The 234,820-nt window shown below is 51.5% G+C and overlaps 2 protein-coding genes across 5 annotated transcripts; one reads left to right on the top strand and one right to left on the bottom strand.

The window, feature by feature from the left end:
* The first annotated feature begins 19,673 nt into the window (after window positions 1–19,673).
* EPHB2 (EPH receptor B2) lies at window positions 19,674–207,417 on the top strand. 4 transcript variants are annotated; one of them, XM_033114948.1, is made up of 16 exons: window positions 19,674–19,872; window positions 81,985–82,049; window positions 85,201–85,885; window positions 157,744–157,899; window positions 159,001–159,336; window positions 174,951–175,075; window positions 183,043–183,205; window positions 185,262–185,370; window positions 186,288–186,355; window positions 193,367–193,489; window positions 194,081–194,328; window positions 195,219–195,434; window positions 196,260–196,409; window positions 197,664–197,857; window positions 199,186–199,341; window positions 199,873–207,417. In XM_033114948.1, the coding sequence occupies exons 1-16, from the start codon at window positions 19,812–19,814 to the stop codon at window positions 199,979–199,981; spliced, it is 2,964 nt and encodes a 987-aa protein (XP_032970839.1). In that variant the 5' UTR covers window positions 19,674–19,811; the 3' UTR covers window positions 199,982–207,417. The 4 variants fall into 4 exon arrangements, with proteins under 4 accessions (XP_032970839.1, XP_032970840.1, XP_032970842.1 ...); XM_033114949.1 differs by having other exon boundaries at window positions 186,291–186,355; window positions 199,873–200,996; XM_033114951.1 differs by having other exon boundaries at window positions 183,136–183,205; window positions 199,873–200,337.
* A 2,907-nt stretch (window positions 207,418–210,324) lies between these two features.
* Window positions 210,325–226,799, bottom strand: LACTBL1 (lactamase beta like 1). The gene is made up of 8 exons (XM_033113802.1): window positions 226,710–226,799; window positions 226,282–226,408; window positions 221,638–221,764; window positions 218,806–218,915; window positions 216,807–216,964; window positions 215,567–215,805; window positions 212,698–212,803; window positions 210,325–211,360 (listed from the first exon to the last, which is right to left on the bottom strand). Exons 2-8 carry the CDS (start codon window positions 226,291–226,293, stop codon window positions 210,325–210,327), a joined length of 1,788 nt encoding a protein of 595 aa, XP_032969693.1. The 5' UTR covers window positions 226,294–226,408; window positions 226,710–226,799.
* Between the last annotated feature and the right edge of the window lie 8,021 nt (window positions 226,800–234,820).

A 234,820-nucleotide genomic window follows, 5' to 3' on the forward strand; every position in this document is an offset into this window, starting at 1 on the left:
GTCTACACAAAAAGGGAATTAATGATCTCAGGCAGACTGTGCTGAGCGGCAAGGGATCCATTCAGTGAGTCTGAGCTGAGGTAAACAGGGCCAGGGCAGGGGTGGTCTGGGAGGGCTTCCTGCAGGAGGAAGGGATGCAGGCAAGCCTCACAGGGAAGGTAGGATGTCCAAAGAAAGCTGACTACAGCCACCATTTATTGAGTACCTACTGTGTTTTAGGCACTGAAAGGATGGGGATCCTATCACCATTTTTTATAGGAGAAAACTAAGACAAAAGGGAAAGTCTGAGTGACGCCATAAGGCATACCAGGGCCAGAATTTAAACCAGGTCTGGGGTTCCCACACCTCTAAGTTTGTCACTACCTGGCTGCACTGCCCCTATAGGGATAGTGTATGTTTTTGAGGGTAAAAAGGGATGGGAACATGGTCTGTCACCAGAGTAATTTGTCAAAAGCAAAATATCTGGGAAGTGGGGTGGAAGGGCCTGAGGAGGTCCTGGCTAGAACGGCTGGTTGCAGCCAGTCTAAGAAAAGGTCATGCAAGAATGCTGGGTTAGGGTGGCCCGATGGCTCAGGTGGTTAGAGCGCGAGCTCTCAACAACAAGGTTGCCAGTTCAATTCCCACAAGGGATGGTGGGCTGTGCCCCCTGCAACTAAAGATTGAAAATCGCAACTGGACTTGGAGCTGAGCTGTGCCCTCCACAACTAGACTGAAGGACAATGACTTGGACCTGATGGGCCCTGGAGAAACACAGTGTTCCCCAATATTCCCCAATAAAGTTTATAAAAAAAAAAAAAAAAGAATGCTGGGTTGAAGCGTTCATGCATTCACACATTCTTTTTTTTTAAATATTTATTTATTTATTTATTTATTTATTTATTTATTTATTTATTTATGTATTTATTTATTTAAATTGAGGAACACTGCTTCTCCAGGGCCCATCAGCTCCAACTTGTTTTCCTTCAATCTAGTTGTGGAGGGCACAGCTCACCTCCAAGTCCAGTCGCCGTTTTTAATCTTTAGTTGCAGGGGGCGCAGCCCACCATCCTATGAGGGAACTGAACCAGCAACCTTGTTGTTAAGAGCTCGCACTCTAACCAACTAAGCCATCCAGCCTCCCAATCTAGTTGTGGAGGGCGCAGCTCACAGGCCCATGTGGGAATCGAACCGGCAACCCTGTTGTTCAGAGCTCAAGCTCTAACGAACTGAGCCATCCAGCCGCCCCGCATTCACCCATTCTTTGATGAACCAAATATTTCATGAGCATCTACTATGCAACAGACACTATTCCAGACAGTAGGGACACAGTAGGGACAAAGATAGCCAGTACCTGGCCTCATGGAGCTGATCCCTTGGGGAAAGGATGGAGAATAAACACATAAATCAATAAAACCATTTCAAATGGTATATTCATTTCCTAGGGCCGCTGCAACAAAATACCACAAACTGGGTGACTTAACACAATAGAAATTTATCGTCTCACACTTCTGGAGGCCAGAAGTCTGAAATGAAAGTGTGGCAGTGCCACGCTTCCTCTGAAGACTCTAGAGAAGAATCCTTCCTTGCCTCTTCTAGCCTCGAGTGGCTCCTGGAGTTTCTTGGCTGGTGCCAGCATCTCGCCTGTCTCTGACTCCATCTTCACATGGCCTCTTCTTCTCTGTGTCCACTCCTCTCCTTATCAAGACTTACTCCACTTTACAGAGGAGGAAACTGAGGCTCAGAGAGAAGAAATGACTCACTCAAGGTCACACGGCCTGGGGGTGGGAAGCCAAGCCCGACTGATCCCCAAGTGCTGTGTGGATACTCCGACTCTATACTACAGGAAAGGGGGTGCTGGACCTTCATTTCCAGGCAGGAAGGACAATCAGTCCCTTGGGTGTCAGCCTGGAAGGCAGGGCCGTCACCTGCCTAAGGTCCAGCCCCTTCTGGCAGCAGCCTCCTGATTTTCCTTCGGGGGACCTTCCCTCCTCACTTGATATCTATGCAAAATTGGGGGGTGGGAGACTGATACTGCTGTGCCCACCCACCCCACTTCCAGTTCCAAAAGTGGGCACACATCCCAGGCCTGGCCAATTTACATAGTCCATTTTCCTCTGGCCATGGTGACCGCTTCAAAAATGGACATGTGACTCATGTCAGGCGTACAGGAGTCCATCTAGGAATTTTGTGGGTGAAAATTGAGAAAAGGGAGGCTTATTTTTAGTGGGCTTGCTATGCAGGAAGCCATCTTGCCAACACATGAAGAGAATGCTTGGGGACAAAATTCTTGGAGAAGAAAATAGAGGCAAGAGATGGGTGACTGATGCCATCATTTGAGGGCCCGGATCCAGCCACATAAGCATGGAGCTAGAACATGGGCAGAGCTCACCCAGTTGCCTGAGGGAGGCCCAGGGCAGCCTGGGATTCTCACAGCCCCAATCAACCATAAGAGACCTCACAGAACAGTATCAGAGCATAGGGCTAAGGTCGGGACAGTGGCTTAATGCTGGAAGGGCCCACATCGGGTCATCTGGCCCAGAACCTGAATCCTCCTGGCAAGATTAGTCTAGAGTCTCAAAACACAGCAGAGATTCAAAGATGAGGGATACTGCCTCTGGTATCTTTCTTATTGAAGCCCCCAAATCTTCCCCACCCCGTAGCTGGGCACCGCGAGCACCCCCCCAGAACCCTCACCAACATCCAGCCCTGCTCCTCCCATGGCCCAGTTCCCCTTTGGACTGAGCCCTTGCTAAGCCTCTCCTTGGCTGCTCCTCCTAGGAGCTGGCTTGGATTACAGTGTTTGTTCAGCAAGGCTGGGAGGAGACAGACCCTCACATACTCCGCCTGCCCAGCTGACGCGCCTCCTCCAGGCCACAGCCCCCCTAATTTCCCCCTGTTGTTCTCACAACAGCAGTGGGTGCACCCCAGCTTGGGGACCTTCTTCCTGATCCTGGTAGCTCTGTTCTTGGTGACACTCTGCCTCCCACACAAACTCATCCTCCCCAGGACACAGACACTGCACATGAGGTCCACAGACACCTCAAACCTGCTCCTCATCCAGAGCCCAGGCTGGGCAGCCAGTACCCAGCACTGCAGCTGGAGCCCTGGGCCTGCTTCAGTCCTACACTCAAAACCAAGTCCTAGGTCCTGCCTCCCACCCACCAGCATTTCTCAACTCTGCGCCTCTTCTCCAGACCTTCACTCACCCCTCTGCCTCAGCTCCCAGGATCGGGTGGGATGAAAAAACTGCCTCCGCATTGGCCTCTCTGCCTCCAGGATCCCCTCACCCAATTCATCCTCCTCAGAGTGTGCTCTGGGAATCCAGAAGACCCTGTCAGGGGTTTGCAAGGACAACATTTTTTCATGATAATAAGCCAGATGCAAAAGAGATCAGCAAAAATGTAAAATAATGCCACTCTACCACTTTTCTTTTGGAATATACAGTTATCTTTCATGAAAAGATATTATTTATTTTGACATGTTACTTTGTTACTTGGAAATGAATTAATAAATAAATATCTTTGTTTTTTCCATCTATTGGGTTGAGTCCAAGCCCCACAGCTTTTTAAAGATCCCAGAAGGTGTGCTGTTCCTTCTTTTTGTCTCCAGATCTCTGCCCACATGAGTCCCTCTGCCCCCAATTCCCTCTTTGTCCTTCTTCACCTGGCTATCTCCTATTCCCTCTTTAAGATGAAAATCAGACAACACTTCCTCCAGGAAGCCTGCCCTGATGCCTCTCATCGGGACTGATGCCACCCCCCTTGTTTCCACCACTCTCACACTGCTCTCTTTCCAAGTACCTATCACACCCTCTACTGAAATGGTCTGTTTTGATGTGTCTCCTCCACCAGACTGCCAGCTCCATGCTCATCTCTGCATCCCCCAGCCCTGGCACAGAGCCTGGCACAGAGTATGTGGTCAGTGATTTTGTAGCTGAATGAAGAGCCTGTGCCAGGGAGATAGATATTGATAGGCCCAGAGTTTCCGTACAGGAGGAGCTTTGAGGAAGCTATCTTGTTAGATGGTATTTTGGAGGATGGCTGGGGGGGGGGGGGTTGCTTGAAATTACAGTGTTCATACAGGTTAAGCTATTTAGCTCTCTTAGCATCTATTTGCTTATTTGTGAGATGATATTAATGATACTTAGTCTCCTCTCTACTTCACAGAAAAGTTTTGTAAACCATAAAGGACTGTGCATGCAAGATTTTCAGTATAACTCTTAAAATTGGCAAGGAACTTGGAGATGACATGATAACCTTAATGTTAGAACTGAGAAAGACCGGAGCATTGACTCTTCCAACCTACTCATTTTACCCGTGAGAAACTGAGGCTCGGACAGGAGGAGTTCCTTATCTAATGTCACACAGTGACACGGAACACAGGAGGGGCATTTTTTGTTCTCCATTCATAACCCTGTCTCTCCCACTTTCAACTCAAGGGGTCCCAGAATCATGGAAAGACCTCCTCACCTGGCATCAGCAAACTTGGTTGCTCTTCTGGTCTGTCCTTACCTTGCTTGGAAAAGAAGTTTCTTACCTCTGTGCCTGTTTTCACAGCTGTCAAAATAAAGGGATAGATGGATTCACTCTAAAATCTGTTTCAGTATAATTGATCAATAAGCATAAAGAAAACATCTTCAACACTTCACACAGAAATATAAATTAAAACACAATGAAATAAAAAGTGATAATACCCAGTGTTGGCAGGTATGAGCTGAAATGGGCATTCTCGATCTTTTTGATGGCCGTGTTAGTCAATAGTGTCAAATCCTGTCGTCAAAATTTTTAAATATGGTATGCATAGCCTTTGGCCCAGAAACTCTACTTCTGTGATTTTATTCCAAGGAAATAATAAGAAAAATGACTACAGGAATGTTGTTTATTGTTTATAATATTGAAGGGAAGAGAGAAAGAGAGAGAATAAGTGTCCAATCAAAGGACATTGGTCCTGTCAATTGCCAAACATACACAATGGAATACTCTGCAACTGCTCACGCAATGGTGCATTTGTAGAAGTAGAAAAATTGTTGACTGGAAAGAGTAGGTGAAGAACAAGTAGAACATTCCTGTTAATATTATTGTTATTGTTTAAAAGTGTATGTAAGAAAACAGGCAGGATATTCACCAAAATGTTAAAGGTGGTTATTACTGTGTGCTGGGATTATGGGCGATTTTTAAAAATATATACATACATTGTCTTTGGGAGTTGTTTTGCAATGTTTGTGTATTTCTTGTAAAATAAGAGGAAAAATAGAATGAAGTCCCTCTTGGCTCTGAAATTCTAGAATGTGGGGCCCCACTTCAGTTGTAGCCTCATTAACCTCAATGCGTCCCTTTCAGCCCTAGTGTGAATCATGGAAAACAGGAGTGACAGTCAACCAAAGACGAATGTGGATTTGGTGGGGAAATGCTGGGAACCTTTGGCCAGGACGTGAGCAGTGGAAGTTGCATGTGTGTATCATCCAGGAGAAGGCCCTTCTGTGACTGAAAGGGCAGGAAACCAGGTGTGAGTGGAGACAAAGGAGTCCGTGGTGCGTGAAATGGGACTTGGAACGGGGCCCACTGGGAGGGGACAGAGGGTGGCTGCCCAGCCAGACAGCTAGTCCTGACTCGGGGAATTCCAATGACCAGAGCATCCCGGGGTGGCTTGCCTGCAAAGCCTTCAGAGCATTGCACCCCTTTTTACACTTGGGGAAACTGAGGTCCAGCAAAGTGGATCAGAAATGCTTTAGACTTACCTGGGCAAGGAGAACCCTTGTACTAGGCCTCTCACTTGGTGAGCAGTGCTTCTCGAACTATCTTATTGCAAAGGACCAGTTTGCTTTTTAAATTTCCAATCTGTTCTAGGCTGATACTTTTGTAAAAGACAATAAAAATAAATTACTAGTAAGGTATCTGAAGTAGACAAATTCATAGAAACAGAAAGTAGAATAATGGTTACCAGGGGCTGGGTGAGGGAGAAAGGGGAGTTGTTATTTAAAGGGTGTAGTTTCCACTTTGCAAGACGAAAACGTGCCAGAGATCTGTTTCACAGCACTGTGACTATACTTAACACCACTGAACTGTACACTTAAAAATGGTGAAGATGGTAAATTTTATGTTATGTGTTTTCTACCACAATAAAAGAAGTTTTATAACTCACAATGAGACAGATGCCAATATATAAAATGCTATTTCGAAATGACAGTCATAAAGCAATGGCAGGAAAATTGTGCAGGAAATGAGAGAAACATATTATATTTGTCTTAGGACATTTTATAAAATAATTATAAAAAGATGAATTACTAGAAAAATGAGCTTGGATGTAGCAGCCGTGCTATATTGCTATGAAAGTTTTTAAACACTTACTCTTGGTTTCTGCACAGCTCATGCACCAGCCACAGCCCACCAGACCACACATGAGGAGCACAGAGCCACACATGTCACACACGCAAACACTTTATTAAGGAACGCGTGGAGCCTCAGTCTCTTGGCCAGCACATGCCATCACCATCAGCGTCTGCACTCGTGACTGACACTGCTCAGGCCCCAGGGAGGGGACGGGAAACCCTGCTACTCGTCTCTTGCTCTGTGTCCTCCACACAAAGGATGGCTGCATCCAAAGCCACCAAGGCTTGGGGCAGTGCAGCTGTTGACACTGCAGATGGATGCTGCTTTGGAGCACAGAGAGGCTTTTAGCAGTGTAAGAAAAGCCTTTGCTCTTCAGTAAGAGAAAAAACCAAATTAATTAACTTGTTAAATCCTTCCTCTTAGATAGCACAAGTGCATAAATTGCCAGTAGTGCCAAGCATCCATTTCCTTGCTTCTCTTCATGTTCTAATTTGTGGTTCCAGAGGTACTCAAAAAAGGGCATAGTGTCTGCAAGAGTTGCACGGGGCAGCTGAGGAACATTCTGCAATATTAAATAATTCATATTACTCTTAAGTTTTATACTCGTATATGTAGGTCCAGATGTAATGTGCCTCAAGCATGACACCAATCACTTACATGAGTGCTAGATCTGGATATTGCTTTGAGAGACAGTAAAACTCAAGATATACATGATAGGATTTATATGAAGAATTAAGTAGTCTGTAATATTTTTCACAATAATCATAATTTATCATACACCACCCCATTACAACATTTAAAATTGCTATACAAAATTCATGGCTCATTTCTTAATTTAAATCTATTGCTTTACGAATATTATTGACAATTTGTTGCTACATCCTCCACAGAGCAAGTGTTTCCCAATTGAAATTAATTAAAAACTACCTAAGAAATACAGCGATTGGAGAAAGGCTATCTAATTTTACATTACTGTCAACAGAATACAAATTATGGGAAAATTGTGATTATAACAACACAATTACTGATTTTGCTGAAATAACAGCAAGAAAAACCAAATGATAGAATAGATATATAATAATTTATGAATCATGTATGTTTTTATTTTATCACTCACTCAGACATTATCAGTCCATCCAGAGACAATGCAAGCAGGTGCAGGAATAATTAGATTCAGTTATCTTGGACATTTTGCTGACTTTTAGTTACATAAAAACTGTAGCTTTACACATTTTATTATTTGTTATAATGTAGGTATATTTGTCATAACTCATTTACTATTGATTCGTTTGATTTATAACTTTTTAATATTTAGATATATGGTATGTGGAACTCCATTTGTATCTTGCCCTGGACCCACAAATGTTTGGATGGGTTTGACCGAGGACCTGCCCAGGGCCATGCATAACCCAAATTGGTGAGTGCACCTGAAACGAATATAACTAATATAATATTGCATACCAACTGTACTTAAATAACATACACACACACACACAAATATTGGTGACATGTTGAAATAGTATTCAGGACATATTTGGGTTAAATGAAATGATGTGTTATTAGAATTAATTTCACTTGGTTATTTTTCCTTTTTTTTTTAACGTGGCTACTAGAAAATTTTAAATTACACACGTGGTTTGCATGATGCCTGTTGGACAGTACTGCTCTAAACTAGGAGTGTCCAACAGAACTTTCTGCAGTGATAAAACCGTTCCATTTTACATGGTCCGATATGGTAGCCACTAAGTTGTATGTGACTATTGAGAACTTGAAATCTGACTACTGTGACTGAGAAAGTGAGTTTTTTTATTATCTTTCATTTTAATTAATTTGTAATTGACTTTAAGTCACGTGCAGCTAGTGGCTGTTGTATTGGACAGCAAAGCTTCAGACAATTACCTTTTCTGCCCCGGGAAGACAAATAAGCAGCACAGTGTGTTCCAGGCATCCTGATAGGTGTGTTTATACTGGTGATGGGGGCACAAAGGGAACTTCAGTAAATATTACTGTCTCCATTGTAGTTATAGAAATGTGACTCAGAGAGGTTTAGAGATTGCCCAAGGTCACACAGCTTAGAGGTGGTAGGGTCAGAGTTTTTTAAAAAACTGTTAATGAGGGATCTTACATTCTTTTTTTTCTCACTAAATCCTTTGAAATCTGGTGTGTATTTTACATTTATGGTACATCTCAATTCTCAGCAGCCACATTTCAGTGCTCAATAGCCACACTTGGCTGGCCAGTGGCTACTACATCGAACAAAATGGTAATAGAGCACAGGCCTGGGGACCTACAGAACTAGGTGTGAATTCCACCTCTTTTGCCTGCTATAGTGCTGTGTGACCTTGGGCAAGGTATTTAGTTTCTCTGAGCCTCAAGGCCCTTATCTGTAAAATGGCTGTGATATTCTATATGTGATATTATTATATTATCTTATATATAATTATTATACCAGCCAGTGATTGTTGTAAAGATTAATGAAGAGAATGAGCATAAGGCCTGTAGCACAATGTATGCTACACGGTAAGCCCTTCATAAACGCCACTTGCGGCGTGGTTGTTAGTATGATGGGTTACCCACCAGACTGTGAGTTCCTGGAGGGTAGGAACCAGGGTCTGTTCATCTCTGCCCCCCTCTCCCCTGCCCTACCCCTATGCCCCCGACCCCTAACCCAGACCTCCCTTCTCTGCCTGGGCCTGTCTCTGTAGTCAGACAGGTGTGAAGTTTGCTCCGCCTTTGTGCCTGTCCCCACCCCAGTGTCTAGCTCAGAGCTCATGACTCAAGCTCAGCAAACATTTTCAGCCCATGAGGCAGCTGGTTCAGAAATCAATTCCCCTTGTGGTGAGTGGGGGCTGGGAGGGAAGGAAGCTGTGGGCTAGGAGACAGGAGACCTGCCAATAACTCCATCTGCTACCTTGGGTGGGTTATTTTCCCTCTCTGGGCCTCAGTTTCCCAACTGGAAATGAGCAGGTCAAGCCTGATGACTATCAGGACCTTTCTGTTGCACCTATTCAGCTGGTAATGAGGCCCCTGGCCAGCCAGTCTCCGCTCAAAGGAGGGAGCACAGCAGATTGTCCCTCCTCACACATACACTCCCAGGGATGGCCAGTCAGAACATCTAGTCCCTGCACTCTGAGGGAAAGCCAGGCCTGGACCCCAGGTCTCCTGACCCTGAGATACCTGCCATCCCCCTCCCTCTGCTGAGGAAGGTGAGAGAAACAGAGAGGCACAGCCCATACGCAGGAACCAACTTGCCATCCCCGCTCAGCCACTCACCAGCTGTGTGACCTTTAGCAAGTTTCTTAAGTTACCTCGGTTTCCTCATCCATAAAATAGGTGTATTAGTACTTACCTCATAGGGTTGTTGTGAGCCCTAAATGAGCTAATGTACATAAAGAGAACAGTCTCTAGCTCTTATAAGTACTGTTCAACTATTCACTGTTACATTATTTTTCACTGTTGTGTGTGTGTGTGTGTGTGTGTGTGTGTGTATAGCTTGATGTTATATTATTATACCACTTATATTACTATTATTATGTTACACGAATTATTTTTATATTCATCCCACATGAAGCAGGTGGAAAAGGAGGTAGAATTGGCACAATTGAGGCATCCCAGGCATTTAAAGGACTTTATCTCATTCAGTCCCCACATCAAATCTATGATGTGCTATCACTGCCCCCAATGGGTGCTATCACAGCCCCCATTTCACAGATGAGGAGACTGAGGCTTAGAGGGTTGAAAAGATTCACCCAGGGTCATACAGCCAGCAGATAGCAGAGCAGGGATACAAATTTAGTTCTGACTCTAAAGGCTTCATCCTTTCTCCTAAGCCTCTGTCTTCTTGGAGAACTGAGCTCTGGGTTCTATGGCTGAGTTCCTGGAAGGGTGATCAGTCCAAGCTCCTCTCTGCTAGTGAAAACTACCCCCAGATTCCCTCTAGAAGTTCTGGGCCCAGTACCCTACAACTGCCTCCCCCATGGTCCTAGTCCCAGCTGTGGCCTTGTTGGGTATTTTCTAGACAGGCCTTTCCTGCAGCCAGAACAATGAGGAGCTCAGAAATCACCCTTTCCATGGCTTCATTTGCATAATCCCCACAATCCAATGCAGACCCAGCTTCCCCTTGTGATATTAATTAAGTGGAGGAAAATGTCCTGGGGAAGGAAAACAGACTCCTGATTTTCAGTCATTGTCCTCTCATGCCACCCCGACTGCTCGCTCCTCCCAAATATACAATGAGTATGGTACAGGATTGGACTTCCGAAACAAGAGGTATGAACCTGCTCCCATATGTTCCCCCATTCCTAAATTCCCCTGGGTCTGCTGGGGCCCCTTGAACCATCGAAGAAAGGAAGGTCTGGCCTTTGCTTAGAGATCAGCCACTGGTGGAGGTTAAATGTGCAAATGTGTGATAGAACGTACCGTTTGCATTTGACAATTAATCCCAGAGGAAAATAATAGACAATTAGTTAATAGGTGGAACTGACAAGCTGGCTGCTTTCCAATGCCATCTCAGGCAGTTTCAATGCTGAACTCTGCCCAGCCTTTGAGATGGCCCTAGAAAGATGAGAACCACCCGCCTAGTCTCCTTGGACACCCCTTGAGCTCTCTGTCCCAGCCCTGTAGGTGGATGTCTGAATCCAATTGCCAATCCCGCTTGATAACCCGGGGAATACCTCACGTTGTCACCCACTAACTCTCTGTGCGACCTTGAGTTAGTCGCTTTCCTTTTCTGAGACTCAGTTTCTTCATTTATAAGATGAGAGGGGTGAAGAAGCGGATGGGAGACTTTTCCAAATTTAAAAATTCTAGAGTTCTGTCGTCATCAATATCAAACACTTGCATGAGGCACAACATCTTTTTCCAAATTTAAAAATTCTAGAGTTCTGTCATCATCAATATCAAACACTTGCATGAGGCACAACATCTAGGAGCCCACTTCTGGACCTCAAAGCCCCTTCTCCTTTCCTCTTCTCAGAACCTCTCCTGGACCCCAGACGCCTGTTTCCATCTGGGTGCAGAGCCAGAAAAGCACCAGGAAATCTGAGTCCTGGTCCTGACACTGCCCCAACCCACTATGAGACCCTGGGCAGGGCCATTCCCTCTCCCAGGAGACGCAAGGGACCCATGTGGTGGCATGAATGCTCTGCCCATGCTGGGCTGAAGTGCTGGCTGGGCCAACCTCAGTCTCTCCTGAGGGGCACAGGGTCAGGCAGTCAAGGTGGGCGAGAAGGGGAACAACCTGCCCAGAGAAGAAAAGGCTCAGAAGCCTCAAGGAAGCATCCTGAGAATATTTTGGGGGGTGAAAAAGATAACATCGATAAACTGCTTAGCACAGCCGCTCACAGCTATTGTTATCATTATCTCAATGCTTAGAGACACCCTAGATTCTGAATACAGTGGTACGTCAGATTTGGAATGTAATCCGTTCCGAAAGACCGTTCGAGTTCTGAAACGTTCGAAACCAAGGCATGGTTTCCCCATAGAAAGTAATGCAAAATGGATTAATCTGTTCCAGACCTTTAAAATCAACCCCTAAAACTGCAAATTTAGCATGAATTTTACTATCTAATGATACCATAGATCCATAAAATTTACGGCGTTCGTAAACCAAAATGTTCGTCAATGGAGACATTCGAAAACCGAGGTACCACTGTAATCACAAATAATGGTCAGGCCTCCCAAGGCTTTTACTGGGTTTCATTAAGTCTTGATCACAGAATAGAGATTCCTAGTATTTAATTGCCAGATGTGTCCTTCCAAAAATGCCTGAGTCAATTTCTGGCAATCCAGAGAATCACCACAATTCATATATCACCACCTCCTGGAAGTCTGCCTGGTTGCCATCCTCCCTCCTCCCCATCCATTCATCCATCTATCCATCCACTCACCCATTTGGTAGATACTTTTAGAACACCTCCTAGTGCCTGGTCTTCTTTAAATGTGACCCAGCTCTAATCTTTGGCTTAATGGAACTCCCCTCTTATCCCAGAACCTTTCTAGAGAACTCAGCTACACCTGGTTCTATGACGTTTTCCTTTCATGTATAAGGGTCTTTAAAGAATGCATTACTCTGCCCCAGTGACTACTTCAGTCTGGGTCTTTTCTATTGTGCCTGGATGGGGGTAGCTCTCCTGGCCTTCAGTGCCTCCACACCCAGCTCACCAGCCCAGCAACCCCACCCTGCATCTCTGTTGCCAGGCACCCATAAATACAGCTCTTTTAAACTCCAGGAGAGAGGCAAACTGGAAAACGGACGGCCAAGTAAGCAGCTATAAAAACTCTGTGTACTCTTGTGTGGCGCAAAGATCAAAGCATCTTATATCAGCCTCTGTGGGCCACGGTAAGAACCTTTTACCTAGATTTGGCACTCTACAGTTTACAGAGGCGTTTCCAATCTCCTGGCTCCTTTCATCTCCCAACAGCTCCCTGCCAGGAAAGTGAGGCTCACAAAGTGCTACAACCACCCACAGCCACACAAAAAGTAAATAGCGGCATTAGGATTTGAACTCAGGTTTCCTAACACTTAATGCAGTGCCTTTCCAATCACATCACAGCTACAAGCTTCAAAAAGTCTTTAACCTGGGGGTCGGGAGGCCTGGCTCCCAGCCCAGCATTCAGAGTCTGTTGAGTGACCTTAGCTAAGTCACTTCCTCCTCTGGCTGCTGTTTCCGCCATAAAGTGGGGAGGGCTGCCAGGCTCACAAGATTGTTCTCAGGATCAAAGTAGATGACAGGTGGGAACAGACTGTGGAGACAGACTGCCCACTTGAAGCCAGACATCCACCCGCCCCTTCCAGGACACAAGCTTGGGTACAAGCTGGACAACCCAGGCCCTCCCAGCTCCCAGGGGGAAGTGACTCTTTAACTCTAAGTGGCAATTCCCATGGCTCATGGATACTTGGTAGCACTTTATTACCTGTTTCCAATGCCAAGAAGGTTCTTTTTGCTGGTGGGAGAGAAGTTTTGATTCACTATAGCAAGCAATTACTCAGTACCCATGTTCCAAGCCTTCCGGGATTCAGAGGTGAGCAGGATGCTGTGTCCCCTGAGGGGTTTCCATTCTAGAGGGGGCCATGAACTAATGGAGAAAGGAAGTTAATGTATCACAGATCTCTGCTAGTGGCAGGTGTTTAGCGTGTGTCCTTTTATTCTATACTCATAACAAGCCTGTAACGATTAGGCCCATGTTACAAATAAAGAAACTGAGGCTCAAAGAGGAGAGGTATCCTCCCTCCTCAAGATATCACAGACTTGAACACACGCCTCCCTTAGCTCCAAAGCCCAGACTCTTTCCACTCTGTGAGGCTGCTTTGCAAAAATACAAGGTGAAGAAATTGAGGTGTGTGCCATCTGCATGCTGGGGAACTTTGGAGACGGGCAGTTGATCTGAGGGCAGGATACCTGGGGGAGGTGGTATGTGATGAGGCTTTTGGAAGATGAGTAATATTCTGGAAGACAGGATAGGGAAAACGTGGTCCTGAGTGAAGGTGAGTATGAGAAGGGCTTACAGGTGGGCATGGAGGATGCTGCTAGAGCCCTGAAGACAGCAGGGGCTGAAGACCCTCCAGGGGCTGGAGGGTTAAGAGCGGAGAACTAGAGAAAGAGGATGAGACTGAATGAGATCCATCTCCTATACTTTGCATTTAGTTTCCCTCTGACATCAAATAATTAAAAACATTGAGCACTAACTAGGGACCAGTCTCAGTGCTAAGCATTTCACGTGGTATCTTAGTGTAGCCTCATGACTCTAGGAGACAGACACTAGTCTTAGTCCATGTTACATATGAGGAAACAGACAAAGAAAAGTGGAGTGGCTACCCCGAGGTCACAGAGCTCGTAGGAGGAGCTGTATTTGATAGCAGGCATTTCCTCTCCCAAAGCTATGACCTTTCAGAATGAGAGCAGGAGTTTTTAGTCTCCAAAATTCAGGTGACCTCCACCCCTGAAGGCTGGTCATGGAATGGAGTGGAAACCCAGGGATCAAAAATGGAAACCCAGCACCCCAGAACCTCCTGCCTCAGGCAACCTCCACTCCGCTGGTGCTCTTGGAGGGTGCATCCACTTTCACGGCCGCCAGGTGGCAGTGGGGAGACTGGCCGCTCTGAGCCACAGCCCAGCCCAGCCTCCTCCAGCTGCAAGTCACAAAGACTCAGGCTGGCAGGGAGGAATAAGGCACGGGGTGGCTTTCAGGGGACCCACCCCTCCTGGTTGCTCGTCTCCACAATCCATGCAGCCTCTGTGCTCAGAGGGGCATCCAAAGAAGAGCTGGGTTTGCAGGTATCTTCAAGTGAAGCAGGAAAACACGACAGAGTTGCCAGCTTTACGGCCAGATCTTCCCTGACTACGTAGTACATACCCCATAGCAATACTGTTACCTCTGAGTTTTTAACAACCCAGGATAAGGCTCAGTCCACAGCGGTAGGTGGGAGAAAAATAGGACGCAGCACTGTGCATACAGCCAGAGTATAGCTATATGCAAAATACTTGGACCTAGAAAAATGCCTCGAAGGAAATGGATCAAAGCATTAACAATGGCTCTCCGGCTGGCGAAATTATGGGTTGTTTTTGTTTTCCTTCTTAACTCCTTTATATCAGCTGTGTTTTTTAACAATGAGTGTGTGCTACTTTTATCATGAGGTAGAAAAGAATTTTTTATTAAAAGAAGGAGGAAAGATATAAGCTGTCAAAAGGTTTTTTAATCTCTCCACCATCACCTCCTCCAGGAACCTTCCATCCTTCTCTGGGAGAAGTAGTGATTTCCTCCCCTAGAGGTTTTGGACAGCCTTTATTAAAGCACTTTTTACTCCATAAAGTAATTATTGCTGTTAGTGTCTTATTCTATGCTATTCAATATGGTAACCACTGGCCACTAGCCACATGTGGCTGTTGAGTATTTGAATTGTGGCTAGCAGGAATTGAGAGATGTGGAAATATAAAATACACACCAGATTTCAAAAATTTAGTATAAAAAATGTAAAATCATTTATTAATTACATGTTGAAATGATAATATTTTGGATATATTGGGTTAAATAAATATATTAAAATTAACTTCACCTGTTTCTTTTTACTTTTTTATGTAGCTATTAGAAAATCGAAAATTACATACAAGGCTTGTATTATGAGAAAATAAAAAAATTACATATGGGGCTTGTATATGGTGCTGGTCCATGAGCTCGTGAGGGTAGATCTGTAACTCCGTCAGCTCAGGCCCAGAGAGGGGAAGGGACCTATGTGAGGACACACAGCAAACTAGTGGCAGAACTAGAACTTGAGTCAGGTTTCTATTAAGAAACTCCTCTTGGCCTGGCACTGGCTCCAAGTGTGACCTGACCCCCAACTAGCTATGTGCCCCCATCAGTCTTGCATCTGGGCAGGGAAAGGGTACTGCAACGGAAGTTGGAGACCTACACTGAGAGGTGAACTCTATGCTTTCTCCAGGCTCTGTCAGTCAGCGTAACACATTTCCTTTTCAGAAACCACTCCACCTTCCCCTTCAGGAAGAAGGCCTCAAGGAAAATAGAGGGTCTCAGAGCTCATTAGCATCTCCTGGTATGGCTGAGATGAAGACACAGGTCCTACTGTCACCACAGAATTCACAACACGCTGAGAAAGTCAGGGTTGAAAGTGGCCTCAGATAAATCCTGGCAAATACCCTCAGTTTGCATTTGTGACAAATGGGGCCCAGAGAGGGTGCGTACCCTGCCCAAGGCCACACAGCGCGTTAAGGGAGGGCTGGGACATACCCTGGAATCTCAGGCTAGGGTTATACAGGCCAGACCAGTCCCATAGTCAAGGAGGATAGTGGCATGGGATAGTACCCAGGCTACCCCAGACCCTGCTAAACCAAGTCACGCTGCTTCCCTACCTCAGGTCAATTCCTTCTCTACTTATAATCCCTGATGGCTCCCCACTGTGCTGAAAATACAATCCATATTCCTCCACCATGCCCTAATCTCCACACTCCAGTTGTTTGCCACACTTCAGCTGCTATTTCTAGAAGGTACCCAGCATATTCCCACTTCAGGGCCTTTACATTTGCAGCTTCTTCCACATGGAACTCTCTTTCCACACTTTTGCATAGTGGACTCCTCATCGTCCAGGTTTCATCCATCGTGTTCCCTCTTCTGAGAGGCCTTTGCGGATCCTTCCCTGGCCAGAGTAGGCCCCTACCCTCAGTCACTCCCTGTCCTATCACCCTGTTTTATTGTCTTCCCAGCATTTATCATCTTAATTAGCACGTCCATATATAGGTCTTCCCGCAGCAAAATGTAGGTTCTAGAAGAACAGGGCCCTGTCAGTCAGATTCATGGATTCATGGCTGTGTCCCTGCCTCCCCAGTATCTGGCACGTACGAAGTACCCAATTAATGTTTATTAAATCAAATTTGATTGAAAGAGACATGGACAAATCAGGACACTGAAGCCTAGTTCCAGCTGCACCCCCACCCCCAAATATGCTGTGTGTCCTTGGTGGAATACTTTTTTCTCCTCTCTGGGCCCCAATTTCCCCTTCTGGAAAATGGAGCTCCCACTACTGCCAGGCTGGCTGGCAGGGTAGGCTGGTTGAATTAGCATCAGTCTGGTTGATGGGTGTGAACACTGCTTTGTAAACTGTTAAAGCGTGATTGCAAATGTGAGTAGCTGTTGTCATTAGACAAATGAAGCTTAAGCCGCCTCTTCCTCTGCTAAGGAGGGGATTGGGTCAGAGGCTCGCTGGGGCCTCCCACACTGGGAGTGTATTGTTCTGAGTCAGGGCACTGCCTGCAGGTAGCTCACTGTCTGCAGGGGTGGTAGAGGTAACACACACTCCAAACAAACAATCTGAGACACCAGCAACTGACCATGTTTCAGGAAACAGATAATAAGTGCAAAACGGTTTGAGAGGGGGTGAGGCCAATGTCAATTAAAGCTCTTGGTAGGGGGTGGGGTGGGGCCAATCCAAGCCATTAGAGTGGAGAGGGCAACCAGGTGGAGCGTATAGCTAGGACAAAGGCACAGCTGAAGGCAGTTGCCACAGAGACCAGTGAGGAGGGGCCTGGCTATACTGAAAAACCAAACCACCCTATAGAATCCCAAATGGGGAATAAAATAATGTTTAGGGAGAAGAAGGGGGCTTTATTTTACTATTATCACATTTTTCTTTTTAGCCAGTTAAAGGCCGTAGACTGATGTCTATTTAAATATATAGTGTAGAGTGAGTGACTTTCCTCTTTAGGCCTCAGTTTTCTTATCTGTGAGATGGGGATGTGGGAAGTGGATGAAATGACTCCTTAAGCTCTATGTGTCCATGAAAGGAACTGGGGATCAGCACTGGGGTGGGACAGGCCTGGGGTTGAATTCTAGCTCTGAATTTCTCTGTGACCTTGGACAAATGACTTATCTGGTCCTCAGTTTCATCATCTGAAAAGGTCAGCGCCTACCTCATAGGGTTGAAAGAGTAAGGGAGACAATGCATAAACAAAGCTTAGCCTAACGCCTGGTACTAGACCCTTAATAAATGTCACTGCTGTTCCTATTTTGAGTCAGTGAGGGTAGTGCCACTGGGGGTGGTTGGATGGTGACAAAGGCCTAGGAGATAGAAACAGCAGAAGAGCTGAATCCACCCAGCACATAATTAATAGGTGGTCAAGAAATATTTCTTGAATTGGGCAGGGGCCCAGCACCTGGATGTTGGCATGGGTGAGTGCAATAGCTTGAAGCTGCTCTGCCCCTTAAAGAGAGTCTTGCCCCAGAATGGGCCAAGTTCAGGGTCTCTCAAACCCTGGGTCCCCTGGAAAGTCTGATAAGCAGGAACTGAAAATAAAGGCCGCCCCATCCCAGGGCATCTTGATCCCGGTCAAGGAGTCTATATATAGGCTTAAGAGGGGGAAAATCCTCCCCACCTCATTTCTTCTCTCTCTGCTCACTTCTGCTGTTTTCTTCCCATGCAGTTTCTCCCAGCTTTCGAGGCTCACTTCCTCCTGGTGGCTTCCGGGATGACAGCCATTTCAGTTGGACTCTTGAAGCTTCAAAAATGACCCAATTTTCCAATGAGATGAAGTCTCAGAGTCCGTGGTGCCCTTTTCTTGGTATGGACGGTAGGACAGGCCCTGAAGGGAGGAGCATCGCTGGGGTATTTTGATAGCTTGTGGGACAAAGGGACAGGCAAGGTCTGGGTGACATGGTCTGAATTTAGACTGTCTCTACCTCTATTGGGCTCTTATGCCCACTCCACAGAGCCGAAACTCATGGTTAAGTCTTGTTTGTCAGGAGTGCAGCTCCTCCCAAAGGCCAGGGGCCCTGCCTGGATGATTCCGGAAGGCCCCTGCAGCCTGCCCACCTTCCGGCCTCAGCAAAGCCTAATGATGATGGTGATGAAGGCTGTCAGAGCAGGGCCCCGACCCACAAGGGGGATGGAACAACCGGTTGTGTCCTCCCCGAAGGGACAGCCATGCACAAAACCATGGCTGCACAGATAGGTCCATTCCATGGGGGAGAGTGTGGGGAAGGGGGTTTCCCTAGATGCCCCCAATGGGCCTCCTTCACCCCCTTATTACATTGGGAAAAGATGAACGGAAGAAAAATCCAACGTACGGAAAGAAGGGACTGCAGGGAGGGGCTCCTGCGCTCGCTTGAAACAAGGCAGGGAGAGTAGGCCTGAGGTCTACCTGCCAGGATCCGGCTCACCCCTGCGGGAGTGACACTCCCCCCACCCCCACCCCCACCCCAGGTCCTCGTTTTAGCGCCAAGGCCCATTCTCCCAGGCGGAGGCCCCAGCACAGTCCCAGCGCCTGGGAAAGCCGCCTGTTTTGTTCCCATCTCTATCCCCCCTTCTCTCTCTCTCCCTCTCTCCCTCTCTCATTCATTGCAGTTCGGTCCCTTTCGGAGCCGCAAGGACCGGGTGGCAGGGCTGAGGAGAGGGGGTGGCACTCCAGGCCCTGACAGGTAGGGCCAGCCCCCACTTTAGGCAGCCCCTTCTTTCGCCCTCCCCCCGGGTCCCCTCTCCCTGCCCCTGTCAGCCGCGCCAGACGCTCTCCGGCTTTGCAGCATTCAATAAAAATTCAGAAACATTTGGGCTGAAATCGCTGCTTTATCTGGAGGAGCCACAGCGCCGGGAGAGACCACTACAGCGCGGGGGGAGCCCGGTGTCTCCGTCGCCCCGGCGCGCAAGGTCTCCGCGCTCCAGCGCCGGCGCTGACCGCGAGTGCCCTGGCGAACGCGGGAGACCGGGCCTCGGGGGCCACGCGTGGCCAGCTGAGGTCCGGGGCGCGCGTGGGGGGCGGCGGTGGCGGTGGGGCTCCCCCCGCGCCCGCGGCTCAGGTGGGCCGTGCCCAGCGCTGGCGGAGCCCGGGTCCCCGTTCTGCCCGGGCTGGATGGCTCATTCTGCTGGCTGCGCGGTGGCGGCGGCTGTGTGTGCGCCGCGCCTCGCCGCTCCCCCTGGCCCCCCGAGCCCTGGGCGCGCGCTCCCGCCCGGGCCGCCCGGGCCCCGCGGCGCCGCGGCCCGAGGCACCGGGAAGCGCAGCCATGGCCCTGCGGAGGCTGGGGGCCGCGCTGCTGCTGTTGCCGCTGCTCGCCGCCGTGGAAGGTGAGCGGGCGGGCGTTGGGGGCGGGGAGCGGCCGGGCACGGGCGGCCGCCGGCGCCCCCCTCCGCCCTGCGGCCCGCAAAGTTTGCCCCGGGGCTCGCGCCGGGCGCAGGTGGCCGCAGGGAGGTGTGTCCGGCCGCGCCGGGAGGCGCGGGCCCCGCGGGCGCCCGGGAAGCGGCGGGCGCTGATTGACTGTGCCAGGAGGAGGCGAAGGGACCATCTTGCCGAGGCTTTGTAGCCAGCTGGGCGAGCGCCGCCCAGGGCCGGGGGCTGCCCACGCGCGCTCGCCGTTGCCGGCCGGGGCACCCCGCTTCGCGCCGGCCTGGCCTTACTCGGTACGGGGTGGAGGGGCGCCGGCCCGTGGGCCCGGCGCGCAGTTGGGGCTCGAAAGTTTGGCAGGGAGCAGAGGGAGGGAGGCACCGCGGCTGGCCTAGGTGGGGGCTCCGAGTCCGCGCCCCCGGGATGGGGTCGGCGCCCTGAAGAGCGGGGACTGGCAGAGTGGAAGTGAGAGTGCCAGCTCCCCCCCCTCCCGCTCGTGCCTGCCCATCGTCCGCGGCGTACAATGGGGTTCCCTCCCCGGGAGAACTACGGGGGCATGGAACCATGGGCATCTCTCCGTTGCGCGGGGTCTCTGGGCACCCCTGCCGGCCACCGCCCCACAGGCGGCAGAGCTCAGCGTGGCCGCTGGAGCCCCGGGAACTCTCCAGCTGCCGTCAGGGCCAGACCAGATGCTCTTGCCATGTGTTGGCCTTGGCCAGGGTCTCTGAGCCCTCTCCCCGTGGCCTTGTGTGTTGGTACCACCCGATCCCCAAGGGGACAGGGTACTACCAGGTCTCCTGCGCCAGCTTGCTCTGGAGGGAAAGTTAGTGGGGTCTGGGTGTGTCCATCAGAAATGGCCGAGCTTGTAGGACAAGAAATGCATATGAATAATGGTTCTCATGTGTACTGCACTTTACAGTTTTCCAACCGCTTTACAGTTTATGAAGTACTTTGCACCCTATGCAGCTCTCTGTGGTTTACAACGTGCTGCACAGTTGACAAGGTACTTTAAGATTTACAAAGTGCTTTCCCACTCACAATTTTGTTGGATTCCCCAAAATGAGTCTTCCTAGGAAGCCAGGTGAGGATGATTCTTACTCGCTTTTAATAGGGAAACCAAGGCTCAGAAGTCAGTGAATGATGAAAGTAGAGCCCAGATTTGAGGTCTCTGAAGTCTGGGTTCTGTTCACGTTGCTGGGTCCTTGTCCCTAAATAGGATGACCCCTTCCAGGATTCTGCCACCATGGGCTAAGGGGTGAAACGTATTGGCACTTATCTCAGGTTACTTTGGGGTGGTGGGAAGCCCCCTTCCCCTCTTGCAGCTAAAAAACAAAAAACAAAAAACCCAAACTGATCAGACCAGACCTGGGGGCTGCAGCCTCTGGGAATGGCACAATGGGAACCGTGCTATAACTTCAGTTTCTCTCAGTAATGAGTGCTTTAGTGACTGTAGTTTGGGGGGTGGAGGGGTATCCCTGGATGGCAGCCGCAGTTTTTGGCATGAATGCAGCTGTCCTCCAACTCCTGGAGGTTTTGGAGGCTGCGTGCGGTTTCCCGGAGTGGGGCCACTGGGGCTCCGAGGGTGCCACGGGGCCCCGGGTGTAAGGGCAGCCCTGGTCCAGGCTGCTGGCGGGAGCTCTCTGGAATATGGCTGAGGTACCACTTATTAACTCTGGCTTTGGGGAAATGACTCATGCGTTGGCCCGCTATACATTGGGATGTTTACAGTATTATGGGGAGCTTGGCATAAATATTGCTATGTAGGTTGCAGTCAGCGGTGCTGGAGGGGAAGAAAATTGGCCCCTCTTGTGTTGGAAGAAGCCTGGGCGTGTTTTTAATTACCGTGGGGTAGATGGAAGGGCCACGTTTGTCCAGCCATGGCCCTGGGAAGGGGTGGGTGGATCTGGTGGGCTGTGGCCAGGATGGACCCTGGGCACAGGGCTGATCGGCTGCTGACGTCACAGGAGGGGATGGCTGGGCTGCCACTTGGGACAGGGTGGGAAGAGGGCTGCAGTGGGCACTCTGAACCTCATTTCAGGCGCTTCCTTTGTGTGTTGGACACTAAGGAGCCTAGTCCATTAGGGGTTAACAAGGAGCTGGCCAAATGGATGGGGACATAGTGTGAAGTGGAGGTCGGGGGCGCGGCTTCTAATTTCCTCTGGGACCCTAAGCCAGCTCCCTTTCCTGTCGGAGCCTCAGTTTCCCTGGGTGTAAGATGGTCTGGCTAATCTCTTGGGATTCCATCATATGCACCCTACTTCCCCACTCTGAGCCTCAGTTTCCTCATCTGTCAAATGACAGTGATCATAATGCCTGTACTGCCTGTCTCACGGGTGCTTGTGAGATTCAGACCAGATATTGGATGGGAAAAGTCCACCTTGAAGAATTGCTTGAGGCCTTTGGGGGGGGGGGAATGGGGATAGATAGTGCTGCTTGTGGCACCTCCCAGAAGAGACCAGGGTCCTCCTGTGAGCAGCACAGTCTGTGGAAACAGGACTGAGCTTGGGCGGTGAGAGGGCAGCCCCTGGGGCTCCCCGTACCCAGAGACATGTGGCCACCACTCCTTGCCCTTCCCCCTCTTTATGCCCTATAGTAACAAGGCTGTCCAGAGCGTTAAGGTCCAAGGAAATCCCCAGCCTTTGGAATGTGAGAGAAGAGAGGCTGTGTGTGCATTGGGTGTGTGTGTGTGTGGGGGGAACTCCTGAGTTAGGAAGGTAAGCTTAGCATCTCCCCAAAACCATGAACCCCCCCCATGGGAAACGTAAGTCTGGAACATCTAAAGTGGGGGCTTAGAGAGGGATGGAAGTGCCCTGGGGACACATCCAGTAAGAGAAGAGACCAGTGACAGATCAGCCACTAGATGGAATCCAAAGGTTGAAGTTTAGAGAAAATCGGGTCTCCTTTGTGCATTTGTTCTTTTGATCTCCAAATATTTCTGGAGTTTCCTCTCTGGCTGGTACAGTGCTGGACTCTGCGATAGGCAGTGAGGTAGGGGAAAGCTGATAGGGAACACAGTTGGCAAGGTATAATGTGATAAGTGTGCCCCAGCGTGCTGCCAGGAAGAAACTGTGACCCACCTGGGGCAGCAGAGGTGGTTTAGGGTGGAGAAGGGTTATTTCCGTCTTGTATGGCTTTATCCTTTGCCGCATTTTCGTACTACCCATTCTCCCTGGAATGAAACTTTCTCAGCCACCTGTCACACAAACGCACTATGTTCTCAAAAGTTAAGGAGGTTGGCTTTGGGACTTAGAGGAGGAGGAGAATTTTGCCTTGTAAAAGAAACGGCATGTTTCTTTTACATGGTGATTGGATACTAGCTTGGGTGTATCTGAGGAGGGCAGGTGTTGAGGGCAGTAGTGGGGTTGAGGTTGAGAATAGAGGGCAGGGCAGGTCCTGAAGGGCTAGGATGGAAGGCTAAGGCATTTGGACTTGATGCTGAGGGCCGTGGGGAGCCATCGAAGGTTCTTGAGTCATTGAAGGACCTGGCCAAATTTGTGTTTGGAAAGATCACTGACTTTCAGTGTGTGGGATGTTCAGATGAGCCAGACCTGCCCCTGCACCGTCGAGAAAAGGCCAGCTTGTCTGTTCCCTGCTAGACTGTGAGCTCCCTGAGGACGTTCCTCTGGATCATTTTTGTGTCCATAATTGTGGTAAAAAGAGCTCAGTTCAAATGCCCCTTCCCCAGAGGTCTTCCCTGATCATCTCACCTGAAACATACCCACGTCTCCCACTTTCCATCCCACCTGCTTTGTTGTGCTTCATAACACCCATCACCACCGGAAATACATCAGACATTTGTTAGTTTCCTTGTTTTGTGTGTGCCTTGCCCACTAGCCTGTACACTCCAGGAGGAAGAGGTTTTTACCTGCCACGTTTGCTGTGGCATCGCCAGTACCTAGGACTGTGCCCAGTGACTGAATGACAGTCAGCTAAGGAACGTTGAATGAATGCATGTTGAGTGAATATATTATATTGTGTTATACAATAAGTTTCAGGGGACTGATACAGAGATGGAGGAGAGGGTCCATCTGGCCAGGTAGATGAAGGAAATATTCCTGGAGGGAGAAGCCAAGGGAATGGCTTGCAGGAAACTGTTTGGGGATAATGGGTAAACCAGTTCAGCCAGAGCTAAGGATTCAGATGGACCAGCAGCAGCTATATACTGGACAAGTCCCCTTTTTATGGGTGTTGAAGGAGCCTCCTCCCCCCCACCCCCCCGCCCCATACATTTCTTGTCTTTCCCACCTCCATTCTAGCCTTCTACTGGGCCCACCTCTATCTAAGACCTGGCGACCTTCAGTGGGATTAATTTGGAATTGGTTTTCTTTTTATGTTTGTTTCTTGTGCTTCTCATTTTTTAAAGGAGGCTGCTTTTATATATCCGTCTTAGCCAGGAAACCAGGGCTTAGATTTAAAACTCAAATGCTGTGGAATTTAAAGGCAAGTTGACTTATTCATTCATTCTTCCATCCAACTATACATTTTAGAAGAGTCACCGGGCACCTATTCCATGTCAGGTGCTGGGTGGGAAAAGGGGTTCTGGCTTTGGTGAGGAATAGGCCCAGCTGACTTCACAGACAGTTTTGGGTAGAAAAGGCACAGCCTTCGGGGACAATCGGACCTGGGTTCAAACCCCAGCACTGAATGCTTTGTGCTCAGGGCAAGGAGCTCAGAGTGCCTGAACTTCCGTCTCCTCAGGGGTTCCTGTGCATATTGCGTAAAGTGTCAGGCACGTGTCTGTGTACATTAGATGCTGTTCTTAGCCCCTTGAGGTCGCCTCCTTTGGAGTGCCCATGGGTGTGGCCAGTGATGGCAGTATCCTAATTTGGCCTCCTTTTTGGCATTTGTATTGTCCAGGCAACAAATCAGCCCTCAGTGTCTCTCCCAACCTATCCCATGAGGTTGTCCTTCCTGGTACATTTGAACCCCCTTCATTAAGGTTTTGCATCAGCCTTAGAGCCAGGGTGGGGCAGCTGTGCTAGGCACCTCTGCCTGCCCAGAGCTCACCTTTTAGTTTAGGCAAGGCCTGTAGCCTGTCTCGTGGCCTGGCCTGCTTGCCTGATTTAGCTAGAGATTTGGTAGATCAGGAATGAGGCCGGGGTTCGGGGAGCAGTGGGGTTGGGGCCTGTCTTTTTAACACACTCCCCAGGTCTTTCCATTGGGCAGGCAAATTTGCCCCCCAGTGGCCTAAGATAAAACACTGGACTCCTGGGAAAGAGAAAGAGAAACCTCAGTGGGGAACTGGAAAAGACTGAAATGAAGTGAAATTAATCAGAGTTCGCGCCCACTGGCCTGGGCTGCCTGCTGGCTGGTGTACAAAGAGGCTTGGCTGGGGGAGGGCAGGGCGGGAAGAATTGTTTGTCCGTTCCCCGGGGTGGGGCGGCAGTTGATGGTGACAGCACCTGGACGTTTGCTGATTGGGATCAGCTCGCTCTGATAAGGCTGCCTTGATAGGTTTTTAGGGCCTTTTAAAGCAGCTGCCTTCTGAAGGGTAGAAGAGGGGACACCTGTCTCCCTGGCGTCCCTGTATCACCTGGGGGACTTGCCTGGGCCACCTTAGTCTGGGCCATGCTGGGTGAGCTTCCTGGAGCCATCTGTCACCCTGCTGCAGCCCCCTAAGGGTGGGGGTGTCCTCGGGGAGGAGACCTTGCCTGCTCTGTGGCCTCAAACAAGTGATGTGCCCTCTGAGCCCCTGTTTCCTCATCTGTAAACTGGAGATACTGCCTATGGGAGGCTCCTGGTGAGGATTGAATGAGATCCTGTATCCAGTGACTAACAGAACAACCTGGGACCCGTGGCATTCGTTGTCGTTGCTGTGAAATGTCAGCACCTTCACTCCCTGCCCGAGTACTGGGTTCCTTTCTCTGAGGTCGCAGAGCCCTGACCACTTGCACTTTTGTTCCATAAGCAGTATAGTCTGGGGGGTTACAAGAAGGGTGTTTGGAGCCAGACTATTCTCTGTGTCCTCTAGCCAGTTGAGCTTTGGTTCCCGAGGCTCAACCGCCGTTCCCAGCTCTCGAGATGGCTGTGAGGAATGAATGTGTGAATTCACTAAAGACTAAGTTGAGTGCGTGCCTGAAGTGTGATGCGCACGCGGTAAATATTAACTGTTGCTGTTACCACTTGATACCAGTGGGAAGCTGGAGTTGGAGTAGGGGAACGTGGGTGCCATTTCACTAGGGAGATTCTGTCTCCAGCTCTCCCCTATGTCCTCTTCACTCAACTGCAGGGAAAAACCAAAAATACAGAGTTAAGTTCTGAGTCTGACTCTTATGGGTGGTTGAAAGGTCCTTCCAGGCTGCCTGTCTGGGTTCCATCCAGGTTCTCCTCAAAGACCCCATCCTCACCCCGATTTGGCCTCCCTACTCTCCGGAAAGGGGCAGGATCCTCTATGGCTGTGCCTTATTTCTTGGCCCTCTGCCTACCAGTGCCAACTTTCATGCCGTGATAATGATAACAGCCATCAATTCTTATGCCAGACACTCTCCTAAGGGCATTGTATATGCCATCTCATGCAATTACCCCAACAGCTCCACTGGGTGATTTCATTATTATGCCCATTTTACAGATTAGGAAACCAAAGCTCAGAGAGTGAGTAGCTCAAGGACACATAACTAGGGAGTAGGAGGCAGGGATTTGAACCCAGGTCTGGGCGACTCCAAAGCTCATTCTCTTTATTGCCACTCAAGCCGCTTCTGGAATGTGCCTCTCGGCTCAGAGGAAGGGCTTGGCTCTGGCGAGGGTCTCCAAGGCAGCTGTCCAGCCTCTGACTCCATCAACATCCTGAGATAATGCAAGCGGGAGGGTTCTGGAACTCACAAACCTGCCATAAAAATGCAATCTCTGTCATAATGGTCAGAATAATGTTGTTCTAACTTAGACAAATCGGGTGTTAACTCATTTCATTGTGAGGGGCGCCTCCACAGAGAACTGAGGCTATGGAACTGTCGCAGAGCCATCCATAGCTCGTACTTCCAAGTTCATTAGCTCGTTGGGTTTTCACAGGCAAGCCGGTAAGTGGGCAGGAACCATGGGGCCCATTTTAGAGATGAGGAAACTAAGGCCTGGGGGAGAACGTGATTTGCCCAAGGTCAGTGGCCAGACCAAGCCTGAAGCCCAAGGCCAGTCTCAATGGCCCAGAGATCATCAATCCGATTTGAATTCTTAGCCAACATTTAAAAATCAGGATATTTTACAGAGAAATCCTGTTTCTGGCTTCTCTGAAAAGTCAGACAATCTGGCTTCACTGGGCCCACATTCCCACATGGCCACAGTTGGATGGAGCTGAATAGTGGCTGGCTCTTAAGATAGAACATGTGAGCACTAGGGGTAAGTCTCTACCAACTGTGTCATATGTTTGTGTTACTCACCTGGCCCCTGAAGGGTTCAAGTTTGCCTTCTAGATCTGCCCGTCTCTCTGTGTGATCTGGAGTACATTGCTTCTTCTTGGACCTCAGCTGCCTTTTCTATGAAATGAGGGGGTGGGACTCAGTGGCTTTGGACGCCCCTTCCAGCTCCAGGATTCAGGGCTGAGTGCCAGGCTCCAGGCAGGGGAGGGGAGAGCTATGGAAAATACAGGGTCCTGCCCTTAGAAAGTGTATCAGTTATCTATTGCTGCATAAGAAGCCAACCCAAAACATGTTGGCTTAAAACACCCATGATTTATTATTTCTCCTGATTCAGTGGGTTGGCTGGGTTCATTATTCTGTGCCATGCAGTGTCAGCTGGGGTCACTCATGAGACTGCCCTCAGCTAGGTTGTGCTAGAAGGTCCATCATGGCCTTACATACATACATCTTTGAGGCAGAGATGGCTGAAAGGCTGGGCGCTCTCTCTCTCTCCAGATCTCTCACCTGTCAGTAGTCTTGACTGAGCTGTTGTCCGTGGCAGCTAGCTCCCAAGAGGGTAAAACGGAAACTGCAAGACTTCTTGAGGCCTAGGCTGTAATGTCACCAAACATCACTCCTGCAGCGAAGCAACTCACAAAGCCATTTCGGATTCGTCCCAGGCTTCTTCATCAGGTTTAGGCAGAAGGAAAATGCACTATGATTTTCTGTTCAATCATGACAGGAAAACTCCATTTCTTACTCAGAGCAGAGATTTAATACAAAAGTGGACTATGCGTTGCCCGCAGACATGCGGTGATGCTCAGAGCTCAGTGTCCCCACCCACTCGCTTCACCATTCGCACACATCTCCATGTGCTCTGGGTCACCCTGTGGTTCAAAGTCAGATTTAGACACTCCCATCCCCTCCCGCACCCACCTTCGTGGGAGCAGTGATTTGTTTTTACCGACAGGAGGCGCTGTGGGTGGCCACATTTGGAGACATTCTGCCGCAGGGAGTTTATGGTCTGGTGACGGGGTTGGGGTAACAGGAAGCCAGAAACCTCATTCCCTCCTTCCTCTTCCCTCTGACCCCACCCCAGCCCTGGCTTCCAGTGTTCTTTGCCTCCCCTGAGGGGGCAGGGACCCTCCGTGTCGCCTTATCCCATGCCCGGCACAAGGCCTGGCTCATGATAGGCACTAAAGAGATGTTTGTGCAATAAAGGAACCTGCAAATTAATTAAAAAGCAGCAGCACGGAGTCATAGATATTTAAGACCTGACATGAGGTTTGAGGCCAGAGGAGGAGGCCCTGTGTGTGTGTGTTGGGGGGGATGGGGATTGAATTTGGAGGAGGGGGCAAGTCTCGTCACCCTTCTGAGTGTCAGTTTCCTCATCAGGAAATTGGAGATCATGATTTCAGAAGGCTGTGCCCAGGAGTAACTGTTCTTCAACTATAAAAGAACGTGTAATGCTGTGACTGTGGTTTGTCACTCCCACCTTGGCTAGGGGCCACCGTAGGAGTAGGAGAGCATTGGAGGAAACGAAAACGTCTCAAGGCATCGGCCAATTGCTGTCATATCTAAATTTGGACCACAGGTTGGCCCAGAGCACGTAGAAATGTGTGCAGATGGTGAAGGGGGTGAGCGGGGGATGCTGAACTCTGAGCATCACCTCCAAAGACATAGTGAAGACTACGGACAAAGCATAGTCCAATTTTGTGTATTAAACCATTGAGCAAGAAATGGGGCTTCTCTTTGCCAAGCCCAGTGCAAGACAAATAAGAAATCACAAGGATCCTGGCCAGAGACCCCAGACTCGCAAGCTGTCCTGCGTTGTGAATGAGAGAGAGGAGCTGGGTGTTAGACAGCAGTGGCTTTGGGAGAGCACACGTCCTGTCTGAAGAAGGCAGGTGCTACCCACTGCTGACTATGTTCCCATGCTAGGATCAGGGTTCAGTTTTGCCCAATCTCATTTACAGAGTTCTGGTATTTATGGAAAAACTGATTTTAAAATTTTTATTCAATTTATTCTAAAATACAGCCCTGGCCAAACCAAACCGTGTTTGCTGGCTGGATTTGGCTCACTGGCTGGCAGCTCACAGACTCTAGTTTAGGTGTTTGGAAGAGGAAGGTAGCTAGGGTATTGTTATTTCCATTTTACAGATGAAGTGGCTGTTCAGAGAGCTGGAGTGAGTTACCCAAGGTCACACAGCTGGTAGGCAGTGAATGTGTTAGAAATACCTCCTACTCTTGAATTGGAGAGTCTCTTTTCCTGTAACTTCCCTCCATGTTTTCTGCTTTCTAGAACAAGCCAGGAACATAATAAGCTCCTTCCTGCAGGCATTGGCCATGTTTGAGGGCAGAGTTGGTAAAATGGAAAGCACAGGGTCCTAGAGAAGAACCACGCCAGGTTGGACCTCTGGCTCTGATGCTTACACACAGATGTCACCAAACATACCCTTTTAACTTACCTCTTTGTGCCTCAGTTTCTCCCACTGTAAAATGGGGTTAGAAAAAGGCTTCCTAGAAGAGGCGACGTCTAAGGTGATTACTAAGGAATAGCCAGGTGAAGAAGCGGCAAGGCAGGCGTTCCAGGCAACTAGACAGCATCTGCAAAGACCCAAATGGGAGGCCTGTGAGTGCGCAGTAGTATATTGGAGGGAGCTGGAAAGAGTCTTGTGTAGCTGAGAACAGGGCATGCCAAGCACTGGGGTGGGGTGCAAGCTGCCTGGCCCCAGCAGGGAGAGAGCATGAGGTCAACATTCCCATTATGGCGACGACATATGTCCACAGCACCAACTTGTCACTTGGCCTGAGTCCATGGGAAGCCGGAAGGACAAAAAGCATCTGAAACGTGTAAGTGGGGAGAAAGCGGCTTAGCGCACAGTGGGATGTGTCCCGCCTGAATGGGGCTTCTCCGCCTCTCATGGGGAGGCAGAGCCTGGGAACAGCCTCGGCCAGAGCCCGCGGGGCCTTTCTGGAACCCACGAAAGGCTGTGGCCCAGGGAGTCTGTTCAGAGTCAGGGCCCTGGCCCGTACATCCTCTTGCCTATCCCCGTCAGTGTCAGCTGTCACTCCCCATGGCCTCAGATGGCAGCTCCTGTGGCTCTCAGGAGAACAGTCGAAAGAGCTCCTGAGCTGCCAAGGAGGCCCTGACACTGGGTGTCCCCGAGCCGGCCCGGAAGGAAGCCCAGCCATGCCAGCCAAGCTTGGGACTCCCTTCTGACTGACCTCTTCTGGAGTTGAAAGGGTTCTGATGTCCCCTTGGCCTGGGTCCAGGGACATAGAAAAAATAGGAGACACTGGAGGAAGATCCTGGCTTTGGTGACAGGCAGACTGTGTTCAAATCCTGGCTTCTCCACTGGCCAGTTGTGTCATCTTGGGTAAATCATTTCACCCCCCTCAGCCTTGATCTTTCATCTGTAAAATGAGGATAATGGCACCTAAATTGTTGTTTGGGGAATTAAAAGAGAATTAATGTATGAAAAGCCAGTGTTTACAGAACCTCTCTGGCCTCAGTTTCCAAGCTGTTCAATGAGAATACTAGTAATAGTAATAATAATAACAACTAGCATTTCCCGAGGGCTTGCTAGAGACCAGGCACTGCGTTCAGGGGTTATTACTACCTGCGTCCTCTAGATTAAAAAGTTAAGGCTTAGAGGATTGCCTACAGTCATTCGGCCAATAATGGTGGAGCTGGAATCTAAACTTAGGCAGCTTGACTTCAAGATAGATTGGCAAAGAGCTGATGTCTTTTCTTTTCTTCTTCTTTTTAATATTTCAAACATACAGAAAAGTTGAAAGTATAGTAAGATAAACACCCATATATCCTTCACCTGGACTCAGCAACTGTGAACATTTTTGCCACATTTGTTCTGTGTGTGTGTGTTTGTGTATGTATATGCCTATTTTTTTTTTCTGAATCATTTGAATGTAAGTTACAGGCATGGACAAAAAATTAATGTTTACTGAGATCCATGTATGTCTAAGGCCCACTTTCTTAAGCACTATTTTAGGTCACTTTGCATACAGTAGGACTTGAATATTGGCAGCAATGGGGAAGAATAACAGGTATTACCTGCAGCCGACCAAGCTCTCCCACTCTGTAACCGCATTCAATCCTTGCTGTGACCTGGGAGGGAACCATTAGTGGCTTCTTCATTTTCAAAAAAGGAAGAAAGACTCGGAGGTGAAGTAACTTACAGCAAAATGTGAGCTTGGGATTTACACCTGTGTCAGCTTGACAGCAAAGCCTGTCCCACAGAACTTTGGGGGTCCACTTTTCTCCCTTCCAGGGTTACCTCTATTGTAGCCACCAGAGCACATCCCAGGGCAGCAGACGGCAAGTTCGCTCCCAGTTGCAGTTGGACACAGCCCTTTCTGTCAATTGTGGGGGAATTACAGAGTCTGGTGGACTTGGAAAAGCTGGGGGCTGGCCCAGGGTCCACAGTTAACCAAGTGGCTAGGAGGACTCAGGCCTTTGGACTTCTAGAATCCATCCTGCTGTTTCCTTGTCCCCTTGCCTAGGGACCCTTCTCACTGTCTCTCTCTGGCTAATTCCTGCGGCTACTTATTAAGACCAAGCTTGAGTGTTTCCTCCTGTTTGAAGCCTGCTCTGACCTCTGTCTGTGGTCCCACCCTTTATGGGTGCAGTGTTGAACCTCCTATCCTTGGTGGCCTGTGTTCCTGGTGGCACCTTGTATGTACCTCTTTTATATTGCCCGGGTTACACCACACTTTGCACTGTCAATATGGTTGGTTTCCCCCAAACCGTACTGGATCCTCAACCTTTCTGGTTGTATAGTGTACAGTTGTATAGGTGGGTAGCAGCTGAGTAGTTGGATGATTTGAGTGACTGATGGTTGGATCAAAGAGTGAATGGACGGATAGAGGATAAGTGCATGGATAGTTGTATGGATTGAATGGTTGGTTGGATGAATGAATGATGGATGGATGGATGGATGGGTGGATAGATAATGGCAGGATGGTTGCATGTTTTAGATAATTGGATGGAAAAATGGATGGAAGAATGGATGAACACCAAAAACCAGAATGCATTTTTCTCTCTCGGATCCCTTTTGGTATCTGAACTGTGATTTTCCTTATTCTCCAGTCTGGACTTAGAAACAGCTAGCAAACAGCACACTCCCCAGTTTTGGAGAAAGTTTCTGAGCCACTGACTGTGGATTTGCCAAAGTTTATGCACTGGGGAGTTCCAGAGAAAAGTTGGCCCTTAATGTGAATTTCTGTAAAGTAAATCCTATTTTCCATTGACTTGGCTCACACTTTTGGAGATATGTTCCTGCTGTCAGGGGCTGGTACTCTCGGAGGCTGGTGACAGGTGGGGGAAGAGCTAGAACTCCCCTGGGCATCAGCTGCCCTGAGCGTCCACGCACTCAACCTTGAGAGCAGGCTGATGCTGGCCAGGAGCACGAGAGCTTGGAGCCAAGGGGAACAGATTTGGCATCTGGTCCCAGAAGCCTCAGCTGCCAGTGGGATGCCCTGCTGCTAGCTTTCTGGGAGAGCACGCTCAGTCTCCTCCAGACTTATCTGTTTCCATTCATCTGTCCATATACCCTTCCTTCCTTCCCATAAGCCCACCCTCCTCCTTCTACCCATCCATCCATGCCTCCGTCTATCCATCCATTCATTCATCTGTCTGTCCATTCAACAGTCATTTCTGAAAGCTTCCAGGATGCTGGGAGACATAGGGAGGAATTAAACAGAATTGACATTCTGATGTGAAAATGTTACAGTAGGTGAATAGGCAGGTTCTCTTTCCTCTTCCTCCTTTTCCATCTCTTCTTCTTTTCCTTCTTTTCTCTTCCTTCTCTTCCTCTTTCATCATCATCTCATAGGAGTTTTCTACCATTGAGTTCCTATTAAGTGCTAGGCACCAGACGGGCTGCTTTTCTAACATGTTCTCATTTATTCCCCTCTACAACCCTGCATAATGGTGATTAACACTCGTTTTGCAGATAAAAAAGCAGGTTCAGAGATGTTTGGTGCTGTGATTAAAACACACTGTGCGTACGATGGAATATGTTGCATGCAGAGGGCTGGTGGGGAAGGCATCGTTGGCTAGGTAGGCTCTTTGACACACAGTGGATGGAATGAAGGGCGTTCTTAGCCGAGGGAACAGCCTGAGCAAAGGCCTGGAGCCTGGAAAGGGGGAGGGTGATGGGAGCCACAGTGAATGAAAGAGAGAAATGGGAGAGGAGGTTGGCAGAGGAGGTTTGAGGCAGATAAGAGAAGCCTTGAGTGACAAGCTACGGTGTTTGGACTTGATGCTGGAGGTAGTCAGGAGCCACTGAAAGAATTCAAAAGCAGTGCAAGGTTCAGGAAGATGGCCATGGAGGCTGGCATTGGAGGAAGGATCCAGAGCAGGCAGAGGCAAGCTAGAGGTTGGGAGGAGCTGTGAGGATCTGGCCTTAATTAAGCCAGACCCTGGGTACAGGCTAGTCCTGCCCAGCTAGCTACTCTGGTCATGGGAGGGGCCAGGATGTAGCAAATATACAGAGAGGATGGGCCGGAGGGGTGGGGACCATGGCAGAGTGAACATGTCTGGGGAGGGCAACTGCCTGGCCCTCTTCTCCCCTCACCAATCCTCTCCAGCTCCCAGAGAACTTCTTGGGATTCTGTCCTACCCCCATTTCACCCCTCGGTGCTAGGGAAAGGTTGTGGGCATCCTGCTGGGGCTCAGCTCACAGAGCCTGGACAACCCAAGCAGTACCCCCAGAGCCATCCCTGAATACAAAACACTAGAGCTGGACATATGTAGGAAACAGAGGCCCAGAAGAGGAACAGCACCTGCCCATGGTGACACAAAGCCAGTTGCAGGCCTAGAACGTGGGGCTAGTTCTGTAACCACTAAAACTCTTCCTGCGGATGACAAGACCTTTAAAATCAGTGGCTCCCTTTTCTAGCTGGACAGACTTGGATAAAGTGTTTAACCTCTGCCTCTAGCCCTTTGGAGAATGATGCGGGATAAAAATCATGGGCATTTTAAAAAGTGACTTAACCATTCTGAACTTCAGTTTACCCTTCTGTAAAATGGGAGTTATGTTTTATTAAACATCATTTAATCATTGTTTTTCTCCCTGAAAGAATGTATGCTTCATCAAGGCAGGGATTTTACAAGAGTCCAGCATGGTGCCTGGGACATAGTAGGTGCTCCATAAGCAGTGAATGAATGAATGAATGAACGAGGAATAGCCATCATTTAAGGGCTTTTTTTTTCTTTTTAAAGATTTTATTGGGGAAAGGGAACAGGACTTTATTGGGGAACAGTGTGTACTTTCAGGACTTCTTCTTTTTTTTTTTTTTCAAGTCAAGTTGTTGTCCTTTCAGTCTTAGTTGTGGAGGACGCAGCTCAGCTCCAGGTCCAGTTGCTGTTACTGGTTGCAGGGGGCGCAGCCCACCATCCCTTGCGGGAGTTGAACCGGCTACCTTGTGGTTGAGAGGACACACTCCAACCAACTGAGCCACCTGGGAGCTCAGCGGCAGCTCAGCTCAAGGTGCCCTGTTCAATCTTAGTTGCAGGGGGCGCTGCCCACCATCCCTTGCGGGACTCGAGGAATTGAACTGGCAACCTTGTGGTTGAGAGCCCACTGGCCCATGTGGGAATCGAACCAGCAGCCTTCGGAGTGAGGAGCACGGAGCTCCAACCACCTGAGCCACCGGGCTGGCCCCTGTTTTTGTTTTCATTGCTGCAGTCAAAACATCTTTTTAAAAAAATTATTTATTTTTTTCAGTTATAGTTGACATTCAACACTACTTTATATTAATTTCAGGTGTACAGCAGTGTGCCCCGACATCCACACAATCTACGTAGATTGTAGCGATCCCCCCCAATCAGTTCTGCACCCACCTGGCACTATTCATAGTTGTTACAACATGCCGTACTTTACACCATTGTGACTATTTTGTAACTACCAATTTGTATTTCTTCTTTTTCTTCTTTTTTTTTTTAATTTTTATTGGGGAATATTGGGGCACAGTGTGTTTTTCCAGGACCCATCAGCTCCAAATCAAGTCGTTGTTTTCAATCTAGTTGTGGAGGGCGCAGCTCACTGGCCCATGTGGGAATCGAACCTGCAACCTTGGTATTTTGAGCACTGCGCTCTAACCAACTGAGCCAACCAGCCACCCTAATTTGTATTTCTTAATCCCTTCGCCTTCGTTTTTCACCCAATCCCCCTCTCCTCTGGTAACCATCAGTTTCTTCTCTGCCATCTATGAGTCTGTTTCTGTTTTGTTTGTTCATTTACTTTGTTCTTTAGAGTCCACATAAATGAGATCATATGGTATTTGTCTTTCTCAGTCTGACTCTTTCACTTTGCATAATATCCTCCAGGTCCATCCGTGTTGTTGCATATTGTAAATAGTGCTGCAATGGACATAGGTGTGCGTATATCTTTTCGAATTAGTGTTTTGGATTTCTTTGGATAAATACCCAGAAGTAAAATTGCTGAGTCATAAGGCAGTTCTATTTTTAATTTTTTTGAAGAACTTCCAAACTTTTCCGTAGTGGCTGCACCAAGTTGCAATCCCACCAACAGCGCATGAGGGTTCCCTTTTCTCCCCATCCTCACCAACACTTATGGTTTATTGATATATTGGTGGCAGCTATTCTGACAGGTGTCAGGTGACATCTCATTGCGGTTTTAATTTGCATTTCCCGGATGATTAGTGACGTCGAGCTTCTTTTCATATGTCTATTGGCCATCTGTATGCCTTCTTTGGAGTAATGTCTATTTAGTTCCTCTGCCCATTTTTTAATTGGATTGTTTGTTTTTTTGGTGTTGAGTTGTATGAGTTCTTCATAAATTTTGGCTATTAACCCCTTGTCAGATGTATCATTGGCAAATATCTTCTCCCATTCAGTAGGCTGTTTTTTAATTTTGTTGGTGGTTTCCTTTGCAAAAACTTTTTAGTTTGATGGAGTCCCCTTTGTTTCTTTTTTCTTTTGTTTCCCTTGCCCAAAGAGATAGATCAGAAAAAATATTACTAAGAGCAACGTCAAAGAGTTTACTGCCTATGTTTTCTTCTAGGAGTTTTATGGTTTCGCGCCTTCATTTAAGTCTTTAATTCATATTGAGTTTATTCTTGTATATGGTGTGAGAAGGTGGTCCAGTTTCATTTTTTTGTATGTATTTATCCAGTTTTCCCAACACCATTTATTGAATAGGCTGTCTTTACCCCGCTGTATATTCTTGCCTCCTTTGTCATAGATTAAATGACCATATTTATTTCTGGACTCTCTGTTCTGTTCTATTTATCTATGTGTCTGTTTTTATGCCAGCACCATGGTGTTTTGATTACTATAGCCTTGTAGTATATAGTTTGATATCAGGTAACATGATACCTCCAATTTTGTTCTTCTTTCTCAAGATTGCTGTAGCTATTCGGGGTACTTGGGGATTCTGTATAAATTTTAAGATTATTTATTCTAGTTCTGTGAAAAATGCCATTAGTATTTTGATAGGGATTGCATTGAAGCTATAGATTGCTTTTGGTAGTATGGACATTGTAACGTTAATTCTTCCTCTCCATGAGCACGGTATATGCTTCTATTTATTTGTATCTTCTTCAGTTTCTTTCTTCAGTGTCTTATAGTTTTCCGAGTACAGGTCTTTTACCTTCTTGGTTACATTTATTCCTAAGTATTTTCTTTTATTTTGGTACAATTACAAATGGGACTGTTTTCTTAATTTCTCTTTCTGACAGTTCATTACTGGTAGATACAAATTAAGGGCTTCTTACAGTGTGCCAGGCACTGCCAAAGCTCTTTACATGTGAAGTCCTGCTTAATTCTCAGAACAACGCTGTGGAGTAGGTATGATTGTCCCGACTTTATACATGAGGAAACTGAGGCTCAGAGAGGTTACACATGGTTTGCCCATGGTTGCAGGCTTCCTGGGCAGTGGAGCTGGGATTCAGACCCTGCTCCGTGTGACCCTGTAGGCTGCCCTAGCCTCTCCATTGCCCTTCCCTGGACCCCAGTTTTCCCATCTGGAAAGCTCCAGGACTGGATTCTGATCTTCTCAGGGTCCATGCACATGGACCTCTCACACTCAGAGGACCCTCCCACAGCTAACAACTCTAGGTTGCCCTGCCAATTGTGACCAAGCCCATCCTGAAGGGAAAAGACCTAGAGATTTCTTGACACTTGCTTCCGCTCCTGGGACTGTAGCACCTGCACCTCTGGGGTCTCTTCGCCAGCTTGCTCAGGGGCTTCGTGTTGGTCTCCAGACAGATCTGCCTGGATAGCAGTGCCCAGTGGCCTTTGGGAAGGGCATATTCTCTGCACCCTGATGGCGTCTGTCCCAAGGTGCGAGGCTCCAGCTGCATGCGGCGGGCCGGGCTGCCGCTCTGTCTGGAGCACTGCTTGGAGAAACAAACACAGCTGTGTTTATTCCAGAAATTACACATCCTGATAATCTGCTCACTCGGGGTAATGCCTCCCAGCTAGGATCACAGGGGGAGCCACACTGAGTTTCCTGAATTTCTGGGTGGATTTTAATTCTCTGTGACAACTGTGCTGTTGAGTAGACGTTGGCCAGTGAGTAGACCTCAGCCAGCAGGCACCTCGAGACCTTTGGAAAAGCTGAGTTCTGAGGGTGGTTGGCGATCTCACCTGGGCATGAGATGCTGGAAGGAGAGGACCTTTTGCCTTGAGATATCCAACTTGGGAGACTTGAACCTGACATTCCCCAACCCTGGCCACACTGGGACAGAGAGACATGCAGACCTGTGTTAGGAAAACTTGATCTGGGAATGGATTTTGAATCCAATCATATTGTTTTTCTAAAACGTTTCCGTGATTTCCTATTTCTTTCAGGATAGAGACCCACTCTTCCCTTGGGCCAAAGGCCCTGCTTGGTCTGGCTGCAGCTCATTCTCTGGCTCATCTCCACCACCCACCTTGATCTACCGAGTTCCAGACAGTCTGGCCTTGCAATCCCTCCCACTCCCCAGGCTTCCTCCCACTACAGGGACTTTGCACTGGCTGGTCCCTCTCTCATCACCTGGTTAAGTCTCACCCATTCTCCACTGTTTCAGGTTTGCCCTGAGCTCCTGAGAGTTCCACAGGCCAATCTTTTGTAGCGTTTGTCAAAGTCATACTTTTAAAATAATTAGTGTTTCCTTGGTCGTCTCTCTCTCTCTCCTATCAGAGTGTAAACTCCACAAGAGCAGGGACCATGATTGAATTGCTGTATCACTAGGTTTCCTGAGCTTCGCATAGTGCCTGCGCATAGTAGGTGCTCAATAAATATGAATTGATTGAAAGAAAGAATGAATGAACGCATGAACAGTACTTGGGATAAGTGAAAGGAGGATACACTTCTGTTTGTTCTTTTGGGTGACAGTTGGCAGAGTGCTGTGACATCCGTCATCTCCCTTTAATTGAACAGACTGGTATTGAAGTGTTCAGGGGCTTGGCACAGGGCCAGGCCCCGGGGTGGGGGTGGGGGATCCGAAGTGAGTCAGGCATCGTGGGCCTTGCTTTCCTGAGCTCGCACACTAGATGTGCACAGTCCCCTGATTGCTCTTCTCCTAGATGGATGGATGAGGATTCTGACACTCAGAGCGGGGAAATGGCTTGGTGGGGCCACAGAGTGGGTAAGTGGGGGCAAATTTACACTCACATCCGGTGGACGTCAAGTCTGCTGACCTTTCTTTCCCCTCCTTTTCTCTGACACTCAGATGGGTGGTGCAAGGGGGTTCATGGCCTCTGGGGTCTGTAGCCTGGTGCCTTGAGATGGAAGCCTCTTACCCATGTGACTGGACCAGTGCAGCGTGGACTGTCCTGCCCCGTGGAGCTTTCCTTCTAGTGGACAAGCCCAGACATACTGTCTAGTGAGCAGGTTAGGTGGTGACGGTGCCAAGCAGCGAACTAGAGTCGAGAAAGGGGCCTCGGAGGGCCCGCTGGAGAAGAGCAGGCAGGAATGCATTTCGTCAGAGGGAATGTTTGAGCAGAGGCCCGAACGAAGACAGGGAGGGAGCCTTGTGGGAGCGTGTTCCAGGAATAGGGGACAGTCAAAGCAAAGGCCCTGAGGCAGGAAATGGACACGGAGCTCAGCGCAGCTGGAGCGGGAAGGCAAGGGGAGAGTGGGAGCCGATGACCTCAGAAGGGAGGGGGCCACGGTCAGGACTTGGCTTCCACCTTGAGTGAAATGGGAGTGGTGGCTGGTTTTGAGGAGGTGACAAGACCTGACTTGTGTTCAGAAAGCACGGCTCCGACTGCGGTGGGGGCATGGGTGGAGGGGACAGGGAGGAGCCTCTGCAGGGTGCAGAGGCAGGTGGAGATGGTGGTGGTGGGAATGAGGTAGGGGCAGGGTGGGGGGGGGTGGGGCTGGTTTTGCTCCCTGATCTCCTGTTTCATTCAGTTGCGGGAGAAGGAGGGAGAGGAAGCATCGTGCATTTCTTCTCGCCTGACCCTTCACCCCTCTAGCCACCCCAGGAGGCTCTGTTGGCCTTTGTGATGTGGCAGCACCTATCTTTCTGGTTCTAACATAAATTAATAATTTATTAGCAATTCAATCTCCTGGCAGCTGCATTGGCAACTCCGACATGTGCTGGATTGTTCTGGGAGGCTGGAGGGCAGAGGGGTAGGGAAGAGCCTGGTCTGGGTCCAGGTGCAACTCGGTCAGGTCTCGCTAGGTGACTTTGCACAAGTCCCTTTGCCTCTTTGAGTCAGAGTTTATCTGTAGAATGAGACTCAGCACCTTCTGCCCTGCCCCACATAAAATATCATGGCCAGCATCCTTGGACCCGTACACATTGAGTATCTTCTGTGTGCTGGGATCCTTAGAGTAGTATGGATAGAATGAAGCCTTTTAGTCAGAATCTCAGTAAGAAGACTGGGTTAAACAAAAGACATGGATTGGACCCTGGATAATTAAATAAAGTGGGGCTGGAACCACGGTGCTGGGCAGTGGACCCGGAGGCTCTGCAACCACACCAGCTGGGTTCGAGTTCTGGTGCCAGCTCTTACAAAGTGAGACCATGGACAAGTTGCTTCAGCTCTTGGAGTCCCAGTTTTCTTATCTGTAAAATGGGGATAATAATAGTCTTTACCTTATTAGGCTGTAACACACAGCAGGTGCTCAATAAATGATCCTCGTCATCATTGTGTAGGGAGCACGGCACAGGAGCCAGAGCTGAGAGTGCCTTTGTCCAGGCTGGGCCCTGCCCCAGTTCACACCCAAGGGGAATTTGCCTGATCCTCACTCCAGCAGTCCTAGGGTTCCCGCTGAGGTCTCATACAGAGCCGACAGCAGTGGCCCCGGGAGACAGCGCACTCTAGAGGAAAGGGCTCTGCTCCAGGGTGGGAGAGACCATTTGCAAGCTGTGACTGCACAGTCTCTGAGCTCCAGGGATGATGAGCTTGCGCATTTGTGCAGAGAGGATAATGAGAAGCCCTGCCTCCCAGGGTTGTTGTGAGGATGAAATAAGAACCCATTTGGAAAGGGCTCAGAGGGTGGGGCTCAGTAAATTCTGGCTCCCTTCTGCCCAGGTATGTGGGCCAGCTACCTCCCAGGAGTGGGAGCTAAGAGCTGAGGGGGCCTAGGAAAGGTGAGGGGGGCATGGGGAAGGTGGTGGGCAGATGCCTGGAGGTGGGAGGCAGGAGGATTCACGGGAGGGTTTGGGAGAGGGGCAGAGGGTGTCTCTAACAGTTCTCTTTAATTTTTGAGAAAACCTTTCCCCATGTTCATATAATTAGGAGTGTTTTTTAAATGCCATCTGAAAACAAAAATAGTCCATTTTTATATGACCTCATTTCATTTGACCCCAACACACACACACACACACACACACACACACACCCCTAGATTTTAAAGCTGCCTTTTATGCCTCTGCTAGAGGGTTCTTTTGCATAGCACGTAAATATTTAGGGACCCACCCCCTTTGTTTTCTGACTTGCAATTGCAGGCCCTTTGGGGGCCTAATAATAGCTGACACTGCAGCTTCACAAGGTATGTTCTCAGTGACTCCTCCTGCGGTTTTGGAGGGGGCGGGGTCTCCATGATCCACCACCTGGAGGTAGGGCCATCTTCCTCTTTTTACTGGCAGCATCTGGCCCAGGACCTGGCACGTTACACACTCAAATGTCAGTTGAGTACAGATGAAGAACGAGGCCCATAATACAGCTGAGGACACTGAGGCTCAGAGGGGTAAAAGGATTTTCCCAAGTGGATTTTTCCTCGGACTCAAACCCAGGACTGTCCGTTTCTCAGCTGCCTTTCTAGTCAGCCCCTTCATATTCATATGGGGGCACCAAGACCCACAGAGGACAACGGGCTTCTGCAAGGTCACAGGGTAATGAGTAATGATATGAACAACAAAAAGTATTAGCCCAGTGTTGACTTTACAAAGTGGATTCACATTAGTAGTATTTAGCATATACGGCAGCCTTATTCCAATTACATTGCCTTGTTGAATCTACCACTGAGAGGCAGGACTAGTATTATCTCTGTTCTCCAGATAAGAAAACTGAAATCTCTGAGAGGTTCAGGAACTTGCCCAAGGCCACACAGCCAGTAAGTGGCAGAGGTGGGATTTGAACCCCCGATCTTCTGACTCTGAAGCCCACGCTCATAGCTATTACATCAGGCTGACTGGAGTTGGTCGGGACAGAGCCTGGAGTTGAACCTAGGACTCCAACTTTTGGCCGTCTGGCTTCCTAAAACAAAAGCACAGGCAAGAGGCCAACCCCATAGGGAGATCCTGAGTAGGGAGGACCAAGCACTGCCCTGGGCGCCCCCTTGGAGGCCAGCCTTGGGTGGGCTAGAGGGCTGGTGTCTCTTTCAGGCCCCTCTGTTTGGGGACTAAGGAGCAGCCGCTCCTGTGGCCCCAGTCTGTAGGCAGCTGGTCCTGCCGACTCTTTAGGATAAAGTGCCCCTCCCCTCACATACCCTGTGCAGTTTACAGGGTCCTTTCATTAACACAGTCTCAAGTGAGCCTTGCAACACTCTGTGAGACAGGCAGGGCAGGGGTCCCAGTCTTTAGATAGAGAAACCGAGTTCCGGAGATGTGTACACCCCAAAAGAGTGCTAGAAGAATGTCATTGTTCTTTGGCTGTGGTTCTTCTTTTGAGTCATGAGAAGCTGACCAAAACTATGACCTCCCCACTTCCCAGAAAAAAAGGGACACAGACAGTTGTCACCCCAATCAATTTAAAAAAAAAGGGACACAGTCACACACGCTTTTGTGGAACTCACAGATTAAACACCTGTGTTGTCTTGCTCTGTGGTGTCGATGGTAATGATGAGAACATCATTTTATTGAGTACGTACTTTGTGGCAGGCAGGGTGTTTGATGCTTTCCATACCGTCCATTATTTCATTTAATCCTCATAGCAGTCCTGCAAGTGGGGAAACTGAAGTTCAGAGAGGGTAACACTCACTAAGGCTGCACAGCAAGGATTTGCACCAGCTCTGTTCTACTCTGAAGGCTGTGCTCTTTCGCCCCTGGTCTGGGGGCGGGGTGGGGGCCAGAGGTGGCACAGTGTCGCAGCATCCTAGGCTGTCCTGAAGGCCGAGAGGCTCTAAGGAAGTTCAAAGTGCGCTGTTAGTTTCTGCCTTTGGAAGAGGAGTGCTGTGCTGACTTATCTTGGGGCCTGAGCAGAAAGAGTGACCAAGGACCAGCTCGTCTAGCTCCCAGGGAACCCCCAGCACGGTGGGTCTTCTTCCATATCTTGGTGTCTGATTTGAGGGTCTTGGGGAAGGCCCCTCTCTCAGCTCTGTATGACTGGAAAATCTGCAATTTAAGCTGGGCTGTTGGGCTTAAATTAGGGGAGTGCATCTCCCCCATAACTGCCTCTTCCATCTCAGGACAGCCTCATAATTCGCGTAGGACACTCAGAGCTCTTTGGAAATAAGTCTGCCCCCAGAGCCGGTCGGGGATTAGTAAGGTCATTGGACTCAGAGCAGAGTCTCCGTCTGCTCGCACCTCATTGGCAGCCTCAGGAGTCTTGTGCGGTGTTTAAGAGTGTGAGCTCTGAAGTCTGACGGACTGGAGTTCAAATCCTGCCTCGGTCACTTACATGCTCTGTGACCTTAGATAAGCCCCTTTCCGTCTCTGAGCCTCCGTTCTCTATCAGTAAAATAAGGGTGGTCATATACAAAGAGGCACATAGTACCACGCCTGGCACAGAGGAAGTGCTCGATAAAGATAATAATAGCTGGTCATCATTATTGTTGCCAGTAGCAGGGGATGGAAGGGCACACACTGCCTAGCCTCTAACAGTGTGTGCAGATGGGTGTCTGCAGGAGGCTGGTGCGGGTTGGGCCTGGCCTCCCTTTCCTCCTTCACTAGACTGTACCTGGAGGGAGATTGGGTAATGAGAGAACAGGGAAGATTGGGGACGAGGAGGCCCCACTTGGTTGGTGTGGGTAATGAGGCCCAGGGGCTGGGCCCAGAGGCACAAAAGCCTCTCCCCTTCCACTTTTCCTCCCAAATAATTCTGGAGGCTGGACAAAGAGTTCCTTGGGCCCCACTTCCCAGTGCGTGAGCAGGGACTCTATTTAGCTGCCCCCCACAATCCCTCCTTGGTCACCATGCTGGCCAGAGCACGATTCCTTGGGGGGTGAGAGGGGGCCTGGGAGCATCAATGGGGCCTGCAGGCCTCAGTCTGGTTCCCATAGGCCTCAGGGGGAGGCCCCTTCACAGCTTCGGCACAAGGCCCATTGGGGGTGGGGGCAGCCTCTGCAGCCCGACACGTTTGTGCCGCTGACACTGTGGCAGGGTCACTGTGCATAAAGACACTGCCCAGACCCCGGCCCGGCCTGGAATGGGGCTTTCTTGTCAGGGAGGAGCTTTTCTTCCCAGCACACTGTGGGGCGGCAGCAGGGGGTCACCCGGTCTGAAAGGATAATGGAACTTCGTGGATGGAGACACATGGACCAGCCTGGCCCCCCCTCCACCCCCCATCAGAGCTGGGGGATGGGGGGAGGCTGGGGGCCGCCGGTTGGCTCAGAAATGTTGGCTGCCCCCTTGGCAGTGGCTCTCTGAATGGATTCTGAAGGGGAGGCCCGACTGAGAACTTGGGGCTCCCACCAGAGGCCTGTGGGTATCTGTGAATCCAGCCATTAGCCTGACTAGGAATCTTCGGCCGTCATCCGGTGTCTCCGTTTCCTAATCTGGCTGCCATATCTATCTCAGGAGAGAGTACTCGGGCCTGAGGCGGCAGTGTTCACTTCATCGGTGCCTCCCTTTCTCCCTGGCTGTTCCAACTACTCCTTGATTCTCCATCCCAACAGATGGAGGCCACCTCCTGACCTCAAGGCCTTACCTTTCCTTTCCTGAGTCATCTCAGTTCCTCTGGATCCCATGGAGCATAACCACGGAGTTCTCAAAACTGCAGCTCAGACCATGTGACTCCCCTGCTCAGACCTTGGGCTCCTTATTATCTAAAAAAAATCAAAGTCAAACCCCTTGCCTTAGTTTACTCACCTACCTGTTTGGTGACCTGGCCCCTGCTGACTTCCCTGCCTGTCCTGGTCATTCTCATCCATAAGCTTTAGGTTTCATACATACATGTCATAAACTCCTGTGCCCCTAGACCTTTGTTCAGGCCCTAGCTGGCGCCTCGAATGAATGCCCTTCTCTTTCTAGCAAACTCCTAGTCATCCTTCGGGACAACTCAAATGTTCCCTCCTTAGTATATCCTGCTCTGTACCTCCCCTCAGACCTTTGTCTACAACTCTCTTACAGATGACTGTGTAACACCAAGGTAGGGCTGATTTTGTGCATGCCGGGCTCCCTTCCTAGGCTGGAATGTAGAGACTTTCTTATCTTAGACATCTTTGGGCCACCAGTGCCTAGCACAGCGTTTGTTACCAGCAGGCCCTCAAACCGATGTTTTATGAATGAAAGAATGAATGAATACATTGTCTGCCTGTAAAAATAACTTCCTCCTCTATCCTAGAAGCTTTTACAACTCAGCGTGACGCCCCCACAAGACCTTGAAAGTGGGAGGAAGTAATGATAACGTGCAGGCTGTTCTGATGCCTCTAAAACTAGGTAGACCCTCGGGGGAGATTGGGGCTGGGTCTCGGGCCAGAACAAGGTGGCTCTTTTGTCAGCGGCCTGGAAGAGGTCTTTGAGTTCACGCCTTCCATGAGGCAGGACCTAAGGAAACCACTTAAAGTGAAAAACACCAACTCATCTCAGAGATGAGAAATCCCCACTCTGGGGCCGGAAGGATTCTTGGGGACTCAGTCTGCCCCAGCCCCCGCTTTGGGAATGATTTACGGAGACGCACAGATGGCTTTATTCACTTGGGAGTCTGGCCTTAGCTTCCCTGCCTCTTTTTCCTTTATCATTTTCTTGTTCCTAAATATGCCTGCTCTGTCCATTTCTGTGTTGACGGTCTTTTCAAAGCCAGGGCCCTCAAATGTGCTTGGTCCCGAGCCCTCAAGCATCAGTTGTAAATAATAACGATGGTTGTGAGAGTAACAGTTTCCATCTCTGAGCAAGCATGGATGGCAGGTGTTGTGCCAAGCTCTGCTGGTTCTTTGTCCCATTGCGTCTTCATAACAAACCTCTTGTGGTAGGTGCTATCATTATCCCCCTATGGCAGATGAGAAAACCAAGGCTCGTAGAAGCCAAGTAATTTCCCCAAAGTCACCCAGCTAGTAAGTGACAGAGCCAGGATTCAAATGTATGTGTGAGTTCCTTGCACTTTCCTTGTTCTAGGCCCACACTACGTGCATCGATCCATTCATTTATTCCGTAGCCATTTATGGAGCACATATGCTGTTGTTAGTTATTTTGATCACTTATTCGTTCCTTGTATTCAACAAATGTCTATTGAGGACCTACTATGTGCCAGGGCTCTGCTGTGGAAGTTTCCAGGGGAGATGAGACGTGAACTGGGCCCTGAGGTTGGCCGAGAGGAAGAGACGTGTTCTCAAACTAAGAGAAAAGAGCCCCTAGGGCCTCGGTGTCCCCACATTCCTCACTAGGTCGGACTTTGTAGTCCCACAGCCTGGCAGGTTGGGGACGGCACCACTGGGGCATCAGCAGTGAACAGCGCATTCCGGAGTCTCAGTGGGCATACTGAGGCAGGCTCAGGGTTTTGGAGTCGGACCCCTATAGCTTCTAGTCTTAGTCCTGCCACTTTTTCCTTTTCACCACATCACCCCCCTTCCCTGCCGTATTTCTGAAATGGGCCTTCGCTCACCTGGTGATTCTGAGGTCTCAAGTTGCTCATCTGTGTGGAGCGCCTAGAGCAGTAGGTCAGACCTAACTCAGTCTGGGCATTTCTGGTGTCACATGGAGATAACCTCCGGGGAGTCAGAGTCAGGAGAAACTGGTCGAGCCCCAGCCCTCCCATCCCAGCAGCCCCTGAGCTGGGAGTGGAACCAGGCTCCCCTCCCCCACGAGCCCAGCCCGGCCTGGAATCAGACTCGGATTTGATGAGTGATTCATAACCTGACACTGCAGAAAGTTGGGCCGGGCCACAGAAGGGCTGCCCAGGCTTTGTGGTTTTGAACGCAGAGAAGAATTCCCTCATCGGCTCAGGGTAGGATAACTTACTTGTTGAGAGAGACATTTTCACAAAATAAATCCTTAGAGAAACCAGGCGCTGAGGCAGGGAAGCCTGGGGAGGGATTATCTAAATAAACCCCTTTTTTGAAGCTTCAGGCCCAAACGATTTGCCTGAGCCTTTTGTTACTTCCTTGTACTCAGCTTGAGGTCCCCAATGACTCTGAGATCTTTTTCAATGGTACCAATGCTGCCAGGCTCTTTCCATCTGGGGGAGATCCCATCACTTAGCCTCGCTGGAATTCTCGTCAACCATGGTCATTGGGGGATTCTTCTTTGGGGGAGTAGGTGTCATGATTAGTCTAATATACTTGTTTTTTTTTTTAAATAAGGTTGCTATTCATATTTCGCTCAGGACAGTTTTTCCTTTTGTGGGATTGTCCTACCCACTGCAGGAAGTTTAGCACGCCAGGCTCTAGCCTATGAAATGCCATAGCACCCCCTCCACCCAGGGTCATTATGCCCTGATAATGCCCTCCAAATTATGCCCTCCAAAGATGGGACCGTGGCCCTGGGGTCCTGCAGTCTAGCAAGTTGCAAATGGCACTGCTGTGGCGTCAGCAGTGAGCAAGCATGGTAGTGAGTCTGGGTTGTCATTATAGGGACCCAAATAGTTTCATACATTTCTGAATGCCAATGAGTGGAGGTACTGTGCCCCACTGAAACCCACTGAGCTCACCAAAACCTTATATCCTGCCACCCTCAATGTCTTGCCATTCCTTGCACGCCCCGCATTCCTTTTATACCACCCCATCTTTGCCCCCGCTGTTCCCTTGGCCTGTAATGTCCTTCTCCACTCCTCCATTCTCTTCCAGAGCCCCCCCCCCCCCCCCCCCGGCTCCTTAGCCCAAGAAGCCCTCCTTTTAGAGCAGCAGCGTTATGCTGGCACCTTCACTCTTACTGACACGTGGCCTAGGACTTATTCCTTCAGCTCTCTGAGCCTCGTTTTCCTCATCAGTCAGATGAGGAGCAGAACAGAACCTTTCTGCCCCGATTGTGGGGTGGTACATGTAAATCTCTTATCTTGGTGCCAGTGGAGTAAGCACCCTGTGAGTATGAGCCACCCCTGCCTGGCCGAGCCTTCCCTTGTTAAATTGGCACCCCGGCTGGTATACTCTGCTCCCTCCCACCCGCCTCTGCCCTCCATGCCCTGGGCCTCCCCTGCAGTGGTGGAGAGAGCAGGCCCACCGTCACGGGGTTCCTCCTACCCAGCAACAATGGCCTGGCTACGTTAGAGAGGAAGGTGCCAGTGCCGTGTGGACCAGTGGGTACGGGCTAAAGGTGGACAGTGGGGATGCCACTAGCTTTAGAGACCTGTCCCTCCTCCCCCATCCTGTTGCTCCATCTGATCGCCTCCTGAGGATCTCCCTCCAGCAGCAGCCTTGGGGAGACATCTCCTCTCTCACCTTGGGGCTGCTGGGACTTGTCTCCCTAACCTGACACCTCGAGAGCCCTTCCCCTCCACTTTATCCTCCTTCTAAGTAAAACTCCTTAAAACGGCGTTCCTGGAGCCGTCTGTTTTCCCTCCTCTACCGACACCTGGCTGCTCTCCCCCCAGCATGCCGCCCCCCAGTCTCCTTCTTATCTAAATCCCAAGGCGTCTTGTCTCTCCTTGGGAGATAAGGGGAAATCCCTCTCCCCCACAGATACCGTAGTTACACGTTAGGTGCTCATTGCCTAACACTTAGAATTAACTCCTGGCACATAGTAGGCACTTAAATACTTGCTAAGTGAGTAAATGGACTGTATGGCCCATCTGTTCCTCCTGTTTAGGAGATGTGGGGTGAAAAGGCTCAGGGAAGGCAGGATGACTTCTCTCTGACAGCCTGGTTTTCTTCCCAGCAAGAAAACGCCATCAGTTTCTCACGTTGGCTCCGGCTCAGTGTAATAATAGTCACGACAAGAGCAACAAGAATAGTTAACCTGCATGAGAGTGTAAAACGTGCCATGCCTTCTGTGCCCGTCTCTGCAGGGGGCTCTGTTTTTCTCCCTGGTTTAGAGATGAGAAAGCTGAAGCTCTGTGTGGATAAGGCACCTGCCTCCAGTGGGGAATTAGTAGAGTTGAGATTTAAACCTGCTCTGGCTCTCCAAGGTCCACGCACATCATCACTACCCCACACCTTTGCACCGTTTTATTTTCCTCGCAAACTTGTCCTATTATAGATGAAAAACCAAAGCTCAGAGAGAAGGGTGTGCCCAAAGCCCGTGGGCGAGTGAGGGGTGTCCACGCCAGGGTCAGACAGGCCCCCTGCTCTTGAGGCCCATGTACATGGACACCACCCTCCTGGTCCATATGAGGCCGGGGCTGTAATGACCTTGCAAAGCTCAGCTCATGGTGTGGTCAAGTCAGAGTGGCTGACATCCAGACTGCTGGGCTGGTATAGGAGGATGCCCAGAACGAGACAGGCTGGAGCCAGGTAGCGCCTTCTGCATGCGGGGTGGGCGTAGGGACTAGCCGGGAGTTATGGGAGGGGGTGTTGGTGGACAGGGTTGGTGGTGAAGCTGGGAGCTGGAGCTCTGCACAGTGTTCCCAGCTCCTGGGGCTCACAAAGATCAGATGGGGAATGGCGTTTATCAGCTTTCTATTCTACATGCTTGGATGCCGTCCTCCTGGGCAGAGAAGTTCAACCCTCAGGTTTGCCTAGAGGTCCTTGTTCCCTTCCCACTTTGACATTAGCTGTACTCATTAGGTCAGACAGTTGCCGAAAAGTCTTTATTGAGTACAGACGCTTGGAGACGATTGGCTAGTATTGTTCACATCAACCCAGGGCTCAACAATGCCCAGGCCATCCCTAATGTCCTGCTAGGTTACTGACCTCCAGTACTGGGAGGCACCCTTTCCATATGCTTGCCTCCTGTGAGACCCAGACCAGGGCATTTCGCCTCCCTGAGCCTCAGTTTTCTTCTCTGTGAAACGGGATTATGACTACTGCTTCACAATACATTTGGGAGGATTAAAGGAGATGAAGAAAAGTTCTGAGCACAGTGCCTCGCATGTAGCAAGGCTCTTCCTTCATGTGTCTACAGATGGTAATTTCACCTGCTTCTGGATTGGGCCCCAGGCTCTGAGTTAGGAAGCCTGACCTGGTGCCCAGGTCAGCCGTTACCGGAGTCACATTTATCTGAACCCCCCAAATGCACATGGGAGGTCTGACAAAGGGTTTATCATTGATTTGTGAATTTGTTTCTAATGGAAATCACTCAGTAGCATTAGAAAGAATCAGATCACATTTCATTACTAACACAGTAAATCACCTTGATCCAAAATAATAAAATCACCCCTAATCATGATTTCCCTGAGAAACAGGTTAGGGCAAGGATGGGAATAAAATCAGTCAGATAACCCCTTTGGAAAACAGTTTTGCAGTTTCTAATAAAGCTAAACATACACCTACCCCATGGCACCGCAATTCCTCCCCCTCTTTAGTGTATACCTCCAGGACATGTGTACACATGTTCACCATGGCAGGGATAGGCTAGAATAGGATGTTCATAGAAGCTTTGCTCCTAAGAGTCCCAAACGGGGAAAGACCTAAATGCCTGTCAATAAAGGCTGGGTAAATAAATTGTGGTGAATTTACACAGTGGAATACCAGGTAGCAATAAAAACCAACGAACTGCTGATAACGCTAAGCATCATGGAGAAATCTCAGAATCACTATGCTGAGCACAAGAGGCCAGACACCGGAGATCCCCGAGTGATTCCATTTCAAGGAGCTTCAGAAGCAGGCAAAACTAATCAATGGGGGCGGAAGCCAGGATAGTGGTTGCATGTGGTGAAGAGGCGTGTTGATGAGGAAGGACACGAGGAACTCTCTCTCTGGCAGGTAGTTACATGGGGATATATACACATTTGGGAAACTTATCGAGCTGAACACTGAAGATCTGTGTCTTTTACTGTGTGTACATTGTACTTCAGTTAACAAGGAAAGAATCCAAACCACACCTGCTGTCCACTTTCTAACAGTGTGACTTCGGGCCAGTGATTTCACCTCTCTGAGCCTCAGTTTCCTTCATCTCTGAAAAGAGGGTGACCATTTCTACACCCTGGGGTTGTGAGAATTTAGTGAGATAATTACAGTCGGTGCAGGGGGCTGGCACACGGCAGGTGCTCGGCAGTGGGGGCCTATTTTGATGCCCAGCGGGGCCCAAGCTGGGCCTCGGATGGATCAGCAGCACAGGAGGGGCCTGGCATCTGCCTGTGGATGTGACTGGTGTGTCTAGCTTTTGCTCATCTGGTTTCTGTGACAATCTCCAGCTTACCTTTCAAAGCGTGTCTCCCCACGCCCTTCCACATTCCACAATCAGCCTGCAAAGTGGGGACACCTTGGGATCAGTTTAACTTCTCTCTATGCCGCCAAAGCTTGGTGAGAAACACCTCCAACCACACAGGGATCAGCTCTGCTCTGATCAAAAGCGAATAATGACCGAGCGTGCTGTGGGCCAGGCCCAGGGGCCAGGGTGCGGCAGCAGGAAGACCACGCAAGAGGTCTGCCCTCAAGGAACTTAGAGCCTGGTGGCAGAGCAGTCAGTCATCAAAGAACCTCACAGACATGGGACAACTGCATCTTAGATAGTGACTTCAGAAGATGTTGTCAGGGAGGATTGGATCTGGTAGAGAGGCCAGGGAAGGCTTCCTGGAGGAAGTGACATAGGAGTACAGCCTGAAAGATGAGTTGGGAGTTGACCTGGCTCAGAGGGAAGGGAGGGTGCACAATGAGTGGGAACAGCTTGGGCAAAAACCCAGCAGGAGTGTGGATTCCTGGTGGCTGAAAGGACCTAGAGTGGCTGGAACTGAGTGGTGGGAAGGGAGAGTGGTGGGATGAGGCCAGAGAGGCCTGTGGGCTTCCGGTCAAGCCCCACCCTGTATGTCCTCCTACTTGGAGCAACAGGAAGCCAGCCATTCCAGAGTTTTCTGCAGGGAAGATGATGAAATTGGCCTTTTGTAAAGAAGAACAAAACCTCCTACTGTGGGCCATGCACTGAACTAGCCTCTCTGGCCACACTCCTAATCCTGACTGCCTCCTGCAAGGGAGTCTCACTCCCACCCTTCAGGATGGAGAAGTCAGGGCAGGAAGGTGTTATCATGACCTTCCAGGCAGGGAGTGGAGGAGCTGGGATCCAAACCCAGGTCTATCTGAGGCCGTATCCACACACTTCCCACCGTGCCCTTCTGATCTACAGCTTTGGGGTATAAATCCTTTCCTTTCTCAGCAGTACTTTCCTCATTTCTGGAAGGGGGTTAGGTCTGGCCCTCCCTCTCTCCTAGGGGGTGTTGCCAAGTCAAATGCAATAAAGGATGAAATGACCAATGGTCAGAGTGGACAAGCCTCTCAGTCCAAGCCTTTTAGATTGCAGAAGGGGAAACTGAGGCCCAGAGAGAAGGATTAGCTGTTCTCAGATCACATAGCCAGAGGCAGGGCTGGGATTAAACCTCAGCTTTCTGCATCAGTTGCTTCGTATCAGAAACCTAGGCAGAGAGCGGTAGATGGGACAGAACTGTCTTTTGCTCCAACCTCAGTCACTGGGCGAGGGATCCAGTAAGGCAGACTCATGTCTATCCATCCTGGGTGGAGCGGCTGCGAACCGCAGGTTCAGGCCAGATTAATTGTATTAATAATAGCTAAAATGTATTAAGTACTTTCTATGTGCTGGACACTGCACTAAGTGCTTCTATTGAATTATACTATTTAGTCCTTGGCATTGCTTTTCCCTCCCCGCCTGATGAAGTGACTTGACTGATGTCAGACTCCGTCAAGGTCTGTGAACTCTGGACTGACCAGGCTGTTCCAGGGGCTGTTTGTTGTCCTAGTAGGTCAAATTGAGACCCTCCAAATCGCACCTGCCTTGGGCCAGGAGTGGGGCTCCGAGATGACTCACCCACCCAGGGGAGCAAAACAAATATCTTGGAGTCGCCTGTGGCCTGTGAGCTGGCATTGCCAGACCCCCAGTCATCCCGGACCTGTCAGCAGGGGCAGCTTGTGGGAGAGCCGTCGGGATTCCGCTGCCACTCAGGCATGACCTGTCTCACGACCTGGAATGAACTCCTTGCGTCCTTTTGTCAGTGGCATGAGCTCTAGAACCTGTCGTGCTTTGGAGCTGAGCTAGTCTGCTAGAGGAGAAGGACAGTGAAATCGGGCAGGCCCTGCTCTGCCACTGGCATACTGTGTTCCTTTGGGCAAGTCACTTCACCTCTCTGTGCCTTAGTTACATCCTTTGGCAAATAAAGACAGTAATGCCCAGCTGGGAGAGTTGTGAACATCCAATGAGAAAGCACAGGTAAAGCGGTTTGCAAAATAGCAGGGTCGCTAAGTATGACTCTGACTCAAATTTCCCAGGTTAAATCCTGGCTCTACTGTTTGCTAGCCACCTGAGTAAGTTACTTATCCTCTCTTGCCTCAGTTTCCCTATCTTTAAAATGAGGAAAATCTCTACAGTGGTACCTCAGTTTTCAAACGTCTCCATGGACGAACGTTTCGGTTTACAAATGCCGTAAATTTTATGGACCCACGGTGTCATTAGATAGTAAAATTCATGCTAACTTTGCAGTTTTAGGGGTTGATTTTAAAGGTCTGGAACGGATTAATCCATTTTGCCTTACTTTCTATGGGGAAACCGTGCCTTGGTTTCGAATGGTTTTCGAATGTTTCAGAACTCGAATGGTCTTCCAGAATGGATTATGTTCGAAAACCGAGGTACCACTGTATTTCACTGGGTTACTGTGAGCATTCAACGTGTTTTCACCTATTAAGCTCTTAATGCCTGGCTCAGAGTAAACACTCAGGAAGTTTTGACTGTTCTTATTTCCCTTCATCTTCCCCTCTCAACCTGCTTCTCTTCTCGCTTTGGCTACTGGGAAGCTCAGAGCAAACATTGTTTCCTGATTCATCATTTCGTCCCAGATTCATGGAACAATTCTTTTTCCCTTACCTCTAAGGGCTTTCTGGATGCTCTTTTTATATGAATGTAATTCAAATTTATTACATATATATATATATACACACACACACACACACACACACACACATACATACATAAATTGGTATATATTTAGATTATAAACTTCCCTCCAATTCTTTCTAGAAAGAGCAGGTTATATGTTAATATATATTAATAAATATTTATTAATGTTTATATTTACTAAGTTAGTTATTAACATTAATATTAATATGCTAGTAAATATTTATATTAAATATTAATATTTTATGAAAACCAATAGGGTAGGCTACACATGTCATGGGGGCTCTTGTCTATGAGCCCAGTGTCTTCAGGGCGTGTCCCATCCCTTTGTACTTGTGACTTTGGTGGATCCCAACACATATCAGTGCCCTGGAAAAAGAGGAATGGAGGGCGAGGGCTGGCATGTGCGTTTCCTATGGAGTCCTCTCCTCACACTACTAGCCCAGGGCTGGACACACATCATTAACATCGAGCAGAGACCTGGGAGTGAACCAAGCAGTTCAGACCAATTCCACAAGTGACGACAGAAAGTGTTTTTTGGTTGTCTGACGTCACAGATCCCAGCACGACGTCAACTCCCACCGAGGAAAGCTTTCCCTCCCAGTTCCTCTTGGGAGAAAGTGAAACAGAAGCTGAGGGTATGAGGCCCAACGTGGAAAGGAGAAGGTGATGGCCCCTACCCCAGGGTAGGTCAGGTCCACTTGAGCTATTATTCATTCATTCATCCAGTAAACTCAGCGGGGTCTCCATTGGGTTCCAGCCCTACACCAGAGGCTGAGGGTGCTCAGATGAGTCACCTGGTCCTTGCCTCATTGGACACTCAGAAAGACAGACAGACAGACAGATAGAAGGATGGGTCTGAGGAGAGAATGCATGACATGCTGCAGTTACTGTCACCAAGACACATGGTTTGACAAAAGACTTTTTCCTCAAATTTTTATTTTATTTATAATACCTATTGTTTATTGAGTGCTAGCTGTATGCACAGAGCTGTTCTAAGCCCTTAACCTACATGATTGTGTTGACACCTGCCCCCCTCACCTCCGCCACCCTCTGAGGAGGGTAGTTGTATCCTTCCTTGGCAGATGAGGAAATGGACCAGAGCAGGGAGGCGACTTGCTCAGGGCAGATCAGAAATGGAATTTAAAGTCCAGAATCCTTACTCTAAACTTCTACCGTGCACCACCACCTCCCTCTGAGAAGAAACAGAGTGGGATAGTTTAAATTGGGGCTGACCAAGAAAATCCAGGGCAGGGGGTGGCTGCCGCAGTGCAGGGTTTTCAGCAGGCAAGGGGCAGGAGAAGGAAGGGACCTGGGGTGGAGCGGGTGCTGTGGCCCAGATCCTTCCGTGGCATCAGAGGTTTGCTCTTTTCTCTTCCTGGAGTCCCAGAGCATCAGAACCAGACTTTAGACGTGCTTTAGTCCCGTGTTTACCAGGGTGTCCGACAGAGCAGACTCTGGGAAGAACACGGAAATGGCATTAAATAACACTGAATCACACGGTAAGAAAGTTCCCCTTGCTTTCTCCTCCACGCCTGCTGATTACTCACGGAGAAAGTCTCTGTTTCCTGCCAACATGTCTCTAACACCTCGCTGACAGCCCCTAATCTCCCTTTTTCAATAAGGAAAAGCAGGCCTCAGGCTCAGACCCTACTAGGGAGCTGGAATACCAGGGCACCATCTTGCTTTCATTGCATATTGTTTATGTATTTTTATTTTTATTTAGCAAACACATACACAGCACTTACTAAGTGTCACTGCTTTGCAGTGTTAACTCCTTTTATCCTCGTAACAACTTTATGAAATAGGCACTATTATTATTTTCATCCTACAGATGAGTAAGCTGAGGCACAGAGAGGTTAAGTAACTTGCCCGAAGTCACACAGTGAGTGTCAGAGCAAGGATTATGAATCCAGGCAGCTGGCTCCACAGCCCGTGTGCTTAACCACCTCACCAAACTACTTCTGGTTGTAGGAATCAGTGCTGGCTTTCTTCTAGTTATAGGAGTAACCTGAGTTTTTCCTTTACTAATGAATTTATTTCAGGAAAAAAATAGGTGAGTCAATGAAAATGTGTAGTTCAAGTGGTTGTTACCTGGTTAAAGTCCTAAAAATAGTTCAGGAACGACTGAAGCTTGAGGAACTCTGGTCGAGTCCAAGCCCTTCATTTGCCAGTGGAGAAGCTGAAGCCCAGAGAGGGGATAGGACCTGCCCAGGGTCACACAGTAAGTGAGCCTGTCAGCTGCCAGGGCAGATAGCGCCAAGATCTAACCTGTGGGCCACACCCCAGCTGCTTCCTGCACTCTGGGGAGGGGCACCTGGAGGGAGGAGTGCTGAGGAGTGCTCACCTGCCAGGAAGTGTCCCCAAGCTGTAACAGGCTCGCTGTTATCTCTGCTGTTCCCTGCACAGGCAGGCCCTCACCCCAGGCCCAATCCCACATCAGCATGTTGGCCACCACTGAGCTGACATCCTCACATTCTCTACCTTCTCTCCCGGATCCCGGTGTATCCTGAGATCAGCCTGCTGTCAGTGCTCACCTTCCTCACCTTCATACATTTCCAGAAGGTTCCATGTCTCTGCCGTGCAGAGACACAAGTTAACTTGGGTGCAAATTCTGGTTCTGCCATGTCCCCATCTTCAGCAGGATGCTGAGCCCCTCTGAGCTTTGCTGTCTCCATGTATAAAGTAAGGAGGAACAAGATCAAGGACAGTTAGCTAGAAAGATGCATGCGGTGAGGAGTATGTGCCTGCTACACAGAAAGGCAGGAGTGGATGTTACTGCTCAGCTCCTTTCTGAGTCACTGAGCTTCAGGGGCCACGTCTTTGTCCTGGAGTGACAAGCCTCCAGTGAGGAGAATGAACTGAGGTCATTGTCCCCGTTATAGAGATGAGAAGACCAAGGCCAGCTTCTCCCCGAATCAGGCATTGGTCTGGAATTCCACCCTGTGGGCAGCGGCCCCACTCACAGGCTTTGAACCCTGGCTGATCACTAGCTCCATGGACTTGGGTGGGTTGTTTCTCCTCTCTTGGCCTCAGTTTCCTCGTCTGACAAATGAAACCCCGTGCAGGGTTACTGGGAGACTTAAGCATGATGAATGTTCCTTGTCATGTCTGAACATCTACAGATGTTATTTATAACTGTCTTTATGGCTTGTGTAGACAGAAAAATCACTGTGCAACACTCCTGTTGGGTAGACATGACATACAAGGGAAATAAACCCTCCTTTCCAGTAAGAGCTTCTGAAAAGGGCCTGATGGAGTTGGATCTAGGCTGACATTTTGTTTTCGTTCATTCTTCCAGTCAGCAGTCTTTTTGCATCCGCTACTGGGTGAGGCATCGTGGTATGGAAGAGAGAGCATGAGCTCCAAAGTCTGGCAGCCCTGGATTTGCATCCTGGTTTCCCCACTTTTAGGCTGTGTGACCCTTGGCAAGTCCCTTCACCTCTCTGAGCTTCAGGTTCCTCATGTCTAAAATGGGGATGATCAGAGGACCTGCCTCACCAGGTGGTTGTGGGGATTCAATGAGTGGGTACATGAGAAATGCTTGGCACACATCCTGGTCACTACTCTTGTTATATAATTACTATACCCCGGGCTCTCCACTCAGCTCTCGTTGCCAATTCAAGTAGGGTCAGCAGACATACAAGTCAGTCAGTCCCACGTCCTGGTGAAGGAAGCCCCAGTGCCACACCCAGCCTGGGTGGTCAGGGAAGGCTCCCTGAGCAGAGAGAAAGGGGAAGGAAAGGGCATCGTAGGCAGAGGGATCAGCACAGGCGTCCTGAGAGGGAGCCGTGTCTGCCTCTGGCTTCACTTGGGCTGTGTGTGGGGGAGAGGCAGGAGATGAGGCTGCTGAGTAGACAGGCCCCCCGGGGACAGTTTGTTGGGGGAGCTTGACAAGGTTAAGGATCTTCCCCGAACATCCTTTCACTTCCCCTCAATAACCTGGTGCGGATCTATCATCCCAGTATTTATCTAAACCCTTGCTGGACCCATTTATATCCTCAGCCTCTCCAGCTTCTCGACGTAATGAGCTCCAGATGTGGAGAAGAGGCCTTCCTAAAACCTCTTCCTTGAGCCCAGAGGGTGCTGGGAGTGGGGAAATGAGGGGAAAGACTTAGAGCCTGCTCTCCAGTCCTGGCTTCACCCTTACGTGGGCCTAAGACACAGCTTAGGGTGGACACTGGACCCCTGGGGTTTCCAGGCCATGCAAGACCCTAATCTTGGGCCTGAGCACTCTGTATGCCAGGGCATCTGTGGGCTCCTCAAGGGGCACCCCAGAGATATTGGACCTACTGTGGCCACTCCTGGAGAGAGACAAGTCAGCCAGAAAGCGCTTTCAATCCACGAAGATAGCAGGAATGTCCCCAAACCAAACCAGAATGTCAGGGCTTGAAGGGGCTCAGAAACCTTTTGTCCTGTGGTTCCCAGTTGTCAATCTTAATTTCTACTGTCTAGAGCCGTGTTCTCGCTGTTGTTCTTGAAATGACTCGCTTTTTTATTTACTGGAGTATAATAGTCCCGCCTTATCCACGGGGGACATTCCAAGACCCTCAGTGGAAGCCTGAAACCGTGCACACGACCAAAGCCTCTATATACTACGCACATACCTATGATAAAGTTTAATTTATAAATTAGGAACAATAAAAGATTAATAACTAATAATAAAAATAGAACAGTTATAACAATATGATATAATAAAAGTTATGTGAATTATTTGGGGTCATTATTAAGTAAAATAAGGGTGGCTTGAACACAAGTGCTGCCATGTGGAGACAGTTGATCTGATAACCAAGGTGGCTCCTTCAGTGATTAGTGGGAGGGTAGCGTGTACAGCATGTATATGCTGTAAAAAGGGATGATTCACGTCCTGGGCAGGATGGAGCTGAACAGTGCGAGATTTCATCACGCAACTCAGAATGTGGCACAATTTAAAACTTACTTATTGTTTATTTCTGGAATTCTCCATTTAATACTTTCAGACCGTGGTTGACCACAGGTAACCAAAGCCGCAGAAAGCGAAACTGTGGATAAGGGAGGACTACAGTAAAGTATTAAGGAAAGTCCATATCCCTGCCATAAATAAAACGCCAATGTGTCTTGACACCAACAGAAGGTAACTGTAACTATAAATACAACAGAAACTGAACAGGGTGATAGGGCTCAGCTCAAGCCTGATGCACCGTCTCTCACCCGGGCTCCTGCAGCAAAGGAGGGGAGCCTGTGACAGGGTTTAGGGGACCAGACGGGCATGGGGGAGCAGGCAAAGGTGATGCCAGGATAGGTTACAGGAGCTGGTCCCTGCTGTGGGCAACTGGGGCTCGATCTCACTGGGACCTCGTATGGGGCCATGGAAATGGACCTCAGAATTGCCCCTGCCCTCACTAGCGGAGGTTGCTCATCGAGAGGTATTTCCCTTGCACATCCCTGTTTGCCGTATGTGAGAGGATAGAGGCCCCTGCAGGCACTAAGGTGGAAGTGAGAGGCCCGTAGGTGAGGTGAGGAGCCTGAGCTCCAGAGCCAGCTCTGCACAGGCCCTGAGCCTGAGGCTCACTGGCCTGCAGCGTGTTTCAGAGAGGTGAAGACTTCTCTTTGAAGGATCAGGAGATGGCAGAGAATTGAGAAAGGGAAATGTTCTCACTGTGTAGTATTGTAGCACGCAATGTCAAGTCCCATCAAATCCTCTCGCAATCCCCGTGAGAAAACAGGTCCAGTGAGGGGAAAGAACGTGTCCAAGATACGTGGAAGCTACACAGTTCGGCTCTCCTTTCACTGCACTGATCTGCCTTCTCCAAATTCATTTTCACTCACTTGCACAGTGTTTTTAAAAAATATTTTTAGATGGATGCAGGAGAGGGGATCCCCAAATTGAATGGGCAGGAGGCTACCTTCAGCCAAGCTATTGTCTGTGGGAGGAACCAGAGTCTCAGAAAGGTCCACCTGTCCCAGTGATCTCCCATCTCCCTCCTGCCCCCAGCCTGGTACCCTCAGGGTGAATCTCTGAATCCTTGTTGTTAGAGGAATGACACAGGACAGAGAGGAGAGCTATCTCCTCTCTGAGAGGCTTTGAGAAGACTTCCTGGGGAAGCTAGATGTATTAGGGTCAATTAATTCTGCTCCTGGCTGGTCACAGGACCTTGGACAATTACTTCACTGCCCTGTGCCTCAGTTTCCTCATCTGTAAAATGGGGATAATACAGTGCCTATCTCATAGGCGTGATAAGAAGGTTCAACAAGGTAATACATGTAAATGCTTCCAACTGAGCCTGGCACAAGCACTGTGTGTGTTAAGAGTACAAGTGATGTGCCCAAGTGACACCCCTGTGGGGCATGCAGCCCACATTCTGGGTACATGGATGTTCACCGCATGGACTCAGGCAAAGTGGGGAGGTGGGAACATGCGGTGAAAGGAGCCAAAGCCGTGCAACAGAGGGCTGGGGCTGGAGGGACATCAGGCTGGAAGGGGTTGCTGGGCTAGCTCAGGAATTCCGGGGGAAGAAGTTTGTACTTTCTCCCACAGGCACTGGGGAGCCACCAGCAGGCCACAAGCAGGGAGTGACATGATAAAAGGGGTGTTCGGGAAGGTCTGTGCGGCTGCGGTTTCAGGATGGATGGGCGGCGGAAAGGTCCGGAGGGGAGGCAGGAAGCTCAGCTGGGCCGCTGGACTGGAGAGATCCCCTGAGATAGGCACAGGGAGCCTTCAGTCAGACTGACCCCCAGGACCCTGGGGCAAGGCCCAGCCAGGTCAGGGTCCAGGGCCTGAGGTGCTGAGTGGGTCCCAGAGACCCAAGCCGCCTTCCCTTCTCCAGTTCGCGGCTTTATCTGGGAGTCTCTGGAGGGCGTCCGGCTGGGTTGCACAGGCCTGGCTGCCTGCAGATTTATGAGGTGTGGGGAAGAAGTCTGGCGGGTGGGGTGGAGGGAGTGTGAGACAGGCCTATAGGAAGCGGCGAGAGCGGGAGGATGTTCTCTAGTCCACGGACACGCTCTGACCCCACTTCCACCTTGGAACCCAGCTGGCCCCGACTGGTGATGCCAGTCCCTCCATTCCTGAGAGCCGCCCGAGGCTAGGCCAGGAACCCAGCACCTGTTGCATCAGTTTCTCCTCACAGACACCCTGAGGGGTGAATAGCGAGGAGCCACAGGCAAGCATCTTCAGCCTGAGGAAGCTGTCCCACACTAGGCTGCCAAATAGGAAAGAATGCGCCGGAACCTTCAGGACCAGGGTCAGAGATGTCTATGATACGTCCAGAGCAGGTCACAAGCAGTACGTGGAGTGTGATTCCATTTGTGACTTTCAACGGGATAAATATGCATTCATGCCTCTCTCTACACATTTTATGCACGGCGAAATGTCTAAATGATATCTAATTGTGACTACTTCTGGAGAAAGCTTTGATTTTTCACTTTATACTCTTCTATAACGTCTTGTAATAACATACACTTTTTTCGCTTAAAAACTGTTTTTAGAATTCAGAATAATGACAGAGGGTGATGTTGGAGAGAGAAGGGAGGGCCTTCTCCATGCTGGTGGGTGACAGGGGGGCTGCTGTGGCAGGGCCTGAGGGTGCTCAGGGCTTGGGTCATTCTCTCTGTGCTGAGAGCCCTGCCCCCCAGGACACCCCGGCCTCACTGGGGAGACCCTGCTGACCCACATGCAGACAGGCTTTAGGGAGCAGTGAGGTGAGTGGGGCCAATTGAGAGGGTCTCCCAAAGGCATAGCCATGAAAAGATAAGATTTGACTAGATGGGAAGGAGAGCTGAGGGCGTTGTAGAAGGGAAGCTACGAGCAGACTGCAGTCAGCTGTGAGTCCAAATCCTTTTCTTTTTACTTCCCAGCTCTGGGACCCTGCGCAAATATTGTCATTGCTCTGAGCCTCAGTTTTCTCATCTGTGTAATGGGGATCCTAACGTTACTAAAAATCCGACTGTGCTAATTATGTGTAAGCTATTGTTTTTTTTTTTAGGCATGGGGAATCCCAAAAGCTGGGGGAGCCAGATGTCTAGGACCCCAACCTGAAGAGGCAGAGGGTCAAGGAGGATTGTGTGAATCGACACGGAGGGGAAGCAGTTTCTCCTAGGAGGGGGCTTCCTAGGCAGCTGGATGAGGGCAGGGAGACTGGCAGCATCTCGTAAGGGCACCAGGCAGTCCTGGCATGAAGGCCTGAGTATCCAGTGGCAACTAGCTCTCATTTGCATGGGTGCCGCCTCTTGAGTGGGGCTCTGGGACATCCACAGAGCAGGACACTGTGGTGCTCATCAGGTAGTTAGCTAATGAACACACCGGAAAATTGAATCAGATCATGAACGTTTTCTCCTCAGGGCCTTTGCATTTGCTCTTTTTTCTGCTTGGAACCGTTTTTCCCATTATTTTCCTGGCTCACTTCCTCACCTGCCACACGGTGTCCTAAAAGAGCACAGCACGGCCACCAGTCCCTGCAGGCCTTCAGCAAAACCGTTGGCCTCCCTGAACCACAGTTACGTCACCTGTAAGATGAGGACCCCGAGGCTGGCCTGTTTCCTGTGTGCCCCTCATGTGCCACGCGCCTCAGCTGTGGGACCATGCACTAGTGCACTTCATGGTGGTCTCTCTGCCCCAAGCCGCTATTATCTGCATTGCCTGGGGCTGGAAGTCGTTCCTCCAACACAAGTCCGGCACATAGATACGCAGTGAAGGTCTGATGAATGAATGAATGACCACGTGGCAGGATTGTTGTGAGAAATACATGAGATGATGAGGGGAAAGTGTCTTGCCAAAGAAGCATTGCACTGGCATCTTAAGGAGTCTTGGCCCCTGGCCGCACCACCCACATCCTCCATGCGTCTGCCTTGGGCTACCCTTCCATGTGTCTCTGAACCTTTGGGCAGAGAATTCAAAGCAGTTTCCCCCCCCATCCCCACCCCCATTGTGTTCTGTGACTCGCTTTAGAGGTGTGAGAACCCATGTTCTCACCAGGGCAATTAGCAGCGCACCTTTCTAATGACAGTAGTACCATCTAGAGAGGCACTGTTGTCCACAACCACACTTGCCTGGTTGGTTGCTCCTGGAGCCCACCGCCTGCAAAGCCAGACTTTGGGCCCCGTTGACAGCAGACCTGGGTGTGTGTGTGTGTGTGTTGGGGGGAACCTCAAGGGTCTGCCCCAAATCCCACCCATGCAGCGCTCTGTCTGCCCATCAACCTAAAGCTTATGTACTTTATTTTTGCACTTTTCAAAATGCATCCACAACCTGTAATTTGCTATAGATGCCGAACTGCTGAGGCAGGTGAGACAAATAACACAGCCCACCCATTTTACAGCTAGGAAAACAGACTTAGAGAAGTTCATGCTTGGTTTATTCAGACAGAGCGTAATCTGACCCGCTCTACCGTCCTAGACCCCACTGTTTGGTGGGGCTGAGGCACTCAGGAACAATTATGTCTCAGGGTGGGTGGATGGGTGAGGACACACAGAAAGGGGGCTGAGGAAGCCCAGGAGGTGACCTTTGAGCCAAACCCTGAGGGCTGAGCAGAATTTTGGCAGATAGGGTAGGCTGGGGGAGATTTTTGGCTAAGATCAATTCCAGGCTTGGCAGTGGGAGCCTGGTTTTTAAGGTCAGGAGTGGCTGGTATATGGAGTAGGAGGGGCAGGTAGGTGAGGGGATGGGAAAGGCAGGAGATTCATTCTGGAAGCCTGGCACATAGTAGGTTCTCAATAAGTATTGGTGGGAATGACCACCGGTCTCATTTGGACCTTCACCTGTTGGTAGTGGGGAGCCGCGGACAATTCTTGAGTGGTAGGGTCTGAGTTGTGATGTGGAAAAGGACACTCTGGGGGAAGCAGAGGCAGGGTCTTATCAGCGTCTGTTGTGTTTTTGCTTTTGCTTCTCAAGGTGCCTCCTGCCCCACTTGTGCCCCTCTTGCTTGGCTCCAGGTGGCTTTACCCCTGTCCTTAGGGAGTAGCGTCCTATCCTTCCCCAAGCCTGAGCCCCCAAGAATCTGCCTCCTGTCTTCCTGGCCACAGGACGGCTGACACGTCTGTGGCTCACACATGCCCCCATGGCTAGGAGGGTTGACATAACTGGGGGAGATGAGACTGACGGAGGTGGTCAGGCCAGCTGAACATACCCCAGGGCCTGTGGTCGCTTCCCCATTACAACCCATTTTTCTCTCCTCCCAGGGCCTTTCCACTGAACCAGCTGCACCCTAGGAAAGTGGCCGTAGGACCCTTTTGATGGTACCTTTGGGACAGATATAACAGCCTTGAGAGGGTGGCAATGTCTTGGGTGGGTGTAAGATCCTGTTTGACCATTTTCTCTCATTTTTGCCACAACCCTGCAAAGGAAGATCCTTTTTTTCTAGATGAGGCAACTGCAGCTCAGAGAGGTGAATTCACTCACCCAAGGCCACACAGCTCAGACCATGGTTGAGCCAGATGGTTTCAGCTGTCTGGTGCCTGTGGTTTTGCCAAGCGCAGATCTGTAGGCTAATCCAGGCTGGCTGCCTCAGCATCACCTGAGAAGCTTGTTGAAAATATAGATTCCCAGCTGCCCTTTGTGCCAGCCTGCTCCCAAATTCCACTTCTTTCCGACTAGGGTAAGAGACAACCAGTAGTGGTGTTTTTAAAAGGCACCCAAGTCCATCGTGATGCACAGCCAGCTGCTACCCTATGCCACCACCAAATGATGTTAAAAACATCACAAATTATGCAAAGAAAAAAACTGGAAGTGGAAAGAACACACCAAAATGTTGGCAGTGGTCGTGCAGGGGGTAAAGGGACGATAACGGGGAGGTGCTTATTATTTTGTACTTTATTTTTCCTTCTGACTTTTCTACGTTTTCCAAATTGTCTTTAATGAGCATGTATTGCTTTTTTAATGAGAAAAATAAAGAACAGAGCGTCTGGATGGAAGCGATGGCGAGAGGGGCGCGAATGACAACTGGAGGTGTGCTCTCACAGTCCTGGGTTGGCGCCCAGCTCTGCCTCGCCCCCGTCACTGGGCTCTTGGGCAGGGCACCTGATCTCCTGAGCCTCAGTTTTCTCATCTGTAAAATGGGAAAACCTCAAAGTATGGGTGGAAGTGTCACTAAGATAATTCCCCACAGCCAACAATTTTCCTACCCCTGCTCACCTCCATACCTCTCTTGCCCTGGCACCGGTGCCCCTTACACACGATGCCCTTTGCTGCCTATGTCTAGTTGCAGCCCCCTCCTCTGCTCTAGCCCAGACCCTCTAGACTGTGGAGCCAGCAGGGGATTTGGGGACCGCCTCAGCCAACCCCATTTTACCACTGGGGAAACTGAGGTTCGGAGCAGCCTCAGGAGTTGGTTGCTGGCTCCGGCTCCCCAGGCGTGGGAGGGACGTACATATGTTTGCTGCACACTGCTCTCCCTGTCGGCGCCCTGCTCAGTGTGTGTGAGGGGCAGCAAGTCACCATCTGTGTTTTCCAATAAAAGAAAATGAAAATTGAAGCACATTAAAAATAGCTCAATTGGGATTCCGCGCGGGGCTCTGAAGCCTGCTGTGGCAGAGACGCCCAGCCTGCCTCTTCCCTCCTCCACGCCTGGCACCGAAGCCACCAGGAAGTCATCTGAGGCAAACATCTCCTAGGAGGGGCTAGAATGCAGGCAGTGTCCCTCCCTGATAGCACCCATCGGCCACTGGAGACCACTAATTCTGGCTTCCCAGCTCCTAGGTCTGGTTGATGTCCAGGGTCTTGGGGTCCCACTAGAGGTAGGAGAAGATGGATTTAGAGCCATATGCCACCCCTCTGGGCAGACTCTGGGCACATCCAATCCCAGGTCCCCAGGGCCTTCAGCTGGAGCCCCTACCTCCCAAGGAAGTCACATGAGGGATGCCTTGGGCCGAGAGGAAGGCAGACTCATCTGGGGGCCGGGAGACCCGGGTTCCCAGCCCACCCCTGCACTGACTTGCTGAGCCGTGAGCAAACCAGGACCCTCTCTGGGCCCATTTTTCCCTCTGTACAGCGAGGATATTGACAGAGACCGCGGGAGTGGTGCGTGAGTGGGCTTCTGAGCCCCAGTGTGCTATTTGGAAAGGAGGCTGATGAGGCATTTCCTCCTAGGGGATGTGTGAAAGGACAGAATGAGAGGACAGCAGTAAGCTCTTAGCTTGGTGCCTGGCATGGATAGGGGCTCCACGAATGGCCATTACCATAATTGTTCTCATTATGGTTATTTTCTGTGAAATGGGAATGTGATGGCGAGCTGTAGGAAGCCTGAGTAAGGTCACATGGGAGACGGCTTTGCACAGGCCACAGCTGCTCACCGTGAGGAAAGGCTGGTATCCATCTAGGAGCGCTGGTTCTGTGATTCTCAGTGTCTCTTCCTGCCCCAGGGGTCCGGCTCTCTGCAGGGTCCTGTACCTGTGATCTCAGCTACCGTGCAGACCTCTGTGAGGCAGACGGGGGGTGGGGGGGCGCAGTTTGTACCCCCGAGGCCCAGAGAGTGCTGGGGTAGGGAGTAGTCCCAGGTGCCATGGCCCGGCCTGCAGTAGAGATCCACTGCCCAGCAGGCCTGTCAGATCGAGTGGCTTGGAAGTGGACAGGACACCCAGGGAGGGCCACAGCTGCCCGTCCCTGGGCCTGTGCCAGCAGAAGCCAGAACACATCCTGCTGGATGGCCTTGGGCAAATTAGGTCAGTTTCTTCATCTGTAAAATGGGACTGATACTAGTTCCCAGGCTTTGGGAAGATTGGGTCCTGGGCAGGGCTTGGCACGTGTTAAGCACTAGATGGGCAGCAGTCGCAGGATTAGCCCACTCCCCACCTACTCTCCCATCCTTCTAGAACAGAGACCGCTGCTGGGCCCACTGACGCTCAGTTACATGAGATCAGCACCTTCCCTGCCGCAGCCCCAAGCCTTTCCAAGACACTCACAGGCAGGCAAGACTAGAAATGCTGGAGCGGGGGCTCTCCGCAACCACAGCTATGAACCCCCCAGCCCTTCACCCCACGCCACTGCTCCCTCTCAGCAGAAGGGCTGGGCTTTGACTGAGTGGTGGGAGTGAGCATGGGGTTCTTGAAGACGGAGCAGTTGCTGGTGTGCAGGAGGTGACCACGTGGTGAAGGACCGGGTCTTAGTTTCTTATCACTGCTGTAACAGATGACCACATCTCAGTGGCTTAACGCCACACAAATGTATTCTCTCCTAGTCCTGGAGGTCCGAAGTCAGAAATGGGTCTCGCTGAGCTGCAGGCAAGGTGTCAGTGAGGCTGCATTCTCTCCAGAGGCTCCAGGGGAGAACCCCTTTCCTTGCCTTGTCCAACTTCCAGAGGCTGCCTGCATTCTTTGGCTTGTAGCCCCTCCCTCCATCTTCAAAGTACATCACGGCAGCCCCTGCTCCCATCCTCGCTTCTCTCTGACTCTCACCCTCCTGCCTGTCCCTTATGAGGACCTATGCAATTACGTTGGGCTCACTGGATAATCCAGGACAACCTCCCCATCTCAAAATCCTTAACTTAATCTCATTTGCAAAGTCCCTCTTGCTACGTAAGGTGACAGGTTGTGGGGATTAGGATGTGGACATCTTTGTGGGGAACTCTGTTCTGGCTACAACAAATAAGAAAGGCAGCGTCTGCCTTCTCCTAGAGCAGAGAGGCCTAGGTAATGTTGATGCTAATAACATTACCATGACTCCCATTTATTGAGTGACTGCTTTGTGCCAAGTTGTGTAGAAATCTCAGTTCCAGTAACGACAGCCAATATTTTACCGAGCACTTACTATAGCCACGCACTGGGCTGAGCGCTTTCCATGCATGACCTCATTGTCACAACCACCGGCAAGGCGAGCACTAATGTAATTCCCATTCCACAGCTAAGAAAAGGAAGGAAGTGGCTTGCCTGAGGTCACTGGGTTAGGAAGTGGGGTTCAAATGTAGGTCTGACTGCTGAGCCCACACTCTCAGCTCCCTGGGGTACGCCACAGGATCCGCTGCTTCCCTGGCATTTGGACCCCATACCCGGGTTCCCCCGCCAGGCTCCTGCTCTCCTGCCCGTCTCGTCCCACCGCCCAGCATATGCTCCTGGCTCCCACAGCGGGAACCAGAACTGCTTGCTCAGGTGTCGTTCTTGCCAGTCTGTGGGTCCCTCCACGCAGGGGCTGTGGCCAGGGTGGGTGCACAGTAGGTGCTCAGTGAGGGAATGTATTGTAATTGGAGGGGAGGAGATGGACAGGGTGTTGAGGACTGCTTGGGGGCAAGGGGAGTGGGTGTATGCCTGGAGAATTCTGTGTCCCAGTGGGAAGTGGGGGACTGGGAGCCAGTCAATCCGGGCACTAATTCTGGCCACACCACTGAGTGGCCGACACACAGCCTTGATCCACACCTTCCTCTCTGAGGCTTTTCGTCTGTAGAACGGGACTCTGTTGCACTCCTCTGGGCACTGTTACTCTCTGCTCGATCCCCTGGGCCCTTCCCCAGTTCCATCTTTCCATCTCAAAGAGCTTTTGGGGAACCATCTCTACGTCTGTGTCACTGAATTTTAGGCCCCACACACTGTGGCCTCACCGTGGGATTTTGGACCAAACTCCAGGCTGCCTCAGTCTTCCCATCTCCACATTGGGCACTATTTTCACGCCTCAGCCCCTGGTGTGACCCCTTCACAGCCCCTGCAGAACTGACAGTAGTCTGCTCACCCTGGGGAAGCCCCTCCCAGCCGCCATGCTGGCCCCATCAGCTCCGTGGGGCAGGGGCAGAAGAGTGAGAGGCTCAGCTATGGAAAGAGAGCACACGTCCTCTGTGTTCATTCAGTCACAGGCTCAGGAAAAAGTCCTTAAAAACTCCCGTTCGTGGCAGCCTCCATCAGGGTCTTTGCGCCTCCCCAGAGAGCTCAGTTGTAACCAGCGGGAAATGGGACAGATAATTGCAACTTTAAATAAGGCCAAGTTAATGCTCCCTGCCAGGCCCAGCATGAGGGATTTTCTGAGCTTCGATGGGAGGCAGCGGGAAGCCCCAGATGGCGCTCAGAATCCCAGTGCTGCCACCAACTCCCTGGTGACCCCAGGCAAGTCACTGCCCTTCTCTGAGCCTCAGTTTCCTCATCTGTTAAATGGGGGACAGATGGCATCACCTGTGAAAAGTAGCTGGCACAGTGCCTGGCACATAGTAGGTACTCGTAGTCAGGATTATGATTACCACCCCTGTTCAAATGCAGCTGCACATCCCACCCCACCCCAGAGGTTTCTCTGAGAGTGTTCTCAGTCCCATTGGTCTCCAGATAATGAGGAGTGATAAAAATTGTGGTAGGAACCTCACCCGAGCTAAGCTGACTGTGCCAGGCCTGGTGCTGAGAGCTTTGCATCCATACCTGTAAGGCTTGTTTGGGGCCCCCATTTCCCAGATGAGGTCACTGAGGCTGCAGATCTGGGGTGGGTGTGGGGAGGACAGGGCCCGCAGGAAAGGAATCAGGAGCACCAATCAGCGTGAAGGGACAGGACCACACATCTTAACCCTGTCAGGGAATCAGCCCATCCCAGTGGGGTGCGTGCCAGCATGATGAGATGCTTTAGGTTCCAGATCCAATTTCTCCATTAGAGCAGGAATTCCTGAGCCTGATCCCAGAGTCAGTGGGTCTGCCGGGGCCACCCCAAGCAGCTGCCGCTGCCACCACCCCCACAAAATTCCTGGTAAGGAGGAGTTCCAGTGTGGGCCTGGGGAGTTGAGGGCTGATCAGGCAGGGCAGGGAGCTGGGCCTGACTATGGCCAGTGGTCCTGTGGTCTCCCAGGTGGACAGCTCAGTGGCATGGCCAGCAGCTTGGGAAGGCTGCTCCTGGCTCAGCTCTGAGGCAGGCCCGGCCTGGCCCAGTGTGTTTGTGGGCTTGGCACAGGCCATCTGCTCACCGTCTGACGTGACCTTTCCTGTGCCTGGGGCGGCGGGGGGCTGTCTCCTGGTCTTACTGGCTTCCAGAAGCCACCCCGTTCCACTCAGCCGCCAGCATTGCAAGACCCATGCCCCCGTCCAAACACCAGGCTAGGAAAGGGCATCAGACATACTCTGCAGAGGAGTGGCCCAGAGAAGGGGCATCTAACCCAAGCTGGGGAAAGAGGGTCAGGGAAGGCTTCCTGAAGAAGAGGGGCCTGAGCTAAGTCTCAAAGGGTAAAGAGGAATTTTCCTGGTAAAGAAGGTGTGCAGCTTGGGCAGGTGAAGGAGGCAAAAGGAGAGTCTAGCACATTGAAGGAACTCCTCTTTGCTGCCCTGGGCCTCGCTCCTGCTGGTCTGCTTGCCCTCCATGCCCCCATCTTTTCAGAGAGGGGTTCCAGTCAGGGGTAGGGCTAAACACAAAGTCTCAGCACTGGGAGACAAGAAGGTGTGGGCTGACAGTGAGCTGACTGGCCCCGTGGGGTGGAAGGAGGTGCAGTCAAGCAGCATCAGAGACCTTGTGTGTCAGATTGGTCTGGATGGTCCCCTCAGGTGATGGAAGCATCTCTGCCTGGCCCATCAGCGCCTGGTCAGTATCCCAGGGCAGCAATGGCCTGGAGGCCTGTAATGTCACAGATGAAGAAGAAAAGCCCTGCCCTCCCAGGACGGTGGCCGACTTCCCCTTGGAAGCCTTCTATGACTTGCACAGGCAAGAAGTCTCTGCCACCATCCCCCCCCGAAGCCCAAAAAGCTTATTGCAGGTGAAGTGACTATCACGGCTCACTCCATGTACCTCCTGGAGCAGGCCGTGCCCCCTTCCTGCCACTCCTCAGGGTGCCAAGGCACCCACCAGTTGTGGTGGAAGAGCACCGGATTGGGCGTCAGGTGGCTCGTTCCCTGCCCACTCCTCCCTGGCGCCAGCCTCCCATCTTCTGATCAGATCCTGCCTACTCCCTGATTCCATGTTGCCACCCTCAGGTTTAGAAGCCCCCACCCCCTGAGCCCTTCCTGACCGCACCACCTGCTCTAGCCCTCACCTGAGAATGCGGACTCCCAAAAGACTCCTTGATGGTCACAGAGCCCAGAAATTGAAGTCTGCCTTCCCCACAAACTTGCAGGGGATCTTGGCCCACTAACTTGTCCTCACTGGGCCTCAGTTTGCTTATCTGCAAAATGGGGACAGTGCTGCACCCCTTGAAGGGTTGGAGGAGGCTTAGATGAACTCAGATGTGATCCTGGATGTCCATTACCTGGCACAGTGCCTGGCATAAAGGAGGTGCTCAAAACGGTCACTATGATGATGGAGATGCTGGGGTGGGGGGTCCCTGCCCTCCTGGCCAATCTCCTGCATTTGACTCAAGGGGCCTCTCCCCCAGTGTCTTCTCCACCCTAAAAGTCCCCTTATGTGAGTCCTGTTCCTTCTCAGGCCCTTCCTGCTGGCTTAACCCTTCCATGCCCACCTATCTCACGAGCCCCAGCCGCTCATACCGGAAGCTCCCGGGCTCTTTGTCTGTGTCGCCTCTTGGGTGTCAGGGGCAGTGGGGAACGAGCAGACACTGATGATGAAGACACGGAGGCTCTGTTCATGAAGACGATGGTGGGGAATTGCTGGGCGACTCTCCTGTGAAACATCGACACGTGAGGAAACGCCCCAGCAGAACTGTGTCTGCTTAACCGCCTGAGATGCCAGGCGTAGTTGACAAGTGAGCCCAGGGAGTGAGAGATCTGGCAGAGACACACCAGGCAGAGATGTGCCCTGGGAGTTCTGTCACTGCACCCACACCACCAAGAGCCACAGAGCCAGAGCTGGAGGGGAGCGTTAATATCGGAGGGATGGAGGCATTTATGAAATAGGTCCTCTGAGGCAGCAGCTGCTCTCAAAATGAGTGATGGCTTTGGAGCCATCAGACCTGGGGTGGGATCTATCCTTTGCTCCTGACCAACTGTGTGGCCTGGGGCAGCCCTATGCACCTCTCTGATCCCTAGGCTGCAATTTATTCATCTATAAAATGGATCAGTTGCACGAGAGAATGCAATGACAGCTGAGTCAAGCCCCGCTTCGATGGCTCCCTGCTGCCCTTGGGATGGGCTTAGCCCTTCAGTCGGGCATTCGAGGTTCTTTGCAGTGTCTAGAATTCTCTTTCTCTTAGGCCTTCCTTCTCCCTTAGGCAGCTCCCTCCAGGAGCTGTGCTTCTCTCCTCCTAGCCTTTGCACAAGCTATTCCTTCTGCCTAAAACACCCTTTCTCCTTCTCACAGTTCTTCCCCATTCCCTTCTTTCAGCCTGGCTGTCTCCTACTCAATATTTGGGGTTCAGGCCAGGTGTCATTCATTTGGGAAGCCTCCTTTGACTCCCAGACAGGGTTTGGGTCCTTCCTTTGCTATGGAGTTATGTCTCTTTGTGCCTGGCATCCCCCTTCCAGACTATGCAACAGGATCACAGTGGGGGTGAGGCGGAATCTGGGCTCAAGTTCTCATTCACTAGGTCCTCTGTGGGATAGGATGGGCCGCAGCCATATCCATTCTTTATATGATGGGGAGCCAGGTCTACAGGCCAAGGGGGGCCCTGGGGAAATGAGTTATCTGGAGTAAGAGGGAAACCAGATTCAGAGGCAGCGGGACAGTCCCCGGGATGCCAGCCTGAGTAAGGGGCCAAATTCAAGGGTAGAATGTAGAACCTGGAAAATCCTTGGGAACGGGGGGTGGGAGCCATTTAGGGTTTAGAGTTTGTCCTAAATCAGCACATTTTTTTAGGTCAGTGACAGTGTCTATTTTTGATTCTCTGGTACCTAGCGTGGGCCTCGCGCATAGTAGGTGTTTGATAAATGCAGGCTGGCTGGATGGGAGGAGTAGATAGATAGAAAGGTAGCAGATTTTTAGATGTATGAGTGGTTTGAGTGGATGGACAAGTAAATGAATGATCAGGGGATAGACGAATGAAAAGAAAGAAAGGAAGAGGGAGGGAGGTTGTTTCAGCAGGAAGATGGATGGATGGTTGGATGGATGGATGGATGGATGGATGGATACCTAAGTGGGATGCTAGATGCATGGGATGGCAAATGGGTGGTACATTATTGGGCGAGTGGAATGATGGACAGATGGACGGGGTGAGAGGATAGATGGATAGACAGATAGATGGATGGGTGGGTGGGCAAATGAGTGAGTGGATGGCAAGAAGCCAAAATGATTTCATAAGTAGTTGCTTGGATTGGGTGGTTCAATGGATGGATGAGTGTGAGAATGGGTAGGTAGGTGGATAGATGGATGGGTGGGTGGATTGTTGGGTAAGTGAACGGATGGAAGGAAGGAAGGAAAGAAAAGTGAATGGATAGGTGTGCAGGTGCGTAATAGGCAGGTGGGTGGGTGGGTAGATGGCAAAATAGTTTATGGATGATTGCAAGGATTGGATAATTAGAAAGATAGATGGATGGGTGGATGTGTGGGTCAATGGTGAATGAATGAACAGTAAAATCTCATGGGGCTTAATGCCTGACATCTTGCCCAGAAGCAGAGGGGTGGTCTGGATTCTGGGATTTGAGTTAATTGTCCTTCCCTGGGAGAAACCGTGCCAGTTAGGCAAATAGATCCAGTCCCAGCAGGTCCTGCAGCAGGCTTGCTAATTGACTCCAACCTGGCAGACCCTGGCTTGGATTTACAGTGGCCTGTGTCTTATTGATTTGTAATTTACACCCACACACATCCAAAAGGATTTGAGGTGACTTATTAAACCTGCAGGCAACAGGACAGTTAAAAATAAAGTGAGAAGGAAAGAGGCCATGCAGCTGAGTGGTTTAAAAGCATACCTGATTAAACGCCTGGGTCTGCTGCTTACTAGCTGTGTGATGTTGGGCAGGTTTCTTAACCTCTCGGAGCTTCAGTTGCCTTATGTATAAAATGGGACCAGTAACAGGCACCCCTCAGGCTTGTTGTGAAGACTAACGGAGCTCTTATGTGTAGAGGGCTGTTCCCTGCCCTCCCTCCCTTCTTTCCCTTCCCCAGCAAGCCCTGGTGTTCATTTACCGTCCACCCCACCCCCAGCAACCCCTTCCCAGACCCCCATCCATCATCCTGTCCTTTGCGGAGGTTAAGTGGGTCCCCAAGCAGCGAATCCAAACTCTCCTGAAGCCCCGGCCGCACAATGCAGCCCGCTGTTAGCAAGCAGCCGGGCTGGCCCGGAGGATTGGGTTTCAGCTGGGCGGCCGGCGCTGGCGGATGCCCAGGCCAGCGGCGGGCAGGCGGGGGACAGAGTGGAGGAGCCGGCGTCGCGGGGACTCCTCCGCCTGGGCCTGAGAAAACAAGAGCAGGCTCCAGGCAGGCAACCGAGGCAGAGGAGGGTCTCCAAACCTCCAAGCGGCAGGAGGACAAGGAGGGGTATGTGTATGAGTTCTCAGGCAGAAGGATTTTACATTAGTTACATCCCCTTTCCATGAGCCTGAGGGCGGAGCGGGGGCCTGAGCTGGAAAAACAACGTGCTGCCTGTTGGCAGGTTTCACCTTAGAACATCCGCAGCCTTCGCAGGGCTGCCCAGGGATTTTCGGCTGCGCCGCCAGCCACCGCCACACCCCCCCCAACCCCCCCGCCGCCCACTTGCTTTGGGACAGTGACCCTGAGGCCCTCTCAGGCAGTGATCCTCCTCTGGTTTTCAGAGGAGAGGCCTCCCTCAACCCAGTCAGGCTGAGCTGGGTTCAAGTATCAGTACTGCTTCTTTCAGGTTGTGTGATTTGGGGCAGGCCCCTTAGCCTCCCTGGACTCAGTTTCCTCATCTGTACAATGGGGAAAGCAGTGCCAGCCTTGCAGGATGTGTGGTTAGCTTAGCTTGGCACCAAGAGCATGGGACATGAAGGCTGTGATATTTTCCCTCCCTTTTGTGAGGCAGCACAGCCTAGTGGTTTCCGGGCTCAGACCAAAGGGGTCAGATCCTGCCCTGCCCCTTTCTAGCCATGTGACCTTGGGAGAGTCCTTGATCTCTCCGAGACTCAGTTTTCCCATGAGGTTGCTCAGTGATGTCCATGAGACAATGTTGATGAAGTGCCTGCCCACTGTTGGTCCCTGGAGTGTTAGTTAGTCTGCATGTTATAAAAACCCTTTGCATCCAATGCCTGCTTGGATCCTCACAGTAACCCTGGGAGGTACACAGAGGAAGGACTTTGTGACCCCCATTTTACAGATAAGGAAACTGAGACTCAGCAAGGGGAAGTGATTTTTCCAAGTCACCCAGCTTATTAATGGCCTTGAACTTTATCTCCTGATTCCTGACTGTTGCCTCCTCTTGGAATTTCTAATTCGAACCTTGGGAAATATGGTCCCACTCCCAGCCATCGATAGATAGCCTGGGCCTGGCCTCCAGGCTGTGGCTGGCCTCTCACCAGGCTGTGATATGGTAGACAGGCCTGTGTTTGAGTCACCTCAGCCCCTTTAGCTCTAGACAGGGAGCAACCGGAGCTGCTGGGAAGGGTCCAGAGTGGCATCTGCTGCTTGGGTTACACGCCAGGCTGATTTGCTGCCTGGGCTGTGGGCTGCTGGCCAGTCTGGAGCAAAGACCCCAGGGGACAGCTACTAGGTGTTTGTCTACATCACGACCCTCCTCAGGAATCCTGCATAGCTCCCCATTGCCTCTGGGACAAGATCCAAAATCCTTCGCCCCACATCCAAGGCCCTACATATTCTTGCCCCACTCTGAGCTACCATATCACTTCATGAAGCATTTTGCTCCCACCGCAAGGGGCAGAAATTTCAGCATGGTGCAGTGATTACGAACACCGGCTTTGATGTGAGGCAGACGTAGCTCCACCACTTCCTGGACATGGGAACCTTGAAAACATCTCCTAACTTTCATTTGCCATCTGTAAAGGGAGACAGTAAAGTACCTACTTTGCAAATAATTTCAGTGAAATAAGATAATGAATGCTAAAGCCTTGCCCAGAGCCCACCATGGAGAACAAGTCGTCACATTTTACTGTTACCCAAACTGCCCCTGGAGTTTCAGGCCTCTGTGCCTTTGATTCTTTTGTGCCCTGTGGCGTACCCTTCCCTCTTCTCCCAGCTCAAATGCCACCTCCTCTGAGGTGCCTTTGCTAATTCCCTGGTCAGAGCCGATCCCTTCTTCCTCAGGGTTTCCTGGCTCCCGGCAGCGTGGACCAGTCGTTTCACTCTGCCTCTCCCTGTAGACAGTACATGTGTCGGGCACTAGTTTGGAAGCTCCTTGAGGGAAGGACCTACTGATCTGTTTCTACATCCCCAGTGCCCAGCATAGGGCCTGGCACACATTAGGTAGGGTAGACATTCACTGAATGACCGTGATCTTGTTACTTAACCCAGGAGAATTCAGGGACAGCTGCCAGGAAGAAAGAGCCTTTGAGCTAAGTTTTGGAAGAGAAGTTAGCCAGGCTAACAACGCTGGAAGGACCAGGCATTCCAGGGGGAAAACTCTGGAATAGTCAAGTCACCAAGGCCCAAAGTGCCTTCTGCAACCAGAAGGAAATGCAGGATGCCTGGACACTAGGGACATGGGAGTGTGCAGCTGGAAGGTGATTAGCTGGCCCAGTCAGCAAGGTCCTTGAATGCATTGTTGTGGAGCTAGGACTTTATCCTGTGAATACATCTGCTGTGTGCCAGAACCAGTTCTCAAGTGCTGGGGATACAGTGGTGAACAAGTCAGAGCTCCTCCCCCCAAATGAGGGTCCTAGGAGATGTCACATCAGCAGGACTCACATATATGATGTCACTTAATTCTCACATGACCCATTTTACAGATAGGAAAACTGAGGCTCAGAGAGGCGTACAGGCTTGCCTGCAGTCACACACTAGAGAGTGTCAGAGCCAAGGTTCTAGCCTGGACAGTCTGTACCCTACTCCCCTGCTGCCCTTCCCTCTTTTATTTCCTGTCCTCACACAAGCCCACACAGAGGGAGAGAATAAACATACAAAAAGCCTCAATAATTTTTTTTGTTTTGTTTTGTATTTTTTTTAAGTCTATAGTTATGGCCTCTTAAAAACAACACAGATGTAGAATGAGACAAATGTGTGTTTAAATCCTAGTCCTGCCTGTATGCCCTTGTATAGGTTGCTTCACTTCTCTGACCTCAGTTTCCTCACCTATTAAATGGGGTTACTAACATGTACCCTCCAGGTTGTTGTGAGTGTGAAGCTCAATGGCTGGCACACAATAGGTACTTAATGAAAGTTCTTCCTCACGTCTCTGGAACGCTCACATACTGTCTTTAGTGCAGACAGTGTCTGTAGCCCTAGAGAATTATGGCCCAAGAGGGGGTCAGACAGAGCTGACCAGAGTCGGATCATGGAGAAGAGGGAGACCAGCCCCTCCAGCCTGAAAACAGGGTGGTGGTAGCGCCTGTCCGGGCCCCACGCAGCCACCCTCCTGTTGGGCCCAACACTAACGACTTCAGTGTGTCTCCCCTTTTAGCTCAAATATTTCTGAAATGCACACTGCTCGTTCACACATAGCCGGAGGGGCCTAGGGGCCTCCCCAGCCTGTGCAATCAGGGCCTCCTGATTGCTTTCTTCTGTGCAGTCTCCAGGAAGGAGAAGGGGGTGCGGGTACAGTAGGACAAGGGCCAAAGCTGCTCCCATGGCCCAAACCCTGTTTTCCCACTAAGGAAAGTATTCTGGGCTGGTGGCGGGAGGCCCTGGTTCCAGATTTCACCGGGACGCTAGGAACCTGTCCACACAGCCTCAGTTTCCTCATCTACCCAAGGGGATTTTTTTTTTTTAAACGATCTCTTACAGTATCCAGGGCTTGGGAACTGGACATTTCCAAAGGGCTAGCCAGGGTTGGAGTGCCCAGAGGCAAGTGAAAGGGTGTTGTTAGACAAGGTAGGTGGCCAGTGGGACTGGGGAGGCTGAAAAGGCTGTGGGCAGGTGAACGTCGTCCAGCAAGGGGGCCTAGGAGAGCTGCTGACCTTCTGAGCAGCCCCCGCTCTACCTTTCCAGGCTCCACCCTCAGCTCTCACCGCTCCCTGCCCCACCCTTCCCCCCCCCCCCGCCATTAACTCCCACAAACCATCTGTTGCTCACCTTGCCTCTGCGTCTGCTGTTCCCTCTGCCTACCATGCCTTTCCCACTCAGCCTCTCCTCACTGACTTCCTTCTAACTCATTCTTCAAGCCTCCATTCAGTGTCACTTCCTCCAGGAAGCCGTCCCTCAATGGGGCATTTTCTTCCTCGCCTTCGACACCCGGTTCCTATAACCCCCGGTACCCCATCCGTAACCACATTGCGGTCTTTGTCACATGTGTTGTGATTAATTGTCTGTGTACACTGAAAACAGCTTCCCCTGCATGAGGAATTGTCATTGTCACCTTGGGGATGGCGATGGGGACAGACATTCCCAGCACCTCGGAGGCAGTTTGATGGAGACTAGAGGTCCCCGAAGTGTGGGAAGTGAAATGATGTTAGGTAGTTTGCAGGCATTTTTAATTGTAATAATCTTGTGTGTACCCTCTTTTTTATGGCAAGTGATACTGGTTTTCCATTTTTGATAATGATTGCTTTTTCCTCTTTAAAATGCACGTAAGAAAAAAAAGAGTCAACTGGAAGAAAAACTGTCGCTAAATAAGTGCAGGTTATAGGTGGAAATGGCTGAAGTTATGAATGCTGCCCTGATGGAGCAGAACACTAGCTCAGAACCGGGACCTGGCAGCCACCCTTCAGGGAACCGTAGACCATTGGAAGAACCTGGCACACACCAGTGGTTCTCACCCAGGATATCTGCAAGTGCTAGGACAGAGCTATGAGGTGGTGTGGATTCAGGAGGACTTTCCAGAGGAGATGACCTGAGTTAAGACTTCACGGATGAGGAGATTTAGAGTGGGCAGAGAAGGTTGGAGGAAGAGAAGGAGATCAGAGGGAACGGTATGTGTGAGGTGTGAGGTACAGGGGTGAGAGAACCCCACAAAGTCTGCAACTGGAGCACAGCTTGTGAATGGAATAGATGTGTGGCCTTGGGTGAGTTCCTGAGCCCTTGGAAGCCTCAGTTTTTCCATCTGCGAAATAGGACAGCATCAACTATCTCTTGGCATGGGTATAAGAATGTTGTTGAGGGTCTCTAGCTCCTAATAGGATCTTAGTGGACATGAGTTCTCTCCTTTTGTTGATTTTTGGGATTAGAGGGGAGATATCTGGGGTGTTATGGGGGAAAGGGAAGGAGTGCTGGGGGTGAAAATAGGGCTTGGCTTCCTGAATCCACCCAGGTTCCTGAGACAAGAATTACTAACTCCATTCCCTGGGGAACTCAGTTTGTCTTTTGTGCTTGGTTTGAGAGGATCTAAGAGGAGACTCAGGACATCCCAGGAAAGTACATCAGACAGACTGGGAAGGGCTCCTCAGGGGCTGCGGCCATCGGGTGAGAGACTGATGTTTGTCAGATGTTGGCAAGTGAGGTCTGGGGTGTGGTGGTGGGAGGTGGGAGGCGGGAGTGGGGGTGTAAGGAGGCCAGTAGCCCAAGCTAGAGCCTCTTGGACCCGCCTTCACTTTCAGGGGCCAGCTAACGAGTCCAGAGGAAATGGTGTGTGTGCAGGCACTGGTCAGCCAAAAAGTACCACACTCAATTACGAAAGAATAGCTGCCGCTTACTGAGGATCTGCTCTGTGCCGAGCTCCAAGCTAATATACTTCCCGTCACTTTTCCTCCTGTCCACTCAGAAGGTATCATGGCTTTTCTCCAGGTGAGGCAACTGAGGCTTAGAAAGGTTTTAAGTCCAAGACTACAAACCCAGTAGGTAACAGAGCGGGTATTAGAATCAAAGTCTCTCTCAACCTCCCAACCCCTAGTTTATTTGCTCTGCTTAACCTGCCCTTTTTTCAGAGGGTGGAGGGAGGTGTCCACGTTGAAAAGCAAAGGCCAAGAGGAAGTTATGGGGAGTGCATCCAGGTATTTCCTCTTGCTACAGCCCCGAGGGGTAATGGCTTTTACAGAGGCCGGCATCCAGGAGAAGCCTAGGACTCGCAAGATGAGAAGAGAGCGCAGGCGGCACCTGCCTTCCTGGCATCCTCCCAGGGGATCTGCAGACTTCACACTCCTTAGCCCATTCCCGTGTGTGAATCAGCCAGCCCTTGACTTCCAGACCCTCCCCTGGCTTGTTCCAGATGTGGTAGGAGGCAGAGCAGGCAATGGGAGCCGCTGGCCTGCGTTCCTTGGGAGTCAAGGGTTTGAGCACCAGCTTTTAGTGTATGACTTTTGGCAAGTCATTTGCCCTCCCTGGGCCTGAGTTTCCACCCATACAATGAGGATGTCAGTTCACAGCCCCTCCTCTGGGCCAAGGAATCCTCCAGGGCTTGGCCTCTGGGTCAGCCCAGGAATCCAGCTAAGGGGTGGGGCCACCTGCTTGGCGGGCTTGCACCCGACCCCTTTCTCCTCCCAAGCAGAGTCTCTCCTCTCCCTATTCGACACAGTTCCCAGCAGCTGTTCCTCGGGCCCAGGCAGAGAGCCCGGCTTGGCGCGTCTCTGGCTGAGGCCGATGAGAGAAAACAGGTTAAAAGTTCAGCCCTTGTTCTCTCCAGGAAGAAAAATCTGTAGCATTCGGAGTGTGAAAAGGAACCCTTTTTTCAGCTCCAAAGCAACACAATAGAACTTCCCTCCAATTTGCCATCAAAAAGACGCCCTTGGCACTGGACTCCACCGTCCCTGGCATCCCCCCGCTCCCTTCACCAGCCCCTAATGCAAAGGGACACAGTGACCGAAAACATAAGCCACAGGCTGTCATGGGGACACTGCTGCATCCTCTCTTGTCAGTTTGCTGGTCTGACTGGGGCCACCTCTGGCTAAATGCTTCCTCTCATCCCTGCCCTCCATCCCCACCACCCCGAGCCCTACCTAGTTCAAGATTTTGTTACTCCCATTTCGACCTTCACGGCAGCCTGGACACTGAGCACCCTGCCCCCACTCTCCTCCCTCTAGTTCATCCAGGCCATCAAACTAAGTGTCTAGAAGTTTACAGGGTAGGAGGCAGGAGGCCTGCAACTCCCACTCTGCCACCAACTCCTGTGTGATTCTTGGAAGTCTCTTTCCTTTCTCTGCGCCTCGGTAGTCCTATGTCCAAAATGAGGCGGTTGGGCTAGAGCAAGGGTAACATCTGAAATGGTGGGTGTTAGTTTCCTGGAGCACCATGGTGAGAAGCATCGTGCAGCCACAAAGTGTGGGGATTGATTGGTGATGTCTGCCCTGGGCACAGAATGGCAGCCTGACAGCGAGCATGCTTCTCACCCACTCTCACTGAAAAGTCCAGTTGTGACCTTCTAGGTCTCTCCACCTACTCTCTCGTAGCCAGTTGGATTCACACCTCATTTCCTCTACCAGACTATGATCTGTTCTGTAATAGGGTCTTCCTGGTCATTGTTTCCTCTCTAGGGTGCCCAGCAGTTCCTGGTACAGAATAGGCAGCAGGCAATGTTTGTTGAATGCATGCTTGAAAGGGGCCAATTTAAATCTGCTCAGTGCATTGCAGTTCAGTTTGAAAAGTGTTTTGAAGCCCGTGTGGCAGGGAAGAGGTAGAGGGGATGGATCCTGATTCTGATCAGGGATTCATGGGGACCTCTCTCGCCGTGTGTGTCTCCTTCATCATAGGCTTTGTGATGTCTTCCCTTCAGCTACTGGAAAGAGGGGAGGCAAGTGGGGCCCTGGTTGGTGCAGAAGCTGAGTCTCCTAAACCCACAGAGGGCAGGTGATGAACTGGCCCCGCTCGGCACAGTGCTCACCCAGAATACCCCTTTACCCCCAGGGCCCTATCCTAGGGGCAGAGTTGACCAAGCTCTGAAGGAGGGGGGCCCAGGTATGGGGACACAATGAAGGACTCCAGGTTTCTGGAGAAGGGGAGAGGATATTCCTGACAGGAGGTGTGGACCAGAGGGGCTAGGTGGGGTAACAGATAGAGCTCAGCTGGGATGGAAGGATCGCTCCTCTAAGGCACATGTTCTGCTTTTTGAGAATTTGATGCAAGCTGAAAAGCAAACAGAACCCTAAGTTTCAAGTAAAACTTCGAGGTTTCCAAGTGGACTCTCTGAAGCCCATCCAGGAGACCCCAGGTTAGGACCACCCTTCCCTGCCAGTAAAGGAGGGAAGGGCCAATACCTAGGTTGGTGGGACATGATTGGCTGAGAGGGGCACGACCATGGGTAGAAGAACTGGAGTTGAGCCTTATGGGGTGGAGTCTGGAGGAGTAGAATCAGACCATTGGCTGGAGCATAAGAGTAGGCGGGATTATGGAGTGAAAGGAAGGGACTAATGGGAGGGTAGTCTGTAGGATTAGAGCCAGAAGATTGTTTGGAGCAATGGAAGTAGGTGCTGTAAAGAAGGCCCTGGAAGGGTGGGGTCTTGGGATGATTGACAATGCTGGGTATACAGGTGGATGCTGACCCTTTGCTCTTTCCACAGAAACGCTGATGGACTCAACCACAGCAACGGCAGAGCTGGGCTGGATTGTGCATCCTCCATCAGGGGTGAGTCAGTGGTCCCCAAATCCTGCCTCCTCCCCCAGGATACCTGGGGTTCTGCTGCAGGGTCTGGATGTCCCTCCTCACCTTCCAGCCTCTTTCCCTCCCTCAGGGCCTAGAGCTAAGCAGCTCATTGCCTCACCCACCTAGTCCCCTGTCACTGATGGAGCGCCAGTTACCATGACAACATGCTGGATGCATTCAGCTATCCCATGGAATCCTCAGGGTGAGGCTCACAAGTAGGTACTTGTACTACCCCATTTTACAGATAGGAAAGTGAACTGTCATTTCCTGACCATCCAGTGTGTGTCAGATACTGTATCAGGCAACTTTCCACACATCATCTCTTGTCGTATGAGGAGGAATCACCTCCATTTTATAGGTGAGGAAACAAAGGCTCAGAGAGTTGTAGCCACCTGCCAGGGGCCCTACAGCTAGTAAGTGATGGGCCTTAGGTTTGTATCTAGGGCTGTTACTGAGTCCTCTGGGCCCCCTTTCTAGGTCCCCATAACACAAGGCTCCCCTTCCCTGAGCTCTTCCCACTTCCTTGGGTCCCGTGATCTGAGCCCATGTAGTCTGTGGGCTCCCTGAGGGCAAGATCAGGTACAATTTGAGATTCCACTTTCACCCTGTACCAACCAGCCCAGCACTTCTGTATAAGCTTTGGGACAAGACTCCTGAAATTCTGTCCCAATTCTGCCACTTTCCAGCTGTGTGATTTAGGGCCAGTTCCTTAACATCTCTGAACTTCAGTTTCCTTATCTATGAAATGGTAATAATAATGTCTTCCTCAAAGGACTCTTGTGAGGTTTTCCTGCAAAGCATCTAGCACAGTGCCTGGCAGAGAGAGTGGGCTCCCGATAACGAGTAGCTATAATAACTATCACCATCGTCATTGTCACCGTCATGTTTTCACATCATTCCCTCCTCATCGCCCAGCTCTCTGGGGAGGACTCTGGGCTTCCACAGCCCATCCCTTCCCTTCTCCCCATCCCAGCTCCTCTGCTGGGACTCAGCTGTTGCCCGGTGGAGCTGCTCAACCCCCCCAACCCCCCGCCCAACCCCACAAGGCCTGTGTTCTCAATAGGCAGGGCCCCAGGGTCAGGCCTCTTTCTGTGGCTCTTTCTTGTCACCAATTTTCCATCTGCGAAGGCGGCAGGGCCCACAGCCCCACCCTGCCAGTAATGAGGCCAGGCTGGGCTGCAGGGCCCCCGGACGCAATTATTTGGGGTGTTTAGGCTGCAGGGCCTCCGCATGTTAATTAGAGAGAAGGGAGAAAGGCAGAGTGCTCTAATTAAGTGCTCTAATTAAGTTCTGAAGAAGAGCAGTGGTTGTAACAAGGGGCTGACTTTGTCACATGGTGCCACCAAAAAAAAAAAAAAATTAAATGCAATGTTAGGAGCTTCAGAGCTGCCATGGAAGTAGAAGCTGGGCCAGCAGGCCCCAGCTAGGCCTTCCCCCTGCCCCACAGCACTGCCCTCCACAGCAGCGTCCCCACCCAGGCCAGCAGCTACCGCTCTGACCTGTGCAGACTTGGAAGACATCATTATTTCCATTTCGTAGCTAAGGAAACTAAAGTTCAGAGAATCTGAGGGAGGCAGAAGGACAAAGAATGCCCGCTTGAGGGTGACAACTCTCCTACCCATCTCATCACAGTTATATTTGGCAGTTGGGGAAATAGAGGCCCAGAAAGCGGAAAGGACTTGCCCAAGGCCACACATCAAGTTAGCAGAGCTGGGACAAAACCCACGACTCCTGGGGCACTGTTGGGTCTTCATGTTTCAGGGCAATGTGGGCAAGCACGTAAACGTGTCTGGGTCTATGTGACCTGGGTCGAGTGCCAGGGGCCCTACTTCTCTGGTCTCTACTCCCTCACCTGTAAAATGGGGATAATCATACGCCCCATGTGTGATAAACATGACAAAGAAATGAATTCCTATTATAGCCCTCAGCCCCTGATACCACATGAGTGGGAGGGAGTGCTCTGTGTTGGAACTCTTTTGGGTCTACCCTTTTTGGGTCTACTCCAGGGGAAGCCAGCGCACCACCAAGGGGGACACAGGAGAAGGAGGGGAACAGGAGCTAACCTCAGCAAGCAAGCTCAGTCCCACTGGGGAGCCCAGACCAAGAAGGCCGTGAGTGTGTGACACTCACCCAGGCAGGTTGTTCCCCAGAGGCCCAAGTGAGAGTCGATGAATGCAAACATTGCAGCCAGAGGGAGAGCCCACTGAGAGAGGTTCCAGAAAGATTACAGAAGAGACTAGAGGGTGCTAAAGGAGGGCACAAAAGTGTGAACAAAGACTCAGCACTGTGAGTGGGCTTGGCCTGTGAGGGTCTGTGAGGAGGGAATAGGTGCGCTGTGCCCTGCCGTTCCCAACTTTCCCCGGCCCGGCCCAGCGCCCTCCAGCAGTGAGGCTTGGGAACTCTCAGCTGGGTATAGAGAAGATGCCAAAACACCTGCGCCAGGCAGGAAGGGCAGAAACTTCCCTCTAGGCACCATCTTAGCCACTTAGGTCATGGGGAAGGGCCCTGTCTTCCCGGTCACAGGGGTAAGGGCTCTTCCATCAAACTGGAAGTCCCCAAGGGCACAGACTGTGTCTCTCCGGTCAGGCAGGCAGCTCACAGCAGGCAGAAGTACTGTCTACCTCTTCAGACTGGTTCCCCGAGCACAAAGCTATGTCTGCTCTCAGCAGGGAGGTCCCTCAGGTGGGCCTCTCCCTACATTCCCTCCCAGGTGAAAGCTTCCCAGGAGCAGGGGCCATGGCTCCTTTATCAGGTTAGTGAACCCTTAGGGGTAAGGGTCACCTCCCCCATATGACCAGGGGAATACCAAGGGCAGGGTGTACGCCCTTCCCATTAGATTGGCGTATCTCCGTCGTAGACTGGGGAATTCTTCAGGGCCAAGGCCCTGTCTCCCCCTCAACTTGGGAGTGCTCCGATGGTAGGGGATCACGTCTCTGTCATCAGAGTGGACTGTCTGTAAGGTAGAAGCTGTACCTCCCCCATTAGACGAGGGGGCCCCTGATGCTAGGAGCCCTGTCCATGCCATCAGACTGGAGGATTCCCTGAGGGGGGTCTGTGTCTCCGCTCGCATACAGCATCTTCCCCAGGGCTGATTGCCCTGCCAACCCCTGCCTGACTAGCATTTCTCCCACAGTGGGAAGAGGTGAGTGGCTACGATGAGAACATGAACACGATCCGAACATACCAGGTATGCAATGTGTTTGAGTCGAGCCAGAACAACTGGCTACGGACCAAGTTCATCCGGCGCCGCGGTGCCCACCGCATCCACGTGGAGATGAAGTTCTCCGTTCGTGACTGCAGCAGCATTCCCAATGTGCCCGGCTCCTGCAAGGAGACCTTCAACCTCTATTACTACGAGGCCGACTTTGACTCAGCCACCAAGACCTTCCCCAACTGGATGGAGAATCCATGGGTGAAGGTGGACACCATCGCGGCCGACGAGAGCTTCTCCCAGGTGGATCTGGGTGGCCGGGTCATGAAGATCAACACCGAGGTGCGGAGCTTCGGGCCCGTGTCCCGCAGCGGCTTCTACCTGGCCTTCCAGGACTACGGCGGCTGCATGTCCCTCATCGCTGTGCGCGTCTTCTACCGCAAGTGCCCCCGCATCATCCAGAACGGCGCCATCTTCCAGGAGACGCTGTCGGGGGCTGAGAGCACCTCGCTGGTGGCTGCCCGGGGCAGCTGCATCGCCAATGCTGAGGAGGTGGACGTGCCCATCAAGCTCTACTGTAACGGGGACGGCGAGTGGCTAGTGCCCATTGGGCGCTGCATGTGCAAAGCGGGCTTTGAGGCCGTGGAGAATGGCACCGTCTGCCGAGGTAAGGGCCGCCATGAGCCAGCTGCCCCTGGAAGGGCATGGAATGGGTATTGGCTGCAGACTTGGGCCTGGCAGCTTGGAGGTCAGGCTGGCAAGGGCCGTGGCCTGGAGCTGACCGCGAGGCAGTCTGTGGCCAGGCTTCCCCGATCCACAGCCCTTGTTCCGCTTCTTAAGAGGGAGGCATTTGAACAGTACTTCTTGATGGTGGTACGTGTAGGTACTACAGGGGGTCGCGCAATGATTTTAGTCGTTTGAAGAGAAGTGTTTCTCATTTGAATGATTTTGAGAATATTATCGATGGCAAGTGGTGCTTTACTTCTTCATGTACCAAAGTGATGTCATTTCCTTCTTAAGAATGTGTGTAAATTGTAGTAAATCACGTTTTTAAGTTAACGTTTATTGAGCTTTTGCTGTATCGTCAGTATCGGCCAGGCTATGCCGAAGTGACAGAACAATAGAAGTTTATTTCTCACTCAGTGCTACTTATCCGTCAGGGGTCAGCGTGGGGTTCCTCCTGGGAGCCAAGCAGATGGAGGAACCACCGTTTTGAAAGTGACGATCACTAGGGCAGAAGGAAAGGGCAAGTGTGGCAGCTTGTATACTGGCTCAAAAGCTTCTGCCTGGATGGGCCCCCCCACCCCATCACTCCTATGCACATTTCAGTGGCCATAAAGCAAGTCACGTAGTTACTTTCAACGCAAAGAGATGGGGAAGTACACTCGCACTGTGAGCCTGGCCTCCTGACCACCACCGTCAGTGTGTGCAGAGCACCTGACAGGTCTAACATTTAACCCTAACAATAACCCTATGAGGCAAAGTGCCACTTTATTTGAAGAAATTGAGGCTCAGAGAAACTTACTCTCAAACAGAGTCAGTGGAGGAGCCAGGAGTCTTATACCCAGGTAGTGGGATTCCAAACCCTCTTTCCTCCTGAACCACTGTGCCACTTAAGTTCATTGAAGGAAAAATATTAAGTAAACAATAGTACAGGTGGTGTTTGATTATGGCAAAGAATCACGAAGGTGGGTGGCACACATAAGACGTTTTTAAGAGGTGCTGCCTGGTGGTAAGAAGGTTGTGAAGGTAGACAGACTTGGGTTCAAAGCCTAGCCCTGCCAGTTATTAGCTGTCCGTCCTGGGCCGAGTGTAAAACCCTCTTTTCATCGGGTGGTTGTGAGGATTCAACGACGTAAGACTTGGAAAGCACACACTATGAGACGATGTGTATAAAGCCCAGCCTGGCGTATAAAGCCCACTCTGCCATATGAGTTGTGATGGTGATGGTGGTGGTATAGGAGATTGGAAGCCTACTTATGCTTCTTGTCTTCTGCATTGGAATCAGACCCTGGTGCTCTGAATGCCAGGCTAAGAGTTTGGACCGTATTCTAGGAAACCCGAAGAGCCAGTGAAAGTTCAGCCTGGGGTGTTGCAGTGATCCTCACCTTTATAAATGCTGTCATATCCACCATGTCCGTAGCTCCTCCCTCCCGCCCTCAGGGCAGCATTTGAAAGGTCCCTGGGAGGACAAATGGGGGGGTTGCAAGAAACCCGAGCAATAGCCTGTGGGGAAGCAGTGATCTGAAGAAATGGTGGCTGCCTGGGCTGGGCGTCCGCAGTGCTGGGGAAAGGGAGGAGCAGAGGCAAGGGATGTTTAACCGTGAATCAGATGAGATATGAAGACAGGCAGGAAGGGGAGGAGAGGGAAGAATCAAGGGGAACAGGGAATTCCCGCTTGCAGGGAGGTGATGGTCCTGGAAAAGAAATAGGGAAGGTGGAAGAAAAGGCCTGTTTCTTGGGGGAGATAACAGATCTGGGTTTCTACACGTGAGTGTGAAAGTGCCCGGCCTTGGGAGATGCAGGCCGTGGGGGCAGAATCCGCTGCTCTATGCTCATTGTTTATTCGCTCAGCAAACCTTGCTTGTGCCTGCTGGGTGTCAGCCCTTGTGCTGAGCACTGGGTGAGACAGAGAAGAATCTGACTGTGGCCTTGCCCTCCAGAACCTTGCAATCTAGTCAAAGAGACAGACTGTACATGAACAAGGGAGGGAATGTGTTGGATTTCCTTTAATAGGAACTGCTCAGGCTGCGGGGAGCACAGAAAAAGAGGGAAGGCTTCACGGAGGAGGTGACATTGGAGCTGGGAGTCTGGGGAGAGGGATATGTTGACTAGGTGGCCCAGGCCTTCTGGAGGATGGATCTGCATGGTAAAAGACCTGGGGACATGAATCAAAGTGGTCCATTAGGGGGACTGGTGAACTGGTATGGCTGTGGCTGCGGGCTCAAGGAAGGATGTAGGAAGAACCGTTGCTGGAAGGGCAGCCAGATGAAGAAGTGTATTGGTTATCTATTGCTGCATGACACTTAGCAGCTTAAAATGACAAACATTTATTATCTCAGTTTCGAACGGTCAGGAATCTAGGTATGACTTAGGTGGGCGCTTTGGCTGTGTTGCTCCTGGGTTTGCAGTCAGGAGGCCGGCTGGGGCGACAGGTTCATTTGAAGACTTGACTGGGGAGGGGTCTGCTTCCACGGTCACTCACATGGTGTGTGCAGCCGTCAGTCCCACACCACGTGGGCCTCACATATGTACAGTGGCTTCCCCCAGAGCTAGAATCCAAGAGTGAGTGTGAGGAGAGTACCCAAGACAGAAGCCACAATCTTTTCATGACCTTGTCTCAGAACTGACATCTCATCACTTCTATCTCATACACTTCATTAAAAGTGAGTCACCAAATTCAGCTCACACTCCAGGGGAGGGAACTACACTGGGTGTCAATGCCAGGAGGTGGGGTCTCTGGGGGCTGTCGTCAAGTTTGCCTGTCACCGATAGCTTCTTTAAGTCGGAGCTGCTTGTACGTAGTGGGGGTTTGAGGTAATGCTGGGACAGGGTGCGCACCCAGCCCTGGCTCCCTCCTATGCCTCTCTGCCCCTGCGCCTACATTCTACCCAAGGCTCAGGCCCAGCCAGCCTCTGGGTGTGAGGAGAGGCCACTTAGGGTGTGATTAATGAGCTCAGGGAGCCAAACGGACACCAGCTGCTGTGGGGGCCTGTGCTTCAGTCACCCAGATGTGGGGCTGCTCCAGCCCAAGTCCCACAGGCACGGGCCCCACCAGCCCAGGAACGTGTAGGAATGGTGATTACAGTTCCCATCTGAGATGTTGGCAAAGTCCTTTCTCATCCTCGAGCTCAGGGATTCTCAGCCTTAACTATGCCTCTGAGTCCACTGAGACGTTTTTCAAAATGCAGATTTCTGGGTCTGGCATAAACCTCTCCCCTAGGTCTGGTTCTGTGGCTCTGAGGTGGGGCCGAGGATCAGCATTTTTAAACAAAGCAGCCCTGATGCTTCTGTAACAGGACCATTAGCTCCGACACACGATGTGATAACACATCCTTGGCTGGATAAAGGATGACCCACCACCACCACCCCAGGGAGCATCCACCCTAAGGCGTGCGAGGGGACATTAGCAGAATCTCTGGGAGGGTGTGTTTTGGAAAGATCTATTTAATATTGAAACATACTTTTATAGGGGAAAAAAATCTATTGCTTTGTTAATCCGAATGAGAGAAAATGGGCTGGATCAAGTCTTGTTGGCACATGGCAAGTAGGTGAGTCCTTGTGGGGAGTGCCCGCCATCCCAGGGGTGGGCAGTGGTAGCTAAGGAAAGGTGGGAGCTCCCAGTGGGCTGAGTGGTTCACAAACTAACAGCTAAAGTGACTGAATCGGACCAGCTTCCTTGTGCTTACTGTGTGCAAGGCACAGTGGGAAGGAGAGGGAAGTGGAGACGCCAACCAACCATTCGACGGGCGTGTGTTGAGTACCCTCTGTGAGCCATCGAGTCCTCTCACAAGTACTGATGGACTACCTTCTATGAGCCAGGTACATGCCAGTGCTGCAGAGCAGAAGTGAACAAGACGGACACATCCGTTGCCCTCCCAGAGTTTTCAGTCTGGGTGGGTGGATGGGGGAAGATAGAGTAGGGAAAGTTAATGAACAGATAAATTAAATAGGTATAGATGGTGATGCATGAAAGGGACAAAAAATAGGGTGCAACAATTGAGATCAGAGGGAGAATCTGCTTCAGCCAGGCAGTTCAGGATGGCTTCTTAGAAGAAGTGTCACTTGAGCTGACAGGGTCTACCCTGGGAAAGCTGGAGGAGAGGGTCTGAGACTCAGGGTTTGGCCTCAAGTGACTGCTGGACGAGCAGAGGACTTGGGACATATGGGGGACCAAGGCAGAGCATGTTCCTTCCAGAAATGAGGTCCATCGAGGTCATCAAACTACTTTGAGAATATGAGGAAGGAACCATCTTTTCTGACAGGAGGTCTAGGAAGGCTTCATGGAGGAGGTGGCATTTGAATTGGGCCTTGAAAAGTAAGTAGGAATTGGATGGGTGAAGGGAGGAAGGGAATTGTAGGTTGAAGAACCATATGAATAAAGGCCCCAAGGTGTGACAATAAAGGACATGTTTGGTGGGTGTCATGTGCTCTACTGGGTGCAGGGGCTAGGGCACGACTTTCCTCTATTCATTCATCTAGTCACTGTTTATTGAGTGACCAGTCTGGGCCATACAGCTGGCAGGTGGGGGATTCCTAGGACTTCTTCAGAATAACTGTACCCCCTTCCCTTCCCCAAGTCCCCAGTCTTCTTCTCAGGATCACAGTCCCCAGTGGGGCTTGCCACCAACACATCTGTCAGGGAGGGCAATAGGGTGGTCCTGGAATTCGTCTGCAGCAGCTGCTCCTACCCTGTTTCTCTGACTCTTTCCAGGTGTTTATATGTTTGGTTGTGAATGTGCCCCTGCCTCAGTTTCTCTAAGTTTGTCTCCATATCCTTATTTCACTTGGTCTCTCCTTTCCTGACTCAGCCCCTACTTGTCCCTGCCCAATGGGAGCCTCCAGCCTGGCCACTATTGGGGACCCTGCCCTTCTCTCTGCCAATGGCAGGCCGACATCTATAATGGATGTGGAGGTAGTTCCACACTGAGCATGGTTGCTGCGATATTATCAGGACATAATAGGATTTTTAATAGTTAGCTTGGACTGGGCGAGGGGCAGTGAGCCAGTCGGAGTGGGTGGGGGGTGGCGGGGGTGGGAGGGGAGGTACATGTACATGTTGATCTGGCTCCAGCTCAGACTTCCCGGTTCCCAGCTGCTGGGCTTCTCCTCTCAGCCTTTCCCTTCCCTCTGCCCTGCCCTGCTTGGCAGCCCCCAGCCCTACTCTGTCATGGCCCCTCATTGACCTTGGCCTTGAAGACCTGGTTTCAAACCTCAGCTCTGCCTTTCACTAGCTGAGTGACCTTGGGCAAACACTGACCCTCTCCTAGCCTTTGTTTTCTCATCTGCAAAGTAGGATAAACAGAAGGATTGCTGTGCAGAGTAAATGAGAAAATAGCCAGAAAAGTGTTATAAAAATAAGAATAAGGACTTTTATGAACACTGTCTTTTGCCTGCGAGTGTTTTTTTCTTTCCTGATGAGCTTTTTATTTTGAGGAAAAACTAACTTTTCCTTATCACAAAAGCATTGTGAGTTATTTGTAGAATTTTTAGAAATTACTGATAAGCAAAAAAGAGAAAATTAAAATCACATTAACATCAAAGTCTGATAACCACTGTTAACAGACTGGTTTACCTCCTAGGTGTATTTCTGCATATTGACCTTTTTTTTAAAAAGAAAAAGAAATGGGTTCCTGCTAAAAATACAAAAGGATTTTTGACATTAATTTTTTTATGGGCATTTTTCAATGTCATGATAGATCTACAATCTCATTTTGGTAGGCTCTTAGAATTCCATCATATAGATGCACCATAATTTATTTACCAATCCTCTATGATCAACATGCACACTGCTTGCGGTTTTTCACTGTCTTAACTGGGACAGCTAAGCTAGGATGGACTCCGTTGTCCCTCTGTCTTTTTGTACTGCTGCTGGTATTTGCGTAGGATGCGTCTCCAGGCATGGAATTGTGGGGGTCAAAGGGTATATACTTTTTTTAGAGCTTTTGGCACACATTGCCAAATTAGCCTCCAGAAAGGCTGGGCTGCGTTTCCCTCCTGGCAGTTGACTTCCAGAGTGCCTGTTTCCCTGCACGCTCACCAGCATGGGATATTATGCCTGTGGCTTTATTTTCTGGTTTTCTCCCAGAATCCTGTGCTTTTCTAGCCAAGGGAAGGAGTGGCCAGGGGTCCTCTCTGGACCCTCAGAGTTGCACCCTGGGCCACCCTCAGGGGCAGCCTCATTCCGACCCTGCTTTCAGCTTCAGCCCTTCCCACAGAGGCTGGACGAGTGGCCCAGATGTTTCTGGTGCATCTGTGGGGGTGGGTGCGGTCAGTCTCAGGGTGAGGAGGAGGGAGCCCACCCGCTGGAAGAGCCTGTACTGGCTGGGGAAAGGGTGTGAGAGTTGGAATGCTGGGTGGGAGGAGAGGCCCAGACCCCCACACAGAAAGTTCTGCGGCTTCCCGGATTCTCGTCAAGGGCAGGGTGGAGACACTCCACTAGGGGAGGGGGAGGGATGATAGACACTCCCTCCAGACCCCCAGGCTCAGGCCAAGGCTGAGACCACATAGGCCAGCCTTTTGGGAAGGGGATTTATGGGGACCCTGGCCAATACATTCAGACTATTTCGTTCTTTGCTCTTAAAACTTAGAAGTCCCTCCTCCTCCACTTCCCCTTTCTTACATTCTCTCAAAGCATCTATTCTTGTTCACAACCATCCATCCGTCTGTCCATCCATGAGTCCACCTGTCCGTCTGCCCAGCCAGCCAGCCATCAGACATTCACTGAACACCAACTTCTGATTTTTTTTTGCTCCTTGGAGGGGTTGGTGATTCTTCGTAGAGCAGCAGGAAGGTAACATGCATTGAGTGCCCGTAAAGTGCCAGGCTCTGTGCCTGGCAATCGGGTCCTTGGAGAGATCAGTCATGGCCTCTGCCCTGAAGGACCACCACCCAGTCTAGAGATGTTGACAGATGTGTCTGCGGACAGTAAAGGTGATCAAAGGCACCCAACCCATTAGGGGAGTGTCAGCCAAGGCCTCCCTGGTCAGCAGAAGGCTTCCAGGGAGAGGAGGCTGAGTGAGGAGCAGGAGTTAGCCAGCGGAGGAGGAGGTGCAGAGACCCAGAGGCAGCCAACATGGGTGCTCTGGGAAGGGTGGGAGGGTGACTTCGGAACTTTCTCTTCTCTGCGTCAGCTAACTGAAAGGATCTGGATGTCAGGACATGAGGTGATTCTTCCTCTCTGGTCTTCATATTCCCTCAGGGGTCCAGGTAGGAGATACTGGATAACCTTGGCTCTAGATCCTCAGAACAGCTCCTGCATTTTTCATTCAAACAATACTCCCCAGGCACCTACTATGCTCCAGTACGTGGGCCGGGCGTGGGAACTGCAGAGATGAGGAGAGCCTTTCTGGCCCTTCCGGAGCTTCCCGTCTGGGGATCAGGGAGACAGCTCCATCCATAACTACAGCCTTGGGGCCCTTAGTAGGGAGTTGAGGAAGAGCCAGGGAGGCTTCCTGAAGGAGGAGCCACTTTCCCACGGCTTTGGAGAATGGGAGAAACTGAGGCAAGGATTTAATCCAGGAAAAAGATGGTCAGAAATTATACTGTTTTGTTTTTTGTGTGTTTTTAACCCTGGCCTTTTGCTGACCCTCACACAAGATGCAGCCATTGGTGTGGGGGGGGGGGCGAGGTTGGGGGACAGGAGGTGAAGGAAAGATATTCTTGGCCAAGGGAGAAGGGTGGAGGGGACGCCCCAGCTTTAGTTCCATGCTGTCAAAAGGCTGAGTGAGGCAGAGGCTGAAAGGAGAGCACTGGGACTGGGGAGTGGAAGGTCCCTCTTGTGTGCCTGGTGCTGTGTTGCATGCTGTGCTTCATTATCTCAGTGAAGCTTCTCAGTGATAAGATTAACTGCATTTTACAAATGATGAGACTGAGGTCCAGAGAAGGTTAGCAAATTGCCCGAGGCCACACAGCCAGTGTCAGAGGCAGAATGTGAACCTGGCTTTCTCCAAGTTGCTAGGACAACCGACTAACCAGGAGTGGGCCAATGCCTGAATCTACTCTGCCCTGTTCCCCCCCGCCCCCCCACAGCCGGGTTACTCAGGCACCCCTGAGATGATGGAAGTGAAAATAGTTTGACAAATAACCAGCTGAGGGGCTCACTAGCAGGACTGTGGGACTTCACAGGAAGGAGGGGGCCACCCTAGTGGGGCAACCAGAAGGTTTGGGGGAGGGACAGAGGAGGGAGGCCCGTGGCTTCGCTGTGAAGTATGAGCTGCTTTCATATCAAGAGGTTGTTGGGCAGGATGAAGCAGGGTCCCAGAGTAAAGGCTCAGGGGTGGGGAAGTCCCCTCTCTCCTCATGCCAAGGGGGCACAGGCCTCTGGGAAGGAGGCCAACCCACCCTGGCTCACTTCTGGCCAGAGAGAACAGTCCCCTTTCCCCCCACTGAGCATGTACTGTGTGCTCAGCTCTCGCTGCCTTCCTGCACAGTAAGCTTCTGGAATCCTCAGTCAGATTAGGAAACAGACTCCGCCAGTGGTCACACCCCTCCTAGGTGTCAAAGGCAGGTGCGCACACTCATGCCGCCCACTTCAGATTTCTTCTGCTTCTTGGGGGTGTCAGACAGGCTTTGTAGCAGGAACCCAGTGCTTGTGGGTCCGGACCTCGCTGACTCTCAGTCATCTCTGGGGTTAGGCGTCATCATCCTCATTTTACAGAAGGAGAAACTGAGGCTCAGCGAATGTAAACAGCTTGTCCAAGTTGACACAGAAAGGGGTAGGATTTGAACCCAGGCCATCTGACCGTAGAGTCCCTAGGCTGTCCTCTTTCAGCCCCTGACTGGCCTCAGACCCCGAAGGCACCAGGCTTAGGGGCGCAGGCTGCCTCCATCAGGACCATAAACAGCTGGGGAAGTTCCCCTCCCTCCAGCTGCTGCCTTTTCATCTGGCTGGTCTTTGGGATCTGGTGAGAGAGGCCCCGTTTATTGAGGAAGTTTATGCATTTAACAGTTTAAGCCTTTCTAAGCCTGTGGTACAACAGGATTTGGGAGCCGTTAACAATTCTGTGTGGTTAAGAGATTTTCATTGCTCTGTGGCAGCTGGCTCAGCCCCACTCTGGCCTCCACCCCACCCTGCTGGGGCACCCCTTCCCTGGGGCCCTTTGTCCACAACCCCCACCCTGCTGCTTCTCTCTGTTTTCCCTCCTCCAAGACTCCAGGTATGAACTTTAACCTCAGAGGAAGAACTGAGGCTGGGAGTGGGGAAGGGAGTTGCCCAAGGCCCCGCCGCAGGTAAGAGGCTTGAACTAAGACCTGCCTGGAGAAGCCTGAGTTCCTTCCTCCATGCAGACTGTCTTCTTTGGATGGCATCATACTGTTGATTCTTCACTGGCAGAACTTACAAAGCCCAATCTAAAACCAACATCTGATCCCTACCAAGGCTTTGGGGCAGGGAAGGGTGGGGTGACTTGCCCAAGTTCATTCACCTGCTCAGGTACAGAGCTGACTTCAGAACTCAGGCCTCCTGAAGTCTTAATGAGAATTCTTCACACTATACCAAACTGGTTTGTTTTGTTTTGTGTTTTTTTCCATAGCTTGGGGGGGAAATGCCATTTGTAATTATAATGTCTTACATACGGACAGTATTTATTTACTTACACCCTGCCTTGTTCCAGAAAAGATTAGAGGCTGCATTTGTGTAGCATTTGGTCTCACCCTATGAGATGCTTTGATCTGAAGGATACCCACATGAGAGAGGCAATGCAAATGTTATTATCACCATTTTAGAGACAAGGAAAACTGAAGCCGAGAGAGGACCTGAGTTTCCCAGGGTCACATGGACTTCAGGGGCAGAGCTGGGCCTGGAACCCGGTGCTCCCACCGCTGAGCCTGGGCTCTCTCTGGAGCCCCTCATCTCAAAGGTGTCCGGTTAGACACCGCCCCCTCCTTAGCCTCCCCCTCTGTAGAAATGAGACCCCAGGGTCCACTTGCGTCTCCATCCTGGGTGGGAAGAGGTTGGCTGCCTCAGGGAAGAGTTCTTCACGGCCCCGAGAATGCATGGTGTGTGTAAAGAGGGATGTGTGGGTGGGTTTGGTGAGATGTGAACCAGCCCTAGACAACCACAAGGATGAACTGACCAGTGGCTGGGGTGGGGGTGGGGCAGGGGTCCCCCGAGGAGAGGGCCGGCCTTGGGACTCCGACCCTCTCTGGTATCAGGCCCTTTGCTCCTTCTCCAGGCCTTCCCAGTCTTTCCACAGAGCCCTGTGGAGGTTGGATGACTCTGTTTTAATCACAGGGATTTGTTTCCTTGTCATGGTAACACATCTGCCCAACCAACCAGTAGGCCAAGGAGAGGGCCAAAATCACAATCGCTCCCATGTCACTGGCTTCCAAACATAACACATGCTCTTTGTCTCTCGTCCTCGCTGCGCCCCACTCCACCCCAACAAAGGGGCCTTGACGTATCACCAACTTTACAGTTATGAAAACTGAGGTCCTAAGACGTTAGATGAAATGGCTTGTCTGGGAACCCAACACTGATGGTCCTACCCCAACCCCCTGTACCTCCAAATGCAAATAACAGACAAGAGCCAGGGAGGAAGGGACACACATCGGCTGAGTGCCCACGAACTGCCAGTCCTTGGTGTATAATACTTTCCTGAATGTTTGCAGTCCCCAGAAGTTGGGTACTGAGAATAACAGTTGTTATTCTCATTGTATAGAAGAGAAAGTGGAGGCTCAGAGAGGTTAAATAACCAACCCAAGATCACACAGCTGAGGGAATGGTGGAGCCAGTCATGAAATTCAAAACCTGTTCTCCTCCCACTGGAATATTTGTAGTTTTCTCATTAGTAAAATTTCTTCACAATCCTTCACCTGATTCTCCCTGGGAAGTAAAAGGGGTGCTGTCCCCATCCTTCAGGTGAGGAAGTTAAGGCTCAGAGAGGTGAAGTGAGCTGCCCAAGGCTTACCTCTAGGAGGTCAGAGCTGGGACTAGAACTGGTCACTGGGTGGGTTTGGTTCTGATGCCCAGACCCTGACCCCGCAGCCCCTTGCTGCTGGTTCCTGTTCCGAGACCTTGAATGCAGTCCTGTCGGGCCTCTGCCCCATCACTCTGCTAAAACTACTCATCATCGAGGCCACCAGTGCTGTCCGTGTCACCAACCCACTGGTCAGTTCCCAGGCATTTGACGTAGTGACCACTGCATCTTCTGGGACCATACTTTGTCCTGGTGTCCCTGCTGCCTCTCGGGTGCTCTGTGGCTGGTTTCTGCTCATCTCCCTCCTCTCTACCTCCCAGGGCTGAGTCCTCTGCCTCTGTCCTCTCCCTCGGGGTGACTCCGTCCAGGCCCATGGCTTCAAATGCCCACTCTTGGCTTCTCTCTCGACCTCTTCTCTGAGGTCCAGACTCACATATGCCTCAGCTGCCTTCCAGACACATCCCGCCTGCTTCCTCCCTGACACTTACAGTCTAGTCTCCACCCTGCAGCCCATGGCTCCTCTAAAACTAGTCAGATCTTTCCCTTCTTTGCACAGAATCTCCTGGGGCCCCTCGTCTACCTGGAGCCAAAGCCAAGGTCCTAAAATGGCCCAAAGGGCCCTACATGGTCTGTCCTTCCCCTCACTCTGACCTTCCATTTCCTCCTCCACTCCAGACACACTGGCCTCCTTGGCAATTTCTTCTGCCTGAAATGTTCTTCCCCCAGATATCTGCATTGATTGCTCTCTCACCTTCTTCAGGTCTCTGCCCAAATGTCTCCTTGCTCTATTTCCTAAAAGGGTGCCCGAGTGTGCACACACATATGTACACACACACATGCATGCACACAGCCTACCCCCTTCCCTGCTTTATTTCTCTCCATTGCCCTTTTATCCGTCTGACATACTGTGTGTTCACTCGTTTGTTCCTTCGCTGCCTGTCTTCCTCAAGTGGAACGTGGGTTCCATGAGGGCGGATATTTCTGTCTCTTTTGTTCACCACTGTTTCCAGTTTCTAGGGTACTTACTGCTCAATGCATAGAAGGTACTCAACATATATTTGTTGCAGGGCCCCACTCACCCCCGTCTAATACACTGTGCCCTCCCAACCCTGAGTGATGGCACTGAACAAAGACCCTTGGTGAGGCTGGGGTTCCTCCTGCCACCTCTAGTGGGCTCCAGAGGGACCAACAGGGCCAGGATGCCTGGCAGGTCTGTGTGAGGTTAGGACACGTGTTTCAAGGCATGGAACGCGGGTCCTTATTGTTGATACTCAGGGTTTCCTGTAAGATCGCAAATCCTTCTTGGAGCTGGGGGCCTCAGAGGGCATCTTGCAATCTTACTCATGTTGTGACCTTAACAGACGGAGTTTCAGCCCCTGTTCCCTTGCCTGCGCTGGCCTGACAGTGTTTGAACTCCCTGAACAGTGGGTCCTAGACCGTTTTTCACACGAGGAGCTTGTGGGAGCCCACTGTGTATCCGGGTTGGTGCAGGCACAGAGATGGAAAAGAGGGAAGGAGGTGCCCAGCATATAGAGACTCCGGGTTTCAGGTTCAGACCTCAGCCCGCTGCCTGATGTACTTGGTTAGGTCCTTTCTCTGAGCCTCAGTTCCCTCATTGTTAAATGCGGCCAGCAGCCCCAGCTTCAGAGTGTTTTGGGGCGGCTCAGAGGAGTTCAGAGATCTCAGAAGACAGGAAGAGTAGGATGTACAGGGAGGGGGTGCTCCTGCTCCAGGAAGGGATGTTTCTGGCGGGAGGTGGGGGCAGGGTACTAGCTCAGTGCCCAGCAGAGCTCCTGGAGAGCAGGGCCATGTGGCCTGGGCACGCAGCCCATACCTAACGTGTGGCATGGCATCGTTTTAACCAGACAGGGTGTTTTTATTGAGCTGTACAGTTACCGCTCAGAGTCAGGGCCCCTGGGCCCACATTTGGGCTCTGCACTCCCTTGCCATGGGATCCTGGCGGAGGACCTCCCCCACCCTCCTGCCCCTGGAGCTCAGTGTCACCATCTGTAGATTGACCCTTATGTGCTAACAGCCTCTGGTGTCTGTTCTGCCTCATCCTCACGGTGCTCCCTTGTGAGGCCAGTAAGCGACTATGACCTTCTGGCACGAGGATAATGACCCGGTGTTGCCTGCCACACCCTAGATACCCGCAGGCAGGAAGGTTTAATGAGGGAAGAGCCGGCTGCTTAGGTTCAAACACTAGTTCTGACACTGACTACCTATGTGACCCTGGATAGGTGACTCACTTCCTCATCTATAAAATGGGTATAATAATAAATGTATTGTGAGGACTCAATGAGATAATGAAAGCGAAGCGTTTGGCAGAGCCCCCAGCACCTAGCACGTGGCATGTGGTCAGTGCTCTTCGTAGCCTGGAAATCGCTATCTAAATACTCAGGGTTGTTACCCTCCCCTTTTGCAAATGAGGAAGCAGAGGTTTAGCGAGAGCAAGTGACTTGCTCCAGGCCACAGAGCGAGTAAGGCCCCATAACCCCTGTTGTCTGGTAGAGCACGAGCAGAGGGCTGGGTGGGGTTTAGGGGCCAGTCAGAGCTATTTCCCACCTCTGTCCTAAGCGAATTCTGGGCCCAGGGCCTCATGTTACCCTGGCTCCTTCCAGGAAACCAGACTCAAGTTTCTGCCATGAAAGGCCTCGCCATCTGATTAGCAACATTTTAAAGACCTAAGAGTGGTCGCTGGCCTTTTTGCGCTGCCTGGGCGGGCTGTGCAGCTTTGGGAGCCCCACATCCGTATCCCTGGCAACCCAGGCCTTGGGCCGCCCTCCCCCACACCCTGCTGTCAGAGCTGTCTGTCTGTGGGAGCTCCCTGGAGGCCCGGGGCGGGGGGCCGGGGGGAGGTTTGTGCATGCTCGCGTGTGCTGGGTCAATGCAGAACACCCCCAGCACGCATGCGTGTGCGTGTGCGCTGGCCCCACTAGGAGTGTGAGAGTGTGTCTGTATGCCTGTATGTTCACAAGTGTGCCCACTGACCCGACATCACGAGTGCCATTGCGAGATCTCTGGATGTATGAGCATGTGCGAACATTTCATGGGTGGGGAGTGCACGTGCCCATGCAGGTCACTCTGGAGCCTGCTGCAAGCCATTGCTGTCCCTGTATTCGTGTGTTCCTGTGTCTGACTGACGTGCCCCAGTACACATGTGTGCAGGGAGGAGCGTACTCCTGTGTGTGCTGGATCCTCCAGACCGGTATGTGTAAAGGAATGTGTGTGTCACACCAAACAGGGGCATCCACCCTTGGGGTGGGGGCCGGCCTGTCTCTGTCCTTGGATCCGCGTGTCCTGGGTCACGTAGGTGTATGTGTGCTTGTGTGCACACCCACCACAGGGCGATCAAGCCAGAATGTATGTATCCGTGGGTACATGTGTATATCGTATGGAGCCCGACGTATATGCACTTGAAAATGGATATTGGTGAGCATGTGTGTGCGCACGCATGCACTGAATCAACTAGTGGAGTGTGTGCCTGTGTGTGTGTGTATCCCACACACATACATACGCTTTCTGGGGGGCAGGATGTCAGGGCCATTGATTTTCTGTCTCTTAGAAATTCTCTTTGAGGTCCTCTTCATGTCTCTTTCATGAACCAAAGTCAGTGGTCCCGACGTTCTTCAGGCCAACAGGGCCCGGTTTACAGCCGGCTCTGGCCCACCCACCTCCCCTGCTGCTTGTGAGCACAACGTGTTTACACACAGAATCTGCTTATCATTCACAGGAAAGCATGGGGGGCTCTGGAGGGGTGTGGTGGGAGCAGTGCATGGGGATCAGGTTCCTCATACAGGTTCTGCTGTTTTCTATTTATGTGGCCTTGGGCTTTTCCCTTCCCTTCCTGGAGCCTCCAGTTTCTCATCTGCCAAAGTGGACCTGGTGGTGAAGACCTGATGGTGAAGCCCCGCCCAGGCTGGGGATTGTCATTCCTCTCACATCTGTCGGGTGTTATGTTTACACAGCACTTTCGCCTTCTTCCTGGGGAGAGAGGTTTGTGTCTACACCCTACCCCGGAGCAGGGCTAGCCTTAGACAGGCCTGCAGAGGAGCTGTAGTGCTTCTAGGAGGAAGGGAAGGGGCACACGTGAGCTGTGCGCCCCTGTTGTGCTCAAATCCCTTGGCTACCATCACTTCCTTTCATCCTGGCCACTGCCCTCCGTGGCAGCTGGTATCCTCATTCCATAGAAGAGGAAACTGAGACCAGAGTATTGCTGGGACTTGCCCGAATCTCACAGCGGGCAGCAGGTGGCAAGCCAGGGTCGGGACTCAGCTTCAGCTGACTCCTGAGCCTTCCTACCACATTCAGAGAACGCTTCCTAGAGAAGACAGGAGTAAGAGCGTGTCCCACAGGGGACAGGATGGCGCACAAGCCCAAGGCAGCATGTGAGCAGAGATGGCGAAGCATCAGGCTGGAGGGAAGCAGGCCCTTCAGCCTCTGCCTCTTGCTCTGGCTCTTCCTGCCCCTTCCCCCTCCAGATGGGCAGCCCCTCACCAGGGTCCCCTCCCACCCCTCATGCTGCAGTCTTTGTGGCCCAGGAAGAATGCCTCTCTTTATCTGCTGGACGCCCCTTCCCTTTGATTCTCCTCTCCCCAGCGTTTCTGCTGACCTCTGCGTGTTGGGAATCCAATTAGAGGAGCGGACAGAGAGAGTGACAGGCGCTCCGAATCCTACCTCGGCCCCTCCAAGCACGCCTGGTGGGGCTCCAGGCGGTGTGGTGCCTGCTTGTCATGCCGGCCCGGCCCTGTGCTGGGCTTTGTGGGGATTAGCTGCCTGGTGGAGGGGGTGGGGATGCATCCTGCAGATGGGACCAGAAGTGATGCTGGTGAATGTCACATCCCTGGGGAGAGTAGAGCCCCCACCCCCAACTCAGAATCCAGTTTGGGGAAGAGGAGAGAGGGGTGTGGGAGGCAGGCTGGACTTGGCAAGGAGTGGGTGGCCACCCTGGCATATAGCAGGTGTTTGGGAAACGATGGCCTAGTTGGGTTATTTGGTTCCCCATTTGAGGCTTGGAGGGTCAAGGTCCAAAGATAGACTGAAGTAGAGGTGGCAGCCAGACTCTTACCTGCCTACTGTGAGGGGAGTGCCAGAATTTCCACCTAGGAAAGGCTTTGGGGGGTCGATTTGATTGCAGGGGTGGGCTGTTGTCTTGAAGCTTCATTTGCAAAACACTTTACATCTGGGAGGGGGGACTCTAAGGAATCGGGAGGGGGCAGCCCCTGAGAGACAGTGTCTAAAGAACTACCCATCACGTGCCACTCCTTAACTAAGGCCACGACTACGCCCCACCCCACCCACCGTCATACATTTACCCTTCTGGTTTACAGCTAAGGAAACCGAGGCTCTCAAAAACATAAGGCCAGCCCCCAGCAGAGCTGCAACATCTCATTCCCTCTCCTTGAGCACCCTGACCTCCTGAGTGAGGACAGTCCCCAAAGCCCCCTCCCCAAGGAGAGATATGGAATCTGAGGGAGTGAATTTTTGGCCCTCACGGAAAACAGCAGCCTCTTCCTGTCCCCAGGAGCACCAGGCAGAATATGGTCTGACTCTGGACCAGCAAATACCCCAGCCCCTCTGGAAATGACTAGAGCCGACAGTGTACCAGGCTCACGCTGAGCCCGAGCACAGAGGGGCGTCTGAAGTGGCCTCTGCCCTCTAGAAGCTCACAGTGGAGCGAGACAAGGAGACCCTGATGCATAGAGGGTGGAATGTGTGAAGGAAGGAGCTGAGGACTAGAAGGACCCACAAGGGGGACTGGGAGGTGGGGCTGGGACCACGCTCAGCCTGGGAGTCCTAGAGGACTTCCTGGAGGAGAGGGCACCTGAGCTGAGACCTAGAGAGGACCAGTAGAAATAGCTTGAAGAGGCCCAGGATATTCAGGCAGGGCAGGTGTGGAGCTTCCAGGGGCGGGGCACCTGCCCACCCCCATCCCATCTTCATTCCACAGTTGTCTGGGCTGGGCAGGACTGACCCACCTCCCACCACAGTGCCCCAGGGGGGCTGCACAGCTGTGGCCGCCTCCTGGGCCTGGCAGAGTTGTCAGCCTTCGGATGCTCAGCATCTTTAGTAAGAATCACTACAGCGTGGGATTGGAGAGCCATGAGACTCCCAAGGCAGTCCCTGGCCGATGACAGTGGTTAGGAGGCCACAGTGCCTGAGAGTACACATTAGAGACCCAGCATTTCTCTAACACATACACTGTATCCCTAAATCCCACACCAAGCCCTGCGAGCAAGAACCGCCACCCCATTTTACAAGTGAGAAAACAGTTCAGAGACACCAAGGGGCTTGCCCAGACTCACAGAGCATGTTAATTTATGGAACCAACATTTAAGCCCCACCACTCCGAGCTGCCACAGTCAGTGCCAATACGAGTTGATTGGGTTTGTGTTTTTAGTACTCCTGCCCCAGCATGGTGCCTGGCACATAGTAGGTGCGCAGTGGGTGAGTGGTGGGATGGATGGATGGATGGATGGATAGATAAAAGTAATCAATTGACCAATTCTTCCTTACCTGGTGCCTTTTTTTAAAAAAAATAACGAGTCATCGCCAACCTCCATCCTGCCGGTGAAGGCCATATTAAATATGAATTAATGTTTCAGCTCAGTTCTTATGAATACAAATGGGAAGGGTGTGTGAACCCAAGAGAGCAAGGAAAGACACCCGGTCTGCCTTCCACACCTGCCTGGGCCTGAAAACACACACTCACACCCTGACACACACGCAGTCACACAGACCCACTCACTCTCACACGTGCCCTCACAGCTGGTGCCTCACTCTAGGACAGCGCTCCCATGACAGCCCCCTCTAGGGACCTTCACCATCCTCCCAACTCCCTCATCTTTCCAGCCTCCATGCTTCCCCCCCTCCACTCTGACCCCCCCCCCCACTCCACTCCGCACTGGGACACCTTCCAGGCAGAGGCCTCTCTGGGCTCAGCCCTGGCCCTGCCAACTCTTTCCACTGCTGCACGCACACCCCTTCCCGCCCCTCTACTTGCTCTGAACTTGACTCCGCCTGCCCTTCCCACCTTCTCCTTCCCTCCTCCTTCCTTTTGTCCTCTCCCTCCCCTTCTTCCTTTGTGTGTTCTCTTTCTTTCTTTATGTTTCTTGGTATCTCGGCCTTAGTCCACTTCGTCTCGTCCCCATCTGACTGCGCTTCCTGCTGCACCGTCTGACTGTCCTGCCCTCTCAGTCTCTCCGTCTACCTTCCTCTCTCCCTGTATGTCGCCAGCTCTCTCTTTCTCTCTCCCCGTAACCCTTCCCCTCACCTTCCCACCTTCTTCCCTCAGGCCTGGGTGAGTTGTGGGCTCCTCAACCCAGACACTCAGGAGTCCAGCTGAGTCTGAAAGCAGCCCCCACTCTCCCCCCTCGGGCATGGGTCACACCAACAGGGGGCCGCTCCCTCAGTCTCCTCAGCTGCCAAGCAGTGGAGTCATCCTCCAGGCTGAGGCATTCCCCTCAGTCACCAGTCTGTGTGCTGTACTCACTTTTACTGAGCGGCCCCCTCCCCACGCCGAGCCTAGGTGAGGCCTGAGTTACGGCCAGCACAGCTCCGGGTTCACCCAGCCCTGGTTCTGATTCCCTCCATGCCCGGAGCAGGTGCCTCCACCTCTGAGTCTCTGTTTTCTCATCTGTGAAATGGGGACAGGAGAGCTGGCCTGGAAGTGTTGTGTGAGGCTCAGATGAGCTAAAGGAGGCAGAGCACATAGTGTTCTGCCCGACACATAGTAGGTGTTCAGGGGTGGCTCTGGAAGACAGAAGACGTGGTCTATGCCCTCAGAGGACCCACACACGGCCCCGTGGAAGGCAGATGACTGGGAGAATTCACCTCCTCGGGTTCTGGGGAGCTGGTAGGGACAAGATCAGAGCCCGTTTGCCACTGAGGTCAGTATGTGAGGGCCAGCAGAGGGGCCGGGGGTTAAGGGTCACGGGGAGGAGGTCAGCCTAGGGAGGCTTTAGAGGGCCTCAATCCTTCAGTGATGCTTTAGCGGGAGCCATAGCTGGGGATTCAGCCCAAAGCCTGGTAAGGTTAAAGCTTGCCTGTCAGTCCAGGGAGCTTCAAGCACTCGTGGTCTGACCCTCTCCTTTCCTCCAAGGCTAGAATCCTGCAGGTTTGGATTGGCGCCCCCTGCAGGTTTGGGCTGAGCCACCCTGTCTCCAGAGTCTATATCATCTACTTGTCATCTCTGTCTCATGCTGGTCACAGGGGGCCTGGCCTGTTCATTCTAAAGGGGCTTCAGAATATGGGTTCTGAAGGACCAGAGTGGTACCCTGGTTTGCCATGACGCCATGTCTGTGTCCTTGAGCCACACCCATCCTCTCTGAGCCTCTGTTTCCTCATCAAGGCCTTTGAATAGAGTAAACAGGAGGCTGGGGTTCAGAGTGGGCGTTGGGTAACTGTCGCCCAACCTCCCTCAGTGCTCCCCACAGGGGAAATTCCAGACCTGCCTCTCCCCTCATGGCTGACTTGGGCCCTCCCTTTCAGGAGTTGACCTCCCCTCCCACTGCCTGAGAAGTCTGGCCCCAGGATGCTGCGCCCTCTGCCCCCTCCCTCAACCTCCCTGCGACCACCCAGTCCAGCCAGCTGTGAGCAGCAACCTCCCTCCCGCCCACCCTGGACCCAGGGGTCAGCGAGCCTTCGAGCGTGGGAGGGGGACAGAGACTGAGATTCTGTCGGGTGGGGGTGGGGGTGAGGGCGAGAATCAGACAGGTGGTGTGTGTGTGTGTGTGTGTGTGAGAGAGAGAGAGAGAGAGGAGAGAGAGAGAGAGAGAGGAGAGAGAGAGATCACCCAGTGCCATATGTCCCTGCTAGGGGGCCTGCAGACGTGTCAGAGGATCTGGGAGGCTGAGCCTGGTAAGAGAGAAGACAAAGAATGGAGTGAGCTGAAGAAGCTGCTGGCTGGGAGGCTGAGCCCATTTGTATGCAGCAGGAGCAGGAGCCCAGCAAGGCAGCTCTTCAGAGGAGTCTCAAATCCCAGAGCACTGGAGGGAGCACTGCGATATCCACTGCCGCAGAGCCCCCCTTTCCACACCCCCCTGCCCAGCCCTGATTGTACAGGTGGGGAAACTGAGGCTGGGAAGCCATCCAGCAAGCGACTGGCGTTGCTGGAACCCGAGACCAGCATCCTTCCCACCACTTGAGTGCCTCTGGGAACTCCAAGCAGATGCAGAGTTAGGTAAATGAAGGAATGAATAATGACTGTTGATGTTTGTAAAGTACACTGGGCAAACATTTGATGATACCTCAGTAATCCTCATACAACCTACAAAGTGTGTGCCATTTTTATCATCCCCCTGTTACAGATGGGAAAAGTGAGACACAGAGAGTTGAAGTCACTTGCTCAAGATCATACAGCTAGTAAGAGGCAGAGCCAGGGTTCAAACCAGGCCAGCTGGTGCGAGTCTGTGCTCATAGTCACTGTACCATACAGCCTCTTAGAATTCGCAGTCCTTGAAACCCAGGGACTATTACATCTCTTTTCCATTGGTTCTGAGCACTGGCCCGGCACATAGCAAGTGCTCAGCGATGCTTGCTAAGTGAGTGAATGAATGAATGAGTGAGAGAATGGCTTCTCCAGAGGACATCTTCCCAGGCCCCAGGAGTCCAGCTCTCTCAACACGGTCCTACTGCTTGTGCTTGGCCCCCATCCCCACCCCCACCAGGCAGGTGTTGGCCATGCCCTCCACAGGGCCAGGCCCCACTGGGACAAAGCCAGGGCTGCGCTTGGGCGGCCCAGCCCCAGCGCAGGCTGAAGCTGCTAACAGGCTGGAAATCTCTTTTGTCAAAGCCTGCACTGCCTCCAACCTCCTTTAATTAAAGACAATTAGTGCTTTCAGCCCCTCTGCACAGCTCAGCTCCCCTGTTTGCAAACACACAGCTGTGGGAGCTTTGTGGGCCCCCCCCTCGCCGCCGCCCCCAGCCCCGCTTCCCCAGAGACACACAGAGGTGCCTTTATTATCAGCACTCCGGCTGCAGCTCCAAGAGGTGGGCACCTCCACTAACGGGAAGGATGGGAGCGCTTCCCAGAGAAGCAGGAGAGCAGGAAGAGCTGAGGACACCGGAGCAGCCTGGCACACATGAGCCATGGGTCCTACCTCTTCATGAAATAGCCTGTGAGCACCAAGTCCAGCGGGGGGCCGCTTAGAGAGACCTGCCACTTTCCTTTCTCCCTCTCTGTTTTGGTTATCTGGGCCCTGCTTAGAATTTGAGCTGCCCATGTGTTTTCTTCCAAGACCTTGTGCTGGGCACTGCAAGGCACAGATGCTGGCCCTGAGTGCCACCTTAAGAAAGAAGGAAAGGGGGAGAAGTCGCTTTTATTGACCACTTGCTGTATGCTAGGACTCTGCACAGCATATTCTGAGGTACCCCCGTTTTATAGACAGAGACGCCAAGGCCCAGGATGGCTCCATAACTTGGCCAAGCACGACTAGGAAGTAGCACCAGCATCCAAGGCCAGGCCTTCTGACTTGAACATACTAGTTGGATCTAAGCATCCTAGGAGCCCAACCTCTTAGAGGTCAAAAGGTCATCGGGTCCAGCTCCCTGCCTGCTTCAGCCCCTGTGCACTGAGCCTGTGCCATGGCCCAGGCAATCAATCGCTGGCCCCTCTGGGTGTTGACAAGGGCATGGACACCGCCGTGCCCTCCAGGAGCTCCTGGTCAAAGGAAAACGCCTCACACAGACCCCTGGGCAGTGGCAGTGCCCTGCCACAGTGGAGGGCTCTGCAGAATTCTCTGGCAGCACAGAGGTGGGAGTGAACTCCAGGGAGAGGCAGGCAACATTTGAGCTGGTGCGTAGTGATGAAGAATTATTCTCAGAAAAGAGGACAGTGAGCAGCAGCATTCTAGGCAAAGGCCAGGGGCATAAAAGCAAATTCCAAGAAAAGGTGAGCGGGTCAGGCAGGCAAGAGGTCATTGTGTCCATCGTAGATGAGGGGACAGAGGACCAGCTGGACTGAGTGAGTAAGGTCACACAGCAAACAGTGCTGGAAGGGGAGCCTGGCCAGCCTCTAAAAGCAGTACTGTACCCACCTCTCTTTCTCAGCACAGTTCTAAATTGACGTCACTTTTGTGTTCGGTCTATAAGGGTCTTTCCCACTGGACTCTTAACACCAGTGGGAAACCATGTCTGTGTTTTGCTCTCTTTTGTATCCCGGGGCCTAGCCCCATCCTGGCACAGAGCAGGAGCTCAATAAATCTGCTGAGTAAATGAAATGTCCCAGTGAAGGTATGGGATAGGCCTCCTGGCCGCCACGCTCCCTTCCTGGGCCCAGACAGACTTCACAAATCCATCACTGCACTCTCCCACCCAGTCCAGAAGGGCTGCCAGGCATACTGCTTGGAGCTGGTGCGTGTGGTGAAATTTATGTCACCGCAGAGTCAAGTCCAGGCTCACAATGCTCACAATTTGCAGATGAGAACTTCCAAGTAGGATGCTTCCAAAGGGGGAGGAAGGGATAATAATAGCTTAACATTTACTGAGTGATTTCCACATACTAGGCACAGTTCTAAGCTCTTCACGTATATGTAATTTCCCCTGCACCCCTATGACATGGGTATCCTTCATCTTCTCATCGTACAAAGAGGGAAGCTGAGGCACACACATCACTAACTTGCAAGATCAGGATTCAAACCCAAGGAGTCTTGCTCCAGAGTCATGCTCTCAACCGCTATGCCATACTTCCTCTCCTCTATTGGTGTGGTACCTCCTGGCCCCCAGAGCTGGCCAACCTGGGGGCTGATGTGCATCCAGCCTCGCTATGAGGCCCTGGCTTCCTCCCCACCAGTGGAGACCCGAAAGCTGAGTTAGAGCCGGCAGGGCCAGGCCAGGCCTGGGATCCATCTGCCTTTCGGCAGCTCTGGGCCCACTTCCTCCAGCCTGGACAGCTTCCCAGTGGTGCCTCTGCAGGCCCTTTCAAGTCCCCTGGCACCCCCAGCCTCACTTCCTGCGACCCCTGGCCCCGGCCTGACCCGCTCCACTCAATTTCCCAAGATGAGTTGCAGAAGCTGCGGGGTCTGTATGCAGAAACGGGAAAATTAACGAGCTGCTCCCCGGCAATTGGCAGTTTCCAGGCACCAGCTGGCCTGGAGTATTTACTCGGCACCCTCAGAGCAAGACAATTAAGTGGAGCTTAGGCTGGGGTGCAGAGATGTCTACAGATCAGACGGAAACCCTCCTAAGATGTTTTTCCAAGGGATCAGTGCCTGAGAACAAGTTTCCAGGGAACTGGGGTCTTTATTCATTCTTATTAGTATGTGACATATTAATGCATATAGCATATATAATATATATTATATATGTAATATATAAATATTTTATATCTATATATATTCATTCATTCATTTATTTAGTATTTGCTGTGTGCCAGGCTCCTTACCTGGGTTACCTTATTGAATCCTCGCCTTTCCTCTGCAAGGTAGACAGTTATTCCCATTTTATAGATGAGGAAACTGAGGCGCCGCAAGTTTACGAGACATCTTCTAGATCACACAGGGGGAGCCAGGATTTGAACAAAGGTCTGTCTGACTTCAAGCTTCTGCATAGAATAGGTTTCCTTCCTGGTCTTTGAGCTTATATTGATTGCACTGTGTTGGGCACCAAGGATGAGCCAGTAGCAAGAGAAGACCCAGCGTGTGCTGTGTACCTACTCTGCGCCAGGCACAGAGGAGAATAAGTGTATGAGAGCCCTTCCCTGCCCTGGGAAGTATAATATTAGAGACATATGCTATGCAATATATTGAGCCCAAGAAGGTCTGGCTAGTTCAAATAGGTTCTGAAGGTGGGGCAGAGCTTCACTGAGAAAACAAACCTTGTTTGGGTCTTTGAAGGCTGAATAGGAGTCTGCCAGATGAAGATAGGCCAAAGGGCATTCCAGGGGGAGGATTTAGCATAGACAGTACAGTGCTTTATGTGCTGGGGAAGTAGCCCAGGGTTTAGTGTGGTGCTTGGTGAGATCATTGGGGTGGGGTAAGAGGAGCAGAGAGGACAGTTGGGACAGATGGAAAAGGACCTTGAAGGTCTGGCTAAGCAGGTTGTGTCAGAAACCTGGGCACTAGCCAAAGGGAAGAGGTGTAGGAGATGGGAGCAGGAGCCCAGACCATCCTATGGCAGGAAGAGTTCCAGCTCGGTATCACACAGTGGGGGTTCCCCAGTCCTCTGGCCCTTTCTCCTGTTCCCTGGGCTTCATGGTGGCGTGGGAGTAAGGGAAGGGGACAAGCTGGTTGCTTGACCAGTAAGTGACCTTTTCCTTGCTGTCTTTTAGGAGCTTCAGATCTACCTGTCTTCCCCCATGTCCCAAATGGGACCATTACTAACTCACTCTGTGGCCTGGGGCAAGTCACTTCTCCTCTCTGACCCTCAGTCTCCCCAGAAGTCAAAGAAGAAACTAAACCAGAGGTCTCCAATGGCCCTTAACCTCTGCCTCCTAAAGTCCTCTGAGACAATGAGTGAAAAAGCTCTGTCTCTTGGGAGTTTCCCAGTGGGTGGGGGTGGGGGCAGGGACTTTGGGGACTTCCCGTGACAGCCAACTCCAGCAGAACTGTCAAGGCAGGAAGTTTATCTTCCAAACTCTCTGCCTCTCCATCCTACCCCCATCCAGGCCTCATCTTATTCCTTGTCACCTAATCTCTCTTGTGGTGTCACTTAGTCCCTGTCATCCCACCCCCCAAGGCTGGGAAAGCTCAAACGGGGGACTTTCAAACATCCTGATACACCAAATAGGGTACGTATTTATGCAAGGGCCCTGGAAGCCCCACATCCCCCTCCCCAATCCCACCCGACCCACTGGCAGCCCAGCCCCTAAGTGGCCTCTTATTAAAATACCCTATTCCCTGCCTTTGGGGGTGAGGTAATGAGGTCCTAAACTGGGTTGTCAGAAGAAACAAGGTCTGGTCTCAGCTTGACACCCCACTTGCTGTGTGACTCTGGGTGACTTCCTTACCTTCTCTGAGCCTCCATTTTCTCCTCTTACAATGAGGGGGGTTGGATAGGTGAATGAATGGTTCTTAGCCCATGTGTATGAGAATCACCGGGCCCCCAGTGCTGTTGATTTGAGGAAGAGCCCAGCCATCCCATGCTTTGAGCACTGCTGACCTAGGAGACCCCTCAGGGCCAGGTTCAGCTCCAACACTTGTGACTTTTGCTTCTCCTTTGACCCCTCATGCCCTGATGGCCAGGGCCGCAGAGCCCTTCAGCATCAGCCCCTCCACACGTGGGGTGTCCAGTCCAGAATGTCATCTTTTCTCTTCACTTTCACGCAACAGTATGGCTTTCCCTGAGCCAGTCTGTTTTCGTGGATGGCCTAGGTGAGATAAAGGGCTGAAAATAACCCTGCCTGGGCACTGGGAGTAGAGGGCAAAAACTGTGTACAGGAGGCCAAGGGGAACGAGCCAGAGGAGTCAGGCTGCACCTAAACTCTCAGCCCCAGCTCTGCTCAGCTGTGTGGCCCTGGGTAGGTCAGTTCACTTCTCTGTGCCCCTGGACATTTGTTGTCAAATGCAGGTGTGGCACTGGCCTCTCTGGATATTGGAAGGAGTATGAAATAATAGCAAATTGAGGCATCACCAGTCAGTGTCGCCTTGCCCCAGATGTCCTGCCTGTGCTGGGAGAGTAGACGGCGAAGCTGCAGTCCTGCGGCAGGGGTCGGGGGGTGGGGGGGTGGTGTGCTCAGATCCTCTTGCGGCCCTCTGCCCACCTGGGGATTTTCCGATAGGTTTCCACTCATAGTGGGCAACAGTGATGTCAGTGAAATCATGGAACACATTTTGTAAGAAAATTAATAAGGAACGGATGGAGCTGGAAATTATGAGCCCTTGGAAACCAGAGGTGGGGTGCGGGGTTGGTACTCAGAGATGCCAGACCCACCCCGTGGAGTTGGGGGGGCGGCGTCTTTCAGAATAAAGGAAGTTGGGAGTGACGGCTGTGGAGAGTGAGATGATATTGCCCATGAAGACAGGAGGCGACTCCAGGGCCAGCCATTGGGGAAGAGGGATGTGGTACCGAAGTAAGAAGAACCTTCCAAGTCACTGGATCCTGGCCTCAGCTTCTGTGAGCCTTAGTATCCTCATCTGTGAAATGGGAATGCTAGCAGTTATGACGATTAAAGGAGGCCTGCGACCAAGCCTGGTGTTGTTGGGGCTTTACAAACAGTAGCGTCTTCATCTGGGATGTGAGTGAAGAGATGCTGCTTATCCCATCTGAGACTCTACCAGCACCCTGCACCCAGCAGGAGTTTGGTGGGTGTCGCTAGAAAGGCCAGGTTGGTAGATTGTTAGATGGATGGACAGACTGATGGACAACGGGATGAATGACTGCAGACCAAACTTCCTGGGCACAGGCGCTTAAATCCGTGTTGTATGTCTTTCTTCTATCATCCACAAGCGCCTAGCCAGCAGGTGACATCTAGTAGTACCCTTTTAATTGATTATTGTAATTTATTATAATTAGGCATATTATTCACTAACATAATTGTTCAGTATTATTATTCATTTATAGTTCTTTAATTAATGTCCACCACCTATCTAGTACTTTCCTGTTTACAAAGCACATTAATACTTATCAACTTGCCATCCTCACAACAACCTATCAGACAGGTCCTCTTCTCCTATTTTCTAGGTGGGGAAATCCATGCTCAGAGAAGTTCAGTTACTTGTCAAAGGTCACACAGCTCCTAAGTGGCAGGGCAAGAACTCCAACCCTGCGTCTTTTGTCTTTGTGCAACACTGCTTGCTGGAGCAAATCATTCTGGGTGGGACATTTCAGTCAATGTAGAGCCTGACATGAAGGTGTAGAGGAGGGGAGGGAGCCATAGGGGTGGGATCAAGAAAAATGGGGTAAAGTCGGGCAACTCAGAGGTCAGAGGCTGAGGGTGGGGACAGCTCATTGCCTGTTCCAGGGGGTGGTCTAGCTTCTTGTGGTGGCATGAAGGGTCTGTGCTGAAGGAGGCTGACCTCGATACTGGCCTTTGAGATGGGTGCTGGCAGTACGAGGACCAGCTAGAAGGCAGGGTCAGCCGCTGGGAGGCAGGGTCAGCAGTAGGCACCACAAGCCTCAGGAGATGAGCGGTCATGCCCAGATTTTCCTGGACAAAGGGCATGGGTGCTGGCTTCACTGTCCACCGGCCATGTGACCTCAGCAACTGACTTCACCTCTCTGAAACTTGGTTTCCTTCTCTGCAAAATGGAAGCTGCAATGGGAGAAATCAGGGGGCCTTCACCTGCAGAGCCCTGTGTATAGAAACACTCAGGGCACCGTGTCTGGTCTTGCCAGTTACCAGTATTCTATTCTACTTCTACCACCCTCACCCTCCACCCTGAAATGTGCTCCCGGCACTCCCCAGACCACACCCCTAGATCTGAGGGTCAGAAAGAATAGTCACCATGTTTATTCATTTGCTTGTGTTTATTTACTGAGGACCTATTGAGTGCTAACCTCGAGCTTGGCTTAGCGAACATAGTAGGGCACAGTGTCAGTTACTCAAGCTTATCTGGGGAACAAGTAAGTAGACTATCGAAGTTCAATGTGCTGAGTGCCCTAGGGCAGGTAGAAATACAGGGTGCAGTGGGAGCAGGAGGAAGGGCCTCTGATGCTGCCAGGGGGAGGTGGCCCTATGCGCCCCTGCAGCGGTGATGCTGAAAAGGAGGTCTAGATGGAGAAGAATCAGCACCCCTTTATTCCATGCTATCCTTCCTGTCCATTTCTCAGTCAGGCAGTGCAGTGCACCTTATAGCCTCCTCATGTCCACTTTACAGGTGAGGACACTGAGGCTCAGAGAGGTGAATGAACTTGCTGAAAGAAACACAGTCAAGAAGCCGACTCCAGCTGAGGTGCATCTCCTTCCAAAGCTACCACGATGGGGTGGGGTGGGGTGGGCTGAAGTGCAGCCCAAGGATAGTAGGAAGAAGCAGGAACTCCGAGCCTAGCAGCCCAAAGCCGTGTCCTCACCAGGCCAGCCAAGGCCACTGGCAGCCGTGGTTTACAAGGCGCAGGGCTGGCCTGAGATGTTTTGCTTCACAAATGCACGGCGGCTCATCTGGGGTGAGTTTGCGCCTTTATGAGCGTTCTTCAAAAGCCCAGCTCGGCTCCGTGCCTGTCACCATGGAGACGGCTCTGGGTGGCTGAAACCAACCGCCCTCTGTGACCACGCGTGAAGGCTGCCAGGTGCTGGGGCCGGCGCCACGCTGGGTGGGGCACCCACAGAGGCCTTTCCTGAGACACTTGTTGAGGGCAAGAAGGTGGGGGTTTAAATCCAGCTCCCATGTAAAGTGGAAAGGTGGACTCCCCTTTATTGGCAGCAGAGTCCTGGGGGTTGGGGGCTCCTCTCTCGGCCCCCCATGTACCTGCTGCCCCCCAGTGAGGCAGTGCCTTTCCCCAGCCCACCACCCTTGGCATCTGGACTGGCTGAAGCCAGGCGGTGGGGGCAGGGTACCAAATTTGAATCCTGGAGATTGGCTGCACGTCCATATATCCTAAAACTCTCACCCCGAAATCCCATTTTGTAAATAGGGATACCAAAGCCCAGAGAGAAGTGATTTGCCCAAGGTCACCCATCAAGGTAGAGTCCAGACAAAGCTTGTTGCCCGCTGCTTTGAGTCCAGCGCTCTTTCCAGGCCACCATGAAGCTGTTCAGGCAGACCCGGGGTGTGGCTGGGCCCCGCTTCAGGCCAAGACCGGAGTGTAGCCAGCCCACATTTGGAGGAGGGCTCTGGCTGGGAAGACAGCCTGGGCCCCACGTTGGCCCCCAGCCCTCCTTGGCTCTCAGTTTTGGTCCAAGTCTCAGGGGCTATTCAAAGATTCCAAAGGCATTTGAACATTTTGTAAGCAATTTGTCAGTCCTGGAAGCTGTTTGGAGGCTCCAAAAACAATTTAAAGGTTCCAGAATCGGTTGCATTTGCAAAGGCTGTTGTTCATGGTTTCCAGAGTGGTTTGAGGTCGTAGGCAAAGATCCCCAAGGAGGTGCTGGGGTCTGGGGCCAGAGCACGCTGACAGCTCTGGGTGGCACTGGAAGTGGAACTCCGGGCAGTATGAGCTCCCTACTTTCTATCCCAGGACTCCGCTTGTGAAGCCGCCAAGCCCATCAGGGCATCTGCTGTTCTGAGGAGCAGAAGTTGTGTGGGTGTTGGCAGGAAAGGGACAGACTTTGGAACCCAGCTTTACCACTCACATGGGCTGTGTAACCTGAGGCCAATTACTTAAGCTCCTTGGGACCCCTTACTCCCTAACTGTAAAATGGGGGTAACAGTACCTCCTCTGCAGACCTGACCATAGCCCTCCTGTCTCATCTCAGGTGTTTGTGGGATTAGTCAGAGAACACCCCCCTCCAGGGCTGGTTAACACTTTCCCGGCTGCTCCTGGGCGTGGATTTGGGGGTCTCTAGCCAGGGTGGAAGCCTGACCTACAGTACTTGGCCTGCCAGCCCTCCTCAAACCAGACCTCCCTGACACTGAGGCCCAGCCCTGCCCTGCCCTGTCATGGGGGAGGAAACATGGGCTGGGCTGAAGGCCCTGGTTGACCAGAAGGTCCATATCCCCCCATACCCCCTTGGAAGGTTCTTTCTGGTCACAATCCCAGTCCTGCCTTTTGGCCTCTTCATGCTCCACTGCCATTCGGGCTGTTCCTCCCTCCAACTTTATCATTGGCCCAACTACCCTATCCACAGCTACACGGGCCTTATGTCTCGAATTTGTCATTCCCTCTGCCTGGAATGCCTGTTCCCACTCTGACACATGCACGTGCACGTGCATGCACACACACATACACACACACACACTCACACATACACACACACTCACACACACACACACTCACACACACACACACACCGTGGCCCTCCTGGATCCTCTCAGCCTCTAGCCTTCCCACTGCCTCTCTCATGTCGCTGACCAGAGTGGTACAGTCCACTCTCCAGGTCTGTCAGCTCCCAGGCTAAAACTCTTTCTTTTAAAAATTAGTTTCAGGTGTACAAAACAATGTAATAGTTAGACATTTATCATTCATACCCCTCACAATATATGATAACCCTCCTCCGCCAGTCTACTATTCCTCTCACATCGCACACAGCCATTACATTTTCACTGTCTCTATTCCTAATACTGTACTCCGCTTCTTGCAACTACATATATATATAAAATTATAGTTGACGCTCATTATTATTCAGCTTCAGGTGTACAGCGCAGTGATCAGGCATCTACAGCATCCCTGAGGTGGTCTCCCTAATAAGACAAGTGTCCATCGGATACCCTACAAAATCTTGACAACATTATTGATTATGTTTCCCAAACTGTCTTTTGTATCCCCGTGACAATCTTGTGGTTACCGATTGTGCTTTCTAATCCCCTCACCTTCTTCCTCGTACCCACCCGCCCCCCATTTAGCAACCCTCAGTTTTTCCTCTGTGTCTCTGAGACTATTTCTGTTTAGTTCGTTCATTTATTCTTTTCTTTAGATTCCACATATAAGTGAGATCATATGGTATTTGTCTTTTTCTGTCTGACTTATTTCACTTAACATAATGTTCTCTAGGTCCATCCATATCATTGCAAATGGTAAGATTTCTTTCTTCTTTATGGCTGCGTAATACTCCATTGTATAAATGCACCACAGTTTCTTAATCCAGTCGTCTACCAATGGGCATTTCAGTTGTTTCCATGTCTTGGCTATTGTGTATAGTGCTACAATAAACGTAAGGGTGCATAAATTTTTTTCAAATTTGAGTTTTGGATTTCTCTGGATAGATACCTAGGAGTGGAATTGCTGGGTCATAAGGTAGTTCCATTTTCAGTTTTTTGAGATACCTCCATACTGATTTCCATAGTGGCTGCACCAAACTGCAATCCCACCAACCGTGCACAAGGATTCCCTTTTCTTCACGTCCTCGCCAGCACTTGTTTGTTGATCTATTGATGATCGCCAGGCTAAAACTCTTAATACTCAGTGACTTCCCATCCTGAGCCTCAGCCTTCCTGAGCCTCAGTTTCCCCCTCTATAAAGTGGGAATGAGAAGCCGTGCTCTGCCTGACTCCCAGGGTGGTTGTGAGGGTCACATGAGACGATGAAAGGAACAAGGTATATAAACTGCAAAGTGATGGTGGCTGAGTGATCTGCCTAAGGTCATCCTGGGGAGTTGGCACCAAACCAGGACCTCAGTCCAAGGCTCCTATGAGGGCACTGATGTGGGCATCCGCCCACAGAGTCTTGGACCATCCTGGAGGCCCCTCTTAGAAGTTTTACTTTTCTGCAACTCCCTGACCCACTTGCGGAGCTGCCAGCAGGCAGGCTGGCTCTCAGCTGGGGTGGTCCACGGGTAGCTGACTGATGTGCTAAATGCATCATGCCTTCCCAGGAGACAGGAAGATCGATACCGTAGAGGATGGGCAGCTTTCCTCAATGGCACAGCCAGCCCCCATGGGTGAGAACGGGCCAAGAACAGTACAGCCAGGCCTGCTCCCTCCACGGGGTCAGTCCAGGCCAGGCCGGCATGCTGGGTTTGACGGGGCCACCTGTGGTGTCATGGTTGCCATCACCATCGTACGAAGCCACATCATTGTGCTATGTACGCACTGTTCTGAGTTTGTTGTTGGTTTGTTTTTAACATATGTTAGCTCATTGGATCCTTACAACCACCCTGTGGGGCAGGTACAGTGGTACCTCGGTTTTCGAACGTAATCCGTTCCGGAAGACCGTTCGAGTTCTGAAACATTTGAAAACCGAGGCACGGTTTCCCCATAGAAAGTAATGCGAAATGGATTAATCTGTTCCAGACCTTTAAAATCAACCCCTCAAACTGCCAATTTAGCATGAATTTTACTATCTCATGATACCATAGATCCATAAAACTTATGGCGTTCGTAAACCGAAATGTTCGTCAATGAAGACGTTCGAAAACCGAGGTACCACTGTACTGATATTATCCCTATTTTCCAGATGTAACATGACAGAGAGAGGTTTAGTGACTCACCCAGGGTCATATGGCTAGAAAGTATCCCAGCCAGGATCGGAACCTATACCTGCCTGGCTCAGAGCCTGTGCTGCTGCTAGAATATTCTGCTGCTTTTTTAGTCATACAGAAGACTCTGGCCACCCCCCCCAACCCCCGTACCCCCCCCCACCCGACCCCCACACACAACCACAGGCTCCTTCCTGCTTAGAATGCCTACATGGGGCCTCATCTCCAGCCCTCTCTGTGCTCTGGACGGTGGTGCTTTTTCCAGGTGCTCCTTGACAGGATGGGGGAGGCACCTCCCTTAGCAGGTGCCCATGTTTAGCCTCATCCTGCTAGAGCGCCCTACAGTCACTCTGGGCATGGGAGACCTACCCCCTCCTCCTGGCAGGCATGACTTCTCAGAGGCCTAAAGCCTGGATTGGAGTGATCTCATTCTCATGGCCCTTCTGCCAAAGGATGGCATACCTATAGCCACGATGGGCCGGCTTGAGGTTTCGCCAGCTCCATACCTCACAGGAGAAACCCAGCCTCAAGCTTCCTGGGGTTAGACTGGGGGGTGGGACAGACGGTCAGGGCACAAATGTGGAGCTGCTGAGTGGCGAGGGCCCAGCCCTTTGATCTCCTCTCTGAAGGGCAGCTTGAGTGGTAGGAAATGTGTGTGGGGCTTTGGGGTTAAACCCAGCTGGGCCCCTCCTGGCTGTGTGACCTTGGATAAGACACTTAACCTCTCTGAGCCTCAGTCTATCACCTCCCTTTCACCTTTCCCTGAACCAGGTGGTCCATCCACATTAGGGTCATTGTGCTTGTCCCTTCCGTCCCTCGAATCCAGTACATCTGGCCAGACCCCCATTGTCTTCTCCCTCAGTCCTACGCCAAGTCGTCCTCCAGCCCTCCCTCACTTTTGAGCCCACCTTGCAGTCAGACACCAATCCTGTCCAGTTTTCCTCCTAAATATCTGGGGAGTGGCCTCCCCTCCAGGCCGCACCGCCTCCCTGCCCAAGTCGAGGCCTTGCCGTCCTTCTCCGGGGTTTGTGGGGCAGCCTCCGAACTGCTCCCCATCAATCCATTCCCCTCTGGCAGTTCCAGAACCATCTTTCTAAAATGGAAATCTGGTCCTGTTATGTGTCTACCTAAGACACATCCTGATTTCACACAAGATAAACCTCAAACTCCTTCCCAACCTACTAGGCAGGCCCATCTCCATTGGGTCCCAGCCACCTCTTCCCTTGGCACCATTCGCTCTAGCCACACTGTATGGCTTGGAAGTGCTTCATCCTACCTCTGAGCCTTTGCACATGCTGTTCTTTTGGCCTAGAATTCCCTTCTTTCTTCGCCCTCCTCCTCACCATTTGTCTAACACCCAATAGTCCTTCGGGTTTCAGTTTTGACATCACTTCCTCCTTAACCATCACTCCCCAAGACTGAGCTCCGACATTCCATCCTAGCAGCTGTCCCTCTGAATTGTCATGGTCTGTTTACATGTCTCCCTGCCCACTAGTTGGAATCCCCATCCCCAGGCTCAGAAATGTCCCCATAAGTGAGAATGAATGTCCCCCCCCCAGCCCCACCCCAGGCCCTCCTGTGCCAGCTCACTGGACAGCTAGCTGGTCGAATTCTAGTCGCAGCTTCCCTAGGGCTGCACGGTGAGACTTCAGCCCAGTACCTTGTCCTCTCTGTGCCTTAGCTTCAAGGAGCTATAAAAACACAAGGGTGAACTAGGTGACTTCTCAGGGCCCTGCTAGCTCTCCTGTTCCACAGCTTGATCTCTCAGTGGATGCCCCGCTCTCCGCTGGCCTTTGTGCCTTTTCATTCTGTCTTGAAACCCCATCTCCAGCCACCGCTTCTCACAATCTCTGATTAGACCTCTCTGGCTACATACACTTTTTCTTCCTCTGTGCCCCCAAACTTCCTGTGAGGACGGAGGCCTCCTTTATGCAACTCCAGATCCAGATCGAAGGGCAGGTCTGGGAGCTCCCTTGTCCCCCTACCCGTCCTCCCATTGCGGTCCCACCATCTGCACAGCCCCGCTAGTGCCATTAACTCACTATGAGTCAAATGAAGCTATAAATAAGTAAAGGGGTGAGGGCCCCAAGGGGGTTCGACCCCAGCTGGCTGCCCCGTCTCTGGCCAGATCTGGGGTCTCGACTGCCCTAGGATGGACTCAGCCTGACAGATCTTGATGTGACATCGCTGTCCCCAGAGAGCGATGGGTAAATCGCCAGTCCTCTCTGGCCCCCATTAGTGTCAGTAATTGCCAATCAATTTCCTGGGATCCTGGTGGGGAGGAGGCCCCTGGGTGTCTCCAGTGGGGAGCCACATCTAATGACTTTTATTTGGATTGCTGCAAATTGATTGAGTTTTCTTAAATGGAGCTGTGGTCTTCCTCCTTGCATCCTAACCACCCCCTCAGGGGCATTTAGGCCAAAAGATGAGTGATAGCATGACTTTAAAACTCCAGAAGAGCTGAGACCAGGCCTGGTCATACCCACCCCGTTCATATATCCTCCATTCAACAGATACTTCCTGAAGCCCCAGCCACAGCTTCCATTTCTCCAGCAGTAACCTCACCCCAGGCCCTTTCTGAGGTTACCAGGTTGCAACCTCACAACGACCCTAATGTGATGTATATCACCATGCTCAGGGGGAAAAATGAGAAACAATGAGGCGGGCCAGAAGGCAGGGCTTGGCTAAAATCACACGGCTAGTAAATGGGCAAGATGAGATTTGAACCCAGCTCTTTCTGGCATCCAAGCCTTAGTCTCCCCATTCTTACATGTACCTGCTCAAAGTGTCACGTACAAAGTGATGATGATTCCCCTAAAAGCCAGAGAGCTACAGGACTTACAGCTTTCATGGAGCTCCCAGAGAAGAGATGAGTTGATTAATAATAAAGGCAACAATAGCAGTTTTTATTTCCTGAGCCCTTAATTATGAATCAGAGACTATGCCAGTAGCTTTGCATCTGTATTTCATTTCCTCCTTAGAACTGTGCCGAGTAGTATGCATTATTATAACCATTCCACAGATCAGGAAACTGAGACTGTGCAGAGGTTCAGTGACTTGCAGAAGATCACTCAGGTTGTTAGTGGCAGAACTAGGATTCAAACTAGGTATGTTTGAATCCGCGACATGCGTTTTTAACCAGCTGTTTCTGATTGTATTGCGAGTGACAGAAAACCAAATAATAGTGATATAAACAAAATAGGAGTTTATTTCCCTCTCAACTAAATGAAGTTCTGAGGTAAATAGTCCCAAGGCTGGTATGGCTTCATGATCACAAAGGTCACAGGCTCCTTCTGTCTTAGTCTCACAATCTAAGTTGGCTGCTAGAGCTCCAGCCATCACATCCACATTCCAACCAGCAAGAAAGAGGAAAGGATAAAGACAGACATGCACATTTCTTTGAAGGACATGCCCCAGAAATTATACGTACTATTTTTGCTAATAGCTCACTAAATCACATGATGATATCCGTCTGAAAGACAGGCAGGAAATGTAGACTTGAGTCAAGGAGTCCAGATGCCCAGCTAAAACTCAGAGGCTGTTATTAAGAAATGAGAGGAGGTTGAATTTGGGGACCATCACGAGTGACTTCCATTAGCATCACTCTAACCTGTGCCGCTAGATGTGTAGACAGAATTTTATAATGCAGTCTGGTAAGTCACCAAACCCAGCTTCCTGGTGTCCCAGAAGAGGAGCCGGAGGCCTAGGTCTTTCTCTCTCCTAAATTGGAGCTCCCCTGGGAATGTATAGTTGCCTCCACTAAAGCTGACCAGTGTTGTAACCTTGACCTGATGGGATACTGGTCTAGAGCCAGGTGCCTGCCATTACAGAGCCAGGATGCGGTGATGAGAGTAAGGGCAAGGCCAAGTCGACCTGTAGAGACCAGCCCTGGACAGGGCAGGCACCAGCCTCTGGGCCAGAGCCCGGAACGATTCCCAGGGTGCCTGCCATGCCACACTCTGGCCGGCTCTCAGCTGGTTCCAGCACCGCTCCAGGCCCGGTGCCCACAGACACCTCCACTCCTTCCCAGTTCCCACCCTCATATGGAGGCAAGGATGAGGCCTCCCTTCTCACAAAGCCGCGTGGCTGAGTTCATGCCTGGAAGGGAGCCCCCCCTCTACCTGGCAGTAGACAGCCGGCCTGAAGACTTCCAGGGGATGTTCTGGAAGTAGTCAGGGCCCAGTCCCAAGGTGAAAGCTATTGAGGTCTGCATGTACCCCAGCCAGTCCCAGAGCAAGGGCAAAAGTGGGGCCAGAGGCAGGTCCTGCCACATCCTCTGCACACAGTAGGAGCCAGTCATATCCCAGCCAGACAGACCCTCCTCCGCCCACCCACATATACACACAGTTCCCTGAAAGCACCCTCAGCTGCCTCACTCCTCTAAGATTTGTGCACACAACAGAACATGTAAACAGAGGTTAGCTAACCTCCGTTCAGCTAATCCTGCCCACCCTTCACAACTCAACCTGGGTATCACCTCCTCCAGGAAGCCTTCACTGACCCCTCCTACTTCTATATTATACTGTGTAGAACAAAGCGTTTGGTGTTCTAGTCACTTGTGTATCTACTCAACTACCACCACCATGGATCTTGACCTGAGGCGTATGGATGGGCTTTAAGGAGGTTTGTAAACTCACTGAAATTGTCCACAAAATGTTTGCGCTGTGTGCATAGGTACATTTGAGGGAGCAGCAGTAATAACTTTTATCAGATTTTCTTGAGATTCACTGCTCTCCGCTGGGCTGTTCTTACAGTTAGGAACTCCGTCTATCACTGTATTCTCCAGTGATACATAATAGGCAGGCAATACAGTAAATACTAATTGGATGAATGTCGAATGAATCATTTGATAGATGACCTTACAAGTAACTTCACCTCTTTTAATCTCGGTTTTCTCACCTGTGAAGTGGGGGTGAGCGTAGGGATCCCACTGTCCTCATTTCTGTATTCCTCCTCTACGTTAGTACCTAGAGTAGTGCCTGGCAAATAGTAGATATTCAGTAGGTGTGTCTGAGAGGAATGGGTGGGTGGGTGACTTGGTAGGTAGACAGAAGGAAGGGTCAGGGTTTAGGTGAACGAATGATGGTGAGTGAGTGCTTGGGAGAGCAGTTGCTGTGTGTGAAGGTTCAGTGGGTGTATGGGTAGGTTCATTGGACAGATGGATTAACTCGTGGATAGGAAGAGTGGTTGATGAATGGCTTAACAGGGTGAATGGATGGATGAATGGATGAGTGATTGGATGAATGGATCAGCAAAGGGATGGATAGATACTTAGGAGGCGGTGGATAAGTAGGTGGGGTTTTGATAAAAGGATTAGAAAATGTGTAAAAATGATTAATATATGACTAGATGGATCGTAGATGGATTTGTGAATGGATCAGTAGATGGATGGATGGTTGGTTGGATGGGTGGAAGGATAAGTACATGGGTGGATGGATGGATGGATGGATGGATAGACAGACATTGTACACCAAATTTTCATGTGTGCATATACGGGATTATGAGATGTTTAGATGGATGAACTGATGGACGGGTGGATGGATAGATTGCAGATCAGATGAACTAATGGATGAATAGGTAGAAATTGTACAGAGAATGTGTGCATTTGTGTGTATGGGAGATATAGAATGTTAGAATGGAGGGATTAGGGATGGATGGATGGATGGATGGATGGGATGGATCCATAGATCTGTCATCTGATGGATGACTAGAAGGGAGGCAGGGAGGCAAGAAAAATGGCCTCCATCTAACCCAGGCCAGCAAGGGATGAGGCAGAGACTGGGGTTCCCTGTGTGCAAGGCTGGTTTGCAGAGCAGGTGAGCCACCCTTCTTTCCAAGCCTCTGTGTCTTGGGTCCTAGCTGAGCTCTTCCTTCCCATGAGTCCAGGGTGTCTCTGGCAGTGCCAACACTCAGAAACTGATGTAGGAGGGAGACAAAGGGAGTGGGCAGATACTGGGGCCGGAGAGAAGGGAGGGAAGATGGGTGGGGGCTGGGGCTGCCATTGGGCAGCCGCCCCTGTTTACTCAGCTCCGGAATGAAGCCCCGGTTCTCCCCGGGGCTGTTCATATTTCTCTCTTGAACAGGGAGCTGACATTAATGAACAGCTAATTAACATCTTGGAGTGCGATGGTTCCAGTGTCAGTGTCCCTAATTAGTCTCGCGCTAATCTGCTTTAATTAACTGTCCCTGTCGTGGTTTTAATTTAATTTTCAGCTCCAGCCCAGGATGGCAGCCCTCTGAGCATTCTGTCCCAGGGAGCCTGTGGCCAGGGCAGGGTGGGCTGGCCAAAACCTGGTTCCTGGGGGCATTGCCAGGCATCCCAGGGTTGGGCAGAGCTGGTAACAGAGAGCCTGGCTCCTCCCTGGCTCTGGGGGCAGAGAACTCTGGAATGGGACACTGTCCTCCCCCTCTCAAGGGAATGGTCTTCACCAGTGGCTTTCAAAGCATTCATGTCAGGAGCACATCCTATGACGGCACCTCAGTCTCAGGCAGGCCCCCGTAAACTGACCACACACTCTGGACGTGAGCTCTGGGTTCAGAAAGACCTGGGCTCGTGTGCTAGTCATGGCACTTTCTAGCTGTGTGGCCTTAGGAAAAGCTCTTGACCTCTCTGAGCCCCTGTGAAATGGGGCTGATAATCTAGGTGTGGCATCCTGCTTCCACCAAGGGTGCAGTTTTTTGGGGTGACCTGCATGCCCATCTCCCTCAGGGTCCAGGCAGAGCAAACGCTGTGACAGTCACCCTTCAGTCAGGAGTGGAGAGGCCTGGGAGGGAGCCCGTGTCAGGGTGAGAAGAATACTGGACTGGGAGTCAGGATGCCCAGGTTCCAGTCTCCACTCTGCCACTGCCTCCAAGTCTCTCAACCCCCGGGCTCCCATCCTTAAGTGGGAAGAGGCAGGGGAGTGGAGACCAGGATGCTCTCTGAGCCCCTTCATGCTCTGACTGGGGTTGGAGAATGGGTGTGCAGCTGGCTCAGAGAACCCCAAATCTAGAGCAGGAGGTCTAAGTGGGAACTGGGCACTGGGGTCACCCTGGAGGTCAGGTGAGGCCTCTGCATTTTACAAGGCAAAGCAGGCACCACCTGGGAGGATGTGACTGCCTCAGTTACCAGGTCCTGCTGCAGGTAGAGAACAAATCTACATGTTTGCCCCCAAGCAGGAGCCAGAGACACATCTGCCAAGAGAGACAAATGAGGATTGCCTGAGGGAAAGCTAGCTGATAGCAGAAGTGGAGGAGAGGTAGGGAGAGCTCAGAAGCGAGTCAGGACCCCTTGTCCACCTTAGCTGGGAGCTGAGAGTATAGGGCAGGGGGTGAAGGCTGAGACTCCAGGACAGAGGAGGCCCTCTCGGAGGCATGTGTGCCAGCTATGGAACTTAGCTGTACCCCGAGGGCACTGGCGAGCCATGGCAGGGTTCTGAGCAAGAGTGTGGTATGATAAGGTGCTTGGCGACTGGCAGGGGGGAAGGGAAGTGGAGTGAGGAGACAGGAGGCAGACGAGGCTGTGACAAAGCTGCTGTCTTACTCAAGGCAGTGCAGTCTTGAGAATGGTGTGGGCTCAGTGAGACTTCCAGAAGCAATGAGCTAATGTATGTAAAGTGAATGCTCTTTAGAAAAGGCAGGGTGCCCCTTTCTCTCCCATGGCCTTGGACTTAATATATTTGGAGTTTCTCTGTAGCACCAGCTCTGGGGCTGTGTGTACCTCACACTTTCTCCAACTGGGTCTGCAAACGCCGGGATGGGGAAGTCCTGGATGTATTTTCAAGGGGCCCAGGAAGTCCAAGAGAATTTAAAATTTCTGTGTTGAGATTTAATGCCGATCCCAAACAAAAGAACCAAACTGTCTTGACCACTTCTAAAGCAACACTGCTTTTCCAATGGTCTCTCACAAGGGGACGGCGTCCTACTTTCCCAGCCTGGCATCTGAGGTCTGCAGAGATAGTTTCTGCAGAGACAAGTCCACAATAGAATGCTTCCCTTTCTGAAGGGCCTGAGCCTTGTCCGGCTCTGAAAAATGCTGTCAGATCTGCCTTCCCCTTGAACGGTGAGCTCTTCCAAGACGGAATCCATTTCTGGCTCATCTCTGTCCCCACGGCCTGAACCCAGGGAGGGTTTATGAACTGAGGTGAATTCTCTCTCTAGATGCCCCACAGGACCCCTCCCCCTGCCTTTGACCTCCAGTTGATCTTTGTTTTCAGTTCATTGGAGCCAAACCAGTTTTTCCTGAAATTCTCAGTAAATTACTGTGGAATTCAGAGCTCCTGCCTTCCCTGCCCCCACCCCACACACACTAGTGCACACAAAACTCCTATGAAAGGAAGGGAAAACCTCACCTTTCCTACTCCTCCTGTCCCCTGCCCCATGGCAACCTGTTCAGACCATGCCACCTCTGGAGAGCCCTCCCGGGTTTCCCCAGGTGAATGCGTCAGTCCGACCTTCCCTGGGCCTGGGTCCTCACTTGATTTGTGTTGTCCGTATTCACATCAGGAGATGGGTTGCTGGAATCTCAGTGTCCCCTACCCCCTCCCTACTCCACACCCCCACCCTTCTCACACATACACCTGGGGCCTGGCTCATAGCAGGCGTCTGCAGAAGCAGGTGGAAGTGTCTTACCCCCACCCTCAGATGAATGGGCATGCTCCCCGAGCAGTATTGTTGGCAGAGAGGCCTGTGACCACCAGCCTGGCCTGTAGTCATGTTGGTGGCTTTGCTGTCCATCAAGCCTGGGTTTCAACTGCAGCTCCACCCTAGTCAGCTGGTGACTTTGGGCTGCATCTCGTGAAGTCTCAGTTTTCTCATCTGGTAAACAGGTAATGATAGCACTTACCTCGCGGGGTCTCTGTGAGGACTTAATTGAGGGAATCCATATAAAGCATCTGAAACATAGTAAGTTCTCAATAAAATGAGCCAATGGCAGTGATGGCAGTGATGGTGTGGTAGAGCCCCAAGCCAGAGCCCTGGCACACCCACATCTGGGGACAGAGTGGTTCACGCAGACCCAGCATGGAGTTAAAAGAAGCCTAGTTCTCAGTTTAGGGGCCGGCCCTGTGTGAGACCTTCCTCATCCTCCCTCACTCACACTAGGAAACAGCTGGGCCAGAGCCCAGGCATCTGCAAGGATAACCAGCCAAAGGTGACCAGACCCTCGGCCTTGTCCTGTGGGACTTCACCATGAGACCTACACCTCAGGGACTTGACCAGATATACACACAGAGACAGACCAGAGCTGCAGACTCGGGCTCCCATAGTCGTGCTCGTGCACACACGCTCAGTAAGGAGAGGAAGCCACTCTGGATGACTGACCCCAGGCAAAGGCAAACCATTCAGAGCAGGAGCAGGTGGGGGACAGAGAACTCCTGTTAGCCGTTTCCCCAGCCCCACGCCCTGGGTGGGTTTCAGCCACTCCTGCTCAGCTCCATCTGGGCTGAGCCAGCTCCCTGGGGTCATGGCTGTTTTCGGTCTGTGTCAGCACCTGGAGCAGAGTTACCGCCAGGGTCTCAGCTCCACAGGGATTTGGGGTGCTGCACAATGGTTCGGCTATTTCTGATTTGGGGCTCACCGCGTGTGAATGTGCTTATCTGTGGACTCTGGTGGGACATAGTGGCAGCAGGGCCTGGGCTGCCCCACGACCCTCCCAGCAATAGGGCCAGGAAGGCAGCAAGGCATTCAGGCTTCCTCCAAAACCCCGGAGCCCACTCACCCCCACCCCGGGAGCTCCTGGGGCCTCTCTCCATCTGCACTGATGACATTTAGTTGACTCAATCCCTGTTGGGGCAGGAAGAGGCCAGCGGGTCCAGAGCCTAGAAGAAAGCAGGAGACCTTTCTGAGGGAACTCGGAGTGGGGCTAGTCCAGCCAACAGCCAGGGGCTTGGCAGTGGGGGAATGTCGTGAGGTCAGACAACCCAACATGTTACGGTCACCGCTTGTTACAGCCACAGGATTGGGCCGTGTTAAAATCAGAGTCAGGCAAGAATGTTAGAATGTTATAGGCCTCGAAAGGTTATAATCATAGAATTATAGAATGTTGCAATCATGTAATCATAGAAGCACTAAGAAGACTAAGCATGTAGAAGATTAAGAAGCAAGAGTTTTAGAATGTCGCACGCATGAAAAGGTCGTAATCATAGAATTAGAGACTTTTACAATCATAGAATATTAAAATTTTAGTTTTCCAAGCAGGAATTTTAGAATGTTGCAGCCAAAAAATGGTGGTCTGTTACAGTAAACGCATGTGCACACACACACACACATACAGAATAGTCATTCACTGGTGGACTTAGAGGCAGGAATTCTAGAATGCTTTAGTAGTCAAATGTCATAGTCAAGAATTGTAGGATATTTTAGTCTTCAGGTGTTATAATGTCGCACCCAAAAATTAGAGCGTGTGAGAGCTGGAAGAACATCTGACATGTGTTGTGCCAGATCCTGTGTCCTCAACTGACTCATTGCTCTTCGCAGGACAGGTTGGGGAGGGGTGAGGAGGGCTGGGGAGGGCTGGGAAGGCTGGGAGGCAAGTCCCACAGGCCCTGGAGTCCTGGCAGGGAAGGTGGGAGCACCTGTGCTTGGACCCTCCCCACCCCAACACATTCTCAGAGGGAAAAAGCACAAGGCAATGTTTCTCTTTTCCTTAACTTGTGTCTTAGGGGCCTGCTGGGTCAGCTTCCAGGATGTGGGCTAGAAGCTTGCAGCCTCATGGGGTTGCCTCTACAGGCCCCGCCCAGATTCCCAGCTGGAGTGTGATGGGCGATGGGTGCGTGATTCCCAAAGGCCTTTCCCCACCTGCCCTGACCCTCACCTGCCTGTCTGGTACACAGATGACCACGCCGATTTTGCCAAACACCCTTCCTCCATCAGTCATTCATCCATTCAGTCAGTCTTCATTTTCAGATCACCCTCTGAGGGCCAGGTCCTCTTCTGGGCACTGGGGAGATGCATATGAATCAAGACAGCTGCCTGTCCTAAGGAACAGAATGGTGGGGCTCTTGGGGGGTATAGAGAAAGGGCTGTGAAGTCAGAGGGGACAGAAATGGCCAGGGCATCATGGAGGCCTTCTTGAAAGAAGAGGTGGATCTTAGAAGTAGGCAGAATTTGAATATATTCTGTAGGGATGGTGGTGAGGGCATTCCAGGCAAAGGAAACAGAAGGAGCAAAGGCCCAGAGACAGCCACGCGAGAGATGTGTTCAGGAATCATCAGGGAGCCTCTGCTTGGGCCAAATGATGGAAAAGGGGCAGGAGAAGTAGGTTTGAGTGCCAGGCTAAGGCAGTTGGGTCTGTGAATGGTAAATGGCCGTGCAAATTCATGACAATGCTTGAGTTTGACTGGCGGGAAGGGAGGACGAGAGCTTACAATTTGCTGCTCCTTCTGTTGGAAACGAGGAGCTGCAAATTCCTTCTCAGAACTGGAGGGCCAACCCTGGGCTGGGCTCCAAACACACAGAGAAAGGGCTTTCGCGGGAATTCCAGGGCTGGTCTGAGGGCTGCTGGCTGCATAGCCTTTGTCCTTGGAGGCTGGCTGGCAGTAGACACCACGCTATGAGGGGAGGGACGGGGGAGGTGCCCACGCAGGAACTGCACGATTCCTTCCAGTTCTGTCCAGTTCTGTGCAGTCTCTGTAACTGTCTTCGAACAGGAGGCAATACACACCAGACAAAGGGCCAGAGGAGCCCAGACTGGCCTGAGTTAGTTGAGCAAGGGACATTACCTCCCTGAGCCTGTTTCCCCGTCTGGAACATGGGGTCAGTAACAGAACCTCCCTTGCGGAGCTACCAGGAGGGAATAGATGCCTTGCCCCGAGAGGCTTGCGAGTCATGGTTGTTCCCTTTATGCCAACAGGAAGCATTTAGTCCAACGACCCTATTTCACAGCTGTGACAAATGGAGGCCTGGAAACTACAACAGGCATCTCAAAGGAATAATGGCCAATTGTTTGGTTGCCTGAAAGTGGGGAGCTAGATGAGCAAACAGGGGTAGAGCTCAATGTTGACTCTAAAGTGTGAAGCCCCAAGTTTGAACCTGCGATGACCTGACAGGCTGTAAACCCAATGGCTCCCCAGATAAGTTCAGCAGATGCCGACCGGGCACATCCACGCTGACAACCTCTCCCTTCACCTTGTCAAGCGGCAGAGCAACAGTGACACTGATGGTGGGGGTTGGCTGCGGGGCTGGCGACGGGCATTATGTGAGGCAATTTCTGTAAAGTGCCTCGCCGTGTGTCTTGCATGTAGTCGGTATTCAGGTGCTGAGAAAGATTACGATAGGTAAGTGAGCACTGGATGTAAATCCAGAACCGGGATGGGCATGAGTGCCTTTCACTGACCCACCCCCACAAAGCGACAGAGTTTTGCACAAAAACTCAACTGTAGGCACTTTTCATCCTCTTTAGAATAACATTTGTCAATTCAACAAATATTTATTGCGTTCCTCTTATGTGCCAGGCCACCTGCGAGGCCCTTTGTGTGAATGATCTCATTTAAACCCAGCAACCCTTACAAGCGAGTCCACTATTATTTCCATTTTACAGATCAAGAAACTGAGGCTCGGGGAGTGTTTTGCCTAAGGTCAGACAGAGCAGGGCAGGAATCCGGGTCTTTCTGAATCCAGACACTTAACCCTGCACCACACTGCTCTGGCGCAGATATTAAGTGGTGCTAACTGAGGTGTTTAAAAGGGAAGGTCCAAGACGAATACTGAAATCAAATCCCTGTGGTGGGTATTATGGCAGATGCTGACCTGGGCTCCCTTAGGAAGGTGCGAAATGTTGACACCCTCTCACCCCCTTGGGCTCAGGAAGGGCTGGGCTGGAAACAGAGGGCTGACCATGATGGGTTCCAGAGGGGGACTATCCGCCCCCCTAGCCAGAGGCAGCCAGGATTCCATTAACCTGATTAACTGCCCCACATAAACCTGCAGAGGGAGCCCCGGGAGGGAGGGGACTGGAGAGGGAAGAATCGGGGTTCCCCAGGCCCCGAATGGAGCAGCCAATGGTGTCAGTTTCCTTTCTTGCAACCTGGGAGGGACGTCAAGGCCCCTGGCTCTTTGAGCAGGGAGCGGGGAGAAATATAGAGAGTCAGAAAGTGGGGACAAGAGAATCCCGGTTTGGGTACAGCCGCAGGAGCAGGGTACAGGCCATCAGAACTCAGAGCCCTGAGTTGCTATGCCTGTCCCACCGCTGTGTGGTCTTGGAACAGTCACTTCACCTCTCTGATCTTTAGGTTCCTCCTCAGTAGGAAGGGCGAACCAGTATCACCTCTACATGTTCCTGGGTAGGCGAGTGATACTGTGCCTGACACATAGCAGCTACTCAAGAAATGGTGGCTGTTATAGATTGTAAAATCTGGACCCCGTGTAGCTCCCCTTGGCTTGCTGGGTACATTCACAGGCATTTTGTCATTGGAGTTTCACGATACTTCTTTAAGGCGTGTGAGGGTTCTTATCAGAGAGGTTAAGGGTACCTTCTAACCCTGGGGCTGGGATACAACCCCAGTGATTGTCACAATGGGCTACTCCAGCCCAGCCACTTCAGTCTGTTCCTCTGTCAGGTGCCTTTTCCTCCAGGAATCCTTCCTTGACCCCACAGCCTAGTGAAGTACTCGTCTGTTCTCCTACAGCCTTCCCTTCTGGACTTCATCTGTCAGAGCATTTATCAGATACTGTCACAATTGTTGGGTACCCCCATCCAGGACTCTGAGCTCCCAGCCTGTGCTTTCCATAGCAGGGGAGGGGGTACAATAAATGTTTTATTAATTACTACAGCTTCTCCTACACAGAGTGATATGCAGGTGCACAGACTCACATGAGTCCACATTCATGCAGATCCAGTTATGCACGTGTGGTTTGGGGAGTATACATGTACGATAGAGGCTGTACTTTCTGGAACCTGGTAGACTGAGCTGACGTGAATAACCCCGTCTCCCCACATCCGTACAAACACACAGAAATAGTAGCACTGATCTTGACACAAGTTTAGAAGAAAGGAACATCTTTGGGTGACTTTTTTTAATTGAGGTATAATTAATATATAACATTAATTTCAGGTGTACAACATAATCATTTCATATTTGTAGACATTGCAGAATGATCACCATAATAAGTCTGGTTAATATCTGTCACCTAACGTATTTACCAAAACAATTTTTTTTGTTATGATGAGCACTTTTAAGATCTACTCTCTTAGCAAATTTCAAATATACGGTACGGTATTATTAATTATAGTCACCTTTACATCCCCATAACTTAGTTATTTTATAACTGGAAGTTTGTATCTTTTGACCCCCTGACCCATTTCTCCCAACCCCTGCCTCTGGCAAATACCAACCTGTTCTGTATATCTATGAGCTTGGTTTTTGGTTTTCGTTTTTGCCTTTTTTTAGTTTCACATATAAGTGAGATCATATGGTATCTGTCTTTATCTGTCTGACTTATTTTACTTAGCATAATGCTCTTGAAGTGCATCCAATAGTCACTAATGGCAAGATTTCATTATATTTTATGATTGAATAATATTCCATTTAGTGTGTGTGTGTGTACCACATTTTCTTCATCCATCCGTCCATCGATGGACACTTAGGTTGTTTCCGTATCTTGGATATTGTAAAGAATGCTGCAGTGAACATAGGGCTGCATATATCTTTTCAAGTTAATGTTTTCATTTTCTTTGGATAAATACCCAGAAGTAGAATTGCTGGATCATATAATAGTTTTATTTTTTATTTTTTGAGGAACCTCTGTACTTTTTTCCACAGTGGCTGCACCAATTTACATTCCCACCAACAGTGCACAAGGGTTCCCTTTTCTTTACATTGTCATCAACAGTTGTTATTTCTTGTCTTTTGATAATAGCCATTCTAACAGGTGTGAGGTGATGTCTCATTGTGGTTTTGATTTGCATCTTCTTGATGATTAGTGATGTTGAGCATCTTTTCATATACTGTTGGCTGTCTGTATGTCTTCTTTGGTAAAATATCTATTCAGATCCTCTGCCCATTTTTTAATTGGACTGTTGTTGTTTTGCTATTGAGTTGCATGAGTTCTTTATGTATTTTGTCTATTAACCCCTTATGAGATAATTACAAGTATTTTCTCCCATTCAGTAGGTTTCCTTTTTACTTTGTTGACGTTTTTTTTCGCTGTTCAGAAGCTTTTTGGCTTAATGAAGTCCCACTTATTTATGTTTGCTTTTGTTGCCTTTGTTTTTGGTGTCAAATCCAAAAAATCATCACTAAGACCCATGTCAGGGAACTTACTGCTTATGTTTTCTTCTAGGAGTTTTATGGTTTTATGGTCTTACCTTCAAGTCTTTGTATAAAACAGTCTCTTATAAAAACAGGTGGCAGGCCAAAATTAACCCATTTTGACTTAATTTGTGTGTATGGTGTAAGGTAGTGGTCTGGTTTCGTTCTTTTGAATGTGACTTTGTAAATTTAGGGATTTTAAAAAAATAATAGATGGAACAAAAAGATAGCCATAAAATGGAAAATAGAAAAAACAAGATTGGAATTAAAACGTGCTAGCATTGTTTGGGAGGTAGACAAGGATATCAATTAGCTAACTAAACACCTACCTGGTTCATGACCTGGGACAGGTATACGCCCTGAGTCTCTGTTTTCTCATGTGAAAAATGTAGATTAGCAGTGAGCAAACTGTAAAGGTCCAGAGAATTAATATACAGCTCAACTCTGCCATTGGAGCATAAAAGCATCTATAGACAATACATAAACAAACAGGTGTGGCTGTGTTCCAATAAAACTTTGTTTTCAAAAACAAGTGATGGGCTGAATTTGGCCTGTGGACTGCAGTTTGTTGACCTGGATGTAGGCAATACCATTTGCCTTGCCGGGATTATTGATCATTTAAAGAATAGTAATAGAAATAAAGCAACTTACCCCGAATGAGCTCCATAAACGGTCCTTATTATGAATAAGAACATAGCATGAGGGCATGTCCACACATACATGTACATGTATGTAGGAAGACATACAGATGTATAGATCTGTTTGCATATGGATATATAGAAAAAGACTGAGGTGTACACATGAGCACATTTTATGCAGACGGAGACATGTACGTGTATGAGCATGTGTTCATCCATGTAGGCAAATCACCTAGAAAATGGGATAATAAGAACGTGGACCTCATTGGGTTACAAGGATAAAGTGAGCTGATGCTTGGTGCACTGACTGGCACATAGTAGGCACTCAGAAAGGTAGCTTTTCTTATACATGGGAACACGTTCTGGAGACACAGCAAGGGGTACATGACACCACACACGTACCCATCATGCGACTTTTGCAAGCCGGTTTCCAAAGAAAGCCAGGCTAATGAGGAGGTCATTTTCATAGTCAGCAGGTGCCCAGAACAGCCCTGACAGGGACGCGATGTAGCTTTCTCCTGAGATGCTAGGCAAATGAGGAGAAAAGACGTTTTAATCCCTTGTCACGTCTCCTAGGGCTGGAGGACATGTGTTGAGTTGGAATTTTTCAGCTTCAGCCTTTTTTTTTCCCTTGACACATCCATCCCAGAAACATCTGTGAGATAAAACAGAGAAGGTCTTATGAATTCAGCTCATACTCGGCCTGTGCTTCCACCCTGAGCAAGCGAGACATGAATCACCAGCCCAGGGGCCCAGCAGCCCCGCAGAGAGGCCTCTCCGGCAGGGCTCCGGCCTTTCCTGAGTAGTTGCTTTTGATTTCCCCGAAGCCTTCTGATCGTCTATACTCCACAGAGCATGTGTGTCTGAGGGGAGGTGTGCTGAGGACTCGGCTTGCACACAGGGATGGGGGGTCAGCCACTCATTCCCCAGGCTCAGCTGAGACTCTGCACCAGGCACTCAGGGTGCAACTGAGTACCTGGTGCAGATGACCCAGCCAAGGAGTCGAGGTCACCTTATTTGTCCCCATTTTCCCATTATTTGAAAACCCATGGAGGAAGACCACTATTGTGATTTTGCGAGAGGTGCCTCAATGGTACATCGATCCGTAGAATATTCTGCATGGGAAATTTCTGTTCTTGCACACAAGAGGGAATGTATGATGGCTGCTGCTGGGTCAGGGATCAACCAGCCAAGGTCTTATAGCCAGCAGTTAATTGAACTTGATCTTCTAGGGGCCCTCATGCACTCTGCAGCCTGGGATCCCACAAGATGGTTGTACACCTGAGCCCTCTCTGTTTGGGCTCACATTTTTGTCTTACGTTTGCTCTATGTATCAAGAAAATGAGTAGGTTTCAGAGCTGCAGTGCCCCCTTAGCCTTGTGTAGCCTGCACCCACAGCCAGGGAGGCGTATGACCGGGCCTCTTGCTCATGTCTTCTGCCCAGTGCACAAATCCATATTAGGTACATACTAAGCGGTAGGCCCTGTGCCAGCCACTCAGGAGACTTAGAAGGACGAGGCAGAGTCCTGCCTTTAAGGGCCAACAGTCCCAGGCGGTGGACAACCAGGGCATTGATAAAGCAGAAAGCTTTTCGTGTTCTCAGAGATGCAGTCCTATGGGGGTGTCGGGGGTGAGAAGAGAGGTCCTTGTAGTTCTGGGGGGCTGGGGCAAGACCAGAGAAGGCATTAGAGAGGAGGGGCCTCTGAGCTGGATTTGAACACATGGAGATGAAGGACACCAGGTAAGCAAAGGTCCAGAGGTGGGAAAGCATGGAATCATTCAAAAGATGTCCCAGCCAGAAAGGGCGGGTTATCCTCAACTCCCCGGTGTTAGAAAGAAAGCAACAGAGGCCTGAAGAGAGGAAATGGATTTCTCACTGTCACAGGGGCCGCTGGGGTCCCCCAATCCCTGTCTAGGACCATTTCCACAGCTAGGTGAGAGACTCACTAGTGTACTTCCCTATGCGCGCGCGCACACACACACCTGCTTTCCCTGCTCTGGTTGGCTGCAGGGTGGGGAGGGGATGATCGGACACTTACACAGGCACACATTTTTAGGAGCTGCTCCTCCTGGAGGGGCAGGGTCTCTGGAAAGAGGGTGCGGATGGGAGAAAAAAAAAAAAAGAGCTTCTCAAGTCCTGAAGTATTTGTCGCTAGACCCATTTTACAGGTGGGAAAATCGAGACACAGGAAACCAAGTATAATACCCAGAGTTGCAGAGTGTTTAGAATAAGATGAAACCAGGCTTGTGTGGAGCTGGGAGAGGGGAGCGAGTGAATGCCAGACCAGGTCCAGCCTTTCCCATCTGTTTCCCAGTCATGCTTGTCTTCCTGAGGACTGTCTTAGACCAGTCCTTCTGTGTGTGGCTGCTCGGGTCAGCTTCTCAACTTGGCTTTCCCCGCCTCCTTCCCAGAATCCTTATCAACAGACAGGCAGTCTGAGAAGGGCAGGAATTCTCCCTGCCCTCGGATGGGGCTGGCTCCTGTTTACCCAGCTGGTGTGAGCCCAGGCTGGGGTCTCGGGGAAGACCTGGGAGGCCTGTCGTCCAGCTGGCACCCCACTGCTCAGGTCTCGTGACCCCTTCTCTCCCCTTCAAGACCCCTCCCTCAAAGAGGTGGCCCAAGGTGGGACATGGCCTCTTGGGAGAGGGGAGCTTGGCTCCCGTTACATCCCTTTTATGTCCCCCGTCTTTCATCTTTCCTGAAAAAGCAGAGGTGGTCGTGAGGAAAAAGGAAGTGCCCTGGAACATAGGAGCCGGCCAGTAAGGGCAGGAGGATGGAGCATGGGGTTTGGAACCAGAAGTCCCAGCTCTGTGTGACCCTAGCAGATCACATGCCCTGTCTGAGCATCAGTGTCCCAATCTGCTGATTGAGGGCGACGGTCACCCCTCTCTTGCCAGAGTCCTTGTGAAGCTCAAGTGCAATAATGAATGTGAAAATGCTTGTGGAGTCAAAATGCAAACTGCTGGTGATGGGGGCCATTATTTGATTGACGTAAGGGGAACTATTTGTTCAGATAGGTACATGCGGCTAACCAGGGCCAGGAGCACTGGCCGAGGAGTCAGAAGACCCAGGGACTAGTGTAGGCTCTGTGTGCCTCTGGGCATGGATCTTCACTTCACTTCTCTTTAGCCCTACTTTCCTCCTATTAAACTGGGATAATAAACCCTGTTCTCCCTATAGAGCCTCATAATGACCAAGGAAGATTATTCATCCAACCAGCATTTACTGAGCACCTGCTGTGCACCAGGCCCACAGCTAGGCTGGCATCTGGCTCCTGTCCCCAAAGAAAAATCATATTAGAGGAGGATGTGGGGGCTCAGAATCCTAGAGTGTCAGATATAATCGAGTGTAGTCCCCACGTTTTGCAAATGGGAAAAACAAAGCCTTAAAGAGGAAACTGACTTTCCCGGGGTCTGAGAAATGAGGAGCTCCCATAGCCACCCCTCCTGAATCTAAGGTTGACATTGTTAAACAATCACAAAACTCTTCCCACTATACCCTGATGGTCCTTCAGGATCCTTCTCAACACAGCTCTCCTAGTAGACAGCTACCAACCAATTGATTGAAGTTGGAGGGCAAGACAAAACTAGTTGCATACCAACCCAAAATCCTGACCTTGGCCTCGTCCAAGACCATTTGGTCAGCGTTATCGATGATGGGACCCAGACCCAGGTTGTCTCTCCACTCATTCCGGAATCCAGCTTTTATTGAGGACCCACCATGTCCAGCTTTGTGCTAGATTCAAAGATGCGTAAGAGCTGCTCACAGGCTCACACTGCGATGGGAAAGAAAGTCGAAGGGAAAATAATTATGATGTGGGGGATAGTTGGAGGTCTGTACACGTTCCTGTGGGAAATCAGAGAAGAGAAGGACCTGACTGTTTACAGACAGGATTGGGGGGCTGGGTGGTAGTTAAGGAAGACTTCCCAAAGGAGGGGACATTGCAGTCAGCACTCAGCCAGCAAACAAATGACAAATGTGAGATCCAGTATAAGGTCCAAATACACTGGGCTTCTCTGGGGATGAATGACATCTGTGGCTTGTGAGGTGACGAGAGGTGTCATAGGAGGGGCCCCCGACCCTGGACAGGAGTTTGTAGTGTTGACGGGGAGCAAAGACGGGACTTGAGAGGTGTGGCTTGGGAGTAGAAGGGGAAGTTTCTAGGCTGGCTTTCCTAGTATATGACAGCATCATATACGGTCAGGCCTCTACTGAACTCACCTGTCATACCCCATAGCCCTTCCCGGTGGCCCTCATCACCCTGCTCGTTATTTAACGTAGGTCGGTCTTCCCTGGCTAGACTGGAAGCCCTGCTAGGTCAGGGACTGGGTCTGCTGGTTAGTAGCCCTGGAACTTGAACCTAGCCCTGGTCCCGTGCCTGCCTGGCTCATAGTAGGAACTTAGTAAATTCTGGATGGATGAATGGTCATGCAGCCTCTTTAAGCCTGTATTTTCCTCTGCTAAACGGGGGGAATAGTGCCAACCTCCCAGGGAGGTTGTAAGGATCAAATACGATGATGTGGCTCCAGGCCCTAGGGTACTGCCTGGCATTCAAAATCCTATTTATCGAAGGAATAATGATGACTGTTTAAGCACAAATGCAAAGACACTCTCGATAGATAGCTCCTGACAAATGAATTTTGCATGCTCTCTGCCAGGATGCTTAAAAGCGGAGGAAGCCTGGGACACAATTGTTAGAAAGAAAACCCAGCAGTGACCATTAAGACAGTAAGACCTTGGTTGGGAAATCCTGGAAATCCTTGAGAACATGGAAGAACAGAGCCAAGCACTGACTCTGTACAGACACACTGTTCTGAGCACTTTACACATCCTAACGCATTTCATGCCCACAGTGACCTTACGTGGGAGGCATTGCTATTATCCCCCTCTCCTGATGTGGGGAAACTGAGGCACCGAGAGGGTAAATGAAGTACGTTAGCCAAGGGCATACAGCCAGGATGTGGTCTGACTCCCAGGGCCATTCTCTTAACCACTTGAGAAGCTCACAGTCCAGTGGAAGAGACAGAGCTGTGCTACTGAGTAGCCGTTCCCAAGGGCTGTCTTTCTGTCCCCAGCAAGGTACCTGCCATGTAGCAGGTTTTCAGTCAGTGTCTATGGAATGAATGAATGAACGAATGAATGAATGAATGAGTGACTCCGCACACCACCAACCTTAGAGAGCATTGTGGCCGGCTCTGAAGATGGAATTCGTGGACAAAGGGCAGGGGCTTAGTGCCTAAAGCATCTCAGACTCCGTCATTTCTAAGTGAGTCTCGCGGTCCGTTTTAAAGCTCGCTCAGGACACAAGGTGTTACAGCTGTCTGTCACACCTGTAACCGGCCTTGCCAGTTACTCCCCTGATCTTACCCGGGCCCCCTGCTGTCATTTCAGTCCTGTGGGTGGGGGCAGGCGGGAACCTGAGTAGCAGAGAGCCTCTGGTGCCAAGGAGATCACGCTCAACTCACAGCCGGAGGTGGAGGTCTTGGCCTGCTCCTGGCACCAACATCCGGGTGTCCTGAGCAGTGACTTCCCTCTCTGCACCTTGCTTTCCTCATCAACGTGAGGGGACTAATAATAGCACCCCCTCGCAGGTTGTTGGGAGGCGTACCTGTCGCCATGCTCAGGAAACAGAAGCCAGAGTTGTTGGTTGTTCTGGAAAGCAGTGATTGACAGGCTGGTCTCAGGAGCAGATGGGTCAGTCTGGAAGGTGGGAGCGGTAGGAGGCCATAGGAGATATGAATGGCAGCCCAGTGCCCTGTCAGCCTTAAGTCACTCCTCTCCTACCTGTCACAATGCCTGAAATGTCCCCATTTGATTAACTCCTTGGCCGAAGGCCTGGTGTCTCCAGGAGGGATCCTGTTTTAATGCATGCAGAGTACAGACGATGTCACATTTGATTCCCTGGCAAAGACGCGTTCTTGGCTTCTTCCAGCATGAGCTGAGATCAGAGGGAACGAGACACGGCTGGAGGCAGAGGGCAGACACCAGGAGCTGGGCAAGAGCTGGGGTCTGATGGGGCCTCGGGGCGCTTAGGGAGCCACGTGCCTGGGGTTGGGTGAGGGGCAACAGGAGGACCCTAAAAATGGAGCAGGGAGCTGCCTGGAGCAGCGTTCTTCCCTTTGAACTTTCTGCCAAGGAGCAGCGTGGCCACAGGCTCCACGCAGCCCAGAGGGGAGGCTCTGCCAGCTCCCGGGCACCTGTCCCAGAAGCCTAATTACCAGCTCTCGATGGGCAGTCAGCTCGCTGACTGAGAGTCCTTGGGGAGAAGGCACTGCTGAAATTGTGAAATACTCTGAAGGAAACACTTTTATTCCTTCACAGAAGCAGAACATGGCATCTCACTTCTCACCCCTCATATCTGCGTGGGGTGTTACCCTGGGCAGAAGCAGCTCCTCACAGGTCCTCATTAAATCCAACCACCGCTCTCCACCCTCACTGTCACTGCCCTGTCAACCATCATCTCTGCCTGGACCATGGCACATGCCCCACTTAGCAGACAGAGGGACGCATTCAAATCACACGTTGCGTCATAGCCCAGCCTAAAACCCTCCAGTGGCTTCCCATTAACTTAGAGTTGATCTGCATCTCCTTTCTATGCCCATGAGGCGTGGCTCAGGCTCTTTCCACCCTGCTCTGCCCCCTCTCCCACTCTCCTGCTCCTGTTCACTCCTCTTCAGCCACTCGGGGCTTATTTATTCCCTCCTGAGGAAGGGCCTTTGCATGAGCTGTTCCTTGTGCCTGGAATCCTTTTTCCCATGCTCTCCCCACAACCAGCTCTTTCTTGCCCTTCAAGTCTCAGCTCACGTGTCCCTTCCTCAGAGAAGCCCTCCCTGACCGCTCCAGCTACAGTCGTCCCCCCGACCCTCAACCCCCTCTAGTACATCATCCTGTATCTATTTGATATCTGTTTATTATCCATCTCCCTCACTTGATTACAAGCTCTACAAGTCGGGCTGCTGTGTTTCTAGCAGCTAGAACAGTACCTAGCACATAGTAGGGCTTCATGTCTGTTGAATGAATGATCCCTCCCAGGAGAAATGGGTAACACTAACAGCCACTCAATGAGCCCCTGTAGGCGCACGGCATTGCCCAGCTATAACTTTATTTGTACTCCCAGTATAAAACCCCACAAGGGAGTATCTCCGTTTTACAGCTGAGAAAACTGAGGCCTCAGAGATTCAAGCAACTGTCCCAAGGTCGTGCAGAGAGCAAGAAGCAGAGACCCAGGTCTGTCTGAGTCTAAGTCTCTGCTCTTACCACTGTTTTACTAGAACAGGTGTCATCATCCTTGTTTTACAAACAAGAGAATGGAGACTCAAAAAGGTGTGTTTATGGGCCTAAAGACCTCAGCCGGGAAGAGCTGGGGTAACCAGAGTGCTGCTTTCTCTACAGGGACAGGCTGGCAGGAGGCCCAGGCAGCCGGGAGGCTGGCCCAGCCAGGCAGCTGTCTGTACAGCAATGGACTTCAGGAGTGGGCAGGAGGCTGTCCGCTTTGGCAGCAGAGTCCTGGCCACAGGGCGAGGAGACCACAGTAATAATAACATCTAACATTTACTGGGCTCTTACTACACACTTGGCAGTGTTCTAAGTGCTTCATATCCATCTTCTTAACAACCTTAGGAGGGAGACAGCATGAGTATCCCCATTTTGCAGATGGAAAAACTAAGGCACAGAGAGGCTATCTGACTTACCCAAGGTCACCCAGCTAGGAAGTGGTGAGTCTGGGTTAAGGCCGAGCACTAACCACTACACTGTACTGCCTCTCTGAGGAGACACAGCAGCAGGGCTCCAGAGCTCCCAGGTTTAGAAAAGGACTCTGACTCCAGCAGACTGAATAAAGCCTACAGCCTACAGGCCACCAGATTCTGATCCTCGGGACCCTTATTGATCCCAGCCCCTTGGGGGCTCTCAGTCTGGTCAGATCTGGAGGCTGGGTCTTGCCACGGCTGAAGGCCTTTGGCAGCTTCGCTACCCTACAAGGTGCCCAGGTCCTGGAGCCAGGCAGCTGGGTTGGATCTTAGCTCTGCCACCCCTGCACGGTGTGCTCTCAGCCAGGCCACTCAACCACTCTGAGCCTCAGTCTCCTCAGCTGCAAAACAGGGCGAGGAGTTCATCAGCATGTTGTAGTGAGAGACAGAGGAGATGGTGGAGCTGAGTCACGCCCCCACCCAGCCTGGAGCCCCGTCCCTTGCATGATGAGCGAGCAGTGAATGACAGAAAACACATGGCTTCCATCTCAGCTTAAATCTCTGCTCTGCCACTTACTGCATCAGTGATATTGGGTAAGTGACTTACCTCTCGGTGCCTGTATCCCCTGTAAATGAGGATAATTATAGTATAATCTGAGATTACAGTAATTAATCCACATAAGGCACTTAAAACAGTGCCTGGCCCAGAGTAAGCTCTACGTGTGAGATGTTATTTATTAGAAGATTACAAATGTTAAAATATTGGTTCTGGCCTCTCTTGTAACCAAGGAGACTCTCTCAAACAGGGTTGCCATGAGGTCACAGAAAGTAAGCTAGGAAGCTGTACACTCAAACCCTCACTTGGTGACAGCGTGGGCTTTCCCTGCAGGCAGCCCTTCACCGGACGTTGCCTCCCCACTCTTCATCTTCAGTTTTCTCAAGGATTACAGTCCTTCCCTGTGGGTGCTAGAGCTAAGTGCTTGTCAAGTTTACGAGCTTTCAGAGCCACTTTTAGCAACAACCAGGACTCCCCATTTTTATAAGGACTGAGATAAGAGAAGAGTTTATGAGATTAGAGGTTTGTCATCATCCTCCACTTTGATGTCTGTCTCTCGCTCAGTTTCCTCCTCTTCTACAAAACCAAAGCACAAGCTGGGAACAGCAGCCCAGGCCCCATAAACACACTGTTCAAATAAAGGAGACATTTAGGGGCAAGTTGAAGTGCCATTTAAAGGCGATCGCTCTAAAATGACTGGGCAATTCGTCATGACATATCCTGGCTGTTGGCTGAAGACCCCTTGTTCTGCCACATCTTGCTCTTGACCCTTTAAAACTGAGAAGGTGTGGGATTTTTACAAGGTTTTTAGATAGGTGTGTTTTTAAGAAGCCGTCTATCCCTGGGAAAGTTTGGGATCAGTTAGGCTAGAAGGGGCCCTTCAGAGGAGCGAGGTCCCTTGCTCTGCCATGCGGGACTTGATGACCCAAGAATGTTCCAGTCCAGGGACTTATTCCCGATTCTCTCTGGGTTCACAGACTGTTATGCCATAGACAGAGCTCCCTGATCTGCAGGCGGCAGGAACGAAGGCGTCGCCCCATTTGCCCACTGCTGGGAGGGAGTCCCATTGCTGCCCGCTCCGCCTGCCTGTCCAGCCGCATGTCCTGCACCCCCTGCACTCACTCACTGGGGGCTCCAGCTGCAGGCCGTCAATTTCACTGTGCACTTTCACACCTCCACACCTTTGTCCAGGCTGTTCCCTCTGTCTGGCATGCCCCTCCTTTCATTCTTTTGCCCTTCTCCTTTGTCATTCAAGACAGCTCAAGTTTTATCACCTCCAGAGAACAGCAACATGAAGGCCCCTTCCTTTGGGCTCCCAGGCCCAGCACCTCCTCCCCCCACGAACCCCAAGACACTGGTTACACTCTTTGGAAACTACCTGTTTACTTGGGCATCTTCCCCACCAGGCTGGGAGCCTGTTGAGCTTTGGGTCCCTAGGCCCAGCCCACGCACCAGCCTGGAAGATATAAGGACATAGAACACTTAATACTCCACATTTAGTCTCAGGTATAGCACTCCACTGCTCCCCTCCCAGCTCTGATACTGGCTGCGGATGGGTTACTTATCCTCACAAAACCTTAACTGTTTCCTTATAAATGACAATATCAATAGTACCTACCTTAAAGGATTGCTGTAGGAATCATTGATAAAAGCTAAGACACTGTACAGAATTAACTCTGAATCCTCACTACAAGGTAAGGCCTATGGATAGACCCATTTTCCAGAGGAGGAAACTAAGGCACCAAGAGAAGTTAAGTAACTTGTCCGCAGTTAGTGGCAGAGCCAGGGTTCAAGGCTAGATGGACCGCTCTCCAGAGCCTGTGGCCCTAACCATTGTGATGCATGGCCCCCGATAACTTAAGTGAAGTCCTCAGCCTGTCACACAGTAGGTGCACAGTAAATGGTGGCTGCTGTTGTTAATAGCTCAGTTCATTTTCAATGGTGGAAGAGATGGTACTGGTCACACACAGGAGGAAAGGCTCGAGAGCTGGAAGAGGGAGATATCTGGAATAAACAGAGAGAGACGCAAAGAGTCGAGACGGGATTGGGCTGGCCAAGGCCGGAGCAGGAGGGCTGCAGCTTGAGGAGGCGAGGGTCTGGGCAGGCTACTGGGAGGAATGGGCTGAGGGCACCAGGGCTCTGAGGCCATTTGAGCACCATCACAGGACCACAGCTGGCTTCCCTGCTCTTAGAGAATAAAACCCCAGACTCCATCACTGAGCTCACAAGCCCCATGTGGTAACATCAGATCACCTTTCTTTACTTGTGCCTCCCCTTCCCCCGACACATCCCATGCCCCAGACAGCCCGCCTTGCCCATCACCTTCCCCTGCACACACTGTTCGTCTCCTGAAATGCCTGCCATCTCTTCTGGCCCTGACAGACTCCGACTCCGCATCCTTTACTACCCAGTTCAAATGGCCCCTCCTAGAAAGCCTTCTTTCATACCCCTATCTGTGCCTATTCACTCTCCCCTTCTGGCAGTGGACCTCCAGGCCGGAGACTGTGTCTTAATCCCTTCTGTGCCTGGTGCCCACCACAAAGCTGGGCATAAAGTCATTACCTAGAAAAACCTTGTTGGGTTCTATCTGTTAAGTCTGTCCTCAAATGAAGTGCAGGCCCTCGTGAGACCACACACGTGATCTCAAATCCCCAAGGTGCAGGAGAGCTAGGACGCGGAGGCAGAAGCTGAGCGAGATTTTGGAGAGAACTCATACTTCCCAGGGATGCAGACAAGAGAATGTTCCAGGGTAAGTGGAGCTCCAGAACTCTGCCGTGTGCCTAGAATGTGCTGCCCAGAACAGTTTGTACCTGAGACCCCACTCCAAGCCCCTCTGGCACCACCCAGAGATGGTTGCAAATGGAAAACAGGCTTGAGGTGTCCTGTCCACTGTTTCTCATGATACCTCCTTTCGCTGTGGAGCTCAGACCTGACCTTGCCTGAGCAGCAGGGATGGATGCTGGGCTGTCACTCTACTTCTGCTCTGACAGCCGAAGACCACATTGGCTTTTTCAGCAGCTTTTGGCTTGTGGTCAACTCAAACCCCCAGATCTTTTTAACTGGGATGGCTGCCAAAGCCACATCTTGTGCATTTGATTTATGGCTTGGGTTAGCTCAGGCCTACGCCTGCTCCCCAGAAGCCAACAGGAGGAGGGCAACCATTTCTGTACCCCTAGGAGGGGGAACGATGGCAGGCCCCCCACGCCTTGGTGTGAATGTGGACAAACTCCCCCCTCCCTGTTTGTGTTTCCTAATCCCTTCTCCTTGAGGCGCCAAATGCATGGACCTCTTGAGTGGGATTTTCATTAGCATTCAAGTCCCAGGCTACCAGGGCTCAAGCACACCAACCTTTCGGGTTACTGGGGGGAGCAGTGGTTCTGGAAAGCCCCCAGAAAAGCAAGGAGAGACAGGCTGGTTGGTATTAGAGGCCGGGGCTCCTAAGCTTGGTGTCCATGTGCCCAGGGAAGGCATGTCATTGCTCTGAGCCTCAGTTTCTCATCTGCAGAATAGAGGTGACAATTCCCAACCTCGTGGCATTGTTAGTTCAAAGGTGCCCAGGCAAGAAGTGCCTTCCTGGACATGGTCGTGTCTGTCCAGGGTCATAGGCAGCTGGGGCCAACCAAGTGGGTATCAGGTGCCTGGTAATGACACTAAGGAGGAACCGAGAAACTGAGCTTGTAACCTTTGCAAATATTGCTCCCACTCGGTCAAACAGTCTTCTCCCCAGGACTGCCTTTTAAATGATACCTTTTCAGAAAGGCCTGTCCTGCCTCAGCCCTTGGCTGTCTGCTTCGTGGCCATCACAAATTGTGTTTAGTATTTGTGTTTGTCCCTTGCTTCCTTCCCTCTGTCACTCTCACTAAACCCTCCGCTCCGTGAGGGCAGGGGCCACGTCGTCCTCATTCACCACTGTCCCCCCACCCACACCCCCAACCCCAGCACATAGTCAGGACTCGGTAGTGTGTTCACAGTGAATGTCAGGGACTTTGAAACATTCCTTTGGACTTTGGCTACAAATTCCGATTGTGTTAGGTAAGCTCGGGATCCGTAGAGAAGCGAAAAGAGAAGCATATTTATTTCTATTTGCCACAGACAAGGCCACTTCCCCACGCTGGCTCTCAGTGTCCCCAAGCTGTAAAAGGAGGTGTAAAGTGAGAAATTGAACGAAATCTTTTCTCTAAAGTCCATCTAGCTCTAAAAGACTCTGAGTTGGCACAAGAAGGGGGAGAAAATCATATTGAATTGTATTGCCTGTTGGGTTGAGAAAAACAACCTCTGCCAGGAAATCTCTCTTACTCTGTCACTTTCTCCACTGGCCTGGAAAAAAACTGCCCTGCACAGGCCTGAGCCTGCGGAACCCACACTGAAAAAGTCACAGGCCCCCTCCTGCCCTGGGCCCAGGCGCAGGGGCCCCCAAAAGGTGTGTGGCAGCTGCTTCCCCGGGGGGTCTAGGGGTTTGTTGCCTTAACCGAGCTCACGGGCAGGTAAAAAATTCCAGACATGTTCTCCGCTGACAGCTAATTGTGTCCTTTATTAATGACCATGGCTTTCTTGGGGCAGGTGGGAGGAGGGAGGAGGCCAGTCTCAACCCGGGGGGGCTCTCTCAGGTGGAGCTGAGGACCACATTTCTGGATCCCATAGAAGGGGAAGTGCTACATGAAATGACCCCAAAAATGCAACCCCAGCTGGAGAGGAGAGGGGGCTTTCCCAGGCCCCCCAACCCCAGCAGAGGCAGCTGGTGCCAACAAAATGAGGCAAGGATTTGTGAATCTGGTGGCCCAGGTTCTGGGTCCCAAGTTGGCCTCTCAGAACACAGCCACCAAAGTATCATGAATGGCTTATAGGGGGACCCCATAGAGGGTATATGGCCCGTGGACAGCTTGGGAGATGCTCCCCAGCTCCATCCGGCCATCGCCCCCCTCGTGGCACCAGGACTGGGCCCTCCAGGCCCTTCCTCGGTGACCCACTACACCACCTGTCAATACAGCAGCCAGATGTGCTGGGGGACTCTGCCAGATGTGTCAAGCTTTCCCAACACATCCGGCTTCCCCTCGGGCACATTGTGATTATTATTTAACACTTGCTTTTCCAGCATCTGTGAGGCCCAAGGATTACAGGCTGGGAGGCTCCGGCGTGTCGATCCAGCTTAAGGTCTTAGGGCCTAGAGCCCACTGCTCGCCAAAGGGCCTGTTTTCTCCAGGACCCAATGAGGGCCTTTATAAGCCCTGTTGCAGCGATAGCGTCAAGCTGGATGGAGGGCTCTTGTGGAGCTCTCTCAGTTCCCCATTTTCTCCCTAGGATCCCACATTAGCCTGGGAAGGAAGGTGGGGTGTGCAGCATTAACCTCAATTATAGATGAAAGACGTGAGGCTCAGAGAGGGACATCGTGAAGAAGCAGCTGAGCTGGGACTTGAACCAGGCAGAGGAAATAGCCATGCAAAGGCCGTAAGGCTAGAGGAGACCTGAGGCCTGATGTGCTCCAGGACAGCCAGGAGGCCAGTGGCTGGAGTGGAGTGGACAGGAGGGAGGGTAGTAGGAGTTAAGTTCAGAGAGGTAAAGGGGACACACTTACATCAAAGAGAATAAAATCCTTAAGGATGGTTGTAACCAGAGCAGTAAAGGGGGCTTTGTCGGCTCTTAATTTTTACTCCCAGTGAGGTGGGAACCATTGAAGGGCTTTGAGCAGAGGAGCAACACACAGTTGATTCCTGTTCTGCAGGATCTCTCTGGCTGATATGTTGAGAGGAGACTGCAGCCACAGGAAAGTGGGGAGGTGGGAGAGCTAGAGCAAAAGCCAGGAAACCAGGGAGAGGCTTCTGCGGTGATCTGACAGCTACCACTCCTCTGTCCCTCTTTTTCCCCTTCCAAATCTGGTCCTCGGGACTCCTGGGCTGCAGCCCCGGCTCCATCAGCCACTGACTTGCTGATTTCACCAACACCTTTCTGTCCCTCCTGGTAAGTTGCCATCCCGAGGAATTCTGAGACCTTAAGCAAGTCACTGTCCACATCTGGGGCATGTATTCTGTAGTCATAATGAGGAGCTTGAACCAGAAGACCACAAGTGTTCTCCTGCCTTCCAATGACCCAGACCCCACTTGCCTCTCCGGCTTCACCTCCCGCCTTTCTCAGCCTCGAACTTCATGCTTCAGCGACCCTGAACTATTTGTAGCTTCCCACACACACACACCGTGCCATTTCACGCCTCCATGCCTTTGCACGGGCTGTCCCCTCTGCCTGAAATGCCCTCTTCTACCAGCCACCCTGCACATGGAGAGCCTGTGTTCTTCTGCAGGTCTCAAGCCTGTGTATTTCCTAGTCCCAAGGTCAAGGTGAGGGTGCAGTAAAATTGTAAAGTGTCTCCCCAGAGGCGTCCCCTGACCCACCCCCTTCCTCTCTGCTCCTGGGCACTTTGACAGGCCCTACTGATCGTTAAGAGACAATGGAATGAAGTGGACGTGGACTCACAGCGGGCTTCAAATCCCAGCCCCATCTCTGGAGTCGCCTAATGTTTTTAAGCCTGTGTTTCCTCATCTGTAAAATAGAAATAATTGTATTTCCTTCACCCAGGGTCAAGGTGAGGATATAGTAAGATTATAAAGCACCTAACCTGGTGCCTGGCTCGTGGTAACTGTCTGGGATCTGTGAAGTCAAATTCTGGCTGCAGACAAAGGGCGATTGAACATGGGGGGTCGCCCCAGACAATGTGGCCCCAGATCTCTGGCCAGGACCCCAGGACAGCCTTCCAGCCGCCCCCTGGCCCAGGGGGATTCTTGTCCACCCCTCCTGTCACCAGCCCCTCCCTCTGTTCACCTCTTCCACCAAGGCTTGGTCAAAGCTGCCTGCCGCCAGCCACACAGCACTTGGAAATGTCCTTAATTGCTTCACCAGAGTGGGGAGTCACCCTGCAGGCAGATAATTAAAAAGTTCAGAGCTTGATTAATTGGGAGGAAATTGGAGGAATGGGGCTGCCTGCTGGGCGGGCAGGAGCTCTCAGCCCCTATGTGGGGATGGCTGGAAGGGAGGCAGGTCAGAGCCCAGACTGGGGGCCTAACATGGGATCCAGGGGCTGGAAGGGTCGGGGTGAAACACCCTCACCCACCTTTGTAGGTTGTGGGGTTCAGGGTCTGGCTCCCCCAGGAGACACTGAACTCCATCCCCCCACTCACACACACAGACACACACGTGCAACTGGGGAGGGGACATCAAGAAACAGTGGTCATGAAAGTTCTGGTTACTCTCGCCTTAGGGCCCAGGGACCTACAGGCCTTCTCTGTGCCAGGCTCAATGCCAGGGAGTGAGCAGGGCCGGCATGGTGGCTGCCCTAATGGAGCTCACAGTTGGGTGGGTGGGAAGGTGGAAAGTGGAGAGACATGTTAACCAAATGCCAAGGACTAAGGTAAGATGCCTTGAGAGCCTGTTTCTGGGGAGCTCTGGAGACTCTGACGTGGTCTGGGGGATTCCAGAGGCCTAGAACAAAACCTCCAGGCCACACACAAGCTGAGGGACCTTATGCACAAGATCCCACCTTTCTGAGCCTCAGACAGTCAGTCACAAACACTTCCTGAGTCCCCTGTCTATCACCTCTTGGCCAGACTCCACGGCTGAGAGGTGCCGGACATGGTGGGTACCTGCTGTCACCAGGCTCACAGCCTGCTGCGGAAGGCAGACAGTTACAACTGGATAACGCAGTGGCAGATGTGAAGTGCCGGCATTTCAGGAGCCCAGGAGAGAGGCCCCAACCCCATCCCGAGGGAGCAGGTCCTAGGAGAAGGACCACAAGGTGATCTGGGCGGGAGCTAAGATTTCAATGTCCTGGGCTGGAGCTGAAACAGCGCTTCAGGCAGAGGGAACTGCCTGAGCAAAGGCCCAGAGGTGGGACAGAGCACGGCTTGTTAGGGAGATGGCAACCGCCTACCGTGACAGGAGCTCAGGGTGTGCTAGGAGGTGGTGGGAGCGGAGGCTGGTGAGGTGGACCGTGGAGGCTGAAGCAGGTTGGACTCACCACAGGCACAGGGGAGCCACTGAAGGGTCTTGAGCAGAGGAGGGACTCAGCAGATGGCCGTGTGGAGACTGGCCTGGGGAGGCCCTGGGTTCCCCCCTTAGGCAAAGAGGAGATGTGTTAACATAGTTCCTGCCGCTGTCTTCTGACTTCTGTAGTCCTGCCAGCTGCTGGCGGGATGCACAGAGCCTGGGTCCCGGCACAGGCAGGCAGAGGGAAGCAGGAATGTGGGGGTGGGGGTGGGGGTGGGGGTGGGAGCAGGATGACTGACATCCCCTGCCTGGTCCCAGTAGTAGCTACCACTGCAGAGGAATGGCTCTGGGGCGCTCTGGACTTAACCTGGCTGGGAAGAGCGCCCCTCTTCTCAGGGGGAGAAGGGGGAGGGGAAGGGTGGAAGGGCAGGAATGGGCACCATCACCAAGCTAGAACACTGAGGGCCTCAGAGGCAGGTGGACTGTAGGGTCACAAGCTCTGCCCCTAAGCCTCTGAGTGACTTTGGACAAGGCATTTCCTTTCTGTGAGCCTCAGTTTCCTCATCTCTAAAATGGGGTAACACCTCCTGCACAGGGCAACCATAAGACCTGAATGAGGGTATGGGCTAGGGAAGCTCCTGGCCCAGCACTGAGCAGGCGTGTGGTAGCTACAGGGATTGGAAGCTCCTCCTTTTATCCTGAGAGCTTGCTGCCTGCTTCCAGAGTGGCTTTGCCCATGGCACAAAGAATCGGGCACCCTGCCCAGCACAGCCCAGGGGGACTGACTCCACTGGCTCAACCTCAACAGCAAAAGCAAGAAGTGTTACAAAATGCAAAAGCCACTTGCATGAGGGAGACCCCCAAACCCCACCCACTTAGCCACAAGAACAACACAAGCTCAGACCTGACATACACACAGCCCAAGCCCCAGAAAATACACAAATCAGTTTTTTTCACAGTTCAAGGAGAATGTAGGGCCCAGGGTTGTGTGCCTGAGCCTGTCCAAAGCCAGAGTCCTGTAGCTGGAAGAAGCTGTAGAAATGGTTTCTAGTCAAGCCCAGAGAGGGCTCACAGAGCAAGGAGAGCAAGGGGAGGCAGGGGCAGCCGAGCCCCTGCCTGGGCTTAGGACTCTACGCTGCCCAGTCAGATTCCTCTTCCTGACCCACATCCAGAGCTTCTTGGAGATCCCAAACAAGAAAGTGAACTTTCTGCCCTTAAATCCTGGCCCTGCTGAGCCCAGAACCCACTCTGCCCTCTCTGCCCACAGCAGCCAGCACTCAGGCCCGGTTAAAGGAAGGTGTTCCAGCCCCTTCTTACAGGCAGAACCTGGGCCTTGAGTCTCATGTACCCGTGCCTGGCACATAACAGGGGCTTGGTATACATAATAGACACATAACCAATGTCTGTTGAATAAATTCATCATTCACCATCTCCCCAGCTGGACCACAGTCCTGCATCTTCCCCTCCATGTCCCCAGGGCTTAGCACAGAGCAAGTGGTAGGCCCAGAAGGAATGAGGACAACAACAGCAAACACGTGTATAAGCACTAAATGTGAACCAGGCAGGCACTCTTCCAAGTGCTTTACCTATATTACCTCATGTAATCCGCACACCCAATGACAGGTCAGTGTTATTCTCTCTGTTATACAGACAAGGAAACTGAGGCACAGAGTGAGGTAACTTGCCCATGGTCACCCTGGGATTCAGCCCCGGCAGCTGGCTTCACAGTCCATGCCCAGGCCCAGTGTCATCAGACCTCCTGCTCGGGTTCTCACGAGGCAGAATTAAACTGGGGTGAGCCTGCCTCTGCTCAGAACCGCAGACACAGAGCCCTCTGCTCTGTGGCACCCCAGAAGACAGAGAAGCTCCTTCCCCCGAGGCCTGGCACATGGGGCCGGCTCAAGCGTTTGACTCCACTGTGGCATCTGTCGTTTTGAGAAGTAAACCGGAGTTTCTGGGAGGAGAGGGGGGAGCAGAGCAGCAGGCCGACCAAGGAGGCTTCAAGTATCACCCCGTGCCAATTAGCAGCCCCGCCATGCCAGGCCCAGATGGAGCCCTGCCTCGGCCTGACTCGGGGCTCACTCGGTCAATTATCACCTATCCCTGGAGCCCAGGGGGCAGGCGGGGAGAAAATCTGTTTCCCTGTAATCCTCCTCACCATCCCCGGCCGGCTGCCATCGCCGCCTTGGATTGCCTGGCCAAGCACCCTGGACGTCTGCAGAAGGTGGGCACTGGCCGGCATCTTTGGCCCCAAGTCCTGTGTTTAGGGCCCAGGCTTTGCCTTTCCCTTGCTGAGTGACCCCATCAAGCCCCATCCACCCCAAGAGGCCTGACAAGATGGTCTCCAGTCCTGCCGTTCAGCCACTCGATAATTTCTTTGTCCAGCAGTACCTGGGCATAAGGTCTTTGCAACCATAGAGACTTGGAGTCAAACTTCCATTTAGAAGCTCCCAGGTCAGCTCTTCCCTTCAGAAGCTATGTGACCTTGGCACGGTCACTCACCCCCTCTGAGCCTCAGTTTCCTCATCCATAAAATGGGGGCGATAGTGGTACCTACATCAGTGGGTGGTCATGTGGATTCAGTGCACAAATCCATGTAAATCATACGTACTGGGCCTGGCACCTGGAAAGCACATGTGAGATTCACCAACCCCAGGGGACAGGATGATGGGGGAGAAGGGCTTTCGGGCAAAGGGACCAGTGTGTGTGCAGCCGGGGCATCTATGAATTGCAAACAGATGAGAGTGGTGACAGATGGGGCTGAAGAAGTATACGAGGGTTGCATGAGACTAAAGGTGTTTCCGGGATGCAGGGCTTCCCGTTTGAAAACCAGGATGAGCTGGTCACCCCAGTGCATAGGCCCCTGGGTAGACCCATGGGGAGAGCAAATGAGATGTGGAGAGGGATCCGAGCATCCATGCGGCCTGATGATAATGGTGGTACCGAATCTCGCATGTACTCGGTTAAGTATTTTCTCACCCACTTTCTCATCTGATTTTCACAGCATCCTGTAAGGGGCATATTTGTTCATTTAAGAAATATACATCGTGCACCTGCTATGTTCCCACCACTCTGCCAGGAGCTAGAGAACCAATGAGGCTCGATAAACCTGGTCCCTCTTCCTCTCTCCAGGTCCTTCCAGTGCAGGGAAAAGACTGCAAGGTTATAAACTTTTCTAATATACAATTGATCTAACAGGGGGGTTAGGGGCACCAGCACCCTCCTGCCCCCTGCCCCTCACCCCTGTGCAGTCGAAAATCTGCATGTAACGTTTGACTCTATAGTCAGCCCTTGGCATCGTGGATTCAACCAACCTTGGATGGAAAACAGTATTTTCAATCCACGGTTGGGAATTCAAAAATATTGTTTTCTAGCCAAGGTTGGTTGAATCCACAGATACGAAACCCATGGATAAAAAGGGCTGACTGTATTTAATGGGAAAAAAAAAATCTGCGTGTAAGAGGACTGTGCAGTTCAAACCTGTGTTGTTCAAGGGCCCACTTAATTACAAGTTGTGATGAGGGTTAATGAAGGAAACGAACAGAGACTGAGACAGTGTAGGCAGAGCAGTACGTTAGGGTGGTCAGGGAGGGCCTCTCTAGAAGGTGGCATTTAAGCTGGGGCCAGCAGGAGGAAAGGGCTCAACCATGAGAAGAGCAGGGACAGGAGTCCAAGCAGAGGGGACAGCACGGCCCAAGGCCCTGGGTGAGAACACTCTTGATGACCAGTGGGTTGGAGCACAGTGAGCAAGGGGAGTTGTCAGGAAGTGACAGGAAGAGAGCAGAGACCCCTCGCAGGTCTTGTGGGCTGGGGCTAGGGGTGGGGGTTAATTCTAGTGCTGAGTGGGGAGCCACTGCTGAGTTGAAGCGGGATGTGGGAGGTCTGACTCGTTCTCATCAGATCACGAAGGATTGGCAGGCGGGGAGAGCCAACCAGGCTGTCGCTGTGTCTGTGCCGTGCAGGTATCATGAGTCCCTTTTCGGAGGAGGAGACTGAGTCACAGAGAAGGCAGATCTGTCTGAGCCCACACCTGTCAGAGGTACATCTGCCCAAGTCTATGTCTCCAGGTCTCATTGTTTCCTTCTCCCTCTGTACATGAGACTCAGGTGTTAGCAGGACGGGCCCCTTCCCAGCTGAGAAGGTAGGAGCAGCGTGGCCTCTAGGGCTCTGGGCACTGTGGATGGGGGCTGCCCCAGACCTCTGTGTGAGAGGACGTGGCTGATGGGAATCGAGGCCCCGGCACACCCTACAGTTACACAGTACAGCTGAGGTCAGAAAAGAGCCATGTGTGCCTGCTCCTCTTTGGGCCTCAGTTTCCTCAGATGTCACGTGGTTGAGCTGGTTGCTCTTCCAGCTCTTCATTTCATCCTCCCATCACCTAGTAGATACCCGACATCCTGTTAGAAGCTTACAATCCAGACAAGTATTTACAGTAAGTAATTAAAAGGCACTTCAACCCTGCATGGGGTCTTAGGGAAGACTTCCTGGAAGAGGCGATACCTGCACTGAGTCTTAAAGGCGTGTAGGCGTTCACCTGATGATAAAGGGAGGGCATTCAGGGAAGGAGGGCAGGATGAACAAAGGCCAGAGGTGTGGAGGGGGCCCTGGGGGCTGGCACTGTATGCACTTGACTGTGTGGACCATCAGGCACCAGGCTTGGGGCAGTGGACACTGAGACATGGGCATGTGCCAGCCCTTGGGTCCCGGGGGCCCTGAAGAGTTTGGGGAGCTGTGTGGATTTTTTTTTAAATAGTTTTATTGTGATATAATTCATACAATTCATACATAATACACATACATAATACACATACAAGTATTATGTGATATAACACTACACAATTCACCTATTTAAATTGTACAATTCAGTGATTTTTAGTTTTATTCACAGAATTGAATGAAACCATCACCACAATCAATTTTAGAACATTTTCATCCCCTCGAAAAGAAATCCCATTACCCATTAGCGTCACTTCCTATTCTCTGTTCTCTCCAGCTGCTGCCAACCACTATTCTACATTCTGTCTCTATGGATGCACCTATTCTGGACATTTTCATATAAATGGAAGCATACACTATGTGGCCTTTTGTGACTGGCTTCTTTCGCTAAGCACAATGTTTTCAAGGCACATCCGTGTTGTAGCATGTATCAGGCCTTCATTCCTTTTTATGGCCAAATAATATTCCATTGTATGCCATTGTGGATTTTTAAGTGCCACACAAAGGTTTGCACTTTGGAAAGCTGGCTGTGGAGAGTGGGCAGGAGGAGACCAGATGGCCGGGAGAGGCTAAGGAGGGGGTGGGAGGAGCTTTCTGGATGCCCGCAGGGGTGGGAGGGCAGCAAAAAAGAGCCAGGACAGGGCACTGCTGAGGAGGTAAGACCTGGTATTGATTGGCTGAAGGAGTAAAGGGAGAGGGGAGGCACCGACAGAAGAGGGTTTTGTGAAACACAGAGCCAATAAATAGATACAGAAACCGCAGAACATCCAGTGGAAGGGCCGAGGGTTGGCCGGGCAGCACACCTAATGAGGGAAGGCTTCTGGATGTGGCAGCCTGGGGAGTCTGAGAGGGGCCAGGACATGGTGATGAGAGAGGACAGTCGGGAAGGCGGTCCAGATGGAGGGGCTGGCACAGTGGGGAGGAGAGAGTGGGCAGCTACCCACCAGCCAGGCCCCGGGAATCGCCAGCAGATGGAAGAGGCATGCTAAGCTGGGCAGGCTCTCACCCAACGGGGAACCGGGAGGATCCTGGTCTTGGAGCCAAAACCCTCTGGCATCTATCAGGATGGTTCTACACCCTCACAGGAGCCTTGTGCCCCCATTTGACAGCAGAGGAAACTGAGGCTCAGAGAGGTCAGTCGCTCAACTAGACCCAGGGCTGCAGCCCACCTATCTTGACTGGATAGTGCCAAGAGAGTGAGGCTGCCCCTTCAGCCAGCCAGCAGGGGAAGGTTGGTGCCTCAGAGGAAGCAGAGCCACATTCAGGGAGCCCTGGACGGGTGCCCAGAGCAGGAGCTGCCAGTCCCTGCCCAGCACTCGTGGGCCATTGATGCAATGCAAGTCGCATAGAGGCGGTGTGGTGTGGTGGTTCGGGGAGTGGCCTCGAGTCAGACCACTTGGGACTGAGTCCCAGCTCTGCCACTGGAAGCCACATCCTTGGAAAGGTACTTCATCTCTGTGCTTCCGTTCCCCCATCTGAAAACGGGGGCGGTAACATCACCTCCATCATAGGGCTGGGTGAGGCTTGGATAAGTCACTGCAGTTAAGTACTTAGGACAGCGCCAGCACTTAAGTACTCAGTAAGTGTCTGCTGTTTCCCATTTATGCTCTACAGCCATTACCCCATGGGCACACTGGGAGCCCTAATAACCCCAGAGGTACTGCCCTCCGTACTGGTTGCTTGTGTCAGTGTCCTGTCTCCCCCCTCACCTGGCAGCTCCTCAAGGACTGGGCTGGAGCTGGTTCTCCTCTGAGATCCCACAGGGTCCAGTCAGGGTGGCATCAGTCGGGGTGGTTGTTGATTAGGACGGTTGCCACCTTCCGAGAGCATGGCCAGGAGACCCCATGAGGAATAATTTCGGCAGGGGAGTAAAGCACTCTGAACTCAAGGCATGTAAGCACAAAGAGGGTGGGGTGGCTGGAGCTGGTTGAGGGGTTGGACTTGCTCGTCAAAGGTCACACAGGGCTCTAGCACGAGATGGGATCCAGCTGAGAGCTCCTGGCCTGTGGACAGTTTAGCCGCCTTTCATCCCAAGGAGGAACTTGCTTCTTGCAAAGCTCTTTGCTGTCTACCTTCTCACTGAAGCCTTCCATGATCCCCCACAAGGCACCACAGCAGAGCTGGGATTATGAACTCCAGTAAGTGGAAGAAGAAACAGGCCAGGACAGGGGCAGGGCCTACAGCCCAGGCCTCCTGATTCCCCGCCCAGGGCCAGGAGGAAGGATAGAGTGGATTGGCACACAGGCCCACACAGGAGGGGCCACCTCTTACAGCACCTAAGCCCTGAGCTGCCGGACCTTGAACCCAAATCCTGAGAATACCCCAGAGCAGGGAAGAAGGCCAAAGCCCCTGGGAGATCCCAGATGGCTGAATGCCCACTGAGTGCAAACACTGCCCCCCGCAGGCTGTCCTTGGTACTTCAGGCCCCCTTTATTTTAATAAATTGATCAAACACCGATTATAGTAGCTATTCATTGGGAACCTGTGCTGTGCAAGACCTCGTGTCATTGCCTTACATGCTTATGCCAAATGCTCCCCATGGCCTGCAGAAATGGGTCTTAGAATCATAATTTTACAACTAAGGAAACTGAGTCTCAGAATGGTTAAGCCACTTGTCCAGGGCCGCACAGCTAGTAAAAGGCCAAGCTGGGACTCAAACCCAAGTCTGTCTGCTTCCAAAGTCAGCGCTCTTGCCTGCTTGACCACACCCCCTCTCTACATGCTGCGCTAGGACTTTGCTACTGTAACGTAATCATCTCAGTCAGATGGAACGCAGGCATCAAGGCCCAGCCAGCCCTCAGTAAGCAAGACTGGGCCATAGGCACTGCCCCAGGCCTCTTCAGAGTCTTCAGACTCAGTCAGGACTGAGCCCGGAAGCTGTGGCACAGCCACCCTGGACTAGGTAAGGAAGGCTTGCCAGGGGCCCCCGCTGAACGCATAAACAGCTTCAGAGACAAGAAACCAGGTAGCCTGGAACTTTCTTGGCATAGTTAGGACGGCCACGTTGGAGGCTGGAGACCCCCAAGAACTTCAGGAGATGGGGTTTCCAGCACTGACCCCACGTGGCCCCTCCATGAGACGGCACGGTCCTCCCTGAATCCTCCTCTGGTTCCCCAGTGACTCTCCTTGTCTTCTCTCCCAGGGTGCCCATCTGGAACCTTCAAGGCCAACCAAGGGGATGAGGCCTGTACCCACTGTCCCATCAACAGCCGGACCACTTCAGAAGGGGCCACCAACTGCGTCTGTCGCAATGGCTACTACCGAGCAGACCTGGACCCCCTGGACATGCCGTGTACCAGTACGTCTGGGGTCTCCGGAGGGCGACACCTGAGTTCACAATCCCCTGCAGAAAAGCCCAGAGCAAGGGTTGGGTGGCTACTCAGCTATAGCCAGCCTTTCCTGAGCGAGGAACAGCCAATTGCCTGGTGGGAGAAGACACGGAACACTGGTTGGGAAAGGTGGTCCTGGGGTAGATGTGCTACCGACACGCAGATGCCGTGAAGCTGGCTTCGGGCCCCTTAACCCCTCCTGCTAAGTCACTTGGTGGATAAAGTCAAGGTCTTGAGTCACAGAGAATGGGAGGCTTGGCAGCAGAAGAACCACCACAGGTGGTGTCTGTGGCAGAAAAGGCTGTGTTCTAACCTGGCAGTGGCTGCCTGAATCACAGGCCAAGGTTCTCTAAGAAAGAAGTAACTGTAAGGGCAGTGTTACAAGTCCCGTGTCAGGAGTGGCATTCAGCTGCAAGTAACAGAGAGCTGACCCCGGTGGCTTAAACCATAAGGATTTATTCTCTCGCACACTAGAAGCCAAAAGATAGGTAGTCCTGGGGTAGTATGGTAAATCCATGAAGTTCTCTGAAGTCTGGCTTTTTCTTTCTGCTCTGCCATCCGTAGTGTGTGGTTCCTATCCTTCAGGTCACTTCACAGTCCAACAACATTGCTGCCGAAGCTCCAGCCATCACACACATTCTAGGCAGCAGAAAGGAAAGGGATAAAGGGATGTTCTATAGCTGTCTCCTTTTAAGAAAAAGTCCTAACCAACAATTTCTGTTGTAATCACAGGAAGCTGGGAAATATACAGTCTTTTAGCTGGACATATTGCCACCCTGAATGCAAGTGCATTCTGTTGTAAGGAAAAACGGGAAATAGATGTTGGGTGGGTATAATCCCCAACACAGAAAGACCGTCCTAGTATCAAATACCGAGGAGGCTGGAGTCCAGGGAGAAAGGTTTAAGCAAACGTGCAGCAGGATGAGAATTATATTCTAGAAACATCTCTCTGGTGGGTGCAGGGGGGAAAGGATTTAGAGGCAGTCTTTTGGGAGGCATGGGCAGGAGCCAGGGCAGGAATGTCCCACCCCCAGCCCGTGCTGACTGACATCCCCCCTTCCCCTCCCCAGCCATCCCCTCTGCACCCCAGGCTGTGATCTCCAGTGTCAATGAGACCTCACTCATGCTAGAGTGGACCCCGCCCCGTGACTCAGGAGGCCGTGAGGATCTCGTCTACAACATCATCTGCAAGAGCTGTGGCTCCGGCCGGGGTGCCTGCACCCGCTGTGGGGACAACGTGCAGTACGCCCCCCGCCAGCTGGGCCTGACTGAGCCGCGCATTTACATCAGTGACCTGCTGGCTCACACCCAGTACACCTTTGAGATCCAAGCCGTGAATGGCGTCACCGACCAGAGCCCCTTCTCACCTCAGTTTGCCTCTGTGAATATCACCACCAACCAAGCAGGTAAGTGCTTCAAATGCAGGCTCCGGGGGCAATGCTGCGCCCTGCTGTGCCAAATGGGTATCCTACCAGCCCTCGTTAAAGACTCCCTCCCATCTGTAGAGTGGTTTCCTCTTTCCAAAGGCTGTTTTTGTGATCCGGCGACCTGGGAGAGTGTTACCTCTCCATGGCAGTGGCATTTACAATGATCGCTGTCACTTGCAGAACGTGTTTTATTGAAGGTAAAAGTGAAGCTTCTGTAACAAGAAGGCCCAGGGTTGGGCAGCTTAAAGAACACAGAAGTGCATTTCTCTCTCCTGTAGGAGTCAGGGGTGAGCAGCCCAGGGTGGCTCTAATGTGCTTGGAGATTCAGGGACCCAGGCTCCTTCTGTCTTGTCTCACCACCCTCCATGCTCCTGGTTTGCATGGTCAAAGTGGTATTGCAGGCATGTCTGTCCTCTAGCCTGCAGGAAGGGTGAGAGAGAGAAGACCCACGGCAGTGACCTACCTTTAAGCAAGGTAGGCAGAAGTGGCACCCGTCACTTTTGTGCACATTCCATTGGAAGGAGATTTGTCATGTGGCCTCACCGAGCCACAAAGGAGGTTGGGAGGTATAATCTTTCCCAGCCTGACTTAAACCTCTATCACAATGGAAGGTGGGGAGACAGACTTCAGTGGACATCTGGCAGTTTCCACAGGAGCTTTCTTTGAACCTTCAGCCCATTCCAGTCTAACCCCAGCAGAACTCTTCTCCCTAAGCTCACTTTAATCATTCTTTCTGTGACCCCCATGTCACCCTCCATCTTCTGTCCAACCTTCTTTTGTGGCAAAAACAGTTGCCAGACAATGCAGTCTCACCATCTCCATCCCTATCCCGTTCCCTCTTCAGTCCACTTCCGTTAGGCTTCCCCTCCACCAAGACCACTGTCCTCAGGGTCACCTGAAACCTCCGTGTGGCTGGGTCCAGGAGACACTTCCCAGCCTCATCCTCCAACCAAGGGCCTTATGAGATTTTTAAGGACCGTATGGTACCAGGGAGTTGAAAGCTTTGTGGGTGGCTCTGTGAATGTACCCTCAGTCACTCAACAACCCTTGCCAAGCCCCCGCTCTGAGTGTGATCTGAGCCTTGTTCAAGGAAGAGCGAAGGGAGGCCAGGCTCCAGCCTATCTTTCTGATGCCAAGCGGGGCCCACACAGTGAGTGCTCAGAGGATCCAGGGGTGGAAGTTCAGGAAGACTTCGTGTAGGAGACAGGATATGACTTGCAGTTTAAAGGCCCAGTAGAATTTTGAAGGGAGCGATGTAAAGAAATGGAATTTGAGAAGGGGGAAGGGCATGCAGGAGGACGTGGAAGGAGAGCGGGCAACCAGCTCCATCTGGTTGAGGGGTGCTTTCCGTGCATGACCTCACTGCCTCCCCCTAGTGTCCTTGAACAGGAGGCATTTGTGTCTCCATTTTACAGATGATGCTCAGAGAAGTTGAGTCACAAAGCAGGAAGGATTAAGAGGCAGGAATTAACTAGGTCTAACGGACTCCTGTGCTTGGGTAAAATCCAGGGCATGTCCAAGGAACACTGAGTGTGACCGTGGGTCTGACTGGGCGTGTGAGTGTATTTGTGAGAATGCGTAGATGTGTCGTGTGTGTTTGGGCAACTGTGTGTTTGTGATTGCATGTGACGGTGGTGTGTGGCTACTTATGGATACATGCATTCATGAGTATGGGTGTGTCTGAATCTGGGGGCGTGCGTGTGAGCGTGAGTTTGTATGTCTGAATGTGGTCTGCCTGTCTGTGTATTTGTGCCTGAGGAGGAGTGTGGTTTTGTTTGTGAATGTTTGTGGTGTTGCTGTGGCTGGGAGTGCATGTGTCTGAGCATGTGCCTGCAGTTTTTAACGGGGCCATGGGTGCATTTGAGTCCCACTCAGATTGGGGTCCGGATTGGGTTGACTCACGGTGGGCAATCTGAGAGAACCTCAAAAGCCAGCAGCTATTGGCAGAGACACCTAACAGATTGTGAAGCCTCAGCTGTGAGTCCCTCCAGCTTGACAAAGCCCTGAGGTAGGGAAGCCCAGGCTCCCAGTGGGAGTGGAAAGGAGGGAACTCTTTTCAACTGGGAGAAGCTAGAAATTCCCCAGAGCCCCTGAAGTTCTTTCCCTGGCTGTGCGGGCCTCCCCTGCATCCATTTGGGAGCCCCGAGAGTGGAACTGCCTACTCAAGAAGCCTCAGCGTTTTAGCAATAAGGATGGAGTCTGGGCTGCTGGGATGGATCCCTCCTGTCTGGAGCTGGAGGTTCCCAGAGAATAGAGATGGTAGAGTGGAAGTGAGGGGCTTTCAGAGAGGAGGGTGCTGGGGGAGTCCTCAGGATTGAAAGACAGAAGCAGTGAGAAACAAGCACTGGATTAGGAGCAGGGGACCTGAATTTGAGTCCCAGCTTTGCCATTCATTTGCTGGGTGACCGTAGTGTATTAGTCAGCTGTTGCTGTCATACTGCTGTGTAACAAAACCACCTCAAAATTCAGTGGTTGACAACAATAAACATTCTCTTACTAATTAGTCTATAGGTCAATGAGGTTTTAGCTAATATGCACAGGCTGTCTGTGCCGGGCAGGACTCCAGAACGTGGGCTGGATTCAGTCTGTTCCATATGTCTCCTCCTGCTCCTTGGACCAGCAGTCACCCAGGCTTATTTCTCTCGTGGTGAATGGTGGGAACACAAGTGGCCGGGCCAAGCCATGCCACACAAACACATACCTCGCTTGTGCCGCAGTCACTCACAGTAAATGAGCCCTGCAGTTACTTGGCAAAAGGTGTGTGTACCTAATCCTGTAACAGAGGAAGGAGCTGAGATAACTGACCCAACCTATCAGACTCGCGAACATCACGTCCTGCCTCTGGGCCTCAATTTCCCCACCAAATTGTGCATCAGAACTATATGAGAGCTTTTCAGAACACAGGTTCTGGACCCCACCCCAGACCTGCTGAATCAGAACCCCAGGAGTAAGCCCTGAGAATCTGCATTTTTATCAAGTGGCTCCAGTGTTTCGTATCATCAGATGAATTTGGAAAACTCAGGTTTAAGTGAATCTAAGCCCCTATAAGCCCTCTAAGCCCCTGAGGCTTTCTGGATCATAGCCACCCCTCCCCCCTCCTCTCTGTTCCAAGCCCCTGGACAAGCCCCACCCACTCATAGATGCCCAGAGTCCACCTGGGGACTGTGCAGCCACACACACCCTCACCTCATTATCCCGCTTTCCAGATGAGGAAATGGAGGCCCAGAGAAGTGGAGTCCTTTATGCGAAGTCCCACTATTAAATGGCCTCAACTAGGATTTAAACTCAGAACCATGTGACTCCAAGTCTACACTGGATAAGACACAGTTCCTGCCCTTGCGGATTTATATCCTGGAGGGGAAGATGAGACATGGACAGAATCGACATACCAGATGGCATGAGTGAGGGCCCAAGGAGGGGTCAAGGAGGTGAGGGAGATCACAGGCCGGAGGGATCATTTCCTCTGGCTGAATGGGAGAAAGGCATGCCATGGAAGGCTTCTTGGAAGAGGAGGCATTTGAGCTTGGCTTTGAAGAATAGAGAGGCTCTAACAAGCAGAGATGGACCCATACAGGGAGAGAGGTGTCCTAGGGGAGGAGGAAAGTATAGGAGGAAGGATGCAAGGAGAGTTCTCCTTTCTGTTCCTCCTAAATACCAGGCTCCTCTGTCACAGGGTCTTTGCACATGCTGTTCCCTCTGCCCAGAATGCTTTCTCTCCACACCCCCTCACTTCCTTCAGGCCTTAGCTCATCTTCATTGACCTTCCTGACTTGGTCATATGCCCCCAGCACCGTGGCCCTCAAGTGCCCGTGGTTGAGTTTTTGCCTCGTGTCTCTGATCATTTTCTTCCCGTCTAGCTCCCCCACCATCACCACTCAGTGGTACACGATGGGTCTGCTTTTCCTCAACATGGTTTTCCTGGCACCTAGACAGGGCCACACCACAGTGAATGGTCAGTGAACATTTGCAGCAGGGCTCAGAGAAGCATGAAGTGAAGTGGGGTGTGGAGAAGTATGACAAGACTGGAAAACAAGGCTGGGGACTTGATTTCCAGACAAATGCATTCAGTGGTTGGTTTTAATCAGACCCTAAAATTCAATATATAAATATCTAGCTCACTGCCTTAAAAGGAAAAAGTATTTCTTTTGGGCAAGTGACTGGGTCTTGCTTGCAATCCCCTGGCATTCACCAGGCCCAGAGCTATCTTCTGACCATAAAGCCGTCATGCTGCCTTCAAACCACCCTTCAGCGTTCCAGAATGCCTGTCTGCCCCATATTCATGAGCCCTCGCAGGAACTCCAGAGGAAGGAGGCCAGGCTGGACCGTGTACCCTCACTTGAAGGATGAGGAAACAGGTCTTGAGAGAGACCAAGCATGTACCCAGGCTCACTCCGCTGGGAAGGGAAGACCCAGGATTCAGTCTGGCTGTCCAGGGTCTGCAGCCCTCGCCACAAACCAGACCAGGAAGGGATGGGAGGGAGATGAACAAGCCTCAGGGTGGGCATTGCAGGAGAGCCTCCCTGAGGAGGTGGCATTTCAGCTGAGATCCGACTGACAAGGCAGAGACAGCCATGCAGAACTGGGGTGTCTGCCGCGTGTCAATAATGTGGGGCTCGTCCTCGGGGCTACATCGTCTTTGGCCACTTGCCAGGGCTGCACGGAACACAGTCTCACCCCGAGCAAGCTCTGAGCAGCTGCACCTCTGCCCGGTTCCAGAGCAGGTGGAAAAGGGTAGAAAGGGTCTGGCATTTGGCATCAGGCCAACCAACCTGGCTTTGAATCAAACCTGGCTGCTCACCGGCTCGTAGCTGTGGACAAGTCACTTAGCCCGCATCTGATTGCTTCCTCCTCGCGGGTTTCATCACCCCCTCCTTGCGGGACTGTTGTGAGGCTTTGAGCTCATGTTATGAAGGTGCCTCACAGACTGCCGGCTACAGGCAGGCTCTCAAAAATGCAGAGATCATTCTCCATTCACTCTCATCATGACAAGAGCTCACGTTTACCAGGTGCTTACTATGTGCCAGATACCATTCCAAGTCCTTCGTGACGAGTGTTCACAACAACGCTATGAAGTCCGTCCTATTCATTAGCCTGTCCTTTGGGTAAGGAAAGAGAGGCATGGAGAGTTCAGGGACTTGCCTGTGGTCATCAGTCAGTGGCAGAGCCTGAATGATTACGTCACTGCATAGGTGGGGTCTCGTATTGGCCAGACCCAACCCTCTGCAGAGGCCAGGTGAGCTGTCACATGGGTCCGTCTACACCACAGCCTGGCTGGTCGAATGCAGCCTTTGGGGCCACCTGCACTGAACAGTGGATTGACCACTCAGGAAGCTCCCCCATCATCGTGTCGAGTGGGTCATGTAGGAGAAGAGGTGTCAACGATGGGCTTGGCAAACGTGGCCCTCATCCAACACGGCCCCTTCCAAGCTGTGTGACCAGGCTCTAACAGGAGGCCTCACTTCTCTGAGCCTCAGGGTCCCCACCTTCAAGATGGGTACTTACCTATCATTCCAGCTTTGCCAGATGGTTGCCAGATTAGCAGTAATGTGGACAAAGCACCTAGGACATAGTCGGTGGACATAGTTGGTGGACAATACGTGGCTTACATACAATAGCTGGACTTAAATGAAATCAGAAGGTGTGTTCATTTCCTATTGCTGCTATAACAAAAGACCACAAACTTAGCAACTTAGAAGGACGCACAGTTCTTACTCTTACAGTTGCACAGGTCCGCAGTCTAGTCCTGATCTAGGCTGTGTTCCTTTCGGAGGCTCTAAGGCATGACCCATTTCCTGACTCATTCAGGTGCGAGCAGAATTCAGTCCCACGTGGTTGTAGGAGGGAGGTCTCTTTCCTGGCTGGCTGTCAGCTGGGGGCTGCGTTTGTCTCCCTGGGGCCTCTCTGTCCTTGCGCATGGCCTCCTGCCACTCAGAAGCAGCAACGGGGCATCAAATGCTCCTCACACTCCGGCTCTCTGGTCTCTGACCCTCAGCTGGGAAAGGTTCCCCCCTTTTAAGGACTCCCGTGATTAGATTGTGTCTATCTGGATAATCCAGGATAATCTCCTCATCTCAGGAGCCATAACCTTAATCACGTCTGTAAAGTCCCTTTTGCCACGTAAGGTAGCATAGCCGCCAATTCCGGGATGAGGGTGTGGACATCTTTGGGGGCCATTGTTCTGCCTATCACAGAAGGGAACATAAGTCAAATTAAAACCCCATCAGCATTGGCAGGGACCTTGGAGTTCACCCAGTACAAACACCTCCTTTTATAGAAGCAGGAGAACTGATGCCCAGAGAGGTTCCTAAGGGGCTGCTGCCCAGGCAGAGCCAGTCTCCAACAGCCTGGCCAGGTGACACCACTTCACATGGCTTTCTCGCAGAAAGACTTTAAACTTTCCGAAGCCCTTTCTACCACACTGTTCTGTGATCCTCCCGCCCTCCTGGGGGGCAGGCACACAGTGGCTCAGTCTCTAGAACTGGCATGAGCATGTACTCACTTACTTCTGTCCCTGGGGGGGTAGAGGATCAGAGAGAAGCTGGCCAAGGGAGCCCCTGATGAGGCCCATGCCTGGGGAAAGAAAGAGGGGGGGGGGGAGAGGGCACTTCCCTCCCCTGGCCAAGCCCTCTGAACGCATCGTCCTCTTTGATCCTCCCAAGCATTCTGCAGGGAAGACGTTGCTGGCCTAGAGTATCAGCTAAGATTGGGTTTGGCTGCATGTAACAGGAAGAAAAATAACAGATAGCCGCTGCCACAGTAATGCTGTTTAACAATCAACCACAAAACCAATGGCGTAAAAGCAAGAAGCACTTATCTAGCTCAAGAGTCTCAGGGTGGGCTGGATGGGTCTTGGCGGGGAGCATTCACATGTTTGCGCTCCATCTCCTCTGGGTCACTCAGCAGCTCTTTTGTCAGTGCTTTATTGCATGTTTGGGGTTGGCTGCTGTCAGCTGGTTAGGAGTGGCCCTGGCTGGGACAACTGGGGCAATAATCTGCTCCATGTATCTCGGCCTCCAGCAGGTTGGCCTGGGCATGTTCTTGGGCCACCAATCCCAGGGAACCAAGACAGCCAGCAGATACATGCAAAGGGCTTGTTCAAGCTTTTGCTTATATCATGTTTGCTTATATCCCATTGGCCAAAGCAAGTCACATGGCCAAGCCCAGAGTCAGAGACAGAGGGGACTACACAAGTTATAAGGCAAAGAGAGTAGATTTAGGAAGGGATTAATACAACCCCTCTACCGTAGTGGCTTAGACAAGGTGGAGGTTGGTTTTTCTTGTGCATAAAGGATGTCTCCAGATAGGAGTAAGGGCAACTCCATGGAACCATCAGGGATCCGTGCTCCTCAGCACGTACCTTCTTGTCCTTATAGGCCAGAGTGGCTGCAAGAGCTTCAGCTATCCCTTCCAAGCCCCAAGCGGCAGGAGGGAAGGAGACTGAGAAGGGTAGGACCCCTCCCTTTTAAGGAGACTTCCTTGAAGTCCCACACTTCAGCTTATTTCATAGGCAAGCACATTGTAGCATGGCCACTTCTAGCTGCCAGAGTTCGGGAAAATGTAGTCTTTTATTTGGGCACAAGCTGTCTAGCTCAGAACCAGGGTTTTGTTAATCTGAGAAAGAAAGTGCATATGTGGTAGGCAGTGAGTAGTGTCTGCCACATACCATTTTATAGGTGAGGAGCCTGGGCTCAGAGAGAGAAGCAACTCGCCTGAGGTCACGCAGTCACCTGAGCCTAAGGGAGCTAGGATCTGAAGCCTGACTGCTGCCTGTTCTCCCCTGCACCACCCACCGCCACCGCCATCCAAGAGCCTGTGCTGAGCAGTCAGCTACTCATCGTGCTGTTTGAGAGTCTGAGCGGCCCTGACAGCTACACGTGACTGACGTCCTCTGACCCCTTACTCTGGGCCAAGCCCTGTGCTAAACACTTTACATGCAGGTCTTCTTCAACCTCCCTCCCGACATTCCTGCCATTGTCCCCACTCTACAGAGGAGAAACTGAGGCACAGAGAGGTGAGGTAGGTTGTCTAGGCCACCTGATTTGAGGCCCACGCTATTACCTTGCTAGCCCAGGTGCTGGGTCCCATCAGGACGACCACAGGTCGATCAAGGCAGTTCGGCAGCTCACTGGGAGGTGGGCAATTAGATGTTTCCACAGCATCAAGCCCAAGCAAGGCCTGGCCTCTGCCTGCTCAAATCCCACTCACGGATAGGGCCAGGTCATCAGGGAGAGAAAAAAACCAACCTGGTCCTGATCCCAGCCCTGCCGCCTATGAGCTGAGGCACCTCGGGCAAGAGACTTGCTCTGACTTACTTTCCTCATCTGGAAAATGGAGGTGATTTACCTCCACTCCATCTGATTGTGTGGCAACCAGCAGGTGCTGCTACATCTATGCTGACTCAAAGAAGAATGAATGAGCAAATGAACAGTCTTATTGCCACCCTAGCCAGGAGCTTTTCTCAGGTTCAAGGAAAAACAATAACATCTCCTGGACCTGTTTTTGTTTGTTTGTTTGTTTTGTTTTGTTTTGTTTTTAAAAATATGGTCCGTAGGTCACTGGTCCCAAAAGACATTAATAACTATTATGTGGTGGTAAAAAGGGTTCTGAGGCCAAATGAGACCTAGACTGCCAGGTTAAACCAGGTTAACTGGGCTTCTCCCAGGACTGCAGGACTTCTCAGAGCCTTGAATAAAGAAGTGTGAGTCTCACAAGTGTGAGATCCTAGAACTCTGTGTATCTCAAACTCTTTTGGCCAGAGAACACCTTTTCTTCATTGGAAAAGTGCCACCTTAGCAAAAGTTCTCAGCTCTTCCTTTTTTTCTGTCCCACACAACTCTCTAAGAGCCTTGGTCCAATCAGAAAGAAACAAAGGCCCATTTTCTGGAAGAATTTTATTTGTGGAAATTCTTCTTGTGAGAGTTATGGTCAGGTCACCCAGAATTGCAGTCGGATCCTCGGGAGTTAACTGCATTGCTATGAGTTTAAGAGATGAAAGCTCGAAACAACTATTCCATTATCAACCGGAAATTCTAGGAGTCCTGTCTGGGGTAAAGTATTCCTACTGCAGACCCTGAAGAACGCAAGCACAATAATAAACAATTGTAGTATTGCAGGTCAGCTGATCGGCAAAAGGCCCCTTGTTACAGCAGCAGGTCAAATTGCAGGGATCTGAGGGAGAGCGAATTATTAGGGACTGTCATACAAGCCACCCTGATTACTGACTGGGGCCATTGCTCCAGGGTCCAGCCCCCCCAGAGTTAGTGGACTCAGCCAGGTTCCTGAAGGGGCTAGAAAAGGTGAGAATCCTCCCTCCCTGCCTTCCTTCCTGCCTCCCTTCCTCCTTTCTTTCCTTCCATCCTTCCATTCTCTTTTCTTCCTCCCTTCTTTCCTTCTTTTCTTCCTTCCTTTTTCTTTCCTTCCTTCCATCCTTCACCCTTCCTTCCTTCCTTCCTTCTTTCCTTCCTTCCTTCCTTCCTTCCCTCTTTCTTCCTTTCTTCCTTCTTTCCTTCCTTCCTTCTGTCCTTCCTCCAATAAATATCAATCAAGCCACACACTGTTCCGGGCACTAAAGATAAAAGACTGAATAAAAGAGACAAGCTCCGTGCCCTCAGATAGTGTTAGTGCTATAAAGAAAATCAGGGCATGAGATAGGAAGTGATTGGAGGGGAGAAGGTGGTCAGGGAGGGCCTCTCTGAGGAGGCGGCGGTTTAGCTGAGACCTGAATGAAGAGGAGGAGCTGGCCCTGGAAGATTTGGGGGAAGAGGTTACCTGGCAGAAACACCATAGGGCCAAGACCCTGAGAAAGAAATGACCTTGGTATGACTGGGAACAGAAAGGCCAGTGCCTGGGAGCGAGGGGACGCGTGGAAGGAGGTGGCAGGCACCGGGCAGGTGGGCCTTGCGGGCCGAGTGCAGCATCTGCGTTTAACTCCAGGTGCAGTGGGAAGCCACGGAGCGCTGTCCATGGGAGTGAGGCTGTGAGGGAGTTAGCGGGATCTGAGAGGCTGGGGCTGGAGCCTTAGACTGCCCAATGCCCAGCGACTTCTCCCCACTCCTTCTAAACTTCCGATTGCTGGAAGGAGAAAGGCCAAGTGTAGGGGTCTCCTTCCTTTCTCAGAGCGCAGGGCTGTGGAGCCGAAGCTGAGCAGGGCCCCCTTGCAGTAGCCAGGGTCACAGCCTCTGGACTTCATGCCTGTCAAAGTGTCCTAGTCCCAGACGGCCATTAGAGACCACCTGGGTCCAGCACACACGGAAGGCTACTTCCCCGAGTCGGGGCTAATGAAGGGACTGGATGCTCCCCCAGGGCTCACTGGGGCAGCAGGGCCCCTGACCACCTGCTCCAGCCAAGCAGGCCCCGCCTGGCCAGCCTCCTCCTTTCCCTCTCCGCCAAAAGCCTCTTTTGTGCTTGCTCCCTGGGGCTCCATCTACTTGCAGGGGTCACGGGGCATCACTGACCCCATCCCCCTGCCGGCGTGCCCGGCTAGTAATTGAAAATACCAGAATTCCCTGAAGACCAACTTACAGGGAAACCTGACACCCCGGGGTGGGCAGTGGGCTGCCGGAGGGATGGGAGAACATCCAGCTGTTCTTTTCTCCACTGTTAATCCCCCTGGATTCCAGGAGAAAGGCCAGCCCTGCTTGGCGGCCCCCTGGCCTGCCTTGATCATCTTCCCAGCAATGCCGCCTCCTTGCCACACCCAGGGATACGGGACTTACAGGATCAGAGCCGGGTTAGCTGCCTGTAACCCAAGCCTGCCAGCTAAGCCCCCCAGGCCGAGACCCCCATGGCCGTGTGGGACCTGCCTCCACCAACAGCTGAGCTCCCAGAGCCAGGGCGGCCCGGGTGGGTGGGGGATGATGTGAGTCAGCGAGAGCCGGGTAGGGTTAGCTTTGCAGCAACAGGATGGGATCTGAACCAGGGTGTCCTCAGAGGCCCTCTGAGGTCCACTGGTTTCCAGACCTCCCTGGTCAGCCTGCATCAGCCACAGCCACTGGAGGGGAAAGGATATGTTGGACCCAGGTAGGCCTGGGCTCAAATCCCAGCTCTACTGCCTGCTAACTGTGTGAATTTGGGCAAGTTATTTCATACCTCAGTGCCTCGGTTTCCTCATCTATCACATGGGTATGCTAATAATACCACGGGGTTGCCATGTAACCTGTACGTTGAAAGTGTACGATGTGATTTTTAATACATCGCAAAATGATGACACAATAAGGTTAGTTAATACCTTCACATCCTCACATAATTACCGTTTTTTTGTGTGGTGATAACCTGTAAGGTCTACTCTCTTAACTTGCAAATGTGCAGTACGACCTTGTTAGTTACAGTCACCATGCTGCACATTATGTCTCCAGAACTTAGGCATCTTGGAGCTGGGGTTTGTACGCTTTTACCAACATCTCTCCATCTCCCCCTTCCCACAGCCCCTGGCACCATTCTACTCTCTTGAAATAGTCTTAATAATACCTCCCTCCGGATGGAGCCAGCCACCACGCTCAAATCTTTACAAGCATTTCTCCTTTCATACTTATGGCATCTTGCCAGGTAAGGGGCCCCATTTGACAGGTGTGGAAACCAAGGCTCCAAGAGAACTTGCTCAAGGTCACGACACGGGGGAGTGGAGGAATGGGGAGTTGCATGCAGGTCTGTCTGAGTCCACCCTCTGGGCCCCCAACACTGAGCTAGACTTTCTGGGGGCTGGATTGGAATAGTCCTCACATGAGTGTTCTATAGTTCTAAGCAGGAAGCACCGGGTGAGTGAGTACACACAGTAGTGGCTTAATAAGAATACACCTCACCTGTCCTTGGGGCTCAGTGCATGTCTGATGCTCCACAGATACAACATACGGGCACGGGCAGCACATCCCACCCACCCCTCCCCACCTTGGTGAGGGATCCCAATATTCCAGGGAGCCCTGGATACAACCTTCCAGCCCCTCAAACCAGAATTATCCTCAGATACTGGGAAGCAGAAGCAGGGATATGCCCCCACCCCCACCCCCCGTTCTCTGGTCGCTGAGTTAAAAACACCCTCATCGACTTCTCAGAGTACACACAGACCTCATTGGTCACGGCCCTGTGGCTTGGCTGAGAGGGGCTGAGAAGCTGCAGGGAGGCCAGGAGTGGTGCTTTTGGAGCCAGCAGGAAGGGCAAAACCCCTGTCAGGATCTCTGCGATTGGCCCAGGTCTGTGAAATGCCAAGATCCTGGCTTATCTTGTTTTCAGTGGGGAGCTGACTTGGACAGGCAGGAGAGAGGGTCAGACAGCCCGGGCCTCACAGAGGCATCCAAGAGAACAGAGCGCTCAGCTCCACACGAAATAGGCCCTGGAGGTGGGGCTGGAGACAAGGTCAGGGAATAAGGGGACAGAAAGTAGGAAAGCTCTGAGGACAAGCAAGGAGCATAGCTGGGGCTGAATACCTGGGCTCCAGGCCTAGCTCAGCTCCTCACTAGCTGTGTGACCTTGGGGAAGTCATTGTGCCTCCCTGAAACTCGGTTTCTTCTTCTGCAAATTGTGGATATTAACCCCCAGCCCACACTCTTGAGAGGATCAAATGAGATGACACAGGTCAGCTGCTCAGTGCACAATAGCAAGTGCCCAGTGACACCTGTGGACGCCCACAGCCCTGATCACATGCCAGGTGCCACACCGAACACTTGATGCCATTTTACTCATTTGCTCCTCACAGCAGGCCCCGAGGTACGTTCCTGTTGGGCCCATTTTATAGAGAGGAAACTGAGGTAGCAGTAGGGCTCGAGCAATTACCCTCATTCATTTCCGGTAAACATTTACGTAGAACCAGTGCTGTGCGGATGGAGCCTGCGATGCCTGGTTCAAGGCCTCGCCTTCCTCTGCCTTGCTACGTGACCCTTGAGCAGGTTACTGAGCAGCGAGAAGCCTCAGTTTCCCTATCTGTAAACTGGGGGTGTTAATAGCCCCCGGTTCACAGGGCAGTTGTGAGAATTCTTCGTTTACGCCTGTGTTAATCGGTGCAGAGAGCCTGGAACAGTGGTGGGCAGAGAGTAAGGGCTCCTTGAGGGTTCGGTGAGTGGCTTTGTCGTTATTATTACGTGCGTACACGCTGCCCTTAAAGCCCCTTCAAATGACTTCCTGGAGCATGAGGTAGCCTCCGACAAGGTGCTTTACTCCGCTTCTCAGCTTCCCCATCTGCAGAAGGGGCTCAAAGATGTCTGCTACCCAGGTCGGTTGAGGATTAAATGGGTTAATGCAGCTCAAGGGCAGAGCACAGTGCCCAGCGTGAAGTAGGTGCTCAATAAACAGTGGTTTGTGGGGCCCCTCCTTCGGATCAGGTTCTCTTGATACCCTGAGAGGGAACAAGGAAGATGGAGTCTTCCTGTTTGACTAAGGAGGAAACTGCAGAGAGCTAGGTCCCTGATCTTCCCAAGAGGCCACTTGCTGCCCCTGGCAGGGCAAGGAGCCGAGCTGAGGGTCAGGCAGCCCTCCCTTGGGGTGCACAAGGAACAGAGGCTTGTCAGGGACCCCTGGACCAGGGTCCAGGTCTTTCTGGCGGGGGTTGCAACTCTGTCTGGGCTGTCTCCGGCCAATTTTCCTCGGCTCCTTGAAGTGCTAACAGGAAGCCTGGACCTGCTCAGACCCACGTTGGCCCCTGAGCTCATCCAACTCCAGGCCAAGGGCTGGGTGGGAAACACAGGCAGGGAGCATTTGAGCTGTAAGACCTCAGAGATCTGGTGCAAGCAATGAAGCTGGGGTGGGGGCGTGGGGGGCACTTGCCTAAGGTCACACAGCCAGTTAGTAGCAGGCCAGAGAGCAGAGCCTGGGTCTTCTGACCAACAGACTGTTCCCTCCACCCTGGGAACGAACGGACAGAAACAGAACAAGAAGCGGGTTTTGGTGGGATTTGGTGGAGAGAAAGGTCAGCCTCAGCCTACGGATAGTGGTGTTGGTCAAAACAGGGCATCTGCTTGTCGCAGACCTGCCCAGGAGCCCAGAGAGACTGCAGCAGGCACTCCCTTCACCCTGGTGAGACCTCAGCCCCTCCTGTGATCATGAAAACCTCATGCCCAGAGAGGCAAGGGGGCTGTCCCCCGTCACACCATAGGGAGAGACCGAGTCAGGAGTCCATCCCTGGCCAGTCCAACTTGTGGGACGAACGTTGCTCTGGACAGCGTCAGAACTGGATTCAAATCCTACCTCCCCCACTGATGGGCTTTGTGATCTCGGGAAGCCCCTTGCCCCTCTGAGCTTTGGTGTCTTCACCCGGTGGGGCTCATGCTGCCCCCTCACTGACAGTCAGCTCAGGAAATACATGTGTAAAGGGTCCAGGGCCGTGCCTGACACAGAGCAGGTACTTTGTGCAGGTTTGTTCCATTTGAGAAGAAGGCAAAAAACACAGGCCAGGGTATAATGTGAAATAAGGAATCAGGAAAGGGCTGCGTGCCATGAACTCACTGTGATTTTAGGCGGCCCGCAGCCCTTCTGTGGACCTCAGTTTCTATATCTGTAAAATGAGGGGATGGGACCAAATTATTTCTAAGAGTCCTTCCAGCACGGAACACAGCCTCCCCTGACTTCTGGTTTCCTTCATCTAACCACCCTCCATGAGGGCACAAGCGACACCAGGGGAGGGATGGATTTAATTGATTTTATTGAGGTAAAATTCACATAACATCCAATTAAACCATTTTAATATGTATAATTCAGCGGCATTTAGTACATTCACAATCTTGTGCAATTACTACCTCTGTCTAGTGCCAAAACATTTTCATTACCCCAGAGAAAACCCCATATCCGACGTTCCCCCTTCCCTGGCAACCACCAATCTGCTTACTTTCACATATTGTATGATCCGATTTATATGAAATATTCGGAATTTGTCTGTTCTGAATATTTCATATAAATGGGTTCATACAATACGTGATCTTTTGTGTCTTTAACTTGTTAGCATATTTTTGAGATGGACATTTGGGTCGTTCCCACCTTTCGGCTATTGTGAATAATGCTGCTATAAACATTCGTGTACAAGTATTTGAGTACTTGTTTTCAGTTCTTGGGGGTATATAATTAGGAGTGGAAGTGCTGGGTTCTATGTTTAACTTTTTGAAGAACCACCAAACTGTCTTCCGTGGATTTACTTTTACCTATTTATTTTGGGGGTCAGTTTTATTCACTACTGGATCCCTGGCACCTAGTAGGCACTCAATGCAAATTTGTTGAAGGAATGAATCTCCCACCTTCTCTGCTTCCCTCTCCCAGAGCCCCATGACCTTGACCAGGGTCTGATGTCCCCTGGTCTAGTAGACTATAAGCTGCAAGAGAGAATGATTGACATTTCATGCATCCCACTCGGGACCAGGCCAGAGAAGGGGCCCATTGCATCTCTCTTGGCTTGATGAGGCTTGAGCTTCTGCAGGGATGGCCTGAGTTGTCGGTATCTGTAATCTGAAGGTGCCCCATAAGAGCAGCACCTGTGCTCCTACATAAGTCCCTCTGCACCCTGTCGGCTCCCCAGGCTGTGTGACCTTGGCTAGATGCTTTCCCTCTCTAGTCTCTGTGAGGTCGGGCCGGAAGCTGCACCCTCTCACGCCTGCCCTGACCTCTGACCTCTCTTCCAGCTCCATCAGCTGTGTCCATAATGCACCAGGTGAGCCGCACGGTGGACAGCATCACCCTGTCGTGGTCCCAGCCCGACCAGCCCAACGGCGTCATCCTGGACTATGAGCTACAGTACTACGAGAAGGTACCTGTGCTCCTGGCACTTTTCCGACCCCCACCTCCCTGAGGTCCCCTCCTGGGCTGGGGCCTGGGGTGCTACGGTCTGGCCAGATGAGTCGCGCTGGTGAAGCAGAAAGAGCACTGGCCTCAGAATTGTGTTCTGGCTTTACTCCTCCTTGGCTAGGAGACCTCACGCACCCAGTGCCTTGACCTCTCGGAGCCTTACTTTTCTGGTCCAGCAACGTCAGTAAAATGTGATGGTCACAGCCCTTTCCCCACCAAGACCCCTTCATCTTGACTTCAGTGGATCTGATGTTCTGAAAGAACTGGTTTTCAAAAAACTCCATTTATTAAGCAATAATCAGTCATTCACCCATTCTAAAACAGAGGAGAGCTTCTGTACCAGGTAAGAGGATGGAGCTTCCTCCTGTGTCCACCTGGTTCCGACTGAGATGCTTGTTTTCATTTGCCTGAGTGCCCTTTGCATGGGGAGACAGTGGTTTCTCTTTAAGCTTTTAAATCAGACTCTTATAACTCCTTCAGGGATGTCTAGGAGCCAGGGACCCAGAATTTGAAGCCACTGGTATAGTAGAAAGAGCACTGGACTAGGAGTGAGAAGACTTAGGTTCAAATCCCAGCTCCATCCATAACCGGCTGTGTGAGCGTGGGCAGGCATCCTTCTCTTTCTGAGCTTCAGTTTCCTCCTGTGTCAAGGGCAAATGAGATCACCTCTCATGGAGGCTGTGTGGGTCAAAGAGAAAGAGCAGGTATCGTGCCCAGCATGGGGCCTGGCCCTCAGCAGAGGTGAGTGTGCTTTCCTTTCCTCCCGCTTCTGCCCTGCCTGCTGCAATGTGCAAGGGCTACACGATGTATGACCAGGTGAGCTCAGCACATCTGAATATGGAACCTTGTAAAGTACAGGGCCCAGAAGTGGACAGAGCAGCTGGACATCAGAGGCCCAGGAAACTCTCTTTTGACTGGTGACTTTTCTTACCTGCTCCCTGAGGCACCAAATAGCCACAAAGTCTGCAGGAGAAGATTTGCTAGGTGCTCATTCAGACTGAGGTGTAAATGACTATGAGACGAGCTTTAGTTGAAGCCAAGCCCACTGGGAACCCTAATGACTGAGGAAGAGAAGTGGAGACAGTTCCAGCCAGCCCTGCTGGAGCCCCGCCTTCGGAGGCCCAGCCCAGCCCTCCCACTCTATTAAATGCTCCCACTCCAGCCAAACTCTGGTGAGTCTCAGGTTCATCAAATACTTCTCCAGCCCCACCCAGCTGGTTTATGATTGTTCGTTGTCTTGCTCATCCTCTCCTCTTGGCAATGCATTCGAGAGGCCAGGGACCACATCTACCCCTTCACCACCTTCTCCCCAGCACCCAGTGCCTGGCATCAAAGAGACACTTGATAAGTGTTGGTTGAATGAATAAGTGATAAATCCCTTCCCATGGCCTATTCTTCAAAGGTGGAGAGACCTTGCCTTATCTTTGCTGTGTCCCCCACCTGGCACACAGTAGGTGCTCAAGAGGTGTTGTTGGATAGCCTGAGTTGGGATGATGTGAGGACCATGGCTCCGGGCGTTCCAAGTAGCCAGACCAGCTGCTCCCAGGCCCAGGAAGCCCCCAGGCCCTATCGGAGTCGACATGTCCACCCTCTCTGGCGGAACAGCTTAACCCTCTCTGGCGGAACAGCTTAACAACTCAGAATTCAAAAAGGGGGGAAAAAACTAATTAAGAAGCTTTATGATTAAGTGAAACTGAAAGTGTTTGTCCCCAAAGACAGGAGCGGAAATGAGGAATCCCGGCGCGTGTCCTGTCCACGTCCCATTTCCTACCGAGAAGGGAGGGGCTGGGGCGGCTGATGGAGGTGTGAACCAGGAGACAGCTCTGCCCTACTTTCTGCCACAGCCTGGGCATCCCCAGGCCATACTGGGGTGGCAGGACCAGCAGGCCCTGCAGCAGCCACGGCTCCCACCTGCTCACATTTCATGAGCGCTCACTATGTGCTAAGCACATCACTTCCATTGTCTCATTCATCCGTACAGAATTGCTAGTCACCCTATTGGACAGGAGGGGAAACTGAAGCACAGAGACGTTGTGTAACTTGTCCAAGATCAATCAGCCGCTCAGTGGCAGAGCAATGATTTGGACCTGTATTCTCACTCTTCACCTGACTCTCCTGCCTCCCTGTTTTCTCCCAGGGATGCTTCTGGGATAACCTTTGACAGGACCAGACTCTGATAGAGGATTTTAGGCATAAATGGCAAAAGAAAGACAGGCCTGAGGTATGGCTGGGATGAGACGTGTCCCTGCTTCAGTCAGCCCCTCCCCCCAGGTCCTGGGTTGCAGAGAGAGGCAGCTTGGCGTTTGCCAATGGGGAGATGGACACTGGTTCATTCAACATTTGCTGTAACCGGGCTGGGCCCTGAGCTGGGCACCAGGAATACCAAGAGTAACCAGACATGCCTGCAGGCCTTCCTTTCACAGTCCAGGTAAAACAGTATCAGGCAAGATGTTATACTAGCCACAGAAGGGCCACCAAAGGTCCCATAGTGGCCCCAAGGAGGGACCCATAATCCTGGCATGGGTGAGAGGAAGTCGTCAGTGAGTGACATTAGAGCTGAGCCTTGAAAGATGCTAGGAGTTCACCAGACAGACAAGAGACGAGAGCAGGGGCAGGGTCATTCCGGGTGGCAAGAACAGCATGTGCAAAGGCCCTGGGGCAGGAATGTGCTGGCTGCACTCAGGAAATAGAGACGGTGAGTGTGGCAGGAGCAACATGAACAAGGGAGAGATCAGTAGGGGGAGAGTTTGGAGAGGGAGGCAGGGCCAATTGTGGTGGGTCTTCCAGGCCTTTGGAGTCTGGATTCAATTTAAAGTATGATGGAAGCCGTCGGAAGATTCTGAAAGGATGTGATCTGACTCAGATTACTTTAAAGATTCCTGTAGCTTGTTATGTGGAGAATAGACTACAAGGGGGGTCCTGGGGACACAGGCAGAAACTGTACAGTGCCCTCATGGGACACCAAGTAAGAAATGATGGTGGCATAGAGTTGGAGAGCTGGCAGCAGAGATGGTGAGAAACTGACAGATTCAGACAATATTTTGAAATTCAGGAGACCAGGGAAGTGTGATGGATGACTCCCAGGAAACGGTGGTGCCTTTTTCTGGGGTAGATGTGGGTTTGTGATTTGTAGGTGTAGGTATGGTGCTTGCTGGGGGCAGGGAGGTGAAGCCAAGAACAGACAGAGTATGCAGAGGAGAAACAGAAGTGGAAGGATAGAATCCAGGAGAATGGCAAGATTTAAGGAGAGAAAGAACAAGGAATCGGTGAAGGAGTTGGTGAGTGTCGCAAGAGACGCCATCAGAGGGGTAGGAGGAGAACCAGGAGCCGGTTCTGTCCCTGATCTCTCAGGCAAGGCTGTGACATCCCAGCCACCACCTCTACCTTCCTGGGTCAGCCCCGCCCTTGGGGAGGCTGCGAGTGGTGAGGTTTATTTCTGACAAGTCCACAGCCCGCTCTTACCTAACACTGTGGAATCCTCCTGGTGCCTGCAATTGATTTCTTTAATGAATGCTCCAGGTCTTCAGGTAGTTAAGTTACATACTGAGCCCTGCAGTCCTGGGTGAGCCCCACCCCCACCTCCTTTCCTTCTTTAGAAAGGGCTCTTTTGCAGCAGGCCCTCGGTTTGGCCTCTCCCCAGCTTCACTGGGATTTCCCAGCCTGCCCGGAGCCCAGAGCTGACAACCACTTTGCTGGAAGTCTTCTGGGGGCCACTGACGAATGGTGTTAACCAGACCAGGGCTGGCCTTTCCATAGGTTCCAGCATCCTGGGAGGTGGCCTCCTTTGGCAGCTGCCCCAAAGCACATGGGTTCATGCTCCCTTTGGCTCCCTGAGAGCTCATGGAGAAGAGTCATTTGTGAGGCCACCTATAGCAGATGGGCTCTTGTGGGCCACATCGATTTATGTGTTTATTCAACAGAAATTTCTACTTGGCAGAAGTGAAGGGAAAGGACATTCCAGGCAGAGAGAGCAAAGGTTGGGGGAGGAGGGGGTGAAAGAAAGTCCAGGCTGCATTCAGTTGTCACCCAGTGTACATGGAGCAGTATCTACATGGAGAGGTTTCTTCACTCATTCATTCACTTGTGCATTCATTCATCCATTTAACTCCCCATGAGTGATAATAACAGTGATGGTGACAGACAACATTTATTAAGTCCTTCTGTGTGCTAGAGACTATGCTAAAGGCTTTACCCGTTTCTTTTCCCTACTGAATCTCCACAAACACCCTGGGTGGCACATAGTGGTATTATCCCACTTTAGAGATGAGAAAACTGAGGATCATAGGACTTAAGAAATGCACCCAGTGCCTTATTGGCCCTTAGTCTCTGGGTAAAGACTCAAACTAAGAACTAGTGGATTTCATACTACGTTTCTTGCCCTAACCCATTGATGCCTCATCCTTATTCAGATAAGAGTTCTCTAGAGGTGAGGGTAGGGTGTGGGAAGCGGGGGTTAGAGGGAAAGGAATTGATGGCTCTAGAGCAGTTCCTTTGTGCCAGCCAGGCACTACCTGGTCAAGTTTTATCTTCACAACAAGCCTGAGCAGTTGGCATTTATTGTTCCATTTTCTGGGATAGAAAACAGGGTTCAGGGAAATGAAGGGTCTTTTGCAAGGTCCCAATGCAAGCAAGTGGAAGAACTGGCGTTTGAAATGACTTCCAATCCCCTGCTCGGCCCTGCGCCCCACTTTAGAAAAAGGATCCACTCAGGTTGGTTCTTCGTTCTCCGGAGGCACCTACACCCCTGGCAGTTACTTCCCATCTCCCTCATTTAATCAGGAACTTAAAACTTCCAGCCTAAGTGGGCACGCACCCAGCCAAGCAGATCCCGTGTTGGACAGCGACACTTAGTGGCCAAGCCTGGTACTGCATCCAGGGTTCGTAGATTTTTGAATAGTCTTAACAACGTTCATTCATTTATGTCAGTAGTTAGTGAGCACCTACTGTGTGCCGAGTCTGGAGGTCCCGGAGATGAATGCAACCAGGTCCCTGCCATCAGGGAACTCACAGTCCTTAGAGAAGACATACATGTATATCAGAATAATGGGTGGGAGAGGAAATAATGGACCTGCAACCTCTGGCTGGGACATCTGGGAAGTCTCCCCAGCAGAGGAGGTGCTATGCTGAGTCTTGAATGATGAATAGGGAACTGCCAGGCAGATGAGGAAAGGGTATTTCAGACGGGCAACAGCACTTGCAAAGGCTCAGAGGGCCCAGAGAAAGTAAGGTTGCCAAATAAAACATATGACACCAAGGATATACATTTGAATTTTTAAAAATATTTTCTAGTATAAATACATATCAAAGCTTACATGGGAAATATGCTAAAAATTATTGATCTGGAAATTTAAATTTAACTGAGCATCCTTGACTTTTATTTGCTAAATCCGGCAACCCTACCAGGGAAAGGGGGAGCAGCTGCGTACGGCCGGAGCCTAGCGGACACTGAGGAGGTGGCAGGAGAGACTGGCAAAGGGTGGGTCTGGAAGGGTCTGGAATGCGAGGCTAAGGAATACAGCCTGCACCCTGTGGGCGTAGGGAAGGCTTCTGCTCTTAGACCCTGAGCCCGGTACAGGGGAGCAAAGCACAGCCCCTTCCCTCTGTTTGCAGTCAAGGGAGTGAGACAAACCTGGCCCCAGGGCAAGGGGATGTAATGAAACCCCATTCCTAATGGTACCCACAGCAAGAGCTCCAGGGCTCAGAGGAAGGGAGGCACACCTGGCTGGAGGCTTCCTGGAGGAGGAGGCAGGTGATCTGGCTCAGGAAGAGACTTCCTATCTCTGCTGCCTCCTGGTATGAAGGGAGCGGGTGAGGCACTCACAGGTCAGCCACTGCACTCACCGCCAGAGCCCAAGCGTTTCTCATATCCTTGCCTTTGCATGGCTGAGCCTTGCCAGGAACGCCCTTCCCCTTCTTGGCCTGGGTGACTTCTGTTTGTTCTTTAAGATTCCACTCCAGTTCCCCCCCCTCTCCAGGGATCTTTCCTTGACTTCCCCTGGTATCCCCCACCTAGTCCAGGTCACATGCCCCTCGGCTCACCGTGCGTACCCTACCCCCGTAGCATTGTATTTTATTTTATTTCAGTTTTATTAGTTTCAGGTATACAGAACAATGTAATAGTTAAGACATTTATTTACACCCCTTACAGTGGTAACCCTCCTCCCCCAATCTATTACCCCTCTGATATCGTATACAGCTGTTACAATTCCATTGACTCTATTCCCTATGCTGTACTCTACATGCCATGACTATATATATACATATATATATATATATGTATATATATATATAAAATTATAGTTGACGTTCAATATTTTTCAGCTTCAGGTGTACAGCACAGTGGTGAGGCACTGGAAGCATTTTATACATGTTAATTCATTATAATCCTCTAAACATCTCTTAAAGTAGCTATTCTTATCATCTCTGTTTTACAGATGAAGAAAAGGAGGCATAGAGAAGTTAAGGAGCTTGCCCAAGGTCACTAAGTTAACAGTAGTAGGGTCAGGATTTGGACCCAGGAAGTCTGACTCCAGTTGATCTTCCCCTCTACACTACAGTAACATTGTAATTACATTATTACAGTGTAGTTGTACAATTACATAATAACATTGTAGTTACAATTATCTGTAATAACGTCGCTCACATGGAATTTAATTGTGTTCGGGGACTTTTCCAGGGCTCCATGCATACCTGACGTACATGATTGACATGTACAATCGGGGTGCATTTCTCTAAGACGTCATAGCTCTTCATCAGCTTCACAAAGGGGTTCATGATCCTCAAAGGGTCAAGATCTCCATGCTGTTTGTTTTTCTGAAGCAAGCTCTCCAAGGCCAGGACCTGTGCTTTAACCTCTGTGGGTCCCCAGTGCCCAGCCCAGGGCCTTGTGCAAAGAGTGTATTTGGGGAAGGTTTGCTGGGCAGCTGACACATGCCCAAAACAGCAACAAGGAGGCTGGTGAACATCCGCGTCCAACGTAACCACATCTCCACTCCCAGTGCAGCAGCTGGTCTTGGTCCATCCCAGACTCCTCGGGTGACCTCAGGAGGTCAGAATTGGTATCTCTGCATCTCTCAAATGAGGGAACATTGGGTCCTGGGTACCCAAAGGCATGGACACGCGGGGTGTTTCCTGCATGGCTTTGAGTCCCAAAGCAACCATCAACTGCTACATAGAACCTCAAGCATCATTTTCCCTTTGTGGACTTGAATTCTTCCCTGATTCAAGTGTGCTAAGGCTGAACAGGGATCCTTCCACTTAACCCATCAAGGCATGAGGCAGGGAGGGAAACGCAGAAGTGAACAAGGTGGGCCCTCTCCCTGCTGTCACCAAGAACTCACAGTCTAGACCTCAGGGTCTACATACAATGATCATTCAGTATATATGTGTATTAGTCAGCTGTTGTTGAGATGATGGTGTGAAACAAACACTCCCAAAAATCCAATGACCTACAACAAGTGGCCATTTCTCTTACTCAGATTTGTGTCTGTGGGTCAACTGAGGTAGCCCTGTTTCATTATAGGAATTAGGTCAAGGTCTTTTCCACATGTTTCTTATTCTGGAACTACCTAGCTCCTACCCAGGTTAAGCCGCCGCCCCTTCCCATGGCAGAGGGCAGAATCACAAAACACCAAGCCAAATCAACAAGCACTTATAAAGCCCCTGCTTGCATCATGTCCTGTAGAATATTCCAATGTCCAAAGGAAGTCACATGGACAAATTCAGCATCCATGAGGAAGAGAAAACACTCTGCCTTCTTTGGTGCGAAGTGTTGCGAAAGGTGCGGGTGTGTGGTTCTGTTATGGGGAGGGGGAAGTGAAGAATTGGGAACCGCAGCAGTTCATCCGCCCACGTGGCAGGAGCGGTCAGTGGGCTCTGGGCCCACTGTGGGCAGCAACCTCTCTAACTGTCTTCTCTGTTCCTCGGCAGGATCTCAGTGAGTACAACGCCACAGCCATAAAAAGCCCCACCAACACGGTCACTGTGCAGGGCCTCAAAGCCGGCGCCATCTATGTCTTCCAGGTGCGGGCTCGCACCGTGGCAGGCTACGGGCGCTACAGTGGCAAGATGTACTTCCAGACCATGACAGAAGGTAAGCAGTGTCCAGAGGGCAGGGGGCACTGACTCCACAAACAGAACAAACTCAAGGGCCAGCATTCTCACAAAGTGCCTTTGTGCAAATTAGGAAAGACACCTTTTCCTCTAGATGTGAACCCTCCTCCCCTCCTGGTTGGGAACTGTGGTGCACTGTACAAACTGCACAACCACATAGAGAGGCTCTGTACATGTGGCCTGGGAAGAATATGGACTCCTCTGTTACCATTGTGTTAGCTAGGCCACTTCCTTGCCCAGGACTTCTCGGAGCTCAGCCCTAACTTGCAGCGTCACTCTGAGCAAGTTATTCCTAGTCCCTGGTCCATAATCTTCTCCTCTATAACATGAAAGCATCGTATTCCGTCTGAGAAAGCAAGCCTGCTTTATCCATGCACTACTCCAATGACTTACAGTAGGATTGAGAAGAATTCTGAAGTCACATCTGAGCTCAGCAGGAAGAAGTGCTGGGGTGGATTAATAATGTCTACCCTGGGCAAGAGAATGGGAGTTACAGCCCGGGTCCTGGGTGTCTCCCAGTCTGAGACCACATGGTCTCTAAGCACCCTTTCTTCTCTAATAATCTTTGAGGGGCAGCATAGTTAAAGAGTCTGGGCTCTTATGCCTGACAGATGGAAATTACACTGGCGATTCATCCCTACCTCTGTGGCCCTGAGCAACTCCCCTTAGCTCTCTGAACCTCAGTTTTCTCATCTATAAATGGGGAGGATAACAACTGTCATCATTTTCATCAAACTAGTGTAAAGATGGGGTATAAATGGGCAGGACCGAGCACAGGGCTGGAGCTAGGTCTCACCCATAGTTAGTGCTCATCAAATAGTAGTTAAGGTCATAGCTGTCATTTGTGTGAGTAGTTTGGGGGCCCTTTCACCCACCAGCCAAGCTCCAGAACAGCTTAACTTATGACCAGTCTCCTGCATCTGCTTCATCAGGCCTTGGCCTTGGCCTGGCTGAACATTTCAGAGGCTCCTGGACCCATGAATTCTTGTCTTATCACAATAATCCTCCCTCCTGGCTTCACTATCTCTTCTAGCACTTCCTCCTCTGTAAACTCCCTCTTCCTCACAGCCAGTGTGTTTCACCTCTCTAAGCCTTCTTGCCTGTTGGATGAGTGTTACTGACGTGGGGGCTGGGGAAGTGTCCCAAGATCCTTTCTTTATTAATTCAACAAATGTGAGCTGGTGCTAAGGACCCAGAACCGACCCAGTCCCTGACTTCGACAAGCTCCTGTCTGATCATGGAAGCAAATGAGAATCAATAATAAAATGTAAAACGGTGACGGTGTTGATGGCACTAAGGTGGAGTGCATGGATGCATTATCTCATTTAAGCCCACGACCTTGGGTCAAACAGACCTGGGTTCAAGTGCGGGCTTTGGCCACTTTCTGACTGTTTAATCTGAAGCAAGTTATGACCTTGCTAAGCCTCAGTTTCCTCATCTGTAAAATGGGGTGATCATAGGCAGTGCATCACAGGGCTGTTTGGAGAATCAAGCAAGTTGCACAACATCCTTACTTAGCACAGTGACCAACACCTAAAACACTCAATAACAGTAATAGTTAATATTTACTGAGTAGCTTCCTACTGCCACGTGGTATTCTACGCGCTTTACACAACAATCCTATGAAATTGAAATTATGATTCTCCCCAGATAAGGAAACTGGGCCACAGAGAGGTAAGTCACTTCACGAGAGATCGCACAGATAGTCAATGGCACGGTTGGGACTCAAACCCAGGGAGTCTGGCCTCAGAGTCTGTGCTTCTCCACGTGTCAGTTTATGATCATTGATTTTCATCTCAACGTGGAGCTGCAGGTATTAAGCCAATTTATAGATGAGAACTTGCAGATTAGAGCAGTTCATGGACTTGTCCCAGGTTCCTTGTGAGTGAGTGACAGCCTGTTCTCCAGCTGAGCATGTGACGGTTACTCTCCCAGGGGCGGGAATAGAGCCTGCAGATCCCAGGAGACCCTGCGGGGTGGGGGATGTCAGGACTTCCGGAACCAGCTGAGAACCCTGCGCTGTGCTTTCTCCCCAGCCGAGTACCAGACAAGCATCCAGGAGAAGCTCCCACTCATCGTTGGCTCCTCGGCGGCTGGCCTCGTCTTCCTCATTGCCGTGGTTGTCATCGTCATCGTGTGTAACAGGTGGGTGGGTGCCCCCCGGCCCCCCAGGCCTGGCTGTGCATGCATTCAGCCATTCCTGAACAGTGAACAGAGGAGGCATTGCTGTCAGTCCCAGGGACAGGGAGAGGCTTGGGCTGGCCTGGGTACCCTCAGCTGGCCTCCCACCACCGAAACGGCCACCATTAGCAGTCCTTCCCTTTGGGCTAGGTGTTGCCCTTGTCCAGTCCGCTAGTCAGGGAGCTGGCACATTGAGACACTCCTGCTTCAGCCTGAAGAACGTCTCAGAACAGTGGGCAGGCGGACTGCAGGATGCTAGGAGCTAAGGGGGCGGTGGAGAGGGCGTACAGGTCACCCTACTTTCTGCACTGCTTGAGGCCCCGTCATGCTCAGGGCGATGAGCAGTGTCAGATGGGAGGCTGAGGAGCTCAGGTAAGGTCCTCTGGCTGAGGTGGCCGGAGAGATGGAGAGGACACAGACAGCGGGGGGGGGGGGTGGCGGGAAGGACACCCCAAGTGGCTGGCACAGCATGTGCAAAGGCAGGAGGTGGGCCCGGTTCCCTGACTTCTGCTGGGCATGATGCAAAGAGAGACTTTCCTCCTCCTTAACGACGTCCCCGCTTTAGAACACATTGAGCTGTAAGGTCAGATGGACAGAAGCTCCTGGGAGCCAGGGGCCATGGCCAGAGAAGATGACTTTGCTCTTTGAAAGGGGCTTGACTGGAGAGAGGACGGGGAAATAGTGAGCCTGGAGTTGAAGTGGGAGAAGTGGGAAGGGATGGGTGGGGCCGAGAAGGGTGAGGCTGCTAGGCCAGGCCAGGCAGGGAGGCCTCTGGCAGGGGTGTGGTTTCAAGGGCCGGCCCACCTTCTCCCTATCACCTACTATGGCTCCCAGCTTCCCGGGTGCCTCCAGGTGGCTCCAGCCCTTTGCTCTTGTTCCAGAAGACGGGGGTTTGAGCGTGCCGACTCGGAGTACACGGACAAGCTGCAGCACTACACCAGTGGCCACAGTATGTATACCCCAGGGGCACCAGCACCCTTGGGCCCTTCGCTGCCAGTTCCCTGGCAATTCTCTAGCCTTCTTTCACTGCCCCTCCTTTGCTTCAGGGAGACTGAATGTCAAGCTGTTCCCTGAACATGCCACGCTCACTCTCACCTCTCGGCCTTTGCACGTGCTATGCCCTCTGCCTGGAGCACTCTCCCCCCTTCTCTTTACCTGTGTAACTCTTCTTCGCCTTCACGCCTCACATATATTATACAAACCCCTCCGAGAAAGCTTCCCTAACCCCCACCCCACCCTAAATTTAGGGCCCCCCTCTGTGCTTGCGTAGCGCCTCCTTACCTGGCTGCACTGTGATGGCCCTTCCTTGTCACTCCAACATGATAATGGAAGCGCCTGGAGAGCTGAAATCGTGTCTGACACTCGCCACTGCCTCCCCGCCTTCCCCCCCAGCATACTGCCCACACATGTAGGAACTAGAAACGTATTTGTAGAATAAATACCTGAGCTGCATGAGATGATGAGGACCCCAGGGTCTGGCCCAGGAGGTGAGAGAGAAGGGAAGTGGGAGGCCCCCTGTCATTCCTTCTTGGTGACTCCTCTGGTGGTCACTTTCCCCCACCCAGTGCCTCCATTTTCCCCACTGTCCTGTCCTACCTTAGGCCAGGGCTGGGGGCACATTTGCCACACCCAGAGCAGCTGTCCCCTCCTGAAGGGCCCAGCAGAGAGAAAAGCAAGGCGTCGATTTCTTTCTATCTGCCCCTGGCAGAACCGATAGTCTGTTTGGGGAGTGGGCAGGGGTGGCAAGAACCTCAGTCCACACCTTAGCTCACTCAGCAAACAGGAATTGCTAGTGGGTCCAATATGGGCTCTCAAATTGTGCTCAGCGGGATTCCCTAGAGCCCTGCAGATATCCACTGGGTAGGGGGGCGCCATCAGCATATCCCTTCATTTGTCATATATTTGTTGTGGCCTGCTGTTTATGGCCTACTGTTTTATAGGTATTGGGAACACACAAGTAAACAAACCGAATATCCCTGCCCTTATGGAACTTATATCCTAGTGAGAGGGACAGAGAATGTAATAAATGAGTAAAGCATATGGTATAGTAGAAGATAGAAGTGCCATGGGAAAAAAAGGCAAAGTAGAACAGGGTGATAGACTGAGAGGGGTGGGGGGTCATGGTTGCGGGTTTTTTTTTTTCTTTTTTTTTTTTTTAGATTTTTATTGGGGAAGGGGAACAGGACTTTATTGGGGAACAGTGTGTACTTCCAGGCCTGTTTTCCAAGTCAAGTTGTTGTCCTTTCAATCTTAGTTGTGGAAGGTGCCGTTCAGCTTCAAGTTGTTGTCCTTTCAGTCTTAGTTGTGTCGGGCGCAGCTCAGCTCCAGGTCCGTTGCCATTGCTAGTAGTAGCAGGGGGCACAGCCCACCATCCCTTGCGGGAGTTGAACTGGCAACCTTGTGGTTGAGAGCCCACTGACCCATGTGGGAATCGAACCGGCAGCCTTCGGAGTTAGGAGCATGGAGCTCTAACCGCCTGAGCCACCGGGCCGGCCCGGTTGTGTTTTTAAATAGGGTAGTTGGGATTGGCCTCACTGAGAGGGTTTCATTTGAACAAAGATATGAAGGAGCGAGGGGAGTGTATTCTGTAGCAATCCCTGAGGGAAGAGCATCCCAGGCAGAAGGAACAGCCACTGCAAAGGCCAAGAGGCTGGAGTGTGCCTGGCAGGTTTCAGGAACAGTTAAGAGGTCAGAGTGACTGGAACAGAGTGAGGGGGCAGGATTTGCTGCAGGGCTGGATGTGGGTTATGCAAGCACGAATAGAGTCAAGGAATTCTAGATATTAAGCCTCTGGGTATAACTCAATTTGAAGTAAACGTTCCTGGGCTTCACAATCATTTTAGACATAAATGTAAAAATGATTAAACCATTAAAATTTCCAGAAGACAAATTAGGTAACTGTTTAACTGATATGTGGGTAGAAAAGGACTTTCTAAGAATAAAAACGATGAAAGATCACAAGAAAAAGGCAGACGAATGTAACTACACCAAAATAAAAATCACCTGTACGTTAAACATAAGAGTCATACATTACGTCACACCCTCCTATTCCCCAAGTAATAAAATCATAATCATAGATATAGCTAAACATACTGAGTATGTTGTATGTGCCCGGAATTGTTTTAACGTATTGCTTTGCACGTGTTTATTCATGTAACCCTTATCACTTCCCACTTTGGGGAGGAGGAAACAGACATAAAGAGCTTCCACAGCTGCGCAGGACAGGAGCTAAGGTACGAACCCAGGGTGTCTGGCTGCAGAGCACACACTCTTAGCCACACGGAGGTGCTGTCTGCAGCCAACTGAGCTAGCATAAGAACGACTTGCACACACTGTCACCTGGAGTCATTTGGGAGCATCACTGTTCAGAGCGTGAGTCAGTAACAAGGACACAGGTGACAGCAGGGACTTATGTTTAAAACAAACCCCAGCATCTGTTCATAGGTCAACACATCTTCAAGTTCAAGCTCCAGTTCCCTGCGTCTGAGCAGGACTCCGTTTTTTTAAAAAGTACTGCCAGCCCTGTGGTCCCGTATCCAACAGCAACCCTGTGTGGCCAGGACAGAGGAGGAAGCTGAGGCCCAGAGATGTGTGTGACTGGCTCGAAGTCACCCTCACAAGCTCATGTTTCCCGTCCTTCAGCAGGTGCTGAAGGAGTACCAAGGTCTGTGATGCCTGGATATAGAGCCAGGAGGACTGACCTGGTTTCTCATTCCTACTCTGCCGCTGGCCAGCAAGGTGACCTTGGGGAAGTCATCGAACTCTCTGGTCCTTGGCATCTTTATATGGGAAGTAGCAGGAATGATACTTCTTTCACAGAGTTGTGAGGGTTAAATAAATTAGTGGCTATTAAAGTTCTTTGTAATAATAATAGTTAATAGCCAACTCTCTGTTATAACATGTAGCAATTCTTCAGTGCTTTCTAATTGCCATCTACTCTACTAAGCCCTCTAAAAAGATTCTTGTGTAATCCTTGCCATCCCCTTATGAGGGAGGTACTGCTTATTTGTGACCAGTATTACTGGCGGATCCAGGTTCAAGCCCAGGTCTCGGAATGTTTGGTTCCTCCTCCCTCATCCTCAATTTCCCATTTGGGTTCAGGATGGCAGTTGGTGGCCCTGACAGTTATAAATCATCTAAACCACAGCCCCCTATTTTCTGAAGACCCTGCCTGCCGAGGTCCTCGTCCAGCTTCCGTTCAGCAAATGCCACTCCTGGGAGCCAGGCCCTGTGCAAGGCTCTGGCCACGAGGAGCTTACCTTCGCTTCTAAGAGACAGGTGGGGGAAGTACCAGAAAACACTGGGAGCCTGGCAGTTACAAGTGTAGATGCCACAGCCAGACAACCTGCTTGAAACCTCCCTTCTGCCCCTTATCACCTGTGTCCATGTCCCCACCTGGGGCAGGTCATTTAACCTTTCTTATGCCTCAGTTTCTTCATCCAAAAAAGGGGGATAACATTAGGTTGAACCAGATGAAGTTGCCCTTTTTGTGGGTGAGAAGGTCACATAGTGACAATGTCATAAGGCTCAGCCTAATAATAGCATTTACTAGGTAGGGTTCTTAGGAGCATTCATTGGGTTGATGACTAGCAAGTGCGTAGAACAGGGCCTGGTGCCCGGGATTCCACACGAAACTGAGCCAGCACTGTTGATGGTGGGGGGAAACCAAAGGGTCGCGGAAGCGGGGTCGCTTCACTCAGAGCCATGCGTTCAATAAGTGTTTATTAAGCACCTACTGTATACCCCCTTCGCATATGTACTGCAGAGACAATGGTCTAGAGCAAGGGCTCAAGGGCCTGTGAACATTCCAAAATTATATGCTGAATATGGAAGGGCACACACACACATAAATTCGTCAAATTCTCAAAGGCATTCATGACCCCAAACAGGTGGAGAGAGACAAGGCGGGCACAGCAGTGAGTGATGCTATTCTGTTATTCTTTCAATAAGCATTTACTGAGCACCCTCTGTGTGCCAGGCCCTGGGGGTTAGCATGAATGAAACAGACACAGCCTCTGCCCCCCTAGGGGGTGAAAGCGTAAAGCAAGCCCTCCCAGGCAGCAGAGTGTTCCAGAAAAGATGGACGGGCCGTGGGCATGTATATCCTGGGAGCCCTAATACAAACAGGAAAAGCCATACAGACATCAGGGCTTAGGAATGGGTGTGGAGACAGGGCTGCGGGAGCTTAAGGAGAAAGCATAGGTCTCCACGGGAGGGATCCAGGCAGGCTTCACAGAGGAGGTGGCATTTGATCGAGACACAGAGGAAGAGAAGAGTGTTCCAGGTGGAGGGAACCACATGAACAAAAGCATGGAGGCAAGAAATTATGAGGTGTGTGTGGGACAACTGGGTAAAACATTCCTTTTGCTAGCATATAGAGCAGGAAGCTGTAAGGAGTCCCATCATGGAGAGAGTGGAATGCCAGGGGAAGGCACTTGGCCTCTGTCCTGTAAGCGACAGAGAGCCCTCCTGCCCAACACTCCTGGCCAAGGCCTGGGGACAGCATCTGATCATTGGCAGCGCCCAAGGAGGCTTTGAGATTCTGCTGTGCTTCAACTTAGCTCCCTGAGCTGACCCATTCCTGTCTCCCTCCCCTGCTGGCAGAAAAGGCTTCCCCTAGTTCTATTGAGAGGGAGGCTAAAAGTCAGTCCCCAAGTCCCACAGACCAGGCACTGCGTCTGAGCAAGAAAGGGAGCGTCTCCAGGGAGCTGAAGCCCCCAGTCTGAGGAGGCCGGACTTGGGGAAGGAGTTATGACTGAATACGCCAGGAGGAGGAGGCATGGACCAGAGCTGGTTGGATTTCATCCAGGAGGCTGGGCATGATGACTAAGAGTACTTGCCCTGGCCATTGGCTCAAGTCTGAAGACCTGGGTTCAAATCCTGGCAGTGCCATTTGCTAGCTGTGTGGCCTTGGGCAGATGACTTGCCTCTCTGAGCTGCCGTTTCCTCGTGCATGAAATGAGAATAATGATCCCTGCCTCCACGAGTTGTCGGGCAGAGGAAATGAGATAATGCATATCAAGAGCCTGGCACAGTGTTGGGCACAGACAAAGGGCTCAGTAAGTGGCAGCTGCTCTTCTTCTATCTCTGTCATCTGGATTCTGCTCACTTTACAGACATTGAGTGTCTACTGTGTGCAGAGCTTTAGGCAGTGTGCCAGGGGAGGGAGGAATGATGAAAGGTCATGTGCCCACCCCCTCCTCCCAGGCTCCAACAATCCAGAATGGTGATTCTTAACCTCTTTGGGGGTCTCAGCTCCTCTGAGACTGCTAAAAGTTTTGAATCCTATGACCAGAGAAATAAAAATATGCTTATGTGTGTATATAAAATTATAAGATAGAAAAATCCAGAAAAATCTACCATACTCAGGGATGGATTTTGGAGAACTTTTACTTTCAACAATATTTCCAGAATTTTCAGACTATAAGTAGCATGAATTACTTTTCTAATTCAAAAAGGCAAAGATAATAAATGCATTCCATTTCAGGAGGTTACCAAACTCGACTCCCTGTCTCACCCCCCCCACCCTGGCTCTGCAAGCGGTTCACAGGCTCAAATTAACCCTGACCTAAAGGACTAGATGGACACCCACACAAACATTCCAAAATAAAGCTCATGTATTAGAGCCGTGGTTGGCAAACGTTTCTGTAAATGGCCAAATAGTAAATACTTTAGGTTTTGTGGGCCATACGATTTCTGTTGGAGCTACTCAACAGCGTGAAAGCAGCCACAGGCAAAAGAATGCATGTGGCTGTGTACAAATAAAACTTTATTTATAAAACTTTACTACAAAACAGGCAGTGGGCCAGTTAGCCAGCCCCTGTATTAGAGGTTCCAACTCCTAGATTCCTGGAAAGTCTGAAACAGAGGCTGGGAGTCGTCAACTAACAGGGCCAAGGTTTTGCAGCTCAGCAGGACTGACGACCCCTCTCACCAGCCAGCCAAGCCTTACTGTGGCCCAGGGACTCCAGCTCCCAACTTCAAGAGCTGCTGCCTCCAAAGTCATGGCTCCCAGACCAATGGGCAAGTGGGCAGGGAGCTGAGGAAGCTAGCGGGAGACCTGGGCTGGGAGAGGCCTGAGGGTCTGGATGGCGGAAGACCAGGTATCTGAGGGGGGTGATGTGAGATGGATCATCTTTCCGTTCCTTCAAAGCTTTTGCTGACTCAGTGCTGGGGTCAGAACTGGGTGTTTGACATACAAGTTACCTCCTTCCTTTCTGCACCAAAAAATGAAAATCCACACCAGAGCAGGAATCAAATTAATGTCCATGTCCAGCCTCACGCTGCCCACCAGGGAATTTGAGATCCAGACTTGGCTAGTGGGGGACCCAGAAGGTGGACCCGGGAGCCATGGGTACTCAGATCCTGAAGAGACAGTCCTCGAAGCTCTGGGGCCTGCCTGGCAGGGCTGAGGCAACCAGAAAGTCTCCTGAGGAGAGAGGAGGCTTGAAATATGCCTTGAAAGGCAGGGAGCTCTCCTTCGTAGAAGCCCAAGGACATGGTCTATTGCCTGTTCTTTCTATATTTTTGTTCCAGTTCTTTCCCTTCTTTCTTGATTTTTTTCTGCCTTTACTTTGGACCCCTGATTCTCTATCACAAGAGTGACGAACCTATCTATTCTTTTATGCCCACACTCGAAACAGGCATTGCTAATCAATCCTGACAGTCTGTTAGCTGCTCCAGGAAGGCATTACTAGTCAATTAGAGTTGGAACAAGAGCTAGAACCTATTTGCTGTCCCTGCTGAGCTCTCTGTTCCCCTCTCCCTTCTACTGAGCTCAGTGCCCATCTGCTCACTGAGGCCCAGGGAGGTCAAGTGACCTGCGGGGGTTGCCCAGTTCTTGGTGAGGGTGGGAGTCACATGGGAGTGTATTGCCCTCCACAGATGGACTGGCTCTCGCCTTTCCATTTGTCCACATCTGGAGTCTGTGCATGTGACCAAGCCTGGTCTTGTCCCCCAGTGACCCCAGGCATGAAGATCTACATCGACCCTTTCACCTACGAGGACCCCAATGAGGCAGTGCGGGAGTTTGCCAAGGAAATTGACATCTCTTGTGTCAAAATTGAGCAGGTGATCGGAGCAGGTAGGTGGCTGGTGCCCTCCCAGACACCATGGCCTCAGCCATGGGTGGGGAGACTACCCCAATATGTACTCCTGGGACAGAGGGTAGGATGGGGGCAGGAGCCTCAGGGGATCCTCCAAGGCCTGAAGGCTCAGCATGCCCAAGGTAGAAGGGCTCTCAGAGGTCATCTAGTAAAACCACCTCACCAACAGGTGAGGAAGCAGAAGCACGGGCTGGGAAGGAGCTTACACGATAGGTCGGAGATTCAGCTAGGTCTGGAACCCAGGTCTCTGGACTCAGTCCGGTGCTGTGTCCCTCCCACCATTCATGCCATGCCCCTCCCTCCATCTCCCCAGGTTCCCCTACATGCTCACCCCACTCCCAGCCAAACACCACGGGATAGCCATGAAGAGTTTACTCTTACTCCCAAAGGTGGCTGGGACATCTTGGGGCTCCCACATTCTACAGAGGAGTTCTGTGTCCAAGAGGATGCGTTGGCCCTTGAGGAGAAAAAGCTCCTGCAGGCCACAGGTGTAGAGATTACAGGGAACAGGAAGGTGGCGCTTCCACCCGGCAAGTGACATCCTGCCTCTCTCGGTGTGTCTGTCCCAGGGGAGTTTGGCGAAGTATGCAGTGGTCACCTGAAACTGCCAGGCAAGAGAGAGATCTTTGTAGCCATCAAGACCCTCAAGTCGGGCTATACTGAGAAGCAACGCCGGGACTTCCTGAGCGAGGCCTCCATCATGGGCCAGTTTGACCACCCCAACGTCATCCACCTGGAAGGTGTTGTCACCAAGAGCACGCCCGTGATGATCATCACTGAGTTCATGGAGAACGGCTCCCTGGACTCCTTCCTTCGGGTAGGGCCATGGGTGGGGCAGGAGAAGGCGTGGTGGACGTAGCTTCATACTGTCAGAGCCTGAAGGGGTCTTAGAAAAGAGCTAGGTCCTGCATGGCTAGCATATTGTCGCTTTCCGTTCCCTTCCCCAGGCTTTGCTAATCAATCCCAGAAGTCTCTCTGACCACACCCTGAAGCAATCTCAGACTCCTTCTCAATCCAGGAAACCACAACCAGTTGATCAGAGTTGGCATACAACCTGAAATTGGTTGCTGTCCGTGCTCTTAGCCAGCCTTCTCATTATGCACAACTGAGGCTCAGAGGGTCAAGGTGAGGGCCAGGACCGGAACCAGGTGTCTTGACCCCTAGTCCAGGTATTTCACCAGATTTTAGATTCCTCCAAAGCTCTATAGGCCAGGGGGAGGAGTTCAGAGCACAGGCAGAGTCAAGTTTCAGGCCCCCTAAGAGGTCAGTCAACCAGACAAACAACGAGCACTGACTAGGAGTCAGAAGCATGCCATTGGACTAGCTGCCATTTAGCAAATATTTTCCAAGCACCTTCTGTTTAATTCAGACAGCCCCTGGGAGTTGGCTGTGACTTATCCCCGTTTGACACACAGATGCAGAAACCGAGACTCAGAGAGATGAGGTCACTTGTCCAAGGCTGCACAGTCAGCCAGGGGTAGAGCCGGAGTCAAAGCAGCTGTGTCTGCTGCCAAGCCCGTGTTCCCTTCGCCACCCTGAAACTGGCCTCTCTGGGCCTCTCGAACGTCCCCCAGCATCTGCGTCCCTCCCCCGGGGAGCCCAGGCCAGGGTGGCAGGGACCTGCTCTGGTTTCCCATGTGAGGCTCATCCAGGGTCTGAGTCATATGTGGTTCCATGTACTCTGTGTGTTCTCTCCGTCTCCCGAAGCAAAATGATGGGCAGTTCACAGTCATCCAGCTGGTGGGCATGTTGCGGGGCATCGCAGCTGGCATGAAGTACCTGGCCGACATGAACTACGTGCACCGCGACCTGGCCGCCCGCAACATCCTCGTCAACAGCAACCTGGTCTGCAAGGTGTCCGACTTCGGGCTCTCACGCTTTCTGGAGGACGATACCTCAGACCCCACCTACACCAGCGCCCTGGTAAGACCGGGGCAGGGAACACTGGAGTTGTGGTGCCGGGAAAGAGACCATAAACATCCATCTCTGCTGGCAATACGTTGTCACTGACACCTGCTCGTGCCAAGCACTGTGGTGGGCCCCGGAAATACAGGCATAAACCATGGTCTCTGCGCTCTTGGAGCTCCCAGGCTGGTGGGAACACAGATGTTCAGAGCAACACAGAGTGAGAAGGCAGAGGAAGGCTTGCTAGAGGGGGTAATATCTGAGCTGAAAGCTGAAGGGCCATACAAGTTTGTCACACGCCGTGTTCTCATAGCAAGGTGTGACTGGAAGCCAGACTGCGAGGGAAAAGGTCGTGAGCAACAGTGCTGGAGGGTCGGCAGGGCCAGGTCTTGGAGAGCCCGAATGCCCTTGCTCAGGACTGTCTCCTGAAGCAGTTAGGGTTGTTGAAGGGTTTTAAACAGAAAGGAATAGGACGCAATCCCTGTCCTCAAAGCATTCGGAGGTAATACAAGTAGAGCCAGGCATGTAGCAAATGATCTGAGTACGGCTCTGCGTGAGAAGTGCCTCCCCGATGGAGAGATATGGGGCACAGTTGTAGCATTAAGGACAGTGAGCAAATCTCTGGGACTAAAGGAGACTTTAAGAGGAACTTACAGGGTGGGAAGGAGGTTTCCAGATGGCAGAGTGGGACAGGGCACTTCATGCAGCGGCAGAGTCTGAAGCAGCTTTGGGGAACGATAAGACGCAATTGATACAGCTCAGGGCGCAGGGTGGGGTGTATAGAGAGCAGAGGCCAGACCAGCCAGCCTCCCGCCCATTAACCCTCCTCATTCTCTTCCACAGGGTGGGAAGATCCCCATCCGTTGGACGGCCCCAGAAGCCATTCAGTACCGGAAGTTCACCTCGGCCAGCGATGTGTGGAGCTATGGCATCGTCATGTGGGAGGTGATGTCCTACGGGGAGCGGCCCTACTGGGACATGACCAATCAGGACGTAAGTCTCCAAGGGAGAGCCTTTCTTGCCAGCCAGATTGTGGGGGAGGGGGATCCAGAATTCCTGCCCTTTTGCTGATCTCCCAGGGAGCAGGAGCAAGGTCTCTGAGCTCCTCGGTAAGGGCAGCTCCCAGAGTGATTCTGACTAATTCAAACATCTCCAGGGGGTCGGGAGTAGGAAAGGTCTACCATCTACAAGTCAGCAAATCTTTAGGATGCGTTCACCTGTGGCCAACCCTGAATGAGACCATGTCTGCCTCTCAGGTGCTTACCACCTAATTGGGGGACAATACGATGATCTGAGAACCAGATGCGGTTATCAGGAACTTTTATGATCAGGTGCTAAATTGGAAAAGGCAGGTGTCAAGCCCTGAATGTGTTGAGGCGAGGGCAGGGTGGGTAAGATCGGCCAGGAAGTCTTCACGAGACGGGGGGACTCACACAGCAGTGGGACTTGGAGATGTGAGGGGTTCCAGTGGAAAGAACAGCCTGTGCAAAGGCCCAGGGGCAGGATGATGAGGGGTCATGGTAGGGAACAGAGGAGAGGAAAGCTGGTTGGAAAGGTTGGTGAGGTTCAATAATGGGGTGTTGGAAAGTCAACACAAGGAATTTTGATTTGCGGCAATGCCGAACAGGGAGGACTTGAAGAAGCTTCTTGAGCTCCCACCCCCGTCCAGCTGGGGAAGATGAGTCAGGCCCTGTGGCAGAACACACTGGAGATAGGCGTTTGAGTCCTTTTCCTGACAGAGGAGCCAGGTGGGGGCGGTGGGAAGGAGGTACAAAGCTGTGCTGTGAGGCCTGACAGGGGAGGTATCTCTCACCTGGAGCTGTAAATGGCACTGAAATCACGAGGAGTGTGGTCTCCCTGGGGTCAAGGCCAGAAAGAGGAGGCCTCAGGGCCATCAAAGCCAGGAGGGGGCTCAGAGCTGGGAGGGAGGGAAGACCTGGCAGAGTGATCCCCAGGAGAGTCGGCCTGGTGGAGCCTGAATCAGAGGCTATCTCAGGGTTCTGCATTTCCCAAGACTGGGTGTTGGGGGAGGCACCCAGCTGCCAGGTCAGACCGAGGCTGTACCTGGTGAAACCGAAGTGAGGCCCGTTTGGGGCTGCCTGGAAGAGGTGGAGGCGATTGCCAGGGCAACCAAATAGGTCTCTTCTGCAATGAACTGGGGGCAAGATAGGCCAGGCCAGGCCAGAAGGCAGATGCTCTCACCACACCCACCCACCCAACCCCACTCAGCCCCTGTGTTGTCCCCAGGTAATTAATGCCATAGAGCAGGACTACCGGCTGCCGCCACCCATGGACTGCCCAAGCGCCTTGCACCAGCTTATGCTGGACTGCTGGCAGAAGGACCGCAACCACCGGCCCAAGTTCGGCCAGATTGTCAACACGCTGGACAAGATGATCCGCAACCCCAACAGCCTCAAAGCCATGGCGCCCCTCTCTTCCGGGTATGGCCCCGCCCACTCCATCCCCCGGCTCCACCCCAGCCCCTCCCCTCCCAGTATGGCCCTGCCCCCGCAGGCCTTTACCCTCTCCGAACACCTTCCCACCGGGCTCCCCCTGCTTCAGGCAGATGCTCTGCCGGAATTGGGATGAGGAAGGATAGCACTAGTGTTTGTTGGGCATCTGCCCTGCCTTGGGGTGCAGGACACGGTATCCTCTGGGTGGTAGAGGAAGCACTTTTAAAGCATGGTCCGAGAGGACAATGTTTAAGAAAAAGGGCCAGAATCTTCGTTGGTGAATAGATTTTTCTCCCTAACTACCCTCATACAAACCTTGCATTTGCATCCTCCCCTACACAGCCTCTCACACACACACACACACACACACACACACATCCTACACACATCCACGAACAGTTAGGCACAAAAGCTGATGCTTACGCTCTCTCTGTCTCACACACACATTCACACACACACATAAAATCACACACGGACACACCCATCCTCAGAGTCTCCATAGGCACCTGAGCACACGCACATCCAGTAGTACATACCGACCCCCACACACACGTGCTGCCACTGCCTTGCTTGGGTGGTTGTCTCCTGGCCCTGCACACTCTTACTCTCCGGGACCCTCAATCACACAGGGATTCTGAGGGGCAGGCATCTAGTCAGGTGACCTCAGGGCCAAGGCTGGCTTTGTCTAGACACTCTTTGGGCCAGAGTCCTTTCGCTCCCAAGTTCTTGTGGCCAACAGATCTTTGTGTCTGCCTCTACCTGTCACTCTTCACCATGACCCTGAGTCAGCTGCTCCGATACAATCACTCGGAGCGTTTAGCCCCATGAGGGTAATTTCAGTCCGTGCCAGCCAGGAAGTCGTTCCCATTGGTGCACCAGCTTTGTCTGGGCTTTGGAGACGTGGTCCATCAGACCAGTGTCCCATAGCACAACCACGGTGGAGAAAGGTGGAGAATGGCACCGGGGGAGGAAACTGCGAGTCCAGCTGAACTCCCTCCTCCTGAAAGCAGAGGCGTCGGGAAGTGTGTCCCACCTCACAGTTGTCCAGTCTCTCAGCAGTCCCTGCAGAGGTGTCCCACACTTTCCAGGTAGCCTCAGCTTTGAGTCCTGTACACAAGCTCTCGCATACTCACACGTGTGCACACTTATGTGGGTTCACACTGAATACCCACATACATGCGCACTCGCCTGTGCTCACACTGCTGGATACACACGTGCAGGCACACACATGCAGCCCGGTGTGCCGGTCCCATCCTTACCCTCACCCCCATGCTGGCCTGTGCCCTGACTGTCTCTGTTGCCCACCCCACCCTCAGAATCAACCTGCCACTGCTGGACCGCACGATCCCCGACTACACCAGCTTTAACACAGTGGACGAATGGCTGGAGGCCATCAAGATGGGGCAGTACAAGGAGAGCTTCGCCAACGCCGGCTTCACCTCCTTCGATGTCGTGTCACAGATGATGATGGAGTAAGTGCCCAGCCACTTCTACCCACCCCACCTGGCAGGGGGCTCTGGAGAGGGAGAAACAGACAGTCACCAGCAGGGATGTGGGGACCAAGGGGCGAGATGGCCAACTCTGGAGTCACATTCAGATTGATACCCAGGGCTGCCTGCCACCTACGGGCTATGTGACCTTGGGCAAATCACAGAACCTCCCTCAGTCCCAGTTTTTCCTTCTGTAAACCGGGGGTTGATAAGAAGACCAAAAGAGATACAGAGTGAGCAGGTACTTAGCAAATGCAGGTTGCCTTCCCCTCCGCATAGCAGAGGAGACACTCCGAGGAGTCCGGGTCCCCTGACACCCCCTCACACATTCCTTCCCCCTCACACAGTCACTCACTCACTTCAGCTCCGACACCCACCCACTCTCCCATGCCCTCACCCCCTCCCGTGCTCTCTTTAACAGGAGACCCCCGGAGAAGCCCAGGCAGCTCTCTACCTGGCCCAAAGTCCCCTCCAGCCCCACATTTCCCTAACACACGTGCTTCTCTCCCAAAGGGACATTCTCCGGGTTGGGGTCACCTTGGCTGGCCACCAGAAAAAAATCCTGAACAGTATCCAGGTGATGAGGGCACAGATGAACCAGATCCAATCGGTGGAGGTTTGATGTTCACCTGCCTCGGCTCACCTCTTCCTTCAGGCCCCGCCCCCTGCCCCACACGCTGGCCCCCCAGTTCTCTGTCCACTGAAGGGTCAGCCACCTGCCAGGCGGCCACGGGCAACAGGAAGAACCAAGCAGCGCTCCAGCCATGGGACGTCACCAAGAACACATGCAACTCAGATGATGGAAAAAAGGGAATGGGAACAAAAGAAAATCGATCATGGGAGGGGGCGGGACATACAAGGAATATTTTTTACAGAGGATTCTCATAAGGAAAGCGATCGTTGTTCTTGGGCAAAAAAAAAAAAAAAAAGGGCTTGGGAGATCCATGCGATTTATCCAATCGGAGACCAAAAGCAGTTTCTCTCCGACTCCCTCTGGGAAGGCGAAGTGGCCAGAGCCAAGAAACACTTTCAGGAAAACAAATGTGAAGGGGAGAGCCCGGGGCCACCGTCCTCTCCTGTCCGTGGGCTGCTCTTCCAGGCCTCGCTCAACAGCCACGCACCAGGCGGCCGGGGCCGGTGGACAGACGGGCAGCCACCGGGAACCACTGTGGGAACATCCATTCCTACTGCCTCTGGGCAAACAGAAGAATTTTTCTGCCTTTGGAGAATATTTTAGAAACTCCAATGAACGAGACTTGTTTCTCCTGTTGTCTCATGGGGCTGAAAAGTGGCTTTTGTCCTCCTGGGTCAGGGAGAACACGGGGACACCAGAAAGGCGAGACTTCCTGAGGCGGGTCACCCCCCAGGTGTGCAGCTCCACCTCCATATCACGTGCACAGCCAGCGGCCCCCAGCCCTACCGGGCACCCACTCCCACCAGCCCCCACCTGGAGGACTGAGGCTGCCGGGACGGCCACCAGCTACGACTGCCACTGAGAAGGGTTGATCCTGCATCTGGGTTTGTTTACAGCGGACGGACGTGGACCGGGGGTATTTTGGTCAGGGGTGGATTTGGTTTCGGGGGTTTGTTTGTTGGTTTTTTTTAATGACAATGAAGTAACACTTTGACATTTCCTACCTTTTGAGGACTTGATCCTTCTCCAGGAAGAAGGTGCTTTCTGCTTACTGACTTAGGCAATACACCAAGGGCGAGATTTTATATGCACATTTCTGGATTTTTATATGGTTTTCACTGACACCCTCCCCTCCTCCCCTGCATAGAGTTCCCACCTGCTGCCAGACCTCACCAAAGCCAACTGCCACGGGGCCATCTGGGCCTTTCAGAGACTGAGTGAGATTTAGGCAGAAGGTGGGGGGCCAAGGTGGAGGAGCATCCCCCCACCCCCACCCAGGACTGTTTTTAAAAGGAACAGATTGAGCAGGAAGTAGGCTCTGAGGCTGCAGAGCCAGAAGTCTCTGCCCACTTGTCCACTCTCCTTCTGCCCCGATCTATCCAGTACTTTCCAGGCAAAGAGGCCCCTTTGAGGTTCCTGAGTGTCCTCCGATGGCCAGAACCCAGTGTCACCTCTGGGAGCCTGCACCAGGCTGCATCAGAGGCCAGGCCCCAGATCATTCACTGTGATATCCCAGCCTCTAGAGTATCACCCTCAGAGACGTGTGCAGGCTTGCTCCTTTCCGCCCTGGGGAGAACGTGTGGTTGCTGGCCCACCTCCCTCCCTCCTCCAGACCTCTGCCCAGATCTGAAAGGTCTTGGCCGTGGGAAAACCCATCAGCTAAGGGGTCTGGCCAGTCTCCCTCCTGTGAGCAAATGCAGGCACCTAAGCGAACCAATCGGTTAGTGAATTGAAATAAATGCTTTAGTTATAAAATGACCCTTGTTCTCTGGAAGTTCTAAGAGAGACCCTGTCACCCTTGGGACATATCAAGTGACCCGCGGTGCTCTTCTAAAGGACCCCTTTTCCTCCCTCAGGGATGTAGAAAGCCCAGGGCTGAGAAAACACATGGAGGACACTAAACATCCATGTGGACTTTCTGGCTCTGGCTTGTCAAAAGCACAGGCAATGAAAGAAGTGTGTTGGAAGTGGCTCAGAACACAGTGTGTAATGCCTTGCAAATCAGGGTGAGCCTCTGCAGGATGCGTTAGGAGCAGAGAGTCAACAGGGGTGCGCTCAGCTCTCCTGGGCCGGAAGAACGGGGTCTGGTTATTAGGTGAGCTGTGACAGTGGGACTGTTAGGGTCCTGGAGGACACATGGGCCCCCAGTCAGCCCCAGGAATGATCACCTTATCCTGGTTAATCCCTGCACAGATGGGCTCCTACTCACGTACAATTAGAATTCTTTGTGCAGAAGGAGGAGGCAGGGAATCTGAAGGAGGGAAGGCACGGATGCCTCATCTCAGGACCTTTTCCCTTTGTCCATGGGAGACTGACCAGTGGGAGAGATTCAGGCTGCAGGTGGCCAGCTAAACGCCCCTTGGTTGGAGAGAGCATCCAACATGGAGCAGCCTGTCGTCTGTCACTCACCTGTTCTCCAGAGCCTGAGATGCAAAGGGAAGGAAGAGATTAGAGAGGAGCACGGGCCCCTAGAGGGAACAGCAGAGTGAGCCACGGGGAACACCTTGGCTGGTTTCCCATGAACTAGCCGGCCTTGGCCCAGCCAGCCGCCCTTTGTGCCCCAAAGATGCCCAGCACGGGTGGCAGCTGTCCCAGCACACAAGGTCACCTTCTGGAGGGAGCTGCCCTGATGAGCTTCAGATTAACTCCGGCTCCCCGGCCTGCCCCCCAGCCCACTGCTCTGGGGCCCCCACAGGGGCCTGGCACTCTGTACTTCCTGTCAGATGGCTTCCTGCCCTAAGCCGCTAGGCTGGTGTCTGCTAGCCAGCATGTCTGCCCATCTACCCTCAGTGGTCCTGGGCCCCCACATGCCTGCCTCTCAAAAGTAAGGGTGCTACTTCGTCCCTCTGTATCTCCACTTCAGGGTAACAGACATCACTGTGACCATCCCGGGGCGCAGGCAGCTGCCCGTCTCTCCCCACTGCTGGAGCAGCTTCTCCCACCACCTCTTGCTTCTCAGTGAGGAGGGGCAGGCCGTGCTGCTGCTTGCCCAGGCACACAGCTCAGAGCCGCCTACCCGCTGCCTGGTTACTAATCCTTTCCTGGCTCCATCTCCCCAGTGCCAGCCCCACCTGCCCAGCAGTGTGCGAGGAGCTTCCGGCTGCTCTGCACACAGTTGGTACTTGAGGGAAGAAAGCTGCCTTGTAAACACGGGCCAGGGCACCGTGGTAATGGGACCAGATGCTCTGAAAGGGTGTGACAAGCAGATCTGTGCAGGCCTAGGCTGGGCAATAGAAGGCTGTGCCATCACCCCCCACTCCGATTGCCCCAGAAGCTCCCCCAAATGGGTTATTGTTGATGATCAGCAGGCCTCTTCTTGGGGGATGATATTCAAAAGAGCTCAACTGGTAAGCCGTGGGCACCCCCATCAGACTAGGTGACGATTTTGGTGCTAGACCAAAAGACCTCAGAGCAGGGCAGGGGTGGCAGCACAATCAGGGACACTTAAGGGACTCGGGCCAGTGGCGTTTACTCACCAGTGGTGCCTGCTGTTCAGATGGCATCAGCTGGACTTGCCCCAACGTTTCTAGTTGGTCCCCAGCGGCCATGGCTCAGGGAGCTCTCTGCCGCCCCCTTGCGTTCAGTTATAGTCTCTCACCCCTCTCAGATTAGGGGCTTACCTCCTGAAGACTGGGAGCTCCCGCTCCAGGCCACCCTGCCCCCCCACCCCATCTCCTAGATCTAGCCCCTTGGCGGCTCCTGGCTTTCTCCTGGGGCCCTGTAGTTCTCAGATGGTACCGAAGGATGGAAGATTCTTGCCAGAGAAAGTTATGTAAATACATTCAAAGGATAGGATGCCACGTTGCTAGGTAAAATGCATCCTGGCATCAGAGAGGCAGCCTCACCCCCATCACTAACTCGAGACATGGATCTGGGCAAGCCACTTCCCTTCACCGAGCCTCGGTCTCCCATCTGTAAAGTGAGAGGATTGCGCGGGGTGAACCAGGCATGCAAAACACTTTATACACTGCAGTCCTGTCAGGAGGGACCGTTTCCTCCCGTGGGTAGGGGGGCAACTGAGACTCAGAAAAGGGAAGTAGCTTGCTCAAGATTACACGGCCAGGAAGGGGCAGAGCAAGGCTGTGTTTATCTGCTTCTAATGCCCACTTCACACACTCCATTAGAGGACATGAAGCCCTCGGGGGCCGATGCTGGCTGGTAAGAGACGGGAAAGCTCAGATAGGCTGGTGTTGTCAGGGAGGGCTTCCTGGAGGAGGCTGCCTTGAAAATGACACAGGTTGAGAGAAAGGTCACTCCAGGTGGGAGGTACAGTGTAACCAAAGATACAGAGACTGGAATGCTTCAACAGTGAGAAGGCATGTCTGTGTGGGCCAGAGGCCTGCTGGGAGGTGGAGGTGGCTGTAGTGGGAGGGTGAGGCCGTTTGATTCACAGACACAGCAGGTTCTTGAGCAGAAGAGTAGACGAGTGAGCTTCGGGTCCTAGGAGAAGTCAGTTCAGCTATCAGACAGGGGCAGGATGCCTCACAGCTCTCCCCTCCCTAGGCAAGAAGCGCCCCCTGCAGAAGCCCTCATTTATTCCGGGAGAATTCAGGCCCTGCTGCTTTGTTTTCCATCCTCACTGGCTGACATAGATAATCCAAAGAGTCATTTCAGCTGCTTGGAACAGCAGGGTTGGATTTTGTGCTACCGGATTCATAATTCCGCGTGTTCAACTGATGCCCACCCCATTTCCTCCAGGCCTCTCTGAGAGCGGCCACGCATGACCAGAGCTGAGTAACTGTGGGTGGTGGTAACAGCCTGGGTGGGCGGCATGCAAACTGTTCAGAAAGCCCATCTCTGCCTTGGGTGCCCTGGGCTCTGGTGAGATCACCCAGACATGTTGGAAGGGGCTGGCGTCCTGCCCTTTACTACAGTGTATTATGCTGGGGACACCCAGAGGGAAGTTAAGGAGCCCCTCTGCATGCACACACCACCAGCGTCCTAAGAAATGGTTCCTGCCATAAACTAGCATTGAGAACGGTCTCAAAGCTGATTAATTTCCCCTTCAGAGAAACCAAGGTCAGAGTGTTGGTCCCAGGAGGCTGAGGCCACTGGGATTGCACTAATCGCTGCACACGCACCGTGTACCAAGCCCCGTGTGTAGGGACCTTACAGGTACTACCATCTCCACTCTACAGGTGAAGAAACAGATTCCCAGAGGTGATGCCAGAGGAGTCAACAAGGCCATCTGCCTTCGGTGCTCCCCCTTGCTCACCTCCCAGGATTTCTCAAAATGTTTACCATTGCAACCTGAATCAGAATCTCCTGGGCTATTGTTCAACTTGCAGACTCTCAGGCTTCACCCCGACCCCCTAAGTCAGAATCTTCAAGGTCAGGCCCAGGAGCCTCTGTTTTTAACAAGCTCCACCAGGAGATTCTTCCAGACTGAAATCCTCTCTTCACTTCCCCCACGACGACCTATGCCCTGATGTCTGCAGAAAGAGGGGCTGGCGTAGACAGGGATTAGGAAAAAGCAGGACATCGTCAGATAAGATGCCCAAACTCAGACATGGATTAGGACCCATGAAGTGGGGGGTTGGGGGTGACCCTCAGGAATGTGTTCAGACTGAGCTAAGCTTTCAGGAAAATTAGAAAGACCCCCAGACCCTGAGTCTGTCTGAGTTTAGCTTCGCAGCATGAAGGCTGCCTCAGGAAAGCTGATACAGCAAGAAGCAGCAGGAGCTTAATATTTCAGAGGGGCCCGGCAGCCCACCCAGGGCCACCCTGTGGAGAACCCATGGACTCCATGGCTATGATCCAAGCCTGTACACTCAACACCTGGCCAGGTGGGCCAAGCCAAGGCAGGGTGGGGCTTCCAGCTGGACCTGGAGCTTCGATGCTCCACCACCACCACCACGACCACCAACCCCTGTTACCCAGACTAAGACACAGGGCTTTCCCAGGAGGAGGGAGAGGGAGTTGAGGGTCCTTGTGTCCACTCAGCTCAAACAGCCCCTGTTGGAAGAGGGGAATGGGAGAGGCAGTAGGAGGAGGTCAGAGTGAGGCCCACATACACTCCGGTGGCCCTGCTGAGAATACTGGAGTCCAGAGATCTACCACTCCATGGGTAAAAGATTCCAAGATGCTAAGATTGCAAAAGCCTGTAATTCTAATATGCCAATGGAAGGATTCCATGTTTTTAAGATTCCATCACCATATGATTCTATGCTGCTAATTCTTGAGACTTCCAAGTCCTATTGTTCATTGCTGGTCCCCAAACCTGAGGGCCCTGGCTGTGACAAAGCACAACAAGAGAGCAAGAACGAGAGAGAGAGAGACAGAGAGAGAGAGAGAGAGACAGAGACAGAGACAGAGACAGAGACAGAGAGAGAGGGCAACAGCTAAAAAGAAGTGTTAACAGCTCCATCTTATGACTGTGAGTGAGAGGTGAACCTTGGCAGGGGTCAAGACTCTTCTTTTGAGTGTGATGCTGAATTTCGCCCTGGTAGAGTGGCAGAATTGTCCACGCCTGGCTGCCCCAGCTAAGCAAAGCCCCACGCAGGCCACAGTGCCCGCTGGCTAGTGAGCAGAACAGCTCAGCTCAGGAGCCAAGTGGGGGCCCTACTGTCTCGGTTTGGGGAGGGATTGATCTGGGGTGAAACCCGCTCCCTCCACACACCCCCAAGGAGGCTGTAGGACCAGGATTTGCTGTGGAATCTTCCCCAAGCACACCACCTTCCTGGGCAGAGCCAGAGTCTTAACACTGGGCAATCACAGGGTCTTGCTGCAAACCCCAGAGCCAGGTGCCTTCCTGCTGACACTCGGGGTGCAGCATCATGGCCACACACACAGTGCCTGCCCCATTCCAAGGACCCCATCACCCTTTTCGGTTGAAGCCACTGCCTATGGGATCTGGGAAGCCTGCCCACGGAGGTGCCTCTGGGTTGCTCAGAGCCCAGTAATCAGTCTGGCTGCTTTCCCTTCCGTGGACGGGCACTCTGGTGGGCAGGGGACACGAGGTCTAGCGCCTGAGGCTGACCTCCGCCAGGTCTGGCAGGAACACTCACAGCCAGCCTCTTTGGACTGCAGAGAAGAACAATTACTGGTCGGTCAGGCCCAGCCCCAAACCCTAATCATAGCTGCTATATTTTGAGTGCCAACAATGTGCCAGGAGCCGTGCTTACGTTTTTTTACACAGTGTCTCACTTAACCCTTACACAGCTCTGTCAGGCAGGTACGATTATTATTCCCGCTCCACAGACCAGGAAACTCAGAGACGTGCATGGGGGTTTTCCCAGGTTACGCAGTCCGCCAGTGGCCTCTGACCCCAGCCTCTGCCCTTGCAATCATTATGCTATGCTGCTACCGTGGTCCCCACTCAGCCCCTCTCCACTGTCACACCCTCTGCCAAAGCCCAGGTCCCTGGGGGACACTCTGTGTGGGGGCACTGGGACACCCTCTTTGACTGTAACCTCCTGGAGCTACTGTCTAAGCCATGGGTGGTGGGGGTGAGTGTCTGGTGTCCCCCCGCCCAAGGTGTCCACTCCAGCCTGGGTCATTCAGGCCAGAGCTCTCAACCAGGGGGCCGAGGATTCTGGCGGGGTTTCACAGAAACCTGTTTCCTCTGGTCATAAACATGGGCTTTCCTGACAACACTGGGGGGTCGGGAAGTAATGCGGCTGGGGTTCCGATGGCCATGGGTCAGACGTGGCTCTACAGGACCCTTGATGCTGTGACCAAGGAAATCTCACCAGCTGTGTCCATGAGCCCCTGTTACTCCGATGTCTTTGTAGGAGTCTTTTTAGCAGAACCTTTCTTTTTTTTCCAAAATAAATGTGAACTGTAAAAATGATCACTTGGACTCTCAGGGGTTTTTTTTGTTTCTTTGTTTTGGTTTGGATTTTTTTGGCCGAGGTTCCCCAGGGAACAAATGGGAGCTCCTAGAAGTCATTAGCAGGTTTGTAAAGCATGACGAGCAGTTTTCCAGGGCTAAGGATGAAGCCAGGGCTAGGCCTGGGCTGGGGCTTGGGGCTGGGCTGGGGATTTAGCCTGGGCTGGGGAGAGGCATTGAATTGGAACAGTGACTCCGAAGTGTCCTAAGAACACACATTCATGTTTAACAGTTTGAGCTCTGCTGTCATGGGTCCTAGGGTTTGAATACCAACTCTGTCATTTGTTAGCTATGTGTCCTTGGAGAAGTCACATCATTGCTCTAAGCCTCATTTTCATGTCCGTGAAATGGGGCCATAATACGTAACTCCCAGAGAATAGGTGAGGATTAAATGAAGTGAAGCATATCAAGTGCTTAGCACGCACGAACATTAGCGCTTAGTATTTTGCTGGCAGGAAGCAGGGCCCATGTCTCTCAAACACTCAGTGTGTTCTCCACAAGCAGGACGATGCCTGATCCACGGTAGGCTCTCCATACACATTTGTCAAATAAATGTCACTTGAAGTTCCGCTTTAAAAAAAAAAAAAAGAAAGGAGGGGGCGTTCAGGGATGGTTCATGGTCAAATGCATTAGGCAAATTCTAGACTTGGACAAGTTGATCAGATTTCTTTACATCAGGATATCGCAGAGTCTTAAAAGTGCTAAAAGTGCTACATGTGAATCTCTAAAGGTGTTGTCATTTGCAGGTTTCCCATTTTGGAGGGAGCACCTCATGGCACCAGTGCCTGAGAGCACACTTGAAGTTAACCAGAGCCTGGGCAGTGCTCTCGTGGGTCAGAGGTAGAGCAGGCTGGAGGTTGAAGTTGGGCCTGGAAACATGATAGGGTAGGAGTCAGAAGGGAATGGGATCGAGGAGCCTACCTTTTCACTCACTCACTCACTCATTCAAAAAGTACTGCATTCCTATTACACGAAAGGTGCTGCATTAGACACCATGGGGGGAAACACAAATGACTCACACGTGCCTCCTACCCTCAAGAGCTTCTCAGGGCATTTGGATCACTTCACCCCACGTAAACTGGGCACCTGTGCAGTACCAGACACGAGGCCAGTACTAGGAATGCTGCAGTGAGTTCTACATGTGCCTGCATTCATGGAAGACCTCCGTCCATGGAGAAGACCAGCAGGTACTCAAAGTCATTGCAATTCAGGGCAAGGCGAACAACAATCCAAGTGTCTACAGCTTTGGGGAAGGTTGCAATTAACCCTGAATGGGAGCCCCTTGGGGTCCTGTCCAGGGTTCTAAAGCATGACTGGGAGTTTTCCTGGAAGCTAGGGATGGACAAAGCATTCCAGGTAGAGGGAATAGTGAATACAAAGGTATGAAGTTAATACTGATATGTTTTGTGATGTGAATTACTATGTAAGAAATGCAGGTGTAAACATAATGCCATGTTAAAAATAATAACTGGCACCAGGACTGCCAGCTCCTATGAGGTGCTCACGGGTGCTGGATGGAGATCCTCAGAACCCACAGGGAAGCCAACTGGGTCACACACCACCCACAGGGACACAGCACAGTTGGAGCCTGGTGTGCAAGCCCAAGGCCTTCCTTAGACATCTTGGGGCTTCTGACCCATCACCAAAGACGGTGTCCTAGCCTAGTTCCTCTGAGAAATCTGTATCCCCTTACTAGTTTCAGCTGCCCCACTCTCTGGCCCACACTAGGCGCCCCCTAGGCTCCCTGCCCATCTGGGATCCAGCACAGTCTCATGGGGTCTGCTCCCAGCTCAGAGATGCTGACCCAGGTCTTCCTGTCCCCCACTCTCTCACCAATCCCTTGCTCCTCTCAACCTTCTCGCCTCTTCTTTTCCACCCAAAGGACAGCTGAGACCTCTCTTTGCCCCTCTTGGCTCTATATGGACATCCACAGGCTCAGTCATTTCACAGGGACAGAGGCATTGTCACTGCCACAGAAGATGTCACCAAGGAGAAAAAGAGGAGCAGGCGAGCTTTCCCCATAGTTTCCCACTGGGTTTGGCTTCATGGCCGTGGAGTCCCCTCCCGCTCCCCCACCAGCTCCAGGTAAGACTACAGAAATGGTCCGCCTTCCCCACGCCCACCAATCCCGTCAGACCAAAGTGGATTCTTTTTAAAAAGAGGAGAAACAAATAAGATGAGAACAACACAAATTAATTTTTAATATATTGCCCTGCCCCACACTCATCTCCATAAGAAAAAAACAGGCATGCAAAGGCTCGATGCTATTTCTATTAGTGTTTTCAAACCGTGGTTCATGACTCAGTTTCCATTGGCTACCTCATGGCTGCTCCAGCTATCTCTTGTTATGTAACAAACACCTCTAACACTTAGGGGCTTACCACCACTACCCAATTATTAATTAACCGTTCATTATACACTTTGAGGAGTGCCACCCTATTCTACTTTGTCAACTACTCGGGTTCTCTAATAGCCATCCCTGTAGTCTTACCTTCCAAGCCTAAGTTGGAAAGCTGGGAGGCGAGGACCGGAAGGCTCTGGACAGAGCCGAGGGTCCCTGGTTCTTGAATACGGGCTTGCTCGGCAGCCGCAACACACGGTACGTGTTGAGGCCCGGCACATCGAAGCCTGGGGACAGCCCGTGACGATCCAAGGGGTAAAAGTTGACGAGCTGCCCGTGCTGAGCCTCCAGGGAGAGCCAGGCGTCGCCGAGCGGCAGCGCGCACGGGAACTCGCGGGCCACGTGCAGCTGGAACACGCGGCCCCGCAGGTGGTGCAGCGCCAGCGTGCGGAACGCGGGGGGCACCAGCGCCTCCACGCGAGGCCCGAACTGGCGCAGGCGCAGCTCGCCCGCCGGCCCGGCGCGCACCTCGTAGAAGGTCAGGTTGGCGAAGGTGAAATAGCCGGCGAAGGGGCGCGCGCTGGGCGGCGGGGCCGGGCGCTGCGCAGCCTCCCGCAGGGCCCTCTCCAGGGCCGGCAGGAGCACGTCGTAAGCCTGCGCCACCAGGTCGGGCCCGGGCGGCCGCGGCCCGGCCAGCAGCAGCACGAGGCCCAGGCGCAGCGGCGGCACCAGGGAGAAGGTGGCGGCGTAGCCGTCCAGGTCGCCGTCCTTGCGCACCACGCGGTAGCCCCTTTGCGCGTGGAATTCCCAAGGTGTGCCCGTCTCGTTGGCGAAGTAGGCGCCAGAGCAGGCCAGCAGCGGCGCCAGCAGTGTCTTGGCCGCGTCGGGCTGAAGGAGCCGCTGTGGCCCGCTCCCTAGAAGCACCATGGCCAGCTTGGCCAGGTCGGCCGGGGTGGAGTACATCTGGCCTGATGGGCGGTACCAGCCCAGGTCATAGAGCGGCGCCAGCCTGCCGCTACCGTAGAAGCCCGCCGCCAACCGGGTACGCACAAGAGGGGTGAAGTCGAAGCCGGTGTCCGCCATCCCCAGAGGCTCCAGCACGTTCTCCGAGATCCAGCGCTGGTAGTCACCCTGGGCCGTGTGGCCTGCCAGGACATGGGCCAGAAGCGAGAAGGCCAGAGTGCTGTAATGACACCTGGAAGGGGTGAAAACTGGTTTGCGGCCCAGGATGGACGTCGCCAGGCCATAAATGGCCCCTTCCCACTTGCCCAGACTGTCTGCAATGCCACCAGCGTTTCACTGGACTGGGTGGGACAGGAAAGGAACCTGCTTCACTGCATCCCAAGTGGCCAGACCCAGAAGAGACTTTGGAGAGCACTACTCTACCTCTGGAAAAAGGAAGGGGCAGAGAATTTTCCAGGATCACATAGCAGGTAGGGGGAAAGCTGGGCTGGGCGACAAACCTGGGAAAGTGGTGAAACAAACCGTATTGGTCCTTTACACTTCAGTATGATTGACTTTAGCAGATGGAAAACTAGAGCCTTCAACTAGCCTGGGTGGGAAATGATAGCAATCATGTAACTCAAGGTTAAAAAGCAGGAGGTTAGATTTCACTCCTCCCTTCTTCCCAGCCATGGCCGACACCAGTCATCAATAAGAGGTCTCTTTCCTTTCCCAGAGCAGGTGCAGTTTCAGCATCTCTAAAGTGGTGTGTCAAGAAGGCATAAGGATGGATGAAAATCCACAAACCCTTTTTAGACGTGCCTGAACTCTAGCCCGACCTCCTTTTTTACAGACGAGGAAGGTGAGGTTCAGAGAGGCAAAGTACCTCCTCCAAAGTCACACAGCAAGTTAGTGGCAGAGCTTGAAGGGAGGACATCAGCCTGCAGATGCCCAAGCATTACCTGAATCCTTTCTTTCTCAGGGAAGTGAGTCCTGAGGTTCAGCATTTGGAGAAGCCGGAGGGCAAACTTGAAGAAGGGACATCTTTTCCCAAAGAAAGGCCAGCAGGCCTGGGAGGGTAGCTCTGAGGCGGGTGAGTGCCAACTGTCCTCTGTCCAGCCCCACTGCTCCCAGAGTTGGGCTTCCCTGTTCACTGTGCCACCCCCAGATATCCACTCCCTATCTCATCAGTGTCCCATTTATTTCCATCCCGGCCCTTAGCAAAATCTGTCTTTATCTTGTTTATCTGTTCACTCACTAGACTGCAAACTCTATGAGGAGGGACCTCATTGGATTTGTTTGCTGTTCCAGGCACAGAGTAGGTGCTCAGTACATGTTGAGTTGATGAATGGAACGAACACGGGGTTTAAACTGACTCTGAGCCCAGCTCACCCCTGCCTTGCTGTGCCACCCCTTTCTGGGCCTCAGGCTTCCCAGCTGTGGAATAGGGGTGGTATTCAGTGGCCCCTGAGGTCTCTCCTGACTCTCACCACCTAGAATGAGGCAATGCAGCCTCTCTCCCAGAAGGGCTATCTCTTGTCAGGAGAGGAGGTTCCTAACGTTGGCAGGGCATCAAGGTGCTCTCCTCACCTGGTTCCTGGGTCTGCCACCAGCACATCATCCTTGAGCAGGCTCAAGGCCTCCTGGGTGCTGCCCCTCCACAGCAGGGACGTGGAGCGGAGCCTTCTGGGCAGCCCTAGGGAGGGGCAGGCGCAGTGGTCAGACCTGCTGGGCCCGCGGAGGGTGGGATGGTGGGCCCCTGGGTGCACTCCCTCTGCCACCTTCCATGGGTTGAAAGATAACAATGACAAAATCACCTGACAAAACAAGAATAGTCTAGCATGGACTCTAACCAATTCTGCCTGTGTTTCGTTGGGCAAGCCACTTAACCTGTCTGAGCCACAGTCCCTTCATCTGTATGTAACGTGAGGGAAACAATTCCTATATCAGAGGGTTGATGTGAGGATTAGATGAGATAAAATGCTTAGCACAGTGCTTGGTCATGGTAGCTGCTCCAAAAGGAATTGTTATCATCAACGATGGGAATTTGATTTCCATAAAATCCTCGAGATCAGTGGCCAAATAGCTTTGTGGAACTGGCTCCTCTGGCCACTTGGACTTTTCTATTTATTGGATGTGACACCTTTGGAAGGATCACAGGATTGGGGTTCTTCCCATCCATCCATCAATAGATCTTGAGCCGCTCTGTTATGCCAAGGAATGTTCTGAGTGCTGGGGATTCAGTCATGAACAAAGTCCTTTCCCATGTGGAGTTTACATTCTAGTGGAGGGGACAGACAACAAGCAAATAACTATTCATGCTACAGATAAAAATAATTCCATGTAAGAAGGAAGGGCTTGCTATTTTATACAAGCTGGTCAGAGGAAGACCTCACAGAGAAGGTGACCCTCGAGCTAGTGAGACCTGGAGAAGGTGAGGGTGAGAGCCATGCAGCTCTGTGAGAAAAGAATGTCTCAGGCAGAAGAAACAGCAAATGCAAAGGCCCTGGGGCAGGAATGTCTTGGCATGTTTGGGGAATTCCATGGAACAGCCAGTGTGGCTGGAGAGGAGTGAGAAAGGGGAAGACTTGGGAGGTGAGAGATATTGGCGGGTTCAGGTATGAGATCCTCTGGGGCGCTTTAGGCTACCAGAAGGACTTGGCTTTTTCTCTGAGTGGGATGAGGCCGCTGCAGGGGTTTTGAACAGAGGAGTGATATAATCTGACATATATTTTATCAAGGTTGCTCTGGCTGCTGTGCGAATACAGACATTTGGGGTCGATGGCAGCAGCAGGGAATCCTGTAAGGAGACTTGCAAAATCCATGTTTAAATGATGGTGGCTTGTACTAGAGTGCTAGCAGTGGAGGTGGTGAGGAGTGGATGGGTTCTGGACATATTTTGAGAGTGGAGCCTACAGTATTTGATACTAGAAAGGATGTGGAGGGTGTGGGAGTGAGACGTATCAGGATGACTCCAAGGCTTCTGGGGAGCGACTGGGGGATGGAGTCCTAAGTCCTGGGTGTAAGTTCTGACTCTAGCACTTCTTGCTGTGTGACCCCAAACCATGTGCTTTACCTCTCTGAGCTTCTATTTGCTCATCTTTAAGTGGGCTGGAGCACCTGCAGTGGTTTCTCTGTGAGGTGTTACAAGACTTAACTAAGAGAATGAATGATAAACTGCAGACATGGGAGGAAGCTTTAGATTAGGATGAGGCTCAATCATAAAAGACATTGAGAGCCTAGAACAGAGTTATTCAGGCCGCCATATGCTCAGCTCGCCCCTTCGGGCCTAAGAGGAGACATGTAGGGTGTTTTTAAACTGACCAAACACTTAGAGAGCCCTGTGCTGGGTTCCCTGGGTATGATGAAGAAGAATCCACAACACACCCCTAGAGGGAGCCCTGGAGTCAGATTATAACCAGGGGTGGATTTAACAGGAGGCTCATGGAGTTTAATCCTCAGGGTCCCTCACCTGCACAGCCCTGTCCAAGGTCTGTGTCTAATTTTGACTTTATAACACAGTATTCTTAAAGAGGCCCCCCAAAATGATATCCACATCAGGCCCCACTAAACCTAGGTCTACCCTTGGCTGTAATAACCATAACTACATTGACAAGAACCTGCTGTGTGCCAGGTACTCAGCTAAGTATTTTACACTTATTGGCTCATTCAGTCCCCCATAATAGTCTGAACCATGGTCATTTTACAGAGGAGACAAACAAGACTCAGAGAAGTCAAGTGACCTGTCCAAGGTCACACAGCTAGGAGGGGGCAGAGCTGGAATTCTGGTGCTCGTGCCCTTAACCATTGGGCTGCCCTCCCCCAGGGAGACCCTGATCCTGTCCTGCCTGGACCACCTCAGGAGACTCCGTCCTCTCACTGAGCCTCTGGTTTACCGTCTGCTAATGAGACTGATAACAGCCATGTCCACAGACTGAGACCTCAGGCCTGAACGCATTTTGTAAAATGATAAAATGGCAGACACTCGTGAGGGATTCCTACCTTTGGGCGTTGGTGGGTTGGTGATGGCAAATATGAGCAATAGAAGGCATTTTGGGGTAGGGCAGACAGTGCCTACTTTCCCCCCGTTTGTCTGGGTCAGTCACCCCACAGCACAGCCCTGCTCCCACCCGCACAGCACACCTTCTTTAAACCAGCTCTCCACCTTCACAGGTGGCAGGTGGGCAAAATGGCCCATGAAGGACCCTTCAGTAGCTTCCAGAGCAATTGGTCAGCATCCGGCCCACTCTGACCCAGTACTGCCCAGGACCCCAGCCTACTCCTGCCCTGCCCTTCCATCAGGTCACCTTCCTCTTGGCTTGTTGTCACATCATCACCACTATTATTACATAGTAATTTATTCTTAATAAGTAATTCATTTACATGATTTAAAATGCTGCTCCCCAGTTCCCCACTTGAAATGTTTGGGGCTGAGCGAGACAAGTTCAGAACCACCCACCCGAGAGCTGGCTGGCCATCCTTCGGAGGGTGACGGGCGAAGGCCTCGGGGCTGAGCCCACCTCCTCCAGCCCATCCATCAGGCTCTGCTGTGGAGGGGCTGATGCCAGGCCCAGAGGGTTGTTAATGGTGAAGCTGCTGGCATACCGTTCCAGAGGGTCATCCAGAGAGGCCACGATGCCCTCCTCCCACAGGCGGTACAGCATGAGGACTGGAAAGATCTTGGAGATGCTGGAGATCCTGAACAATGTTGGGGGCACAAGGGTGCAGTGGGCATCTTGGTGGCCTCACAGCCCCCCTCTGTCTATGTCCCAGCCTCTAACTTCCTGGCCTTCTAGGAAAGCACTGAGTCCACCTTATTCAGCCTCTGAGTTGGAAATTCACACGCCTCTGTAGCACTGGCTTTGGGACGCCTGAGAACAGACCAGAGGCAGTGAGGCTGGGCTGGACGGACACGCTGGAACACCTCCCCCATGGCAGGCCCTCCCCAGGCCCGGCCCGTTCTGGGACAGACTTGGGTTGGGTCATACGTCTGCCTCTCACCAAATGGTCTTGGGCAAGTACTAGACTTTCTGAGATTCAGTTTCCTTGTCTGTTTCTCAGGTCGTAGAAAGGATTGAAGGAGGTTGTGCGCGTCAAGTGCCTGGCAGGTAGTTAGTGCTCAATCAGGGGCAGCAAATATAATTGTCCCCATGCCTGGCACATAGCAGGTGCGATATGAATGGAAACGCTCACAGATCTCTGGGAGCAAATGTGTTCCCTTCGCATTGTGAGCTTTGAGGATCCTACAAGCAGCACCTAGGAGAGGAGACTCTGGTTGTGCAGCAGAATGTCCCGCGTGGCTTCCATCTGGGCCTCTGCTGCCAACTGACAGGGACCTGGGGCAAGAGCCCAGGAACTGGTTAGAGTTCCATTGTGGCACATGAGAGGATGGGGCACAAGGGAGCCTCTTCTGTTAGGTTTGGGGCTACGAGTCCTTTCCTGACCTACTTCTCCTGTGGTGTGACGCGGGGCACTCACTGGTCTTCTCTGGACCTCAGTCTCCTCATCTATAAAATTGTCAGGACTTAATAAAGGGCCCTGGCAGCGTGGACCCCTAGTCATGATTATCTCGAGTCCCCCTTCCTCCCTGGCAGCGTGGACCCCTAGTCATGATTATCTCGAGTCCCCCTTCCTCCTAGGTGCCCTTGTTCTCCCATCCCTTGCCCCCGCCCTGGGACCCTGGAGGTCCGTCAGCTGACCGGTACATGGTGTACTCATTGGGGGGCCCAGAAGCTGGGTCTGAGCCATTCTTCTTCCCGAAGTTCCCAGTCCAGAGCACGGTGTCACTGTGGATGACAACTGCAGACATGGCAGCCAGCCCCGGGGCAGACAGTGCCTGACCCAGGATCCTGTCCACCTTGGAGGAGAAGAGCGGGAGGCTCAGAGTGTGGGTGCAGAGACACACCCCACTTGTCATCTGCACCCCCTGCCCATTCCCTGCACACAGCACCCCCTGACTGGCTCCCCTTATTCTCTTCCCCCCTCCCCAGTTGCTGGAGCGGAGAGCCCAGTGAGCCTCCAAACCTTGGGTTCTCCAACCATGCCCCATGGGGTGGGCCCCCCACCCTGGCTGCAATCAGAGCAGCTCCCCTGGAATCTTTTATACATAGGGCTTCCTCATAAGATTTTTGTTCAAAGAAACATTTCCTTGGCAAAATATAAAAGGAAGGAAGGGTTAAAACAACTGATCTAGTCGAAATCTTGTCTGATGCCCCAGAAAACCTCCAACAGGCCTAGGGAGTCTGACTCCCTCGTGTTGGAGAATTCACTATTTATAGAAGGCCCCAGGTTCTCTGAACATTTGTTGAAAATGCCTCATTCTTTTCAATGATGAAGTACAATGATGACGACGACAGCTAACACTTACGGGACATTTAGAATATGCCAGGCACAGTATAACTGATTTTCAGACATTGTCTCATTTCATCCTCATAATAAGTCCATGCTAATTTCTCCCTCTTTTACAGAAGAGAAAACCGAGTCTATGAGCTATGAAGTGACTTGCCCACGTGGCTAATGGTCAGTAGAATCAGGATTAGAACCCCGTGCTAACTCCAACCTCAGTTTCTGATTAACTGCCAGAGCAATTGTAAATATCCCGAGTTGAGCTGTGTCTACCTGTTTCCACTGCTGCACTAACTTTGCCTCTCTGAGCCTCAGTTTCCTCCTCCATTCTCAAGGTATTCATATAAAGAGATTAGCACCTACTAGGTACTCACTAAAAGGCAGCCGTGGTTATTGCTGGTTTTTTCCTTTAATTCCTATGACCCCTGGGAGCCACAGGGCACCGTTTTGTTCCCTCTCCTTCACCACATGTCCTGTGTTTGCAGACAGTGACTGTGTCTCTCTGCGTTGGCCATGCCTTCTCTTATGTAGACACGTCACCTGCCTTCCCTTCAGCTATTCCTCAGACTGCGGTTTCAAATTCCCCCACTACCTTGCTGCTCATACATGTCCGACCATGTTTCATTTGTCTGTATGTCTCCTAAGGTGAGTGACCCACGTGGGTGGGGTCTGAGTGGCACCGACTAGAACTGGCTGACAAATCCTCTAGTGTTAAGCCATCCTGCAGAGGTAAAAGTTGCGTTGTATGTGTGTGGGGGAGGGGGTGTTTTTAATTATATTGTAATGGCTTCTGTGATACGGGCTCTGTCATCCTCTCCCATCTCATCTTTCTCCTCCCCCTACCTATGGCCCCACCAGACTGAGTTTCCGCTAAGTTCTCTGTATGTGCCTTGTACTAACTCTGCTGCCTCTGGGCCTTTGTACATGCTGTTCCCTCTAACGCACACCCTTCCCCCCCTCCAAGCTCCTTTACTACACAGGTGCCCATCATCTGGGGTCTCCTACTCGTTCACGTCTCAGTTCAGACACCACTTCCTCCAGAAGCCTTCCTTGACCCCCAAGGCCCATTCCTTTGTGCCCCAGCAGTCCCCTAAACTTTCCCTGGCCTCACTCTTAGCCCTGTGTTATAAATATTGCTTGTCATGACTATTCCCTTACTCCCAGACTAGTACCTTCTTCAGAGCAGGACAGTATCTTCTTCCTGTCATGTCCTTGGTGCCTAGCACAGACCAGGTGCTCCAAAATTCCACGCTGTATGAATGAATGAATGCCGTTTCCAGCACAGAGAGTGTATCCTCCCCTTCATCCTCCAGGCCTAGCACACACCCAGTTCCCTCCTGGGCCATCACTGACCTTTTCCAGGGCTTCCTTCAACACGGGGAGGGGGTGTGCCAGGGGCACAGGTTCGGGATGCTGGGGACACATCCTCACAGGGGCAGCAGTCACTTCTGATCCCAAGGAACCTGCAGGGAACAGAGAAGAGGCCAGAGATCAGGATCGGAGTCTAGGGGTCATCCTAGAGGAGGTGGGAGGGTGGCAGCAAGGCCAGAGCCAGGCCTCAGGGCCAGCCCTCCCAGCTGGCAGCAGCCTTACCAGGAGATGGTAGCAGGATACAGAGACCAGCCGTGGGCAGCAAGGGGCAAAGGGCAGAGTATGCCCGGAGGAGAAGGGACAGTCCCACGCTCACCACCTGCTGCTTGGCCTTTAAGAAACCAGTTAGGCCACCGTTCTGATTGGCGGCCCTTCTCTCTTGCACGACCAGCTTCCTCCCTCCATGTGATCAGCAGGCTTTAGACTAAGGTCCAGCTCCTTGCGGCAGGCTCAGCCATGTCTCTCTTTCCCTAGTTCCAATTACATATTTCGGTGCAGAAGTGAACTTGGGGCCCCACGTAGGCTTCAGGCCTAAACCACTAGGGACGATACTCATTGTATCACCAGAACCACGAGTCTGGGCATGGAGTGGGGACCGGGGGGAGACGTGAATCTCATTCTGCTTTGGTCGGGCTGTATGGCTTCGCTGGAACCTCAGGGGAAAAGGTGTGGGCTTTGGCAGGGCAGGATTCAGGCTGGAAGACCATCACAACGGCCCCCAGACCTCCCCTCGTCCTCTAAGGATGGTATGGGGTGGTAAGGATATAAGCGCCCTGAGGAGCTGCACCCTTTTCGAATCCTCCTACTGCTTCCCCAGACGACCACCCAGAACGGAAGGAGGGTGGAGGTTCACTGTGGCCATAAAGTGTTGTCGCTCTTCACTCCGGCTGGCTGTGTGACTTGCTATGACCAATAGAATGAGGCTGAATGAATCACTGGTGCGGACCTTTGCTGATGGGGAATAACGGCCCGTCGCGGACAAGCCTGAGAACGAGAGCCCACTAGGAGGCCGAGCTGGCTTGCCTACCTCGCTGGAGAGAGAGCCTGGGTTAGACCAGCTGCAGAACCGTCAGCCACCCCACGGCATGAGAAAGAATAAATCGCTTTGTTTGAAGCCAGTAGGTTTCAGTAGGTTTGGGAGTGGTTTGTTACTCAGCAATAGAGAACTGATATTGTCCCGAACAGGAAAATTACAAACCTTAAGGAACATCTCTCAATAGCTCCATGACATACTATGTTTCCTGAAAATCAGACCTCGCCGGACAATCAGTTCTAACGCGTCTTTTGGAGCAAAAATTAATATAAGACCCGGTCTTATTTTACTATAAGACTGAGTTTAATATAATATAATATAATGTAATATAATATAATATAATAACTATATAATATAATATACCGGGTCTTTATAATATAATATAATATAATATAATATAATATAATATAATATAATATAATATAATATAATACCGGGTCTTATATTAATTTTTGCTCCAAAAGACCCATTAGAGCTGATTGTCCAGCTAGGTCTTATTTATGGGGAAGCACGGTAGGTTCAATAATTGGAGTAGGGTGGGCTCGGCCAGAGCCTAAGCTTTGCTCAGCCTGGGATCCAGGTAGGGCTGGTGTCTGCAGCCATGCATCTCCAGTGATGCATATGCACACAAAAGAAATCAGCTGGGAATCTTAAAATGCAGATTCGATTCAGTAGATATGGGGTGGGTCCTGGGCGTCCTCGTTTTCACCAACCTCTCAGGTGGTGCCCCTGCAAGGATGAGGACCCAGGGATGGCCCATGAATTGTTTGTCTCCCATTTGTGACAAATTAAGCACAAAATTTGAGAGAAAGCATTTAGAAACTTTTATAACGGTTTGATGAACTGATTTTGTGTCTGTTGAATCTAATTATTCAAAACTTGGGCCTCTGGTTTGTATGTCTTTCTTTAATTTCTCTAATAGTTCATTTTGATATATTTATAGTAATACTGGTCTGCTATGGATTGGACAGGCCGACCTGCCACTTGGGGACTATTTGTTTGAGGGGCTAAGGAGCTGCTGATAAAGGAATTTTGCCCTAGAAAGAAAGAATTAGGGTGGGAGAGGAAGAAGCTGGTGAGAAACTAAAAGGAGCCATTTCGGCAAAATAATCTCTGTGGGACTTTGGAGCCCACAGCCCCTTGTTGAGCCTTTGACCTCTGCAGCACTGATGACTGTGAGGAATGGAGAGAACTAGTCTCCCCAACTTCGGTGGAGACCTGGGATTCTAGACCTTCCAGGACCCCAGCAGGTTGGAGGTCCCAGAGGTTGCTGTAGCAACAGAGGGGCTGGTAGACATTCCCAGCAGTGGTGGCTCATTTCCCGAGCCTTGACCAGCCCAGGATGGAGAGGCTCCAAGAAATGACAGTTGCTGCCCATGGACACCTGCGTTGTTCCTCTCAGGGTCTTAGATATAGCTGGGGAAGGGTCCTTACAGGGGGACAGGGCCTGGAGGTCCCACCGTGGAGGCTGAAGGCAGAGCAAGAGGAACAGTTTGCACTTTCTGGGGAACCCTGAGTTTTGCCCCCCAGACTGGGTGGCTTAGGGAAACCCCAGTGGCATTAGGATCCCCATTTTGTACGCAGGGGCATCAGGGCATCTCCCGGGGTCACATGACTGGCCCCAAGACGCACAGTCAGAGTTGGAGTCTGAGTGGAGGCGAGAGCTTCTGTGTCTAAATCTTATGACCCTCCCCCTACACCCTCGGATCAGGAGTGGCAGCTCAAAGCCCACGAGGACCCATGGCGGGTGGGGAGAAATTCAAGGGTGTTTCTGCACTCACCCGTCTTCAGTTTGGGGAGGTGATACTGCCAGAGGAAGCAGCCAGTCATGAACACAGAGAGCAGGAAGAAGAAGCTGCAGGAGGCCGGGAAGAGCCACTTCTTTTTTACTTTCAGCCAGCAGCCAGCCTGGGACAAGGAGGACACAAGTCCCTGGGGGTCAGCCAGAGGGAGGAGAGAGAGGGCCCCTGCCCTGGCCCCTCCTATGCCTCAGGTTCACCCAGACATCATGGAAGTCCATAGCTTGGGGTTAATTTCACACCTGTAAGACCACGGTCCTCCCCAGTATGACCCGTTCAGCAGTTCTGCCATCCATGTGCCTCTGCTCCCCTGTGTCTTTGCATAGCCTGTTCCTTCTGCTGGGCATGCTTTCTGTCTCCTGTGTACTTAGTGAAATATCTCCGACCAGCTGCAATGCCACCTCCTCCATGAAGCCTTCCACAACTCTCCTCACCCAGGTCCCCTCCAAGGCACTTGGAACAAACCTTCGTTATAGTGCAAATCCAACTCTAGTACAACAGCTGTTTTACTCCTCTTAGCTGATGGAGTGTGAGTTCTCCAAGGAAAGGGCCACTTTTTCCCTTTCTCTCCTCCACGGCCTCTGGTTTATCCTGGGTTGTTTGGTTCACTGTGGTATTCCCAGTGCCTGGAACAGTTACTGCCACGTCACAGGCCCAGTAAATATTTGTTAAATGAATGAATGGGTGGAAATACACATCCTAGGTAGAGTTGAAACCCTCTACGTCCCCTTTGCAGATCTCAGTCTCCTCCCCATCCCCCCAGATCTAACTCCCATTCCGGTCTCGGCGCTTGTCATTATCACACGTGCCTTTATTCTTTGACTATGTGTTTAAGCATCAATAAACAGCATGTGCTATGGTTTTGCACATTTTTAAACTTACAGAAGTGATAGCCTACTGTATTATCCTCCTGCAACTTGTTTCCCCCGCCCCCTTTGATGCATGCAGCTCTGGATTATTCATTTTAACTTCTGTAGAGTATGTGGTTGTAGGAATATACTTCCTAGTGTAATAGAGCATGGAGTCGGGGCCAGGCTGCCTTAATACATGACTGTTTTATACATTTGAGGTGGTACCACTGTGGCCAGGAGTGAAATTTCTGGGTGGTCAGGTGTAGCCGTCTTCAGCTTAACCAGATTCTATCCAGTTGTTCTCCAAAGTTGTTCCAGTTTACATTCCCACAACTTGTGATTCTCGCCAATTTTAATTTGCATTGTCTTGATGACTACTGAGGTTGGACACCTTTTCATGCGTTTACTAGGTATATTTGGGTTTGCTTTTCTGTGAAGAAACTGCTCTTATCCTTTGCTTTTTTTTCTTTTTTTTTTCTATTCAATTTTCTTCACTTATTAGAGTTCTTTATAAGTTCTGGATGAGTCTTGTTTGTGGCTTGTCTTTTCACACTGTGTCTATGATAACTTTTGTTGAGCGGCAGAATAGTGTAGTGGTGAATCTGTGGTTTAACTTCAGTTCAACCATCCTGGATGTGTGACCTTAAGAAAGTCACTTAACCTCTCTGTGCTTCTGTTCCCTCATCTGTAAAATGGAGGTGATAATAGTGCTTGCCTCATACGTTTGTGAGGATTAAACGAGTTAATATCTAGGAAGTACATATTGTCTGACACGTTGTAAGACCTATTAGCTCTTATTGTCGAAGAGAGGGCTTTTTGTGGTGGTTCTGGTTGTTGCCAATCAAAGTTGCCAATAGTGTATTTTTTTGTTTGCTCTGTGTGTGAGTGTGTGTGTGTGTTGAGTGTGCTTAAGAAATCCTTTTCGCAGAGGTCTTAAATATAGATTTCTATACTTTCACACACAGAAGTATTTTTGGTTATGGTATAAGGAAGGGATTTTATTTTTTCCATATTGATAATCGATCATCTCAGTGCCATGTATTAAGTGCTCCAACCTGTCCCCCGCTGACTCGTATGCCATCTCTGAAACATACCAGTGTCTGCACGTACTGACAGCTGTTTCCGAGGCTCCGTTCCATCAGAGTCTCAGTGGATTTCTCTTCTGTCCCTCTCTGTCCAATGCTATACTCTCTTCCATAAGAAGATCGCTCATTTACTATGTGTCAGGCGCTGTCCTACAGGAAACAGTCTGGCCAGAGTGGCTTTCTGTGACCTGACCCTGACCTTCTCCATCGACCCATTCCTGCCTCTCCTCTTCCCTCTTGCGTCTGGATGCTCCCGCATCATGCTTTGTTCCCCTCTGTGCCTTTGCACCTGCCATTCCCTCTGGCTGTGAGGCTCTTTTTATCCTTTTTCACCTAACAAACGTGTTCTTCCTTAAAACCCATGGGCCACTGTGAAGCCCTCTCGTCCTCCCCCGGGCAGAACTGAGGCCCTCTCCTCTCTCTGTACACCCCGTTACTGCATTGGAATAGAACCTGCACTGGTTGCTCCTGGCTTCTTTGTCTGGCTCCCTACTAGTGGTGAGTGTCTCCATCACCACGATCATTCCACTTGGCTTTTATGCCCACACCACCTGGCACTCTGCCTGGCACTGGCAAGTTCTCAGGAAATGTGCTTTGACCTTGACATTATCCTGCAAGTTGAAAGACTTGGGTTCAAATCTCAGCCCCACCACCCGGGTCAGTTATACCTGGAAAAGTCCCTTCCCCCTTTGGGCCACCATTTCTTCAGCTGTTGGAGAGGACTGGAGTATTTGTGAAGAGTTCTCTTTTACCTCTGGAAATCTCATGTGATTTCAAAAGTATCTTCCACCTCGAGAATTTGGGGTTCACACTGAAGCCATTCTGTATCCATCATTTCAAAGATTGGAAACAACCCAACTGGTGGATGAATAGACAAAGTGTGGTACATCCATGCAATGGATTACTACTCAGCAATGTAGAGGAACAAACTACCGATACACAAATGACGTGGCTGAATCTCAAATGCATGATGCTACGTGAAATAAGCCAGACCCAAAAGACTACGGACTGTATCATTCCATTTTCATAACATTCTGGAAAAGGCAAAACTGTAGGGACAGAAGACAACTCGGTGGCTGCCTGGGGTAGGGATGGGAGGAGATACGCTACAAGGGTCACAAGGGGACTTGGGGAATTGATGGAACTGTTCTGCATCTTGACTGTCGTGGTGGTTATGGGACTGTATGTATTTGTCAAAACTCATAGAGCTGTACACCACAAAGTGTTGGTTTAGTGCCTGTCAACTATAGCTCAGTTTTTTGTTGTTTTTTTTTTTTTAAATGAAGCCATTGACAGTCCCAAGAACATTAGGATGTGTCCACCTGGGAGTCGGAGGGGTGACAGCAGACGCAAGACCTTCCTTGTGAATTCACAAGGCGTGAATGGAGGGTTCTCTGGTATTGTCGTGAGTTTGTTATGAGAGGGAAGGTGGAAGGTGCTCCCCTTTGAGCATGAGCAAAGGACCCCTGGGGCAGGGCCAGTGAGGGCACCCTCGCGGGAGAGCTGTCTGATATCCCTTAACAGGCATCTATGGTAGGACCAGGGTGTTGTCGTCTCATTTTCGGGTGAAGAATGCAATTCAGAGATACGAAATGACTCGCCAAGGTCGTGGGCAGCGAATGATGGAGCCGGGGCTCTAGCTCTATGCTATGCACCACCCCACCCTCTGCATGTGGCTAGGGTCTCTGCACCCTCAATTTATAACCCTCCTCTGGGGCCCAGCCCCATCTCATGTCTGTCTCCAATCTCAGGATTTATTCCCACAGACCCAGAGGTGGGGTCAGTGTTTCACCTCTAAGCTGCACACCAGCTGCTCACATTTTGACTTGCAATAGGCACTAGGACTCTCTCCCTCTCCCTTTCCCGCTGGAAAATGCTGGCAAGGGGAGGGCTCAGGAAGAGCCAGGCTCTCCCAAACCCCACCCATAACACAACTCCCCAGCTCCTTCCCTGGGGGGTCTTCAGCCCACAGACCTTCACTCCTTTCTCCTCCTCACTGTCCGCTCTGGGACAGCCCTCCTGTCTCTTGATACATTCAGAAACAGTCCCCAAGGGCCAGCTGTGTGCTTGGGCACAGGGCTACGCCCGGAAGTGCAGCACCTTTCCCCCAGGGAGCCAGCAGCATGGTGGAGGTCAGACACAGGGCTCTGGGCCCACGTGAAGCATGGCCTGACTCCAGCTCTGCCCTTACTGGCTTTGGACTAATGACTGCACCTCTCTGAGTCTCGGTTTTCTCATCTGCATAATGGGAATGACCTCACAGAATTTAAGTGATGTTAAATGAGACAGTGCGTGCAAAGTCCCTAGAAAGCTGTTCCCTAGTTAGTAGCTAGCGTTGCTGTAATAATTACTCTGGGAGACAGCCGTGAACAGAGTATGTGCAGAGGGCCCCAGGGACTTCGGGATACCTGTGAGCTCTGCCTCGGGGTGCAAGTGGGAGGAAAACTTTATCGAATGGGGAGTTGGGAACGGGTTGGGAATGGCACCCCAGTCAGAAGCCTGGAGATATGAAAAGGAAGAGGAGCAGTTTCTCATTTGTTTTGAGAATTCAGTGAGTTAATACACATAAAATACTTGAAACTATTCCTGGCCTATGGTGCGCACTCTATAACTGTTAGTGGTGATAGTGAAGGGGACGTGGGGTGATCTAGGCCAATATTTGAAGCAAGCCTTCGTGGGCTATGCCTCACCTGAGTCTTCATTGTCTCCAAGGCGTGGAAGGTCCCAACTCCTTGGGGATTTCGGTCTACAGGACAGGAGACCCTGGGAGTGGGAAATTCAGTCAGAGGAGCGAAGGCAGAGAGAGATCTTGTGAGACTGGAAAAGAGAGGAAGGGGACAGAAATGCCATAAGACAGGCGGGGGGTGAGGATGAGAGGACACAAAGCAACCCCTTCTCCCCGCTATAAAGCTCCCTGTTAAAAACAGGGGTAATGAGCTCAGAAAACCAGCTGGCTGGGTCTGCCCGGGTCTGTCTTGACTTTAGCACCGAATGTCCCAAATCCCTCTGTCACCCTCCCTGCCACGGCCTCTACTTCCAGCTCCTCCTCCCACTTCTAGCCTCAGAAACAACCCTGTCAGACCCCCCTCCCACCCCGGGGCATTTAGCCCCAACTCACCCTCTTCTGGAAGACTCAGGAAGAACAGGGCAGGTCAGGCACCACCATGGCTGGCCAGTGCCTCCCGGAGTCTGCTGTGCCCCAGGGGACAGGAATGGCTTCCTGAGCTCTGAGGCGCAGTCTTCACCAGGACTCTCCAGGGGCTGGCAGATGTGGTGCCTGATTTGCCCAGCACTAATCCCTCCATGCCCTCGGACATGGGGATTAGTTCCTGAGGTCCCCAAGTGTGAGCAGCAGGGAGAGGGCACATCTGTCAGGGAGACTGGGCAGCACCACGTGACCCAGGTTGGTGGGTAAAGGAATGCTCTCTCTAAAATGAGTCTCTGCCGAGCCCACAGGAAGAAAGATGACGGTTGTTGCCAGGAAAACAGCCTACCCACCAGCCCCCCAAGCTTCATCAGTCCCCCACACCAACTCCGGGGCTACCTGCGAGGAACCTGAAGCTCCAAGGAACACAGTTTGAACATGAGTGGGGTCAGCCTAGGTGTCGAATATTCAGATAACTCAGTTCAAATCCCAGTTCTGTCACTGCCTGTGCAGCGTTGCGTGGGTGTCATGCCCTCTTTGTTTCTTCATCTGTAAAATGGGGATAACGATACCTCAGTTAGTGTGAGAATTAAATGACAATGTGCTTGTAAAGCAGGTAGCCCAGGACCTGGCACCTCGTGGGGCTCTATACAGGCTAGCTTCTTGTTATAACTCGGCTTTTATGCCACAACATCCACAATGTCTACCCAGACCCATCACATCTTTCTCAGTGAACATTCTAGAAAGTCACTATCCTTTGATTTTAGTTGGCACACAAGAGAAAATACATTTGCCTTCTTGGCACCAGATATGGCTGCCCATTGAAACTACCTGGACAAACCAGTGCTATCTGGGTCCCACAACCAGAAATCCCACTATAATCCTGGGGAGATTATTTTTTAAAAGACGGCGGGTGTCTGGGTCCCACTCCCAGAGGCCTCCAGGAGTGCAGCCTGGGCATCACGATTCTTGAAGATTCAGTGATTCCAGTGTGTGGTCAAGACTGAGAACCACTGCACCTGACCAGTGAACCTCCAACTCCTTTTGAACGTGTGTAGGAATAGCCAGGGGATTTAGTTAAACTGCAGATTCTGTCAGGGGTCAGGTGGGACCTGAGAGGTTCTGCATTCCTCACAAGCTCCCAGGACGTCAGTGCTGGTTCGCGGACACACCGTGAGGAGCAAAAGGCTCCTCTGAGCTTCGTGGGTCTCTCCAGCTCCCGCATCATTATCTCCGTAGAGCCTCACAGCTGCCTCCCGGCCGCCCGTCCTGGACAAGGCTTGAGTTATTATCTCCGTGTTGGTGAAGCTCAGGGTGGATATGGGAATGGGTGGAGGCCAGCCGTCTGGATCGTCTTCTGCGTCCCCCGGAGCCAAAGATCTGGGCTGGACCAGAGAGTGGGATTGATCAATTAGAGCGAGACGAGAGCTGAGGGATTTCATCCCAAATCCACATGGGATGGCTGCTGAAACAGGCTCTGAGAGGGGCGGTGATTTGCCAAGGTCACATAGCAAGTTTAGTGACAACAAGGGAGTTGGGATCCAGGTCTTTTCCAATGGACCTGGCTGCTCGGTTAATCTTTCCTGTGGCTCAGAGCAGGCTGGGCAGCCTGCCTCAGGGTCACAGATTGAGTGCTGACAATGTGCTTGATAGAGTGCCGGATGCTTTCTATATTACCTCCTTTGGTCTTCACAGCAATTCCCCCGGGGGCAGGTTCTATTTTGTCCCCATTTGACATACAGAGAAACCCCTTGCTCTTAGAATTGAGGTCCCAGGAAGTGACTGGTATATGGACCCAGGAGTCCTCGCTGATTCCCGCTAGTGTGTCTCCCCATCAGTCTATACCTCATAGACTTCCTAGAGAACCTTCTCTAGGGCAAGGACCATGTCTCATTCTGGTTTGTGTCGCCAAACCAGGGCTGAATGTCTGAATCAGTTAATCCACTCCCGGTCCAGCACCTCTGCTGACAAAGACCCTCACCCCCAGGACACCATCTCCTCTCTGGGAGCTCCGCCCGTGCCCCTTACCCCAGACCCATTGCAGCCATTTCTCACCACCTAGACCAGCTCCGCCCTTCCTGAAGTTATTAGGTTGGTGCAAAAGTAATGGCAGTTTTTGCAATTTTTAACCTTTTAAACTGCAGTTATTTTTGCACCAACCTAACAACTAACCCGAATCCATAGTATGTCATATAGCAAAGTGGACACATGGCGGCAGTAGATGCCCACGTGTAAAATCGGGCCCAGCCTACGCCTACTCCCCTGAAGAATCATCTGTTCCTTGAGTGTTTCTCTTCCTGCAGGCATTTGTGCAAGGACTTTCCATCTATGAGCCAAGATAATAATCTCCACAACAGCCCCTTGAGGGAGGAGTTATTCATCCTCTGTATAGCCAAGAGATCATATTAGTCCTTTATTTAAAGAACCTTCCTTGGCTGCCCACAGCTCTTTGGAAAAATCACATTCTTTACCTGCAGAGTATAAACCCCACCCAGGGGACCCTTGAATCAGATCCCAGCTCCACCACTTTGTGTGACTTTGGTCGGTTTCTTGGCTTCTCTTGGACCTCAATGTGCTCATCTGGAAAATGAGGTAATGAAATAGAACCTACTGTGTTTCCCTGAAAATAAGATCTAGCCGGACAATCAGCTCTAATGCGTCTTTTGGAGCAAACATTAATATAAGACCCGGTCTTTTTTATTATAATATAATACTGGGTGTAATATAATATAATATAACATAATATAATATGATACTGGGTATAACATAACATAACATAACATAACATAACATATAATATAATATAATATAATATAATATGTATTATAATATAATACAAGACTGGGTCTTATACGTATTAATTTTTGCTCCAAAAGACTCATTAGAGCTGATTGTCTGGGTAGGTCTTATTTTGGGGGAAACAGGGTACCCCTGAACATAAGCCCTAATGCGTCTTTTGGAACACAAATTAATGTAAGGCCCAGTCTTATTTTCGAGGAAACACAGTAACATTTCTCCCAAAGCTCTGATTGATTCATGAATTCATCTATTTGCTCATTTACCCATTGAGTGATTTGACAGACATTTTTTTGAGGGTCTGCCATATGCTAGGTCTTACATTTGGGTCTGGGGGAGGACACAATAGCAAAGCAGACGTAGCAACACAAACTTGTTGAGCACCTACTAAGCGCTGGGCACTATTCTAGGTGCCTGAGATATCTCAGTGAACAACACAAAGATCCCTGGCCTCATCCAGCTTAGATCCTAGCAGGGGCCGCACGATAAATTAGCTAACTGGTATTAAGTTAGAAAGTGATACCTGCGCTTTATAGAAAAATAAGCAGAACCAGGTAAGAGGGGCAGATTATGGTATGAAATTGGGTGCTCAGAATGGCCTCTTTGAGAAAGAAACGTTTAGCAAATCAGCTAACGGCAGTAAGGGAGTTAGGTCCATGGTGAGGGGAACAGAGGCCTCAAGGTGAGAGAGCCTAGTGGGTTAAAGGAAAAGCAAGGAGGCCAGCGGCTGGAACAGACAACTAGTAGGTTGGAAAGGTAAGGGGGGCCAGGTCATGGAGAACCTCACAGGCCACAGGAAGGGCTTTGGTTCTCACTCTGAGTGAGATGGGCGCCATTGCAGGGTTTGGAACTGGCACGACCTGACTGACATTTTTCAAGGAGCGCTCCAGCTTCTGTGTTGAGAGCAGACTAGAGGGCAAAGGTGGGGGCAGGGAGACCAGGGGCTTATTCAGGCGAGAGGTGGTGGTGGCTTGGAGCAGCAGGAGAGGCAGTGAGAATGTCCCAGACTCTGGATCTGTTTAAGGAATTCGAGCTGGAGCTGAGAGGAGGGAGGGGTCGGGAACAGCACCCAAGTTTTCACCTGAGCGACTGGGAGTTAACTTTTGCTATGAATGGGGAAGCATGCATGCAGGAGGGGGTTTGGAGCAGAGGAGCAGAGTTCAGGACAGCTCATGTTAACGTTGAGATGTCTGAGTGAAGGTGCGGAAGGAGGCAGTTGGCCATTTGAATCTGGAACTCAGAGGTCTGTAGCAAAGATATACTTCAGAAAATCACTGGCATGTAACAGTAGATCTTTACTGTTTAAAGCCATCACCAAGGGAGTGAGATGGAGTAGAGAAGGGATCTGGACGGAGCCCCGAGGTCCAAGAGCTGTGAGTACTGGGTGAAGGCAAGTACCCCAAAGTCATGCCATGGAGGTGCAAATGGGGCTTTACTACAGAAAGTTAGAGGCCGAGGGGCAGTAGTGAATGAGGCATTGGGGGGCCCATCCGACCTCTCATCAGTCATCGTGTGGAGAGAAGTGCTGGGGTGAGGGCACAGCTGGAACCCTCCTGGAGTGTGCTCCGGAAAAGGAACCACACACACTGTCTCACTATTTTGTTTTATAGGCAAGTGGAAGGTCAGTCCTGCAAGGAAAGGAAACCTGGCCTGAGCTCAGGCACCAGGGGAATTGTTTGCCGTGCTGAGGCCACCTGGAGACCCTGGGAAGTAGAGACCATGTCCCGTGTTTCCCCGAAAATAAGACTGGGTCTTATATTTTTTGCTCCAAAAGACACATTAAGGTTTATGTTCAGGGGATGTCATCCTGAAAAAACATGCTAGGGCTTATTTTCTTTTTTTGCTAGGGCTTACTTTCCAGTCAGGTCTTATTTTCGGGGAAACACGGTAGAATCATTTCTGCTTTGGGGAAGGTAGCCCCCTCTGGAGCTCACTTGTTATCTCATTGCTAGAACCTGAAGTGACTCTGTAGGGTCTTCCAATACGATCAAAATTGTCTTTCCAAGATCCACCCCCTGACCTTGGGGCTCATCAAACATAAACCTACCCAGGAGGAGTAGAAATCAATAGGAGTAGAATAAAAGACAGAGGAAGAAATCGACCGGGCTTATAATGGGACTTCCACAGGTTGCAGCAATCCTAGAGAGACGTTGTAGCAGGGAGGCGTGGAGTAACAGTCCAAAGCCCATCGCAGAGGCCTGAACCGTCTGGCCATGGAGTCCCTGCCAAGCCGGGGGAAAGAGCCCCAAGTTCTGATGGAGGAGTAGCCTGGAGCCATTGGGCTTGCTCCTGCAGTAGCTGCCTGGGCTTCTTGACTTGGCCAAAGGTGTTACCCCAGAAGCAGCAGGGGATATTGGGCAGTGTGCTACCCCTGTCTGGCCAGCAAGTAGTCCAAAGCTATGTGGTTATCCAGCATAACCTGAGCTAAGGAGTCATGATAACCTTGGCAGTGAGAACCCTGGTTGTCTGCATGTAATTTCCTTTAGGATAACTGAGCAGTTGTAGATCCTGGTTCTGCCGATATGTGGGCGGGAAACCTGCATAAAATGGTGAGATCCGTGTACGTAATACCCAGGAATGTCTTCTCTGTGGCACCAGAGGCCGGGGCTGGGGCTGGGATTGTTGCCTTGCCCACAGAACTTGGGTTATCATGAAGGTTCATATGCAGGTGGCATTATGTCCAAGGAAAAAGCAAGGAAGTACCTATACCCAGAGCACAAAGCAGTTCTGGGGACACGAAGTGCACTGCTCAGTATTCTGCCAGGGGGTCTTAACGCCATCCATGCAGAGAATGGGAGCATGAGTGGAGGTCCACAGCACAGCCGCCGGTGGCCGTGGCCAGCTAGGAGCAATGCCTTTACCATGTAAAAGTGAGACACTGACAAGATCTGCCACCACTGGGTTGGTGGGAGGGGTTTGGGCTGTGGTATGTTTCGTACTGTGATAGGTTTGTCCAAGGGCCCTGGCCTGGGCAGCTGCCTGTCCAGGCCTGGAAGAGGAGGTGAGAGGTTATTTACCCCTCTGCCCTGGTCTGTTTCCTGCGATTGCATACATGTGTTTTTGCTAGATCAGCTGAGGTCTTTCACGCACCTGGGACAAGCCAAATGCTCAGTCCGCTTCCCAGAGCATTTACCCCCAGAGGAACCCAGGAATCACCACTCTGTCTGACACGTCAGGTGCACCTTTTCGCCTCCTAGTTACCCACAGAGGATGATGAGGGAGCGGCTGATATAATTGGTCCTTGAGCCAGCCATACCAGGGCTCAGTTGTACCCACCACCTGCAGGTGACAGGTGTGGAAGAGCAAGTGAATTCTATGTTGACAGGGCCCACAGCTGGGGGGCAGTGCTATGAAGATAATTCCATTGTCAGCTTGTAGCATATCAGGAAATTCCAGCACACAACAAAGGTGCTCATCAGAGCCTTAAGAATCTAGTTGGTACCTGCTTGGTGAAAGAGAATAGGTACCCCATATCCTAAACCAGGTCCGTGGTGGTCAGAATCCATGGCAACGAATGGCTGATGGTGAACTGATCAGATCCACAGGTCATGACACCATACCTGGAGTCACCTGGAGCCACAGGCCAACATTACTGGCAAGTAATACACACACGGTGAGCACCAGTGACTTCACTGATCAAATGCATCCTCCTTGGGCCACCTCAGCCCCTCCATGACTGTCTCACTATTGTAGTGGGTCCAGGCGTGGATCCTAGGGCACCAGAGTGGATGCGATAGCCACACAGCCTTGATCAGCTTTTCATTCCAGATGTTCTCTTCAAGGTGCAGTGCCTTATTGTGGGTTTGTTCATATGTCACATACAGATCGAGTTTGTGGCTGAATTGCTGTATCTGTTTCCACAGCAGTGGTTACCATATGGCTGTTCTTCTAATGGTCCAGTCTGGGTGGTCCAATGGCCTGGCCATCCAAGCAAGACCATTAGCAATAGCCCGTGAAGCTGTGTAAAAGGGACTATTTACAAAAGTGTGGCAGGCTATAGAAAACACAGAAGGTTGGTACAGTGCCCCCTGGGCTGGTACCTGGGGGGATGCTTCTCCCTCTGGGCCCAAAGCGAACCTGGAAGAAGGTCTTGTAGAGAGAGCCTTCTGAGAGGAGGAGTGACCCTCTGTCAAGGGACCCAGCCAGCTCTAAACCATCCCAAGACATCCCCGCAGAAGAGAGCTGGGTGAATAAGCACCTCAGTCTCTTCCTTCCCTTTCATCTTCTGCCAGGGATCCATGCTGGCCAAACTCAACTGGATGCCACAGGGCAAAGGAATCTGATATGCAGTCCACTCAGGTTGGCCTCCTGGCAGAAAAGGCGGGAGAAAGATGGAGAGTGGACTTGGAAGGGCAAGTAGAAGATCTCTGACACACAAGGGAGTGTTGTGTTTTTAAATACGGGGGTCACAGGAGTCCTCACTAAGAAGAAATCATTTGAGCAAAGACCTGATGGGGGGCAGTAACTCCTCTAATCCTCACATCAATCTAGGAGGTCGGTAGTGTTACTCTCCCCATTTTACAGTTGAGGAGACTGAGGTCCGGCAAGAATGAACAACCTAGAGGTGTCCAGGATCACACAGCTTGGAGTTGATAGAGACAGGATGTAAAGCCAGGCAGTCAGGCTCCAGAGATCCTGCTCTTAAACAAGACAAGATATAGGAGAGTCATAAAATGATAGGGCAGAGAAAATGTCAAGACATAAAAGACTGTGATCAACAACTACAGATGTTATTTATTGAGCACTGACTATATACTAGACACTGTGTTAGACGCTGTGGGGCAAGGGGGGTGATATACAGGTGAACCAGATACTGTGGTTGCCCTCAAAGAGTCTATAATCTAGTTGGAGGGTGGGAACAGCATATAGAAATGTGCACAAATCAAGTGTCAGCAGATTGTGACACATTTCACTGTAGAACTACAGATAAAACGTTAGGAGCGTGCGAAGGAAAGATTCGTTATAGCTGGGTTGAGGGAAGCTTTCTGCAGGTGTGAGGTTTGGAAGAAGTGAAGAATTTTAGCAGCAGAAAAAGGAAGATCAAGGATTCCAGAGGAAGAAATTACATGAGCAGAGATGTGGATGCATCTGGGGGATGGCCAGTCATCTGCGTTGGTGAGAGTTCATGAGACTTGTGGGGCGAGGGAAGACTTTAAGTGGGACACCAGCATCAAGTCTCCTCAAGTCTCGGTGAGGTGCTGATTGATTTCCTTTCCAACTCTCCCAATGGAGAAAAGTCTCAGCTGGGTGCTAGCACATCTTTCAAATGCTAGCACTTGTTAATCTCT

The sequence above is a fragment of the Rhinolophus ferrumequinum genome, chromosome 9 (genome assembly GCF_004115265.2).
Source record: "Rhinolophus ferrumequinum isolate MPI-CBG mRhiFer1 chromosome 9, mRhiFer1_v1.p, whole genome shotgun sequence".
Lineage (NCBI taxonomy): Eukaryota > Metazoa > Chordata > Mammalia > Chiroptera > Rhinolophidae > Rhinolophus > Rhinolophus ferrumequinum.

Bases quoted from the DNA above. Each gene is read 5' to 3' on its own strand.
- LACTBL1 (XM_033113802.1), bottom strand. The intron at 218,916-221,637 runs GTGAGTGCAGAA...TGTTCCCTGCAG, and splicing joins CCTCCCCAAACTGAAGACGG to GTTCCTTGGGATCAGAAGTG. The intron at 212,804-215,566 runs GTGGGTGGTTCT...GCCCCTCCCTAG, and splicing joins GATGGCCAGCCAGCTCTCGG to GGCTGCCCAGAAGGCTCCGC.
- EPHB2 (XM_033114948.1), top strand. From the start codon at position 19,812: ATGGCCCTGCGGAGGCTGGGGGCCGCGCTGCTGCTGTTGCCGCTGCTC. The intron at 196,410-197,663 runs GTAAGTCTCCAA...TGTTGTCCCCAG, and splicing joins GGGACATGACCAATCAGGAC to GTAATTAATGCCATAGAGCA. The intron at 197,858-199,185 runs GTATGGCCCCGC...CCCCACCCTCAG, and splicing joins ATGGCGCCCCTCTCTTCCGG to AATCAACCTGCCACTGCTGG.